At 45.7% G+C, this 242,107-nt stretch overlaps 6 protein-coding genes and 1 long non-coding RNA gene across 30 annotated transcripts; 3 read left to right on the top strand and 4 right to left on the bottom strand.

Moving 5' to 3' along the window:
• The first annotated feature begins 14,265 nt into the window (after positions 1 to 14,265).
• DAZAP2 (DAZ associated protein 2) lies at positions 14,266 to 18,408 on the top strand. Of its 2 annotated transcripts, none has more exons than XM_004774731.3 (4): positions 14,266 to 14,419; positions 15,448 to 15,566; positions 15,970 to 16,138; positions 16,969 to 18,408. In XM_004774731.3, exons 1-4 carry the CDS (start codon positions 14,407 to 14,409, stop codon positions 17,289 to 17,291), a joined length of 624 nt encoding a protein of 207 aa, XP_004774788.1. In that variant the 5' UTR covers positions 14,266 to 14,406; the 3' UTR covers positions 17,292 to 18,408. The 2 variants fall into 2 exon arrangements, with proteins under 2 accessions (XP_004774788.1, XP_004774789.1); XM_004774732.3 differs by having other exon boundaries at positions 15,970 to 16,215.
• Positions 18,409 to 19,709: 1,301 nt separating this feature from the next.
• On the bottom strand, positions 19,710 to 34,735 carry LOC101684229 (small cell adhesion glycoprotein). The gene is made up of 4 exons (XM_045073332.1): positions 34,616 to 34,735; positions 33,923 to 33,991; positions 21,170 to 21,250; positions 19,710 to 20,463 (listed from the first exon to the last, which is right to left on the bottom strand). The coding sequence occupies exons 2-4, from the start codon at positions 33,954 to 33,956 to the stop codon at positions 20,285 to 20,287; spliced, it is 294 nt and encodes a 97-aa protein (XP_044929267.1). The 5' UTR covers positions 33,957 to 33,991; positions 34,616 to 34,735; the 3' UTR covers positions 19,710 to 20,284.
• A 5,787-nt stretch (positions 34,736 to 40,522) lies between these two features.
• On the bottom strand, positions 40,523 to 73,011 carry BIN2 (bridging integrator 2). Of its 7 annotated transcripts, none has more exons than XM_045073328.1 (15): positions 72,859 to 73,010; positions 72,600 to 72,695; positions 66,328 to 66,408; positions 56,849 to 56,903; positions 56,465 to 56,559; positions 55,794 to 55,889; positions 53,795 to 53,902; positions 53,553 to 53,624; positions 53,360 to 53,445; positions 51,890 to 51,965; positions 50,983 to 51,065; positions 47,025 to 47,763; positions 44,284 to 44,355; positions 42,451 to 42,516; positions 40,523 to 41,013 (listed from the first exon to the last, which is right to left on the bottom strand). In XM_045073328.1, exons 1-15 carry the CDS (start codon positions 72,937 to 72,939, stop codon positions 40,984 to 40,986), a joined length of 1,836 nt encoding a protein of 611 aa, XP_044929263.1. In that variant the 5' UTR covers positions 72,940 to 73,010; the 3' UTR covers positions 40,523 to 40,983. The 7 variants fall into 7 exon arrangements, with proteins under 7 accessions (XP_044929263.1, XP_044929264.1, XP_012902377.2 ...); XM_045073329.1 differs by having other exon boundaries at positions 47,025 to 47,760; XM_013046923.2 differs by lacking the exon at positions 72,600 to 72,695 and having other exon boundaries at positions 72,859 to 73,011.
• On the top strand, positions 69,284 to 71,886 carry LOC123390037. The gene is made up of 4 exons (XR_006604690.1): positions 69,284 to 69,569; positions 70,387 to 70,478; positions 71,278 to 71,373; positions 71,667 to 71,886. It is a non-coding gene; the product is annotated as an uncharacterized LOC123390037 (long non-coding RNA).
• Positions 73,012 to 75,517: 2,506 nt separating the features above from the next.
• Positions 75,518 to 94,496, bottom strand: CELA1 (chymotrypsin like elastase 1). The gene is made up of 8 exons (XM_004774725.3): positions 94,361 to 94,496; positions 93,604 to 93,686; positions 91,966 to 92,066; positions 90,710 to 90,835; positions 89,503 to 89,639; positions 87,537 to 87,682; positions 76,429 to 76,578; positions 75,518 to 75,670 (listed from the first exon to the last, which is right to left on the bottom strand). Exons 1-8 carry the CDS (start codon positions 94,398 to 94,400, stop codon positions 75,653 to 75,655), a joined length of 801 nt encoding a protein of 266 aa, XP_004774782.2. The 5' UTR covers positions 94,401 to 94,496; the 3' UTR covers positions 75,518 to 75,652.
• A 4,027-nt stretch (positions 94,497 to 98,523) lies between these two features.
• On the bottom strand, positions 98,524 to 134,031 carry GALNT6 (polypeptide N-acetylgalactosaminyltransferase 6). 12 transcript variants are annotated; one of them, XM_004774720.2, is made up of 15 exons: positions 133,933 to 134,010; positions 132,870 to 132,957; positions 128,294 to 128,368; positions 126,755 to 126,877; positions 124,954 to 125,038; positions 121,462 to 122,054; positions 119,537 to 119,709; positions 109,630 to 109,779; positions 108,433 to 108,667; positions 104,883 to 105,000; positions 103,314 to 103,514; positions 102,642 to 102,773; positions 101,930 to 102,031; positions 101,239 to 101,391; positions 98,524 to 100,263 (listed from the first exon to the last, which is right to left on the bottom strand). In XM_004774720.2, the coding sequence occupies exons 6-15, from the start codon at positions 121,950 to 121,952 to the stop codon at positions 100,150 to 100,152; spliced, it is 1,869 nt and encodes a 622-aa protein (XP_004774777.1). In that variant the 5' UTR covers positions 121,953 to 122,054; positions 124,954 to 125,038; positions 126,755 to 126,877; positions 128,294 to 128,368; positions 132,870 to 132,957; positions 133,933 to 134,010; the 3' UTR covers positions 98,524 to 100,149. The 12 variants fall into 12 exon arrangements, 11 of the variants coding, with proteins under 11 accessions (XP_004774777.1, XP_004774779.1, XP_012902369.1 ...); XM_004774722.3 differs by lacking the exon at positions 132,870 to 132,957 and having other exon boundaries at positions 133,933 to 134,013; XM_013046915.2 differs by lacking the exon at positions 126,755 to 126,877.
• A 30,073-nt stretch (positions 134,032 to 164,104) lies between these two features.
• SLC4A8 (solute carrier family 4 member 8) lies at positions 164,105 to 241,796 on the top strand. 6 transcript variants are annotated; one of them, XR_006604703.1, is made up of 26 exons: positions 164,556 to 164,814; positions 176,788 to 176,869; positions 186,853 to 186,999; positions 187,385 to 187,520; positions 189,239 to 189,399; positions 192,490 to 192,678; positions 193,536 to 193,627; positions 194,960 to 195,117; positions 196,017 to 196,104; positions 197,220 to 197,366; positions 197,977 to 198,077; positions 204,593 to 204,767; positions 205,369 to 205,502; positions 206,282 to 206,527; positions 211,379 to 211,484; positions 212,053 to 212,214; positions 215,136 to 215,249; positions 218,398 to 218,559; positions 219,463 to 219,714; positions 223,135 to 223,203; positions 224,900 to 225,073; positions 228,043 to 228,180; positions 232,863 to 232,954; positions 234,997 to 235,092; positions 235,800 to 235,866; positions 236,446 to 241,796. XR_006604703.1 is itself a non-coding variant. In XM_013046911.2 (26 exons), the coding sequence occupies exons 2-26, from the start codon at positions 171,823 to 171,825 to the stop codon at positions 236,456 to 236,458; spliced, it is 3,249 nt and encodes a 1,082-aa protein (XP_012902365.1). In that variant the 5' UTR covers positions 164,742 to 164,814; positions 171,606 to 171,822; the 3' UTR covers positions 236,459 to 241,796. The 6 variants fall into 6 exon arrangements, 5 of the variants coding, with proteins under 5 accessions (XP_012902367.1, XP_012902364.1, XP_004774774.2 ...); XM_013046911.2 differs by lacking the exon at positions 235,800 to 235,866 and adding an exon at positions 171,606 to 171,837 and having other exon boundaries at positions 164,742 to 164,814; XM_013046913.2 differs by lacking the exons at positions 164,556 to 164,814; positions 235,800 to 235,866 and adding an exon at positions 164,105 to 164,217.
• The last annotated feature ends 311 nt before the right edge of the window (positions 241,797 to 242,107 follow it).

The following is a 242,107-nucleotide window of genomic DNA, read 5'->3' as shown; positions in this document are numbered from 1 at the left end:
GGGAGAGAGTTGTTTAGTGTAGTTTAGTATAGTTTGAGGGGAATGGAAGTGGAGCCCCAGCCCTCCCAGGACTGTACTGTAAGCCCCCTGGTGGAATACATTGCTGGGGAGAAGGGGGGAAGTGGGTGCCAAGTGGCCTCACACCATCACTCCTACACACTCTCCAGAATGTTGCCAGGAGCATGCTCACACCCAGAGGTCCTGGTCACAGAAGCTTCCCCCTGGAGGCCCAACATTATCATTTGCCTGGCCAGAAGGGCTCTGGTTCTGTCCCTCTGCTGTTTGTACCTGAGGGTGAGGAGATACGGCTGGTAACAGATTTATAAGAAACCAATGGATTAGGAGTCAGAATATTCAGGTTTGAGTCCCAACTCTTCCACTCACAGTCCAGGCCAGTAATTTAACTTCTTCATTACTTTATAAAATGAGGGTTCTATCTATAATCACTACTTCATAGGATTAAGAAGTTTAATAGGCTGTATGTAAAAGCACTTTGAAAACTATAAGCTCTATACTGTTGTAAGATATCTGTATGATAGTTACATCCACTTTTTAAAAAGATTTTATTTATGTATTTATTTGTCAGAAAGAGAGAGAGCAGGGGAGCAGCAGACAGAAGTAGAAGCAGGCTCCCTGCTACGGGTGACCCCCACCTTTGAGACTCTATCCCAGGACCCTGGGATCATGATCTGAGCCAAAGGCAGACACTTAGCCAACTGAGCCACCCAAGTGTCCCATAGTTGCATGCGTATTAATGGCTTTGTGAAACTCTGACACGTCATAGTATTATTTCTCTTGGGAGTTTTGTTTGGTCTGTCTATAGGCTCTTCCCCTCAGACTGTAAATTCCTCAGGAGTACAGGCTGTGTTGTATTTCCCACTACGCTGTGTGAAGGAGGAACACAGTCTTGCTATGGATCATTCTCATACAAAAGTGGAAACTCTTAGTCTGTGGGACTTGGTTTGGTGCTACACACACATCAAATGCTTTGAATGACTTGAATGTCATTAAAAAAAAATTGAATGTTTTTAAAAAATAGTATTTTATTTATTTATTTGACTGAGAGAGAGTGTGAGCAGTGGGGAGAAGCAAGGCGAGAGGGAGCAGCAGACTCCCTGATGAGCAGGGATCCCAGGATGCTGGGGTCATGACCTGAGCCTAAGGCAGCTGCTTAACCAACTGAGCCACCCAGGTGTCCTGTCAAGGATAGTTTGAAGAGGGGCACCTGGGAGGCTTAGTGGGTTAAAGCCTCTGCCTCCTGCTGAGGTCTTGATCCCAGGGTCCTGGGATCAAGCCCCGAATCAGGCTCTCTGCTCAGCAGGGAGCCTGCCTCTCTGCCTACTTGTGATCTTTGTCTGTCAAATAAATAAATAAAATATTAAAAAAAAAAAAAAAGATAGTGTGAAGAAAGAAAAAGATGTGATGGAAAGGGTTGAGGGAGCCATACACCAAAATGTCAATTGTGGTTTTCTCTGGAAAAAGGAAACCTTTAATTTATCCTATGTATACTTCTGTATTGCTTCAATTTTTTAAAAAAGATGTTATTTATTTGAGAGAGAAAGAGCATGAGATGGGGGTGCGGGTGGGAGAGAGAAGCAGACTCCCTGCTGAGCAGGGAGCCAGACAAAGGACTCCATCCTGGGACTCCCAGTCCCAGTCATCCAACCAACTGCGCCACCCAGGAGCCCTGCATTGCTTGAATTTTTGATGATAAGCATACATTAACTTTTTTGTATGTTTAATTTTTTTTTTGATGATTTTATTTATTTATTTGACAGACAGAGATCACAAGTAGGCAGAGAGGCAGGCAGAGAGAGAGGAAGGGAACCAGGGTCCCTGTTGAGCAGAGAGCCAGATGCAGGCTCCATCCTAGGACCCTGGGATCATGACCTGAGCTGAAGGCAGAGGCTTTAACCCACTGAGCTACCTAGGCACCCCTATGTTTAATTTTTTAAAAATTTTATTTATTTATTTGACAGAGAGAGAGAGAGATCACAAGTAGGCAGAGAGGCAGGCAGAGAGAGAGGAGGAAGCAGGCTCCCCGCAGAGCAGAGAGCCTGATGTGGGGCTCAATTCCAGGACCCTGAGATCATGACCTGAGCCAAAGGCAGAGGCTTTAACCCACTGAGCCACACAGGCGCCCCATATTTTTAATTTTTTAATTCAGGTCTAACATGGGCACACAGTAAAGCACCTAAGTCTTAAATGTACAACTTAAATTTTTACATAATTATAAATCACCGAGATATAGAACATTTCTGGACACCTGGCTCAGTCAGTGAGGATGCGATTCTTGACCTCAGGGTTGCAAGTTCAAATTGGATGTGGAGCTTACTTACAAAAAAAGAAAAGAGCATTTTCAAAACCCAAGAAGACTCTCCTGTGCTCCTTGATAGTCAATAAACTCCCAGTTACCAATCTTCTGAATTCTATCCCCACAGATGAGTTTTGCTGGTTCTTGAACTTCATATAAATGGAATCAGACAGTATGGGCTCTTGTGTCTGCCTTCTGTCACTCAACATATGTTCCTGAGATTCACCCATGTTGTTGTGTCTAGCAGGACTATTTGTTCTTTTCTTATTGCTGTATATATTCCATTGCATAATTATGCCACAGTCTACTATTGATGGGCATTTGGGCTATTCCTGTTTTTGTTCCTTCTATGGATAAAGCTGTTAGGAACATTCTTGTGCAAGTCTTCTGGTGAATATATGCACTCATTTCTCCTGGGTAAATACTGAGGAGTGGAATTGCTAGGTTTGGAGTATATATTTAACTTTCATCGAGTCTGCATTTTCAATAATGTTTGAATGAATTTATGTCCTTAGTAGTAACATATGAGAATTCTAGTTGTTTCACATCCCCTCTAATACTTGTAATACAGTTGTTGTTGTTGTTTAATATTGCAATGCAGTCTTTTTTGGAATAAGTATATATTTGATAATTTTAAAAAAGCTCCAACAATATAAATATTTTCATGGATGGGTGGAGAGAGTTGTTGCCAGTGGCTTCCTTCTGCTTCCCATGCCAAAGAAAGCTCTTCAGCAGTATCCTCAGCCCAGCACATTTTTTTCTCCTGCACTCCCACTTCCCATGCCTTCCAAGCCTGCATTTCTTTAGCAAATAGTTATTATCTACTGTATGCCAGACACTGGGCTGTGTGCTAAGTGTCCAGTGGAAAACAAAACAGACTGCTCTCTTGGAATTTATAGTCTACTAGGGAAACAGACATGAAACAAAAAATAAACACTCTATCATTACACATTACATATGTTTAAGAAAACAAGGTGGTACAAAAGAGTCATGCTGTGAGGGGGAGGGGCAGGGCAGACCTCTGAAGCAGTCAAATATAAAGCAAAGTGTAAAAGACAGTATAAACAGGAGGCAGAAGGAACAGCAAAGGCAGAAAAAGAGGCAGGGCAGAGGCCATGAGGCAGGGAAGAACTTGGCGTTCAAGAACCTGAAAGAGGACCAATATGGCTGGAACACGGCAAGTGAGAGTGCGCAGAATGGGGCTGGGAAGATAGGGCCTGCATTAGGAAGGCCTGGCCTGGTTTATCTCCTCCCAAAAACCTTCTTGAATGATACCACATTGTTCTAATTAGTATTATTTTAATTACATCATTGTTCCAGTGACTTCATTATATAATTTGTAGTTTATAGGCCATCATTCTTTTTCTGGAGAATATATTGGTTTCCCCAACAGATGTGGGGCAGGGCCTTATGTTTCCTCTATTGTCTGATCCCCTCCAAGCACTTAGCATATCAGGGGGACAGCAAGAGACTGTTGACAGGAAGAGTCCCCCGTGACACTGCACTCCATTCCTAGAAAGCTCTGGGAATCTGAGCAAATAATCCCTGGTGTCCCATCTTCCCCGCCTTGAGAACTAACCCAGTTCCAGGTCTTCAGAAATGGTCAGGGAACAATCAAATTTCCCCAGGATCCACGAGTACTCTCCTCAATACCTTCCTGGCGTCCATAGCTAATCTTGCCCCTCCCCCTCTCTAATCACCAGATTAAAGGCATCACTGCTGTTGCTAAGGGAATGAGGCGTGGGCAGGTAAGAGTGAGTTGGAGGACGATACAGCGGGGAGTCAGGTTGGTCAGCAGGAAAAGAGAAGAGAAAGACAGTGATGCATTTCCAAGTGCTTCTCTGCCAGTGTCTTCCCCTCTGTGCTACCTGCTCATTCTCTCCAAAAGCTATGAGGCTTTTTTTTTTTTTTTTTTTTTTTTACCTCTGGAGTGTTCAATTTTACCATGTTATAGCTTGTAGTGGTTGGCCGGTTTTCACAAAACAAGGAAGCTGTTGTCCATCTTGACCTGGGTCATACTGCAGCCCTTGTGAGAATGGGTGATGAAGGAGAAGGTCCCTGAGTATTGTTAACAATGCGGGATATTTTAAGGTGAGAAGCCAGAAGGGTTTTTTAATATTCTTCTTCTTAAAAAAAAAAAAAAATTTTTTTTTGAGAAGCCAGAGTTTTTGAAAACTTGTATGTGACAGAGTATGGCTATGCATACTCCATTTTTTTTAAAGACCTCCCACCCTGAAATGCGTGTATTTTATTCTATTTACTTTAATTTTAGCAATGATGTAGTAGAACTGTATTACTAGGCTGCTGTCACTCTGACAGATCACCCTACCCGCTCAAAGGGTAAATATGTGGGTTTTTTTCCCCATAATTTTTGTACAGTAACAAGGTGAGGAACATTTTAGCTCATAAATTATTTACCAAACCTCACAGGCATAATAGGCTGTGTGCATATTCATCAGGCCATCATCCATTATTCATAAGAAGTTCACTTCAACTGTTAGAAGAAAATGAGGTTGTTGATTGAAATGCTGAAGAAACGTGGTCTTTTGTTCTCCCCCCCCCCTTTCTCCCATCTGAGTAAGTCTGGAAGTTTCCATCAAAAAATGATATTGTAGGAAAAAGAAATTTATTCCTGACATGCAGATGTGTAGGTAAGTGGGAAAGCAAGCCTGGAGTAGGAAATAAATTGGCAGAATCACCCACCATTCATTTAACTTGGCTAAAGGCCCCTGATTCCTGCTTGCATAGAGATTGTGCCCAGGAAGTGGCTGGAGGGGCTACCCTTCCTTGCAATAAAAGAGCAGCTTCAGATAGTTAGTTAGTTGCATTCTACAGCTCAAGACCTATTTTTCATTAATCTTCTTATTTGACCTTCACACCGAATCTGTGCGGTAGGAATAATATTCAAGATGAGAAAACTGAGGCTCAGAGAGGTTAAGTGACTTATCTAAGGCCAAACAGCTGGTGAGGAACAGACCAGGAGTAGAGCCTACATTTTTTTCACACACTATGTTCTTCATAGTCTGTCTTCCTAATGCCTCTGGATGAGCTGCTAGGACTGCCAACCGCTATCGCCACAGGAGTAAGTAGAAGACATAATCCAATCAGATCCAGGATCTGTGTTCAGACATGACCATGATCTCTTACTAGTTGTGTAACCTTGGGCAAATTAGCTTTCTTAAGCCATACTCTCCCATTTGTAAAATGAAAATAACACTCCTAAGGTTTTATAAGTGTTGATGGATATAATGTATCTAAAACCCAAGTGTCAGCATTTACGTCCCTTTTTAAAATTTTTTCTTTCTTTTTTTTTTAATTTCCCTCCATTTTAAGGGTCACCTCTCTCTAGTGTATTTGAGGAAGTGGAACGCAAGGCAAGGTTTGTCTCATGCCTGTCTCCCAAATCTTCTGCTTCACCTTCTGTTCCGTCTGGTCCTGGGCCACTAACTTGGCTGCTGATCACAATCTAGCACACCTGGTGTGGTTCCTTTGATGAAATGCAACTATATTCACAGTGAGGCAGAGCTGTGACTTCTCCCCAACATGACTACACAAGGTGTTCTTTACTGGAGGGTTGGGGGAAGACTAAAGAGAATTTCAGGGAATAAGGGAAAGCTTAAAAATTTGCTTTTAGCTTTCCCCATAATCCAGATGAAAAACAGCTGATAAGTTCACTCTTGATATTAAAGGGTCTGTTCCTTTCATGGATGTAGCCCAGACCCTAACCTGACTCCCTGTCCTCAGGTCTGTTTCCCTCCCTACAAACTCCTTCAAACCTCCACTTCTTTCTGGAAAGCCCCAGGCCCTTCCTCCCTCTTGTTCCTCAGCTGCCCTGAGTTCATTTCCCTAAATCTGACAATTTGATCCGGAAGAGTTGAATGGGGGTGGGGTGTGTGTGTGTGTGTGTGTGTGTGTGTGTTGGAACCAGTGAAAAGCGCCACAGAGCGTGTGTCCCAGTGAGCTTTGGCACACAATCCACCCAGCAGAACGATCTAGGGAAGGCCGGGATCCAAGTCCAGAACCCTTCCAGTCTCTTGGCCAGATTGAGATGCAGATGAGGCTCTATTCTTGTCTTTTGGAAAGTGAGTAACCTCTGGAACACAAACACACACCTTTAAGAAGAAAATGAAATCTTCACCCCCAAACCGGCGAATGTCGATGTGTGTTAGTATGATTCCCATTACTTTGCACTTTTAATGAGCACAAGATGATTCTGATGCAGGTGGCTTGCGATTTCACATTGAAAAAAACGGATGGAAACCCCAGAGGAAGAGACACTGCCCTGGGGTTTACTAGGCTGCCCCTGCCACGGTGGAGTTAGCCCATTGCATTACCATGCAGAGCAGTGTTAGTGCCTCTCCTACAAATGCTGGCCTGAAGAAGAAAGGAGGGTCCATTTCTGAGTCATATATCTTGTAATCCTTGTTCCCTTAGTTACAAAAAAAAAAAAAAAAAAAAAAAAAAAAAACAGCCAAAGCTTTGAAAAGGCTGCTTCAAAGAGCCTGATTGGATTCTTCTACAAACCTCTGCCCTCCCTCTTTGGGCTGGAAAATGGGAGGTGGTTTTGTTCTTCCAGGTACATGAATCAAGAGCAGAAAACATAGGTGTTCAAGAAAGGTACGTAAAAAAGCTCTGCCCAGCCTGATTAACTGGGAGTAGGGACCCTGCAGGAGGAGGCAAAATGATTCTCAGACCACAGCTTACCCATCTCTACTGCAGCACTTACTGAGCTCTGCCCTAACTTTGCTCCCATAGCTGTCTGACCAGGCACATCAACAGTTCATTAACCATCATCCTGGGCTTTCCCTTTTCCTCATCCTAACATTGTTGTTATTATTATTTTTAAAGATTTTATGTATTTATTTGTCAGAGTGAGAGAGCACAAGCAGGAGGAGCAGCAGGCAGAAGGAGAAGCAGGCTTCCCACTGAGCAAGGAGCCCTATGCGGGGCTGGATCCCAGGATCCTGGGATCATGACCTGAGCCGAAGGCGGACACTTACCTGACTAAGCCACCCAGGTGTCCCCAAAATTATTTTTAAAAAATACCTTTATTGAGGTATAACGGACACATAATAAGCTACATTTAAATTGGACAATTTGATAAATGTTGACATATGTACTTACCCATGAAACCATTTCCACAATCAAGATAATGACCCCCTAAGTTTCTCAGAGTCCATCTCTCCCTCCTTTTCCCTCCCTCTCCCCCAGGCTTTTTGTCACCACATATTAATTTGTATTTTCCAAAATTTTATATAAATGGCATCCTACAGTATACATCCTTTATTTTGGGTCAGGTTTCTTTGACTCGGCATAACTGACTGACATTATCCGTGTTGTGTGGATCCATAGTTCATTTATTTTCATTGTATGGCAATACCACGATTTGTTTATCCATTCACCTACTGAGAGTCATCTGTGTCATTTCCAGTTTGGAGCTGTTACAAATAAAGCTGTGGTAAATATCCTGGTAAGTCTTTGTTTGCTCATAGGCTGTCATTTCTCTTGGGTTAATGGGAATGGAATGGCTGGATCATAGGGTATGTGGATTAAAAAAAAAAAAAGTTATTTTATTTCTTTAACTTCAAATTTTTATTTAAATTCCAGTTAGTGGAGCACCTGGGTGGCACCCAGCTCTTGCTTTCGGCTCAAGTCTGTTCTCAGGGCCCTTGTGGCCTCCAACCTCAGCAGGGAGTCTGCCTGAGAGTCTCTCTCCCTCTGCCTCTGCCCCACCCCAACTTCCGCCCTGCACACATGCATGCTCTCTCTCTTTAAATAAGTCAATCTTAAAAAAAAAAAATAAATAAATTCCAGTTGGTCAACAAATTGCGCAATATTAGTTCCAGGAGTAGAATCCAGTGCTTCATCACCTACACACAACACACACTGCTTATTTTAAGTATACCCCTGGGGTGCCTGGGTGGCTCAGTGGGTTAAGCCTCTGCCTTTGGCTCAGGTCATGATCTCAGGGTCCTGGGATCAAGCCCTGCATCAGGCTCTCTACTCAGCAGGGTGCCTCTCTCTCTCCCTGCCTACATGGATCTCTCTCTTTCAAATAAATAAATAAAATTTTTATTTTATTTATACCCCTTAATACCTATCGCCCATCTAAAACATCCCCCTGCCCACCTCCCCTCCAGCAACCCTCAGTTTGTTCTCTATAGTTAAGAATCTGTTTTACAGTTTGCCTCTCTCTTCCTCCCCACCCCTGCCTATGTTCATCTATTTTGTTTCTTAAATTCCACATGAGTGAAATCATAATGCATTTGTCTTTCTCTGACTTATTTCGCTTAGCATAATACCCTCTAGTTCCATCCACGTCATTGCAAATGGCAAGATTGCATTCTTTCTTACGGCTGAGTAATATTCCATTGTGTGTACATACCACCTCTTCTTTATCCATTCGTCAGTTGATGGACATCTGGGCTCTCTCCATACTTGGGCTGTTGTCAATAATGCTGTGGTAAACATCAGGGTGTATGTGCCCCTTCGAATCAGTAGTTTTGTATGCTCTGAGTAAATACATGGTGGTGCAATTACTGGGTCGTAGGGTGGTTCTGGGTGTATTTAACTTTTGAAGATCCTGCCATCCTGTTTTCAAAGTGGTTGTACCATTTGACGCTCTTATCAGCAGTGTGAGTTCTAATAGCTCGACATTCTAATACTTGAAATATTCAGGCTTGTTATATTAGCCATTTAAATATGTGTGCAAATACTGTTTTAATTTTTTGACTTGGTAAGCACTTACATAGTTCAAAAATTAAAAAAAAAAAGAAAAACAAAGGCATAGAGTGAAAAGTCTCACTTTTCACCATGGACATATGGGTTATTTCTAATTATTTGCTATTACAATACTGCAGTGAACACCTTATACAGTGTTTCTCAGGAATGCAAATATATCTGTAGGGATCATATCTGGAAGTGGGGAGGGAGTGGGGGGATGGTTACCAGAGGAAGGGGGAATGGGGGGATAGGTGAAAAAGGTGATGGGGATTAAGGAGCACACTTGTGCTGAGTACCACCTAGTGTTGTATAAAGTGTTGAATCACTATATGTACACCGGAAACTAGTATTACATTGTGGGGTGCCTGGGTAGCTCAGTGGGTTAGAGCCTCTGCCCTCAGCTCAGGTCATGATCTCAGGGTCCTGGGACTGAGCTCCGCTTTGGGCTCTCTGCTCAGTGGGGAGCCTGCTTCCCCCTCTCTCTCCCTGCCTCTACTTGTGATCTGCCTCTACTTGTGATCTCTGTCAAATAAATAAATAAATAAATAAAAATCTTTAAAAAATAATATTACATTGAGTGTTAACTGGAATTAAAATAAAAACGTAAACAAAAATAAATAAATTAGAGTGTTCATTCACAGCACTGCAAATAAAGTTAGCAAATGTTTGGATTTTACGAAACTGATAATAGTGTTTGTGTGTTTTTTTTTTTTTTTTTTAAAGATTTTATTTACTTATTTGACAGACAGAGATCACAAGTAGGCAGAGAGGCAGGCAGAGAGAGAGAGAGGGAAGCAGGCTTCCTGCGGAGCAGGGAGCCCGATGCAGGGCTCGATCCCAGGACCCTGAGATCATGACCCAAGCCAAAGGCAGCAGCCCAAACCACTGAGCCACCCAGGCGCCCCGTGTTTGTGTGGTTTTAATTTGCCTTTTTCTTATTAAGAGTGAAGCCAAACATCCTTTAATATGTTTAAAAGCCATTTGTATTTTCTCTTCTCCACACTGTCTATAAATGTCATTTGCTACTTTTTCTAATGGCTACTCATGGACTTACAGATGTCTATAAGTTCTGGGACAGGAGATTAGCTCTTTGCAATATCTTTTTGCAAATATATTGCAAATATCTTTTCTCCAATTTGTCATTTGTCTTTTCACTTTATGCACTTTTCATCCTGGCGTTAATTCTCTTAATTAATTCTGGACACATTAATCCTGAGTGTTAGTCCAGTTGTTTCTGCCTCCTAAATAGTTCTGGAATGCTGCCCTCCTTCTTTCTACCCCCTGCCACTTCCCTGGGTCAGTCTGCCATCATCATTCACTAAAATTACTACTTGGTATTCTAACTGCTCTCCCAGACATATTTCCATTCTTGCCCCCTTCTAATCTCTCCTATGTTTTGTAGCCAGAAAGCTATTTCTAAACTAAAAACAGGGTCATGTTACTTTTCTGCTTAAAACTCTTCAGTGGCTAACCAGTCCCCTTACTTAGAATCCAATGTCTTAAGATCAGATCCTCTATGAGCTCCAAGGTCCCCTGTGTGGTCTGGCTCCTGTTTCCCTCTTTAGAGTCATGTCTTACTAGAATTCACCTCCTGTTCCATGCTCCTGCCATACTGAACTGTTTTTTTGTTTTTTGTTTTTAAGATTTTTTACGTATTTATTTGACAGACAGAGATCGCAAGTAGGCCGAGAGGCAGGCAGAGAGAGAGGAGGAAGCAGGCTCCCTGCTGAGCAGAGAGCCCGATGCGGGACTCAATCCCAGGACCCCCGGAACATGACCCGAGCCAAAGGCAAAGGCTTTAACCCACTGAGACACCCAGGCGCCCCATACTGAACTATTTTATCATCCTCCCTTTCCACAAGCTCTCTCACTTTCAGGCCTTTACATAAGATGTTCCTTCTTTGAGGAATTCCCTTCACTTGCTAAACTGCCACTTAGCTTTCAGATTTCCTATCCAACATCACTGCCAGCAGGAAGCCCTCCCTGAGCCCAGTGTAAGAGATTAGGCACCTCATCTATGTGTTCTAATGCCCCATACTGTCCTTATGTCGACACTAGTCACATTACATTATGATTATCTGTTTACTTCTCTGTCTCTCCCATTAGGCAGACTAAGTTCTGGGAGGATAGGGACTAAGCCTGTTTCTTCACTACTGTTTCCCTAGTGCCTATCACAGGGCCTGGCATGTAATAGGTGCTCAATAAATACTTGCTAAATTAATTCAAGTAAGGATGTCTGATAAATGATTAAATGAAGATCTCATCTTGCTGGGGGCCCCAGGAAATGAAGAAAACAGAAAGGTTCTCGACTCCTGTCCAAGAAAGTAGCCTGTTGCTCCTTAATCCCACTTGCCAGAGAAAACAATGGTTTGTGACCTTTCCATTTCTCTTGGTAACCTCATTTGCCTCTGTCTTAGCTTGCTCTACGCCCAGGTCCCAGAGTGGGAAGCAAAATAACCAATATCCTGCAGAGGAGGCACTGACCAAACTGAGGGCAACTTGCCTTAGCTAGAGCTAGGTCCTGGGCCAGGGGTGGGTTCCAGTGGAGGGAGAGCCAGAGCAGAGTGGTGTACTTGGGGACACAGTTTGGCGTAATGGCTATTTACCATCCAGTAGAAGTATCTAAATTTTTATTTTTATTTTATTTATCTGACAGAGAGAGACACAGCAAGAGAGGGAACACAAGTAGGGGGGATGCGGGAGGGAGAAGAAGGCATCCTGCCTAGAAGGGAGCCTGATGTAGGGCTGGATCCTAGGATCCTGGGATCATGACTTGATCCAAAGGCAGAAACTTAACGACTGAGCCACCCAAGTGCCCCAGAAGTATCTAAATTTTTAATACCTGGTAGGGCCTGACCAAAATTTACAACCTGATTATCAGCTCTGCCCACTTCCCCTCTGCCTTCTCAGGCTTCCCTTTGCTGCTTTCCTTCTGGAAACAGAGTCTACAGTTGGAGGTGACACAAGGATTGTGTGACCTCTTTGGCAGATGAAGAAACTGAGACCCTTGGGAGACAACAGATTTAAAAACAATGTAAACAGAATAAGCAATGTAAACAAATTAAAAACAATGCTTACAAAGTCACAAACCTGAGTTTGAATACTGGCTTTGCAGCTGCAAAACTGAGTTCAAACTACTTCTCTGAAATCGTTTCCTGATCTGTACCTTTCCTCAATCTGCAATGGACAGTGGATTACATCTGCAAGGTTACCCGTGCAGTATCTGATTAATAAAGAGTATGGGGTAAGTGGGAGCCGAATAGATGAGGACCAAAGTCAGTTGGTGACAGAATGAGAACAAGAACTAGTACCTTGGGGTGTCTGGGTGGCTCAGTGGGTTAAGCCTCTGCCTTTGGCTCAATTCATGATCTCCGGGTGCTGGGATCAAACCCTGCATCAGGCTCTCTGCTCAGTGGGGAGCCTGCTTCCCCCTTTCCCTCTCTGCCTGCCTCTTTGCCTATTTGTGATTTCTCTGTGAAATAAATAAATAAAATCTTTAAAAAAAACCCCAAAACTAGTACCTTGATTCAGTGGCCCCCTCAACACTCTCATTGACACAGACTGCTTTAGTCAACACAATTTTGAGTCCCCAAGGGCCACAGAGAGAAATAAGGAACTAAAACCTTTCCTAGGTTTAGTCATTTTTTTTCCTGAAGCCTTGAGCATAGGATGCAGGTTAGGACAGATTAGTGACTTCTCCAGTTTCAGGTTTTGGGTGGAATGAATTTATGACCTAATTTGGAAAAAAGTTAGGATACAGGGAAGACTTGTCTGATCTGACCTTCAAGGATTTATTTGCTCCTTTACTGACCAATTACCGATTGCAAACTTCATGCTAAGAAAAGTACAGGGCTCTGGAGATACAAGTCTACTAAAAAACAGTGTTTTTCGGGACGCCTGGGTGGCTCAGTTGGTTTTTCAAGATCTGGGATCGAGTGGGTGTTGACTTGCCTAGCCTGGGCTCATGACAGATAAATAAATAAAATCTTTAAAAAAAAAAAAAAATAAAAAAAAAATAAAAAACCAGATTTGAAAACAGAAACCAAACCAGAAAAACAAACAAAAAAAAAACAAACAAAAAACCACCAAACATGAGAATTGGAAATACTACAGTGCACTGTACACAGAAGGATAAGGTAAAAAATTTTTGTTACAAATGTGTGTGTGTGTGATGGGTAATGATTTAAAGCGCAGCGTTGTGGACTGTGGTAAAAAAAGTTTGCAAGCCCCTGCACTAGAAGGTGAACTTCAAGAGAGCAAGGGCTTTGTTTTGTTTTAGAACAGTGCTTGGCATCTGTATTTCACAAATAAGATGAATGAGTGAATGTCTAACACTATACTGCCTTCGAGAAGATTAGAGTCAGACACTCAGGAAAAGGCAAACGTTATAGGATTTTCGATACTAGTATTAGTCTGAACCATATTAAAAATGTCTTGTTCAGTTCCATCTCTGTACTTGTACACAGGAGGCATATATTAAAATGAAGGATGTAAGGAAAACCTTAATTGCTGCCCTCAAGGATGGCATCTCTGCCCTTAAGGACAATTAGGGGATTAGGGGCGAAGCGAAAACAGAGAAAATATACACAAGGCACCACACAGGTCACCTGCAACAAGGGCCAAAGGAAAGGCAGGGCCACAAGCACTCCCTGGGTACCGCGAGTGTGCCGGTTTTAGCGCTAGCCGCTTGGAGGACACAGCACGGCAGGTCCTGCCTTTTGCGAAGAAAGACAGCGACACAAGTAGTCAGGACAGCCTGTCGGTGCAACGGACAAGGCAGCGAAGACTCCACTGATGGTCGACCTCAGGAAAGGACACTGGATAGCCGGACTGGCAAAATAAATCTGGACGGACCTGAGGCTTAAGTCGGACCTCGCAGGAGGGAAACTGCGCGAAAGGTCAAGGTTTGGGGCGCGTATTTCAGGCAGTTAGAGAAGTAATCAGAAATCTCCGCTCCTTGGGGAAAGGCTGTCAAGGTGAGGTGACCTTGAGTTGCGGCGCGTAGGTGGAAAAAGGTTCCGGGGAATAGTTGAATGGTTCTGCCTCCAAGCGCCCAAGAGAGAAAAAAATTACTGTTTTGAGACAATACCTGTATTTGGTTTTCTTCGCGTCGTGGGACGCGGGTGGGGGTTGGTAGACGAGGCCCAAGGGGCGGGGCCAACGCGCGCGAGTAGGCGGGACCACGCGAGCCCTCCCTCTAGCTACTGGAGGCCGGGCAAGGGGGTGGGGTTTCCGGCGGTAGCGGCTCTCGGGCGTCGGGTGACGCTAGGAGGACGAATCGTCACGTGACACGGAAGTGACTACGAACAGGAAGAGGACGAAAAAAATAACCGTCCGCGACGCCGAGCTGAACCGGACCAGCAGCCACCATGAACAGCAAAGGCAAGGACGCGGTGCGGCTGGGGCCGTCGGGGGGAATAGTGCTAGCCTGGAGCGAGTGGACGGGAGCCCAGGGTCGCCAAGAGCCAGGCTCGGGGCGAGCTGCGCCTCGCTCCTGGGCCAGCTGCAGTCTCGGGGACTGCGCCAGGCGCCTTCGTCATCCCCGAACTACGGCTACTCGCTTCTTCCTGGCCCTTTTCTCCTTAAACTCTGTGGCGCAGTTTGGAGCTGCGGGCTCGGGTGGAGGGTGGGGGGGGGTGGGTGGAAAAGGCTTGTCATGATGGGCATCTGCAGAAGCAAATGGGGAGCTAGAGCAGGGATTCGGGTAGGCCAATGGAGAGCCGGCAGAGGCGGGGCGCCGCGCTCCGGAACCTGAGGCTGGCGCTCGGGCTTAACTAGTGAAGTGCCGGCGCTGGTGGGCGGGCCGGGGGCCAGAAGGGTCTCTCTCCCGTTTCCTCCGATGGCGGCGCCAAGTTCTCCTGGTTCTTGTGATTGTACTAGTGTTTGGCAGAGCACGAGTCTCAGCTGGTTCTCAGGACATTTCCCTTTATCTCCTCTCGAGTCTGCAGGTTCACTTCCACCACTCATTTTATTTGGAAGTCGACCTTGAGCAGGAATCTGTGGGGCAAATAATCGTAACTACTGTGACCCAGCGAAGTCTTGGGCAGTTACATCCAGGCTTGTGAAAACCACCCAGAGCAGAGGCAGGATGTACCTACCGTTGGTACATTGTCAGGAACGGGTGCCCAGACCTACCATGCATGGATGGAGAAACTTGGGTCCAGGCTATTACTTTACACCAGTATGCTAATGGAAAGAGCTCCCTTTCTGTCCAGTTAGAATCTAACATCTTCGGGCATAAGTGGGGATAAAGGAGCAAAGAGAATGCTTATTTTCTTGGCCCTAGAAATCGGGCCCTCCAGAGCAGTCAGTTTCCAAATGGGCTTGCTGTCATTAGGTTAGCTACCCAGTACGTTCCATTCTGGTGGCTCTGTATGGTAGGCGATGTGCATTTTTGTCTTGTCTTCCAGGTCAATATCCAACGCAGCCAACCTACCCTGTGCAGCCTCCTGGGAATCCTGTGTACCCTCAGACCTTGCATCTTCCTCAGGCTCCACCCTATACTGATGCTCCACCTGCCTACTCCGAGGTGCTTCCAGTTTACTAGACTTGAACTTGGATCATATTTTCAGCCCTTAGTTGAACCCGTCCCCACATTTTTATTTACTCTCCACAAAGAGGAGAGCATGCTCATATGACTAATCTGAAACACTGTGTACTTCAGCAATTTCTGTCGGGGTTGATAATGCATTCTCTGATCATTTTAGGTTTTCTGGCATAGGCTGAGGTGAAGAAGATGAGTTTGCGTTCCTTGAGCCTAACATTAGCTATAGCAGGAAGTGACCCAGGAGAACATCGAGTGGTAGTGGAAAGGCAGTTTGTGGAACTCACGGTGTAATCTGCACAAGGAGAGTTAAGAATGGACTCAGGAAAGGGATCTAAAATTGGAATGTCTTAAAGTAACCTGTTCCCTTCTCTTCTACCTCTTCTAGCTCTATCGTCCAAGCTTCGTGCACCCCGGGGCCGCCACAGTCCCCACCATGTCTGCTGCATTTCCTGGCGCCTCACTGTATCTTCCCATGGCCCAGTCTGTGGCTGTTGGACCTTTAGGTTCCACAATCCCTATGGCTTATTATCCAGTTGGTCCAATCTATCCGCCTGGTTCAGCCGTGCTGGTGGAAGGAGGGTATGATGCAGGTGCCAGATTTGGAGCTGGGGCTACTGCTGGTAACATTCCTGTGAGTATGACCTTACCGGAAACACTCAGCTCTTATGTATTTTCACTTCCCGGAAGAGATTATGTAGTCATCCTTTCACCGTCCCTGGGTAACAGTTGCTGTGATATTGGTGTAACCACTGATGCCAGTAGTCAGGCAGAAAGCAAGTTGGGGGGGGGCAGGAGATCTGTGGCAGGTCAGCAGCATCTGGCACATTCCCTGGGGTCTGAGTTAACCAGATTTCTTTGTTTTCCTATCTTAGGAGTCCTGCCTGCTGCCTTTTCATTGCCAGTTTGGTGCTGGTCTAGGAATACTCCTTATTCATTCCACGAGCATTTAAAGCATTGATTTCACATGTGCCATCAGCATGGCATTCCGTCAGGAAACATGATCATTAAATGGAGAAAGGCACAATACTTATTAAGTAGCGTTTGGAGAGATATTAGAGATTTTAGTTCTGTTTTCCTACGTAGTTCCCCCACGTATAAGATTTGGAGCCCAAAGGGTCCTTGGTAGGGCCATCCGCTCAAAACCGTATACCCGAAATGAGATGAGAATGCCTTTGAATGAGTGGTAGGCCCTCTCCTTCCTGTTTGTATCTTTGGGTTCAAAGAGAATACAGACCTGCTTTACAACCCAAATTGGTGGCAGAACTAGCTTAACAATGCGATTGGTGAGCACACTGCCATCTTCCTGATGGATCGTGTTGTCCCTGTGTCCACTTCCCTTGTCTCAGCTGCACTGTGCCCAGTCAACCTTGTCTTTTCCTTTCAGCCTCCACCCCCTGGATGCCCTCCCAACGCCGCTCAGCTTGCAGTCATGCAGGGAGCCAATGTCCTCGTAACTCAGCGGAAGGGAAACTTCTTCATGGGTGGCTCAGATGGTGGCTACACCATCTGGTGAAGAACCAAGGCCATCTCCGTGCCGGGAAAGACATCACATACCTTCAGCACTTCTCACAATGTAACTGCTTTAGTCATATTAACCTGAAGTTGCAGTTTAGACACATGTTGTTGGGGTGTCTTTCTGGTGCCCAAACTTTCAGGCACTTTTCAAACTTAATAAGGAACCATGTTATGGTAGCAGTACCTCCTTAAAGCATTTTGAGGTAGGGGAGGCATCCATTCATAAAATGAATGTGGGTAAAGCAGCCCTGAGGATCTTCCTTTAATTCCTCCGGAGTACTACTGTACCATACTGGTCTTCGCTCTTAGTAATAAAACATCAAATTAGGTTTGGAGGGAACTTTGATCTTCCTAAGAATTAAAGTTGCCAAATTATTCTGATTGGTCTTTAATCTCCTTTAAGTCTTTGATTTCTATTACTTGTTATAAATGAAATGCATTAGTTGTCTGCCTTTCCCTCCTTTGCCCCATGGCCCACCCTCACCCCTAGTCTTCCAGTTCCTTCCCGCCAATCTCCATTGAATCAATGGTGCAGGACAGAAAGCCAGTCAGACTAACTTCCTTCTCTCCTTGCACTTGTCCCCACTTGCCATCTTTTAACTAGTCTTTCACAAGGATCCTCTGAAACTCTCTCTGTGCCCCAGGCACAGGCCCCATTACTTCTGCTTTTGCATCTCCTCAGGCAAAAGTGGAGGGTGCCCCTCGGACCCTCCTTACAGGTTGTTTTTTCATCTGTGAACCAAACTCCAATTTGCTTCGGTGCCAGAAAAACAGAGCTCTATTTGAACCAAGGGTATCAATGCAAACTATAAACAGGTTTGTTTAAAAATGTGGGGGCAAGGAGGAGGAGGATGCATTTCAAAAGCCTGATGACATTAGAGCCAAATTAGGGGAAGTTTTCGCACCCAAAAACTGGTTATCGTTCATCGTCAGAGTATCTCATGTAGGCCTTCATGGCTCCCGAGAATTCCTCAGCCAGTTTAATGGGGTCATATTATGAGTCCCTCACTATAAAATGACTTGAGTCCAGTAAAATCTCATTAGGGTTAAGAATATTTCAGGGATCCTTAATATTTTGATTTTTGTTTTCTGAATTGGATTTTATTTTATCTTATAATTTCAGTTCATCTAAATTTTGTGTTCTGTCCATGTGATGTTTGACTGTACCATTGACTGTTATGGAAGTTCAGCGTTGTATGTCTCTCTCTACACTGTGGTGCACTTAACTTGTGGATTTTTTATACTAAAAATGTAGAATAAAGACTATTTTGAAGATTTGAATAAAGTGATGAAGTTGCATTACACCTCACTTTAAGGATTCTTTACTCAACTCGTTCTTAGATTTTTTTCTCCACATATATCTTATGTCCCACCCAGAATTCAGATGAGTCCTGCTGTCATTCTGGGGTTTTGTTTTGTTTTTTTAAATGAAGCCTTTGGAATAAATTGAGGAGTACAAGGCCAAGACTTGACTATTTTCATGAGTCCCATTTTAGAGGTTTTACTTTTCTTCATTTTATTTCCTAAGCCCTTTTAGATCCTTAAAGCCTATTATGCCAGAGGTAGTCAGAACATAAACTTAGAAATAAGGGGATTGATTCTCCTACTTGCTCTAGAATTTGACTTGAGAAAAATGTTTTAGTATGACAGTCTGTAAGTTCAAGGCGACCTTCAGTTTCTCCAAAGTTCCGTGTGGGGAAATCATGAAAACTAGAATTGCCAAAATTGATTCTTCAACTCTTGAGTCTTGGGAGGAATTGAGGTTGGACAATGGAGCAATGCAGTTAAGACCTCAAAGGAGATTTAGCTTAATTTCCAAGTAAAACAGTATTTGGGGAGCTATGATTTCTATCAAAACATTGTGTCTTTTGAACACATATCATTTGGGGACTAAGTTAGATCCAAGAAGCTTCTCTGGGCTTGATTCAAAGGACACTGGTGGGAAGAATGGTAGGGAGATTGTTCCTGGTTCCCTCTATATACAAAAGGGGTCTGGGAAGGGGCATCTGGGTGACTCAGGTCGGTTGAGCATCTGCCTTCAGCTCAGGTCATGATCCCAGAGTCTTGGGATGGAGTCTCGAGTTGGGATTCCTGCTCAGTGGGGAGCTTGCTGCTCTCTTCCTCCACCCTTCCCTACCTCACTCATGCTTTCTCTTGAGCAGAGTCTCCCAGGGTATGTTTCTTTTCTTTCTTTCTTTTTTTTTTTTTTTTTTTTAAGATTCTATTTATTTATTTGACAGACAGAGATCACAAGCAGGCAGAGATGAGGAAGCAGGCTCCCTGCTGAGCAGAGAGTCTGATGTGGGGCTGGATCCCAGGACCCTGAGACCAAGACCCGAGCCAAAGGCAGAGGCTTTAACCCACTGAGCCATCCAGGCGCCCCTCAGGGTATGTTTCTAATGACACTCCCCCGGAACAAGCTTCCCACCACCATCTTTGTTTCAAACTACTGAGATTGTTGTGGGAACTTGTGAAACTCCCCTAGGGTTCTTTCTGTTGGGGAAAGAACATATCCAAATGAGTTAAATAAGCAGAAGAAACTGTCGAAAAAGTTTGAGAATGGGTAATTCAAAATATAAAGGTAGTTATTTCTTGCACATGGGAATCAGATTTCTGTATCAATGAACATTTTTAATTGTGATAAAAATAGCATCAGTACAAGGTTATTCGGGAAGACAGAAAGGCCAGGCTCAGATTAGGAGATGGAGCACGTTCATCATGGGGTGAGGTCTCCCCAGTCTCCTGTCCCTTCCTGCTCAGCCTGTTACCATGGTATCTAGCACCTGGGAAGAACTTCTACCGACACTATCTTTGTTCAAGCTGTCACTAGTAGACCAGGTAGGGGACAGAGGAGCAGCCAGAGACCCTAATGCTCCTGCCCTTTGACCTTGAAAAAAGTGAAGATGACCAGGCACATACTCATGTGGCCTGGCGTCGCTCGACCTTGCTGGGCAGCCACTGATACTAGCTATAATACAAAGGCCTGGCTAAAGACATCAACAACGGCTTTCTCTGTGTCCCTGGCATCAGTGATGTTGGCATTTGGGCTTGTGTCCTAGAAGGAGCTCAGGTTTGCCCATAACAATCAATGCTTCTCACTGGTTTCAGATAAAACTTTCACCTAATAAATTAAAGAGTGTGTTAGCTCTGGAGCCTAGATAAGCTCCTTGGGGGCCCGGGAATCATTAGATGAAATATTCCTCCTTGTCCCTGCCCTTGGCTGAATCACTCTCCATTTGGAGGATGGTGCTGGGCTCGCCTTCTGCAGGTTCGTAGGTGACGTAGCTGCCTTTGTTCTTGTACAGGTAAAAGAAGATCAAGACCACGACCGAGAGCAGGGTGAGGAAGACCACGGTGATGACAACTTGGAAAGGAGAGGGAAAATGCAGAGATGTTTCAGGATTGAGGATGTCTCAGTCATTCATGGGGTCCCCTGAATTCAATGATTCCCTCACTTTTTGTATAAGGATCCTTTTGTTCGAGTTAACCACTGTCCACGTCCACATCCATATTCCCCCAGAAGCCCAACTTCCATGGTGCAGGATATCTGATGCCTCCTGGGGCTTAAGCTAAGCACACATGACTTTGGATTTCTAACAAAACAACCCCCTCTCAACCAGTTCCTGATGATTCTGAAGAAACAGGAAGGAGGGAAAGAGGAAATAGCTTATCCCAACAGGAAGACATTTTGAAACCCACGGCCTTCTGCAGGGATTTCTCTGATCCCTCCCATCCCTGTCCTCACCCACTTGATGAGCCACACATATTCCCACTGTTACCCGCACACTGGAGCGTAGGGCCCGTACACACTTATATCTATTTGTGGCCACTTCCCACATTTACTGGCAGTGTCTCAGGCGTGAAGCCTCTAAGTCTTTTGTAGCTTTGTGTGTGTGTGTAGAAGAAAACCTACATGCCAAAATAAGCCCATTAACGGATCTGGTCTCCAATTTGTGGTGCTTTCCTGCATAGGGAAAGTCCTCGATCACCATACTGGGTTCCTAGTCTATGGAGAGAGATAGCCCTTGAGTTCAAGAAGTCTTCTGGATTTGGCTCAGGGCCTTTGTTACCTGCAATGAGGGCTGTGCTTGCCTCGGCTTCTGGGGACAGGGCTTCAGTGGCCTGTAGAAACGGGGTGGTCATCAGCTCTTCTAGAAAATTTAGAAAAGTGGAAGAGGAAATGGGGTGAATTCTTTTGTTCTAAGATGTACATTTGTCCTTCAAATTTCACCACTCCACCTCTTCTCTAATAAAGAATTTGTCCTTCAACTCCTATAGTAAATCCATACAAAAAAACCTGCAGGACAAAACAGAAAATAAACTACCATCCAAAGACAATGAACACTTTGATAGATTTTTCTCTGCTTCACAGAGTGGTTAAAAGTATGGGCTTTGGAGCCTAACTGTAAGATTTGAATCTGAGCTCTGTCCTTTACTGGCTGTGTTACCTTCAAAAAATTACCTAACCCCTCTGTGCATTAGCAACCCCTCTGCAAAATGGAGATAACAGTACCTACTTTACAGGGTTGTTGTGACAGGTAATAAGTAATTCAGTAAGGGTAAGCTATTATTAGGAATGCATACTTTCACACAGATGAGATCAAATGAGTGTGTACGTGTATATATATTTACATTATATTGGCACAGGCATTTCTTTAATGCTCTTACAAACTCTTTGTAAACATTATTATTTTTTTTTTTTCAAAGATTTTATTTATTTATTTTACAGAGAGAGATCACAAGTAGGCAGAGAGGCAGGCAGAGAGAGAGAGAGGAGGAAGCAGGCTCCTGCTGAGCAGAGAGCCCGATGCGGGACTCGATCCCAGGACCCCGAGATCATGACCTGAGCCGAAGGCAGCGGCTTAACCCACTGAGCCACCCAGGCGCCCTGTAAACATTATTTTTATTCGGTTTTTTAAACTGTATTTTTTAGAAGTAGGCTCCATGCCCAACATGGGGTTTGAACTCACAACCTTGAGATCAAGATTCACGCATTCTGCTGACTGCACCAGCCAGATACCCCAACATTATTTTCAAATAATAAAATAATACCCCTCCCTTATTAAGACCTATGCCACCAGAGTAGGCCCTGCAGTTGAAAGATTCTAAAACAAGACCTCTCCTACCCTAAAATATTATCTCATACCTCCTCCTGCTAGTGGTCTATCCATCCTTTATAGCCTGAAAGCCACCCTAAAGTCACTACCCAGGTTCACAACACTCAAAATTGTGGTCTCCAGAAGTCCCTTTTAAAAGTAAACACACAGGGGTACTGGGTGGCTCAGTTGGTTCAGCGTCTGCCTTCGGCTCAGGTCATGATCCTGGGGTCCTGGGATTGAGCCCTGCATCTGGCTCCCTGCTCGGCGGGAATCTACTTCTTCCTCTGCCCTTCACCCTGCTTGTGTTCTCTCTCTCTGTCGCTCTCAAATAAATAAATAAATAAATAAAATCTTAAAAAAGAAATAAAAGTATTTATATGGGCAGTCAGGGAGTCCTTAGTTCTGTCCCTAGTTACCCTTTTAGAGTAGGAATTTGAAAGGCACCGAGTTAAGGTTACTGTAGGACAGAGGTATCCTGGGGAAAACAGGCCAGCTGACCCTGACATTGCCCACAGGAGGCCTTACTCAATATTCATTCAGTAAATAGCGGCAGCACTCATTAACTGTCTCCCCTTCGCCAGGTACTGGGCCTATCACAGAAAGCACATGGCCCGCCTTCACAGAGCTGGTCCCCCACCATGCCAAGGCTCGCAGTTCATGACTGCAATACACGAGACAAGGAAACCTGGGCATGCAGGAGAGCACGGGACAGAGGGTTTGATCTAGTCTTCCAGCAGGCACAGCCTCCACAGGAAGTGAGATTTGAGCTGGCAGCTGAAGCAGGGGTAGGAGTTTACAGGGTAAAAGGGATAAGAGCCAGCACAGCTGGAGCATAGGGCATGAGCGTGACTCCTGTCTAATGCCAACTGACTTCAGGTTTCCATCTAGGGCAAGTGAGATAAGTCACCAGCCGTGGTCCTGGAAGCAGTGCTGAAGGGGGCAATGGTGTTGAGGAGTCTTTTCACACAGGCCAATAAGAGGGCTGATGAAGCTGGTCCCACAACATAGAAAGCAGAGGTGGGCTGCCTAGAGCCCCTTCCCGCCCTTCCCCAGGTCAGCCCAAATGTGCTCTCCTGGGACCGCTGGGGTGACTTTAGGCAACTCTGCAGGGCACTGGTGAGGCCTGAAGGAGAGCAGGAAGCAATCACATAGTGACACTGTTTACCTGCTTAGTGATTAAAAAAGAAAGCTACTCTGGGTTTGAACCTTGCCCCCACATTACCAGGTGACCTTAAGGAAGTTACTAAACCTCTCTGAGTTTTCGTTTCTTGAACTGAAAAATGGGAGCGTGGTGGGCAGCTGATGGGGGGCTCGGGATGGCCCCCACTGCCTGGTGTTTATTTACACCCTATGTGAGACCCTCTCCCTGTGTGTGGGCTGGACCCAGAGACTTGCTTCTCTCAAAGAGAGTACAGCAAAAGTGATGGGCTGTCACTTCTGAGATTATGCAGTGACTTCCATCAAAGGAAGCCTGATCTAGTCTTCCAGCAGGCAGAGCTCCCCATCATGCACACTTTCCTCCCCCAAATCTCCCGGACTGCACTCCATGTTCCCACCACTGACCTAGAATTCTGTACAGATGCTCTTAGTTTTGCCTTTCTTAAACATTAGAAAACGTAAGACATACAAAGCACTGAGAAGACTAGTTCATGTATGAAGTTTAAGTATAAAGGATAAGAAGATTCAAGTCAATCAACAGCAGTTTACTTTGCCCCTACCATGTTGAGAAAGGGGTAGTGCTGAGGTCAACCAGGGGCAGGACCACGGAGTTCCATCAGAATGAGGGTTCAGAGGACAGATACGTATGACTCCCCGAGGACAGATGATGATTGCTAGTTGGGAAATTCTGCAAGTGATCCTGATTATAACAGCTGCCATTTACTAAGCCCCTGCTCCATGCTGGGGGCTTTATAACATACTCATTAACCTTACATCAATCACTTCAAAGTAGGTATTTTTATTTGCTAATGTGGACCCGGAGGCCCTGGGAGAGAGTTAAGTGAAACGGCTCACGTGGCACATGAAGGAACAGTGCATGGAGCTGAGATCTGAATCCAGGACTTCCCGCTCCAAATCCCAAGCTAGGTATTTATACTAATCCTTTCTACTGTGTCCTTTTCTTTTTTTCCAATAGGGAACAAGAGGAAGAGATTACCACGGGGCAGCACAACAAGCCTTCCGGAAAGCTCGAGGGTTTAAAAAATTGGGGTAAAGGGAAGAGAAACACCTACCAACCACAATCACTGCTGTGCCACAAAGAGTTGTCCTTATGGTGCCTTGGTGGCTCAGTTGTTGAGCATCTGCCTTTGGCTCAGGTCATGGTCCCGGTGTCCTGGGATCAAGCCCAGCATAGGGCTTCCTGCTCAGTAGGGAGCCTGCTTCTCCCTCTCCAGTTCCCCTTGCTTGTGCTCCCTCTCCCTCACTCTCTCTCTGTCATAAATAAATAAAATCTTAAAAAAAAAAAAAAAAAGAGTGTGTCCTTAATGCAGACTGGCTCAGGGGAGCTACATCAGTGTGACAGGAAAGCCATGTTGCTTCACAGGCAACCTCCCTAACTTTATAACCTTTGATGCACTCAGAGGCAAGCTCACTACAACCAAACAGTGCACGTCGGCAACGTGGAAAGACCTTCAGGGACATACAATTCGGGGCGCCTGGGTGGCTCAGTCGGTTAGGTGTCTGCCTTCCACTCAGGTCATGATCCCAGGGTCCTGTCCTGAGTTGGGCTCCCTGCTCACCAGGGAGTCTGCTTCTCCCCCTCCACTCCCCATCCTCGTTCCCACTCGTGCTCTATCTCTTTCTCTTCAAATAAATAAAATCTTTTTTAAAAAAGATTAAGAAAAGAAACATACACTTCAATAGGAGTGCCTTCCTATTATTTACATGAAGCCATCTGGCGAAGCAGTTAAGCACAAATGAAGGAGGTACAAAGAAATTTACATCTACATTAAGGCAATGAATTAATGATGAAGGCAGACCCCACATCAGATTTTTACTTATGATGAAAATGGTCTCTGCTGGAAGCAAAGGCTCTCTGGACTCTGCTTCTAAAAGGAGGAAACACACACCTCAGGAACAAAGGCTCATCCATTTTGTAGCAGTGTCCGAATTTCCTTTGTTTTTAAGGCTGAATAATATAACAAAGGAAGTTCTGACATATGCTACAAGATGGATGCCACTTATTTATTTTTTTAAGATTTTATTTATTTGACAAAGACACAGGAAGAGATGGAACACAAGCAGGGGGAGTGGGAGAGGAGAAGCAGGCTTCCTGTTGAGCAGGGAGCCCGATGTGGGGCTCGATCCCAGGACCCTGGGATCATGACCTGAGCCCAAGGCACACGCTTAATGACTCAGTCACCCAGGCTTCTCAATGGATACCACTTATATGAGGTACCTAGAATAGTCAGATTCATAGGGACAGGACATAGAATGGCAGGTGCTAGGAAATGGGGAGAGGGGATGAGCAGTTGTTACCATTTTTTTTTTAAAGATTTTATTTATTTTTTAAAAGATTTTATTTATTTATTGACAGACATATCACAAGTAGGCAGAGAGGTAGGCAGAGAGAGAGGATGAAGCAGGCTCCCCTGCTGAGCAGAGAGCCCGATGAAGGGCTCGATCCCAGGACCCCGAGATCATGACCTGAGCCGAAGGCAGAGACTTAAGCCTCTGAGCCACCCAGGCACCCCTAAAGATTTTATTTTTAAGTAATCTCTCTACCCAATGTGGGGCTTGAACTTACAACCCTGAGATCAAGAGATGCATGCTCTACTAACTGAGCCAGCCAGAGGCCCTGGGATGGCAGTTGTTGTTTAATGGGTACAGAGTTCAGTTTGGAAAGATGAGAAAGTGCTGGAGATGGATGGTGCTGATGGTTGCACAACAGTGTGAATGTGCTTATTAATGGCACAGAACTGTATACTTAAATACTGTAAATTTTATGTTATGTATAATTTTACCATAATTAAAAAACCCCTTCTCTTCACACAGTTTACATTCTGAGAAGAGGGACAATAAATAAATAAGTAGAATTATTGTTGCATTAGTATTATTGTATTGTAACTGTTATTAGTTGTTGATTAGTGCTATGTAGAAAAAAAGGAGCAGGAAGTGGGGTAGGGGGTTGGCATGTGGATGGGGTGCTCAGGGAGTCTCCCTGATGAGGTGACTTAAGTACAGGCCTCTAGAAGGTGAGAAAGGCAGCCTGGCAGAGATCCAGGCAGAGGGAACAGCAACTGAGAGACAGGGGTAGGCACAATATTGAAAAGCACTGATGCATGCTTGGCACGCTTAAGGCACAGCAGAGAGGTCACTGAACAGAGCAAGGGAGAAGCAAGAGGAGAAGAAATCGAGGGGGCTGTGTACTATAGGAGTCGTAGGCCACAGAAGGGCTTTGGTTCTTTCAGTGACTGAAATGAGAACCTCTTAGAGGTTCTGGGGCAGAGACTGGATTTATATTCCAAAGAAGTGCTTCTCGACCTCTGTTGTGTATAAGAACCTCCTAGGGATCTTGTTAAAAAGATTCAGGGGGCCGGGGGTAGGGCCTGAAATTCCAAAGACCATGCTTTTGAAACACTGAGACCACCATATTGGGAGGAAGCCCAACGGAGCCCAGTGAAAAAGCGGTAGGATTCTGAGACATTTTGACACTAAGACTGACAGGGTATGTATGGGGCGCAATCAAGGATGACATCAAGGTTTTGGGCTTGAGTAACTGGAAGGAAGGAAGGCATGGTGTTACCCAAGCTGGGAAGCCTGCAGGAGGAACAGATTTGGAAGGGAAGATCAGAGTTCAGTTTTGGACATGACTGCTTATTAGATACCCAAGTGCAGCTGTGAAGACTGGAATTTTGGGGTGGGGGGCGCCTGGGTGGCTCAGTGTAAGGTTAAGTCTCTGCCTCCGGCTCAGGTCATGGTCTCAGGGTCCTGGGATCAAGCCCCGAGTTGGGCTCTCTGCTCAGCAGGGAGCCTGCTTCCGCCTCTCTCTCTGCCTGACTCTCTGCCTCCTTGTGATCTGTCAAATAAATAAATAAATAAATAAAATCTTTAAAAAAAAAAAAAAGACTGGAATTTTGGTAAGAGGTCTGGAATGGAGATTTTTAAAAAATCTGCATATTTAAGCTCCTGAGAATGGGTGAAATCACCAAGGGAAATAAGTATTGATAAAGAAGCCCAGGGCTGAGCCCAGAAAAGAAAGAGCAAAAGAGACTGAAGAGTAGTAGCAAGCAGCCAAACAGACCAAGTACGAGGATACTGGGTTTCCCCATGCAGGGCTCATAAAGGTCCCAGAAAACAGCAGCTCTGGTGAACTGCTGTATGTAAGGCCCTAGCTGACACTGAATTAAAAAAAAAAAAAAAAAAAAAAAAGGAAGAGGAGGAACTGGAGGCAGAATATAGATAAAACTCTTTTTTTCTGTAAACATGAGCAGAGCAATGGGGCTGCAGCTGGAGGGGGAAGGGAGTTCAAGTTTTTTTGTTTGTTTTTTCAAGAATGGGAGAAATGACAACATGTTTATGTCGGATAGGAAGGACAGAAGAACTTGGATGAGAGGGAACAGCTGGGGATGCCTGAGGGAGGAGAGTGGCTGCAACTGAGTCCTTGCAGGGAGGGGATCCAGCACCCCAGAGAGGGAGGGGCCGGCTGCAGACAGAGTAGAGAGCTAGGGACACGCATGTGGGCGCACAGGCAGGTGGCAGAAAGATGGGGACAGTGGGAGCCTTCGGCAGTTCTTTCTGAGAACTTTAATTTGCTCAAGAAAACAGAGTGCAAGGTCATCAATGGAGAGTGAGGTGGGGAGCCGGAGTTTAAGAAGAGCTGAAGATGTTGCAGGAGTAGATCTTGTCTTATCACAGAACACGGATAAGGCTGTTTATACTAGGGGCGCCTGGGTGACTCAGTCAGTAAACCGTCTGACTCTTGGTTTTGGCTCAGATCGTGATCTCAGGGTCCTAGGATCCAGCCCCTGTCTGGCTCCGAGCAGGGAGTCTGTGTCTCTCCCTCTCCCTTGCCCCTCCCCCAGCTCGGGCTCACTCTCCAGAATAAATAAATAAAATCTTTTTAAAATCTTTAAAAAAGATTTTATTTATTTATTTGACAGAGATCACAAGTAGGCAGAGAGGCAGGAGGAAGCAGACTCCATGCTGAGCAGAGAGCCCAATGCCAGGCTTGATCCCAGAGTCCTGCAGAGGCTTAAACCTACTGAGCCACCTAGGTACCCCATAAATAAATATTATTAAAAAGACTCTATAATATCCTGCGGAGTAACAGAGCCTAGCTATCAGGACTAAGCGGAGCAGGAAATGACCACCACGGGAAGAAGGGGGCAAGTCCAACCACAGGTTCCTCCTCTGGGATTTAACTTTAGTTCTTTTCGATTGATACTACTACATCAAGCCATGCCAGGACCAAATTTAAGACCTTTCTTAGGTCTTAATAAAAGACTACAAATAAATAAATAAAAGTATTACATCACCAGACGGGCCTAAGAAAGTTCAGTATCAATTTCCCGATGGTAATAACTCTGGCTTTTTCGCTTGACTTTCCTAATCCACTGCCTATTAAATTCTTTGCAAGATCTTTGTTTTGGTGGTCCACTTCGGTGGCACCTTCCACATAAGCTGAGTGTGCAAGCGCTTCGTGCCTTTTGGGTAAATGCAGACTCCAAGAGGCCCAGGGAAGGTGTGGCAAATTTGTGCAAGTCTCCAAACAAGAGGGGGCAGCTAATAAGCTGATGAACGGAGAGATTTCAAAATGACTAGAGAAATGGGCCAACCTGAGCAGGGCAAGAATTTGACAGATTCTTTGGTCTTGTTCAACTACCACCAAAGAAAGAATGGGGAAGCCATGGCATGGCAGCAGCATATATAAAAGATTTACAGTGAGATCCCCAGAAAGCAATGGGTACTGGAATGGCAAAGGGCAACAAGAGGGACAGCTGGGCTGTGGGCTTTTGGATAGCTTTTATTTTCTTCTATATGCTTTCCTTTATCTTCCAAATCTCTTATGATGGTATGTTGATCCTTGAACAACATGGGTTTGAAGTGCATGGGTCCACTTATAACGTGCATTTCCCCCCATAAACACAGTGCAGTACTGTAAATGCGTTTTCTTTTCTCTAGCTTCCTTTATTGCAACAAGGCAGTATATAGTATGCAAACCATGTAAAATACGTGTTGATTGACTGTTACTGGTAAGGCTTTTGGTCAACAGTAGGCTATTAGTCGTTAAGTTTTGGGGGAATCAAAAATTATACGTGGATTCTGACTGTGTGGGTGCTCAGCACCCCTAGTTTTCAAGGGTTGACTCGTCTTTTATAATCTTAAAGAATTTAAAACTTGCTGTTATTCTAGGCCCCATTAATATAAATATGGTCTCTAATAAAGAAGACAACAGCGTGGCCCTACTTTGTGCCACTGCCACTCTTAGACTGCTGAGCTACGTCTGGGTATGACAATTTTGTGGTGAGCTGCCAACATAGTGAATGGCTTGGAAATTGTTCAGATAAGGAAAGCTGGCAAGAGAAAGCCCAGAGAAGAAACTCACAGAGAGCCTAGAGCTTGAATGCTATCTTCAAATATGCTGATGGATGACCTGTGCATCAGGACCACTGGTGGTGGTGGTGATGGGGTGCCTGGGTGTCTCAGTTGTTCAGTGTCTGCCCTGGGCTCAGGTCAAGATCCCAGAGTCCTGGGATTGAGCCCATGTCAGGCTCCCTGGTCAGTGGGAAGCCTGCTTCTCCCTCTCCCTCTGTTTCTGTTCCCTCTCTCGCTGTGTCTCTGTCAAATAAATTAATCTTAAAAAAAAAAAAGAGGGCCACTGGCCGAAACTAATGGGAGAGAAGGAAAAGCAAAGCTGATAAAATCCTTCACGGGATACTGGAAGGAGAATTCTAGCACGGAATGGGTGGTTCAGTTAGCTGACCCTCAGAAACTTTCTCAGCCTTAGTTTTGGAATTTTTATAAATTGTCCACTAGCTGACCCTCAACCTTAATATTAGAATTTTTATAAGTTGAAAATGTTCCATCAGAATTCTCCTCAACATAAATATATTTTTTTAATTTTCTCACTTTTTTTTTTTTTTTTAAGATTATTTTATCTCTCCTCCATCCTGGTGATGTAAGCAGGGTTGGTATTATCATTATGTACAAGCTCAGAAAACTGCCATCAGCCAGCCCAGGATCACTAAGCTGCTGGCTGAGCTGGGCTTCGAATCTGTCTCCTCATTCCAAGGTGTTTTCCACCACACAGCGTCAACTCTCTATGTTCTGGAAATATCTCTCCTCTGCCTCAGCTAACCATTTTAGTTTATGTGTCCACTGGGTTTGGTTCCCTGAGTTTTACTGTAGAGTGGAAAGTACTATAGCACTGTTTGCAAGAGTCACCCATATCTGAATGTCCATCAGCAGAGGAATGATTACATAAATTACAGGCCATTCATTCTGGAAACACCATACAGTTGTCAAAAGGAATGTTGCATATCTGTAATTACTGGCACAGGATATATGGTGAGATGAAAAAAGCAAATTACTAGGGCAGCAATGTGTAGTAAGATTACATATTTGGGAAAAAAAAGTAAATTAAGATGAAACTATAAACACATGCATACACGCATTTATTATGTCTGCATATACATATAAAAGGTCTAGAAGTCTATTCCTTAAGGGGGCATATAATAGCCTTTTTTTTTTTTTTTAAGATTTTATTTATTTGACAGACAGACATCACAAGTAGGCAGAGAGAGGGAGGCGGAGAGAGAAGAGGAAGCAGGCTCCAGCCTGAGCAGAGAGCCCGATGCGAGGCTCGATCCCAGGACCCTGGGATCATGACCTGAGCTGAAGACAGAGGCTTTAACCCACTGAGCCACCCAGGCGCCCCCATGTAATAGCTTTTCAATGAAAAAATAAACAACAAAACAGGAACACCATAAACATGGTGTTCCTACACCATTTCTCTCCTGTCTCCCTGCCCAAACAAAGGAATACTAATATTACTCTCTTTCTTCCCTCTCTTCAGGCTTGGAAGGACTGTAACACCATTTTTCTCTCAGGTGGGGGGCTTGGGGTAGAGGACCACAACAAGATCTGAGGCTCCACCCAAATCCTAACCAACAACAAATGAAGTTCAAGATCTATTTTGCTTACGTACCTTTTTGGTCATTGTTAAGCCAGATACCTATTGGTTTCTTTGAGGCCCTTGTTTTCAGGCTAAATCTCTTATCATTGAGGCATCAGATCCTTTGCCACCTGAGTCTGCCAACCTACTTATTTGCTTTAGACCTGCCCATCAATGGGTGGCTCCCTCAATTCTCCTTTCCATGGGAACCCGCCCTGGAATTCTACTTCCTTTCTCTTTCCTTCTCTTTCATGTGCTGAGCCCACTGAGAGCGGTGTGCCATGACAGAAAGAACACAGGCTGTGCAGTAGATTGAGACTGGGCACAAAATCCTGCCTCGGTCTTTATTAGCCACATGATCTTGGGAGAATTTAACCTCTGATAATTTCTTAATTGCCCCAAAACTCAGTTTTTGCTTCTGTAAAATGAGGATTAAAATCTGTTCGTGAGGTTGGGATAAGGAATAAGCAGAATGAGAAACAATTAACAACAAAACTGGCCAGCTAAAAAGTGGGTAAGGACTTGAATAGAGAGTTCTCTAAAGGAGATACACAAAAAGGAGGAGGAAGAGGAGGGGGAGGAGGGGGAGCGGGAAGGGAAGGAAGAAGAAATAATGCAGATGGCATATGAAAAGATGCTCAATATCACTAATCATTAGGGAAATGTAAATTAAAATCACAAAGAGCACTTCACACCCATGAGGATGACTACTATCAAAGAAAGGAAAAAAAAGAACAGAACAAGTGTTGGTGAGAATGAGGAGAAATCAGAACCTTTGTACACTGCTGGTGGGCCTGGAACATGGTGTAGCTGCCGTGGAAAACAGTGTGGCAGGTCCTCAAAAAATTAAACAGAATGACCATGTGATCCAGCAATTCCTCTTCTGGGTACATACCCGAAAAAACTGAAAGCAGGTACTCGAGAAGAAATTTATATACCCATATTCCCAGCAGCCTTGTTCACAATACCCAAAGGGTGGAAGCAGTCTCTTGGTGGATGAATGGATAAACAAAATGATGTAGTACATGTGTATATAATGATGTGTGTATGATATTATCCAGTCTTAAAGAGGACATTCTGACACACGCTACAACACTGATGAACTTGAGATGCTAAGTGAAAAAGCGAGACACAAATTGACAAATACTGTATGATTCCACTTATATTAGGTACCCAGGCAAATTCATATAGACAGAAAGTGAAATGCTGGTCATTAGGAGCTGGAGGGAGGGGGAATGGGGAGTTATTGTTTAATCCATACAGAGTTTCAGTCTGGGAAGATGATGAAGTTCTGGAAATGGATGGTAATGGTGGTTGGTTACATGTGGTGGTAACGGTGTGAATGTTAATAATTCATGCCACCGAACTACCAAAACATGGTTAAAATGGTAACATTTATATTATGTATATTTCACCACAAATTTAAAAAAAGAAAGAAAAGAAACCGTCCAAGTCCTAGAAAGAAAAGAAACTGCCCAAGTGCTAACTCCTCAGTTAGCTGCTGAAGCCACCCCTCTTTTTCCTGTGGGTAGGTCTATTCTAGAGTTCCTTTGCCTTCTCCAGAACACCTTCCATGGAAGACAGTGTGTGTGATCTCACACATGGCACTAACTTGACCCAGAACAGCCACTGCACCCTTCTTGGTCTGTACAAACCTCATCTATTCTTCAAGGGTTAAGTGCTCCAGTCCATTCCATTCCCCACTCATGAAGCCTTTGCCGACCAATCTAGATTTCTATCCACTTCTCCGTCTTCTCGTTTCTCACTGGACCATGGGCATTCTGAATGATGTGCATCACGGTCATAGAGGACAGTGTCTTCAACTTCCCTGGGTTTGTTACTCACCTGTTTCCACATCAATATAGTAGATAACGTGTGTCCTAATGAATGACGAATGAGGCTGTACATGAAAACACAGGTGCATAGACCAACCAAGGTTTTTTCTTCCCTTACCCTACAGTACACAACGAAAACCATCAGTGACTGATGGTCTGTCTGGCTCAGCTTGGTTACTAAACAAAAGGTGGCAACTCTTTCTCAGTGTGGTGAGAGGTGGATCCCTGCCTGACCATAGCCCCAGATAACAACGGGTTTTGATGCTGCAGTGTATCATCAGAGGAGTGGAATTAAAAAGCAGGTAGAAATCCTTTCCAGGAAAAGGAGGATCTCTAACAAGCACCAGTTAATAGTAACAACCAATGTTATTGAGTGCTTCCTAGGTATGAGACACTGGGGCTGGGTGTTTTATATGGGTTATCTCATTTAGTCTTCACATATAACCTCATAAATAGGTACCATTTTCCCCATTTTACCAATAACAAAACTGTAGCTTAGAGAGTGGATCACTGGCTCAAGGTCACAAAGCTTTTTAAGTGGAAGTATTGGGAACTAGCCCAGGTCCATGTGATTTCAGATTCAAACTGAACCAAAGTAAGCATTTTGGTAGCCCTCTGCAGCTTCCCAGGACCTTTTCCGGTGTGAGGCGGGCACAGGGAAATGGGAGGGTCACCCCATCTGGGCTGAGGCCTCAGGGAATTCCAGGCCCTGGCTGGAGGTGGGGGAATGTTAACAAGTCTCTACCGTTCCTATTGGGAAAGGCTTTCACCTACCTCTTGGAGAAGGCGTGCTTAGCAGACTAGTCATTGCAGCAAATGGATGGGCACCAGGGAGAGGCAGATCTGTAGGAAGAGGGACAAAAACAGGCATGAGATGGGTGGGCCCCTATCCGGGGTTGGAGACACTGAAGTCCCAGGAAGGCCTTTGGGGCCAGGTTTGCTCGGATTCCTTCCCTCATGGGGCTAGTCCTAAACCCTTCTCTTCTGGTTTCCCTCAGAATCTCCTCCGGCTGCAGGTGCCAAGAGCCGAGCCGAGACCTCTGGTTCTTGGTAGGGCGTTGCCTCTGAACGTCCTACCCCAAGGTCCTTTCACCTGGCCCCCACATTTACCTAAGAGATTGCTCCCGACCTGAGAAAGTAGGCGAAGGTATGCAAACGAGCGGCGGACCCAGTTTCACCCCGCCGCAGGCACAGGTACCCCGCTCTTCCCGAGCCGGGCGTCTGCGCGCAGCCGTCCACTAGGGGTCAGGAGAGGCCCGGGAGGGCAGGACCCGCCGGCTCCGGTGCCTGCGCGGGGGCAGGGCCGGGGCCTGGGGGCGGGGAGCCAGACACGGGAAAGGGAGGCGAGGGGCCTCCGTCCTCTTCAAGCTCGTCCCTGAGCAGTCGCTGTCCGGCCCCGGCCCGTTCCCCCCACCCACCCCCCCGGTTCTCCCTTCCCTGCCCGCCGCGCCGCCCGCCGAACCCCACCGGCCGGCCAGCAGCGCCGACCCCACTGGGCCCGGCCGGAGACTCGGCGGCCCGCGCGGACGTCGGGGCTGGCGCGGCGAGGACGGGGAGACCCGGTCTCGGCCCCGCCCCCGCCCCGGCCCTCCGGCGTTTACCGGCACCCGGCTCCCGGGGCAGCCCGCGGCACGCGCGCGGCCGTCCGTCCGTCCGTCCGGGCAGCCGGCTCCGAGCGGCCGCGACGGGAGGCTGTGGGCTCGCGTGGCTCCCGTGGCCGAGGGGACTGCGGTGTGCGTGCGGGCCTCGCCCTCCCCAGGTGCCCTCCTCCGCGTGCTCACCTTACCAGTCGGACGGGCGGCCGGGGGAGGGCCCGGCGCCACTCCGCTCGGCCTTTTGAACCGGCCGGGGGCGGGAACGGCGGAGAGCCGCGGAGAGCCGCCGGGGGACGCGGAGCGGGAGGAAGCGGCGGGCGGGCGCGCGGAGCGAGCTGCGGAGGCCGGCCGAGAGTGGGGGTGGAGGGACCGGCCGACTGGGTGGGACAGGAAAAGAGGAGAGAAACCGCCCTCTGCAGGTTCCCTCTGCCCGGCCGGCCGCCTCTGCTCCCCCGGGAGGAAAGGCTGCTTTTCCTTGTCCGATTGTCACTTCACTCTCCATCCGGAGCCGCTTCCTCCCTCGCGCCGAGGCGGCGGACGGCGTGGCATCGGAACTGGGATAACTGGGATCTGTCCGCTGCCTCCCCATAGACGTAATCTGAATTTCCAGCAAAGGTGGAAAGTACATTTACGTGCGTTTGCATGTCATTTAGGTAGATGGGTCGGTGTCCAGAAGCTTGGCGCCTAAGTTAACTCAATAGGCGCGCCGCAGCGGGGAAGCCGGGCGGGTTGGCCGGGAGGGGACCGCGGCCCCATCCGGATCTTCCTCGTCTGAAGTTCTTCTCAGGCGGAGTATAGAGGTCACTGAGCGGCTTGGCCTTTTGATTCAAACAGTCCCAGCCCCGCCGCTCGTTAGCGCGGTGCTTTGGGCTAATAATGACTAAACATCTCTAAAATCTGTTCCCTCATCCCTGGAATGAAGCCATGTCACAGCCACACGTTTAGCACGTGGTGAGCACCTCAGTTTTAACTGCTAAACGTGCCGTACTTGAGCCATCTCGACTCACTTCTCCGTGGCAGGAAATGTTTCCAAATTAATGAACTCAGTGACTAAGGATGTAATACTATAAACACAGGCTCTGGAATCCGCTCGGCTGTGTGATCTCAGACAAGTCACTTGGGTTTCATTTCTTTATCTAGGGCAGTAGCTGTCTCATGAAGTTAGTGGGGGGAGAGAATGAGTTAATACATCCAAAGCGTTAGAACCTTACCTGGCACATAGTAAGTGCTCAGTAAAGGCTAGCTGTTTTGGGGCGCCTGGGTGGCGCCCAGGCCACCAGGCAGTGGGTTGACCTTTGCCTTCAGCTCAGGTCATGGTACTCAACAGAGGGGACTTGGTTCCCCCTCTCTGTCTACTTGTCATCTTTCTATCAAATGAATTAAAAAAAAAAGCCTAGCTGTTTTTTTTTTTTTTTTTTTTTTTTTAAAAAGATTTTATTTGTTTATTTGACAGAGATTACAAGTAGGCAGAGAGGCAGGCAGAGAAGGGGGGGGAGCAGGCTCCCCATTGAGCAGAGAGCCCAATGTGGGGCTCCATCTCAGGACCCTGGGTTCATGACCTGAGCCAAAGACAGAGACTTTAAGCCACTGAGCCACCCAGGTGCCCAAGGCTAGCTGTTTTTATCTTGGCTTCCTATTTAGGGTTAGGACTCAAGTGGTTATTCTGCCAGTGATAGAGATTTCCTTGCTTACGTATTCCTGTGAGGAGCTCTCTAGTTTTGGAAATCAATGTTTATATAGATTGACAGACAGACAGGTCTGGTGCACGCTTGTTTGGGGAACAAAGACTGACAGAAAATCTCAGAGAATAGAGGCATAGTGTCGTGAAGAAAAAGAAAACATAAAGTAAGCAAACGTGGGGTTGCCTGGGTTGCTCAGTAATTAAGCATGATCCGGGATCTCGAGCCCAGCATCGGGCTCCCTGTTTGGTGGGAAGCCTGCTTCTCCCTTTCCCACTACCCCTGATTGTGTTCCCTCTCTCCTTCTGTCTCTGTCAAATAAATAAAATCTTGAAATAAACAAATAAATAAAAATAAATAAAAGCATGGTTGTTTTCATTCTTAAAGATATTTGGTTGGTAAAAACCAGAGGGAAAAAAAGAGTAAGTTCATGAAATTCATCATTTTAAAATGTATTTTTTTAAAGGCATAGTAGTTATCAATGAGGAGGAAGGAAGCCCATATGTGGGAAAACTACCAATCCAACCAAGAAAAGGTAAAGAAAGTAACGTGTAGGCAAGATGTATGCAAGTTAAGAAAAGAGGTTAGGCTGGCCAGTTCTCAGATAAAAGAATATCCAAGATAAAAGGAAATTCAAATCCTAAGGGTTAAATTCCAAAGGTGGACAAATGCTTGCATTTACTGACAAGCTGATCCTGAATTCCAGGAAAGGTTGAGATTTTTTTGTTATCTGGTTATTGTCCCCAAAAGGATATTCTATTATGTACTAAAGATTGTCATGACCCCTTGCATACTCTTCAAGGCCATCCAGATATTTGGTTGGTAAAAACCAAGGCCATCCAGCTCCACTGGCTACTGTCCTGTTACTTTCACAATTTGATGGTTAATCACTCACAAGTAACGTTTTTCTCTTTAAAATATAACCTTTAAGGGTGCCTGGGTGGCTCAGTGGGTTAAAGCCTCTGCCTTTGGCTCAGGTCGTGATCCCAGGGTCCTGGGATGGAGCCCTACATCAGGCTCTCTGCTCAGGGGGAGCCTGCTTTCCCCCTCTCTCTGCCTGCCTCTCTGCCTACTTGTGATCTCTGTCTGTCAAATAAATAAATAAATAAATCTTTAAAATATGACCTTTAAAGGTATGCTGGTACAATGATTTTATCCCTGTTGGCACATACCATACCATTCATTTAAAAATGTAAATTTAAAAATGTAAATATGCAGACAAGTAAGATCCAGTATGCATACGCTCAGGACCTAATTTAGCATAGAATAGCAATACTGTTGGCAGTGTGTGTATGCTGTTCTTTGGTGTATCCTATATATCCTGGCTGTGTCATGTTTCCAGTTTTCTCTAGCTATCAATATTGTCCTTCAGACTGCCAGAAGGCAGGGACTGGGGGATGTTCTTCAATTAATTTTATAAGGAGGTGCATACAGACAGATGATGAATGGAGGCTCCATGGTGGTGGACTAGCAGTGTTCTCCAAGGTTTCAATGCTGAACTTCAGAAACTGGAGCAGCCATCCTTCTGTCAACAGACCTCAGGGGCCTCAGGGCAGGAAATAAGAGATACTCATCTCTGTCCAATTTATTGGCTTCTAGTTCTTTCTTGTGCTAGCCACAGGATGGCAGCCTTCTAAATCGTCGCTTTTCCCCTGAATAACTTTACCATTTAAAAAAATAATATTTATTTATTTATTTATTTATTTAAGAGAGAAAGAGAGAACAGGAGAAGGAGCAGAGGGAGAGCAGGCTCCCTAATGAACAGAGCATCTGATTTATTTAGAAGAGAGAGAGAACAAGCAGAGGGGGGGGCAGAGGGAGAGGGAGGGGCAGAGAAAGACAGAGAGAAAGAATCCAACCAGATTCCCTGCTGAGCAGGGAGCCCCATGTGGGCTCCATCCCAGGACCCCAGGATCGTGACCTGAGCATGAAGGCATGATGCTTAACTGACTGAGCCACCGAGGAGCCGCAACTTCACCACCTTGTAAATCAGGGTAAACAACTTGGTTCCTAGCCAAAACTATCTACACTAAATACGCTCTACACTAAATATGCAAAATTACTAGTTATGCCCAGCATACAGGCCCCTTCCCCTGCCTTCCCAGAATCTTCCGCGGGGCCATATGCACATGAAGCATCAGTCTCACAGTTTAGTAAATGTTTCCACTTTTGTTGTGCCTCTGTCCTAGCAGTTACCTTGGGTGCTTATCTCCCCCAACCCCCATCAGACTGTAAGTCCCTAGAAGTCCTCCCTGGCATACTCCTTTCCTAGGAGGGAAAGTCCTGAGGAGAAAAGGCTTGAATTGGATTTTGCTGGATGAATGTGGAAGGGTGATTCCAAGCAGGTCCTGGAAGGTCTTAGACAGCTGGGGGCCTGATTGCCAGCATTTTGCCCACCCTGCCAATGCCCCTGGAGTAGCACTCCCAGCCACGGTTCTGAGCACCAAGGGAATGGGTGGGAGAGAACGGTATTAAAATGTATTAAATGTATTAAAATGTAGGCAGTAGGGCTTTCACAGGGAAGCATGCAACCTCTTCTCCATTTCAGCAGTAGAAATCTTTTGAAGGCTTTTAAGGAAGACTGGTAAAATTAGATCTTGGAAGAATGGGGCACCTGGGTGGCTCAGTTGGTTAAGCAACTGCTTTTGTCTTAGGTCATGATCCTGGAGTCCCGGGATCCAGTCCCACATCAGGCTCCCTGCTCACAGGGAGTCTGCTTCTCCCTCTGACCTCTCCCTTCTCATGCTCTCTCTCTCTCTCAAATAAATAAATAAAATCTTAAAAAAAAAAAAAAAAAATCTCTTGGAAGAATGATTCCAAAATACGGTCATTTATTTCTAGCTCCCTGACGGACGCATCTACTGGAAAATCCTGCAAGTTCTTAAGCTCCTTGTATCCAGTGTTTATACAGGACATGCAGTCAACTACACAGTAAGTGTGTAATGTGATCGGTTTGACACATAGGTATGTGTCGTTCAACAGTGTACTCATTAAACAATCACTAGAGCTTTATGAATAGTCCCATCTCTCTGAAAGCTTCCTTGTGCACACCCTCCCACCACCACCACTGGTCGGTCACTGTAGACACTACCATGCATCTCTATAAACGGGGCCAGTCTCATTCTTTCTCCAGGGCATCTGGATCTGGAGGGGACACAGAGGAAGGTGGTGGAAGTCTCTTGCTTGGAGGGCAGCCCAACACATTCCTGCAACAGATATCCCGGTTCTTTCAGCTCTAAGAGCTGCACAGTGTCCTTCCAACGTATTCTTTGTTGCTTGAGCAGGGAAGTTTGTTGTTTGCAAGCAGAGAACCCTCACGCAGTGACACCCATCAGCCTGTCGTCACCATTTCAGAGAATGGCACCCCCAAACCCTAGTCTCTCAAGCCTAACCTAGAGTAATTCCTTACAACTTTGGTCATGTGTCCTCTTCTAACACATTCCTAAATCCTGTCCATTTTGCTCCCTGCTCAATAGTCTGTCTCCATAAAGTTGTCACTTTTTTTCCTTGTCATTGTTTCTCTGGTACCTCATATGGTGCTTGGTACAGAGCAGGGGCTGGCAAATGCTTGCATGAGTTGGGACATTGCCCATAACCCCACAAATAGAAGCAAAGAGGGAGAAGCACCGGCATGTGTGTGTTTATTAGGGTGGCAGGACGTCAAAGTACATTTTTAACTTTTTCCCAGAAGTAAATGAGAGGACTTGAATCCAGGATTTTGGATTCTAAATTCCGTGCCGTTTCCACCCTATCATTCCGGTTGTATTCTTTCTCTTCATTTGGGAGCTCCTTTTCTCCCTCCAGCCTGCTCATACACTCATGTACACCAAGTAGCAGGCTGTAAACATGGGCTATGGCTCTAAAATGTAACCCCTTTCCCCGGGTACTTGCTTGTTGGCTGAAAAGTGGGGGCAGGGGCCTACCTTAGGGCATCTGGATTGAGCAAAGGAAACTTATGGCCCCTGGCATCATTCCAACTGGGGGTCAAGGATGACTAAAACTTTCTGAACATGGGGTAGAATCGATGCCCTTACCTAAGTGGAGAACAGTGTGCGGGGCAGGGACAACTCCTTGTGTCAAAAAAAGAAAAGCAATCCATACACAGTCAGAGTAATCCTTTATTTAACAATCTGAAAATCTGTTCTTTTGGCTCTAAGTCTTGCAAAATGAGTGGTAAGTCAAAGATTTGTTCACTATTCTCTGAGTATTTGTGGTAATGTGTCTCTATGCAGACGTGTCTCCATCTACAGATGCTTAGGCTTTTTATAGTCACTTTAGGCCCACTTTACTTAATATATGAAGTCTTCTTATTCTAACAGTACTAAAAGCCTGAATTAAATATTCCCCGGAACTAAGAGTTTCTTCTCCCTAGCCTGCCGCCCTCCCTCCCCCAAGTCTGCTCCTCAGCCTCCATTAATGCTAGATCTTTCGAGACCACCAGCATTCAAACGGTTCGAGAACCTACAAAGGAATGCTAGATCTTAAGTCCCTCTGACCTATATACCCTCTAGCTGAGAAGCTTCTCTGGAGAGGTGTGTGTGGAGGTCTCGATAGTCCCTCTTCAGAGGTAGTCAGTTTGAACTGTAGATACCTAGAAAGGAAACAGGTTTGGGTTAGATGCTGACCTGCACTCCCACCAACCACATGGTAGGGCATGGGGAAAGGGCTCATTTCGCTTCTGTCGAATTATATTTCTTTTTTTTTTTTTTTTAAAGATTTTATTTATTTATTTGACTTGTAAGAGCACTGGCCTCTGTGACCTGAGGAAGGCAGCGCTTAGTGTGAAATATTTCTTGTAAGGCTGGCCTCTGTGTGGAATTACTGTAAAGATTTGTTCACTGTCATCTCTTTAGGAGGGTTCACAGGAGAAAGTTCTTTTTCATCTTAGTATCTGGAATTGTTACTCTTAAGGACTGGGCATCGTGAACTGGGTGAACTGACCAGGTCTGCACCTTCCTCTTGGATGTTAGGGAGTGTGGAACCAACTTTGTGGTCCATCCTCCGTAATTTTATTTTAAGAATGTGTTTCTGTACTTGCCTAACTCATAGCTCTATTTTATATCATTAATTCACTTCTTCTTTTTTATTTTAAGATTTTATTTATTTGAGAGAGAGAGAGAGAGAAAGCATGAGAGAAGAGAGGTCAGAGGGAGAAGGTGACTCCCCGTGGAGCTGGGAGCCCAATGTGGGGTTGGATCTCCGGACTCTGGGATGATGACCCGAGCAGAAGGCAGTCGCTAAACCAACTGAGCCACCCAGGCACCTGCTAATTTACTTCTGAGTATATTTTGTGTGTCTGTGTACTTACCTTTTTGTGTGCCTTTTATATATCTTTTTTTTTTTTAAAGATTGTGTGTGTGTGCCCACGCATGCACGTGCGTCTAAGTGGGGAAGGGGAGGGGCAGAGGGAGAGAGAATCTTACGCAGGTTCCATGCCCAGCAAGAGGCCCATATTGGGGTTGATCTCACAAACCTGAGATCATGACCTGAACCAAAATCAAGCGTCAGACACTTAACTGACTGAGCCACCTCGGCACCCCACTTAACTCCTTTTTGAAATAAGTTCAGATTAAAATATTTAGGGGGTACCTGGGTAGCTCAGTCAGTTAAGCGTCTGCCATTGGCACAGGTCATGATCCCAGACTCTTGGGATTGAGCCCCATGTCAGGCTCTCTGCTTGGGGTGGGAGTAGGGGAAGCCTGCTACTCCCTCTCCCTCTGCCTGCCCCTCCCCTGCTTGTTCTCCCCCTCTCTGTGTCAAAAATTAGGAGATAAGGCTATGGTGAGAGGTTAAGAGGTTCAAGGACAAGCACTGGGAAATGAGCACAGGAGCCACAAAGTCCCAGGTTACTCTTGGGTCCTCTGGCTCCCAGGCGGACTTCGCTTGACTTCACCTTGAGGATATTGTTCACTGCCAGGTTCCCCTTGTAGCCCACAGTGAGGTTTCCAGACTCTAGCCAAACCTCTGTGCACCCCCAATGCCCAGTCTTACCACTCACCCCATTCTCCATGTTATCTGGCATCCTTACCTCTTCTTGAGGCATGACATTGCTCTCTTCTGGAACGGCAGAGACATGAAGCTGAAGATCTTGGCTCTACAAAAAGAAGAGTTCTGCCCGTGAGAGGCGGCTCAACCTCTAGTCTCTCAGCTCACAAGGGTCTTCTGTGCCTTATACTTCACAAAGGTCACAGACATTATGAACAACATACAGTGTTGTTTTACTATGACCTGAGAGCATCATGGGAGGCTTTAATGTCATTTTCTATCACAGATCAAGAGACTGAGATTCCGGGGCGCCTGGGTGGCTCAGTGGGTTAAGCCGCTGCCTTTGGCTCAGGTCATGATCTCAGGATCCTGGGATCGAGTCCCGCATGGGGTTCTCTGCTTGGCAGGGAGCCTGCTTCCCTCTCTCTCTCTCTCTCTCTCTGCCAGTCTCTCTGCCTACCTGTGATCTCTCTCTGTCAAATAAATAAATAAAATCTTTAAAAAAAAAAAAAAAAGAGAGAGAGACTGAGATTCCAAGGGTCAAATGACCTGCTGGGACAGGAAACCAGGTCTTTGGACTCCCATTGTTTCCATGATCAGACACTGTGTGATCTGTGTGACACACATCTGTATATAAATCTATGTGGGAGGCAGTGAGGGTATAAATATAGGTTTTAAAACCACTACCTACCACTTCTAGACCAGCCCTCCTCGGGAATGCATAGCAGCTCTCACACTGAGATGTCCCTCCACTGGGGTGGTTAGGAAAGGCAAGTGGTGTGATGGTTTCTTTGGGAAAAGTTCTGGGTTCTGAGATGGGAACCCGAGGTGTGGAAGCCAGGGGAAGAAGACCTTGGCACTCTAAGGGGCCTTCTCCTTGAAGGAATTTTCCTTCTTCTTATTCCTTCCTTCAATTCCAGGCTATGAACTGCCCCAAAGGTAATACCATCTTCCAGAAAGTTACCATTCTTTAAGAGGACCTTCATTCTCTCTCAGGTGATTCAAATGCTGAGCAAGAACAGATCTGCTCACAGTTTTCTTTTTATGTACCCATTTTTATATGTGATACGTTCATAATTCTGCTTGAGTGAAAATGTGCCTTACGGTGCATCTGTAAGGGAAGGGAACTGATCTTGCAGGACACAGGCCTCTGGAGACTGATGACTCTCATAGGCTACGATCTGAGACGCTCTAGCTGCTTAATTCAAAAGGAAAAACATATCTCCTTAGCTGATGACCAAGTAATCCTAGAGCAGAGACTGGGAGTAAGGAAACACTATAAATCTCCAATACAGGGAGGTAGCTTCAGGGGGAAGGAGGCTGCACCCTGTATCTCTTTCCCAAAGAGGACAGTGTTACTGGCCTTTTCCTCAAGAATTGTATGTAGGCCCCTATCATCTCCCCTTTAATAAGATGATGCCCAAGACGCAAACCTGTTTTATGCACTCTTTTGCTGACCCCATACTAAAATCATATACTATGTTACAAAGTCACATTTAAATGAATTTTAAATTTTCCAAGCTGTTGAATTGCTCTTTTTAGTGCAGGGCAGTGAAAAGTGGCTACACTGTACCTACACAAAATCCCACATTTCTGTGTGCTTATTCACTGTCTACTCGCCCTGCACATCTCTCCCCATCGTAGAGCTTCCTCAGCCTAGAAGCTGGCGAGGGTAGAAAGTTTCACATCTTGCTCCATGAGGAGCTTCTCTTGCTCACGTGAATCAAGACTGAGAGCATAATAATGCCGCCAACTCGGGTGTCAGTACCTCAGTACCTCAGTAGAAAGTTTCACATCTTGCTCCGTGAGGAGCTTCTGTGCCTCACGTGAATCAAGACTGAGAGCATAATAAAGCCGCCAACTCGGGTGTCAGTACCTCAGCGGAGGTGAGCTGACTGTTCTCTTCCTTGCCCTCCATCTTCTTGGCCACGTCAGACTCTGAAAAGACCTGTGGATCAAAGTGGACAATGTAGAATTCCACACCTTCCCGCCCTGGCTGCCAGCCCTGGACCCCCCCGTGCACACTAGATGGTGCCTATGGGAGCAGCAGGGGACCCATGTCCAGAGAACAGGAGGATCTCAACAGAGCCAGGTCAGCCTTCAGTGGTGTGAACTGGGTGGTGTGAACTGAGGGGTCCCAGAAGTCTTAGACTCCCGCTATCTGTACAGCATAGGCCCCGATCTCCTTCAGTGGCTAAACATTTCCTCTGACCACTCTGTTTAAAACTGCAATTTAGGGCACCTGGGAGGCTCAGTGGGTTAAGCCTCAGGTCGTGATCTCAGGGTCCTGGGATCAAGTCCCACATATGGCTCTCTGCTCAGCAGGGAGCCTGCTTCTTCCTCTCTCTGCCTGCCTCTTTGCCTACTTGTGATCTCTCTCTGTCAAATAAATAAATAAAATCTTTAGGAAAAAAACCCCCAAAAAACCTGCAATTTAGCCTTTACTCCCTGTACTTAAATGTACGCTGTACTTAATTTTTCTATCTCCTATCATGACTAAATTGTCATTTTACTTATTGTTTTTTGCTTATTGTCCTTATTCCTCCCATTCCCCATCCACTAGAATGTAAGATGCAGGAAGGCAGAGAATTTTACATTTTGTTCAATGTAATAGCCTACCTCCTAGAAAAGTGCCCAGCACATAGCAGGGGGTCAGTAAATAATTAGGGAATGAATGAATGAATAAATGAATGAATGAATGAATCTTGGTGCCATCTAGTTAAATGTCTTACTATAATCTTCTCTACAGGGCACCTGACAGATGCCCATCCTGTTTTTGTTTTCAGAAATCCCTGTGTCCCCTTTCCCCTATATTTCAAATTGGTTTTCCATATCATTTTTTTAAAAACAGAACTAATTGCTGAAAGTTCCTCTTATACTGATCCAAAATGTACTTGAAAAAAAAAATCTTTACATATAGTTCTGCCTTCAGGGATTTCCAAAGATTTTATTTATTTACTTGAAGAGAACAGTGAGAGAGAGCATCTTTCAGAGAGCGAAGCAGACTATGAGTTGGGAGCCCGATGTGGGACTCGATCCCGGGACAGAGCCGAAGATCGTTCAACCAACTGAGCCACCCAGGCGTCCCTGCCTTCAGGGATTTCATAGAGCAAGTGATACCTCTCTCCTATACAATAACCCTTTCCATGTAATTTGAATAGAATACGACTTGATTTCCCGATCCTTCACAGAACTGGTTGCTCTTCACGTGATCTCTGTCTCTATTTTATTTTATTTTTTAAAGATTTTATTTATTTATTTGACAGAGAGAAATTAGAAGTACACTGAGAGGCAGGCAGAGAGAGAGAGAAGAAGGAAGCAGGCTCCCTGCTGAGCAGAGAGCCTGATGCGGGACTTGATCCCAGGACCCTGAGATCATGACCTAAGCCGAAGGCAGCGGCTCAACCCACTGAGCCACTCAGGCGCCCCTCTGTCTTTATTTTAACACAATCCTTTTCTCATCCATATCCTCACCTTTCAAAAGGCCGTCCCTTTTGCTTTACCTTCCCCTGTGAGTTCCTTCTTCTAGAATGCCTCTCTCATCAAAGAAGATAGACCTCAGAAATTTCCAGATGCCATTTTGCTTACTGTAGTCATAAATATGACAAACCAAAATGAGACCCTCCTCTCCCCCCCCCCCCCCAACTAAAGAAGATAAAGCTCTAGATGCCAGCTGTGGATTCTTTACATTGGAACTCCCAGAATTTGGAGCAAAAGAAAGAAATTAGCAAGATTCTGCTCATAATAATAATATTAGAGATAATCATTTGCAGAAGTCAACTACCCTAAGAGTACATGGCACTGAATTAGTTGCTATGAATATATGAAACAATCCCCAGAACCAAAAGAGGTCCAGGAATGTCCTTAAAACTGGAATCTAGGGATACCTGGGTGGCTCAGTTGGTAAGCAACTGCCTTCAGTTCAGGTCACGCTCCTGGAGTCCCAGGATTGAGTCCCACATCGGGCTCCCTGCTCAACGGGGAGTCTTCTTCTCCTTCCGACCCTCTCTCCTCTCATACTCTCTCTCTCTCTCTCTCTCTCATATTCTCTCAAATAAATAGATAAATAAAATCTTAAAAAAAAAACAAAACCTGGAATCTAATGATGTAAGATCTTATCACCTGGGACAAGCTGACTATAGTAAGGATGATATATATGGTGGTTTTAAAAGGGAATAAAGGGGCGCCTGGGTGGCTCAGTGGGTTAAGCCGCTGCCTTCGGCTCAGGTCATGATCTCGGGGTCCTGGGATCAAGTCCCGCATCGGGCTCTCTGCTCGGCAGGAGCCTGCTTCCTCCTCTCTCTCTCTCTGCCTGCCTCTCTGCCTACTCGTGATCTCTCTGTCAAATAAATAAATAAAATCTTTAAAAAAATAAATAAATAAAAGGGAATAAAGGCTTAACCTGGGGAAGCCTGGGTGGCTCAGTTGGTTAAGTGTCTGCCTTGGGCCCAGGTTATGATCCCAGAGTCCCAAGACTGAGCCCCACATTGAGCTCCCCGCTCAGTGGGGAGTCTGCTTCTCCCTCTGACCATCCCCCGTCTTGTGCTTTTTCTCTCAAATAAATAACTAAATATCTTCAAGAAAGAAAAAAAAGGACTCAACGAGATCCAATCTCACCTCAGACATCAAGGTAGGGGAAATACAAAGTTCTTCTGGATTCAGATTGTTGATGCTTTCCTTTTCTCTGGCCTCAGAAGTTCTTACTGGCTTTTCTGGTGGCTGTGGGTCAGGAGAAACCTCTAAAGAGGTCCTAGGACTTGGAGTCCCAGCCCCCAAGAAGGCCCTGGGACTGGCAGGTGAGCCCTGCTCAGAGGCTAGAGGGCTGGAGGGTATGTTTCCTGAGGAGTGCCGGGGGCTGGGAGTGGCTCTGGGTGGAGGAGGCCTATTTGGAGGTGCTGAGGTCCTCTGGATAGAGGCTCTCTTCTTTGGTTGTTCAGCTCCTTCACTTGAGGTGCGGGTTCGGAGGACTACTTCTGGGAGAGATGAGGGCTGCTCTGAGGGGGTAAGGGCACTGCCTGGTGACGGAGAGGGCGAGCAAGGGAGAACTTCCTCCTGGGACCTGCCGCCCTCAGTGGGGGGAGAGGGCTGGGCCTGGGCGGGACCGTTGCAAGCAGGCAGGGACTCTTCCTCCTCAGAGGAGCTGGTTTCCGACTCTTCCTCCTCCGTCTCCTTGTCTTTAATCTCAGAATCCTTTTCTCCTGGGGCCAAATCAGATGCCAGCTCTTCTTCACTTGCAGAGACAGAATCCCTCTCATTCTTCAAAGGAAGTGCAGTGGGACTGGTAGGTGAGGTCAGGGGGCTGGAGACTGCAGACGTAGGAACTGGGGAAGAAATGACTAGAGAGCGTCTGCTGCTGCTGAGAAAACACAAGCATTCGGATTCAGGAGAGCTCAAAACTGGAAGCAACCCAACACTCCTAATAAATAACGAGGCACGCATGTAATAATAAGACACAACAGAGCAACGTATGAGAAAGTCTGTGTACCTCGCAATCATCCTTCATAAGGTGAGAAAGAGGCTATAAAATTTTATCCATATCACAATCTCAATTATATAAAAATATATAAAGAAAACAAGACTAGAAAAAAAAAACACAGCAAAACACCGACAAAATATTTTCTCTGTGGGAAGGATTCCCTGGGTGATAGGTATACAGGTGGTGCTTGCGGATTCTGTACTTGCAAGTTCACCTCCTCCCTAAAACCTATTTGCCACTCCAAAATTAATTCTCATGACGCCTTTGCAGCGAGCTGCGGACATACATGAGCTTTGAAAGATGAGTGCCTAGACGAGCACTTTCCCAGCTGAGGTCTAAGAAGGCAATCCTCTGCTGTGTTTTGGCTCTTACACTGCAAATGTGTCCATCTGGCCATGTTTTTCACATTGTTGTGCTTTTTGTTGGTGATTCTCTTGTTTAAAATGGTCTCCAAGTATAGCACTAAAGTGCTCAGGGCCAGAAAACTGTGACATGCCTTACAGAGAAATAATACGTTAGAGAAGCTTCCCTCCAGCATGAATTATGGTGCTGTTGGCTAGAAGTTCAATATGAAGGAATCAATGATATATATTATTTGCTTATTTAGAGAGTGAGCACAAGATGGGGGAGAAGCAGAGGCAGAGGAGAATCTCAAGCAGACTCAACGCTGGGCACAGAGCCTGACCTGGGGCTCAATTCCACAACCCTGAGATCATGACCTGAGTGGAAATCCAGAGTCAGATGCATAACCAACTGAACCAGGCAGGCACCCTAGCAATATGTAGCAAATAAGGTGTCTTTAAATAGAAACACACAGCAGATGAGGTTATGTATTGATTGGCTGATGAAGACGCTGGGAGCAGAAACTCACAGGAACCTAATGCTGTGTTTACCTTAGCAGCAATGGTTCAGTATTCACGAATCTGGTGCTCGCTGTTACTTTATAGAACACGAGCACCACGGATAATGAAATTGACTGTAACGTTTATCAAGTATGCTGGATACTGGGCTGAGTGCTTCTACAGTCAACATCAGTTTGACTCCTTCTCGCCTGCTCAGGTGCCTCCTACGTACTGTCCACAAGCAGATTAAGCAATCCACAAATATTTACTTGACAGGTACCAATTATGTAGGCACAAGGATGGGAGACAGGCATAGGAAGAGAGAGAGAGAAACTTCGTTTCTGCCTTGTGGGAGTTTCTGACGTGAGATAATCTGAGTGACAGAGGTTCCTTCTAGCACTAGCATTCTTGGAGTCAGCAGGTTTAGAAGGCCCAGGACATAGCAAGATAAAAACCAGATTTCCCTACAAGGTTCTGGGACATCTTGGTTTAAATGATAGTAGGTTTCAGATGAAGAGACAGAAAGAACTCTGGCTTTTAATGCTGGGAAAAGGAGAAACAGAATTTTTTAGAGCAAAAGGGAGTTCATCTGGAAAATCTACACTGACCCTTTAGTGATGATTTTTAACAGTCTATAACAAATTGCTAAATGAATAGTACTAATAACAAATATGAGCCTGATTCTTCCTTCAAGTCCCAAGGTCAGTTTCACCATCTCCTTTTAAAGTCCTCCCTGACCATCCATATGATGGCAAGTACCTTCTTCTCTGGAATTCCTGCTGGTCTCATCAGGTACTTAGTATGGGCAAACTTATTTTGTTCCTCGTCTCCTTAGGTACACTTCCTGCCCTTCCAACTTTTGGTAAATCACCCAAAGGACACGTCTCCTGTCTTTGGATCCCTAACTCTCAGCATAAAACCCTGTACGTAGTGGGAACTTAAATCTTCCTGAGCAAAGGCCTCAGAATGAGAAAGTGATCACATTCTAAAGGACAGCTGAATTGTTCTACAAGTCAAATTTTTAAAAAAACGTAAATAATCTAGAGATGACCAGATGGCTCAGTTGGTTAAGCTTCTGCCTTCAGCTCAGGTCATGATCCCAGAGTCCTTGGATCAAGCCCTGCATTGGGCTCCTTGCTCAGCAGGGAGCCTGTTGCTCCCTCTGCCTGTGCTTGCTCTCTCTGACAAATAAATAAATAAAATCTTTAAAAAAATTTAAAAAGATAAACAATCTAAATGAAAAATGTGAAAATAAGGATAAACAGGAAGGCCCCAGGAAGGAACCTTAAATGGCCAATAACATGGAAAGAAGTTCAAGCTAGCTAGCAATTGTGGAGATATGAATTAAAGTTGCAAAAAAAAAAATCCATTTCATGTCTGTTAGTTTGGAAAAATTAGTAAGTCTGACAAGGTCACGTGTAGCGAGAATATGGAGCAACAGGGGCTTTTATCTGCTGCTAGTGGGTTATAAACTGGGCACTTTAGAAAGCGGCAGGACAATGCCAATGTCTGGTAAGGCTGAAGAGGCCCAGATGCATGGCCTGTGACTCGGCAACTCCACTCCCAGTACCCTAAAGACACTCTTGGTAACAGTCATAGGAGCCATGTAAAATGTGTCCATTGCAACATTATTTGTAAGAGCAGGAAACTGGAAATATGAGCAGGAGGACGGATACATAAATTGTAGACTAGCTCCACAACAGCATCCGTAACCAGGAAAGGAAAGACCAGAGCTGGCAACGTGCAGCAGCAGGGCCCATGACCCTCACAAAGAGTACAGAGAGAGCAAAAGGAGTTGCAGAGGTACATATGTAGTATAATTCCATTTTATAAATTTTAAAAACATGCAAAATGGTAGTTTCTGTGGGTATATATGTGTGCCAAAAAGTAAAAAGAAAAGCATGGGAAAAGCAGATACTGAATTTAAGACAGTGGTTACCTTAGATGAGGGGGCAGGATGGGTGGGGAGGCGGATACTGGGGACCTGAATAGTACATAGGATAGTTGATTTCATAGATTGGGTGATAGCTGTATGGCTACTTATTGTATTCTTTTTTAGTGCATCGTTCTTTATACCTTTAGTGATCGCTGAAATAGTTCACACAAAGAAAAAGGATTTATATAGAGCCATAATACAAATAACTAACAATATGATGGGCGTGAACACGAAGGGAAGGCCAGGATCAGGTACAACGAGAGTGCTGCGTATGTTGACAGGAGACACGAAGGAGCAAAAAGTCTCAGAGGAGTTGCTCACCTGGATACTCCCTTCACCACAAAGACTTTGTTGGAATGCTGCTTCTCCAGTTTGCTCATCACCTCGTAGAGACTGTGGTTCAGCTACAGCCAGCAAGAGAGATGGGTGGCTAGCTGGTAGGGACCTGAGACAGACATATCCCTTCTCCTCTCCCTTTCACACAGTTCCCAAAACAATACCCTCCCCACCCTTAACTATAAAATTCCCCCTCATCTCTTTGGCACTAGCGTCCAGGACCCTGCCTGATGCCCCTTCTTCCTGGACTGTGTCTAAGTTCTGCCTCTTCTGTCAGAAGGGCGGCTCTCTCAAGGCTGGGTCCTTGATGTTTGATGTTTAAGTTGAGGTTCTAGATTCTCTCAGGTAATCCAGGGAAGAAATACTAACGAGGCACACCATCATTTAGCTAAAGCAAGTGTGGAGAGGAATATGTGAATGTGTACATGGATTTAGTTAACATTGTGGCAGAACCAAGTCTCAGAAACCTGGGACTAGAAAAGGTCCCATGAGGTGGTGTTCTGGGGCTGCCTCTCACTGAACAGGACTGGCCTTCTCCATTCATACCCAGCTACCTGAGAGACTGACCTGTATTTAAACACTGCCCCCTTTGCTCCCTAGCAACACAAGATAAAGGTTTCACAGCTTGGTTCCGCATTTCAGCTCTTCCTTCCACAGGCTAACCTCCTTTATTTATCTGAAGGTCAAATCTGGTTGCCATTATTCAGTTGTTCATGGAGACAAGGAGGGCCCTCTGATGTGTACACCTGTGCTTTAACACAGTTCAACACAGTCAGTTGAGGGCTCAAACCTGCTACGATCAATATTTAATGTGATTATGTACATTTAGGGCTACTTTCCTATTTCCTAGAAAAACCCACCTAGGTGTCTACCTTGGGTGGAGGTTTCTCACCTTGCTCATCTCCCTGTAGAAGACGTCCCTCAGGTTGGAAATGTTTTGGAAGATGGTCACATAACATCCAATACGACTGTCAGGAGGCAAAAAAAAAAAAAAAAACAACATCAAAAAATAAAACAATAACAAAAAACCCCACAACAACACATCTGGGTAAGGTTAGTAAAGGAAACCTTTTGAAATACAAGGTGGAAGCTTAAGTCAACACCTGCCAACACCAAGATCCTCAGAGAAAAGCACCCCATACCCTAGACTGTGGATGTTCTGGAATCTGGACTTGTCAAGTCAGGCCAGGAGTACACTTGACTCTTGGAAGAGGGTGGGAAGGTCAGAGGAGACACTTATCAGTCCAGTCTGACATCAAAGTAGGAGAGACCTCTAGTTGCATGAAGCTCTCTTGATTCAGGCTCTTTAGGTATTAAAGTAGATATGAATGAAAGTACTGTGAGGCCTTTTTAAAGTGTGCTCTAAATATAAGGTCATGTGATAATAATTATTATAATAAATAATTACTCTTTTTTTTTTTTTTTTTTTTTTTTTTTTTTTTTAAAGATTTTATTTATTTATTTGACAGAGAGAAATCACAAGTAGGCAGAGAGAGAGAGAGGAGGAAGCAGGCTCCCTGCTGAGCAGAGAGCCCGATGCGGGCCTCGATCCCAGGACCCTGAGATCATGACCTGAGCCGAAGGCAGCGGCTTAACCCACTGAGCCACCCAGGCGCCCAATAATTACTCTTTCTTGTTATACACTACTTGGACTGCTATGGAGTGGTGTGCACATTAGTGGAATTCTACTATAAATGAATTGGGGCAGTTTACATTTAAAGAAACTGTATTAAATTCCAGTGCTATTTAAATCATGAGTCACATAAACAGTGTTTGAATATACATGTAGTTATTTAAAAGGCTCCATCATACACAGAATAATATTAAGTGGCAACAGAAAATACTGACTATAGCTACATTGCAGCATATCTTGTACAACGAAAATAGGATACAACGAGAATTTCTACCCAGATACATCTAAAACACTTTCACCTTCTGTGCAGCAAAGACATCATTAATAGAAATAATCATCCCGTGGTTTATCTTCTAGATCAATCTGGATGTTCAAGAACCAAGCTCATTTAAAACAATAGACACTGAAGCATGAAACCAGATATTCCTAGCTCCTATGATGACAGTAATTGACTTGCCAAGATCACTCCTAGCCGATAAGCATCTTGCCTTGAAACCAGAAAAGCTGGCAGGCCAAGCAGGGTTATCTCTGTATTGCAGATGAAGAAACCAGCATCTGGGGTGATAAGGCCATTTGCCTAATATCATCCAGCCAGCCAGTAGCAGGGCTGAGGCAACATCCTGCTCTGGGAACAGAGCTCTTTTCTTGAGGCGACATGCTTGGGTTGCCAGGTAACCTGGGCCTCCTTAGGCCCAGAAATCTAGGCCTTTCCTGATTGTCAACCATTACCTGTGATAAAGAACAGGCAGCTCCTCCAGCAGTTCCTGGTTCAAGTCTTCAAACACACTCTGGGCTTTGTTGAACTCTTCTTCTGCCTGGGGGGGGGGGGGTAAAAGAGACAGGACAGATTCCCTCAATCTGGAATCTGAGGCTTGAGGCGGCCGCATATCTTCCCTGCATTCTTTTTAGGGACTTGGCTTACCTGGAGCCACACCTCTCCTTCCCCAGACCCGTGTCCTCCCCAGCCTTGGCATCTCTGACTACCCTTTGAGCACTGGTGTCAGGGAAAATGGGATTTCCTTTGGGACGCTGGATGCTGAATTTATCATTTCCTAAACCCGGCTTGGCCCAGTGACTTGCCACTGTTACGGAGGGGAGAGAGGGCAGGAAGGTTTCACCGTTTTGTTTTGTTTTGTGTGTTTTTTTTTTTTTTTTTTTTTTTACCTTGGCAGTCTTGGCCTCATCTTTCTTCTTGGCATTCTGAACCGCCTCCAGGTGGTGTCGGGCACTGTCATAGTCCACAAGTTTCCGACCCCGCTTGGCAATTCTTTCCTAAACCAGAGTCAGAAGAGAGGGCCTTGATACTCACTTTTCAGCGGATGGGATGCAGGTTAACAGAGTAGCAAACAAACTGGGTCCTATTACCAAATTTCACTTTCTAACAGCTTGGAGCCCATGGACTTTCTGTTGCTATTTGGAAAGAATGGGGATTCTCATTGCGGATGGCAGCGGGGATGGGAAGAGAGAGGAAAATCCTACAGAGTTCGTGGAAGCCTGCACTAAAAGTTAATATTTCCTATGAACCCACTAAAAAACTGGGTTCAGGCTCCAGGAGCAATGGCCTTGAGGATCCAGCTGAATTCAAAGTCAGGAAATGGGGGTCTTACTCCCAGTGCTGCCACCTATTAGCCTTGTGCCGGAGGGCAAGTCACATCTCTTCTAGAACTTCAGCAGCCTCATCTGCTCTACAGTGTTATTTTAAAGATCAAACGCTGACTACAAAGTGCTTTGAAAACCCTAAAGCGTAATAAAAGTAGTAAATTACGGTGTACACCGAGAGAGCATCTTCGCAGTCTCATCCGAACTACAAATCCAATCCTAGATTTTGCTAGGATCTTAGTGATTGTCTGGTCCAACTTCCTATTTCATACATGGAGCTTCTCTGTAATACTCAAAATCAGTAGTTCAACTTTTGCTTGAAGTTGAACTTCAACTCCCAACTTCACAGTATATTTCAGTGTTTGAAAGCTCTCTGAGAAACTTAAATCAGGATCCCTCTAATTTCTCCGTATGAATCTATAAGCAGCGCAGTGCCTGACAAGGTAGAAGCTTCATAAATCTGAGTTGAATGAATCAATGAATTCTAACTATGCTCTCTGAAACTATTTAGAACAGGCTGCATCCCTCTTTCACCTAACAGACCTCCCAGTACTGGAAGATAATTGTTATGACTCATGATTCCTCCAAGTTTCCTCTTCTCTACAATAAACATATCAGTTTTTTTTTTTTTAAGATTTTATTTTATTTATTTGACAGACAGAGATCACAAGTAGGCAGAGAGGCAGGCAGAGAGAGAGGAGGAAGCAGTCTCCCTGCTGAGCAAAGAGCCCCATGCAGGGCTTGATCCCAGGACCCTGAGATCATGCCCTGAGCCGAAGGCAGAGGCTTTAACCCACTGAGCCATGTAGGTGCCCCATATATCAGCTAGTTTTTTAAAAAAATTTTTACTTACTAATTTGTCAGAGAGAGAGAGAGAGAGCACAAGCAGGGGGAATGGCAGAGGGAGAGGGAGAAGCAGGTGTCTGCTGAGCAAGGAGCCCCATGTGGGAATCGATTCCAGGACCTAAGCTGAAGGCAGCCGCTTAACCAGCTGAGCCACCCAGGCATCCCTATTAGCTATTTTTTCTTTTCATCACTTAAATGGATGCCTTGACCTGGATCTAATTCAAAACCCACTCAGATCTAGTTCACTGAAACTTAATTCTAAACATGCCCTTGGGGCGCCTGGGTGGCTCAGTCATTAAGTGTCTTTCTTGGGCTCAGGTTATGATCCCTGGCTCCTGGAATCGAGCCCCCCATCAGGCTCCCTGCCCAGCAAGAAGCCTGCTTCTCCCTCTCCCACTTCCCCTGCTTGTGTTTCCTCCCTTGCTATTTCTGTCAAATAATAATAAATAAAATCTTAAAAATAAATAAATAAAATAAACTTGTTGAACATCACTAAAAATATATATGTATATATACAAATATTTAAAATAAGTAAATAAATAAACATACATGCCCTTCACACCTTTAACCCTCTACCCTAACCCTCCTATCCAGCCCCTGATTTTTACATCTTTTTCCTAAGCTTCATTCCTAACCGTGGGCTTGAACTCTACTTAGGATGTTAACCCCGTATGTCCTTTTACCTCTGGGGGCCCCCCTCGACTCTGAAACTGATTACCTTAATCTCGCTGAACTGGGCTACGTAGTTTTCCATGGTCCTCAAAGCCTGGTCAGCTAGTTTCTCTTCATAGTCTTCCCAAAGAAGATCATTATTCTGTGGGGCAGAGGGCAGAGGACAGAGGTGAGGGCCCCGCTTCTCGGCAACAACTGTATACCAGGGAAAACCCAAATCCTTTCTGTAGCAAACTGCCTTTTTGGAGTGCTGTGTTTAGAATGTCACGTTGGGTTCCGGCAAAGGGTCAGATGAAGAAACAGCCCTACCCCTAGGAACTGCCCTGTAACAGCCTGGCCATACATTCAGGGACAAGAACAGGAGAAGGCAGTCAGAGTCCTGGACTCTAGAGCTTGAAGGACAGGGAAATTTGGAAAGAAAAAACTGCATGAAGTTAGTTTTCCAAGACAACCAGTTGGGTTTTATGTAGGTACGGCTTCTGTAAGGTTTTAAGGAGGGGAAGATGGCTGACCGCAGAGGCATCCACAGACCAGGGAACACTTGTCTTTACCTTCACGGTTGTTGCTTTGTGCTACCACCCATGACTGAGGCTATACACATGAGGGGTTCAGACTGGCTCCTTTGCTTTCCTGTTTGCTCAGATGGAGAAGATAAGAGAAGGCTGAAATGAGGGCAGGGGTGAGTGCAGAAGACCTCTAAAGCCAGGACGCTCTTACCCCTGCAATGGCCTTCAGCTCCTCGTGACCGTCCCACTCGCTGCTGTAGATCTCCTGCAGGGTTTCTGACACTCTCTTCGAGCTTTCATGCATCACTGAAAGGACAGAAGTTGGTCCTACCATACCTTCCCCCCAGGGAGGCTGCTGTAACCATCCGGTGAACGGGCAGACCAGCTGGTCCACCCCAAAGGATGCATACCCAGAAGGTTTGGGTGATCCGTGAGGAAAACTGGGGGGGCTGGGACAGGAAAGGCCGCTCTTCCTATGCCCACAAGTTGTGGGCATCAGGGGCAGGCAAGTGATAAAATGCCTGAGAATGGTTGGTTTTCTTTCCATCCCCAGAGCCCTCAGAGGCTCGCTTCTCCTGTGTGACACACTACCCACCTTTGACTGCATTAAGGAAGTTCTTCAGGTCTTTGTAGAGCTTCTGGCCTTCTGCCTGGAAGGGAGAAGTGTTTTTGGTGACTAAAGAGATACATTTGGAGAGATGCTTTAGAGGTCAAGGTAGAGAAGTTAGGTTAGAAGCAGAAATCAGCCCTGGAATTTGCAAATGGTATAAATCAGCCTCTGTTCTCTATTCCCAGAAGTTGTAGGTTGTCTTTTTGGGGGCAGTTTCTGTTCGGAGATTGTTCCTATGGCATTGGCAGGCCTTCTTGCCTCTGTTCTCTCTTCTAGTGAACAGAAGCCTATACCCCAGGTCCTCTGCTGAAATTTAAGTGTCCTACATGACTGTGTCTATGCGATCCTCTGGCTTACACCTTCCTCTCTGGGTAAGTAATCTGCCACTATCTTCTGCAGACACTCAGCCTTCTCCTCCCCTGAACCCCCATACGGGCCGTCCTTCTCCTCCCCTGACATCCTTCTCTGCCTTGCCTCCCTTTACCTTCCCCTTCCATCAGTCACGTGCTTTACACTTCTCTTCCAACTGGCTCATCACTGATTCTCCTCCTGTTTCAACTCCGATGGCCTCATCTATAGCTCTGTCTACCCAACCTTATCTTCGCTCCTGTGTTCCAATTCTCAATTTTTTTTAGGCTGGGCCTCACAAGCACAGCCTAGCTCTCCTCCCTGGAAAATGAAGAAGAAGGGAGAAAAGAAGAGGAAGGTATCACTCAAGTTTGGACATTCAAATCTCCAACCCAACAGATGAACCACTTTTGTTTTAACTCTAACAAATAAATGTCAATTTAGCTTCTGTTTCTTGAATACTGCCAGCGACCAGAAACTCATGACCTCTTGTGAAGGTTGTGCTTCGATTTTATTTATTCGTAAATATTTTATTTATTTATTTATTTATTTTATTCATGTGTGAGAGAGAGAGAGAGAGGGAGAGCACACAAGCAGGGGGAGCAGTAGGTAGAGGTTTGAGAAGCAGGTTCCCCCCTGAGCAAGGAGCCCGATGAGGGACTTGATCCTAGGACCCTGGGATCATGACCTGAGCTGAAGGCAGACAGTTAACCGACTGAGACACCCAGGCAGCATCCCTGTGCTTTAATTTTAAATAGCTATTCTAGGGCGCCTGGGTGGCTCAGTGGATTAAGCCGCTGCCTTCGGCTCGGGTCATGATCTCAGGGTCCTGGGATCGGGTCCCACATCGGGCTCTCTGCTCAGCAGGGAGCCTGCTTCCCTCTCTCTCTCTCTGCCTGCCTCTCCATCTACTTGTGATTTCTGTCAAATAAATAAATAAAATCCTTAAAAAAAAAAAATAGCTCTTCTACAACTCTGGCCCACTGCTCTCAGGCTGGCCTTCTGTACTCAGAGCAGATCTGGTATCTCTCGCACATGTTGGAAGACATCCTTCCCAGACCCTGCACCGAGTCCTGTCTTTCATAGGCTCCCTCTGTTGTTGCTCCTAGCATTATTTAAAGCCTTTTCTGATTCTCTTTCCTCTGCGAGGACTCCAGTTTCTAGAAGTTGTATGAGAAGGGAGTTTGAGGCCAGACCACTGACATTTGGAGCGTGACTTCTGGAGTGTGGGCCTGGACTGAAAGAGGCAGCCCACTGAAAGGTAAACCACAGGGCAGGGCCAATAGGGGCCGAACAGTGATCCTCACACCAGTTCTGGGGAAGGAGTATTTAAGTTAAGATGTATTATGCATATACCATAAAGCACTTAAGAACTTGTTCATTTGTTTTATTTGCTTGTGTTCAGCACTAGATAGGTTCAGTAAGCAAACAAACAGTATAAAAAAATTTATGGGTGAAAAACTGAAAATCAGAAAATTCTACCTAACAACGTAAGATTTTTTTTTTAATCTGTGGGATGGCACCTGGGGGGCTCAGTTGGTTAAGTTGGTTAAGTGTCTGACTCTTGATTTTGGTTCAGGTCAGGTCGTAGGCCGTGGGATTGGCCCCACATTGGGCTCCGTACTCAGTGGGGAGTCTGCTTGGGGTTCTCTCTCTCCCTCTGCCCCTCCCCCGCAGCTCTCTCATATAAATATATCTTTTTTTTAAAGGATTTTATTTATTTATTTGACAGAGAGAGCAGAGAGCACAAGCAGGGGTAACAGCAGAGAGAGGGAGAAGCAGGCTCTCCACCAAAGCAGGGAGCCGACGCAGAGCTTGATTCCAGGACCCGATCAGATCATGACCTGAGCTGAAGGCAGACGCTTAACCATCTGAGCCACCCAGGTGCCCCTCAAATAAATAAATCTTAAAAATATGTATTTTTTTCCCCTGTGGAAATCTTGGCAGGAAAGATCATTATTATGTAAATCCAGCGGCAGAAAATCTAGGTCAACTAGGTCACAGAAAATTGGAACAATTATTTTGTCCATCTTTTGCCTCACTTCTAAGCCAGTCCAAACATTTGACCATACCTCAGGTTAAAAGTCCTTGGGGCTGAATGCAAGGGCTCAAGAAACACAACCCTTTGGTGGACTCAAGGGAGTTGAAGACACTGTCAGAGATGTGGGAGAAGAACCGATGTTGTGTAGGGTGTCACAGCAAGTGGGGACCCGGAGAGCGTCAGAGAATGACCAAGGAGGGACCAGATGCTACAGAGAGGTTAGAGTCCAGGAAGAACCAGTCACAGTCACTGGACTTGGTAACTGGAGGTTTCCGGTGACCTTAAGGAAGTGCTTTCCGAGAGAAATCACAAGTAGGCAGGCAGAGGCAGGCAAGAGAAGTGCTCCCTGCTGAGCAGAGAGCCCGATGCGGGACTCGATCCCAGGACCCTGAGATCATGACCTGAGCCGAAGGCAGCGGCCCAACCACTGAGCCACCCAGGCGCCCAGGAAGTGCTTTCAATAGCACAACAGAGATAGTCACCAAAATTCAGAAACACTCAGCATTCACCAGGAAGGATGTTTAATTTCCTCTTTGCTTGTTCATTCATGGGAAAAAAGTTTAAACAGTCTAAGATGTTCAATGTACACAAAATCTTTTAAACCTGGATCTGGTAGGTGGGTATAAGTTTAAGATTTTTAAAAATCTGATAGCCAAAGATTGAGAGAGTTCTGAGGATTATAAAAATTAACAAGGATTTGAAGTTCTTTCTTTCTTTCTTTAAAAGATTTTATTTATTTATTTGACAGACAGAGATCACAAGTAGGCAGAGAGGCAGGCAGGCAGAGAGAGAGGAGGAAGCAGGCTCCCCGCTGAGCAGAGAGCCGGACAATGCAGGGCTCGATCCCAGGACCCTAGGACCCTGGGACCCTGGGACCACGACCCCAGCCAAAGGCAGAGGTTTTAAGCACTGAGCCACTCAGGCGCCCCTTGAAGTGCTTTTTTGAAAGAAAAGAATGTAGGCGCCATTTTTACTTCACCATGAAGATTTGGTCTCCAAAATACACATATAACTAATAAAAGCTGTTAAACCATTTCGCGTGATTTCTACAAATGAAATCAAAATTGCTTTTCTCCCATTAGATATTATGTGGCCTGAAAAACTGGATCGGTAATCAAGGCTATTGTGCATGACTATGGAGGTTGTGTGTCCGCTGTGCAAAACCAGGGGGTTCTATCAATACCAGATTCCATAAAACGTGAATGCCTTCTGCCTTCCCCCGCACTCACAGAAGCCCAACTGTATTTCTGTTTTTGGATCAAACCTGTAGGTCCAAGTTCTTTATGTTCTTGCTCTTTCCTTTGAAGAGATGAAGTGTGAGTGTGTGTGTAGTGGTAGCAGGAAGTGGGGCACCACTGGGTTTCTTCTTATTTTGCTGGCCTCTCTGTCCCTGTCTCTCAGCCCCAAAATGGCTCCAGGTTGCCCAGCATCTCTCTTCTTTCTTGACAGATACAACTTTCCCAGTCTTTTTTTTTTTTTTTTTTTTTAAAGATTTTATTTATCAGAGAGAGAGAGCAAGCACAGGCAGACAGAATGGCAGGCAGAGGCAGAGGGAGAGGCAGGCTCCCCGCGGAGCAAGGAGCCCGATCAAAACCTGGGATCATGACAGCCGAAGGCAGCTTATTGAGCCACTTTTCCCAGTCTTATGTTCCCACTTGTCTGGGAGTCAAAACCCTGCAAGTTATTCCACTTTTCTGGCTTTATTTTCCTATAAATGTTGGGTAAGACCATTTCTATGCCTGTAGCTTATGATTTTATCACTTTGGCTCTCTGAATCCTTGCCAAATTCTTGGCAGCCCCATGAAGAGTCTGAGTTGGACCTTCCTCCCCCTTACGCAGACAGCCTCAGCCCTCAGTTAATGGACGGCTCCCTCTGGAAGCTTGTCCTAAGCACTTAGGCAGACAAAGCTACATGCTAAGAGAGTCCTTGGCCTGGGGTTCCCCCACTTGCTGGAGAGAAACAGACTCAGAAAAATCCAAACACTCAGCAAAACAGCAAGTGGTATGACCAATCCTGAGTGAGAGCTGAAAGTGCTTGATTTGATGGAGGTCCAAAAGGGAGGCAAGAAGCTGGTATGATTTTATTTCTTATTTATCTGAGAGAGAAAGAGAGAGAGAGCATGTACAAGCTGGGGGAGGGGCAGAATGAGAGAGAGAATCTCCAACAGACTCCCCACTGAGCATGAAGCCCAATGTGGGGCTTGATCTCAAGACCCTGAGATCATGACCTGGGCCAAAACTGAGTCAGAGGTTTAACCGACTGAGCCACCCAGGTGCCCCATTAGGTTTTATTTTATTTTGTTATTTTTAAAAAGATTTTATTTATTTATTTGACAGACAGAGATCACAAGCAGGCAGAGAGGCAGGCGGAGAGAGAGAGGAGGAAGCAGGCTCCCTGCCGAGCAGAGAGCCCGATGCGGGACTCGATCCCAGGACCCTGAGATCATGACCTGAGCCGAAGGCAGTGGCTTAACCCACTGAGCCACCCAGGCGCCCCTATTTTGTTATTTTTAAAAAGATTTTATTTATTTATTTGACAAAGAGAAAGAGCGTACAAGCAGGGGGAGGCAAAGGGAGAGGGAGAAACAGGTTCCCATTGAGCAAGGGGCCCGATGTGGGACTCAATCCCAGAATACTGGGATCATGACCAGAGCCAAAGGCAGACGCTTAACGGTCTGAGCCACCCAGGCACCCTAGGTTTGATTTTGAATGCAATGACTTGGAAGCAGCTGTCACTACCAAAAATAAGAGAGTAAAATGCTGCTTGTGGAAAACTATTCTTCCTATTTAATATGGTTTGAAGAAGCAGCCAAGCAGAGCCCACAAGGAAAACTTACCTATAGAAATTTGGTTAGAAACCCAGGCAAATGGCAAGGTCTTGAAATCAGGCTGGGAAGTTTGGGAGTGATATTTACTTATTAACGAAAAGTTTACCTACAAGCTGATTGCAGTAAGGCCCTGGGCACATGACCAACTAACTGGTCCACCTTCTGGAATACTTCATTTTCAATTTCCTTGATCTTGTCTTTTCCCCTTCTGTTTGTCTTAGCCACCCCAGGTCCAGTCTCAGACTGGGTCGTATTGTTGTTGTCTTTGTTCCTAAACTGTGAGAGCCTGAGGGCAGGTGTGTTATCTTATTCACAGTGGAGTCCCAGAATCTAGCCCAGTCCCTGGCGTGTAGCAGGCCCCCGTGACACGCCTGTGAAGTGACCGTTCCACGCAAGCTCAAACACCAGTTACTTGAGGAAAATCCTTCACTCAGAAGAAAATCTTTCCCTTATTCCTATTCGACCTCTATTTCATTTCTCAAATCCATCTCCGCCCCCTTCCAGTGTTTTCAGGTGGTGGGCTCGCCCAGGAAATTCTGAGGGGACTGTCAACATCCTATCCTCCTCTTTTTTTTTTTTTTTTTAAGATTTTATTTATTTATTTGACAGACAGAGACCACAAGTAGGCAGAGAGGCAGGCAGAGAGAGAGGAGGAAGCAGGCTCCCCGCTGAGAGAAAGCCTGATGCGGGGCTCGATCCCAAGACCCTGAGATCATGACCTGAGCTGAAGGCAGAGGCTTAGCCCTCTGAGCCACCCAGGCGCCCCATCCTATCCTCTTGATGGGCTTTCCTTCATTTCCTATCCCTTCTGCCCACACACCTGCCATTGGCAGATCCATCCTTTAAGGCAGAGAGGAAGACGAAAGACAGGTGCAGAACGAGTCAAGAGTCAGAAAGCTCTCGATGTGGGTGTTGACTTACTAATTCCTGTTCTTTTCACGCAGCAGTTAGAAGCAGAACAGAGCAGTCACTGAGCGGAGGCCCACGGAGGCCTCCTAGTGAGGTGCAGGGGGAAAAGCAAAGGGTTTAAGTTGGAATCCCAGCTTGGCAGCTCTTCGGCTTTTACCTTGATTAAACCTCCTCCTTCTCAGAACCTATTTCCCCCCTAGTTTGACTCAACCGCAGGTTGCCAATGCTGTTCTCAGACTCGCTACTACATCGTCACTACCTGGAAAGTTAATATAAAACACAGCCTCCCTAGTTAATAATCACCCAAGGCTGTTCCTGTCCCACAAAACAAGGAGACACGCAGCCATGGTGTGTTCCAGATGGTAAACTCTCAGGCCTATAAAAATACCAAGTATTCTTACCACCCAAACAAACACAAACAAAAATCTGAATCTCATCAAGCCTCTAAACACAACTATGAATTTATAGAAAATACCAGAACCAAGCGAGCAGGCTAAACCATACTCTGAGGACCTAATCGATCAAGTTGAGGCTACAGGAAACTGCGGGAGGACAATCTAGTGTCAGCGACAAACAAACTGCAAAGAGGGAGGAATCAGAAAGTAGCAGGTGAAGAAGAGATTTAACTTTCTTCCTAAGAGACTTAAACACGCCAACAAGTTGCCGATTTAAACAAACTAAAAAAAAAAAAAAAAGACATCATTAGGAGAATGTGAACATTAACTGGATATTTTATATCAAGAAATTAGAGCTACTGGGGCAGCTGGGTGGCTCAGTGGTTTAAGCCTCTGCCTTCGGCTCAGGTCATGATCTCAGGGTCCTAGGATGGAGCCCCGCATAGGGCTCTCTGCTCAGCGGGGAGCCTGCTTCCCCCCCCCCGCCCCCCCCCCCCGCCTCTCTGCCTACTTGTGATCCCTCTGTCTCTGTCAAATAAATAAATAAAATTTTTAAAAAATTAGTGCTACTTTTTGAAAATATCACTTAGTCTTACATTTTAGTGGAGTATCAGAAAGGATATATTACATTGCTAACTGAAAACGGCAAGTTATAAAACCAGTATCAACGGAATAGTCTCACTTTGGTAAACTATCTATTTATTGTAGATTTACTTAAGAGATCATACACATTCATAGCCGGGTGATTCTAAGAATATAAAACAACGGCATGGGAGGGTGTGAAATAATTTTTTTTTTTAAGATTTTATTCATTTATTTGACAGAGAGAACACATGGCGGGGTGGGGGTGGCGGGCAGACAGAGAGGGAGAAGCAGGCTCCTGGCGGGTAAGGGGTCTGCTTTGGCTCCATCCCAGGATCATGACTGAGCCATGCAGGTGCCCCGAAAACAGGATTTTTTTAATTCATGTTTTTCTTCTCCTTTCCGGTTTGTTGGAAAGGAGTAAATATCTCAGAGAAAATATTTTTAGGTGTGATAATGGCTTTGTGGTTATATTTTAAAAGTCCTTATCTTTAGAGATCGATAATGAAATTTTTCTGGATAAAACGATAGGATATATAGAATTTGCTTCACAGTAATCAAGGATGAGGGAAAGTAGGTGGAGACAGAAATGAGTTGACTAATTATTAAAGCTAAGAGATGGGTATGTACATATGGACTAATAATACAAATTGATGATCCCAGGTTCCAAGGATCGAGCCCTGCCCTACATCCAAATGGGGCTCCCTGCTCAGCAGGGAGTCTGCCTCTCCCTGTCTACCTCTCCCCCAGCTCATGCTCTCTCTCAAATAAATAAATAAAATCTCTAAATTATACATATATGTTTCCCAAGTGATTCTAATATATAATCGACTGCTGAATTATAGTGAATGTCCTTTTAATATAATTTGAGAGAATTATTTTCCATATAATTCAATTTACTGATACCGTCCAATAAAGAATTTAGCTGGCCTTTGTCCCCAGTTCCTGGGAAGTAACTTCTAACTCCTTGGAATTTCCTGAGCGATAGGAATGTGTTTGTTATTCATGGTGGGCCTCTCGGATCAGACTCAGTTTATGCTAAACAAATGACTCAGCTGGTGGCTGGTCAGGCTGGAAAGATGAACCATGTGATTAGAGGGCTGGGTCTTTGAGACAGGTGATATCAGCCTGATCTCCAGCAGAGGGGAAAGAATGGGAACTAGAGATTATATTCAATCATGTGGCCAGGGATTCACTAGGTAAGGAAATCACAATAAAAAAAGCTCTAGACTACTGACGTTTTGGTGAGCTTCCCCCGTTCCTCTAGCAGCATGCTGGGAAGGTGACATGTCTTGAAGACACAGAAACTTCTTGTTCAGAGCTCTCCCGGGCCTCACCTTATGTGTCTCTTCACTTGTCTGGTCCTGATGTGTATCGTTTGTAATAACGCAGTGATTGTAACTAGAGCGTTTTCCTGAGTTCTGTCAGTTGTCCTCATGGATTGTGGAAGCTGAGTGGCCAGTGGGAACCCCCAAATTTGTAGCGCTGGTCAGGAGTGCAGGGGGGCATGGGAGCTCAGGCACATGTGACTGGTGTCTGAGGAGAAGCAGTCTAGCGGGCAGCTCTGTCCTAACCTGTGAGCTGGGACCTAAACCGGAGTGACGCGGCTGAACGGCATGACAACTGCATAGTAATGTAAGTGAATGACCCCCTTCTATGATAAAGAGGGGACGGCAACCTCTGGGACTGAGGTGATGGTTAAATGAGATCACGTACATAAAGCACCAAGCACAATGCCTGGCAGGTGGAGACCGGAAGTGAAATATCCCCTGGGAGGCCAAACCTGTCATCCACTTCTGAATGGAAATTTCTACATAAAATGACCCACGAAGACAGAAGGCCCAGGGAGAATAGGAGGTGTGCTGGGGAGAATGACAGGTGAAAGACAGAGGGATTCTTTAGAAATGAGGGCTCAGGTGAGGCAGAGGGAGTAGACAAAGAGGCAACAAGGAAAAGAGGGTGCTACCCTGATGAGAAGAGCCGGAGGGCGGGAAACAGGCACCCTGGGGAGTGGTAAGCCAAAAACAGAGGGGGCAGGGGTTCACTGCAACTTTGTCTTAAGGACCTGGGGATCCCACTGTAGCCAGGGGGACCATTAAGAGAAAATAAGAACACTTGTCTCTCTCCCAAAACCCAGGTCAGCAGGAAAGGGAAAGGGACGTTTCTCTGGTTGCCAGGGAAAGTGGTAAGCAGCAGGTCACCCTGTAGCCCTTAGCCCTGGGCAGGGGATGAGGTGGGAGGATGGCTTAGTAGGGGCACCTGCTGATTTGCAGAACCTGCTGTTTCTTCTGCCATTCAGCCCTCCTGTCTCCTTGCCTCCTCCAAGCCGCCCTTCCCCACCCCCCACCTGCCCCAGATTACCTGCTGATGGTAGAAGTTGTTGGCACTTTGTTCAAACCGTTCATCTTTGGTTTCCACAGTTTTCCCCAACTTCTGCAGTACCTGGGAATGTGAGTTGGAAAGGTCCATCAGGTTAGAGTCAAGTCTTTGTCATCTGTTGGCCTCATGGGACTCTGGCTTCTCAGAGTCTCAGATGCAGTTAAAGGGCTGTATTCCTATCAGTCCAATGGAATAAAAAATATAGCACATCACAAAAAAAAATAACATTTTGTGGTTCTTCTCAAATTGGGGATCACCTGGGGATACATAGTAGTGTGCTGGGGGTATATATAAAGCCTGGAATAAATAGGGCATATATATATGCCAGGAATGACTTGTTATTTAGAGTGGGGTATTTTTGGGGGGGGGTGGTATTACATTAAAATAAGGATTAATAAGAAGAATGTAAAATGTGCATTGATTAATTTTTTTAAAAAGCATTTTATTTATTTATTTGACAGAAAGATCACAAGTAGGCAGAGAGAGAGAGAGAGAGAGAGAGAGAAGCAGGCTCCCCAGTGAACAGAGAGAGCCCAATGCAGGGCTCGATCCCAAAACCCTGAGATCATGACCTGAGCCGAAGGCAGAGGCTTAACCCACTGAGCCACCCAGGCACCCAAGCATTGCTTAATTTTAAAAGTAAAACAGGAGCCTTGAAGACTTTTCGCTTGCAAGACCCTCTTCCAGCCACAGCCACAGATTCCTCTAGATAGATGAGGTGAGAGAAGGAGGTAGGACGGTGACTCTTTTCTTGGGAGGACCCTTGTGGAAAACTGTGAGGAACACTGATAAAACGCACTTGAAACTCAGCTCGAAATGAAGGCTCTCCGTCTATCTACTCTCCCCTGTGAACCTGAGAGCTAACTACCACTCTGGTCTCAGTGGTAAAGCAAAGGACAGTGAAATGAAAAAGATACAGCGCCTGTTCTCCCAGGAGACACTCACCTATAAACAAGAAAGTAAGCCCAGGCTCTACTACCTGGAGCCCCCAGTTTGGAAGGAGGCACCACTAACACCCCCCCACCCAGGTCCAAGGAAGAATCTCGGGGGTTGCCCTCAACTACCTCTCTCTCACTTCCTTCATCGAATCCGCACTGTGTCCATTTCTGAAAACCATCCCATGCCTTCAAGTCTGTCATCGCTTTGTTCTCCGGGCTCGCTGTTTCTTGTCTGCCGACAGGCCTCTCATGCAGCTGCCTAACGCCTTCTCACGATTCTCCACTCGTCTGCTCCACGGATTTGTATGAAATGCCCATGCGTATCTATCAGTTGTAGTTCAAAGTCCAGCATGCAGACAGGTCTCAATGACCTGACTCCTCAGGAAGCCTCACCTCACACTAGTCCTCCTTCCTGTAGGTCCCCTCCCTAACACTTTTTTAGTTTCCCGAATAAGCCATACTATTGCTTGTTGTAGATGATGTGCCCTCTTTCTGGAATGTTCGTCCCCTCCTTGTCTCTCAGGCAACTATTAAAAAAACAAAAACAAAAAAACAGGGGCACCCGGCTGGCTCAGTCAGAAGAGCAGGCGACTCTTGATCTCAGGGTTGGCTCAGAGCCCCAGGCTGGCAGAGCCCCAGGCTGGCTGTATAGAGGACTCAAACAAACGAAACAAAAAAAGATGTAAAAACCCTAACTCATATTCCACATCCTTTTACGACGCTTAACCACATCTACTTCACCCTGTTGAGTTAATCACTCCCTCCTAAGTACTTACAACCTCTCCACCTTGCATACACTTCTATTACTGTTTTATTATTTGTATTTATCTAGCTGTGTGTCCTTCTAAACTGTGGGCTCCTTGAGAATTGGGTACTTGCCTTATTCACCTAGATTTCTCAGTATCCAATAAAGAGATACTTAACACTTCTACCAGGAAGGAGAGTGGGACTGATACAGGAGTATCAACAGGCTGGGCCTTGAATTAAGATTTTGCTAAACTACAGGGCGCCTGGGTACCTTAGCTGGTTAAGCGTCTGCCTTTGGCCCCCCTCATGATCCCAGGGTCCTGAAATTAAGCCCCGCCTTGGGTTCCCTGCTCAGCAGGGAGTCTCTTCCTCCCTCTCCCTCTGCCCCTCTTCTCGCTCATGCTCTCCTCTCTCAAATAAATAAATGAGGCCTTAAAAAAAACACAAAGATTTTGCTAGACTGGAATAAAGTATAAAGCGGGAGAATGGAAAGAGACAAAGTCAGAGAAGTACCCATTTTCACACGGCTTTTTGAGATGGCTCCATGTGGCTGGTTTAGAGTGTGTTATGGGGAGTGGTGGGTAAAGGAGCTAGAAAGGGAGACTTCTCACTGCGAAGGGCTCTGAATCACAGGCAAAAGTGCCCAGGTCCTGGGGGAGGCCCTATGTAGAGCCTCGGACCCATGTGTCTCTGTTCTTAATCCCGGGGTTGGCATCTCTCACTTCCGGAGCTCTCTCTGGGGTGGTTACGATCAAGGGCTCAAACAGAATATGCCTTGCCTTGGCCTTTCCACTTACTGCTGTAAGCCTTTGGGCAAATAAAGCTATGTGTTTCTTGAGCCTCTGGTTAGAGAACTCCCCTTCTCCCACTAAGATGACAGCATCTCCTGAAGTTGGGAGGATTAAGTGACATGCTTTCCCAGTGCTACCCTGCAGGGAGCACTCAATACAAACCCATTGTTGTTCGTCTGGTTGTACTCCCTTCCCGAGGAGCACCTGTCTATTTCCTTCTCAGTTCAGCCATGGGTCTGTCTGTGTGTCTAACTTCACCGCACCGAACACCTGGCCCTGGGTATGCGGAGTCCACCGGCTTCCCCAACCCAACCCTCCCTCCCCCACCAACAAAACACCATCCTCTACCAGAAAGTTGCAAAACCACCTTATTTTAGTGGTAAGTGCCTCTCTCACTTCCTTCCTGCTACTCCTCCCTTCCTTTGCCCCGGGGGGCATGGTTCATTTTTTAGGTGGAAGGGGCAGAAAGCACGGTCAGCTCAGTCTTGAGTTAATGGGACACACCCGATTCCTCCAGCCCCCACAGGGTTCAAGGCAAAAGGCTTCGAAGGGCTGTGAGTATGTGTGCTGAACACTCCTGTCTTTAATTCCGAAACTGAAAAAAGGAGTGTGATATCACCCTGAAAGCATCACCCAGTGCCCTGGGCCCTAAGTCACTTGTTGCCCTTGGCAACAGGCTGTGTATCAGGACACAAGACCTATGCTGCAGACATTCTTCCTTATCCAGAGTTCCCTGACAGAACAGAAGGTACGTGCTCAGCAAACATCTGAAAGAATGAGTAGATTTTACCTTTGGGTCACTTGCCGATGAAAGCCCACCCAATGCTGGTCCCTAAAGTTCTACATTAAGAATTTGCCCCCTGGCAGAACAGGAGACATTTGGAGAGAAAGAATAGGAACAGGAGACAAAGTGGATGTGGCAAAATGTGAAAGCTTGGTGAAAAAGGTCGAGAATGTTCCAGGGTTCACTGACCTATTTTAACGTTTATGTACATTGGGGTATGAGGACAAAGCTTAAAAAAAGAAATCATTGCAGATATGTTTGGTGGCTACGGTTCTTTACCAGGACCCTCCCCCCATAATCATTTATTATATTTTAGTTTACTCTCTCCACTGGGGAAATTTGAACAGGACCTGGGTAAGATATTATGGAATTTTGTTAAAATTTTTTCCTTAGGCGGGACAACCATACTGTAGTTTATGTGAGAAATCCTCACTTTCAGAATATATGCTAAAGTAAGCTCTTCCTGAAGATGGTCTTAATATACTTAACAGCGTTTTCTGCCACCACTCCCTCCGTTCCAGCTGAGCTGCATTTCTCACTATCCGGCCTCAAAGGATTTCCACACTCCAGGCCTTGCTCATGCTGGCATTCCTCAGCTCGAATGCTCCCCCGACCAGTTGCCTGAGGAACTACTAATCAGCCATAATTCCCATCTCAAATTCCACCTCTACTATAAAACCTCCCTGGATTCTCCTCAGTCTTTCTCTCTCCTCTGAATTCCCACAGAGTGCAGACCTCTCCGATGACTCATTTCACTTTTTTTTTTTTTTTTTTTAATTAGACTGGAAGCCTCTGGCAGGTGAGAGTACCTCTTACTCATCTCTAAATTCCTTCCTGGGTCCAGCCCAGGATCCTGGACAAAGGAATTTTTCTGTAAGTACTGTTGACAGAATCCTCTAGAAGACAAGTTGAATAAAAGTCAGTAGAGGAAAAGACCGACAAAGAGGTGGTAAACAATGCCGCTTCTCAGGGGAGAACTGAGAGATTTGCCACAGAGAAATCACAAACAGATGGTGAAAGCATTCATTTGAAATGTGAAGAAGGATCTTGCTGTAAAAACACAATTCAGTCTCATGTTGAGTCTGGGTGGAAACTGGAAAATAAAACAAAAAGAATGCTTCATCTCCACTGTGTGTGACACTCACTGGACCTTCAACCCCTGGCTCTCCAGAGGAGGCCTGAGAAAAAGGGGTTTCTCCTCCTTTGGCTCCTGAGAGAGCAGCAGAAGGGGGCAGGCACAGATGTCAGCATGGTTTATCTGGAGCCTTGTAAGGACAGCAGTCTGGGGTTGGGATCCAAAGGCGAAACACCTGGCCTTCAGTGATAGTTCTGCCATTTGCCAATCGCTTTGAAGTCTCATTTCTTCATTTCTAAAATTGGGCTGTTAATAACATGCTCAAAGTGTTGCAAAGACAAAGTGAGAGCATATCATGAGAGTGCTGGCCTCATAGAGAGAGAGATGGTGTCTTTCTTAATTTCCTGTGCCTCGTCAATCATAGGCGCTTAATATTTGACCCATTTGACTAGGTGACACCTGAGTTACTATATTTACTTAGAATATTACAGCCAACTGCTTATAAAGAAAAATACAACAACTGTAAAGTGTACCAGGGAGTCCTTTCTTTTGATGGTAACTTTCTCTCTCTCTGTCTTGCCTTCAAAAACCTCTCAGGACTCAAGGACTCTGGCAGGCTGAGTTGAGCTCCTTCCCACATTCCAGGCCATTCCCACCCTATCCAAGTGCATCAAGACCTCCAGGGGGCCAGAGGTACTGCTCCAAGTTCAGGGTCTGCCTGCCTTTTTGTTTATGTCTGGGTTCAGGGCATCTTCCTGTTTTCTGCCTTAACCTGCAAGTTCCCTAAGGCAGACAAATGTGAGGGGGCTCTCTGTTTTCTCGGGGTTCAGACCAGGAAGAACAGGTTGTAGCTGGGTGGCTGGTTCTCCCTTTGGGAAGTATTTGCCTCTGAGGTTCGAGGCACCCTCGCCCCTTCTCTCGTTTTGGTATGTCCTTACCACGTCTTATTTCCAAATCACTTAACATCGACTTTCTCATTTTTACAGATGCAGAACCTGAAGCCCAGAGCCGGGACATTATTTATCTAAGGCTTTCGAGTCTAATCTTTGAAAAGGAGAGAATCCCAAGCCAGGGGCACAGTGTTGATGACTGGCTGGATGAGGACAGGAGGTGAAAGAGGGAGGTAAAACCAATTGCTGTGTATTTTTAAAATAACTACTGTCCAAGAGTTTTTGGTCTTCTGGATTTTTTTTGTTTTTCCAAATGATAGCGAAGCTGGTCCCTCCTGTTCCTCCACACGGTTTCTAACTAGATCTGCCCACAGGCTCTGATCGCAATCAGATTTTAACTAGACAGCCTTTCAAGACCTGAAACCACGATCAAGGTGAAGTTAGAGTAAGTCTAGCCACACAAAATCTTTCCTTTTCCTCCACTCTTTCACATGACCCTGGCTTCCTCAAAGACAAAAGGACGTTCATGGACCAGGAGCTGATAGGTTGAGAGCTGAGAGCTTCAGGTTACAAGGGAAGGGCAAACTCTGGACAGGCAGAAATAAGAATGTCATTAAAATGTGTAGAGAGGTGTTACAGGGGGACAGCTTACCTACATGCTAGTGCTGGAGTAGGACCACCCAGAGCTAAATGGAGAACACAATCTAGAAAGAGATGCTCCTTCATCACCCCGGGCTGGGTACTTTCCAACACCAAAGAGATCGCACAGAAGGCAGATACGGGCTACCGCTTACATCAGCTTCAACAACGGGCAGAGGTCAGGCAGGGGTGGGTACAGAGAGAGAACCCTGCAGAACTACTCTAGTCCTTGTGGACTAGGTGGTCCTCGCTGGTAGCACAGCCGGTCATGGCTGCCTTATGAGTTTGCGGAGATTCTCCCTTTCGAACCTTCAATTTCATCATCTGTAAAATACCATCGTCGCTGGATGGCTATGACAAAAACTGCCAACGTTGGTTCCTTTCTCCCACCTGTCCTGGGTCGGCCCGAGCCTTGTTTAGGGTTCCTGAGTTGTCTCCCCGGCGTCCTCCGAGATCGGGTGATTTCCTCCGTTCTCTCAAATCGTTCTATTTTAAGGGAAACCCGGACCCGGTCCCACTCCTGTTTGCAGGAGAAGCCGGGGACCCATCGGTTCGGCCCAGGCCCCCCGGGGACCCTGTACGCCCCTCTCACGGCATCCGGCTGGCGGGACCGGGGGGTGGGGGGTGGGGTGGGGGGGCGGCCACCTACCTTCTCCTGGGCCCTGCTGAACTTCTTCTGCACCTGCTTGGCGAACAAGCCGGCGGCGCCTCCCGCCTTGCCCTCCGCCATCCTGCCTGCTCCGGGAGGCCTGGCCCGGCGGCCTGTGGTTTTCTGGAGGCCCCCGAGGAGGAAGTGCGGTTCCCGGCATGCCTAGCATCCGGCTGTGGCCGTGGCGGCCCCGCCCCACGTCGCTCGAGACCCCCCGCGGCCGCCCAGGCTCCTCCCCAGGTGGGCTCCCCGCGCAGCTGCGGTGGTCCCGAGGCCCCAGGCCCAGCACGGCTCAGCCCCGGGCTCCAAGGGGGACGTCTGGAGCGGGGGCCCTACCTGTTCCGAGGAGGAGGCTGGAGATTTGGGACTGCCCTCAGGTGGTGCTCGCTCAAAACCAGCCTTGAAGCTGTGCCGCCCTGAGGGATGGGAGCACCAGCCCCAAAGAACAGATTTCTAATGTGGGTCAAGACTCATTCATGCCCGCAGCCAATTCGCCATAAACATCAGCATAAACTGGAACGATGGGGTAGAAAGATTGCGATTTCCGCTTAGCAAGAGTATTGGGAAACGTTTCACTGCATGGCCATGTCTTCGGGGTTGCCGGGTGGAATGCTCGTCTTATTCCAGGTTACTGTTTTTAAGGATGGAAAGCCTCTGCTGTAAGCCTGAACTGGTAGGGACCAAGTGTGGGAAGGCGCAGGACTCCACATCGGGATTTGAAAGGGAGGAACAACTGAGCCAGCACTCAAAATGGGGGTCCTTAGGAAAACGGGGGATCTTACTGGAAAACGACAGAGGAGGAGAGAATGGAAACCCGCGCTGGGGAGGAGGGCACACGTCTATAGCGGGATGGACTGGTGCGTGTACTCCATGGAGGCAGAGTGTGAAGACAGGCACAGGCTGGGAAAGTGGGGATGAGGCTGCCCAGATCACACCCGTTGCTCCCATCGAGGTTTTCTACTGGAAGCTGATGGCTTTGAGGGGATAGCTGGAGATTAGGACACTGGGTTGGGAGGTGTCATTTACTTACAGATTTTTACCGTGCTGTAACCTTCCTCCAAGAGGGGAAGAGGGTCAAGATGACTTCCTAAGGAGTGGAGAGGGAAGCTGGAGGCCCTTGTATGCTGTTTCCCAGGCCATTCCCTGAAACAGGCGTACTGCACTCAGGGTCAGCTGTGTGACAGACATGGCTCCATGTTGAGAAACGAAGGATAAATTAAAAAGAGAGAGAGAGACAGATCTCTGACCTCAAGGTACTTTAAGTCTGGAGGTGGAGAGAGGTTGGTAATCAAATGGTTATAATATTACGTGCTTAAGGCATTTATAGAGATGGATACAAAATTGTCAGGTCCTAGGTCGTTGGGATTTATGCTGGATATGAGCTGTGGGGATAGTCTAGAAGGGGCAGAGTGCAGAAAATGGAAAGACTTGATGTTGGATGGGAAGAAGAGAGAAGCCCAGGGGATGATGGTACTGTGGGAAACTGAGAGATGGTCATGATAGTAAGTCTGTAACTAGCAGAAGGGGGCCAACACTTGTGTCACTCTCGGCCGTCCACAGCGTCCTTAGCAATGCAGGCCAGCCACTGCCTCCTAAGAAACCCTCTTCTGTGCCAATCTCTTAGGAACTGAAATCAGTGATCACCAAATCCTGTAGTTTTAAAGTAGGGACAATATTTAGAAGTTAACTAGGTGAGGAAATTAAACCCCAGGAAAAAGCTGGTGACTTCCCAGGATTACCCAGTTGCTCAGCGTTGGAACCGGGATGGGAATACAGACATCCTGACCCAGCTTTTTACAGTGCAGACGCTGTTCCAGAGGCTTCTGCTGACGTTGCAGCCTACAAAGCCAGGACCGGTCTTAGCCAGTTTCTCCAGTTATGACTTTAACTACCTATTCTCTCTTGTCTGGTCCTCAGGGATCACTATGAACAGCTGCTTCTCATCTACTTTGCCTTCTTTCAGTTCCCTCCTCAGTCTCTTGTAGGCCACTCCAAAAGACTGAGTCCAGGCCAGAATCGGGCAGAATTATCAGCTTCCCAGTTCTCTGTGGTTTATAGAACCCCAGATCCGGTTGTCTATTTTAGTCCCAGCCTTGAAATGCTGACTCACACATAGTTGGAGGCCCTATATTGTTGTCTCTTCTTCCTTTTTGTTCTGCTCAACCTTTCCCTCTCTTTGTCCAGTATCTTCTTTTCTCCTTGTTTCTAATCTTGCCTCCCTCGTCTCCTTTGTAATTTGTCACTTTCTTTGTCAGCTGGTATCTGACCTACCACAGAGTCCTGTATTCCTATCTCTAGTGTATCCTGGAGCACCTGTTCTAGGCACTGAAGGGGGGAACAAAAGAAGGATGAGCCCACAGTCTGCCTGGGAGAATCCAGGTGCATTTAGTGACTCACAAACATTTGAAAGCACTCTGTGCCTTTGAATATAGCAAATACACATGGAAGGGAGAGCAGAGGGGCAGATGGATAGATGTGTAGATCTGAAAATAATGCAAAAAGGATAATGTAAAACCACTTCCACTTGGCTTCGTTTGGGACCTGGGAGAGGTGGTGGTAAATGAAAGAACCAGCACAGAAATGTGGTGGCATCAACTGTGGATCCTAGAACTACATTTCCTTTAGAGGGTTCTCTCACAGATAAAAAGACTCAGGATGATCGTGTATATTCAGTTTTATTTGCTTTTCTGTATCAGGCTTGCTGGTCTCTCGTGTTCTTTCCTTGGTGGCCTCAAGTGTTACTATGGATCTAAGCGTCCTCCTGGGCAGGATGCCATTGGATTCAGGAAGATGTTCAGTTGGAGGCAATGACCTGAAGGAAAAGTCGATATGCCCACAGTAAGCAACTTCTGCCCACCTCCCTTCTGTTTTCTTCCAGGACTCCTGGTTGAGTGTGGCCCTGTACTGGGTTTCTGGGGGAATTGGGAGATGGGTGGGGAGGAAGGAGATTTCAGTCGTGTCGGGACAATTCACTGTTACAGGCACATACCCAGCACTTAATGGCAAGGGCAGGCCTGGAAACGGTTGTTAATGAAAGTTCATGCCACAAGACTCCAGAGTGTGTTTGAAAGTTGGAGGGCATAGGTGGGATGGTGGTGAAGCTCTACCATTAGGTCGCTGTGTAGGTAAAGTCTCACCTAACCATCAGGCATTGTCTAGAGTGGTAAAACGTCTTGCTGAAGGGTAGAGCAACTTCTCATATTGTGCTCAGAAAGAATGCCTGGGAGTCAGTGACCCTTCCATTGCCCAGTGGCCTGGGGGCCCTAGCTGCAGCCATTTTTCTCTTGGCTTTGACGTAGGTCAGCACTGATACGTGCCTGGTTAAGGTCTGCTGTTGTCACCATCTCGACTTAAGTGATAAACACTTTGGTGAAGCCTGGTGGTTGTGTGGAGGGGAACCCAGGACGGCAGCATTATCGAGGGAAAGTGCACCACGGAGGCAAGGGAGAGGAGTAAATGAATGTGGTGAGGAAAATGATGGGCTCCCCTGGCCAGCTTCTGCTGCCCGACCCAGCCAGGACAGGGATCTTCAGGTGACCCTGTTTCAACCCATCATGTGCAAAGACTCACTTTGTTCATCCAGGAGATGTAAGCAGAGACCCGTGTGAAGACTGTGGGCTTCCTGGAGACATTACAGCCCAGGCTGGACACAAAGCTGGTCACTCCATGGACAGTGTACTTGCCATTCACCGAGCAATGGAGGGGGCCCCCAGAATCACCCTGCAGGGAGGAGAAGGAAGGGCCTAAAATTCCATTAAAAAAAAAATATTTATTTATTTATTTATTTGACACAGAGAGAGAGAGAGAGATCACAAGTAGGCAGAGAGGCAGGCAGAGTGAGAGGAGGAAGCAGGCTCCCTGCTGAGCAGAGAGCCCAATGTGGGACTTGATCCCGGGACCCTGAGATCATGACCTGAGCTGAAGGCAGTGGCTTAACCCACTGAGCCACCCAGGCGCCCCTAAAACTCCATTTTTAAATCTCTGAACCTTTGCTCCGATTCAAATCCCTCCTTCCTTCACATCTCCACAATGCAGATGTAATCTCTTCTTCCTTGCAGAACAACCGTAGTACCTCTTCCTTTCTTTTGCTGCCCTCATGTCATGTTCTGCCTTGTAGTTTGGTTTCATAATTTGTTTCTACCTGCCACGTCTATCTATGAACTTCTTGAGACAGGAATTGTGTCTTACTGACACATTTCCTCTCCACAAGTCTAGCATAGAACTTTGAACATCGAAAGCTCAATAGCTTTTATTGACTTACATTGAACCTGGGGGGGTGTAGAGTGTTGTAATGATTTTTCATCCCCAGCATTTAGACCAATGGTTCTCATTAGACTTAGTGATTAGATGCAGGGTGGGTAGTCAACACATTAAACTAAACTGGGGTAGGGGAAAAAAACACTGGGGTAATGAGGAATGAAAGTGACGTATTGGGTAGTGGTTACATGCTCAGGCTTAGAATCAGAGAAAATTGGGTTGATAGAGTATGACCTTGACACTCTCCTCCTTATTCAGCTCCCAGGCTGCCGGTTCTATAATTCCAGACAGAGTGCTCGCTTCGGCAGCACATATGTAATTCCAGACAGAGAATGGAAAGATATTTCTCTGGAAAATCTGACCAGCATACAAAGGAATACCAGACGATACTGCCATTGGAGGTCCCCTGCCGCAGTGGCCTCACTAGATCACTCAACAGACCAGTTTACCATGGATGAATCCCACCGAAGTCTCAGAGCTACTGATCAGCTTTTTAGTACTCTCACTCTGAAATTAAGAGCAGATGGTGAAGAAGTACCAAGCATCTGAAGAAAGCCTCTAATGTACCAATGAAGTTCAAAATAAAGAGTTAAAGAAATAAAAAAATGAAGGCAACCAAGATTTGCAGGTAAAAGGAAACAAGCAGTAAAAAACCATGATTAATATTGCATCCATGATACAAGAACAGCTTGCTAGTAAATTGAACATTCAGAAAACACAGTGCGTTGGGAATTATTACTGTGATCATAGAAATGAAAGATCAGAAGGCTTGGAAGAAGGTGCCTGGGTGGCTCAGTGGGGTAAGCCACTGCCTTCAGCTTGGGTCATGGTCTCAGGGTCCTGGAATCAAGTCCCGCATGGGCCTCTCTGCTCAGCAGGGAGCCTGCTTCCCCTGCCCCCTCTCTCTGCCTGCCTCTCTGCCTACTTGTGATCTCTGTCAAATAAAATCTTTAAAAAAAGAAGAAGAAGAAGAAGAAGAAGAAGGCTTGGAAGATAAAGTAGAGCAAACAAAATATAGAGAGACCAGGAAAATAAGAGGACTATCTTAGGAGGTAAGTAGGTGAATAACAGAAATTCTAGAGAGACTACAACAATGGAGGGGAGGAAATCATCATCCAATTAATATTTTCAGGACCAAAGTTCTGGAGCTTCTAAAATGAGAAAACCCACCAAGTCTCTTTCACAATGAATGCAAATAAACCCACACCAAGACACAAAACACTGAGGTCAAGAGGATAATATAGGTCACTTACAAACTAGTGGACAGTGTAGGGCTGAGTTAGCGGTAAGTGGAGTATATGTTATGCAAATTAAAAAGACAGATATTAACTCCAGGGAAAACCAAGTTCTGCAGGAAATGAAAAGTAATTTTAGAACATAATATGGATGAGAGGTCAGGCATGAAAAAAGAGGTAATTTTGCCATTTGCAAGGACATGGATGGACCTAGAGGGACCTATGCTCAGTGAAACAAGTCAGAGAAAGATACATTGTGATCTCTCTTCTATGTGAAATCTAAACATAAAACAAAACCAGCTCATAGGTACAGAGGACAGACTGGTGGTAGCCAGAGGTGGAGCGGTGGGGGTGGGGGAAGAAATGCAAAAAAAAAACCCCAAACTGCTTCCATTTTTCATGAACTCACTGAAGGATTTGCAACATCAAATAGTGTTTAAGACAAGAAAGAGAAATAGAGGAAAACATGCCTACGGACCCATAATAAAACATATACTTGGGTGTGCCAAGCATGTTTCTGGAAGAACAGAGACCGCTAAGAGCTTCTATTGACTCCATGAAGATATATATAATTCACTTATAAGGTGCTTTTGATCATAAAGCACTCTTCCAGAATGTTCCAACTATTAAAAAATGACAGCAGGCCCAAAATAAAGTCACTTATGCCAAGCTCTACCGAGACTTAATACCTAACCCAACTGTAGCTTCAGCTTCTCCCAGAAATGTGACCTTTAACCAGCCAACCTGGAATTTCTCAGTCAGCACTGGGAGGTAATCTGATAGACCTCTTAGGAGGGCAACCTTGCCTAAAACAAGGCGTTCTTTGCTAATAATTTCCTTTTTCCATTCTCTCTTTGCCTTTAACACCCTTTTCTTTCCTATAGCTTAATTAACTTCCTTTCTATTTTCTAGATGAGATGCTATCTGACTCATGAATCATTGAAGCCACTTTGATCTCTAAATTTATTCAGCTGAATTTTTGTTACGTAACAGATTTGCTGGCAGAGACCAGACCAAAGGATACTTCTGACAGCACCGGGGATACCAAGAAACAGGTGTGGGTGGCATTTTGCGAACACTGAATTTACAGTCTTTCTTGCCATTTCCAAGGGCCATGGGTAAGTCCCCTTATTAGTTCCATTATAATAAACTCCCATCAGATCTTTTTTAAAAATGGGAATTTTAAAGTCTTTTATCATTTATGGAGTTACTGTTTTACTCAGATGATTTTACAAAAGCCTCTTGCATGTGTGTGTGGTTTTTTTTTTTTTTTTAAGATTTTATTTATTTGACAGGCAAAGATCACAAGTAGGCAGAGATGCAGGCAGAGTGAGAGGGGGGGAAGCAGGCTCCCTGCTGAGCAGAGAGCCCAATTCGGGGCTTGATCCCAGGACCCTGAGATCATGACCTGAGATGAAGACAGAGGCTTTAACTCACTGAGCCACCCAGGTGCCCTGCAGATGTGTTTTATCTTCAGAGAAATTCATGGAAAAGAATCTGGCAAGTACTCTATAGAGTTCAGATTTCTGATACTTTCAGATCAAGCAACTGAAATGGCTGAAAATTTCCAGGACTGATGGAAGAAATGGATTCAAGTAGGACGAATATTAATTTCATGGGCCTGTGTGAATTGAGGTGGATAATTATAATTTGTCTGATTTCTTGTTTAAAACATGGCTGGTTCTCCAATGTTTTGTTTTTTCCAGATTTTAGGAAACTTTTTCTTCTTCTCTCTTCAGCTATTAACAATTTGTGAGCTATATCTTTGGAACCAAGATAAAACATTTGCTTTTTCTCCCTACCTGATCTCTCCAGAGTTCAAAAACTCTCGAGTATTCTTTTTGTGACAATATATAGTTGACCCCTGAACAACATGGGGGTTAGGGACACTGACCGCCTCTCCCTGCATAATTAAAAATGCCCTTGTAACTTTTTACTCCTCGAAAATGTAACTCCTCGAAAATGTAACTAGGGTGGCTCAGTGGGTTAAACAGCTGCCTTCAGCTCAGGCCATGATCCTAGGCTCTGGGTTTGAGTCCTGCATGGGGCTCCCTGCTCAGGGGGAGCTTGCTTCTCCTTCTCCCTCTGCTGCTTCCCCTGTTTGTGCCCTCTTTCTCTCTCTCTCCTTGACAAATAAATAAATAAAACTTAAAAAAAAAAAAACAAGAGAGAGAAAATGTAACTATTAGTTGCCTACCACTGACCAAAAGCCTTACTGATAATATAAATAGTCAATTAACACATATCTTATTTTATATGTGTTCTATACTGTATTCTTATAGTAAAGTAACCTAGATAAAAGAAAATGTTATTTAAAATTCATAAGGAAGAGAACACACTCTTATTGTTCTCTATTTTTACAGAAAAAGATCCCCATATAAGTGGACTCACACAGTTCAAACCCATGTTGTTCCGGGGGAACTGCAGTTAGTTATTTACAGCCATTCAGTGAGAATCTGATCTCCTTGTATAACAAGACGCATTGGAAACACTGGTTATGTTACGAAAGCTCTGATTAGAATATTGTATTTGAGAAAGTTGTACATAGACTCGGATATGACCAGACAGTTTCAAGGAACTAAGGTTGACTTTACAGACCCAATAAAGCCTCGTGGAAAGACTGACCTGGTACTTTGCTTACAAGGTTCCAGCAAAGCAGTCTTAAAAAGACCTTACAACGAAACTAATAGTATACTGTCTGTTAATTAACTAGATCCAAATAAAGTTAAAATAAAGATTTTTAAAAAGACCTTATGTGGTCAATCACTATTCTTGCTGCACATGTATAAAGAATCAGGCAAAGTTTAAGGCAAATAAATTAGTTTTACTATAAAAAATGAAGGTAATTGTAGAGAGAAGAAATTATGTTTACACTTTCATGTGTATTAGATTCTAATCCCGATCGTTGTCTTTGAGGTTCTATTATATGCCCGTAAATTGGACTGGATCCCGAATTCTTCTAGTTTCCTAAAAAATCTGGCTATGACTCTTCAAACTAACACTTCGAATTTTCTCTCACTCTTCTAATTTAGAATCAATAAGAACAAAGACTGCCCTTGAATCTCCTTGGAAGGGAGGACACCAGGTCCTCCTCACCACCCAGAGGGCAGCCAGACTCCAGGGACTTAAATTTGGAGAGAAGGCCCCACCTGGTAGCTGGACCCACATAAATGTTAGAGACCTCCCAGTCAAAGTGACCAGGGACAGAGTAGCTGACATCGCAGTAGACTGCTTCCTCCCAAGCTGCCAGATGAAGTCTTCATACTTTAACAAAATAGGAAGCCTTTTCTTCTTCCTTTTCTTTCCTTTTCTCTGGTGCTGGCCTGGAAAGCTAACACCATCATCCACATTTCCTGGGTCATGGACAAGGTGTGGAGGCGGGTAATGCCTGGAACTTAGAATAACCTTTTACTAAGAGGCTAAGAAAGGACCTAACTGTACCCTGGCTTGAATGGGCAAATGCAACAATCCCTGGGAATGCCTCTACCTAACAGGGGCACCTGCTCAAGGAGTGGTTTGTGCCCTGAGAGAATTTGTCTTTATCCATGGTTGCTATCACCCTCTCTGGGTCTACAAAGGACTAGATAGCTGGTACACAGCCAGGAAGTGCCTTTTAGGCTATCCAAGTGTGCCAGCCACTCTCCACAGATGAGCAGTGAATCCCCTCAGGATGGATTTACATCATTGAGTTGGAGGAAGAACTGAGTTAGAAAGGAGTCATTGATATTCATGATGTGGATTCACTTCCTTCGATAGGGCCCACCCCTCCCTGGGTAGGAGCAGAGGTACATCAGAATCTGATCAGAAACCTTTCCTTAACTCTGGAAGATATGGTAGAATCCAGTGCCAAGACAAGAGCTCTGCCACCAAGATCCTTAGACAGACTCCGGCCAATGCTGTTCTCAATGGTAGGGTAGTCCTTAATTATACTTAACTGAGCAAGGTGATGTCCATGCTATGGTCAACACCAGTGCTGGACCTGCATTAACACTTCTGGAGGAGTTGAGACTCACTCACATAAGATCACCGAGCAAGCCACTTGGCTTGAAAAGGTGTCTCCTACGGTGGGGTCTCTCTTAGACTTCTTTGATTTTGATTGGTTTGGGTGTTGCAGACCAGGGCTCCAAAGTGCATTCCAAACATCAGGAATTAATCCTGCTTAGAGTAATCATCATCGTCTCCCTGGTCCATTGTTACCCTCTCAACAGCTCCAAATGCACGTTCACAGCCACTGACCACCTAGCAAAGGATTGCCCCAAACCAGAAACACCAAAAAAGGAATGAAGAGAATGAGCAATGTAAAGACCGTGAATCTGATGTCACGTGGCCTGTGATTATCATGGAGGTTAAGCCAAAAAACCCTCCTGACCTGTGAATAGCACAAAAAGGATCAACAAAATTTCACAAAAGAAGCTGTGAGAACGTTAGAGCAGGAGCTGAGAGAGGCGCTAATGCCTTATGTTTCCATTGGACCTCAAAGTTAAGCTGAGAATCTGATCAAAAGTGAGGGATGTTTTTTTTAAAGGAGAAGCAAGCTTTTTTGTTTGTTTGTTTTTGTTTTTGTTTTTGTAAGATTTACTTATTTCAGAGAGAGAGAGAAAATCTCAAGTGGACACAGGTGGGGCTTGATCCCCTGACTTTAAGATCACAACCATGATATCATGATCTGAGTCTAAACCAAGTCACTCAACTGACTGTCCCACACAGGAGCCCCTCTTCCACCCAAATTCTAGGAGGGGTTTGAGAATATCTCCGGACTAGAGGAATGGAAGGTAATTAAATTGTCTCTAATACTATTGTCTTAGGCTAATTGAACTAAAAAGAAACACTGGCCCTCGAGAGCTGGAAGGAGTGGCTGAGGATTTGAGGGTAGAAGGAAGAGCTGGGAAAGAGCTCAGTGGGAATGAATGGATTGACTTGAGGTGAGAAGGGCTCGGTGAACCCCGCCTGAGATGAAGGGCTGGGACCCAGCAGTCTGAAAACCCAGAAGACACGGTCTTGGAAAAACTGCAGTGGGAAAGGCCTTGGATACCCAACTGCTTCAGAGAATTGTCAAATTGGAACCACTGTCAGAAGAAAAGTATTCTGCTTTGTTGGAGTTCCAGACGCTGAGGGAGCAGAGGGAAAGTGAATTAATCCAGAAACGTTAAACCTTAGGGTAAAGGGGGAAGCTAGCCAGTAGGGGCCTAGCAGAGACTGCCTTGTGTATCAGGCTCTGTGTGTAGGGCTCCCACCATGCAGGAGACTGGGCAAACTGGGAGGAGCTGGTCGCCTTGCTTCCATGGTTCTAAGTGCTCACCAGAAATCTTTGCTCATTTGATTCTACCATTTCAGTCAGCCTGCCAGCCTCCTGCTGGCTTCTCTTCTTCCACCCAGCACAGACCTTGCCTTTGGTCTGCATTCTTGTCCTTTGGCTCCGGTTAAGGCAGGAAAGCCCAGCTCTGGGACTAACCCACTCCCTGCAACTGAGTCTCGAGTCAAAGGGAGTGAATCCTATACTCAGTCATTGCATGGTCTCCAACCTCACCCTATCAGGAACATCTCGGAGGATCATTGTCCCACTTGTTTTAATTAATCCAGACCATACAACACTTGTTCTTTCATTCTCAGCGTTCAAACTGACTCCTAGTTTATAAGTAAATGGAAAAAGCAATGCAGAACACCCGCCGTCCTCCAGCCACCCAGCTTACACGCTCTTTCGGATCGTGCACATTTTGGTACTTTGCTGACTCCCTTCCTGCTCCGGCTGCACCTGACCCTTGGTTCCATCTCTCCTCCTCTAGGGATCTTGTGCCATCCACTCCTTCCTCTCTCTGACCCTACAAGATCCTTTCCTCTCTCCCTATTAACCCACTCAGTGGTACTACAGTCACCCGCTTTGTGACCGGGCATCCTCCTGAAAGCTACCAGATATTTTTTGGTCCCTTTGTTTCATCCAAGATTCTTGAAAGGGATTCTCCATTCCTTAGTTTCTCATTGCCTCTTCCATTTCTTACCTTTAATAAAGCTTCTCCCCCTCGTCTCTCTTGACACTGTTCTTGCCACAGTTACTGGTGACCCACCAACTGCCCAAGTGGGCCCTTCCAGTTATCTCCTGTGACTCCTGGATGCACTGTATACTGTGTAGGACACATCAGTATTTCCCGAGATTCTGGAAAACCCTTATGATCTCTAATCCCTTTCTAGTTTTATGGGTTCTCTGTCCTCCACCTACCCCTGAAACGCTCAAGTATTCATGTTATCACAGTTCTTTCCTCAACTCACTGTTCTTTTCTCATTCTACAAATTCTTGGGGTGCTTGGGTGGCTCAGTCATTAGGCATCTGTCTTTGGCTTGGGTCATGATCCTGGGGTCCTGGGATTGAGTCCTCCATGGGACTCCCTGCTCGGCAGGAAGCCTGCTTCTCCCTCTCCCACTCCCCTTGCTGTGTCTCTGTCAAATTAATAAATAAAACCTTAAAAAAAAAAAATTCTCCCCTGCGGGATGGGGGTGGGTTGGGATCCAGGGGTGGATCTTGCCTGCTGTATCTCTAGTCTGGCTCTCCCCGAAAGTTCTACTTCCTTATATCTAATTACTCACTGGGTAATTATACCTGAATGTCCCACTGGGATTTTAGAATAAACTTGTTAGAACCAAATTCATCACCTTCTACGTTCTATAAACCTTCTCTCAATGGAGGTAGCAAAACACTTCCCAGGTCACTTAAACCAGATGCGTAAAAGTCATTCCAGATCCTACTTCTTTCTGCTTTCTCTCTGCTGCCCTAGTTCAAGCCCTCAAATCTATTGCCTAGATAATTACAACAGTCTCCTAACCTGTCTCTTGGTCAACCTCACCTTCTTTCAAGCAAGCTTACTTTGTCATCAGATGATGCCTCTAAAAGGCAAATCTGATCACTCTATTCTCCTGTTCATAACTCTTGTGTGGTTTCTCAGGCTAAGAGATAAAGTTCATGAGCCTAAGCATATGATGGAGGTTCAGGGCAGGCTGCCCCCAAATATACCACTTTGGGATATTGGTTATTTTGAATTATTTAAGAACAGACAGCATAAGAAGGATATTCTAACCCCACTTTGTTCCTCTGAAAGCAGAAAATAAACATGCCATGTGAAAGGTATCCCTTGTAAGGAGACATCTTTACCACCGGAGAAGGGTATTTAGGGCTGTATAACAAACGCTATTGCCTCACTCTGTTGCTCCTTCACTCATTTACCCCAAGCCCGAACTTCTTTGTCATGTCAATTCTTCACAAATTTATTTCTTTGTCTAAAAGGTCTTTGCCTTTGAGTGTCATATTTTTATGAGCTTCTGCATGTATGAAATTAAATCTGTTTTTCTCATGTTAATCTGTCTTACACCAATTTAATTATTAGATGAGCCAAAGAACCTAGAAGGGAAGAAGGGAAAAATTTTCTTCCCCTGCACATGGCCCTTGCAGCCCTAAGTCAAGAGGCTCCTACTGGCCTCTAGCATCATCTCCTGACATTCTCTGATAGGTTAATAGTTTATGTTCTAGCCCAGACATCAGCAAACTTTTTCTATAAAGGGCCAAATAATAAGTATTTTAGATTTTGCAGACTATAGAGTCTCTGTTGCAACTATCCAACTCTATGAAAGGAGCCATGGACAATATACAAGTAAGCAAGTATGGCTGTATTCTTTCCAACTTAATGCTTTTTCATGAACATTGGAATTTTATATTTTTCATATGTCATGACATTTTTTTTAAAAGATTTTATTTACTTATTTGACAGAGATATAAACAGAGCACAAACAGGCAGAGCAGCAGGCAGAGGGAAAGGGAGACGCTGGCTCTCTGCTGAGCAGGGAGCCCGATGTGGGGCTCAATCCCAGGACTCTGGGATTGTGACCAGAGCCGAAGGCAGAGGCTTAATGGACTGAGCCACCCATTTTGATTTAAGTTTTAAATCTTTTTAAAATTTATTTCCAACCATTTAAAAATGTAAAAATCAGGGTGCCTGGGTGGCTCAGTCTGTCAAGCAGCCACTCTTGGTTTGGGCTCAGGTCGTGATCTCAGGGTGGTAAGATCAAGCACCACTTCTTGCTCCTCACTGAGCTTAGAATCAGCTTGAGATTCTCTTTCCTTCTGCTGCTCCTCCCATTTGAGCTCTCTATTTTTCTCTCTCAAAATAAATAAACAAATCTTAAAAAACAACTTAAGAAATGTAAAAATCATTCTTAGCTCATAGACTGTAGAGAAACAGGGCAGCAGGATTTGGAAGTTTGTGGGCTCTGACCTCTGCTCTAGCTGTAGGGAACGCCCTGTAATTCTGTAAGAGTTCTAGGTGGTTTCTTGGCCCAGGCCCTCATTCCTGTTGGTCTTTCTGAATAGCTTTTCCCCTATTGCCTGGCTTTCTCCCACATAAGCATCAGAACTCCCTTACAGATTCCAAGTCTTTTTTTACCCCAAAAGGTACAAGTAAGTCCCTATCTTTGAGTCTCTTATATTGCCCTCTGCATTTTTTTTTTTAAATCACACTTACCCACATTGTTTGACAATGTCCTATCACATGCCTGCTACTGCCCTTCCTCCACTAAACCCTCAGTTTGAGTCATCTTTGTATCCCTCACACTTAGCACTGTGGCTGGCACTTAATAGGAAATCAAGAACATTTGTTGAACCGCATTAAGAAATCTGTAAGATGGTATATTGCTGACTGACCCTGTCTAAATAGAAGAGTCTAAGTATTATATATATAAATGATTATGACACTATTTTCTGCACTTTCTCCTGCCATAGTAACCTGTCTGTCCTCCTCGAAATACTACTGAGGTAAAGGCGTGGTGATGGAGATCTGGGGTTGACGGTAAGAGAGCTTCCTCACACACAGTTGCAATGACCACTCTGGGGCTGTGAAAAGTCTAGGCGGTTGACAGCTTCTGAGGACCACACACATACACCAACACACAGATGCTGGGCCACCCACCAGGAAGGTCAGGGCATCAGGCATGATGACTTCTAGGGTTCCTTTCAACTCTGAGATTCTGTGAGACTAGAGTTCCTAGCACAGACTCATTCTCCCTCAGGCGCCAGAGTGGCAAGTCTGGTCCACATGTGGCGGTGGGAGTAGGTGTGGAAAAGGGCATGAGGAAATGGTGGGGGATGGGAGGCGGAGTGGGGAGGGACCTCGTGTGGTTTTTCTGACATTTCCAGCATGTATTCACCTGGCATCCAGAGCGAACTCCGTCTCCTCCCGCGCACACCATGGTTTTCTTCACCGGTGGAGCCCAGTAGGAGGAGCTGGAGCAGGTGGCATAGTCCACAGTGGGCAGGTAAGCCTGCTGCAGGCTCTGGGCCAGCTGCCCATTGGCTGAACAGGACACACAGAGTTGGAGGTCAGCCCCACACGCTCTCCAGGGGGAGAACCCTTCCGTACCCTGCCCAACCATCCCAAGCTCTGATGGAAGCTGAACTCAGGGCAAGCTCCTTCTCTCTGTGCCTCCCATGCCATGGTTCCTCCCCCATCCCTTCTTTCTGTGGAAGCTACAGGCCCCTCCCTGCAGGGGTCATCCTCGTCATTGTTCCCCAGCTCCAGACCACTAACCTCCAATCTCCTACTCCTGCTTTAAAAAAGGGAAAAAAAAGGGGTGCCTGAGTGGCTCAGTTGTTAAGCGTCTGCCTTCTGCTCAGTTTCTGATTCCCAGGGTCCTGGATTCAAACTCCACATGAGGCTCCCTTCTCCCTCTCCCACTCCCCCTGCTTGTGTTCCCTCTCTTGTTGTGTCTCTCTCTCTGTCAAATAAAATCTTTAAAAAAAAAAAATTAAAGCGACCAAAATGGTCTTATTTGTGGATGACTCTCCTGCTTTCACCTTGCATAGCCAACCGTACTAAGCAGAACTGGGACTGTACACCCTTATTTTCATTTCACAAGAACTTGGTGCAGTTTTCCTTTATCTGGCTCTTTTGACTTTCCAAAGCCTTGGCACCTACATTATTTCTTTGTATCCTTATAGCAACCCCTTCCTTTTACAGATCAGGAGGCTGAACCACAACAACATTAAGTCAAGTAAGAGCAGCTGCATTAGAAGCCTCTCTCTCTCTCTCTTAGCTCCAGGTTCTCCCAGTAGACTAGTCACCTCTATTCCAGAGCTCAAATGCTGCGCATGGCTGACAGACTTCAGTCAGGCCTAATGGCTCTGCCCTTCTTGACCATCTCTGCTCATAGCCCTCCTGCCTTTCCATGTTGTCTGGGTGGCATTCCCTACCAGAAATCTTCCCATGGTGATCAGAAGAGAGCTGAGGCCTCTTCTGCCTTCACTTCTCTGGACCTCCAGCTACCTCTGGTTTACTGACTCCAACCCACAGCCCAGTGACTATCTATGGTGGTAGCAGATGGTGTAATGACCACCAAAATGGGAGCCAGGATACCTGGCCCCAGCTAACTAGTTACTAACTAGTCATGTGATCTTACACAAGGTTTTTACTTTTGTTGGGCCTTAGTTTCCTCATGTATAAAATGAGAGGCGGGGTGGTTCAGTTGGTTAAGCATCGACTCTTGATTTCCATTCAGGTTGTAATCTCAGGAGCCTGAGATTGAGCCCCATGATGGGGCTCCGTGCTCAGTGGGGAGTCTGCTTGAGACTTTTTAGCTCTCCCTCTGCCCCCCACAACATGCTCCCTTGTGTGCGCTCTCTCAAATAAATAAAATCTTTTAAAATAAAATAAAATTGGGGCGCCTGGGTGGCTCAGTGGGTTAGGCCTCTGCCTTCAGCTCAGGTCATGATCTCAGGGTTCTGGGATCGAGTCCCACGTCGGGCTCTCTGCTCGGCGGGGAGCCTGCTTCCTCCTCTCTCTCTGCCTCCCTCTCTGCCTACTTGTGATCTCTGTCAAATAAATAAATAAAATCTTTAAAAAAAAAAATAAAATAAAATTAAATTAAATTAAATGAGAGGCAGATACAAAATATTCTCTGAGGCAAGGTTTTTTTGTTGTTGCTATTTTTTAGTTATCAGTCTATGTGACTTGACCATTCTGTGGTCTGTTCTTAGCTTGATTTCATGGACCAGTTATTTTATCTCTGGTTTCTTGATTCTGGCTATAAACACCTAGGACCACTGAAAAATGTGCCCAGAAGCTCTGCTACCTACTCAAGACCCATGAGGTAGATGGTGCCCGTGCAGGTGACTTACTCTTGGTCCTGCCCCAGCCTGTGATGTAGCAGGGGCTGTTGTTGGCCAGGACGGTTCCCTCCGGTGGCAGAACACCCAGCTGGACGTAGCTGTTGAGGGTAACTTTCTGGGCCAGGCGCAGCAGGGCAATGTCATAACTGTGGGAACAAAGGAGCCAGCTCAGCCTTTCTTCAGGTCAGAATAGGGGCTGGCCCTCACTAAGCTTTTGTGTCCCCACAGAGTCAGAAACAGCTATAGAGGCACCTGGGTGGCTCAGTTGCTTAAGCATCTATCTTCAGCTCAGTCATGATCCTGGGGTCCTGGCATCAAGTCCTGCATCAGGCTCCCTGCTCAGCGAGGAATCTGCTTCTCCCTCTGCCCCTCCCCCACATTTGTGCTTGCTTTCTCAAATAAATAAATAAATAAGATCTTAAAAAAAAAAAAAAAGAACAATTTTGGGCCACCTGGGTGGCTCAGTTCTTTAAATGTCCAACTCTTGATTTTGGATTAGGTCATGATCTCACAGTTGTGAGATCGAGCCCCACATGGGGCTCTGTGCTCAGTGGGGAGTCTGCTTGAGATTTTCTCTTCCTCTCTTTCCCCTACTCGTGATCTCAATCTCTCTAAATAAATAAATCAAATGAATAACTTTTTAAAGGAAAAAAAGGAAAAGAAGAACGATTTTGAAGGAGGAAGGGACTGACTTGCTGGGGCTCAAACCCCCACAGGAGGATATTCCTTGTTTAACAGCAGCACCTGCTGGTGAGGTCTTGGTGTTGTAGTCTAGCTGGGACCTCTGCAACCCAGGGGAGTGGAGCTTACATCTTTCAGTTATGAAGGGGGGATCAGAAAGGAGCAGAGTGGTATGATCTTGGTAGCAGAGAAGAATTCTCAAAGAAGAAAGATGAGGAGCGTCTGGGTGGCTCAGTCGTTAAGTGGATGCCTTCAGCTCAGGTCTTGATCCCAGGATCCTGGGATCAAGTCCCACATCGGGCTCCCTGCTCAGTGGGGAGCCTGCTTCTCCCTCTTTCTCCACTGATCCTTCTGCTTCTGCTCTCTCACTAGAGCGCGCTCTCTCTCTCTCTTAACTAAATAAATAAAATCTTAAAATAAAAGTTCCCAAGCCTTCTAAAATCCAAATTCTCAGAATCCTTCTGAATGAACCTGAGGGACGCCCAGACCCTGTTGCTGGCCAATTAGCCCGAGGCCAGCCCAACCTTGGCCCTACCCGGCAGCCACATTATTGCTGTTCCAGGATGGATGTACCAAGATCTTCTGCACACTCACAGGCTGCTCCGTGCCGTCGTTCTGGTTCAGGTTGTGTTCTCCAGCCACCACGCGGAAGGTCATTGCTCTGGAGTGACAGAAGAGAAGGAAACCCTGAGGGATCCAGGGGGCTCTTTCCCCTCAGAGAGAAGCTGGGAAACCATCTCTCATCCTATCTTTAGTACAGGAAGCCATCTTAACTGGCCCAGGCAGAGGACAGACAAAGACCCTAGAAGATGAGGAAGTAATAAGCTCTCTCCTTTTCTAATTTACTAACTTGGGGGGCAGTGACAAAAACTACCATCAACTTCATTGCCCAGTTTAATGAAGCTAAAATTCACAGACTGAAAATCTCATAACCTGGGAGAGGGGTGATGGGCACAGATGATCTAATGGCTCTCAGCCCACAGAGGGATTTGAGGGAGGTTACAAACCAATAGTTCTTAAAGCATGGCCCCTGGACCAGCAGCATCAGTATAACTTGGAAACTTGTTAGAAATGCCAATTATCAGGTTCAGTTTGAACCCACTAAGGCAGAAGCTCTGCCGGGCAGGACCCAGCAATCTGTGCCTTCTGGGTGATTCTGATTCATGCTCAGATTTGAAAACAATGGCTCAAGACAAATATGGGTGGGGGGAGAGATTACCAGCCAGATGTTGACCAGGCATTGAGATATTCACCTACTTAATCCTCCCAATAACTCTTAAGAAGTAGGTATTTTTACCCCGTGTTAGAAGTAAGAAAATGAGGGGCGCCTGGGTGGCTCAGTGGGTTGGGCCGCTGCCTTCGGCTCGGGTCATGATCTCAGGGTCCTGGGATCAAGTCCCGCATCGGGCTCTCTGCTCAGCAGGGAGCCTGCTTCCCTCTCTCTCTCTCTCTCTCTCTCTCTACCTGCCTCTCCATCTGCTAGTGATTTCTCTCTGTCAAATAAATAAATAAAACCTTTAAAAAAAAAAAAAGAAGTAAGAAAATGAAAGCTTAGAAAAGCTAAGCAAGCCATCCAAGGTCACAAAGGTGGAAGAAGGTGGACTGGGATTTGAACTTAGGCTTGCCTGATGCCAAAAATCTTTCCTTTTCATGATATCCTACAGCCTCCCTGCAGGCCCCCAACGCTCCATTAGAGTACTGCCCCGAGTGCTAAAAGACACATATTCCTCCAGAAAGGCCAGACTTCTCCCCTTCCAAGGGCTCAGCAGAGCTGGGTTTTGTTTTTCTCACCTGTCCACGCAGTGAGCAGCCGTCATCACCCAGTTCTGTTTGATGAGGGTCCCTCCACAGGTGTGGTACCATCTGCCCCCAGACAGGTACTGGAGGGAAATCTAGAAGGGGAGGGGAGAAAAGAGGAAGAGGGTGGTGTTTCTTAAAAGGCTCTGCCCCAGGGGTGCCTGGGTGGTTCAGTGGTTTCAGCCTCTGCCTTCAGCTCAGGTCATGATCTCAGGGTCCTGGGATCAAGCCCCGAATCGGGCTCCCTGCTCAGTGGGGAGCCTGCTTCTCCCTCTTTCTCTGCCTGTCTCTGTGCCTACTTGTGATCTCTCTCTCTCTCTGTCAAATAAATAAAAAACAAACAAAAAAAAAGGCTCTGCCCCAAACAACCTGTTACACTTCCTTCAATTCCTGCCATCCTTCAAAATCTTCTCCAACTTTGTGGGCTAGAGCTGGCCAGTGGGTTTCATTGGTCCTGTCCATTGCTACTGATCTGTTGCTGGAGGCTCCCTGGGGTGATGGTGAGAAGGAGTGTGCAGATGGCCTTGGGATCAGCAGCAAAGAGTGCTCCATTGTTGGGTGATGCTTGCTTTGTCCGTGGGCAGGGGGAGGAAAGACACACAAATCGTGTATTTGACATCCCTAACCTGGGTTGTTGCAAAGGGCCATGAACTCGGTTGTTACCTTCATTTCCTCTTGGTAGGAAATGTGGCCATGGGATTGCTCCATCATCTAACCCTCTGGCTCAGGTCTCCAGAGCCCCCTCCAAGGTCTCCCCATCACCTGTCCCCATCTCTCAGGGAATACTCAGAAGGACCGTTGGAAAACTCACATTGTCTTCAGCAGCTCCCATATTCCAAAACAACCCTACTTCTGAAAATTGGGCTCCAAACTGTCGTGAACTGAATTTCATTCTTTCTTTCTTTCTTTCTTTTTTTTTTTTAAGATTCTATTCATTTATTTGACAGGCAGAGGTCACAAGTAGGCAGAGAGGCATGCAGATAGAAAGGGGGAAGCAGGCTTCCCGCTGAGCAGAGAGCTGAGTTATGGGAGCTCCTTTTGAAGCAGAGGCAGAGGCTTAAACCACTGAGCCACCCAGGCACCCCCTGAATTTCATTCTAAGTGTTGTGATTCCTCTGAAAGTGTGGCCCTTTCCCAGTTAATGTGCTAGGTTTACACATTTAGAATTGCTTAAATCAAAGCCCTGTTACAAAACCAGAAACTCTAAATAGTCAAATAAGCAGCATGCTCCCCTCGGAGGTTGGGGCATGCATGAAGGCAGAGGTGCACGGTGTGGCATGGTGTGCGTGTGCATGTGTGCGTGTGCGCATGTGTGAAGAGTCCGGGGTTTGCGTTTCACGCCAAGTCTTACGAGTGTGTGTGGTGTCTCCAGGAACGTAAACGTGGTTTGTGTTCGGGTGTGTGCCTGGGGAAGGGAGTGGGGCTGGAGTTCACATCCCCTCCTCCAAGCCCTTCGCCTGCCTTCCCCACCTGTGCCTGGTCCCCTTCACCTAAATCTGCAAGCCAGAGGGTTGGCAAGCTTGTTGATACTGACGAGCTTCTTGTGGATAAGGACGTTCACAAACACACATGTACCTGCCCACAGGCAACTCATGTTTTGTTAGAAGCCGGGGGCTGTGAAGGAACACCTACCTGGGAGGGCCAGGAATTCCTCCGGGCCTCAGTCCCTCCAACTACCCGGGCATTGGTTTCTGGAAAGTCCTGGGTGCTGTGTCCTTTGTGGGGCAGAAGAAAAGTGAGTGATGACTAAGCATGGGGTCAGCTCAGGGTGGGGGGCAGGGAGGCAGTGTGCTTTGTCTGTGAATTCACAGTTCCTCCCTAGCAAATGAGGGCCCCCACTGAGAGTTATGGGAGCTCCTTTTGAAACCAGGGGAATCTGAACGACTTCTGCTTCCCCAGGTGTCCCCAGAGCTCTGGTAGCCGGTGAAGGACGAATCTCACATCCCTAGGCTAGGGCCCAGAGGCTCCCTGTGGTCTCAGCCTTGCTTGGGGTCATCCTATGGCCTGAGGTCACCTCCCACCTCTACCCACACACACAGTGCTTTGGCAGCATTCTCCAAGGGGCAAGGGCAGCAGTGAACATCCCAGCCAGGCATCTGCTCAGGGTGTCTTCCTGTCAGTGGGGGTGGTGAGAAAGCCCAGGCCCCGGAAAGGGACTTATCTGCTTCATGGTTCAAGATCCGGGCAACCAGAGGGTTCTGCATGGCGAGTGACCCTGACTGTCCCTCTCACATGGGCTCCAGGAGGGGGGAGGGGAAAGTTTCTGCTAGACTCATGGAGTGTTCCATCCCGCTCAGGGATGGAGAACGAGACTGGACTTAAGGATAGCTTTTGACCCTCCTGCTCAAATCCTCCTCCTTCTAGAACTCAGGCCAGATGACCCACTTACCATAAAGGACCAGGGTGGTGAAGACCAGGAAGCGGAGCATGTCGCCGGCTGAGTGGACCACTGACCCCTTGCCAGGAGCCAAGCCCTCTTTAATATTCCTCTTATCAGCAGCTTTGCAGACCTTGCTGCCAGCCTGCTGGGCTGCCGCTGGAAGGCGGGAAAAATCACAGGTGACATGGAAATACAAACGAAAAGATCGATTTGCAAGTGAACTAATTTATCTGTTGTTCAAAGACAGAACAAGGTCGGCTGAGAGCTAAGTTAATCATCTGCCTTCAGTTGAAAGGCATCCAATAAACTGTTTTTCAGAAATCGGAGGGGGAGCCAGGACCGGCCTTGCCCGCAGGGTCTGTCTCCCCTTTGGGTCTGTCCCTGCCTTCTGCCTTCCTTGTCCTCAGTGGCACTGTAAGTGCAGACATCCGTTTTGTGTAGGAGGAGTTGGAGGCAAGGGTCTGTCGGTGTGGACTGTGGAGGAGGGAAGCGTGTTTAGCAAGCTCCCCCTGCCCAAGCAGGGAGGTGGGACACGCCCCCACGACACCTATGGGCATAAAGGCAGGGAGCCAAAGCAGGGTAGACGCCCCTGGAGAGCATTCTGGTGGAGGAAGGTGTTAAGAAACAGGTTTGGGGAGACTCCGTGGAAAGCCACAAAGAGAGCTCCCAGAGAAGGAGAGCGTGAGACAGGTTAGAAGGGGGGCTTGCAGCATAGGGAGATATTTGAGGGATGTGAGCACAGAGGGCAGAGGGAACAGGTGAGAGCCAGGCGTGTGATGCAGAAGAGGAAGGGCTCTGTCCATCAAAGTCAGGAGGGGAGGAAGGAAGGAGGCGCAGGGTGCTCTGCCAGGGGGCAGGGGCAGAGGACTTTGGGTTGGGAGGCCCCAGAGGGAAGGCTATGAGTGGGGTTACTGATTTAGGCAGAGAGAAGCCAGGAAGCCTGCAAAGAGGCAGGAAAGTCACCTGGTTCACCTGAAGGTCTTTGTGGCCTAGATGCTTTCCAGAATTCAAACTTCTTTCTTTCGTTCCCTTCCTCTCTCCCTCCTTCCTTTCTTCCTTTCTCTCTCTTTCTTCTTCCTTTTTCTTCCCTTCCTCTTTCTATGATTTTATTTATTTATGAGAGAGAGAGAGAGAGAGAGATGAGCAGGGGGAGGGGAAGAGGAAGAGAGAGAGAATCCCAAGCAGACTCTCGATGAGCTTGGAGCCAGACATGGGGCTCAATCTTACCATCCTAAGATCAGGACCTGAGCCAAAATCAGGAGTCAGATGCTGAACCATCTGAGCCACCCAGATGCCCCTGGAATTCAAGTTTTGTGCCTGCAGGTGCAGAAGAGGCCTGAATTGTTGGAAGGAGTTCTGTTCTCTATGTCACTGAGGTGTTCAGGGCAATCACATTATGGCGCTTGGGTCACATGAAGGGCCCCCCTTTCCAGTCCCACCCCCAGCATTCTAACAGAAGTAGGTGGGGAAGAAGACTGAGCTTGGGTAGGGGACCAGGGCCTCTTTGTCCATCCTCCCCCCACCTCCCTGCCTGCTCTGGACTTAAGGAGACAGCTCTCGCCCCAGGAGTAGGAGCCCCCCTAAAGCATACTCCATATTCACTCCAAAGTGAGCTCTAGGGGCAGGGCCCATGTCCCACCCACTGCACACCCTTGGCCTAGCTCAGAGGAGCACAATTTGTATTTGCATAAAAACCAAACTCTTTAGGAGGGCACTTAAGGCCCTCACAGCCTTGCCTGAACTTCGTGCCCAGCCTCATCTCCCCTGCTGGTCTTTTATTATTACTTTTTTTTTTTTTTTAAATATTTATTTATTTATTTATTTATTTGACAGAGAGAAATCACAAGTAGACGGAGAGAGCAGGCAGAGAGAGAGAGAGAGGGAAGCAGGCTCCCTGCTGAGCAGAGAGCCCGACGCGGGACTCGATCCCAGGACCCTGAGATCATGACCCGAGCCGAAGGCAGCGGCCTAACCACTGAGCCACCCAGGCGCCCTTATTATTACTTTTTAAATTTATTTATTTAACAGACAGAGGTCACAAATAGGCAGGCAGAGAGAGAGGAGGCAGAGAGAGAGGAGGAAGCAGGCTCCTCGCTGAGCAGAGAGCCAGATTCCGGGCTCAATCCCAGGACCCCGAGATCATGACCTGAGCATAAGGCAGAGGCTTTAACCCACTGAGCCACCCAGGAGCCCCTGGTCTGACTCTTCTGTTCTCACTCTCAGGGTTAGATGTAGACAGTGGTTTGGATCTGCATTTCAAGGCACTGCGTTTCTTCTAACTCTGCAATTCTAATTATAGAAATGCATCCTTTTGAAATAAACACTAGCACAAAAATAAATGTACGAGGATGTGGATTATGCCTTTTTGTCACCAAGTTTTTGCAAAATTGGGGAAAAACCCAAGTATTCATCAGCAGGGAAAGGTTAAAGAACTTGGGATTAACCATATTATGGACTACTCTCTAGTTTTTAAAGAACAAGTTAGACTTAAAGGAACTGACATGAAAATATGTCCTTGAGATAGTAAATGAAGACATCAAATTGCAGATGATATGGTCCTGGGTATGTGTCTATTTGTACATTCATAGAAGAAGGGGATGGCAGGGTTTCTACACAGAAGTTATTACTTCTGGAGAATGAATCAATAGGTATGGAGGCATTGTGAGGACCGATTTCACTTTTAAATACATATTGTTAGGTATTATTTGGCTTCTCTACGGTGTTACTTTTGTAATTAAAAATAAGAATATCTTCTAGGATATTGGCTATTTTTGGCAATGGTGCCAATACTCTGCAGGTGGGAAACAGATCCCTAGGCGGGAGCAGCCATTCAATGCCAAGGTAAGGCTTCTAGAGATAGTGGCACAGGGGCAGCACCAAGGTTTTAAGCAAGATGTAAGGTTTTAGGTTAACACTGAGAATGGTTAGAGGGGTGAATTTTAAGCAATAGTATAAATACTGGGTTGGGGTGAGCCCAACCTTAGCTAAGGGGAGGCCATGAACCTTTCTACCACCCCATCAGTGCCTTCTCCCTCTTCTTGATCACCTACCTTCCTTAGGCTTCCCTTCACCCCTAAATCTGGGCCTACTCTCTAGGTGTGGTGTGAGGTTTTTTCCTCTCTTCTGCTGCCCCCTCACTCCCTGTGAGTCACTCTTAGCTGACCACCCCCAGGAGATGTTATGCTGTTTTTGTGTAGGGGTGAGGAATCTTGGCACCGCAATAGTGCCCCTTCTTTGGGCGTATAAGCTAAGATTGGGTTGAAGAGCTGTTGAGTGATGCCATGGGGAGGAGGAGGGATATTGGGATAAATGGCAAACGATCAACACCTGATAAACGTTTGGATACTTAGTGCAACCAAGAGTAGGGCTAGGACCAGAGGTAGGAACTATGGCTCCCTGTGGTGTACGCACATTGGGATGGCCTTCAAAGCCTTCTCAATTAGGCTCCGACCCACTGTTCTACAGGGTCGACTTACACAGCTGGTACAGAGCCAAGGGCCCACAGTTTTTGTTTCTTTAAAAACCGGAAGAAATCAAATGAATACCATCAGCCTGGATTATTTTCATCTTTATACCAATGCAGTTGTAAAATGTAATTTAAGAAATTTTTCATGAAGACAGAAAGAACTAGGTCCCATATAAGTCATGGTGTGGCCCCAACCCTCCAGCTTCTGTATCCACTGCTCCTTCACCCCCATGTCCCCTTGGTTTTTCAGAGCCACTTGTAGCGTTGTCTCCCTATGACTTTTCTCACTCTAGATGGGTGCTTGTGTGAGATGCCCCCTCAGGACTCATCCCTGAGGCTGAAGGTCAAATGTCACCATCTTTGTGAGGCCTTCCCCCAGTCCCCTAGACGGAAGGATTGTTCTTTCCATGTCACCTAGCATGGCTCTGAACATCTCCAGGCTTGTCCTGACTTACTTCCACCTGCTTCTCCAGCAAGAGTGAGTTCCACGGGGCAAGAGTCTCATCTTACATCTCCTTATGTCTATGTGGGCTTGACACACAGTATGGTGGTTAGATCGGGGGCCAGAGGATGTCAGGGGACAAGAGATAGTGATGTGACAGAACTTTCTAGACATGTTTGGCTCTCCACAGCCTGAATCAACAGATTTGCCAATGGGTTGGCTAAGGGACAATGTGGGGGGAGAAGGAACCAAAGGCAAGTCTCCTTTATCAATGCCGTAAGACCTTTATTTTCACTGGGATCTCAGGTCCAATTCTCTTTCCAGGAAAGAATTTCTCCTTTCCTTTCCCCACCCCTAGCCATATCCTGGCCACTCTCTCCTCTCCCTGTCTGGGCTACCCCAGAATGTTTCCCCTACAGGGTCCTGACGGCTCTGAAGGAATTTACGCACTTGTGCGGGGAGAGGAGGCTGTGGTCCCACGGCGCCATCATGTGGTGATGTTCGAGATGACAGCCTGCTGCCAAAAGTCTGAAGCCCTTCTGGAAGGAATGGGACACCTCCTTTGGGCAGCTGGGCTCTCTAGTTCAGGCAAAGCGGCCAGGCGTGGTGGGGTCCATCTAGCTTGGAGAAGAGCTGATATGCATGTCAGGTCTGCGCCATGTGGGGACTCCACGTAGGCACAGCAGATGAGGCCATTTCCACGATCATGCTCGATTCTCTACATAGTCTCTGCCGCCTCAGACTGCCCAGGGCTCTTGCTAGTTTCATCCGGGTTCTGGTCTCATGCTGCCAATACCTTGCTGTGTGGTGTTGGACAAATTAGTCATCTGGCTTTGGGTTTACGATACAAAAAAGAGAGGGTTGGACTACAGCAACAGTTTTAAATGGTGCTCACAGACCTTTAGGGGTTCAGGGGCTGTTGGGCTCTGTCTTCACTTGACCTCAACTTTGCCCACTGCCAGTTGGCTTTTCACCTACGTTATATACGGGCCATTGGAAAAAGGCTTCTGGGACTGAGGCCTGAGACTCACTGTCTGCATGAGCTTGCTTTCAGACTAACATCCCAGGGTCCCCAACTGTGGTCTCCCTCATGGCTACCTGATGCCGCTGTTCTAGGCTCTGCAGAGGTCGGCCAGCCAGTAGTGATCAGCACGGAGGGAGGAGAGAATGGGAAGGCTGATGGCTAGGTGTTTAGTGTTCTTATGGTGTGGTGGCAGGAGCGCTGGTTCAGCATTCGAAATCAAGTCTCAGTCTTGGCTCCCGCCATCCACTAGCTGTGGGACTACAGACAAGCACCTTATTCTTTCTCTGCCTCTGCTTTCTTATCTGTAAAATGGGCCTGGTTGTTCCCGGCCTGTCTTTTTCACAGGGTTACTGTGCAAACGAAAGAAGATAAAGGATTTCCGTCAGGGTGCTTTCTATAAACTAATTGGCTCTAGAAATTTCAGGCAATATCAGCAGGGAGACTCCTGTAGACCTGTAGTCTCTCTGTTTGAAGGTACTGCCTCACTAGTTCTGTGAGTGCCCAAATGACCAGGAACTCAGGACGTGACTGTAGAGGTATTTTTCTGGAATTCAGAATTGCTGCCTTGGGCCCTACCCAAGTTGCCTTGTGCTTGGAACTCTGTTTCAAGAACAGGAGGTAAGCTCTAGAGCTAGTATCATATGTTCCAGTGGTTTCTTTCATCAACGTGGAGGACGGAAAACGGGCCCTACGTTGTTGCAAGGAGTAGAAAGATCCTGCCTTGATATCCATTGGGTTTAGAAATCCATCTTTAAGGCCTACAGAGAAGCTGATCAACAGGTTCTCAAATATCAGGTTCCCCAAAATCCTATTTCCTGAGAGGCTTGGATCCCCATGGGGGAACCCCCATGGGGGTGATTGAGGACTTAATTGAAGAGCCACTGCTGGTGGGGGTCACTGGGGTTGCAAGGGGCCATGGCTGGCTTTTTGTCCTCAGATGTCAGGCAGGTACCAGATCCCAAGTTCCTGATTAGCCGGTCCTAAAAGAGGATACAGTAAAAGATCAACCTGGGCTTCAGATCTCTAACAGTGCTACTAGGGGACAGTGAGACGGGGAACAATAAGGAAAAAGCAAAGGAAATGCAACAAGACACAAGGGGACATTTCTAAATTTCTTTCTTTGCATGCCAGCTCCCCTGAGAGGATACATTCCTGAGTTTCCATCTGGGTCCAGAGTCAATCTCCCACTTCCGGCTTTAGCCCGAGCAGCTGGAATAGAGGAAGGCGGGACCATGGGGCTAATGCTCTTAGGGACCCCTCTTCTAAATGGCCAGGCTCAAAGGTCTGAGCCCCTGCCGCCTACTCCCACCTCCTGCCTTTGATCATATTTACAGCCTTTCTTATGGCCCGTATCTGCCTTGGAGACTGGGGTATGGTGGGGTGTGGAGGCCCATGGGTACTGCTAGTCTGGGTCCAGTATTCTAGAAGTTACATTCTGTATCCTGAGGCAGTATGGTATACTAGAAAGACCCTAGGCTTTTAAGTCAGAATGATTTAGGTCTGAATCCCAGGCCTGCCATTTACTAGCGACCAGCCTTGCCAGCTTCAGCGGGATCATCTCCACCGGGGGCGGCACTCCCTCCACGGGAAAAGCCTCTGGAAGAGTAACCCGTTGTAGGTGAGTGTGAGATTTGTGCCCGGCGCACACATGCCAGCAGGAACCGTGCATGAATCTTCACCTGCATCTCCTTGGCTTCAGCCTAAAAATCCGTAAGCCACGACAGCGATGGCCGGGGACCCTAACTCCCAACCTCAGCTTCCTATCAGCAGAGCCGGACCTCACTAGACGTTCCTTATGCCCCAAGAGCCCTGCCCGGGACCAAGCCCACTGTCTCTATCCTCTCCACAGTGTCTTGATCTTCTCGATTGGCTAAAGATGCAGAAAAGAAGGAAGGGGTGGGGGGCAGCTGTGGTCGCAGGCTCTTGATTCTGAGCTTTCTGGGCAGCTGACTCACCTGGGTCAGTTCCCATTCCTCATCCTTGGGGACTTGGCTGTTTTTGCCAGTGAAGTGACAGCTCCTCAGGCCCAGGGTGCTGGCACCGGCGTGTAGACACAGCTGCTTCGCAATGTTGTGGCGAAGGTCCCTCTGGGTTGTGTACTCAAAGTACTAGAAGTCAAGACAAGAGGAGGTGGAGAGTTTGCCTGCTGCCTGCCAGAGCCAAGCGCCCTGAGATTCCAACCAGGAATCTTGCTTCTGGGGGAAGCATGTGAGGGGGTGCCACACCTCAGTAATTCATGCGCCGCCTTCAGAATTTTTACCAGATCTAGGTTTTTCTGGAATAATGTTACTATATATATATATATATATATATATTATATCTTTATATATATATATATATATATATATAAAGATTTTACTTATTTGACAGAGAGAGAGAGAAAGCACAAGCAGAGGGAGCAGCAGAAGCAGACTCCCCATTGAACCAGGACCCCCGCCCCCCTGCCACCATACGGGGCTCAATCCCAGGACCCCGGGATCATGACCTGAGCCGAAGGTAGACGCTTAACCGATAGAGCCACCCAGGCGCCCCAGGAAAGGACTATCTTGAGTGGATAAAAGAGGCCTGTGGAGAGAGGAGTTGTTCCAGAAGCAGGCTTCAGTGGGGCCTGCCCGGTACGGTGGGGGTCTGGGGGGGGGCGCATACCTGGTTGCCACCCAGGCCATGGCAGGTGTACATGATGAGGGGCTTCCCCCCGTGGTTGTTCTCACCCACATCCAGACACTGGTTGGTGCCGAGGTTCCGGATCTGCAGAGCGGCGAGCAGAGAGGGGAACCAGAATGGCACCGTTAGGAGTAGTGTGGTTTGTCGTGTGGGGCTCAACTAGAATAAATCTGTGTGGCTCGAATTCTCCTCTGCTCCTTAACCCACACCCCTAGAGACAATAGCAAAGTGAGGTGCTGAGCCCAGAGGCTGGGCATGGGCAGGCTGGGGAACCTCCCAGGCTGCCAGGTCTCTGGGAGAAGTCCTCGACACACGGGAATTTCCTTCCGAGCAATGATTCTCCAAGTGTGATCCCCAGACTGTCAGTCTCCCCTGAGGACTTGTTAGAAACGCAAATTCTCCAGCCCCATTCCAGTCCTACTGAATCAGAAGCCCGGGTTTCAACATGCCTTCCAGGTGATTCTGATGCAGGTGAATGAGAACCACTGCCTAGGGGTTGTTTCCCCCTTATCAGGTTTTAGTTATCTCTAGAAGCCCCAAAGGAGCCTGCCAGTCTTCCTTCGAGTAAAGGAGTGTAAGGAGTAGAAACTGATTCCTGTTTGCCATCCCTGGGTGGGGTAAATGGTCCTGAACCGTTCTTGGGGGTGGGGGTTTCTTACGATGATGGGTGGGCAAGTTGGCTTGGGAGACTTACAGCTCCGTAGAAGGTGGGCTTCAGGTCGGGAACAAACATCTCTGGATAGATGTTGTTCAGGAACCAGGAAAAGTTGTGACAATGTAGTTGTTCCCTCAGCTTCAGTCGTTCCGAAATGTCCCCAAAGGATTTCTGTCAACCAAGCCAGCCCCCAAAGAGTCAGTCCCAGCCGGCCTTGACCTGCTCGTACAGAAGAAGTAGCCCAGTTTCTGGGGTCCCCTTCTTCCAGAATGGGTCTCCTGCTCGGGACCTGTTGGGGCTACTGGCTTAGCCCCACATCTAAGCGCCCCTGCCACCCCCGCTTTGGCTTTAGGACCCCAGCCCATAGCCTCCTCCCTCCCGCATCTCCTGTGACTCCCCTGTCAGTTTTCACCCAGACATCAATTCTGAGCCTCTCAGGGCAGACCCCTTCCTCCTGTGAGACGTTCTTCAAATCAGTTCTCCCTCCCCTCCTAAAAGATGCCAGGACTCTCCAGGCGGGGACGACAAATCTCTCCCGTCTTCAAACTCAGGCCTCCCTGGGCTCTAGCTCACAGGGTCTGAGGGGTAAAGGGAGGCACTGGTGTTGCGGGCGTAGAGATGGGCGGGCCTCTACCGTTAACCCCTTGACTAGGGTCTGGGTTGCTGCACTTTTCTTCACCCAAACCCCTCCCGAGTACCATTTCCTCTCACCTCTTGGGCCATCTTCGCTGCCTGCATATTTCTCCGATAGAAAATCTCCTTGTAGCTATCCATCCAGACCTCAGCCAGGCGCACCTGGTTGCGAGCAATGACGCTGATGCCCTTGGGGAAGGTGTGAGGGCTCTTGGTACGGAACACGTGGCCTACCACAGAGCAAGGGATGATCTCCAGCTGGCCCCCGCACTGCCACACCTGCCACAAGAGGACACAAGATAGGGCTTTCAGGGGGGTCGTGGGTCACTGGTCACTGCCCACCCCTCCCAAGCAGCTGTTCTAATCCCAGGTGCTAGGGTCAGGGAAATGCTGCTCTCTCTCCTAGAAAAAAGGACATGGACCAGGAGTCTTCCTAGGCCATGACTATGCTCTATGATGTTAGTTCAACTCTGATTTACACAAATGGAGGTTTGCAGGATCCTAAGGGTTGTCAGGGCCCATTTTAGAGAAAAGACGGTTCGCTAACTTTGTGTCTGTATACCTACTCAGAGCTTTGGTCCCTTGGTTTGTTGACCTGTAATTGGGATTTTTGTCAGCTTACCCAGGTGTTATGGGAAACTCCAGCTCCCTCGAATCAAGATACACTTGTGATCCAATTAGAACATTACTGCATCACTTGTAGTAAGGCTAGTCCATTTCCAGGTGGGCTGGCCCGGTCACCTGAACCTTCAGCACTCCACCTTCCCAGGACACTGAATGGAGGGCGGAGGCCCATGAACGAGCCTAGAATCAGAACCCTGAGAGCTACAAGAACTGACCTGGGGACGCTTCTCTAGGCTAGTGGAATGATTTAAGACATCCCTCCCACCTGGGTTCTCTCTTTCTTAGGTTTTATGTTAGTAGGCATGTTGTTATTCATTTTAGTAGGGCAGCAACAGAAATACACGGTCGTAGTCATAGTAACACAGGCATTGGTGTTACTATGGCACTGTGAGAAGTGACTTCACACACGAACTCATCTACTTGCTAATTACCTCTCCCCTTAGCGTGGGGGATGTGTGCGGACTTCGTGAAGAGGAAATTCTTTCTTCCTAACCTAATCCTGATTTGCCTTATTCCCGGAATCCCTCAGAGTTTGGGTTGCCATCTTCAGTGATGCTGAATTTGGTGAGCAGAGAGTAGGAAAACTTCAAAGGCCACCAGGGCCTGTGTCCTCTAACCTGGAAGGGGGAAATCCGACTTTTCCTGAGGAAGGACAGCGACTGCTGACTGACCTGTTCCACCTTCACCCTAACACTTTTCCCACAGACCTCATGAAAGACATCACCAGGCCCCACATGTCCAGTTGCTTTACCACTATCATCCCTTCCCTCTGAGGAGCTCAGTAATTTGTTCTGAGTTGTCCAATCTGATTCCCAAAACCCTCCCTGCACAGACGGGGGGTGGGGGGGGGAGCAGAGGAAAGGTGCCACCAGGACGGGAAACAAACAACCTTTTAAGTCCATTTCCAGCTGTGATAACCCCCCCCCCCCCCCCCCCCGAGAGGCTGCCACGGCCTTAGAGACAGGGGCTTAGGCTGTCCCCTGGGCCACGGTGGCTCCCCCATGAAGCCCTCTTCACTCTCACCCGGAAGGACATTTCCACGTTCTCCCCTCCCCAGATCTCCATCTGATTATCATAGGTACCGATGTGCTCAAAGTAGGACTTGGAGATGGAGAAGAGGCCGCCGGCAAACGTCGGGGATCTGTGGAGACAGAGGGAGAAGCACGTGCATCTTTGTGGGGGAGAACAAGCAGAAGCCTGGTGTGGAAAGCTGTGGCCTTGGTGCTAGCCTACCACCCACCACCTCGATTACCTCCTCCTCCCTGTCCATCCCCCCTCCCCCCGCCTCCTTTCTTCTTTCCTGGGAGGTGCAGCCCCACTTCTGTTAACTTATTCATTCAGCAAACGTGCACGGGGCCTTATTGTGTTCTTCCCACCTTCTGGGATCAGGCCAAGAAAAGAGGTATTATCATCCCTCTTGAAAAGCCACTCATTCATTTGTTCCTGGCATGTTACGTCAAACACGGCCCGCCGGGACCCATGCTGCACGTGAGGCAGGCAGCCAAGAAAATTCTCGTTGGCTGAGAGCTCAGTCTAGCAGCCGATGGGAGAGGCACACCATCCTCTTCTTTTTGGCAGCAAAGTTCCTAGAGCACTGGCGATACTCAGTTATTAGAAGCTGTGTGAAGCGGTCTTCAAAAGAGGGTGCAAACCATGAATGAATGAGTGGTATGACCCAGATGGACCCCATTCTGTTTTGAAACCCCTGGTCCTTTTCTAGGGACTAGAAAGCCATGGTGTTAGAAGGGCAAAGTCTTGCTGCACCAGAAATTTTAGCTTTGGGGGAAAGCTGCCAGCTGCTCTGAGCCAAGAAAACTGAAAAGAGATGCTCCTGGAAACAGAGGAGGAAGTGAGGGGAAATTTAGCTCTATTTGGACTAATGGGTAAATCTGGAGGTTCCAAGGAGCTTCTGGCTTTCTGACGAAGGCAGGGAGGTACAGATACACTGTAAGCAAAATGGGCAAAAAAAAAAAAGTCTCATTCCTAGACCTCACATACCATGTTGCTCATAATAGAGGCCGGGCTAAGAGTTGAGTGCAGGGTCAGAAACTGAGGAAGGCTGGGGCAAGGAGTCTCTATAGAACCATTAGCTGTTGGCAGCTGCGCCCTGGCCAGCCTGGCTTGGATGGGGTTTTGCCGCCCTCAGTGGGTGGCTCCAGGTGCTACACTCAAGCAGCAAGAGACTGAAACCTTCTGGGTAATTCTAGAACCTAACAAAGTGCTTTACACACAGCAGGCGCTCCATCAGTGCTCACCAGACTGGACTGATGGGTCCAGGAGCCTGACCTTGGCGTCCCCCTGTGGTTCCCGAAGTAGGAGCTAGCTCCCAGAGCCACTTTCTGGAAGGAATTTCACTCAGGAGACTCTCATGCTCAGTCAGGCAGGCTTTCCGTCCCTGGTTCTGGCCTCTCCCAGGCATTCTAAGCCCTCCCCCACCATAAGTCCTGGCAAGGCTCAGAGAGCCCTGGGACTCCAGATGATTACTTTGGAGCTAATCTGCTTCTTCTAGAGGGTCTCCCTGACCTGGGCCGTCTCTTGGCCTTGAGAGGTGTCTCTGAGCTATAAGGCGCTGACAAATTACCTCTGAGGATAGACCTTACCTGTGGACTTCAATGTAGACCCACACCCAATACCCTCTGACAACTCCCTGTACTTCCTGGGCCCTTTACCTCTCCTCTTAGGCACCTGCCAGCTTTGAGAGTGGAGGATGGGAGGCTACTGCCCACAGGCCTCCTGGTGGGCTACCATGCAAAACGCCCGGGGTAAGCCATGCACACGGCCAGGGCGCCTACACCAGGAAACAAATCCATTCCTCAAACACTGGAGCTTTGTCTTCTAGTGGCATGGTCCTCAGACACTGGAGCAGGGGACAGCAGTGATGGGCGAGGGCCAGGTGCCCTGTCCCTGACTGCCACTGTGTGCCTGGCCCCCATTTTGGGGAGGGGGGCTTTGTTGCCGTGCACACCAAACAAAAGACATCCATGAAAGAAGTGCTGGGTCGGTAGGGACTTCCAATTCCTTTTCTCTCTCCTGCCCTCTCTTTTCTTCTTTCCCTCTTCGGTTGCTTCTTTTCCTCCTTCTAATGGAGACAGAGCAAGTTGGCTGGTTGGGACCATGGGATGCCTCCCTGTGCACCCACGGGGTCTACTGAAGCTCTGGGTGGCATTTCTTAGGATTTGGGCCTGCGGAGGGGAAGGAACTGCAACCCTCTCCTCCTTTCAATCCTTCCCTCTTAACCTCTCTGCTTACCGATCCCAAACCTTTGCTCCCTCCATCCCTGATGTATATTCAGTTAGGTTTCCTGATCAGTATGGGAAAAAAATGGCACAGACAATCCCAAACCAGAGCACTCTCTACAAGTCACTCCCCAGCTCCATTTGGCTGAGGCATCTGGTAAAATAAACTTGTGGGGGCGCCTGGCTGGCTCAGTCAACAGAGCACACGACTCTCGGTCTCAGGGTCATGAATTCAAGCCCCGTGTTGGGTGCGGAGCCTACTTAATAAATACATAAAATAAAATAAACTTGTGGTCCCTAACAATGCCAGAGGGCAATCTGGAGAGGGAAGGACAAGGTGGGTGAATGCGGGGCAGACCCAGCTGGGCATGAAACAGTGGGTCAACTGGGGCACTAGGGTGGCTCAGTCATTAAACCTCTGACTTCAGCTCAGGTCATGATCCCAGAGTCCTGGGATCGAGCCCTGAATCAGGCCCCCTGCACAACGGAAAGCCTGCTTCTCCCTCTCCCACTCCCCCTTCTTGTGTTCCTTCTCTCACTGTGTCTCTGTCAAATAAATAAATAAAATATTTAAAAACAAAAAACAGTGGGTAAACTTTCAAGTATCCACACCATAGCTCAGGGGCGGGCACACTAGTATAGCCTACAGGCCAGAGTGGGCCTGACCTCATAAGGCGCTGGGCAAAGAATGAGTTTTACACTTTTCAATGGTGGTTAAATGAAAACAAGCCAACAAGGAAGAATGTGCAACAGACTGTACGTGGCTGGAGGACCCCAATGACTTGCTGTCTGCCCCTCTACAGGAAAAGTTCACGGCTTTGGTTCACTGCAAACAACTAAACACAGATCTAGTTTCCTTCAATGTTTCCAGGCCTTTCAAAGACAGTGACCTGGGAGTATAAGGCCCGCTATTACAAGGGCAATTTGACAGTGGCCTCTACCCCCCATCTCTCTGCACCTCTGTATGTACCTGTCATGAACTTCTACATGTGGGTAGCAATAAGGAGACAAGCTATGTAAAGCCCTCAGTTATTGCCTGGCACAAAGTAAGTGGTGAAGAAGAGCGGTGGGTCATAGTGGGAGGCAGCGCAGGGCCCCAGTTAGGGGCTTGGGCTTTGGATCCTCATTCCACCAGGTGCATTGTCTGAGGCTGACTGCTTTTCCCTAGGAGGCTGGGTTCTCCCCTGTAAAGCAGGCTAATCCTAGTACCCTCCTCAGAGGAGATGAGGAGTAAGGAAGCTCTACCACATATTTCGTGGCGTGCCTAATACACGTGCACCTAAGACGGCCCGGGTCCCTGGAAGCCAGCTGGGGGCTCAGCAGGCTACGGTCCTTACTTGATGGGGTAGGTCTCATCTTTGCGCCTCTGCTTCTCATGGGCAGGGAGAGCCTCCCAGCCAAAGGTCAGACTCCAGTCAAAGTTGCCACGGCTGTGGACTCTGCCCCTCGGGACGGGCTTGGAGAACTCGAAAGTGTTCAAGTCTATGGTGACGATGTCTGGGCTCACCACCGCTGTCTCCTCCTCAGCAATGCGAGCCAGGAGGGGCTCCAGCCAGCCGTGGAAGCACTCACCTGCAGGTCGGGACCAGAAGACAGCAGTCAGGGTTGTGCCCCAGCTGAGCCTAGGCCCCACACCCATAGGGAGACTCAGGAGGGCAAGAGAACCTTCCCGATACTCCCTAGTGTTAGAGAAATGGAGGCAAGTGCCACAATTGTAGAAAGCATAGAAACATCTCCCGAAGCCCTCCTACCTAACCCCCTCACCCAACCAAAAGGTGGAGGTAACTTTGAAGGGAAGGACCCAGATGGGTGACCTTTAGGGTTTCCAGCCTCTCGGCTGAATCAGCCCTCCAAGTGTGGATTCAGAAGGGGGTGTTCCCTCTTCCAGAGGGACCGCACCTCAAGCTTCAGCTCTGGTTCTGGAATAATAATCCACTTCACTCATCTAGCCCTTTGAGATTTTCAGTGAACGGTAGAGATTACTTTATCTGGCTGTTGGTCAGTAAGGTTGGTATCTTTATTCCCACTTTACAAATGGGAACTGAGGTTCAGTTACTGGCAGAGCCAGAAGGCCAAACCAGGTCTCCTGACTCTGAGTCTAGAGTTTCCCCTAATACGTATCACCGCTTTCAGGGAACAATTTCTTTCCGGACAACGGCGGGGAGGTGTCTGGGTTTGGGGCAAAGAGAAGGCCTTTTGCACTCTGTGTGGCCCTATGCGAGAGCTCCATACAAACTAGTTCCCATGGGTGACAGGAGGCCTCTCTGCGGGCTGTGCTCAGAATGAGGTACCCAGCAAGCAAGGAAGAGAGAGGAGAGTCTGGGGGCTCCAGAGCACATCCTTGGGCTGGGATGAGCAGAGGGCATGTAAAGCTAGCTAAAGTGAGTCCCAGGCCACCTTTACTCCAGGAAATAGCAGGGACCTTGGTGATGCCCTGGCCCCTCCTGCTCTTCGCTCCCCCTGGGTGCGGGAGGGGGGCGGGACGGGAGCACCCTCAGGCCTCCCGGGTTCGAGGCTAGTCCCCTTGTACTCACAGTGGGCGTCCAGGAAGGTGAGCACCTCCGCCTGGGCCACGCTGGCCCCCAGCAACCGGGCAGTGATCAAACCCTTCCGCTCCTCCTGCCGCACGACCCTCACGACCTGCATCTTCTTGACGTACTGCTCCAGTTGCTCCTTTAAGTAGTCTGGAAGGGACAGCCTCCTTGGTGCTGGCTCACCGCTGGGTGGTGAACCCCGCGCCCCCCTCCCCCACGGTGAGCAACCAAGCTGGGTGCGCTGGGGCTCCCACCGGCCCGGACACCTACTGAAGGAGGCAATTCCCTGGGTGTGGCCAGCGCCTGTGTCCACCAAGCCCACTGGGCCGATCCTGTGCTGGTTTACCTAGGAACTGCCCCCCCAACCCCCCTCCCCCCCATGTCTCCAAGTCAGGACCTCGGAGTTGTGGTTCTTTGGTCTCTAGTCAAGGATAAACTTCTGCCAAAGGCACTCAGCTGCCCCTGGGTCTCTGCATCTTCTCAGCCACCATCTTTCCTAATTGGGATTCCAGTCTCCTCTCTTCCCCACACCTGGGGGGCTGCGGCAGTCCTTTCTCAGGACCCCGACTCCCTGTCTCCGGGGCCCTCCCAAGTGAATGCACAGGTAGAGCACACAAAGACTGATTTCTGGCTTGCTGGGTCAGCCATAAGCAGTCGTGCTCTAATCCTCTTTATTAACCCCTCTGCATGGAGAAATCTTTAAGAAGATGAAAAGATACTGAGCAGCTTTTTAATTAAATTTTAAAAACCCAGGTACCAAGTGTCGGCCCTGTGGCGGTCACAGGGTGAGTCTGCCGCTCAGAGAAGTGGCGACTGCAGGGAGATCAGTGACCCCCCCCCCCCAACCGCCGGGGTTGTGCAGGGCTGGGGAGCCTGTAATGGGTGCAACCATCCTGAATTTGGGGGTGGGGGGGAGGATAGCTCTGATGAGATCTCCAGCTCCTTCTGTGACAAGGGTTTACTTCATAACACTGCTATTCATTCTGAAATCCTCAAGGCTTTCAAAATAGCTCTCTTCTGAAACAATCCATGTTGAAACCCACTCTGAATCTTATTTATGGTTTATTTACCGCTCTACGGTTCATCTGTGCCACGGTTCTGCTCCCGACTGTGCAGAATGGAGTGGCCTAGTGTTTCAGAAGAGGCAGAGGGCAGGCATGACAGAAGTGTGACCTTTCTGGGGCACCTGGGTGGCTCAGTGGGTTAAAGCCTCTGCCTTTGGCTCAGGTCATGATCTCAGAGTCCTGGGATTGAGTCCCACATTGGGCTCTCTGCTCAGCAGGGAGCCTGCTTCCTCCTCTCTCTCTCTGCCTGCCTCTCTGCCTACTTGTAATCTCTGTCTGTCGGGTAAATAAATAAAATCTTAAAAAAAAAAAAAAAAAAAAAAAGTGTGTGACCTTTCTGTGTGGGGCTGTGGGATCAGCCGGTGCTTAGGTCTTGCTTCAAATGCAGTGTTATACAAATTGTGGGGCCTGAACTCAATTAATTTTGGGGGAGTATGATTGATTTCTCCTCCTGGCCACACATAATGCCCAAATACTTGAGCACCTACCATGTGTCCACCATTGAACTGGGTGCTTACATGTCGACTTTCTTACTTAATCTTTTCTATGAAGATTAAAATGCTCTGAAATCTGGGTATATTCCCTGATATTTAGGACTCATTTGGCTTCAGCAGTCCAGTGCTCTCCAAACATGTGCTCACACACCGCCCAGATGCCAGACGTTATCCAGGGCAGGGACGGGCCTGGTCTGGGTCTTGCCCTCAGGAAGCTCCTGGGCTCATAATCCAACTAGCGCCCCATGTGCTGGCTCTACAGGAAGGAGGAGGGGGGAACGTCAACCAGGAGCCTCACCTTCTCAGCATGGCTGATGTTTCCCCTGAGAACTTACCTAACTGTGTGCAGAGGAAGTTCATGGTGGTGGAGATAACCCAAGGACAAAGCATCATAGGAAGTGGGTTTTGTGGTGAGAGACTGAGAAGCACTGAGCTGTGAACCCCAGGGGGTGCTAGGCTCTACAAAGCCCTTCTCCCACGCCTTCCTTCCAGTTTCAGATGGTTAGGCTGGACCGGGGCTTCGAAGCATGAGCCCTCCGCCCTTCTAGGGGAGTGAGACAACTCCCCTAAGGAATGCCTCTCCTTCCTGTCACACCCTTGGACCCACCAGACATCTGTCCAAGATATGAGCGGAGCTGACTGTGGAGACACAGGTGAGCCCATCTAAACTCTCTTAGGTTCCCCAGACGCTTGCCTCCTAATTCAGGTTCAACAACCCCAGCCCAGTTCCATTCCTCATGACTGGTGTCTATGAGACTCCTGTGACCTTGAACACACACGCACTACTCAGTCCCACAGTCTGAACTAGCATCTATATGCAGGTGGCTCCTAGGTCTTTTCTCCTGGTCTTGCCATCTCCACTTGGGAGTCTAACAGCACCACAAACCTAACATGCTCAAAATGGATCCAGATTGCCTCCCAACCTGCCTGCTTCTAGTCTCCCAGAGTCAGGATGTGGTACCAGCATCCCTCCAGCGGCTTTAACCCAGAAGTCATGCTGGATTCTTCCCTTTTCTCACCTACCACAATCAGTCAATCAGCCAGTACTTATGTGCTCTCTAATAAATAAATAAATAATAAACAAAATCTCTCTCTCTTTTTTTTTAAAGAATAAAATACTTAGAAAAAAAAAAGAATAAAATACTTAGGAATAAATGTAACCAAAGAGGTGAAAGACCTGAAAACTATAAGACATTGTCGAAATAAATCACAGATAAATGGAAATCACAATAATGAATCACAAATAAATAAATAAGCAAATCACAAATAAATTGACAGATATACCATGCTTTGGAGGGGAAGAGCTAATATTGCTAAAATGTCCTACTACCCAAAGCAATCTACAGATTCAGTGCAAATATCAATAGCATTTGTCACAGAACTAGAACAAATAGTTCCAAAATTCACGTGGAACCACAAAAGATCCCAAATAGTCAAACCAATCTTGAGAAAGAAAAACAAAGAGAGAGGTATCAAAATTCCAGATTTCAAACTGCAAGTCATAGTGTTCAAAGCCCAAAAACAGACACATAGATCAACGGAACAGAATACAGAGCCCAGAAATAAACCCGTACCTATAGGGCTAATCTATGACAAAGGAGGCAAAAATATACAATACAGAAAAAAAAAAAAGGTCTCTTCAATAAATGGTGTAGGGAAAACTGGATAGCAACATGCAAAGGGGTAAAGCTGGACCACTTTATTACACTGTACACAAAAATAAACTCAAAATGGTTTGTTAAAGGCCCAAATATAAGACCTGAAACTATAAAATTCCTTAAAAGAAAAAAAGTAAGCAGTAATCTCTTGGACATCAACTTCAGCAATATTTTTTTTCTGGATATGTCTCCCCAAGCAAGGGAAACAAAAAGCAAAAATAAATAATTGGGACTACAATAAACCACAAGGCTTTTACACAGAGAAGAAACGGATCAACAAAATGAAAAGGCAATCCCACTGGAAGGGAGATGATATTTGCAAATCATATATCCAATAAAGGGCTAATATCCAAAATATGTAAAGAACTCATACAACTCAACACCAAAAACCAAATAATCTGATTAAAAAATGGGCCAATGACCTGAATAGACAATTTTCTAAAGAAGACATACAGATGGGGGTGCCTGGGTGGCTCAGTCGTTAAGTGTCTGTATTTGGCTCAGGTCATGATCCCAGGGTTCTGAGATCGAGCCCCATATCAGGCTCCCTGCTTGGCAGGAGGCCTGCTTTTCCCTCTCTCTCTACCACTCCCCCTGCTTGTGTTCCCTCTCTCACTGTCTTTGTCAAATAAATAAATAAAATCTTAAAAAAAAAAAAAAAAAGACATCCAGATGGCCAACAGACCCATGAATAAAAGATGCTCAACATCACTCATCATCAGGAAAATGCCAATCAAAACCACAATGAGATATTACCTCACACCTGTCATAATGGCTAGTATCAAAAAGACAAGAAATAAGTGCTGGTAGAGGATGTGGAGAAAAGGGAAACCTGTGCACTGTTGGTGGGAATGTACATTGAGGCTGCCACTGTGGAAAACAGTATGGAGGTTCCTCAAAAAACTAAAAATAGAAGTACCAAACAATCCATCAGTTCCATTTCTGAATACCTACCTGAAGAAAACAAAAAATCTTATTGTACATTGCAGCATTATTATTATTTTTTTAAAGATTTTATTTATTTATTTGACAGAGAGAGATCACAAGTAGGCAGAGAGGCAGGCAGAGAGAGAGAGAGAGATGAGGAAGCAGGCTCCCTGCTGAGCAGAGAGCCCGAAGCGGGACTCGATCCCAGGACCCTGAGATCATGACCTGAGCCCAAGGCAGCGGCTTAACCCACTGAGCCACCCAGGCGCCCCATTGCAGCATTATTTATAACATCCAACATATGAAAGCAACCTCAGTGTCCATCAATTGATGAATGCATAAAGAAGATGTGGTGTATATATACAATGGAATATTACTCAGCCACGAAAAATAATGAGATCTTGCCATTCACGACAACACAGCTGGAGTTAGAGGGAATAATGCCAAGTGAGGTAAGTCAGTCAGAGAAAGATAAATATGATTTCTCTCATATGTGGAATCCAAAGATTTTATTTATTCATTTTAAAGAGAGCAAGAGAGAGCAAGCATGAGTGGGGGGAGGAGCAGAGGAAGAGGGACAAGCAGACTCCCACCTGAGCGTAGAGCTTGATGTGGGGCTTGATCCTACAACCCTGAGATCATGACTTGAGCTGAAATCAAAGTTGGAGGACACTGAAGACATTATGTAAAGTAGAATAAACCAGAAACAAAAGGGCAAACACTGAATAATTCCACTTATATGAGATACTTAGTCAAATTCATAGAGACAGGAAAGTAGAATGGGGGTTGACAGGGGCTGGGGAAAGGAGGGAAGAGGGAGTCATTGTTTAAAAGGTACAGAGTTTCAGTTTGGGAAGATGAGGGAGTTCTGGTGATGATGGATGGTTTCACAACAATTTGAAGGTATTAAATGTCACCGAAGGGCACACTTAAAAATGGTTAAGATGGTAAATTTTATGTTATGCCTATTTTACCACACACAGATACACACACAGGGAAAATCCAAACACTGACCACTGCTTACAAAGGTCTTGGATTCAGTTTTGCTCACCTCTTCAACTCACTTTGTACCAGTGGTCTTTTTGTCTGTTTGCTCGCTACAGCCTCGCTGCCTTATTTCTGCCCCATTAACACACCTAACCTCAGGGGCTTTCCACTTAGCAGCGACCAGCTAGAGAAGCCTTTCCTGGTTACCATGACTACAGCAGCTCCCTGATTACTCACTAGCCCATCATCCTGCATCCTGCATTCTTTTTCTTTTTCCTCTAATTTCTTCAGAGCACTTATTATCTGAAATTATATATTTTCTGTCTTTTCCATTAAAAAAGTAAACTGTATGAAGACAGAGACCTTGCCCAGCAGGTTCACTGCTGTAGCCCCAGGGGCCGGCCCAGGGTGTGGTGCCCTTTAGGTAACTAAAAAAGAATACTTATTAAGCAAATCAGTGAACGCCTGCTTTTGTTTACTCTTCTCTTGCGGGCTCCCCCTTCTCTTCCTTGGCTTCCGAAAAAGCTAGAAAAGAACAACAGAAAAGCCTTTCTTGTAGGCAGGACTTCCTCACTCATTTTTCCTGTTTTGTTTGTGTTTATTCTGTTTTCATGCACATCTGTGTTCTTTTCAGCCTTGAATCTAAGGAAATTTTTTCTTGATTAATCCATTTGGAAGGATAAAAGGAGAAATAAACAAGTATGACACCCTTTGGGAATGTTCTACGATTCACTGGTCCAGATTCCTTGGCGGCCACTTTCCACTTCCAGGTGTAAGGAGGACAGGCAGATGCAATTAACATGTGGAAATGGAATTTCTCTATGGGCAGAAACAGAAGGAAACAGCAAAATGGAAGCTTTCCTGGAAAATCTGGGACCCAGAGTTACAATCGAGAGGCCTTCTTATATTATAAAACATGCACGCAGGTAGGAGAGAGAAGTGATAAAGCAACTTTACCTGTTGAAATCCACCCTGGAGGTTGTAATTCAGCTAAAATTAGAGGCTTTGAACAGTTCCTGACCTGTATTACTGATGAGGGAGCACGAGGCTGGCCGAGGACAAAGCAGGAGCTGGCGCCTTGCACCCCCTCTTCACCCTTTCCCCTCCATAAGTGTAGCATCCCTCAGGCAGCCCTGACTGCCATGAACAATAAGCAAATAGTTAACTTGCAGAGCTCACAATCCTGCTAGACAGGAGTCTCCCTTGGCTTACAAATGTCCTAAATCTCACTAACAAAGACGATTGATAGCAGGATTGTGACACCCCACCAAAAAGTCTCCCAACTATCTTAATGTTAATGGCTGGTCTAAAGACAACATTGATCCAGCAGCAAGGGCAAGGCCTTCGGCAGGCCTGGAACATCCTGGCACCTTGTAGGCCCTCTTTAGCATATGAAAACTCCACTGAAACCTTCCTTCCCCTCACCTTCCCCCAACAGCAGGGTACATAACCTGCCATCCCTCACAACCCGGGGCAGCAGCTCTTCCTGCCCACGGGTCCTGTCCCCGTGCTTTAATAAACCACCATTTTGCACCAAAGATGTCTCAAGAATTCTTTCTTGGTCATCGGCTCCGGACCTCAGCCCACCAAACCTCACCTGGGTTCTAGAACTTCATCATTACTAAGAGTTTAGGAGGCCATGAGAGGACCTGTCACTCCAATTCTGAGCAGCATGGGGAGATGGAAGGGGGGGCATGGAAATCTTGAGCTAATCCCAAGTGCTCCCCAAAAGGTCTCCTCCCTGGGTTTCACAGTGTGTGTCCTTAGGGCTGCCCTTCCCTCCTTCCCTTCCTACAGCACCGCCCCCCGCCCCCCCCCAGTGGCCACCACCTCCTCCTCACCCCTCTCTCCCTGAGGAACTTGCTCACTGAGGATCCTGTTTACTTCCTGACTCTCTGGGTCGCAGGTGTATCTGATTTCCTTCCATCCATCTAGCAAACTCCCACAGGAGGGAGGTCTAGCTTCCCTCCCCCTCAGACTCCCCAAGGGGCTGGGAAGGGCTTTCAACACAGGGACACCCTGTTGGGGGCATGGTGGACCCGTGGGCCTCAAGGGTCAGTTTCGAGAAGTTCGAAGAGTGTGCCAGACTAGAAGCGTACCAGGCTGCTGAATGGGCCATGCAGGAATGAAATCTGTGCCTGGGCTTCGGACTCCAAAGGGGGAAAGAGAAAGAGCCCCAGCCTGGCACCAGGCCTCTCAGGCCAGTAGCAAACGTCTGTGTCCTCATGGTCATACCTCTACTGCTGGGCACCAGGGGAGGAGGGCACAAGAGCGTGGACATTGTGTTTCCACAGAGACACAGCCCTTGTTTTATGCGTAATGGGAGCCGGTTAATCGGATCCAACGGTCAAACATGTGGGCAATTTTATCCCGCTGTGGACCACGGCAATTTCTGGCCACGGATCTGAGTTTTTCCCCTTTCCCCCGAGGAATTGACCACTACTGAAACACCTCTAGGGTCCGAAAGGTCTCGAGGTGGGGTTATCATAGGGTCAGCAAATCCCCTGGAATTACATGCAAAAAACGTAGGTGTGTGCACCTTGGTGTAACAAGTGTACACTCTTCTAGGGAGGGACCAGAGTTGTAACAGATTCTCAAAGAGGCCAGGCTGCAGAAGAATAGGAAGGAGAATTGGAAGGCCTGCTTTAGGTTTTTTAGGCAGGTGACTGAGGGTAATTAGAACTGGCTCTCAGAGAGCCAGAGAGAATGGAAGCACATGTCTGGGGGCTGGCTAGGGGCAGGCCCTTTGGAGGAGCCGTGGAGGCCACTGCCAAGTCCATCCCACTAGGCACAGGCTGCCGTGCCCTTGAGAGGCCACCCATGCCGACCTGGCTTATGTCACTTGTCTTGCCTGGTCAGAAGACCTCTCCCTTTTGGATGCTCAAAATTCTGACAGGTGGCAAGCCGAAACAGTTTAGAACTCCCATCGCCCAGTTGGGCAGCCAAGATCTGCGGGGAGAAGGGTCTCCAGAGAACCCAGTTTGAGAGGAAGGACAGCTGATACCCTTGCTCTCATTCCAACCATCCCATTGCTACCGAGATTCCCTGCAGGGCCCTCCCACGCCCCTCCCATGTCTGGCAAACTCTCTGTTCCTCCCTTCCAGAAGACCAATCTCTAGCTCCTTATCCACAGACCCTATGATTGCATCCCTGATGCTGATTTGCCCTTGCTCTGTAAGTGGTCCTGCTGGGTGTCTCTTCTCCCGGGGGAAATGTGACCACCCTGAAGACACGGTTCTCACACTCAGCTCCTCCTTCCACCCCTTGCCTCGCCCCATTCTATTGTTCTGGCATCAGCCTTACTCTAGGGCAGGAGGGAGACTGGGGAAGGTCAGAAGGTAGCAGGACACTCGGGGCATACACTGGGAAGTGTGGGGTCAGGTCCTGCCCTTGAGAAGGGAGCACAGGCCCCGGAGGATATGCCAGGGGAGACACATATGCCATGTGCTATAAGGAGAAGGCCGTGCCAAGCCTAAGGGGAACGTATTGGTCCCACGGCCCCTGCCCCCGTTCTGGCCCACTGTCCCACTCTCGGGTGACTCTAAGAACTTCCTCTCCAGAGTTGGGGTCCTCTGCCTCCCTTCCTGATATTCACCCTCTCCCAGAGCTGCCACCCTTCTGAGACAAGATCATTCTCCAGCTTAAACACTTTCAATGACTCACTTTTGTCCTCAATAAATACTCTGAGCACGGTGTGAATTTCAATTCAACATCTTTTTAGTGTCATTTCCTACAACAAACCTCAGCTTCAGCCGAATCCAACCTCTCAATAGTTCACAAACACACCTATGTCTCTAGAACTCTGCTTGTGCCATTCTCTCCTCTGGGAATGCCCTGGTGAGCCTCTTCTCTCCCCCAGACAAGCGTGCTTCCATCCGGCCGCCACCGTGGGCCACCCTGGGCACACCACACAGAAATAACACCTGGCTAGGGACCCTGCCGGTGCATGGCTCCCATACAAAGAATAAACTGGAACAAATGCTAATGGAGCGCTTACTCAATGCTAAGTACTCCGTGGCGTGTGAATTATTCCCTTTATTCCCATCTCTGAGCCCTCGCCCATCATGTGAGGGGGTCAGTTGTCTTCATTTTCAGAAGAGGAAGCTGAGGTTCAGAGAGGGTAAGGATCTTGCCCAAGGTCACAGAGCTCGGAAGAGTCAGGGCTAGGGTTTGAGTTCCTGGGTGTCGTAAGCGGCCCTCTGACCTATGCACGTTGTTGGCTTTTACAGGGCAGCTCTGTCCCATTTGTCATTTGTCATGGTATCCCCTCCACCTAGGTCGATGCCAGGTGGGGTATTCAGTAGAAATTTGTGGAATTTCTTTAAAGGGTGGAAGCTTGGGTAGCAACCTCATTTACCTCTCATCAACTACAGCAAAGAGATCTTCTGAGGCACTCTTCGGAGAGCAGAAGAGCGCTCTAGCAGGTAGGAAATGGAGAAGAAGGCGCATCGCCACCCACTGCCCTGCCTTCTCCCACTATTTCTGACGGGGGGTTGCGCTGGGCAGCTCTAAGAGTCTCAGAAACCAGAACTGCAAAGCTTTGGGAGCTCACCGGCTGACATGGGAATAAGATTCGGCTCTGGGAATGTGGTCTATGTGGCCCCTGCTCCTACCTTCCTCTCCCTCCCCTTCCTTCTCCCTGCTCCTGGCCTTTATGATGAGCAGTGGTACCAGGTCACAGGTAGTGGGGGTGCGTGCTCTCCCCAGAGGACCCGCCCTCCTTCCGGAGTACCAGGGGAGACAATGGCTCCCCCACCGGGGCCCCCTCCAGCCTCACCATCAGTGCTGGCGTCATCCACCAGTATGATCTCCTTCAGCAGGATGGCAGGGGCAGTGTGCAGCACACTGTACACAGTTCGCAGCAGTGTGGACCAGGCCTCGTTGTGAAACACGATGATGACGCTGGTGGTGGGCAGTGGAGGGCAGCGGCGGAACTTCTGGTCGACACATCTAGGAGGATGGAAGCATTGATACAGCTCTCCAGGTCCTCAGGAGCTCTGGGGGTAGGAGGTCCCTGTCCACAGGTTGCCATCACTGTCCTCTGCTCTCCCATGCGGCTGGGAGGAGCTGCTCCCTGTTCCTGGCTCACTCTGATCTTCCACCAACCCGAGCCTCTGCACAGGTCCTAGCGAACCCATTCCAAACCCCATCTGCCCCACTGCTGGCTCGGTGCCCCAGCTTGAGGCAGAGCGCTCCCTTGCCCTCCCCTTGACTTCTCTTGTCTGCTCCAGGAGTTCCCAGGGCTGACTCTTTCTTCCTCAGTAATGTGTGCGCTGCAGAAAGTGTAATCCAATCTGGAGGTCCCCAAGGGGATGTAATAAAGGGCAAATTTGACATCTGAGAAAAGTGACTACAATTTCCATACTCCAGGAGAGAAAAAGGCTCTTTTCTTTACAATTTACAGTGCTTCTCTAACCCATTTCCTCGTTAATTCCCTGTAATCTGATACTATCATCACACGTGATTTCCTGTGACCTTTTCTGTGTCTTCATCGGCTCCAGCTACCCTGAGTAGGTGGCCACACGGCCACACTCTTGACACTCCGCCTTGGCTGGGGGTAGGATGCTGAGAATCCTAGACCTCAGGGAATCATTTGGGCTGACAGTCTATTTTTTTCCCTCTCTCTTCTTTTTAAGATTTTATTTTACTTGTTAGAGAGAGAGAGAGAAGAAGAAGCAGGGGGAGCGGCAGAGGGAGAGGGAGAAGCAGGCTTCCCGCTGAGCAGGGAGTCGAATGTGGATGCGGGTCTCCATCCCAGGACCTGGAACCCTGACCTGAGCTGAAGGCAGGTGTTTAACTGACTGAGCCACCCACGCGCCCCCTGATGGCCTTTCTTATCCCCCCTCTGCTGTCAGATTTCTTACGAATCCTCCAGAAATGATTCCCCAACTTCCTCCCCTGGCTGCCCTCCTGCCTGACACCCCTTCCCTGCTGAGGAGCTCTTGAGAACTCCGAGTGGCCCCTCCATCTAGGACTTTGATACTTGGTCCAAGTCTGAGGACCCCTAGGTTCCAGCACTAAGTACTCAATGAACTCAAGAAGGGGGTTGCCATGTGAGAAAAGGCGAGAAAGGATCTAACTCTTGAGCTGGGACAGACAAAATCTATGACTTGAGGACAACATGAGCAGGCCATGGCAGCCTCAGAGTGAGGCTTGGAGCTCAGAGATCTCTGTGTTGGTTCATTGCCCGGGGCGGTAAGTAAAAATGGCTCCACATGGAGGCTGGAGTGAATTCCTGGTTCTGTGGCCCTTCACAGAGGGAAGCCAGGAGGTGGAGGGATGGTCCTGACTATCCAGGCTCCTGTCCGGAAACAGCCCTTTCTCAACAGCTCAATGGCAGAGTCCCACAGGCTCTTCTTGGGCAGGCCTCCGCAGAGGGCGGGCCATCGAGTCTGCAATCTGGAATCATCCCTCCCATTTACCCTGGTGCCAGGTCCTGGGACCTGAACTCCTCCTTCTGTATCCCATCACCTTGGTCATTTTACTGTCACGGTCTCCCTGGGCCTCTGGCCTGACCACAATACCAAGGCCGAGGATAAGGGCACTGGTCAGGAAAAGAAGGGAGGGCTTAGAGGAAATCCTTGCCCATATCATACAATCACCAGCAGCTCTCTACCTGGCATTTGGCCCATGGCCATGACCACACCAGCCACACCTAGGGCAGAACCCTGGCCTCCCCCCAGGACTCTGGGGGCTACTTACTCAGGGGGTCGGGTGTCTGGCCCCAGGGCCCTCTGCAGGGAAATCCGGTCACTGGCAAAGGCATTGAAACAGTGCTTCTTATAGCCTTCTTCCTTTTCCTGGGTCTCCAGGCGTGTCCACTTGTCCTTCTGAAATGCCTTCCCATCTGCCCCGGGGCTATTGGGATCCTGGGGTGGCCGTTCCCAGAAGGGCTTCAGCTCAGCTGGAGTGTAGAACCCAGGCAGGCAGGACTGGTTTGTGGAGATGGGCGTCTCCTGGGGCTCGGGAGCCCTGATCTGGAGCTTGGGCATCGAATCTCGAAGGTTGTTCACGGCCCCCAGCATGAGGTCCAGCACGTGATCCTTCTGGCTCACCAAGGACTTCAGCCATGGTTTCTCAGTGGCCTGCTCCGTGCTACTCACATCCCTGTGCAGGATGAAGAGGAAGAGCACGAAGGCACTGCCCACCATGGCCAGGCGCAGGGGCATGTGGCGTCTGCGGAAAAGCCGCATCCTCAGGGCCCAAAGGGGACCCTGGCCGGGTCAGCCCGAGTGCTGTGCCCAACCCTGGAAATAGCTCGATAGGTTGTAGCAGCCACTCCTTGGGGCCTCAGCCTGAGAAGGGAAGAGGAGAGAGAGAAATGAGCCAAGGCAGCAGTGTGGAGGGACTCTGGGGGCTTGGGGTTTGAGTCCCGGCTCTGTCCCTGAATGGTGACCACACCTCGGCCCCATCACATCACTCTTCTGTACCTCAGTTCCCTCTAGCCACAAGATGAGGAACCAGACTCAGCATTGCTCTCCTACTCTGAGACTGACACCCACGGATCTGGGATTACCAAATGCCGAAACTCTGCGTGAAGAGGTTTAATCGACATAACGGCTTTGGGAAATAATGTGACATTATCAAGCAAAATTTTAAAATGTGCCCACCCAGGGGTGCCTGGGTGGTGCAGTCGGTTAAGCCTCTGCCTCTTGGTTTCGGCTCAGATCATGATCTCAGGGTCCCCGGATGGAGTCCCGGGTTGGGCTCCATGCTCAGTGGGGAGCCTGCTTGGAATTCTCTCTCCCTCTGCCCCTTTCCCTGCTCTCTCTCTCTCAAATAACAAATAAACAAATCTTAAAAAAAAAAGATTTTATTTATTTATTTGACAGACAGAGATCACAAGTAGGCAGAGACACAGGCAGAGAGAGAGAGAGAAGAGGAAGCAGGCTCCCTGCGGAGCAGAGAGCCAGATGTGGGGCTCGATCCCAGGACCCTGGGATCACGACCTGAGCCGAAGGCAGAGGCTTTAACGCACTGAGCCTCCCAAATAGACAAATCTTTTAGAAAAATTATGAAGAAGAAAAAAAAATACACACCCAATGACCCTGCAATTTTACGCCCAGTTTTATATCCCAGAGAAACTCCTGGATCTATGAGCCAGGAGGCGCGTACAGGAAAGCTCTGAGCAGCGCCAACTGCAACAGTCCAAGTCACTCCATGTCCACCGACAGAATGAACAAGTGAGAAATACCCACAGCACGGAGAACTCTACAGCAGTGACAAAGCATGAGCTACCTTGACAAGCAGCTGCATGGGACAGTCGCCAGGACCAGACAGGAGGCCACAGCAGGATACAAACAGGATGGGGCGCCTGGGTGGCTCAGTGGGTTAAAGCCTCTGCCTTCAGCTCAGGTCATGATCTCGGGGTCCTGGGATCGAGCCCCACAATAAAGCTTATTGGTTAAACACTAGATGTTGGTGGCAAGACACCTGGGTACAAATCCCTGCTGAGCAGAGAGCCCGCTTCCCTTCCTCTCTCTCTGCCTGTCTCTCTGCCTACTTGTGATCTCTGTCAAATAAATAAATAAAAATTAAAAAAAAAGATACAAACAGGATGCACCCACTTGCAGAAAATTCAGAAAACTGGGAAACTAATGATACTGTTTATGAACACAAAAATAAATGGGTGGTCAAGCTATAAAGAAAAATGAAGGCGGTGGGGAAACCCTGAAGGAATAATAAAACCAAAATTTCTGGGGAGGGAAGAAAATGTGTGGGAATGGCGGCTGCTGGTGGAAATGGTATTCTCTACACCCTTACATGTATTTTGCAAATATTTTTCTCTATCTACTCATATTTAATTAAAGAAAAAAAAATACCTGAGGTTCTATGACAACATCTTTCAGGCAGAAATGGGATTACGTGTTCACCAGCTTCTACCCTTAGGCCCATAGTCGCATAGCTCAAAGGACGAATGCAAAACTTTCTGTGGAGAACTCTGGGAGCATAAGGTGCTTTTTTTTTTTTTTTTTTTTTTTTTTTAAGCTTTTATTTATTTATGTGAGAGAGAGTGTGTGTGCACGTGGGGGTCAAGGGGGAGAGGCAACGGCAGAGGGAGAAGCAGGCTCCCCACTGAGCAGGGAGCCCATTTCGGGACTTGATCCCAGGACCCTGGGATTACAACCTGAGCTGAAGGCAGACACTAAACCAACTGAGCCACCCAGGCGCCCCTGGAAGAATAAAGCTTATTGGTTAAACACTAGATGTTGGTGGCAAGACACCTGGGTACAAATCCCAGTTTTGCCCGTTCTAGTAACAATAGCATCTACTCTGAGTGTAGTAAGGATTAAAGCTCAACGAAATAATTCATGGAAAAACTTTAGCAGTCTGTGTACATAGTAAGTTCTCAAAAAGTGTTAGTTTCCATTGTTAGCATCTGTGTGTCCCTGGGACAGAGCTGGTCATCTTTCTAAGGCTCCATTTCCTCCTCGAGAAAGTGGGGGTAACAAATACTTAATGCACAGGGTTACAGTGAGGTAAAATCAGAGATGATGTCTGCAAAATACTCAGCAGCATGCTGGGCACATAATAAGCCCTTGATAAATGCTATCAATTATTCCTATTATTATAATTAATAAATCCCTGCTCAGCTTCCCAGCAATTATCCTCGAGTACCTGGTCCTTGGCCAAAGCCACATTCATTACTGGTGGCATGTCTTGTTTAAAAGTAATGCCGGTTGAGCTACTTAACGCTGTCATTTAAACACACAAGTTCCTTCCTGCCTGTGGAGAGAAGCCTGGTGTCTGGAGTCACTTGGATCTGGGGGAGATGGGCCCACTGTGATCTCAAGAGGGAATAGGGCTAGACATAGAGTTTTCTTTTATAACAGTGGATTCAGTAGCATCATCAAAAGTCAAAACAAAATCTCTCTGAGCCACTATTTTGTATCAGGAGTCGGGAGAGGAAATGTGTTCGTTCTGCCAGCACTGGGAACACCTGCTACGTGCCAGGTACTCTGCCAGACAGGTGTGTTAAGTGGGAGCTTATATACAGAATTAAGAATATTCAGGTTACGACCTGCTGAGCAAGGAGGCACAAGCCACCCCCACGGGATTGGCAGGTCGCTCCCCCAGCATCTGAGGTCCCACTTAGGGGAAGTGAAACCCATGGGGCCATTCTGACTTGAAGGCCCAGTTTCAACACACCCACACAAAGGAAGAAGCAGAGGTACAAGACTGATTTGTACTTACCAGTCCCAGAAGGGAGGGGGCGCAATGAGCCGGGGGAAAGGCTGTCCTCAGTTTGGGGCCAACGGCAAGGGGAGACAGAGAGCACCTATACTCAAAGGTGATTGGGACAGAGGTCAGTAACTTTGCTTGGGCTTAACTCCTAAATGATTATTTTAAAAAGGTGCCCCGCTAAAAGCGAAGTGGGAACTTTTGGCAGGTGTTCTAAACTCAAGTCCTTATTGAAACGTCCAGACTCTAGATGTGAGTAGGATGATCATACTTGATAAAATGCCAAGGCAGCAACTCCGAAGAACAAAGTTGTCTTTCTCAAAACTTGTTTTCCTTATCACAGGGGGGTAGACAGAGATGAGCAAGTACAGCCCTCAAGGACCATAGACTCAATTGGAAAAGTCAGATTTTTTTTCAATTGGAGTATAATTGACCTGAGAAGTCAAATTTTATTTATTTATTTATTTGTTTATTTAAGATTTTCTTTATCCATTTGACAGAGAGAGAGACAGTGAGAGAGGGAACACAAGTGGGGGAGTGGGAGAGGGAGAAGCAGGCTTCCTGTGGAGCAGGGATCCCCATGTGGGGCTGAATCCCAGGACCCTGGGATCATGACCTGAGCCAAAGGCAGATGCCTGATGTCTGAGCCACCCAGGTGCCCCGGGGAAGTCAGATTTTTAAATGGAAATCGCCTAGGGAGACAGGCATCCTTGATGCCCAGGAAGAGAGGACACAGAAAACTCAACAAGTGCAGAAGAGTGTTGGCAGTGAAGAAGTCCCTCGGTGGGAGGTGCCTGACCTGAGCACTCACCCACAGGAAGGAGCTGGCCAGGCAAGGTGAGTGCATTTCAGGCAGAGGGAATGGCACAGACTAAGGTCTAGAGGCAGGAGATAGCACGGCCAAGCAGAGAACTGCCCGTGGTTTGGTATGGTGGGAGCATGAAGACAGGAATTGCTGAGGACGGGCCTGGAGAGGTGGCTGCAACTGGGTCATCATGCCAAGGAGTTTGCCTTGACCTGAGGTATGGGAGCAACAAAAGCTTAGCCAGAGCCCAGCATTACAGGAAGACAGTAGGCCAGCTGGTGGAGGGTGTCTAGGAGATGGATCGGACTGGCAACTGGATGGCTAATGGAGAGGGGTTGGGTGGGGGGTGTGCCTGACCCAAGATAGTAGTGGTGTGGATCAGGAGGGAGGATATGGTGCTAGGAAAAGTCCCATGGGTGATGGGGTGGGACACAGAGGGACAGAGAGCAATAGGAGAGAATTCCTTTTCCTAAGAGAGTTTAAAATCTAGTTGGAGAATAAGAACTGCTAGCGCTGGCTCCAGGTAGCACCTGTCCAAGGAGAAGATGGGAGCAGGAAAAAGAGCTCTCACCGAACACCCTTTTGCACTTTGAGCCCTGATGACATTACTTCTTCAAGAATTAATAAAATTAAAACTTAATAACAGCACAGATGGGAAGTGCTAAGTTGAAAAAGGTAGATCTCTTTGGGTTGGAAGAAGCCTTCAAGGAGGGAATGAGGATACAGTGGAGAGGCAGACTTTTGCCCTAGAGGTTGAGCTATGCTGGGCCAGCACAAGGCGTTGAGCTAGACACCTCCTCAATTCTGGAACTGCGTCAGCTAAGCACAAATAACAGAGTCTGAAAAGTGGGGGGTGTTTGCCATGACAGTGTTGAACCATCCTGCAGGCTGCACCTTCCCTGATACTTTCTGTCTACCTTCCCACTCCAGCAAGAAAGGGAGCACAGTCAGAAACAAAGACCTGGTAAGAGTTTAGTTACCAGCTGCTGCCAAGTGTTCGTGACTCACCTCCTCTAAGAAGTCCTCCCTGATTGATTCACTTAGAATCACCCAGATCACTCCAATTCCCTAGTCCGGGCATTGCCTCGTGGTCCTTTGCAGTGGGGTTCACCTCTGCTCCTTTTATTTCCCCTGGACAAAGAGACCTAGGGTTAAATTGAATCCTTCCAAGCTTCTGCTCTCTCAATCCAGCCTGCCTGTCTAAGCCTTGCTCTCTGGAGACTGCAGTTCCTCAAGGTACTAACCACATCCTGAAATGAAATGAGACACCTGTGATTAGCTGTGGCGGTAAGGAACGAGGTCTCTGTTTGCTCAACATGTGAGCAATAAGAAAGAGCCCAGCAGGGCGCCTGGGTGGCTCAGTGGGTTAAGCCTATGCCTTCAGCTCAGGTCATGATCTCAGGGTCCTGGGATCGAGCCCCGCATAGGGCTCTCTGCTCAGCAGGGAGTCTGCTTCCTCCTCTCTCTGCCTGCTTCTCTGCCTACTTGTGATCTCTGTCTGCCCAATGAATAAATAAAATATTAAAAAAAAAAAAAAAAAGAGCCCAGCAGAAGGGACACATAATCGGATGGAAGCCAGAAGACTTTGGGATTCAGGATTTCTGGCCTCTGCATGGGAGAGTCCCAGAAGTGTGGTTAGCAAGAGTGGGGAATCAGCCCTCCACCAGCCTGGTCAAGGAGTAGTCCCTGTTGTATGTATTACTTGGTCAAGTTCACAGGATTCTCCCCCGCAGTGTCTTGTACAGCTCCCCCACATTTGAGCTCCCACACCTGGTCTCCAGGACCACTGGCAAATGTGTCCATAGCCCTCACCCACTCATTCCCCTCCTGCTACTGGTGAGGGGAATTCCCAATGCTTTTTCCTCCAGCCATGCTTGGCATTGCCACACATGAACCATCTTGTTTCAGTACCGAGATGATGCCAGAAATCCTCTTCCTCCAGGAAGCTTTCTTAGATTGAACAAATGGGACCTGCCCCTCTGGCCTCACTAGCCAGAACACAAGTTTACTTTCTGTCACTGAGGTTTCACCCAGCCCCAGGGTCAATCAAACCACTGATTACAACTCACTGTAGGATTGTGTACTAAATTTAAAGTGCTACAAATCAGCATGAAAATATTCTTTAAAAGATGAGAATAGAGGGGTACGTGGGTGTCTCAGTTGGTTAAGTGTCTGCCTACAGCTTAGGTCCTGGGGTCCTGGGATTGAGCCCAGCATCGGGGATCCCCACTCAGCAGGGAGCCTGCTTCTCTCTCTCCCTCTGCCCCTCCCCTGGCTCTTGCCCATGCCGACACTCTCCCTCTCTCAAATAAATAAATAAAATCTTAAAAAGAAAAAAAGATCAGAATAGAATAGAACAAAAAAGAAAATGCCAAAGTGGATCGCATGCAATATGGGTGTTTTTTTTTTAATTTCATATCAGTTATTAGATATACATATGTAGAGTGTACCAAAAGTCTTAGCAGTTTTAAGCATTAATAACGTCAGAAGTGTAAACACTATAGACTCAAGAACATCACTTGAAAATTTTATTAAAATTTCTTTTACCTGATTTTTATGAATTCTGATGAACAAATTTTTATTTTATGCTTGTCTCTGCCCATTAGAGATGATAAACATGTCCTGATACAAAATGAAAAGGAAAATTTTGTTGTTTAAAATTTGTAAAACTGGGGCACCTGGGTGGCTCAGTCATTATGCATCTGCCTTCAGGTCAGGTCATGATCACAGGGTCCTGGGATTGAGCTCCCTCTATGGCTCCCTGCTTGATGGGAAGCCTGCATCTCCCTCTCCCACTCCCCCTGCTTATGTTCCCTCTCTCGCTGTGTCTCTGTCAAATAAATGAATAAAAATCTTTAAAAATAAAGTAAAATAAAATTCATAAAACTCAATAAAAGTGAAAGAAATGTAAATTCCTACATTTTCAAATGATGCTTTTCTGTCTGATTGTAGAATTCATACCTCTGATGTGAGTCAAGTGTAAAAGCGCCCTAAGATTTTTCGGATACCCTTGTAGGTGAGTTGTCACCACGTCTTGCTGTAAAAGGTCTTTCTTATTTTGGCCCAGTCACAGAAGTTGAAAGCCAGTGACCCAGTGCCGTCCCTCCTTTTTACATTATAGCCTCCTCCAAGAAGCCCCTTCAGATCTCCCAGAATTCCTCTCTCCACCCTCCTGTCCCTCCTGTGCCAGTGCTTCCACACTGGGCTCCTCACTGCCCGCCTCGGGTTCAAAGGAGTCTGTTCTCTCTCACCCCTTTGTGAGCGCCTGGCCAGAGAGGCAGGGTGTTTTACCCGTTTTGTCTCTTGCAAAGTCTAGCCCAGGTTTTTCAGGGAGTAGATATTCCATAAATGCTTGTTCAAGGAGATGAAGCCCAAGCGGTTCAAGTGAGCTGTTCCAAGCTACAGGGGTAAACGCTGGCTTCACTAGACGATATTTTGAATGCTCTTAGAGCAGCAAGCATTTGAGTTCCGTGACACTCTGTTGTCACACCCTCGGCAGGCCCCTTTGACTGGGTCTGTCCATGAGTCCAGCGCCCTCCTCTTACAGGACAGGCCAGAGGGGTTAGGTGACTTCCCTAGTATCACACAGCTTGTGGCTCCCAGAAGCAGATGCCAGTCTCCCAATTCCCAGGACACTGCTCTGTTCTCATATTCTTACCTCCCTCTTGGAGGTCACCTGGGTGGGTGGGGACTGGTTTAGGCTCCTGTGAGCCTGGGGCCAGGCTCTTTTCCCCAGTCTCCCCACCACCCACCATGCCACTCTTACACGGCCCCGCCCCTCCCTGGCGCCTGCCCTTCCCCAGAGCCTACATAGGACGACAAATGCTTTAACAATGACAAAATTGTAAGTCCCAGGCAAAGTTTCAGCTTCCGTGACAACCCGAGTCACCCACCCCAGAACACGCCCTTGCCAGCCAGGTGGCCTTTTTGTAACAAAGTTTCTGTTTATCTGCTAAGCCGCTCACCTCCGGGAGACGTGGCAGCCAGGAAGTAAGCAGCCGACACCACCACGGGGATGTCTGCTCAAGTTACTCAGACTACAGCTCAATTACAGGTTCTTCGAAAAAGTGATGACTGTCAGACCGATCTCACTGAGGGCGCAGGTGTGTGGAGCGAGACATCATGCTGGGGAGGGGCAGGTCAATTTCAAGCCACTGGTCTGGGGAAGGAGGGGAGGCACCGAGAGGCCCTTTGGGGCCAGAGGATTCTTTCTGTGACCAGCACTTCTCCATCAAACACAACACTCATTTCACTTCCTCTGTTCTCAAGCTTAGTGAGTTCTCTCCTGCAAACCCCTCCTCCCACCCTCTCACCCTTTTGATTACAGAATGCTGGGAGGTTTTCACTTTCCTTTTAATTACACCTTCAAGACACTTCAACTTTTCCTCAAGATTCAGGCAGCAGGACTGTGGCCTATTTTCCCAGAAAGATGTACTGAAACTTATTTCTGTAGCTAGTCTCTCCAGTTCTCCTCCCCCCTCCCCCCCTCCCGACCTTGGTATCTAGGTTCATTTTATGTTTGCGTAACATTTTAAGCCAAAGTTACCCACGGGTATTCCATTGAAAAACGCAGCCCAAATTTGCTCACAAGGTACGCCTAGAACAGTGCTTGGCATGTAGTCAGTGCTCGATAAAGGTTTGCTCATTTATTCCAAGTCCGCAAAGACCACTGAAAATCAAAATAATACGGGACCAAACAAAGTTCAGCAGCTCACAGGTTTTTCACTGGAGGACCCCAGACCCGTTGGGTCGGGTGCGGCAGGGATGGGTAACTGTTCTCCAAAGGAAGACTCAGAGACTGCTGGCTCCTCCGTGCCCAAGTGGGGGAGGGGGAGAACGGAAGCGGGGAGGAGGGGCCCCAACCGTATTCCTGAAGGCAGGGCCCCAGATTTGAGGAGGGGGTGGTGAGGGGGTAGGGCAGAACAGTGGTTTTCCTTCTCTCCTTATCCCATAGTTTGCTCCCCGCGGTAGGACAGCTACCCAGGACCACCCACACTCAACTTGCCAAGCCCTGGAGCTTAGGGTCTCCACTCCGCCCCCTAAGTTGGTGGGTCTTCCCAATCCTCCCCCCTTCCCGCGCCCCCGTCCCCAGCCCGGAAATCCTTGAAAAAGCTCCTGCCCCTGCCCCACTCCCAGGCACCTCGGGTAGTTTTCAGTGCCTTCTCAAGGTCAGGTTCACTCCACGCCCACTCCCAGGTCCTGCTGATTCATTCCCTGCCTCCTGGATCCTCCTCTTCCTCTCTCTCTCTCAAAACCGTCATCCCAGACCGCATCCTTATCTCCCCACATCTGGAGGCTCAGCAGAAGCTGCCTGCCAGCCTCCTCTGCCTCCTGCCCCTCTCCCTTCCACAATCTGAGCGGGTCTGTATTTGATCCTTAGCAAAACCCTGGCCTAAGCAACGGACTTCCCGTTGTCACTCACCCTCCCTGCCTTACCTTTTCCTCCTTACCACCTTTCCCTTATATTCTTGCTAAACAAGCAGTGTTCTTTTCTCTTTCAAATTCTTCCTCAGACTCCTCCCCTCCTCCAAGAAGCCTTCTTAGACTAAGGCGCATGGGTCTGGTCCTCAGGATCCCCCCGTGTATTTGTTACTAAGTTTCACCGCCCACACTTCCCCCCCTGTGTGGGACTTCCCCACTAGATTTTGTCAGACAGGGAGAACCAACAGGTCTAGACTCAGATTACCTAGATCCCGTTCGCCTTCTCCTTCCCTGTCTTTAAATTTCCTCATCCTCCATCTTTGGCCTCCAGAACGCTTTTTCCGACCAACCCACCTAGCCTTCTCAGCCCCACAGCATCCTACAGCCCTGAGGAATTTGGGCCTGCTATTCCACTGCCTTGGTCCGTCTGTCCTTTGTTCTCTGTTAGAGGTAGAGCTGAGGATGAGGATTGGGTTTCTTCCTTCAAACCTACCTAGGGCTCAAGACCAGATTGCACGGAATACAGGAGAATAACCTGGCCCCATGGGGCTCTCAGGTGCCACAAAAGAGTCTTCTAACCGTCCTCTTTCTCCCCAGACTGAACCCAACCTTGTTCACTGTGTGAGCCTTTTTACACAGCACAATTACAGCATTGAGCTCAACACAGAGACAGGCACTGCCCTGCACTTGACCTCTCATTTATTCAAACCCTCACTCTCATTCTCATTGAATGAGAGCGGACATTTTGGGCTTTCCCAGAGTGGGACAGAATGCCGTGTGAAGGACCAAGTTCACCCGCATGTCTTTGGCACGGCCCCTTGCTGGCTCCCTCCGGTACACAGACACGGTCTCTGACCCTCAGCTTCACTTCCAGAGCTGAGGAGTTCTGTGTGAGCTGAAGGGGGCTTGGGGCAATACCACCACAACGTTTGATATCACTACTCACCCTGGCAAATCAAGTGACCATTATCTTTTCCATTCTACAGGTAAGGTAACCGAAGCACAGGGAGGTTAAGCAACTTAATCAAGGTCACATAGCAAGGAAGTAGCAAAGGTCGGATTTGCACTCAGTCCCAGGTCTGTCCAAAGCCCCCTCTCTTAACCATGACACCAAGCTGCCTCTTACTTGGCTGTTGCTTGGAGCTTTACCAAAGCATTTTCATGGATACCTTCTCATCTGCTCCCCACCCAGGGAATGTTTATGTGATTTGGCCAAGGTTAGACAGCTAAATGAGAGACAGAGCTAAGTCAGCTGCCTTGATTTACGATACCCAACTGCCTCCCAAGTTCCTAGGGTTAGCTACCCCTCCTATTCCTGACTTCCGTTCTAGGCAATGGCTACCAGGACTAAGCCTATGGTCCTATGTCCTGAACCGGACACCTGAACTTGGGCTAAGATGTTTCTGATCTCAGAAGGAATCCAACATGCATCAGCACCTCCCCTTTCCAGGCGTGAGTTATTCCATGCTGCTCTGGATGGGTATGAGCTGTCCTGTCAACTGCGGGCAGTGATTACCAAGAACGAGGCCATTTCGGGCAGCCGGGGGTTCCTTCATGGTTCTACTGGCTCCAGACTCCCTCTTTTCTTTGACAGTCCCACCCTTTCCGTCCCGATGCCCCTGGAAGTAGTTTTCTGCGTGCCGTGATACTGGCTTCTGCAGGATAATAGGAACCAAAGTATATTTCAAACCCCTCACCTTACCTTGTCCGTGAATTTGTCTGTCTCATCCTTTTCACCCTTCCTCTGATGGGTAGGGATGGGGCTCATGTGTTGGAGAGGTGAAAAGCGCCTGTGCAGTGCATACACATCTTTGGTAAAATGAGCAGAAGCCTACACATCTCTTTAGTGGTCTAGAGTTGCTAACCTCATCCAGTGCCTGTAAACTGCATTTGTGGGGTCCGGAGGGACAGTGTTAAAACCCTGGGGCTATTGCAATGGGCGTCAGCCAATAGAGGGGTCCGTTTTAAGCTCTGCTGACAAACTGAGCCCCCCTTTCAGCCAGACACACAGAAGAGCCCTGTCCTACCCTCTGCAGAAGTCAGAGTCTGGGATGACTTGCTCTGGGGGCAAGTAACGAACGAACGGTTTTTCCTTTCAGTTAGCCTGGGGCTTGTCGGAAGAAGTGACGGGGAAATCGGGAAGTTGGTGACAGTCACAGTCATGAACACCCATGAGACTCCCTTCCCACAATGCCACACAGCTCCCACTCCCAAAAGGCCCACGACACCAGAGAGAGGTCATCTGAGACCCTATCTCTACTCAGGAGCAACGTGGCACTGGCAGGAGCATATCTCTATGAAAGATTTCCTGTACGGAGCACATGGAGTGGCCCAATCTGGGAAGACGGGGAACAGAAGGGATGCGGGAGCACGGATGGGTAAAGGGAAAAGGCTGTAGAACCTTGGAGGGATGGCTACGGCTTGTCCCTCTCCTACCTACTCCTCCAAGTCCCAGAGGTCTGAGTCCTTCATTCATCTTCAAATTGGAGGGGGCGGGGGTCCTACCGAGGGAGGAGCTAGAGGCCACCACGACGGATTAGGAGCAGTCTGGCCCAACCCCTTCATTTCACTACGGGGGGTGGTGAGGAGGAAGTGGAAGCGGAGAAGGTCGGCGGAGGAGTGAGGTGGGGAGCAAGGACCTGGCAGACGCGAGCTCGAGTAGGGGGAAGTCCCGAGAAGCGAGAGAGCTCTGCGTTCCAGGCCCGGGGCGGGGGGAGGTCGGTCGAGGGGGCCTGCGAGGGTCGCCGGCTGCTTCGGTCACTTACCTGTCGCGCCAAGACAGAGCCGCAGCCGCTCGGCCGCGCGGCTCGCGGGTTTCCCGACGGGACGTCCTGGAGGGCGAGGGCGGGGCCGGGGCGGGCCCTGCACAGCCACTGGGGCGCGCCCTTCGCGCCCCTCCCCGGCGAGGTGCGGGCGGCCACCCGGCGCGCCCCAGAGCGCTGCTGCGGGCGGCGGAACTCCGGACTACGCCTAGGGCCGCCGGGAGGCTGGCGGCCGGGCGGCGGGGGCCCCCGGCCCCAGGCATCCTCCACCCCACCGCGGCTAGGAGCCAGTCCTCTCCAGCTTCTCCAGATCTCAGCCCACCCGGGGTGCAGTCCGGGCGGCCAGGCTTTCCGCGCCGAAGGAGATTGGAGCGACGTCGTCACCCCAAAGACGAGAGCTTTTAAGCCCAGCCGCGGGCGGCGCGGAGCAGCGTGTGCAGGGAACCGCGGCGGGCGGCGCGTGGGCTCAGAGCGCTGGGAGCCGCAGGGCAGCGGCGCTGGAGGGGAGGAAGGCGGCCGGCGGGTGAGAAGCCCCGGGGCTCCGTCCCAAGTTTGCTTCTCACTGGCGGGGTGGTCTTGGGCAAATGACTCCTCCCCACCCATCCGACGACGAGAGCAGGTGGCACCTGCGTGCCGCGGACCCAAAGAAGGGCTTCGTCCGCCAGGTCTCGAGTATACCCCCGGGCCCAGCAAACACTACGGTTGTTAGCCAGAATATGCTTGGGGGACGGCTGAGCGCACAGCTAGAGTATGGCTTTAGGTGTGGTTCCCGGGCCAGCAGCGGCATCATTACCAACTGATACTTTGCTAGAACCGTAAATGGTTGGGCCTCAACCCAGATCTGAATAACACGAAACTCTGGGGATGGGGTCCAGCAATGTGCATTGTTAAAAGAGCTCCGAGTGATCCTGGTACCTACTCAACTTTGAGAACCACTGAACGGGTAGTGGCAGGGCTAGAATTAGAATCAGTAAATCCAGTGCAGAAGCCCGGGCTCTGAAGTCTCCCGCCATAGCCCCGGGCTGCCCACCGCTTCTCTCCGACTCTACAGTTCTGGGATGTCATCTTTTAGGTCCTTATCTCAGCCCTCGAAGAGTAATGGGGGTGACTACAAGTAGATGGCAATTTGGAAATTTTCTATGGTAGAAGCTTAGACCACTGATTCGGTTTTCCTTTTTGCGTTATTAAATGCGCGCGTATTTCTAAGTCTCTAAGACGAGGGAGCACGTGTGTGGGTGGGTAAATCTGAGCCAGGAGACTGCCCTCACACGAACTGGGAAGGGCAGAGAAACCAACTGGGGGCTCCACAGTTGGCCTCAGGGAAGTAATCTTATTTTCTAATCTGGGACCCCGAGGTTGGATTGAGCTGTTTATTCAGAAAGCCAGAGGTTTTCCGGTGACGGAGTCTGGAGAGAGGAGGCAGGCCAGCGGAGCCTAGAGAAGACCTTGCCTGGCTACCTTAGATCAAGGGGCCTAGAAGGACGGACTCTCCTCAAAGGAGGAGAAAAGACAGGTGTCCATAACACCAATCCCTCCATGCCACACCCAGCTCCCTTGCATTCACACTAGACTCTCTCTGGGGTGTAAACTCCTGAAGAGAGAGACCTTCTCCAGAATTTACCCGGATCATCCCTTTTAGCCCCGTTACAGACCCTCACAGCTCCAGCTGCTTCCATTCTTGTCGCTGGCCTTTTCAACAGCTGTCTAACTCAGACGGAGGGCATTTCCTATGGAAGATTGTGGGCTGCTGCACCTGTTTTCGCTTCCTGGGGGCTAGACACTCCTGTATGGTCTGAGCCTTACAGTCTTTGCTCAGCCCTTTCTCCAGCTCCCCTCTAGGACCCTTGGGGTTGTGTGATCCCCACCGGGCCCTTGAGCTTTAGTCAGGACCCATCTTGACCTGAGGGTGACAGGGGAGGCTGGACTCAGCCTCCGATCTTCCCCAGGTCATGGCAGAGTCATGACCACCAACCCTAGCCTGGGGTTCCTGAGAGGGTGGTATCCGGCTTCTCAAGGAAGCTGCATCTGTCTGGGTTGTGTGCTCAAGTTCCGGAAGCAAATTACTCATCTCATTTCACTTCAGCTGACTCAAATTTTAAACATGACGTTGAGTCCTTAGAATAATTAGCTTCCTAATTTGGAGGGGTTATATGGAGTGTAGGATATGTGACCTGCCCCTGATGTGTCATATACTGGGCTGTCTGCTAGCTGGAAGGACAGTTTGGGCTCCCTGCCCTCCACTCCACTCCAGGAAGGTCTGGAGGTGAACCACAGCACAATGGTGACCTCAGCCTGTCACTGACGGCAAGCCACTTAAAAATAATAGTTTTCTTGAATTGAAGAAGTTATATCGGCATGTGGTCAAAATTTTTTTCAAGCACTGTAAAAAGGAAGAAACATTTTCTCCCTCCCTAGACGTTTAGTGCTCTCCAGAAATCATCTGTGCATATGCATGACCAAAACCTCTCCCATCATTAAGTTCTTCTGCAGAACATGCCTGAATTCCCTTCTCCTCGAGAAGTCCTGTACATTTCAGTGTTTTCTCAAAGTCTTATTTTTATTTCTTGGTTGTTTTAGATTTTGTGTCTCGGTGTTCTAGGGGGTTTCCCCATAAGGCAGGAAACGTGGTGGGGAACAGATCGGTTGAAGCACGTGAGACAAGGGCCGCTCTGTAAGGCTATTGACATCAGCTTTGGTCCTTATCAAGTCTCTTCCTGCCACATGTAGTCCCAGAGGAGGGGACGCCCAACTCTAGATGGGGCAGAAGGAGGGAGACTTGCCCATTAGGCTGAGATGCTGCCTCCGCTGAGTAGACAAAGTTTACAGAGGAAGCTGCTGTGAGTTTTCCAGGCAGGTGGTTGTGGGGATACAGCTGGCCTGCCCGATAGCCCGCCCACCCTAGCTATCATGCCGCCCCGCCTCCACCACCCGCAGGTGGCTGGCCAGCAGAAGGAACTGAATGCTTTCCTTGAGCTTCTCTCTGTCCCCTTTCTTATCTGGAAAGTGAGGTTAATGATGCCTAGTGTTGTTGTAAAGCACAAGCAGATAACTGATGTGAAAGTGCGATAATTTGGTTCTCCTATGACATCTGTTTCTTTTCTTTACCCACATTTCCCCTTCCTCCTTCTCATCGAATTTCTCTCAGGCCCCAAAGAGAAACCCTCAAGGCAAAAAATGTTTTAGGAACCCAAGCGGAGCTGACCCAAGCTCTGCCATAATCTACCTCATGCATTACAATTCACTCACCTCGGTATGCCTCAATTTCCTTACCTGTAAAATGGGTATAAATATTATTTTTATTATTGAGCTGTTAGATTAAATAAGTAAAATGTTTAACCCAATGCCTGGCACACAATAAGTGCTCAGTCAATATTAGAATGTTAGCCATTATCATTAGCTGTTTTCCTTCTTGTTCTACCATTAGCGAAACGACGGGGAAGCTTACCCACATGCCAGCATCCATATGGGGTAGGACACAGAGATACAATGGTAAATAAACCCATCTCTCTGTTCAGGACACCCACAGTATGGGAAGGGAGGCCGATAAATGTACACATGTACACAAACCATTTTACAAAACGGTTTTATAAAAAATGATCTTTGTTAGTGAGACAGGAAAAAAATGTAAAAAGATCCAGGACTAGGGTAAAGTGAGTGAGGTATTAGCCTTAAGTGCAGAATTGAAGGGGACACTGAAAATCTCAGTAATCAAGTAATATTTAGTGTAATATTTTAATATACCCAAAGTAATGCAAAAGCTGTGTCTTGGACAAAATATCAACAATTGTTTTTTTTGAAACATTAGAAATGTTTAAATAATTATTTATTCTTATTAAACACCAGATTTTTAAAAAAATATTTTATTTATTTATTTGACAGAGAGAGACACAGCAAGAGAGGGAACACATGTAGGGGGAGTGGGAGAGAGAGAAGCAGGGTTCCTGCCCAGCAGGGAGCCCAGTGTGGGGCTCGATTCCAGGACCCTGGGATCATGACCTGAGCCGAAGGCAGACGCCCAGGGACTGAGCCACCCAGGAGCCCCAAAGCACCAGCTTAATATTGCAGAAAATTTCAGTTTATCCTTTAACAACCCCTTCTTCCCACTCCCAACCAAATTCTTGATAAAAAAAGCTCTTAAAAGATACCCTATCTTCTCTCTTCTGTATAAAATTTTATCAAATAAAGCCAAAGACCTGTGTATATCTTGCTATAAGATGCTGCCCATGGCTGTGGAGATGGTGTCTGCCCAGGCTTCTTTTCACTATCCAGATCCTAAGAGACTCTTTGCTCATGAGGAAGAAGGAAAAAGCGCATGTACCCCATACACATTTTTTTTATTTTATTTTTTAATGTTTTACTTTTATTTTCTTTTTTTTTTTATAGATTTTATTTATTTATTTGACAGACAGAGATCACAAGTAGGCAGAGAGGCAGGCAGAGAGAGAGAGAGGGAAGCAGGCTCCCTGCTGAGCAGAGAGCCCGATGTGGGCCTCGATCCCAGGACCCTGGGGTCATGACCTGAGCGGAAGGCAGGTGCTTAACCAACTGAGCCACCCAGGCGTCCCAGAATACTTAATTCTTTTTTTTTTTTTTAAGATTTTATTTATTTATTTGACAGACAGAGATCACAAGTAGGCAGAGAGGCAGGCAGAGAGAGAGAGAGAGAGAGGGAAGCAGGCTTCCTGCGGAGCAGGGAGCCCGATGCGGGGCTCGATTCCAGGACCCTGAGATCATGACCCGAGCCGAAGGCAGCAGCCCAAACCACTGAGCCACCCAGGCGCTCCCCCCATACACATTTTAAAATATATTTTTCAGTGTTATTTTTCTAGAACATTAAAATCATTGAAAAATTGAGAAGTAGTGTATTAGAACTCACATAATTTTCAGTTTAAATATTTAATTTATACCAAGAGAATTTACTATGATCTCACTTCAGTGCAAGTTAATTAAAATTTATTTGAGATGATTCCCTGGTCAAAAGAAATTGTCATACATGACATACTCTCGGGGTTCCTGGGTGGCTCAGTGAGTTAAAGCCTCTGCCTTGTTGGCTAATGGGTTAAAGCCTCTGCCTTCAGGTAGGTCATGATCTCGAGGTCCTGGGATCAAGCCGGGCTCAGAGCCCCGTATCAGGCTCTCTGCTCGGCAGGAAGCCTACTTCCTCCCTCTCTCTCTGCCCTTCTCTCTGCCTACTTGTGATCTATCTCTGTCAAATAAATAAATAAAATCTTAAAAAAAAAAAAAAAAGACATTCTCTGAGGAGGAAGCGGAATAGGCAAAACATTAGATTTTGAAAACATCACTGATAAGTTTGCTTGCACCAAAGCCAGTTTCCTTTTCCCTCAGGCTCCCATTCGCTCAGCATGGCCTGAGACTGGGGACTGGGCAAAGAACCCGATGACAATGGAGCAGGGCATATGAGAGAGAAGGATTAGAAGAGCTGTAGGGGTGGGTAATATAGTATGTATTGTTTTCTCTAATTATTCAAATGTCGTATGTCCAACATATAAAATTTAGAAAACGCAGAGAAATTACAAAGGCAAAAAATAAGCTATTCATAATTAGGATACCTAAATGTAAAATGTTCTGTTTTTTTCTATGTGTATATAATTCACATGCACATATGTATTTTTTATCAATTCTGAGATGCACTTTTTTTCACTTTTTAATATTTATGAGATCAGGATGTACTTTTTTTTAAGATAGAGAGAGAGAGAGAGCTGGGTGGTGAGGGGCAGAGGGAGAGGAAGATAATCTCAAGCAGACTCCCAGCCAACCACAAGCCCGATGTAGGGCTTGATCTCCCGATGCTGAGATTATGACCTGAGCCGAAATCAAGAATCAGATGCTTAACTAACTGAGCCACCCAGATGCCCGTAAACCAGGATGTATCTTAAATTGATGATGTCATAATTTGAATGAGGTGATGGCTGAGTGGTGGGTCCAGGAGACCCACTTGTATTGGGAAGAGGCTGTGATGATTACTTTCTGTGTCAACCTGACTGGGCTGTGGTGCCCAATTGTTCAGTCAAACACTAGTCTAGATGTTGCTGTGAAAGTATTTGTGGATGTCATTAACATCTATTAAGTAAAGCAGATTCTCCTCTCTGATAGGAGTCGGTTTCATCCAATCAGTTGAAGGCTATGAATCCAAAGCCTAGGTTTTCCTGGGAAGAATCAGCTCTCCCTCCAGAAACCTTGCCTGAGTTGCCAGTCTGCTGGTCTGCCCTGTGGGTTTCTGACTTGCCTGCCCCCACAGTTACATGAGCCAGTTCCTTAAAATAAATCTCTCTCTCTTTTTGTATATCTCGTTCTGCTTCTCTAGAGAAGCTGACTAATATGTCAGCCATGCATGAGGTGAGACTGTGGACATTGGGCAAGTATGAAGAATCTGCTAGAAAATACAGCTTAGGGTGCCTGGGTGGCTCAGTGGATTAAGCCTCTGCCTTCGGCTCAGGTCATGATCTCGGGGTCCTGGGATCGAGCCCCACATTGGGCTCTCTGCTCAGCGGGGAGCCTGCTTCCTCCTCTCTCTCTCTCTGCCTGCCTCTCTGCCTACTTGTAATCTCTGTCTGTCAAATAAATAAATAAAATCTTTAAAAAAAAAAAAAAAGGAAGAAAATACAGCTTGTTCCAGGTTTAGGCCCAACTTGTCCAGGCTTCTGCTCCATTTATTGCAGAAAATGCTGGCATCTTTAGCCTCTGTGAAGCCTAGCACACCACAGACTATATCACAGGTAACAGTGTCCCCTCTCTGTCCCTTGCTGTAGAGGGTACTAGGAACCCCCTCATTTTTACAAGTGAGCAGTTCATAAGCTCAACAGGTGCCTGTGATGCCGGGGTCTGAGGTCTTTGACATTATCTTTATTTATTTATTTATTTATTTGACAGATAGAGATCACAAGTAGGCAGAGAGGCAGGCAGAGAGAGGAGGAAGCAGGCTCCCCGCTGAGCAGAGAGGCCGATGTGGGGGCTTGATCCCAGGTCCCTGGGATCATGACCTGAGTGAAGGCAGAGGCTTTAACCCACTGAGCCACCCAGGTGCCCCTTTGCCATTACTTTCTGCAAGTCCCTCCATTTATTCAAGGCCCTATTTTATGACACTCAGATTTTTTTTTCTGGTGTTTTCCCACCCCAGTCTGCACAGTTCTTAAAATGATTTCTTGGTCTTTTATATTTTAGTTGCTGATGTACATATTATCTATTCCAGGGGACGCTTGGTCAGTTTCCTTTTGTATAACAGAAGCCACCTTCTATGTTACAATGAATAGTTTTTCCTTCCTTGGAAAATCACGTAGGATTGGCAAACTGTGACTATGGACTCTTCTCTTTAAAAGCACTCGGGATGTCCAGGATCTATGTGTACCTTTTGCAAGAGAGAACTTTAATAATTGGAAAGAATAAAGCACCTAAATGCTCATGAGGTGTTTTTTTTTTTTTTTTTAAGATTTTATTTATTTATTTGACAGAGAGAGATCACAAGTAGGCAGAGGCAGGCAGAGAGAGAGAGGAGGAAGCAGGCTCCCTACTGAGCAGAGAGCCCGATGCGCTCGATCCCAGAACCCTGGGATCATGACCTGAGCCGAAGGCAGAGGCTTTAACCCACTGAGCCACCCAGGCGCCCCTGCTCATAAGGTTTTACTGCAATAACTCTTTCTGCCCCAAATTAATATTATCTTATTCTTTAACAGCTTTTCTTAAAAAAAAAAAAAGAGAGAGAGATATGCACCTTGAACCTTATGATACAGAGGTATTGGTGTAAGACAGAGGTAATTGTAATCTGACAGTCATTTTACCCAGAGTAAAGGAGTAACAGGAGTAATAAACTATCCCCCAGCACAAACTATCCTCTAGGTAACAGTAAAACCTTTGTTAATCTATCTCTAAAAAAATAGGAGAAGAGGTTTCTATCTTCATAGATATTTGAAAAAACAGTGAATTTCATTAAGGGGGTTGAAATGCTACCCGATAGCATTTGAGAGTTGTTTAATATTATTTTAGGTTGAAAATGATTGAGACTTGTTCTAATGTCTTGATGTTTCATGTCCTATTAATATCCTGAACTTTCTAAAAATTTTTAAAAATATTTATTTTATTTTTTTTAGTAATCTCTACACCTAAGGTGGAGCTTGAACCTAGGACCCTGAGATCCAGAGTTGCATACTCCTTGGACTAAGCCAACCAGGTGCCCCGATATCCTGAAATTTTTGCCTCACTGCTTATTAATCCCACAGAATTTTGATTTTCAATAGATAGCACATACATATGGCAAAACAATCAAATGTTGACTAGTGAGGTATAAGTCTTCCTCCTACTCCCATTTCCGGTCGCTTAGTTTTTTACCTCCCCAGGGCCAGCCACTGTTACTGGTTTCTTTTCTTCTCTCTCTCTTTTTAAAAAGATTTTATTTATTTATTTATTTATTTATCAGAGAGTGAGAGAGCACAAGCAGGGGCAGAGGCAGGCAGAGGGAGAAGCAGGCTTCCCGCTGAGCAAGGAGCTGGATGCTGGGCTCAATACCAGGACGCTGGGATCATAACCTGAGCTGAGTGAGCCACCCAGGCATCCCTGTTGCTGGTTTATTTTGATTCTTTCTAGAAACATAGCCCAGAGAAGGAGTCACCCTGATTTTAGTGGGTACCATAAGTAGCAAATTATTTCATTATATTATCTGAAATGGTTAAAGTTATTTTAAAAGCAGTCAACAACAGTCAACTGCCTTTGTGGCTCTGATAGATTTTTTTTATTTTAAAGATTTTATTTACTTACTTGACAGAGATCGCAAGAAGGCAGAGAGACAGGCAGAGAAGGAGAGGGAAGCAGGTTCCCTACTGAGTAGAAAGCCTGATGTGGGGCTGATCCCAGGACCCTGAGATCATGACCTGAGCTCAAGGCAGAGGCTTAACCCACTGAGCCACCTAGGTGTCCCTCTGATAGGTTTTTAATTGCTTCTCTTGGGTTTTCTAAGTGGACAAACATATCAGAAACATATAATTGTGGCAAAGTGAAAACGGTTTTGGAGCGAGACCTAGGCTGAATCCTGGCTCTTCCAGCTACCAGGTGTCTGATTTTTAAATCCAGCCTTTACAAAATGTAGCACCCTCCAAAGGCAGTGTGTAGGTATGAAGTGGTCCTTCCTTCCCAGATGTGGTGGGTAGAGGGGACAGAGGCCACACGGAGCCAAGCACCACCTTTCTGCTGTCACCTGGGTTTGCTCTACCTGGACCAGCAGATGAATCCAGAGGGCTTTGGTTCCGGTGATTTCTAACCACCCAGAGATCAGAAGGAGAGACTGAAAAGAAAGCCTTAAACCAGAGTAACGTTTTCTCTCTCTATGAAAGGACTGTGGCTCATATTTGCTGATAGCAGGTTAAAATAGCTTTTATTGTTAAAAATTAGAGATTTACAGAAGCTCTTTGAAGAACTACTGATGAGCAATATGGGCTCTAGAAACTCCCCAGAAGTAGTGGGTGTAACAGTTGGACACAGTCGGGAGGTGCATAGGTTTTCTCAGAGGTGGGACCTACTTCCAGCAGGGAATTGGTATTTGATGAGGCATGGTACCAAAAAAATCTATGCTTAGTGAGGGAAAGAAAAAACATATTCTTACTTGTCCATGGTGTCTTAACAACTTGAAGCAGCACTCCAGAACATCTCGGGGACCCCTGATCCCTTTAACTAATCCATGGTAAAGGCAGTGTGGGATGTGGATTATCTAGTTCATTTCCATGACCTAATGATGTTACCAGAACCTTAGAGGAACAGGAATGAACTCCTTCATATCTTAGCTATCAGGAGAAGGCACACCCAAAGTGGTGACTTGAGGTCTCCCCATTCTGCCATATTACAGTAAGAAGTGACAGGTATTTTTGTCACAACAAAGGGTGAAATTGAACTTCGAAAAGATACTGGCTCCACTCATGAATTATCGAGACTTAAAATGTCCTGGGGTTCAGCTCTTCTCAGAGGTGTATGAAAACTACTCCAGGCTTACCAGGTACAAAACAAGGACATCTCGAGAATAGAAGCATCACCTCTGTAGGGAACTGGGGATGGAGTTTTAGGACCCTGACAGGCTCTATCATGTGCTGTCCTGTCCTGGCATTCAGTACTTTGAGGAACACTCATGTTCTAAAGTTGAAGGTAAATTAAGTTCTGGACCCACTTCTGACATGCTTGCATATATGTGTGCATGTGTGAAGGCCCCACCTCCAATTCAAATACCAGTTGCAAGCCCATATGGTTACTCTGCTTCTGATAGACTGGTTATAATTCAGAGGTTCCCAAGACCTCCTTTTTGGATTCGATTAATTTGCTAGAACAACTCACAGGAAATCATTTCGCTTACTAGATTACTGGTTTATGATAAAAGGATCTAATTTAGGAATAGCCAGAAGGAAGAGATGCATAGGGAAAGGTATGTGGGAAGAGATGTGGAGCTTCCAAGTCCTTTCCAGGCATGTCCCTCTCCCCAAATCATGTGCTTGGCAATGTGGAAGCTCTCTGAACCTTGTCCTTTTGAGTTCCTATGTAGGCTTCATTACACAGGCATGATTCATTGAAAATCACCAACCCTTGACGAAATGATTTAATCTCTGGTTCATCCCCTGCTCCCTGGAGGTCATAAGGTAGGACTGATGGTTCTAACCCTCCTGATCACATGGTTGGCTCCCCTGGCAACCAGCCCCCATTTTTAGGTGCAGTCCAAAAGTCATCTTATTAACATAACACAAGAGACACCTTTAAGCTCTCCACACTTCCAGAAATGGCAAGGGTTTGGGGAGCTGTGAGCCAAGGAACCATGGGTGAAAACCAAATATATATTTTTTTAATAAATCATAACTTCTCATAAGGCTGGAGTGGTCAGGGGTGCATACCCCTTGGCATTTATTGGTCCCTGGGTGATTAGTCGAAGTTCAACATGGTGATCCCATTCGCCTTGCCAGACATGGGCAAAGAAGAGTGTCTGCTGGGGACCTCTGAGAAAGCTCTCACTCCTTTAAAACAAAACAAAAACCAGATTCAAGAATAAGCCCCTCAGAAGCCTCCCTGAGAATATAAAGCCCACACAGGGACAGGATGGAGCAGAAGGACAACAAAACCTGGGCACAGTGCTGAGTTAAAGCTTCTACTTCTCACGAGGTCCACCCCACGCTGGTGTCTCTTAATGGGACAGAGCTCAGTGGGCTGACTGGATCAGGGGAAAACAGGGGGCACCAGCGTACAGGGGCTCGGAATTTCTCTAAGGGCTTTAAGATTTTGCTTTGAGTCTACCAGAACTAGAATTTTCTACAGAACTCAGAATGCAACAGGGGAAACAATCCTACCTGGGGAGTCAAAGAACCTTAGAAGTGACCCAGAAAGCCGTGTCTGAATGGGAACTGTGGCCTGCTGCCCACATGAGCAGCTTCTCTGAGACCTTGCAGAGGGATAGGTCCCGCAGCTGGAGCTCATGCACTTCTTGCCCTTGGAAGCAGGGAGTTCGAGTCCAGGGAATGGTCTAGAGGAGCCAAGTCACTTTGCCTGGGTTACCCCACAACTCTGTTGTGAAGAGGGACATCTCAGTATATGGGGCGCAGAGGCCTCATAGAACTCCCTCCAGTCAAAAGACAGATTCCGAGAGTGATTGCACGAGGTCCCTCAGTAGCCGGCAATTCTATAAAGCAGGCACCCTGCTTCACCTCAGAGATGATGAAGGGTCAGCTGGGAAATCGAGATGAGATTACATATACAGATCACTAACTTGCTCAGAGAGGAAGATACTCCAGGTTCAATAGCAACAACAGAGGCCCCTAAGGCCACACCTGTCTGCCACCAAGGAAAGCCACCGAACTCTACTAAAGCATTCTACAAGCTTGAGTAGAAAGGTGAGTGGAGCCCACGTGTAGCTTTCTTGGTGTGAGCCTGTAACTCCACCTGAAAGTTTTATTTACTCACTTTCAGAGCTTGGGCAGGAGCCTTGCAGCTCCGTGAACTTGACTGAAACACAAAGTCTGGTCTGGGCTTGAGGAGGGGCAAGAATGATCACTTGGATCCAGTTCAAAGTTCTTTCATTTTGGTTTACTCCTAAAGCTGCTGAATCCTAAACCTGCCGAAGGCTGGGCCCAGGATGGAAATGAGACAAAGGCACAAGCCGGGTGTCGGGGTGTGGGGAGGCCGGTGACTGCCACTCCCTGCAGCCTTGGGCGTCAGTTCACAGAGAAACACCCCACTCCAGAGTCTGAAGGCATTGGCAGTCGACCGGGAGCAAGGTGTCCAGACCAGAGCAGCACGGGACTGTGGGTTCATTACCTTGCTACCCCAGCCACATCACACCCAGGAACAGCAAAGATCTCATAAAGCAATCATGCTGATACCCAGTCCATTCCACTTGGGTCTAAGTCCAAGCTTTGAAATTCTTCCTGTGTCAGCCTTGCGGCAAGCACCCCTTATGTATCCCTGTGCCGCATGTGAAGGGCTGTTAGCCTGTCAGAAGCCTGAGGAATTCTTGAAAGCTGTCAAAATCGTCCAAAGGGCCCCCTTCCTCTGGGCAGATGCAGACCCAGGTCAGGACACAGGCTACATGATGACGCATGCCAGCCACAGCTGCAGGGCCTGGGAGTCCCCCTTTCTGCCCAGGGCCTGCCATAGGCCTTCCGGTAGATAAGGGAGAAGGACTTGACTCAGGGTGTAGCCTGACTTATGGACGAAAGTCAGGACTCTTGCTGCTTAGCCACTGTTGCTGTGTCTCTAAGAACAGACCCAAAGCTGGTGTCAGGAGCTGCCTGGAACTTGAGGACAGCTTTGGAACCTCGGGCTGTCTGCTGAGTTTAACATTGTCAGTCTCTGGAAGTTGACTCCAGACCAGATGTTGGGGTGACTGGGGAGATTAACTAGGCACGAGGACACACAGGGATGGGGACGGTCAAGTGTAAAGAACCACCTTCCTTATCTAGCAGAGCATCAGGGGACTACCTCCCTTTGGTTCTTCATCCATGAAGTTCAGATGAGGCCCAATGCACTCCCCAGCACCAAGAGTGCACCTGTGATCCTTCAGCCACAAGCAGTTCAGGGTTAGGCACCATCCCCAAGCCAGACTCCTCAGAGCCTTCTCTGAGATATTTCTTAGAACTAGAATGGGGGAAAAAAAGGACCCCTCCCCCTGCCCACACTTCCTATCTTCCACCCCCAGGACTAGTATGGAATCGTTAGCTGGGAAAGGGATGTCGGTTGCGAGCTGCGAATGGCTAGCTTGGCCATAGCACGAGGAATGAGAGTCAGCCTGAGTGTAAGCCAACACTGAGAAAGCAGAGAATAAAGGTAAAGAGCAAGAGGACTCCAGTGATGTATCTTGGACTCCTGGATCCTGCTGTGCCTGAAGTCATTAATTCCTGGATATCTCGCTTTTGTAACTTTCTTTTCTTTCCTCTCTCTTCCTTCCTGCCTTCCTTCTTCCTTTTCTCCTTCTTATTTTGGTTGAATTTTTTTTAAAAGATTTTATTTACTATTTGACAGAGATCATAAGTAGGTAGAGAGGCAGGCGGGGTTGGGCGGGGTGGGGGGGCAGGGAGCAGGTTCTCTGCTGAGCAGAGAGCCTGACGCGGGGCTCGATCCCTGGACCTGAGATCGTGACCTGAGCTGAAGGCAGAGGCTTGACCCACTGAGCCACCCAGGTGCCCCTTTTGTTGAAATTTTTTGAGTGTGTTTTTGTTACTTGCAACCCAAAGAATCTGACCAACAGATAGTATGTGCAGTGAATTAACTTATTGTGAGTGGGAGCAAGTAAAAGGGCTGTCTGCGGTCACTGAAAACCGGGACTGTCAGGGAGAAGGCAGAGAGAAACCTCCAAGAAAAACTTAGAAGATGGTGCCTTTGGATCTCTAGGGAGTACAGAAGGGGAGCCGAGTGGTGACTCATACTGGGGGAGGTGAGGACATATTGGATTGGGAGGAATGGATCACCTGTTCTTCTAGACTATCTCATCTATGAGATGCCCTTGAACCAGGCCATCTCCCTGGTAAGGCTTAGAGATACATGGGAAACCAGGGGAACTGTTGGACTTGCCCTTGGGAGGCGAGGTGACCCCAAGCCTAGAGAGGCAAGAGCCTGGCCAACTATCTGGTCTATCTCCAAGCCTTTCAGGGCATGCTGCACCCCAGTCCCTGTTAGCGCCGGTTCAGCTGGGGACATCACCCTTTCTTCACTTCGTGACAACCTTCGGCCCAGGCCCATTGTGGCTGAACATGTCCCTCATGTTTGCTTTGGAAAGGTTACACCCGAATTCCCCTGTAGGGCCTCCACTGTCACATGTCAGTAGTGCTGCTGGAAACCCCCTTCGTGCACAGCTCTGGCCATTTTCCTAGGGTAACCTTCTAGAAGTGGAACTTGCTGGGTCAAAAGCTATGAACATTATTAAGGTTTTTGATTCTTATTCCAAGAGGAAATATTATCAATTACCAGAAAAGAGACATAAAACGGTTCCACCCTTGTCCACGAGGAGAGGGCCGATGGCTAAATAAGTAACGTTAAGAGGTGACCTGTTTTTCTGAAAAACAGACTCATGTCACAATGTCTATAATAAATTAAGTTAAGACCATAAAATGTGCTGTGGGTGCAGCCAATCATGTGGCATTCAACAAATTGGGTGGCCTGGTTCCCGGGAGACATGGGCCAGAAAGCACCAGGGAGAAGTAATGGGGTTATCGGCATGCTTCCTTGAAAGTAGGAACTGTGGCGGGGGCAGCTGCTAAGGTTGCATTTATGGAGGGCAAGTTCAGTGTTAAAGGGGGTTAGGGCCAGAGGAAGGCAAAGAGCAAGCGTTTCTCCCAGGGAACTCTTCATTTAATGAGATCACCAGCTACAAATAAAATGACCTCAGGAGGGTGCCTGGGTGGCTCAGTGGGTTAAGCCGCTGCCTTCGGCTCAGGTCATGATCTCAGGGTCCTGGGATCGAGTCCCGCAGGAGGAACTCAGCAGGGAGCCTGCTTCCCTTCCTCTCTCTCTACCTGCCTCTCCATCTACTTGTGATTTCACTCTGTCAAATAAATAAATAGAATCTTTAAAAAAAAAAAAAACTGAAAAAAAAAAAAAATGACCTCAGGAGAGAGATTTCTTCCTGGAACCAGCAAGAACATTCTCAACTTCTACCTGTGGTTGGAGAGCTTAGTGCATTTGAAAACATGGTGGAAGGCAGAGAGTGTTGTCAGTGCGGAGCACAGTGCCACGTGCTAGGGAGGCCGAGATGGAAGACCTGGTCCCCCTCCGTGGAAGGGTTGGAAGACAGAAGTCCTATCTACTGAACCATTTCTTTGTGTTCTGTTATGATTTCTTTACAGTGTCCAAGAAAGAGAATGAGGCAAGCCACAGAGACCACAGGGCTGTTCTGTGGCCTCGGCAGCATCTGCTGCAGTGATCCCACTGGACTCTTTCTCCTTAAAAACCGTTTCTTCCTTGTCCTTAGTATCTTGGTCCTGGAGCTTTTCTCCCCTATTTGTTCAAGTGGTCCTTCCCCACCAGGTTCGTTAGCCGGCCCCTTTCTTTGTGTAAGCCTTTCTGCAGGACAGAACCTCGTCGGACTTGATTCTTGGTTTTATTCCTCTTGCCTTTTACCCTGGAGTATATACAACATTACAGAATTACAACAGTCACAGAGGAACATATGCCGGAGTGCCGGGGCTCGGGGGGTGCGTACAAAGGAGGGAGGCCTTAACTTCTCCTGCTGGTGGAGAGGGCGACATGACCTGGTTGGTGAGGAATGAGAAGTTTGCCAGGTGGATGAGTGGGAGAGACGCAGGGAGAGTAGGGGGCATAAGTGTGACCCAGGTGGCCCTCACAATTTGGAGTACAAATAATGTGTCCAGCTGGCCCTCAGGATTTTGTGCTTGGGGCCCTGTGTGCAGCGAAATCCAATCCAGAAGTCTGGTCTGTGGTCCCCTGAGGCTCCACCCCCTCGCCAGGACCCCTATCTTCAGGAGTGTTGAGGAAGCACAGAGCCCTTGCGGGGCTGGCTCCACAGGCTTGTGGCCCCCACAGGACTGGGAGCCCAGACCAGTCAGCCCTTAGGCAGAGGCTGGGAGAATTGGAGGCATTTGAAAGGACAAAGATGCTGGGGCGGTGCCGGGCTCTGAGGGTATGTCTCTCCAGGCTGGGCTCCTTGCTTGGGAAAGCCTACTCCTAGCTGAACTGGTGAGAATCCTCTGAGGAAGCCCCCTTGTTTTTCTCCCCAGGCGCTCGGTTTCCTGTCCCATTGATGTGCAGGGCACAGATTCTGATCATAGATGTCTGTGTTAGTTTCCAAGGGCTGTGATGACAAAACACCATGAACGAGGTGCCTTCAAACAGAAATGCATTGTCACATAGCCCTGGAGAGATCTTCAGGGCCACGCTCCCTTGAAAACCTGTGTAGGGGAACACTTCCTTGGCTCTTCCTGGCTTCTGGTGGCTTGCCAGCAATCTTGGTGGCTCCTAGGACAGTAGACAGGACAGTCCAATTGTCTGTGTTCACATGGCCGCCTCCTTGTTTCTGTCTGTGTCTTCAATATGGCTGTCTTCTCAGGACAACAGTCATATTGGCTCAGGGACCCACTCTACTATAATATGATGTCATCTTAAGTAATTATACCTGCAACGACTCTGTTCAAATAAAGTCCCTTTCTGAGCTACTGGGGGTTAGGACTTCCACATATCTGGGGGAGGGCTTGGAGGGCACAATGAAATCCCTTACAGCATCTCTCAAACATGTCGCAGAGCTCTCAGACGGTGTAAGGACCAGAGCCCCCAGGGCTCTGAAGTGCCCCTTGGGGAGTGGCTGCTCAGGAACTTGGAGTTTCCATCTCTGTTTAGAGACCCAAGGCTGCCCAGGATTGTGTCCATGGGAAGGTGTGGGCTGCACAGGGAGCTGGGGCTGCCAGAGCCAGAAAAGTGTTGTGGGTTTGGAGGGAGGGCGTAGACTTGAGTTCCTGTCAAGGGAGCCATTGCAAGGCCCTTTCTCAGCTGTTCTTCAGTGAAAGAGGCTCCCAGCGTAAAGCTCATTCTAGAGCATATTCCTTCCCGGAACAGGTAAGGAGTGAGAAAGGGATCTAATCAGCCACCAGGGTTTTTTTTTTTTTTTTCTGAGTTTCCCTGAATATTTTTGCTTACCCTTCAAATAAATGAACGCAAAGGGTTATTTTATTGTCCTCAGATTTAATGATGAGTAAACGGAGAATTAACATCTTTAATAAAATAGAGTTTGTCCCACCAAACACGGGGTGTGTCTTTCGATATACTCTAGGCTTTTGTGCCACTGAGCCTTAGTTGTTTTTTTTTTTTATATAGTTTTTGCATATTACTTGTTTGCCAAAACCTTTTATCTCTTTGCTTATTACTGTAACAGAAATCTTCTCTTGTTCTATGACCCAATCAATTAAGCTTTGTGTTATAGGAAAGCTATTGATTTTTGTATAATAATCTTGTGCCCTGCCACTTTTCTGAATTGTCTTATTCTTTGTAATAGTTTTTAGTTGATTCTTATAGCTTTTCCAGGTTTACATTTATAAATCTCTTCTGATTTTTGTATATTTTATTTTTTTCTATTATCAACATCCATTAGCTAATTCTTTCTTACCCATTAAGTAGTAGAGGTGGTTGTGATCATTGGAATACTTGTAGTGTTATCCTGATAGGAATAAAGGGGCTTTAATTGTTCCGGTTAGAGTCACCTATGATTGGATCTGGGCTTGAATTCATTTATCTTTTTAGTTAAATTGTTTTAGTTAGTTAGTTAAATCTTGTTGTCCCTCCTCTCCCCACTGTCCTCCTTGGTTTGGTTTTTCTGTTTCTTCTAATAATCTTTCATTTTTTAAAAAAATGTTTTTTATTAACATATAATGTATTATTAGCCCCAGAGGTACAGGTCTGTGAATCACCAGGTTTACACACTTCACAGCACTCATCATAGCACATAACCTCCCCAATGTCCATAACCCGACCACTCTCCCCCTACCTAATCTCTTTTTGTAGAGCATTTGCCATTTAATCGAACATTTCAGTTACTTACATAGAGTTGAGCAAATTTCCTTTGCATCAAAGAGATATTGTTATTTACATGTCCTCATTTACTATTTCTTGCATTTATGCTTTTTCTCTTTACCTGCCCTTCCCCCTTGCTATGATTTGGTTAGCTGATGATTTATCTTTTTTTTTCCCCTAAAGAATTAGTTTTTTTTTTTAATATTTTATTTATTTACTTGAGAGAGAGACAGTGAGAGAGAGCATGAATGAGGAGAAGGTCAGAGAGAGAAGCAGACTCCCCATGGAGCTGGGAGTCCGATACGGGATTTGATCCCGGGACTCGATGCCGGGACTCCAGGATCATGACCTGAGCTGAAGGCAGTCGTCCAACCAACTGAGCCACCCAGGCGTCCCAAGAATTAGTTTTGACTCTATTTTTCCCAGCTTTTTTGAGATATAATTGACATACACCTTTTTGCAAGTTTAAGGTATAGGATGTGATGGTTTGATACATGTGTATTTCAAAATGCTTACCATGATAAGGTTAGTTAACAAGTGTATCTGTCACTTCACATAACTTTTTTTCTTTTTTAAAATTTAAATTCAATTAATTAACATATAATGTATTACTGGTTTCAGAGGTAGAGTAATTTTCAAGTATATAATATGTAATACAGTATTGTTAACTATAGTCACCAGGCTGTACATTAGATCCCCAGAACTTACTTACTTTATACTGGAAGTTTGTACACTTTGACTAACTTATCCCCATTTTCCTCACCCCCAGCCCTTGGCAACCACCATTCTATTCTGTTTCTATGAGTTTGGCTTTTTTAGATTCCACATATAAGTGATACTATACAGTATTTTTCTTTTTCTGTCTGATTTATTTCACTCAGTATAATACCTTCATGGTCCATCCATGTTGTCACAAATGGCAGGATTTCTTTCTTTTTTATATAATAAATATTATTTGTTATAAACAATAATATTCTAATATTCCTAAATAATGTTTATTATATAATAAAATAAAATATAATAATATGATATATAATATAAAAGTATAGTATATAATATACAATATAATATAATAAATATTTATATAATATATAATATATACATATATGTTATATATTATTTAATAAATATATAACTATTTAATAATATTGTAAATAATATGCTTCTCTGTGTGTGTGTGTGCCCATTACATATATATTTTTTAAGATTTTATTTATTTGACAGACAGAGATCACAAGTAGGCAGAGAGGCAGGCAGAGAGAGAGAGGAGGAAGCAGGCTCCCTGCTGAGCAGAGAGCCCGATGAGGGGCTTGATCCCAAGACCCTGGGATCATGACCTGAGCTGAAAGCAGAGGCTCTAACCCATTGAGCCACCCAGGCGCTCCCACATTACATATTCTTTATCCATTCATCTGTCTATAGATACTCAGGTTGTTTCTATGTTTTGGCTATTGTGAATAATTCTACAATAAACACGGGGATTCAGATATTTCTTGGAGATAGTGATTTCATTTCCATTGGGTGTATATCCAGAAATGGGATTGCAGGCACTTATATTTTTAATATTTTGAGGAACTGCCATACTTTTTCCATAGTGGCCATACCAATTTATATTCCCAGGGATGGTACACAGGGTCCCCTTTTCTTCACATCCTCACCAGCACTTACTGTCTTTTTGATAATAGCCATTCTAACATGTGTGAAGTAATATCTTACTGTGGTTTTGCTTTGCATTTCCCTGATGATTAGTATTGTTGAGCATCTTTTCATACACCCGTTGACCATATGTATGTCTTCTTTGGAAAAAAATCTGTTCATGTCTTTTTCCCATTTTTAAATTGGATTATTATTATTATTTTTGTTATCAAATTGTATAAGTTCCTTATAATACATTTTGGATATTAACCCTTTACCAGATACGTGGTTTGCAAATATTTCCTCCCATTCCCATAAGCTCTATTTTTAGTTTTTTGGGGAAATTTTTCTCCCATTGGTTGTCTTTTCATTTTGATAATTTATTTTGCTGTACAGAGAGGCTTTTTTTGTTTGACATAGTCCCATCTGTTTATTCTTGCTTTTGTTGCTTGTGCTTTTGGTGTCATATTGAAAATATTCATTGCTAAAGACCAATGTCAGGGAACTTTTCCCTATGTTTTCTTCTAGGAGTTTTACAGTTTTAGGTCTTACATTTAAATCTTTAACTCATTCAGAGTTAATTTTTGTCAGTGGTGTAGACGGTTCACTTTCATTCTTTTGCATGTGAATATCCAGTTTTCCCAATTGCATTTATTGAAGGGACTGTTTTCCCCATTGAGTATTCTATGCTTTTTTTTGTTGTTTGGTAAGATTGATTTGTTTATTAGGGAAAGAGCACATGTGCATGAGCAGGGGGAGGGGTAGAAGGAGAGGGAGAGAGAGAAGTAGATTCCGTGCTGAGGGTGGAACCCAAAGTGGGGCTTGATCCCATGACCCCAAGATTATGCCCTGAGCTGAATTTAGAAGTTGGTTGCTCAACCAACTGAACCACTGACATGCCCCTATTCTAGGCTTTCTTTCTTTAAAAAAAAAAAAAATTATTTATTTGACAGAGATCACAAGTAGGCAGAGAGGCAAGCAGAGAGAAGCAGGCTCCCTGCTGATCAGAGAGCCCGATGTGGGGCTCGATCCCAGGACTCTGGGATCATGACCTGAGCTGAAGGCAGAGACTTTAACCCACTGAGCCACCCAGGCGTCCCTATTCTAGGTTTTCTTATCAAACATTAGTTGACTAAGTATTCATGAGTTTATTTCTGGGTTCTTCTTCTTCTTCTTTTTTTTTTTTAAGATTTTATTTATTTATTTGATAGACAGAGATCACAGAGAAGCAGGCAGAGAGAGAGGAGGAAGCAGGCTCCCTGCTGAGTAGAAAGCCTAATGCAGGGCTAGATCCCAGGACCCTGGGATCATGACCTGAGCCGAAGGCAGAGGCTTTAACCCACTGAGCCATCCAGGCACCCCTATTTCTGGGTTCCTGATTCTGTTGCATTGGTCTATGTATCTGTTTTTATGCCAGCACCACACTGTTTTGATTGCTATAGCTTTGTGATATAGTTTGAAAAGTTCTTGAATATATTTATAAGCTCTATTGTTTTTCTGTTTTCTCATCTAATAGCTTCTATTTTTTTTAATCTTTTAGGAAGTATTTAGTTTTTCTGTGGTTCTTTTTTTAAATAAAAAACGAAGACTTTTATTTATTAATTTGAGAGACAGAGAGAGAACACAAGTCTGGGGATGGGGAAGGAGCAGAGGGAGAAGCAGACTCCCTGCTGAGCAGGAAGCTGGACACTCAGTTTAATCCCCAGGACTCCAGGATCATGACCTGAGCTGAGGGCAGATGCTTAACTGACTCAGCCACCCAGGTGCCCCCATCTTTTTAAACTTTTTGAGTGGAATGTGTAATTTGTTTATTTTCATTTTCACATTTATATGTGTTATTGTTTAAATCAATAAAATATTTCTGATTCTAAGCTTTTGTGGCTTCATTTTTTTATATTATTACTATTTAGAGAGGGAAAGTGAGGGGCAGAGGCAGATGGAGAGAGGGACTTATTTATTTATTTATATTTATTTATTCATATTTATTTATTTATTTGACAGAGAGAGACACAGGGACAGAGGCAACACAAGCAGGGGAGTGGGAGAGGGAGAAGCAGGCTCCCCGTGACTCCATCCCACTCAGTTTAATCCCCAGGACTCCAGGATCATGACCAGAGCTGAAGACAGATGCCTAATGACTGAGCCACCCAGGCGCCCTTTATTTATTCATTTTGAGAGAGAGAGAAAGATGTACTTTACTCTGGGGATCTAACGAATACCTGTGCAACCAAATTACATAACAATGAAGTTCTCTGGAAATACAAGAATCAACACATTATTATAATAAGAGTTTCTTTTACTCCTCTCAGTTTGTGACAGAACAAGAGAAAACACAAGGATAAACACTTGAGTAATATAACTGATACGATTGATCTAATCAATATTTATTGAACTCTGTTGAAAACAAAAAATATATGTTTTCAAGGGCTTGAATCTTTACTGTTATGAAGTGCCTGTAATTTTTGCCTTGAAATCTGTATTACCAGAAGGTAAGATCATGCTTTCCTGCTTTCCTTCCTTCCTTTATTGTCTCCTTTCTTTATTCCTTCCTCTTCCCCTCACCCCTTTCTTTCTTTCACTTATGTGGCATGCTTTCGCCCTTCCTTTTTCTATAAAATGGAGTCATCTTCCTTTCGGCATGATTCTTATATTTTGGGGCCAATCTGTACTTTTGGCATTTGACCAGCTCAGGGCAGAAATGTCCTAAAGTAGTGTCTACTGGCCTGGGAGTTTGCCTGTTTGATAGTGGTCTTTTTTTTCTTTTCTGTTTAATATTTTATTTATTTATTTATTTGAGAGAGAGCGAGAGTGGCAGAGCACAAGCTGGGTGGGGTGGGGGAGCAGTAGAGGAAGAGGGAGAAGCAGACTCCCTGCTGGGGCTTGATCTTAGGACCCTGGGATCATAACCTGAGCAGAATGCAGATGTTTAACCGACTGAGCCACCCGGGCGCCCCGATGGAGGTCTCCCCCACCTTTTTTGTTTCTCTGTTTCTCTCTCTCTCTCTTTTTTTCTGGAAAAAGTTTTGTTTTGTTTTGTTGTAAGAGATAACAGTGTGTTGGGGGCACTTGGTTGTCTCAGTCAGGGGAGCGTGTGACTGTTCTCTTGATCTAAGGGTTGTGGGCTTGAGCCCCAGATTGGATGTAGAAATGACTTAAAAATAAAATCTTTAAAAAAAGAGAGAGAGAGAACAGTGTGATTTTAATATTTTTAAAAACTGAAGTATAGTTTAGTTTCAGGTGTACAAATAGTGATTCAACAATTATATAATTACTTCCCAACTTCTAATTATGAAAACTTTCAAATACAGAGAGAATATGAAAAACAAGGACAATGAACATCTGTAAAGCCTTTACTAGATTCTACAACTGTTAACGTCTTGCCATATTTACGCTATTCCTCTCTACCTAGACATATCTGTTTCTATGCCTATACTGATTTATTATTTAAAAGTAATCTGTAGACACCATGATATATTCTACCCCAAACACTGAACCATGCATCTTCTAAGACTAAGAATTATCTCTTACATAACCCACAAACCATTACCGCATACAAACATTAACCATGGTGGAAGTCTCTTTAAATTCTGTATTTCATTGCTGGAAGTTCTCCTAGTAGTCTAAAATTAGAGGGATGCAAATAGGTTGCTGGAGACGGTAATCCCATCCCGCTCGTGCCCTTTAAGGAAGACAAGAACAAGGGGAGATATCACAAACTGCAAGTATTTGAAGGGCTGTCGTGGGGGAAAGTAAGCAGATTTCCCTTTGGAAGTACAGAAGTGAACACCTGGAATAAAAAAATGGATGTTTCAAGGAGAAAAACTAAATCTGGAATGGGACAGGTGGCCTTGTTCAGTGGTGAATTCCCTGTCACTGGAAGTATCCAGGGAAATTAGATGGCCCTTTCTCTGAAATGTTGTGAAGAAGGATTGTACTGGCTAGAAAACTGGTCTATGGTCTTTTAAGTCACTTCTGACAATTCTTTTTTTAAAAATATTTTATTCATTTGAGAGAAAGAGAGAGAGAAAGCATGAAGGGGGCACGGGGGGGGGGAGGGATAAAGGGAGAGGGAGAAGCAGACTCCCCGCTGAGCAGGGAGCCTGCCATGGGGCTCAATCCCAGGACCCCAAGACCACAACCCGAGCGGAAAGCAGCTGCTCAACCAACTGAGCCACCCAGGGGTCCCAGCCTTAGCTCATTTTGCCTATCCCAAACAAAGCTGATTGTTTCTATATCTGTTTTAAGGTTGGACTCTTTTTTCTGCTATTCATTGGCTGCCCATCTCATAGCTCTGGTTGTTCTTGGTAAATCTAGCAAATATTCTCTTAGTTTTGTAAGTAAAGACCAGAGAGGAGGCTGGCCTTTTCAATTTGGCAAAAGATTAGAGGTAAAAAGATAAACCAGGGAAATATTCAAATTCTATGTCTGTTCCCTTTTGTGCCAGCCCAAATGTCTGAATGGGTTTCTTTTTTATTAACTGAAATGAAAGACCTCAAGGGATGTTTCCCAGGGAGTAAGAGTAGCTTGGACTGAATTTATATCTATGCCACATAACGTGCTTCTAGAGATAAGAAGCAGTAAGTTATTTTCACGGAAGTTTGTTAAGTAAACTAAAGACTGGTACCAGTGACATGCTTTTCAAAGTGGAAATTATATGAAACTGTCATCTGAGGGGAAAGGGTAACAGAGGAGGAACTCTGGGATTTTGCTACGGGGAGTTCATGTCAATTCTAAAGGAGAGGCACATTTTCAATTGAAATCAATTTTATGTAGGAAGTGGCTGAGTGGAATTATGTTTCTTGGAAGCCACACCATGAAGTGGAAAGTATTAGTAGTTCTTGACCTGGCTCTGCTATTAACTGGCCTGGGCAAGTCCCTGTTCCATCCACAGTTCAGCTTCCTAGTCTAACAAATGTTCTGTGTACATTTACAGATCCATTGAAGGGAAATGAGATAAAGTGATAAAAAAAAAGTTAAGGGGATATGGATTATATAAATGTGAGGTGTTGAATGTGCTGCCCCCTTAAGAATATCCTAGGCATAACAGCTAAAAGTGAAGGAAAGATTTCCATACATCACTTAACAAATTCAAGAGGTCTTTATGCCCAAGCAGGTAAGACATGGAATGAAACCACCTGATCTCGGGGCAGGACTAGGTTTGGTTAGAAATGGATAAGATAGGTGTATTTAATTAATACAAATGGTGTTTGGATCTGATACCAAGGGCTTGGCAAATGGTTCTTGGTTAACACCCACTTCTTCCAAATTCCTGAATGATTGCCTTCCTGGATTTAAAAAGTGTGAAGGCTTCTTTCCTCAAAGGGCTGCTTTTCTCTTGCATTCTGCTTCCTCTGTAGGTCCTTCCCCTTACCTCTGCCTCTGTCCAAATATCTTCCTTGTGATTCCAGAGAAGACAGAGTGTGGGTTTTTGCCATCGTATGTGGGTTCCATCTACTACAGCCTTCCTTAGTCCGGAACAAGGTGTGGATGAGTACAGTCTAGGGAATTTCTGTGGATGATGTTGATGAGGACAAATGGAGGGGGAGTGATTTTCCCAGCCAGGAGTCGGTTTTTGTGACGCATTGTTGTTCTTCCCTGTGATGTGTAGTGTTTCAGCCTGCTGTGCCCAAAGAAATTGCATGTGGTATTCTCTTTGGATATGCTGTCACTTGGCAAAGGGCTGAAGGCAAATCATGCACCTGCACAACCTTGTTAGCTTGACAAAGAATCTTGGCTCTCTCCCTCCCTTCACAGGAAATGCTCCCAGAAGGCAGCACCAACAAGCCCTAATTAAGTCTTCCCTTGGATTTTGAAGCCTTTTCCTCTAACCTTTCCTTGGGTTTAGATGTGTAATTAAGAGGAAGGGTGGGGGAGAACAAAGTCAGGTATACGACGCAGCTGGGAATTGGGAGCTACTTAATAGCAAGGAAAGACTAGAATCTCTGTTCTGGCGGCTCTTTTGACAGTCTAAATGGAGCAAAGGATACGGTAAAATGGAGAAATTAAGATGCTTTTGATGAAAAGATTGGTTGCAATTATATGAGAACATTTGCTCAGACATTTTGAGTTTCTTGTGTTTTCGCCTTCTTGTTGCTGAATAAAAGAATTTCAATGGTTTTTAGCCAATATTTAAGGATAATATATGTAAGGTGCCTGTGCTTCCCTGGGAAGGCTGTGAACACTCCCTTACAATTCAATGCAAAATTTGGGGCTTTGCGTACTTATCTGAAAAGAGAGTTGATTTTTATCGTGTCCCCAGTCGGTTCAAGACAGACACTCTTCCCCCAAAGTTTAAGAACCACTGGTATTAGAGAAAGATCTGGAGACAAAATCTGGAAGGATAGCCACATTTGGAAGCTATGAGGACAGGACGGAGCTTATAAAATTTAGGGAAGGATGGAAGCCCCAGACAGACCCCTGGGAGGCAGTGAGTGGTTAACCATGCGTCCCCTGGAATCAGAGTGGTCATTTATTAACTGTGCCGACTGTGTGACAAGGGCAAATTACATCTTTAATTTGGGATGCGATGATGAAACCTACCTCATAAAGTTGTTACAAGGATTGGGGTCACCCACGTAGCATGCCTCCCTGCCTCCCTGTTGACGTGTGCACGCGAGTACAGTCTCTGTTTCTACGGGTACTTTGCATTTTCCTGTGCATTTTATGCCTCCTTCTGGGCCAAGCATCCTGTACAGGCATCAAGGGGCTCTGCATTCTATTCCACTATCTGTTTTTTCTGCTTTCTTTAGAAGAATAATCATTGTGAGGCAATGTCCTCAGCTGGGTATCCTCCTTCCAGCTCTTCCAGGGCCTGCTTGCTGGCTAGATTGAGAGCTGCATATTTGCAAGTTTCCAAGCCATCTAGAGAGCATCAGAGGCTGGAGCATGGAGCCAAGTGAGCCAGCCTCCTTTGGGAAGGAGAGACCAAAACTGTGCTGTGAGGGGAGAGCCTGTCTTCTGCTGCACCTCCAATGGCTGCCTCAGGCAGCCTCAGAGGCCGGTTCTGCAGCCTAATTCCTTTTGTAATTTGCACAATAGACCAGAAGATGGGGCTCTCGACTTTGGAGTCAAGGGCCGGAAGTTCTGACTTTCTCTACATTTGAAGTGGTGGAAAATAGACCCACCCGAGCTCCCCGGAATTCTTTATCTCCTTAGCCCACTCCCTCCTCTGCCCACTCATGCCCACTCCCATGGCTAGGAGCTATCTTTCTGGGGACTGGGGAATTCGGGGCACACCTTCTCTTTGAACACCATCCTTGGCCTCTCCTGAATTACCATGTTGCCAGAGTCATTCTTTCTGCACCCCCTGCCCGGCTTTCCTCCCTGTATCCCACCTTGCCCCAGTGGCAGATTTTGGCAGGGTTGCAATAATGGCCAAGAACTCTAGAGTCAGACAGCCTCAGCCTCCACTCACCCCCTCAGAGGAGCTCTCCCAGATCACCCCATCTAAAGAAGCTCACCCCACCCCCCATGCCAATTAACCTCTATCACATGACCTTGCTACTGACTTCCTAGCAGCCATCATAATCTGTAATTATTTACTTGTTTACTATCTCCCCACTAGCCTGTGAGGCTCAAGAGGGCAAGACCCTGTTTTACTGTTCTTTCCCCAACATGCAACCTGAATACATAGGTGCTCAGTAAACGTATTTTGAATTAATAAATTGCCAAAGCCCAGCTGCATGACTGCCTGACATTAAGATGCTAAACTTTCCTAAGCCCCCTTTTTCTTACCAGTGAAATGGAGAAATAATGGAGGTATTATAACTATTACATAACACAATGCATTTATACAATAAGGCTCGGGTCCTGGTACAAGGAAGTGTTCTCCAAAACTTTCAGCAGTGTCTTTCTAGTATAGGACAAAAGTAAAATCTGAATTAATTAGCTGTTTTTCCAGGATGTGGCCATTGGTGTTTTTTGGTTTTTGTTTTTTAGAGAGAGAGAGAGAGTGACAGCGTGTACCTGAGTGGGCGGGAGGGAGAGGGGAAAAGAGAATCCTCAGCAGGCTCTAGGCACAGCTTGGAGCCAATAGTGGTGGGGCGAGGCTCTGTACCACAACCCTGAGATCATGACCTGAGCCAAAATCAAGAGTTGAACGCTTAACCTTAAGAAACTGAGTCACCCAGGTGCCCCTGTTTGTTTTTTTAAACCTTAATTTGTACTTCACTACTGGTCTTTTTGCCTTTGGCTCAAATCATGACTATTCTGAATGGGCCATATGTATTCCTATTATTATTATTTAAAGATTTTATTTATTTTTATTTTTATTTAAAAACTTTTTTTTAAAGATTTTATTTATTGACAGAGAGAGAGATCACAAGTAGGCAGAGAGGCAGGCAGAGAGAGAGAGAGAGGGAAGCAGGCTCCCTGCTGAGCAGAGAGCCCGATGTGGGCCTCGATCCCAGGACCCTGGGGTCATGACCTGAGCCGAAGGCAGCGGCTTAACCCACTGAGCCACCCAGGCACCCAAAAAGATTTTATTTATTTTTAAAAGATTTTATTTATTTGAAAGAGAGAGAGAGACAAAGATAATGACAGAGAGCATGAGCGAGCATGAGGTGGGAGGAGAGGGGGAAGAGGGAGAAGCAGGTGCTAAGCAGGGAGCCCAACACAGGCCTCAATTCCAGGACCCTGGGATCACAACCTGAGCTGAAGGCAGATGGTCACCCTGGTGCCCATTTTTTAAAAAGATTTGAGAGAGAGAGAGAGAGCGCTTGCACTTCCATGCACACACATGAGTTGGGGGAAGGGGGGAGGGAGAGAATCTTCAAGCAGACTCCCTGCTGAGCATGGAGCTGGACACCAGGCTTGATCCCAAGACCATGAGATCATGACCTGAGCTGAAACCAAGAGCTGGATGTTCAACCGACTGCATCAGCCAGGTGCCCCCATTCCTATTTTTAAGTTTTCCCCCAGTAGTTGAAATGCTTGTTCTCCTTAACTTGGCTCAATTATTTGCAGATTCAGGTTTAACCCATGTCCTCTGTGTCACGGTCCTGAAGTGTCCTAAGTCATAAAAATCATTTTCTCTTCTGAATTATAATCTTTGTTGACTATGTGACTCATATGGTTCTTATTCTATGTTTTATTATCTTGTCATCATATTCACATATCTTCTGTTTCTCTGATTAGACTATAAGCCCTTTGGAGATTTGTATTATATTTTAAATTTGCCTGCATCTTCAGTGACATTTGGGCCTGTATATAGTAGGTGTTGATTATGTTTTTGATGGAATTAAAAGCACATATAGGGGCGCCTGGGTGGCTCAGTTGTTAAGCGTCTACCTTCTGCCCAGGTCATGATTCCAGGGTCCTGGGCTCAAGCCCCACGTCAGGCTCCCTTCTTGGCAGGAAGCCTGCTTCTACCTTTCCCACTCCCCCTGCTTGTGTTCCCTCTCTCGCTGTGTCTCTGTCAAATAAGTAAATAAAATCTTAAAAAAATTTTTTTAAAATCAAAGCACATATATATGTTAACTACTTTCTTTTTTTTTTTTAAGATTTTATTTATTTATTTGACAGAGAGAGATCACAAGTAGGCAGAGAGGCAGGCAGAGAAAGAGAGGAGGAAGGAGGCTCCCTGCCGAGCAGAGAGCCCGATGCGGGACTCGATTCCAGGACCCTGAGATCATGACCTGAGCCGAAGGCAGTGGCTTAACCCACTGAGCCACCCAGGCACCCTGTTAACTACTTTCTATATGCCCAGAATTCTTTGAGGTTCTGTGGAGTACAGAAGGACATAAAAAAAATTGTCTTCTAAACACTTAACAACATTATAATAAGTTTAAGTCAACATACAATTAAAGTACTTGAATAACTACAGCATGGTAACTAATATAAGAAAGGTATGAAGCACCGTGAGGCTTGAGAGAAGGGAGAGATATCTCTAAGAGCTGTTGGAGAGAGTGGGATAAAGAAAGGTTTCTTGGAAGAGATAGCCTTTAGATTTGACTTTGAAGGATGGTTTTTGATGGGCGAAAATGGGTGGCAGTGAATTCCAAATTCAAGGATTCAAGGGTTAGCCAGGAGATAAACAGAGACGATGGCAAAGAATGCTAAGGCTCAGAAACAGGACCAGAGGCCTTAGATCAGAAATATGGTTCTGCCCCAGGGACACTAAAGCACAACCTTTTGTCAAATTTCAGGGCCAACGCAAGTTGTGGTATGTATGAACGTATGAATTTAACATAAATCCAACTATGTTCTCCAAATGTAGTTTTTTTTGAGGCAAAGAATCATTTGGACTGTTTTTTTTCCCCCTCTAATAATATGGACTCACCTATAGTCTGATGTGACGGTGCATGAAAGGCAAAAGGCCCCTTGCCTCCTCTTGGGGACAGAGGATTGGTTGGATTGTGGCCAACCTCTCTTTTGCTTTGAAGCCCAAATCAAATTGAATGCATTACTCATGATTATCTAACCTAGCCTCCGATCAGTACTGTTGTTAAATAATCATTTGCCTTCAGCCATTTCTCGGAAAAGTTGGAAGCGCTTTTGTGGAATTATTTCAACAATCAGCCTGGGCTCAACTCTGTGCTTTTTTCTGCCAACCTAAGACCCAGGGAGAAGAAGAAGTCTTAGTGAGTCTGTGGAGGGGGTCTGATCACTGCCTGCCCGCTTCTCTTCAACGCACGTTCATCTGGCCACTAGTTCAGAGATTACCAGGTAATTTTAGAAGGCCCTTCCCTCTCATCCTCTGGTACTTCCTTCTTCAATCCCAAGGGCCTTTTCCTCAGAATTTGAAAACCATTACCTAAGTAATAACAACAGAATTAGACAAAACCGACGCTTTCTCAGTTTTCCAGGGTCAGGTGCAGCCGCAAATAGAAGCATGAGATTTTCAATTTCTAGCAAGCAGTTGGAAGGACCTTTAAGCCCAGAGGCCCCTGAAGGGAGGGAGGCGGTTTCCAAGGCAACCAGGCCCGGAGCGGTAGCCTCCCCAGGCTCCCTCCTCCTCCTCCGCCTCTCGGTAGCCCGGGGTACCGCCGGACAGCGTCCTCCCGTGCTCCGCGCGCTGATTGGCCGCACAGGCCGCACGCTGATTGGCTGCGGCGAGGCCTCGCGGGCCGGTGGCAATGGAGGCGGCGGCGGTTGATGGTTGACCGTTGGCTCCGAGTAGGGGTCGCCGCTCGGGCCATCGGCTCAGAGCGGACCGGAGCGCGCAAGCTGCTGCCGCTCGGCCTCGAGCCCTCGCGCCAGAACTGGCTGGGTTCCGCCATGCCTGCCGGCAGTAACGAGCCGGACGGCGTCCTCAGCTATCAGGTAGGGCCCCGCCTCCCGCCCCTCCCCGGGGCTCAGCCTCCTCATCCTCTGCCCACCCTCTTGCCTCTGCCCCCGAGCCGGGCTCCGCAGGCCACTCCCTGAGGGCGAGGGGAGGCCCTCCCGGGACACCAGGGGGCGCTCCGGGCGGCTGGGGATCGGGCCGGGGCCGCGAGAGGGTGACCTTGGGCCGAACCCGGGATCCGGCGGATCACTGCCGCATCCCTCGCGCGGCCGGCCCGGGGAGCCCGGACGGCGGCGGGCGGTGACCTCTGTTCTCCTCGGGTACTCCCTCTTGGGAGGGAGGCTGGCTTCTGGCCTCGCGGCGTCTTGTTGGAATGGGGGGTGGGGGGAGTGTGGGAGGAAGGGTGGCCAAGGACCTTGCTCTGGTGGGGCAGGTTTCCTCTTTGTGTTTTTATTTCTGGAGACTTCTGCTTCCTCCGTGGCTCAGAGAAAGAGCTGGAAAGACTGGAGGCTGGGACCAGACCCCGTCAGTGTGGCCAGATTGATGACTTTGTCCATCCCATTAAGCAGACAGCTGGCAACTTCTGGGAAGGGAAGGGGAAATGGGCTGGGGAAGTGTTGAGAGGTCAGGAACAGGTGTTTAATTAAGGGAATGAGGAAACCAGATTTTAGTAAGTGATAACTCATCTGTTGGGGTGGCAAATGTCAGGGAAAACATTGGACTAGCTGTCAGAGACTATAGGCTCAAATTCTACAATTGCTTTGCACTGGCTTTGTGACCTTGAGTAAGTCACTTGCCTCCTTGAACCTCAGTTTCTCCGTCTAGTAAAATGGGAATGGGCAATACCTGCTTAGCTTACCTCACAGGATTGCTTTGAGGGCTAAAGGAGGTGTTATTTGTGAAAGGCTTTAGTGTGTGACAACCAGTAAGTGGGTAGTACCTCAATGAATTCTCACTCCCCCCTTTCCTGTGCAGTCAGGTGTTCTAGTTACTGCTCTGGAAAGAGATTGTAGGGAGGTGGCTCAAGTCTGAAGTGGAGGGGTGTGGAGAGGATGAGAAGGATGATGGGTCTTGGAAATAAATACCACGTTGATGTCAGTGATGGTTTCTGTAAGGAGGCAAAGGGAAACAGTCTGAGTTTGTAGCAAAATGGGCATCAGACACTGACTCTTCTTCTCCCTGGTAATAGTTTGCCACTAGACAATCCACGATTCCTTGTTTGCTTGCTCCATCAAAAAAGGAATGCTAGCTAAGCTTTTGGAAAATCTTTCCGTATCTGATCCTCCTAAGGTCTACTAAGTGTACTCAATGTATGTTGGGGATACACTGATGAGCAAAAATAGGCAATGTCCTGGCCCCCCTGGAGCTTCCTGTTTTGGGGCTGGTGTGGGGAGAAATAACCATTTGTAAGCAAATAATCCCATAAGTAAATGAATTATTATGAACTGTGATAAGTATTTCAAAAGAAAGAGAGGCAGTGCTCTGAGTGGTTCCAGCCTTGGTCTTAGATGAGAGAAGAGTTTGCTAAGGAAGAAAATAAAAGATCTAAAGAGAAAGTGTCAACTGAGAGAAGAGGGAGATCAAAGGACCTTGGAGACAAAGAGAATAGCAGAAATGAGACACATCTAGTTAGAGGGCCTGAAAGGAGGCCAGTGTGGCTGGAGACAGAGAGAGCAATGGGGGGAGTTATGGCCCATCCCAAGAAAGCTGGGATTTATTTGAGGAACAAGGGGAAGCTGCTGAAGGGGTTTAAGCAGGGAGGGGAAGGAGAGGGAGAGAGAGAGTTCGAGAGAGAGCACAAGTGCGTGAGAGAGAGGGAGGGGGGATGAGAGAGCAAGCACCAATGAGATCATGATCAGATTTTCCTATTGAAAGAATTCTCTGGCTGCAGTGGGGGAATAGAATAGGCTGGAACGAGTGTGAGGAGACAGGGTCCTTAACATGCAGAATGTGTACTGTTTATATTGTCAAGATCATAATAACCCATAAGCCTCTGTTAGTGCTCTGTGAAATTGATAATTCCTGAGTACTTCTTGGGTAGAATAGAAAATAATTATCTCCTTTATATCTATCTAGTTCATGTAACTTTCATGAGTGGTGGGGTGAGGAGAGGAAAAGGAATAGAGCAGAAACAGTAGGACCTCATGAAACCTGAGTCAGGTGATGGGTAAATGGGCACTTGAGATATAGGGAGGAAGAGAAATGAGGGTAGGGGGAGGAAAGGAAATAGAGATGATCTGGAGTCAACCGATTGAAAATTACCAATGAAGGCTCCTATGTCCTAGTTAGGCTGTGTGTGTGTGTGTGTGTGTGTGTGTGTGTGTGTGTGTTGGGCAAGGGGATGGACATTGCAGAACGAGGAGATTGTGTAACTTGGTGTAAACAGAGATTCTAGGCATCACATCTAAATGTCATAAGTCTAGGCTATTTCTTTGGTTTGGACTACTGCACTATCCTCCTACACTTCCCTCTGCTCTCTCTTTCTCGCCCTTCTACAGTCCACTTTCCACATGGCAGCCAGAGAGAGCTTTAAAAAATACAAATCATGCCTGATCCTATCTTGAGACCCTTCAGTGGCTTCCCGGTGCATTTTCGAATAAGATCCAAACTCATCATGGCTTACCAAGCTTCAATGTGCTCAGCACTGACTGCGTCTCCTCCATTCTCTCACCATGGACCCCTATACTGGCTTTCTTTCTGTTTCTTTGATATGGCAAGCTCCTTCATGCTTTAGGACCTTCGTTCCTGTCCTTTTCTCTGCGTAGGATATGATTCTACCCAGGTTTTTTTGTGACTCAACTCAAATGCTACCTCCTCAGAGTGCCTTTCCCTGACCTCCATCCACAGTCACTCTCTTTCATATGATCCTATTTTATGTTCTTTTTTTTTTTATTAAAGATTTTTATTTATTTATTTGATAGACAGAGAGAGATCACAAGTAGGCAGAGAGGCAGGGGGAAGCAGGCTCCCCGCTGAGCAGAGAGCCCGATGTGGGGCTCGATCCCAGGACCCTGAGATCCATCCCAGGACCCTGAGATCATGACCCGAGCCGAAGGCAGAGGCTTAAACCACTGAGCCACCCAGGCGCCCCCTATTTTAAGTTCTTAATAGCACTTACAACTCATCTGAAGTGTTCTTGTTTGACTTCTATATTATCTTTTTGAATGGAAGCTTCATGGGGACAAGGACCAGGCGGAAATCTTATTATACAGCACAGTTCCTGGTATAAAATAGGTGCTTAGTTGCATGAGTGAATGAATGATTTTCTTATATCCAAAGCTAATGTGCTTCTCCTCAAGGAGCTCCTGGTCTTGTCAGGATTAGCACAGAGCATCAGGTGTCCGTTGCTTGATTACACAAATCTCTCCCTTGTGTGCTGCTGTGCCTTTGCTTGGGTGTTCCTGCTGTGAAATCTTTCCCCTCCTCTTCACCTGGAATATTCCATTTAACTTTCAAGGTCTGGCTCTATATCACTATCAGAATTCATCATTCGGTCTTCTCTGCTCACAATGGCCACCAAGAGCTATTACTATCTCCAAAGTATGTGCTTTTAATCACTCTGTATTACGGTAGTTTGTGTCTTTGAAACCTACATCAGCGCCTGGCTTGGAGTGCACTTAAGTGTTTGAGAAGATACGTGGCAAGGTATACAAAGGATGTGTTGGATTGGGAAGAGACTGGACTGAGGGAGGCCAGCTAGGAGGCTATAGTTTAGGATGACATTATTTTTTTTGTAATGTACGATGACTTAACGAAGGTCTGCATTATGGAATTTTAATGAGATCTCTGGAGGTGGTTACTGATATTTTGAGTCAATGAGCTCTTAAAGGGTTTGGGTAGTAAGGGAGGAGGAAGAGCAGAAAGCTTTAGGGAGAGCCTCTAGTTTGGACTGGAACTGAGGACATCTTGTGTCTTCAAAATTTTCCTGATCACCTCTCAGAATAAGTGGCAGGTGAGCAAGTGAGTTTGGGTAATTACCAAGGCTTTTATGTGAGTCAGGACTGCTCAGAACGGAAAATTCTGCAGCAATCTTCAGAATACCAAGCCCTGGGAAATGGGTGATAATTGGAAAGGATGGCTGATGAGAAGGACTGATGAGAAAGCAATCACATTCCATATCTTCTCTGGACCTGGAAAAACTCGTCCAAACCAAGACTTCCTGAGGGAGACCTGAATGCTAGCACCTAATGACAGGCATGCGTTGGAGCCCAGATAACATTGGCTGGATGTTACCGAATTTCTCCTTTCGCCACACTGCAGCGTACAATCCATATCCCTTCACCCTCTCCCGATATCCACTAGGTGTTTTCCTATGTGGGAGTGGGGGAAAGTGTGAGCATCCTCTGTCCCGGTTTTCCCAGCTATACTGGGGAGCTTCAGTAGGAGCAGTGCAGGCTGTTCTGCCAAGCAGAGAAATTGAGGTAGTCTGCGGGATGATTCAGGTTGCAAATTAATTCCTTCAAAATCTGTAGATAATTGCCATGGCTCAGGTTTGCCTTGGCAGGGTAGACAGGGCTCTTAGTCAAGACTGCCATAGTGCTAATCAGGACACAGAAAGCAGCCATGTTTATTCTAGATTTGCTGCTAGGTAACAGCAACAAATCTTAGATAACGGAGAGGTTGGTTGTTTCCTATAAGTAGTAATAAGTTTACTCTGGTCTTGGTAGTTAGGGAACCATAATGTGTGTATTAGTTTCTGTTGCTGCCATAACAAATGACCATTCATTTGGTGGCTTAAAACAACACAAACTGATTATCTTTTTTTTTTTTTTTTTTTTTAAAGATTTTATTTATTTATTTGACAGAGAGAAATCACAAGTAGGCAGAGAGGCAGGCAGAGAGAGAGAGAGGGGGAAGCAGGCTCCCTGCCAAGCAGAGAGCCCGATGCGGGACTCGATCCCAGGACCCTGAGATCATGACCTGAGCCGAAGGCAGCGGCCCAACCCACTGAGCCACCCAGGCGCCCACAAACTGATTATCTTATAGCTCTGTACTTTGCAACACAGCTCTCACTGAGCTATATCGAAAATGCTGACAGGGCTGTGTTTCTTTCTGGAGGCTCTAAGGAAGAAACTGCTTCCTTGACTTCTGCAGCTTCCAAAGGCTACCTGCATTCATTCCTTGGTGCCTAGTTCCCTCCCTCCACTCAAAGCTAGCAGTACAGCATGTCTCCAACCCCACTTTTGGCATCACATCTCTTTCTCGGACTCTAGTCTTCCACCCCCCTCTTCTCCTTTTTAGGGATCCTTGTGATTATGTTGAGCCCACCAGATAATCCAGGATAATCTCATTTTAAATTCAGCTGATTAGGAACCTTACTTCTACCACACCTTACTTGGTGGGAGGGGGCATTATTCGGCCTACCACCATGTACTAACTAATTAGTAATCTGAATACTGAACAGGAGTGACTGTAGGTGAGGTTCAAGAAAAGAATCACTGAGAAAGAAGCCAGAGCTACTGGAGGTAGCTTCTGGAGGTCCCCTCAGGCTGCTGAAGAGTTGGAATAGGAAGCTCCCGGGTGTTCAGGAGTTCACGGCCACAGAGAGGAGGTCTGGAACAGCTGTACAAGTCCTTATGGAACCTTTTTTTTTCTCACTAAAGCAGTCTGAATTCAGTGAGGATATTAAATAGAGGGCATTAGACAAATGGCATCTGTGGGCCAGATTCACTGACAAGGGTGTACAAGGGGCCAGAATTGAGAGACTTCACTGGCTGAAGAGGAAGATGGAAGTGAATGAGATCGAGAACTATTGGAAGTCTGGTCACTAAAAGAGCGAAGTACAAGTGTCAAGTACCAGGGTCTGGCACACTAAGGATTTAAGGTGGTAATAATGCGGATCTTGAGCTGTGGATTAATGTCCTGATTAGGTGACCTGAGCTTTCTGAAATGACTGGGTTGTTTGCTTTTGGCAATATTAGCATACAAGGTTAATAAGAATAGAGAAAGGCTTGAATTTTAGTTTCTCCTGTCCCACTTAGGTCTTGTGAGACCTTACTTAGCCTTGTTTTAAGACTGCTGTAAGGATTAATTTGGGTAATATATGTAAGGCACAATACTAGGTATATAGGAAGTACTCAGTAAATATTTGTACCTGATACTCATTGTATCAACTCGGTTTGCTGATTAGAACCCTGGAAGTCACTTCTATATTTGTTGTTTTATTGACTCTTTTTTGTTGGGGGTGAGGATGGGAGAGAGGAGGGGTGGAAGGGTGTTATTCACAATCTCTAAAAACATTGGATCCTTAGGAAAAAAAGATAAAAGGGGTCTTTGGAGGTGAAAAGTCTGAGACTAACTGCAGGAAAGGAGAGGGAGTTGAGTTTGACTGGTCCACCACCAGGTCCAGAGTGGTGCTATATGAGTTAGGGAGAGTGCTCAAGGTGGGCTCCATTGTCTGCGGCCTTCCCCCACCCCTGCAGGGGGCTGTTTCCAGGAGCTGGAGCCATTATGTAAGGCTCAGCCCTGCCCCTGCCTTTTCATTTGTCCATTAACTGTAAGTCAGAATCTGACTTATACCTACTCAGGTATAATTCATTCATTTTTCAAGACTCATTACAAGATATGCCTTGCAATTTCAGTGTTTTAATGTGTATTTAACCTCCTTAGTTCTTTTTCTCTTCTCTAGTCCTTGAGGTAGGCACCCAGATCAATTCACATTTACATAGGGGGTCATTGTCAGTGAGCTGGGAGGAAGTATAGAAAAGAGGAGACTTAGAAACACCACCTTTTCTCTAGTTCACTCTTCTTTCCTTCCCTCCTTTCTTTCCCCTTTCTCCTAAAATTACATAATGTGGTTCTCATGATTCCAATCTTTTCTGAGTCACAGCTTCCCTGAGAATCTGATGAAAGTTATGGACCCTCTCAAGAAAAATGCGTATTCACACATAATCCTGAAGGCCCTTCATGGGAACCTTAGAAATCTATGGATAAGAAGTCCTCTCTGCCAGAAAAAATGATGGTATCAGAGGAAATAACAGCCAGCAAGTGAGGACTCGGCAGCAAGTACAGACCAAGAAGACTTGCTATTCTTTTCTTTTCTTTTTATGATTTTAAATAAGGTTTGTATATACTTAAAATTTATGGAACATTTCAAGCAGATAACAAAATAAAAAGACTTGTTAAATTGACTCGTCATGCACCCGTGACCTGGCTTCAACAGTGAACACATATCTATTTTGTTTCATTATGTCCTTGCCCATTCTCCAAATCCCAGACATCATATAATTTCATCAGTAAAAACTTCAGTATGTATCACTAAAGATTAAGGACTTTTTAAAATGACGTAACTACCAAATCATAATATTATTATTTTTAAAAAATTAACAATAACTCCTTAATATAATAAATATCCATTTAGTTGTTTAAGTTGATGTGGGTGCCTTGTAATTTTTTAAAAATATTTGGTTTCTTTGAACAGGGATCCAAACAAAGCTTGCACATTCACTTTCAAGCCTGACAATTCAAATGCTTTGGCTAATGGGGTTTGACTGTGGCTCTGTTTTCTTTGGCAAGACAAAGGAAGTGGATGAACGAGTATTCAATGAATTTAGCCTGTGGTTAACTAATCTAAATTAAGGAAACAAGTCGATTTTTCAACCTGAATATTTCAGATTTTTGACCTTGCTCTCCATATTTAGTTTTTATAGTTCTTAGAATCATAAAATCAACAATCCCACCCTCCTCCTGCCTGCTTCCTCCAGATTCCTGCTGTGTTCTATGCTGTGCCAGGTATCTGTGGACAGTGCTAAGCAATGTAACTAATTGATCCTATCCTTCGGATATTATAAACCTGTGGCGAAGCCAGCATGAACAAGTATTCATAAATATACGTATATATGAAGTTTTATTGGAAAATATGACCATATGATAAAAGAGTTCAGGACCCTAATAAATATTTATTCATCACAATTTTTGGATACTTACCACATAATGGACATTATACTAGCTGTTAGATGAACATAGTGGTGAACATAGGCACGGCACCTCTCCTTCTGGGACTTACAAGAGTGCAAAGTACTTATAGTGGTAAGCTACTGTATTGGGCTCTAAGAACATAAAGATGACAAATTGTGGGTGCTGCCATCAGGAAATCCATGGTTTAAAAGATGAGCTAGATAAATAACAAATCTGAAATAAAGACAAGTCTTTCTGTCTAAAAGCTATTCCTTTGCTTTATATGAGTCTTTTACATTGATGTTAAAGATGTATTTGAAGATTTTGAATACTTTTAAATAACTATAAAATGTGAAAAAGTAGTCTTTCTAAGTTAATATATTATTTTCCATGTCTGTAATCTTTCAGTTTTATCTGTAAATATTTCTGTGTGTAACACTAAGAGATAAGAATTATTTTTCTAATTTAAAATTTTATTTTAATTTCAGTATTGTTAACATACAGTGCTATATTAGTTTCAGGTATATAAGACAGCAATTCAATAATTTCATACAAAAAAGATAAGAATTCTTTAGAAAATGAGTATAGTATCTCCTAAAGAAAAAATAGCAATTTCTTTAATATGATAAAAGATCTATTCAATATTCAGATTTCCAATTATCTCAAAAATTATTTAAAAAACCCTGAAAATATTATTTCAGCTTGTTTGAATCAGGATTCAAGTAAAATCCACACATTGAGATTGGTTTGTTGTCTTTTTTAAACTACTCTTTTCAAGTTCTTCTTTCTCCGTCTCCATTTCTGTCTTTCTCTTGCAATTATTTATCTTAGAAAAGGGGTACAGGGAGGGAGAAGATTTGTTCTATAGTTTCCCACAGTCTGGATTTGTTGACTGTATTCTCATGCTGGTGTTTTTCCATGGAACTGTGTTTCACTGTATTTTCAGTGAATTGGTATTTGAATTTAGAGGCTTGATCAGATTCTGGGACAATTTACTTGTTAAGATTACCTAATGGGTGGTGATATGGCCTCCCATTAGGAGACATATAATGTCTGGTTGTCTCTCTTTGTGATGTTACTGGCTGTTGAAAATCAATGCAATCCATTAGGGATTGCAAAATGGTGATGTCCTAATTCTAACATAACTTTTTCATTTATTCTTTTCTATAATAAGAAACTTCTTTAATCTCTTCTATGATACACTCTATGGTACAATTTATATAGGAAAGCCAAGATAAATTTTTAATGGTTTTCAAAATAATGAGTTGGTTTGTTAGCATTATCCTCCAATGGTGACCAGTTAATTTTTATTTTTTACGGTTTGAGAACTTCTTAAACTCTTTTTGTCTTTAGGGTATATGCATACACTAAGGATGTTCAGTCAATTTATTATATCTTAAAGTTACATGAATAATTTCTCTTGGAATAGTTATGCCATCAATTCGACCTTTGCTTTCATTTTGTTTCTCATTTCTAGGAATTGCTTTAAAAATTTTTAGTTTTGGGGCGCCTGGGTGGCTCAGTGGTTTAAGCCTCTGCCTTCAGCTCGGGTCATGATCTCAGGGTCCTGGGATCGAGCCCCGCATCGGGCTCTCTGCTCGGCGGAAAGTCTGCTTCCCTTCTCTCTCTCTCTCTCTCTGCCTGCCACTCTGCTTACCTGTGATCTCTCTCTCTGGGTCAAATAAATAAAATTTAAAAAAAATTTCAGTTTTGTTTTTGAAATTATGTAAGGTATTTATAAAATCAGGTGTATTCCAAGAAGTCTAGTTTTCTGTCCTTGTATCCTCATCCAATTCCCTAACTTGTCTGTAGGTAACTATTAAAATAAATTGTTCATGGCTTATTTATTCTTCCTTTATATGCTTTTAAGGATAAGCAGATGCTTATATTCCAACTTTTTTTTTTACATATATATGCACATATATATGGGGTCCTGGGATCATGACCTGAGCTGAATGGAGCTGCTTAACTGATGGAGCCACCCAAGCATCCCCAAACCCTAGACTCTTAAATACAGAGAACAAATTGGTGCTTGCCAGGGGGATGGGTGAAAAAGATAAAGGGAATTAAGAATACACTTACCTTGATGAGCACTGAGTAATGTATGGAAGTGTTGAGTCATTATATTGTATACTTGAAACTAATTTAACATGTATGTTAATTATACTTGAGTAAAAAAAAGAAATAGCAGAAATACACTTGAGTAAAAAAATAGCATATATGTGTGTGTGTGTGTGTGTGTGTGTGTGTGTATACATTTGTGTGTGTATACATTTGACTTTCATCTACTTCCCTAAAAGTTGGTTTATTCAAGTTGTCCTCAAAAACTTTTTTGAGGATACGTGGGTGGCTCAGTCAGTTGAGCTTCTGCCTTCAGCTCAGGTCATGATCCCAGGGTCCTGGGATTGAGCCCCACCTGGTACTTGGCTCCCTGTTCTGTGGGGAGCCTGCTTCATCCTCTCCCTCTGCCTGCCACTCCCCTTGCTCGTGCTCAGTCTCTCTCTCTCTGTCTGTCTCTCAAATAAATAAAATATAATCTTTCCCCAAAAACCCCGTTTTTTGAGTCTTCTCATTAGGAAAATAAATTGCTTTATATTCAGGGTTGCCTTATTTAGGGACATTGATGATAACTGGAAAGGAAAAGAGTAAAATTAGGACAGTAAGCTGGAAATTTGAGGAGGATCTAGAAGATGCTTAGGATTTGGTTGAGAGTTGGGGATGGGGCACATTAGATGACAGGACATGTGAGAAAAGGCATGAAAGTGTGAATGTGCACAATGCCCATCGGATCAGTGAATTTGGCTGGAGCTGCAGATTTGATAAGAGAAATAGATTGGCAGGAAAATGAGTTCAGATTTTTTTTTTAAAACAATAATTCAGGGTCTTGGTAAGGTAGGTGCTGTTATATTATTTTACCAAAGAATTATTGAGTACCTGTTACGTGAAAATCTGTGTAGGATGCTGGGGAAACCGTGGTGAGGAAGACAAACAGGGTCCCTCCCTTGAGCAGAGACATTTCCTTACGAAAGAGAATTACAGTGTGCTGTGAGGGCATATAAATGGGGGGACCTAGCTTAGTTCAGATGAGAGGTAGTCAAGGATGCCTTTCAAGGAAGTGCATTGAGGCTGAGATCTGTGGAATGATGAATAAGTATTGGCTGCTGGTGGTGAGGATCGGGAGAGGCTGATAGTTCAGGGAGGGAGAAACACTCAAAAAAGAAAGTAAGTGTGGTTCCAGAACTGAAAACATGTCCAGTATGACCTTAAGGGCTGGAGAGTCTGGCCTAGAGTGGATGAGACATGAGAGTGGATTCAAGAAAAAGGACAAAGGAGGCCTTGATAAGAAAGGAGAGAAAACGATTTCCCTGAAGACATACAATAGACATACAAAATATACGTGGAATGGATAAGTCGATACATTTGAAATTTCAAATGGTGGTAACATGGGTGAGTGTAAGTAAACGAGCACAAGGTACTAGTTTTGGAAAGATTAGTTTGGTTTTAGACATGTGGATCTTGTGGTCAGCATCCCAATGGTTTGTCAAATACCGAGACAACAGTTTCAGGCTGCTGTTGACATTGTAAGACTCAAGCAAGGGAAACAAAAGGTAGAGTGCTCCTGCTTGGGAATTATGGTTAAAGGAAGAAGCTGAGCCTTAGGTTGAGAGGGAGGAGACCTCATCGGAGGAGCAGGATGGAGAATTTCAAGGACAAGAGGCTCAAACTCTGTTGAGAGGTCAAGGAGACCAATTTACCCTAAATGAAATGATGTGGTTGACACCACTTACAAAATGCAGACCTATTATCCACTTGTATGAGAACTGCAGCCATAGGACTACAGTCCCACCTCTGCCTTTTAGCACATTTGTGCCCTTGAGCAATAATTACTTCATTTTCTCTGACTCCCAGGCTGCTCTTTTATACAATGAGAAAGAGAATGGCAGTCATGTTTGTGTCTCAAAGTTACAATGAAGTCCCAATGAAAAACGTATGTAAACCATTGTGTTTTCTCCTCTAAGGGTTGCAAAAAAGGGTCGGACATACAGGTCGGACTTAAGTGAATGTTTGAATGAACATATGTATATTACTATTGCTGCCACTTTGTATTTCAACAGAGACCAGATGAAGAGGCTGTGGTGGACCAGGGTGGGACTAGTACAATTCTCAACATTCACTATGAGAAAGAGGAATTAGAAGGTAAGAACTGTGGTTTTGTGCGTGTGTGTGTGTGTGTGTGTGTGTGTGTGTTGTGTGTAGAATTAATGAGAGGCAGCCTGGTGTGGGAGGAGAGCTTTGCCATCAGGAGGCCTGGGTTTGAGTTCTCTAACTCTTTCTCTAACTCTAGCTGTAAGACCTTGGGGAAAAGTCACTTCATTTCTCTTAGGCTCTATGTCCTCATCTGTTAATCAAAAGTAGGGATATTAATACGGAGAACATACTAGTGGTTGCCAGAGTGGAGGGAGGTGGGGGGAATTGGGGAAATAGATAAAGGGGATTAAGAGGTACAGACTTCCAGTTATAAAATAAGTCACGGAGATGAAAAGTATGGCATAAGGAATAGAGTCAATAATATTGTCATAATGTTGTTTGGTGACAGATGGTGAGTACACTTACCATGATGAGCACTGAGTAACTCATAGAATTGTTAAATCATCATGTACACCTGAAATGAACACAGCACTGGATGTTAATTATAATTCAGTTTAAAAAGTAGAGGTATTAATACCTTATTATTAGGATCCAATAGCATGTGAGACAGTGCTTTGAGCACTGTGAAGCCCAATGATCTATTCCTTGAGAATGTAAAGTACTCTGATCAGTTTGTCATTTCTTGGCAACTGCCTTCAAATATAAATGTAAATATGTACACAATTTAGAAAAAAAAGAAATACAAATAGCTTTTTAAAATTCAGTGTGGTTATATTCATTTTGGTTATATTATTCAGTTGTTTGGTTGTATTATTCGGTTTGCCCCATCTCTAATATTTGATCTTCCCGTTCTAATTATACCCATTTCTGCCTGGTGTTCTCATCTACACAAGACAAGAGAAAACCTACACACCTGTAACATATTCTTTAAGATCTCATAGCACAGAGTTGTATTTAAAAAAACATGCAGCTAAAGTGGAAGGGAAAGAAGAGTCATTTTTATTGACCTTCTCTATCTAGGTTCCCTTAACCTTCTTTTTTCCCCGTCCCACCCCTAGGTCCCCACATGATCCTTGATGACGTCCTTCTGCTTTCCTTTTTTCCATAGGGCCTGGTTTCCTGATAAATGGTGATGTGAGAGAAAGGCTCATGTCCATCATAGCTTTAATAAGAACCCACACTTTGCTCAAAGCCTTTGTGAAATCTCTGTAGCCCCTGAAATGTTGAAGGCTATGATACAGCAACTTTGTAATGACTGAGACTGCATGTAAAATGTTCTGTCTGTACTGCTTGTTCCCGTGACTTTTTTTTTCATCAAAGTTGTATAATCCCCAGAGAAAACTTGTCCTTTGGTTGGGGAGAGTGAAATCTGTAGAGGCTGACTCAGCCTCTAGGTCTGTTACCATGAGAGTTTATGTGGGTGGCTTCTGGAGGTCAGAGGAGTTTGGATATCTCAAGGTCAAGTTATTCTGACCAGATGGAAGAGGAGCCAGTGTGGGTTTCGGCAACGGGGAGAAAGTGGAGAAGGAACGGGTGTGGAGGCGGGAGGCTAACATTTGTTGAATGCCCCCTGTGCCGTAAGCATTGGATTAGGCATTTCGCATTTTTCATCTTCCTAGCAGCCTGGGCGTGGGGGTTGGGTGGGGGAGGGTAGGTATCATCGCTATTTTACATGTGGAGAAGTTGTTTGGGGTCATTTAGCCTAATAGGTGAGACTGAGATGGAATTCCACTCTTTCTAGTCTACCACACTGCCTGCCGGGGAAGACAGTCCTGAGTATCAACCACCCAACCTCAACTTCTTGCTCCATCACATAAAGATTTTTATATGATATAAACATCATGTGATTATCTATCATGTTGCCCTGTCCCCCGTTCTGCCCTGGTAATCCTGGTGCCTCTTACCCTCTTACTGTTGCTCTCAGTTTAGGTGTCTGGCCCACTAGACCTTTGCTCTCAGCAGGGAGGTAACGACTTAGGAACACTTTTGTCTGCTGGAGAGTAGGACACGGGCAGACTCTTTTGGATCCTGTGGATTGGGTTCCATTCACAGAGGTCAGCTGAGTAATAGGCAGCCAGAGCATCTTTTCAAGATGACATATCTATTCTTTATGCTCTCACCTTTTTGCCATAAAGGAAAGCTATCTATAGTGTTGTTTAGAGGGGACAGTGCCTTGTCCTTCACACATAGAGCTTTTTGAAAACTGAATCTTACTTAGGTGAGCACTTTTTAAATAAAGCACAATTGGCAGCACACGGAGGGCCAATGGTGCCCACTTCTCAGGCCTGATGTGTTTCTAGAGCAGCTCCAGAAAGGAGAAGAGAGTGTTGGGATTCTCTGTAGGCCTGGCCATGCTGGGAGAGTGTACCCTGACTCACTGTGAGGCAGGCCCTAGGACTCAGGCTACCCCTAGGGTGATGTCATTTCTTTCTTTCTTTTTTTTTTTTTTTAAAGATTTTATTTATTAATTTGACAGAGAGAAATCACAAGTAGACGGAGAGGCAGCCAGAGAGAGAGAGAGAGAGAGAGGGAAGCAGGCTCCCCGCTGTGCAGAGAGCCCGATGCGGGACTCTATCCCAGGACCCTGAGATCATGACCTGAGCCGAAGGCAGCGGCTTAACCCACTGAGCCACCCAGGCGCCCCGGGTGATGTCATTTCTTGAAGGCGTGAAATAAAGTCAGTCCCACTTTGATAGAAGGTGGAAGTAAATTGTATTCTGATTCAAAGTGTATGCCATGACAGAGGGTTCTGTGGCTGTGGGCGAATCTCAGGGTCTTTTTTTTTCCTTTATTCTGTACCCTCTGCTCCACATAACACATTCCCTCCCCCTTTTCAGAACTGGACATTGTTACAGAGTTTTGCAAATGGCAGTCTTTTTGCATAAGTGAATTCCATCAGTAGAAGGTGCATAAAACCATGACGTGGCTTCTTTTTATGTATGAGAGGAGTCCAAAGCAAGTATTAGAGCAGATTTCCAAAGATAAACTCACAAAGAGCAACAGTCCATGATGTGCTTTGGTGGACTCTCCTGCTCCCAGAAGGATATGAAACAGTTGCTTTTGTTACAGAACTGCTGTTTTCTGTTTTTTTTTTTTTATTTTTGTTTTTTGTTTTTTGGCAGATCATTATTCCTGATTAACTATTAGCTTTAAAAATCCTACACTAGGTTTAATGCCTTCTAAAAAGTTTTTAACAGAGGTAAGAGCCTTTTGATCTTATTTTTAAGTTATTAAAAAAAGGCTTGCATCTGCTCTCCGTGTTTGACTCCCCCCTCTGGTTATTGACTTTGAGTTTAACCTTTTGCCCAGGGGGGTGGAATAATTTTCAGTGTGTGCTAATGAGTTCTGCATGTGTTCTGGGTAAACAGTGTTTATGACAGGCACTCTATGTTGGTAGGCCCAGTCTCCGTCTGCCAGGTAGGGTGCAGCTGTGATTTCTGTCTTAATCGAGAAGATTCAGCCCCAGTTCACTAACAGTCACTCTCTGTATGTGTATATATACTTATTTTTAAAAGAAACATTACATCTCTCCCATAAGTTTTACTGAATGAATACTTGTATTTGGACACAGATAGATCCCAAAGCGCAGGTTTGACAATGGCTGGAAAGAAAGAATAGGGAATTAGATGGGGAGAAGGAGGAATCTGGGTGAGCTGGTAGGTAGATGAGGGAGAAGAAGACTCCTGGTGGGAGAGCAGCAAAGTGACCACAGGAAGAGTTTAGTGAAGTCCCAGACTGCCAGAATCTAGTTCAACGGACTAGATTTTATTGATGCCATATTCATTTCCTGGTGTCCATTTGTTTGTCATTGTTTCTGCTGATTTCACTCAGAAAATCCAAGTCCCTGCTTTGGAGTCCTCAGCTTAGAAACTGAGGCCTAATTTTCTGCCAGCTACTTTGGTCCTTCTTAGCTCTGACCCCTGCTGGGGCTTGTTTTCATTTCTGCCTGTCTCCAGCATTTCAAAAGGCAGGCACTCTGGTTGGTTAGTGTTTGGGAGAACTGACTGGACCAAAAAATTCTTAGAGAAAAAGAGTCTTCTTTCCCTAGGATTTGAGCTTTACCTTACTTCCTACAAAGCCACCAAAGGCTTTGGTGAAGGATGTCTTCCCCATTGATAATGGCCTAGTGGAAATTTTAGTATGAGACAAAACCATACATCATTCACTAACATTTACCGAGCCCATGCTATAAGCCCTTTTTGCAGCAGTAAGAAAGAATAGTGGGAACAATCAAATCATCTTGTCTTCTCCAAATAATGATCTGGCCTGAGCCTTTCCTAAGTTTGTATATAGAATCTGGGCTAGACATGAGAAGTCATTTGGCCCAACCTCCTCGTTTTACTTTAATGGTGACAGCGAGCAAATTAACCAAGAAAATGAGATCTAATAGCACAGGTTCTAATATCTAATCACTATACCTCAATTTCTATTTAGAAAATACTTAAAATTACATAATATTAGCAATATACTAACAAAAGCCCTGTGGAAGTATTTGGAATGTGCTTAAGAAGAAGTAGAGGTCCTTAACCTGGCCAATAACTGCCTGAGGGATTTGTTGGGAAGAGGAAGCTCATGGTTGGGATGGCTCTGTTGAAGGACTAAAAAAGTTACTCCTCAGTGAGGTTATTCTTTATCTAAGTCTCAGCTCTACCTAGACATACCTAATTTTACAACACTTGTTTTAGGGCTGGCTGAAGTGGTTCTGTGGGAACAATTTATGCTTTTAACTGCCCATGCGTTTTTCATGATATGCCCCTGCCTGTCTTTTTGACCTTTCCTCCCTCCTCTTCTTTCCTCTTTTACCTTGCTTTGGCCCTACTGACCATCCTTTTGCTTTGGAACTCGCACATTCCCACTGTAAGGCCTGTGCATTGATCTTGCCTTGTCCTGGAATGCTCTTCTCATGGCCTCTCTTCATCACTTAGATGTTGCCCCTTGTCATCTTAGCTATAGTCTCCCTTCTCCACCCTACCTTCTACCCCAGACACTTTATCCTTTTTTAAAGATTTTATTTATTTGAGAGAAAGAGCAAGAGTGCATAAGCAGGGGGAGGGGCAGAGGCAGAGGGAGAAGCAGGCTCCCCGTAGAGAATAGAGCCCTAGGGGGGGCTTGATCCTAGGATCCTAGGATCATGACCTAAGCTGAAGGCAGATGCTTAACCGACTAAGCCACTCAGGTCCCCTACCATTTTTTTTTTTTTTTTTTTTTAAGAGAGAGAACCATGTGCACAAGAGTGGGGCATGGGGTTACAATGGGAGAGAGAGAGAGAGAGAGAATCTTAAGCAGATTCCATGCCCAGTGCTGAGCTCACGACCCTAAGATCATGACTTGAGATGAAATCAAGAGTTGGACACTTAACTGATGGAGCCACCCAGGTGCCTCTACCATGTTTTTATTCAGAATAATTATCATTACTTGAAATAATATGTTATTGTTTTCATAATGCCTGTCTCCCCTAATTAGAATATATGTCTGGAGGACAGGAAACTTGTGCTGTTCACTACTGTATCCTCAGCCCATGGGGCAGGACCTGGCACAGTTAGGTGACTCAAGCCTGGGTTGGTCTCAGTGGTGTACTACAGGGAACTAATTAACATACTATAGTGGAACATTATTAGTTAACAGATGGTATTTTATTAAGACAGTATTCAATTTAGTCATTTTCACACTTTATGATTTTCATTGATAATGTCAGAGGTTTGGAATCCTACCTCTTAGCAGATGAATTCTTCTGGCTCTATATTTCTGTTTCAATAAAGTTGTAACATGATTACATTATGTTTAGAGATCTGCCTGTCAGTAATGTCCTGAGATGTGCGTGAGTCAATATAGGATTGCCCTAAGACAGGGTGAGGAGGAGGTGTGATTTCTCCAGATACTAAATGTTTTATCCTTTGGCCTCTCAACATTCTAATAAATCTCTGATAAATCTCTAATAAATCTCTAATAAATTTCCCTCTAATCTTGTTCCTTTTTCTCCCTTGAGGCATAATTAACATATAGTGTTATATTATTTTCAGATATACAATATAATGATTCAACAATTCTGTATAGTACTCAGGGCTCATCATGATAAGTATACTCTTAAATCCCTTTATCTACTTCACCCCCACTACCTCCCTTTTGCGAACCACTAGTTTGTTCTATTTTAAGAGTGTGTGTGTGTGTGTGTGTGTGTGTGTTTGGTCTCTTCTTTGTTCGTTTGTTCTATTTCTTAAATTCCACGTAGGAATAAAACTATATGGTATTTAATCTTTCTCTACCTGATTTTTTTCACTTAGCATTATATACTCTAGGTCCACTTATGCTGTTGCAAATGGCAAGATTTCATTCTTTTTGATGGCTGAGGAATATTTCATTTTTTGTGTGCAAATTGATAAAGCTACCCTGGAAACCAGTATGGATGTTCTCCCCAGAATGGAAAATAGAATTACATATGAAATATGTATGATCCAGAAATATATATGATCGAGTAATTCCACTAGTGGTATTTACCTGAAGAAAATGAAAACTCTAATTCAAAAAGATGTATGCACCCCAAGTTTATTGCAGCATTATTTACAATAGCCAAGATATAGAAGCCACCCAAGTGTCCATCCATAGATGAATGGATAAAGAGGATGTGGTATATATAATCCTTTCTTTTCATTTTTCTTTATCATTTGGGACTTTGGAAGGTGGGAGAGGACAATGAAAAGGAGAGAGAAGTAGAGAAAGGAACGTAGAGCAGCACTCCAGTTTGTATTAATTAACTGACTCGTAAGTGGAGAGCACTTATTGAGGAAGCCTCAGAGAAGTTGAGCAGAGTCTTAGGAAAACCCATTGCAATGGAAACAGGAAGAGTTGGCAACTCTTTCCATAAATTCTCCTTATTCAGGAAGTCTTCCTGGATTAAGCTTTCCATTCTCAGGTTGGGTTGGATTGTCTGAGTCTTATGCTTTGATGAGTCAACTGCCCTAACCATGTTCACTTTGTTTATACATTCCTTTTGTGGCTCCTTTCAAATGAGATGCCCTCTCGGTCAGACTAAGGAACTCCTGAGGAGATTCAAAGGTGTTATGTTCCTGAGGGAGGCTCTTAGGAGATGTTCCATTTTCTGAACATTTGTGGAACAATGACCATAGGTAAAACACTGTGCTTTGTGTGAGGGATTCCAAGAGGGAGAAAGGCTGACCTGGTACCTTGAGAAACTTGCAGATGAATAGTGGAGGTATTAATTTTAGTGCAAAGCATAAAATAAGTGCGTAAGAGAATGCTAGCCAAGGGCTCTTGGGAGTTAGAGGTAGAAGGCGGCACTTCTGATCAGGGAGCTCAGACATAATACCAAGAAGGATGGTGCATTGCCGTGAATCTTGAGGGATCAAACCAAGTCCGTGTCTGGAAGGCACTGGCACATTTGTGGAATAGCGGGGTTGGTTTGGGTAGAGGAAAGAAGATGATGGTGGGTGCAGCACCTGAGGCTGTGGGGAAGAGACAGCATTGCTGGGATGGATGCAAAAGGCGTACATCTCTAGATTTCTCTCTGCCCCTGGAATGTTTAATTGGTGTGAGCACATGTGAAATTTCTACTTCAGTTTCGCTTGAGCTGATAGCTCCGTTCTTTTAGAGGCCCTTCCCTTTGTTTTCCTATTGGATGTACAATTTGTCCTAGTGAAGAAAAACTAGAAAGGAGGCTGGACCTGGGCATGCAGGAACATGAAGGGTCCTGACTGCACAAACGTGAGCTGTGATCAGAGCAGTGCTTCAGGAGGATTTGTCTGTAGGACTGACCTGGTGTGGGAGGCAGGAAAGAGGCTCCTGCTGCTGTCAAAGTGCAAGGAGAAAAATCCTTGACCTCCATAATTTGTAGGATGTAGCACTGGAGGGGTATGGGGAGAGCTGGAAATCTACAGTAGCTCTTGAGGTTTCAGGCCTGGAAAGTTGAGAGAATGGTGATGCCATGAATGAAAACATGGAAGAAATGGGCATGAGCTTGATCTGAGATGGAGGATAGGGTTTGCTTTGGGATATGTTGAATCACTATAGATAAAGGTTTGGGGTTCATTTGTAGAAGTAAACTTTCAAATCATGAGAGTAGATACTAGTAAAAAAAGGAGAAGGGGCCAGGACCAAAATCCTGGGAGCTTTCCTTTGGTGGACTGTGAAAGGGGTGGAGAAGACAAGTCAGAAGTGTGCAGATGAGCCAGGGAGGGCAAAGGTATAGGAGCTAAGGGACTCTGGACCACCAATGGGAGGAGGTTGTCAAGGGATTTGGATACTGTCTGGCACGTGGTGGGCTCTCAGGAAAGGCTTTGGAGTTGAACTGAGAGACATAAGATTATAGAGATTTGGTGACTATGTGGTCCCTAATGAGAACACTTTGAGTGGGAAGTAACCACATGCAGAGGCTCTGGAACAAGGAGATGGTGAGGAACAGAAGCTAGGTGGGTAGATTGTTCTTGAAAGTGTTTGATGGAGAAGGAGAATGGACAGGTAGAAGCTTAGAGATTAGCACTATATTGGAAAATTTCTTTTTAAGAGATAGACATGGGGCACCTGGCTGGGTCAGTTGGTAGAGCATGTGACCCTTTGGTCTCAGAGTTATGAGTCCCACATTGGGCCTAGAGCTTACTTAAAAAAAAAAAAAAAAGGTAAGAGAGATTTATAATCAGGAGAAAGCTGTGGAAGGGGTGGATGGAAAGGAGAGACTGAGGCTAGCTGATAAAAGAGGACTCCAGAGTCATGGGAAGCCATACTCACTAGCCTGGAAAAGAGGGGCAGCTGGGGGAGGAAAGCAAGCCAGGCTGAGATGGAAGTCACATGAGATTGCCCAAGTCTTCTTAGTAAAATATGAAGTGAGGTCACCTGCTCAGAGGGAGGAAGTGTGGCTCAGGGCTGTGGATTTGAAGACAGTGACTGAAGACTGGAGTGCATGTGTGGTGGAAGAAGTGGGGAGTCAGCCTGAGTTCTAGGACACTAGCAGCAGGAACTGGGCAGTAGTGGGGGCAGAGTATCTCTGCACCAGGGTTGTAGCAGCCCCTGATTCTAGGCTTCAGGCTGACAGCAAGACAAGGGAAGCCAGATGGAGGCAAGAGAGAAGCCTGGCAGTCTTGAGCAGCACAAAATAAGGCTTCTAGAAGGAACAAATGAGTAGAAAAGGAGGAATCGGGCAGGAACATGCTTGGATCACTTATCTTCCCACATTCTTCTCTTTTTGTACTTTTACTATCTCTCCCTGTAACCCCAGACTCATGCTTCTTAGGATTGATTTGTCACTAGTCTCTCACTACTATTCTAGATTGTGTATTCTACAGTGCAGAAGGAAAAGTAGTAGAAACTGGTCCTAGAATGCAGTGGCTGCTAAAAGTTATTCCAGGCATCATGTTAAGCATTTTACATACATTATCTTATGTACTACTCATGAAAACCCTCCAAGTTTAAATAATAAGCTTTTGATATTATTTTTTAAAGACACAGAGAGATTAGCTAACTTGTTAAAGGTCACATGTTAAGTGAATGGTGAGGCCAAGTTTTGGACCCAGGCAGGACCTGAGCATTTAGCTACTTCTCTAAACCCCCTCCCTGCCAGGACTTGGCACAGTGACCATATTGCTTTTTTTCAATTGCTCAAATTGTCGTAACAACAACTAGGATCCTTGTTGGCCTTTATGGTTTGCAAATCAAGTCCACGCACATTATTTCCTTTGATCTTAATGCTCCTGTGAGGTTTGCAGCCCCATGCAGGAGGAAGGAGTACGTCAACTCCACAATCTCTACGTCTTTAGTCCTGGAGTCTTTGAAGTTTTGCCATTACAGACTTGTGACCTGGCCAGAGAGCTATGATTTTTTCCTCTCTTAAATATGCTCGGTTCCTTTTACTGAAAGTGTTCTCTGGGGTGCCTGGCTGGCTCATTTGGAAGAGCATGAAATGAAACTCTTGACTTCGGGATCCTTAGTTTGAGCCCCGCATTCAGTGTAGAGATGACTAAAAAATAAGTAAATAAAAACATAAAAAACAAAAACAAAAACAAAGTCCATCTGCTTCATTCCAGGTCATAGAACTCTGTATGTGGGGGTTCGGATGCCGCTGGGCCGGCAGAGCCATCGCCATCACCGAGCACATGGCCAGAAGCACCGGAGACGAGGGCGGGGCAAAGGAGCCAGCCAAGGGGAAGAAGGCCCAGAGGCCCTGGCCCATGGTAACATTCTCAGGAGAGAGGGTGGGCAGGGGTCCATGGCTGGGTCCTTGGTGAGGCTGAGGGAATGTGTGATGTCCATTAAGCAGTTTTGATTCTCTAGCCCTTTAATAGAGTTTCCAGAGTTTGCTTCCATGAACAAGAAATGCCTCTAAGAATGGACAGTATCTTCCCGAAAAACTCTTAGTTCTGGCCCCCCAAATCAATTACCAGATAAGCTGAAATCATTTATTAGCAAATTAATTCTTTTTGATCAGATTAACCAGATTTCAAGTTCATTGTGGGTTTTCTTCAAGTTGTCTTAGTTTTTTCCTCCCACTTAACTGTTTCCACAGAATAGCATTTTAAAATCTTTTTGATCTACCTTTCTCTGTGGTCAATTTTCCAGATACACCATCTCAGCGTGTTCAGTTCATTCTTGGCACTGAGGAAGATGAAGAGCATGTTCCTCATGAGCTGTTCACAGAGCTGGATGAGATCTGCATGAAGGAGGGAGAAGATGCTGAGTGGAAGGAGACAGCTAGGTGGGCCCTAATCTATCCTGGGTCATGATTTGCTTGGGTAGGCAAACGTCTACCTTTCAGCAAGTGACAGGTCTGCTTGTCTTTTATTTCTTCATGGCAGAAGTAATGACTGACATGGGGATTGATGTTCCAGAGCCTTCTGTGGGAAGTCTTGATCTTGGCTTCTTTGTGTTGTCTCTGGTGACACTATACCATTGACCTTAGCCTGGGATAGGTGACAGAAACAGAAGCTTTACGGAGTCCTCTCATTTCTTTAGGACCAAGAGTTGCTCATGGATCATCTTGCTATTATAGGTCTGGCTTAGAAGATGCCTGATGGGGCCATCTTGGTTTGGAACCATGCAACCAAGCATAGGTGAATGTAGGATAGGTGAAGAATTTTCTGAAGGTGAACCATAGTGTTTTAATTCATTTGGATTTTGATTCATTGGATGTTTTCATAATTTTTGAGATGTCCTATGGGACAGCCCTACCTCATGGAGACCCATGGGTATAGGTAGCCTAATGGTGGATTTTCTGGGGTAGCTGTGGAGTGACCATGTTTGCCCGAGGCTCAAGCCCCAGAAGAGCCCTCAGATTGGCTAAGACCATGTTTGGGCTCCTCCAGTAATTGACTAGTGAGTCTTTTTTTTTTTTAAAGATTTTATTTATTTATTTGACAGAGATCACAAGTAGGCAGAGAGGCAGGCAGAGAGAGAGAGAGAGAGAGAGGGGGAAGCAGGATCCCTGCTGAGCAGAGAGCCCGATGCGGGACTTGATCCCAGGACCCTGAGATCATGACCCGAGACGAATGCAGCGGCTTAACCCACTGAGCCACCCAGGCGCCCCTGACTAGTGAATCTTATGGGTGATAGAAAGCTTGCATGCCTGAGCTTCTGGGAAGAAGGCAAGGTGGGTAACTAGCAAAGTGTGGCTCTAGCTCTCACTGGAACATCTCTTTCTGGATCCTTGCTATATCCTTGGATGTTTGCCATGGGTGGAGAGGATTAGGCAAGCCAATCACTCTGATGTCAAGTGAAAAGGCAGTTAGTCTTGTTATTCCGTCTTTGCCAACTTATAAATGCATAGAGGTTTTTTTTAAAAAGAAAAATGTTACCGTTTTATTAATCTATCCAAATGATATTGATTAGATCTATCTTTTTAATTGCATAAATAATATGTGCTCTTTATATGAATTAGAAAAGAAAGATAAGGGGTGCCTGGGTGGCTCAGTCATTGAGCATCTGCCTTTGACTCAGGTTATGATCCCAGGGTCCTGGGATCGAGCCGCGCATCGGGCTCCCTGCTCAGCGGAGAGCCTGCTTCTCCCTCTCCCACTCCCCCTGCTTGTGTTCCCTCTCTCGCTGTGTCTCTTTCTGTTAAATAAATAAATAAAATCTTTAATAAAAAAAAGAAAAGGAAGATAAGCAAAAAGAAGATGTAAATTATGTACAAATCTACTACCTCAAGGATAATGAGGAAGACACCATTTGGTGTCTTATACATGTGTTTGCATTTTTAAAATTTTCCTTAAATAGAAATGGGATCAAACTGTACTCAACTTTGTGCTGTTTTATAACCTGTTTTTTCGCTTATCAATGAACCCTGAGCATATGATGAAATGATAACGTTTAGTGTGATTATTAAGGTATCTCTCATTGTGGCTTATATTAAAAATTCTCTCGTGGAACTTCCTCATTTTCTCCCTTTGACATCTAGTTGTTTGTAAATGCTTTCAGGTGGCTGAAGTTTGAAGAGGATGTTGAGGATGGAGGTGAACGCTGGAGCAAGCCTTATGTGGCAACCCTTTCACTGCACAGTCTCTTTGAGCTAAGGAGCTGCCTTATTAATGGAACAGTCCTTCTGGATATGCGTGCAAATAGCATAGAAGAAATATCAGGTATGGTTAGGTACGGAAAAACAAAGGAATGTTTGTGTAAATTAAATGTGGTATGGAGGAAAGAATAAAGGAGCTGTGTTGACTCAGGTCTGTCACTGAAAGTTCCCGACCTCAGTGTCTTCAGTTAGGGGCATTGGGTTTTAAACTAAGAAACTACTCTACCTATTTCACAGCCTTCTTATTCAAACAACAAGATGTTCAGTCTTCCATCTGCCTGTTCATTTAGCACACGTTTATTTTGTACCTATTTATGCTTGATAGTGTGCTAAACACAGGGGAATAAAGATAAGATACAATTCCTACCTTCAAGAAACTCACCTTCTAGTGGGGAAATAGCCACGGGACAATTTAAATAAGTACAACCACAGAAATATGTCTCAGTAATAGCTAGAGAAAGGGGCAAGTGGGAATTGTGCAGAGAAAAAGGTGTTAAGGAAAGATTTTTAAACATGGTCACTAGGGAAGACACCATAAGAAATTGAGCCAAAGGCACCCCAGGCTTCAGCAGGGTGTGAAGGGCGATGTCTGATGGGATTTCCTGACATAGTTGAGTATTGCTACCATGTTTTGGAACGAAGTTTGAGAAACACCTGGGTGCACGTGAGGGTTCTTCCCTCAGCTAAGCTTTCACTGGTTGAATAGATTTCTTCAGACTTTTCTTCAAGTATCCAAGTTATTCTGCCTCTCTGGGATCATGTGGGGAAACAGGGGAGGGATCAGCTCTGATGAGATCCAGTGGCCCCTCTGAAGGCTCTAGGGGAAAGCTGTTTTCTGCTTCTTTCAGCTTCTAGCTGCTCTATGTGTTCCTTTCATGAATGCCTAATGCCAGTCTGTCTCTGTCTTCATGTGGACTTCTCATTTTTGTCTCCCTTTTAAGGGTATTTGTCAGTATCATCCAAGATGATCTTATCTTGAGATGCTTAGCTTACTGACGTATGCAAAGACCTTTTTACACATAAGAGCACAGTGACAGGTTCCAGGGGATTAGTACATAGATGTATCTTTGGGAGGGGGATACCATTCAAACCATTACAAAAGCCAAGAGTGTTGGATGCTGCAGAGAGGTCAGGTAAACATCGGATTTAGCAACAGGAAAGTTATTGATGATTTTTATCAAAAACAATTTCAGGGATGCCTGGGTGGCTCAGTCAGTTATGTGTCCCCCTTCGACTCAGGTCATGATTTCAGGGTCCTGGAATCAAGCCCTGCATCGGGCTCTCTGCTCAGCAGGGAGCCTGCTTTTCCCTCTGCCTGTTGCTCCTCCTGCTTGTGTTTTCTCTCTAGTGCTCTCTCTCTCAAATAAATAAATAAATAAATAAATAAATAAATAAAAAAAAACTTAAAAGAAAAAAAAGCAATTTCAATTAGATAGCCAAATTGTAGGGCACTGAGAAATTTTTCTTTTGAGAACTTTAAATGATAGGAGAGAGAGAGAGGGTTAAATAAGGGAGGACCTGGGGTGAACATTCTTTTTCTTTCTTTTTTTAAAAAATATTTTATTTATTTATTTGACAGACAGAGGTCATAAGTAGGCAGAGAGGCAGGCAGAGAGAGAGGGAGGAAGCAGGCTCCCTGCTGAGCAGAGAGCCCGATTCGGGACTGGATCCCAGGTTCCTGAGATCATGACCTGAGCCGAAGGCAGTGGCTTAACCCGCTGAGCCACCCAGGTGCCCCCCAACATTCTTTTTCTTATTAAATTCTTTTTTTTCAAGATACAGGATCTTTTTTTTTTTTTTTTTTTAAAGATTTTATTTATTTATTTGACAGAGAGAAATCACAAGTAGACGGAGAGGCAGGCAGAGAGAGAGACAGGGAAGCAGGCTCCCTGCTGAGCAGAGAGCCCGATGCGGGACTCGATCCCAGGACCCTGAGATCATGACCTGAGCCGAAGGCAGCGGCTTAACCCACTGAGCCACCCAGGCGCCCTCAAGATACAGGATCTTGAAGCATGTTTACAATGTGGGGGCAGTGAGCCAATCAATATAAAGGTTAAAGATAGAGAAACCATGGATCCTCAGCTTGAATATTCAAAATATATTTTCTTTATTTAGTGTTTCTAGTACTTGGATAGTTGTGGATGGAGTTGGGGTTGAGAATAGGTTGAAGTTTTGGGGAGGCTCAAGGATAGGTATGTAGGATTGCAGTATAACTGCTCTCATTCTTTCCATTAGGGACCTGATAAATTCTTGTCAGTGATAAAGTTAGGTAAATTGGCTCGTGTATCAGCTGAGAATCAGCATTTTGTGTTTATCATTTCATTAATTTTCCATAACAAGCTTTGAGGATGGTTCGTAATATTAGCTCTGTATTACAGATAATGAAACTGGGGTATGGAAAGTTTGGGGAACTCACCCAAGATCACACAGAAGGTGGTAGAAGTGGGGTAGAATGTGGGCCTTTAGCTCTAGAACACACAATTAATAGCAGGTATGGGGCTTGCCTCCCCCTCAGACTGCGCTGGACTTGACAGGTTATAGGTTGATGCTTGGCGGCAGTTGCCGGGGTGCTTAGTTAGCTTTACCATGTGCTTAGCTTCTACCTTCAAGTGGTCATTTGGAGTGTTCTACAGTTATAGCTCCTCTTGACAATCAGAGCAATGTTGAAATCTTGGAGGAAGGGACTGCAGAGGAACTTCGGCTAATGAAAGAATAAAGTAGCTATTAATGTGGGCTTTTGAGTCAGACAGCCTTGGTTTTGAACTGTCCTGCAACTTTACTAGATGAGACATTCTGGGGAATTCTGTAATGTTTGGGCCTCAGTTTCCTGATCTGTACAAATTGTTACAGTGTCACCTAAGTCTAGAGTATTTATTTGGATTAGATTGAATTATCAGTGGAAAGTTCATAGTACCATTCTGGCACTATTAAGTGCTCAATAGTTTCTAATAAAACCGATTTGTTGCATGAATCAAGTATAACTTGCCATGGTTGCTGTCCTCAGATAACTCTTTGGGACACTGAAGCATAAGTTGTACCCGATGGAACTGCTTTCCCCTACTCTGTGCCCTTCACCCCCCACCCCACCTGATGCTGGCCTCTTTGAGTTCACGGACTGTCAGTTGGAGTGTTCATGTTAGCGCCTGCTTTCCAGACCTGATCCTGGACCAGCAAGAACTGTTCAGTGACTTGAATGACAGCATGAGGGTTAAAGTGCGAGAAGCTCTGCTCAAAAAGCATCACCATCAGAACGAGAAAAAGAGAAATAACCTCATTCCCATTGTTCGCTCCTTTGCTGAGGTTGGCAAGAAGCAGTCTGATCCACATTCGATGGATAAGAACGGTAAGATTATCAGGAGTGACTGTTTTCTCATTAATTAGACATTTAAGAACTAGTTGGAGGTGCTAAGTGACTAGAGGGTACAGGCTGTAATTGCCTAACAAGCTTCCGTGCTGACAGGGAGGATGGCGGGCTGGGGCTGATGACATTGATCTCTTGTCGACCTAGGGATGCAAGCCTCAGAAAGACCGCAGATAGGTCTTAGATCAGGGAGGCAAGTACAGTAGCATAGGTTCTTGAGTCAGACTTCCAGGCTTGAGAATCAGACTTCATTACTTGCAAAGTGTATGATTTTGGGCACCCTCCTAAATCTCTTTATGTCTCCCTTTCTCCTCTGTGGAATAAGGATAATAATAGCATCGAACAGCAAATTTATTGTGAACCTTCAATGCGATAATCCATGTAAATCCCTTAACCAGGTGCATGGTAGATTATAAACACTCAATGAACTTCAGCTGCTGATTGGTTTCCTTTTCTCTGGCCAGGCAGGGCCTAACCTGTATGTCTCCCTGCCCCTGCATACACTGAATCCCAGCGTTCAGGGATGTGCCTGGGAATCCACACACTTGAAAAGTTCTGAGGTGTACTGCTGGTTAAGAATCACTACCTTACTAGAGGAAGGAAAGATGATCAGAAATATGTTCAGGAAGAAGGTGCAGAAGTAGTAAGACGTCTGTCCTCCCTTTACCGCTAACTAGTGGGTAAGGTGATATGTATGTGTGGGTCTTAGCTTCATAGTCATCTGGATGGACTTCTCTATATGGGCTTTGCTGGAGACATGGCCTTAGCCAACCCGTGATGGATGGGGTGTGTCAAAGAGGCAAAGGGCAGACACTCAGGGAATTGTTTCCTCTGAATAGGTCAAACTGTGTCTCCTCAGTCTGTTCCCACGACAAGTCTTGAAGTAAAAAATGGAGTGAATTGTGAACACAGTCCTGTGGATTTAAGCAAGGTGAGCACAGACATGGGAACTTGCCTTAGAGGCCTAAGTGCAGCCCTAGTGGAAATGAAAGTCCTCTTGCTGGAAGCTGGTAAGCTTTGGTATTTCCTCGGTCTTTGTCTAAGACCAGAACCCCCTCTGCAGGAGAGGAGGCCCCTCTGCTCAGGTCTTCTCCCTTTCTCTCCAGCCTGGGCGGGGCCCACTCTGTTCCACCAGGTTCAGCGTGCTGGAACTGAGAGGAGCAATTGCTAATCCTTACTGATGCAGACTTCCTGATTTTTCCACCATTTTTGGGGGGTACTTACTCTTCAGCAGCTCCTTCTTACCTCCAAGGGTTTTGTTAGGACGATAATTTTTGCTCTTGTCTCCTAAAACTACTTGGCAGTTGGGACTCTTTTTCGGGACTGTGACTTGGGTGCCTCCTTGGAGCTGCTGATGTAAGCATTGATCTCCCCGCCTCCAGCCTCTTGCTGGCTGGGTCTATTCTTGACACGAGCTAGAACACGCATGGTGTCATGGTGCTCCTCTGCCTGTAAGGCTCCCTGTTTTATTCAGAAAAGCTGAAATCTCTGACAAAGCATTCAAGTATTTTAAGATGGAAAAAAATGTGGCCTAGCGCTTCAACAACAGTCTTTGAGAAAGAGTGGGGTAATGGGATTCAAATCAGAACACCTGGATTTAAATTTCCTCTCTTCAAAGCTTCACTGGGCAAGTGAACTTATCTGGGTCTCAGCTGCTTCATTTTTAAAATAAAAAAATGGGGCTGACCATCAAAAGAAATGAAATCTTGCCATTTGCAACAACATGGATGGAACTAGAGCGTATCATGCTTAGCGAAATAAGTCAAGCAGAGAAAGACAACTATCATATGATCTCCCTGATATGAGGAAGTGGTGATGCAACATGGAGGCTTAAGTGGGTAGAAGAATAAATGAAACAAGATGGGATTGGGAGGGAGACAAACCATAAGTGACTCTTAATCTCACAAAACAAACTGAGGGTTGCCGGGGGGAGGGGGTTTGGGAGAAGGGGGTGGGATTATGGACATTGGGGAGGGTATGTGATTTGGTGAGTGCTGTGAAGTGTGTAAACCTGGTGATTCACAGACCTGTACCCCTGGGGATAAAAATATATGTTTATAAAAATAAAAAAATTAAAAAAAAAAAAATGGGGCTGACAAGGCCTGTTTTATCCACTTTACAGAGTTATTGTAAGGATTATGTGAACTAGTGTAAGAAAACACTTGTTAAATCATAAAATAGCAGATGAACGTCAGGTACGAGAGGGTGAATGATGTTTGAGGGGATGCTCCTAGGTTGTCAGAGAGTTCTTTTGGACTTGCAGGTGGATCTTCATTTCATGAAAAAAATTCCCACTGGGGCAGAGGCCTCAAATGTCCTTGTTGGAGAGGTGGATACTTTGGACCGCCCCATTGTTGCCTTTGTGAGGCTGTCTCCTGCTGTTCTTCTTTCAGGCCTGACAGAAGTGCCCATCCCTACCAGGTAAAGACAAGGACTGCAAAACTCCAGTACAAATTTGTGTGAGCGCTGGTGGATGAAAGTAGCTAATGCCAAAATCTAGGATTAACTGGGGAATGCTATTTAAAATTCAGCAGTGCTCTCACTGGGGGTATATTTGATTAATTCCATGCAGAAGGACTCTAAGAGTTTTAAGGCTGTGACTATACAGTATCTACAGGCTTGGGAATGGAGAACTGAAGAGCATCCAAAGGGCAGACCATGGGCTAATCACTTGTTAGGATGGGAAGCCTGAGTCTTAGTCTCCCAGTTCCACAGAGCCGTGTCTTGGGGAAAGGTCTCTGAGCAAAGGTATTGATGTCTTTTTCCACAGTTCTGGCAGGATTTGTAATGGTTTGCAAATATGTCCACATTTCTTCATAAGGCTATTCACGCACTCTGAAAGTGGTGACTCAGGTGATTCAGAGCCCCGTTAATTACAGAGTACCCAGATGTCCAGAACACAGTTTAGACCCCTCTATTGGTCTTCATCATTTCAACTTCCTTATCCCTCTCCTCTCCCCATGATTTTCTTATTAGAGCAATGAAAGAGATTCAGAAAACCTTGAATTTGCACTACAATGGTATGTTTTGAAAAAAGCATTTTTTTCTATTGTAAGGAATTGTGTCTATGGAAACCCTAAGAATGGTAACCATATTATTGAATGGAGTATTGAAATAGCTTTCAATGCTCATAGCGGAGCTTTTAGGTCAAGGCAACTTCTATTGCCCCATCATTAGCCTGTCATGTTTTATTGAAGTTATGACAGTGATTTCTGTTTGATAGGAAAGAGAAATGTTTTGTTGTTTAGAGAGGAATATGATGACACTTCTTTATGTTTACTGACATAATTTATAATTTCATCCTCTTTATGTCTTGCCAGATTTTTGTTTATCCTATTGGGTCCAGTAGGGAAAGGTCAGCAGTACCATGAGATTGGCAGATCCATGGCTACCATCATGACAGATGAGGTATGAGCCACCTCTTCCCATTCATGCTACAGACACTTACTGAGTATCTGTGCCAAGTCCTATGCTGTTTTTTGGAGATAAAATAATTACCATCCTGGGTAATTATCTTCAGGGAAGCAGTTCAGGTCACTTCTCTGAATGCCTTTTGTAGGAGGACCAAACCTTCTTGGAGGTATTTCTTCCTATGTTATCTCTCCCTTTTTGAGAAATCAAGGATTCAGAGAATTCCTTTTCTGGGAAAATTATTATTGCCAATTAGGATACCTAGAGAGAAAGACACAAAGGCTGACAACTTTCTAGAGAGGATGGTTAATTCCGTACATAAAGGCTATTTACATAAAGAAACCTCACTCTTATTCCATGTAAACGAGAATAGTTTGCATAAAGGTCAGGGGTATGAACTTGGGCACTGTAATGTGAATGTCCCAAGAAAACTGGATATTTTGGCTGCCATGGTGCTGGATCCCCACTATATACCTTAGTAAGGCCTGCACTGCTCATGTAAGCTTCAGTGTAATGTTTTTAAGGCATGTCTTAGCAGGTAGAGTGAGGGGGGGGTTGTGTTTTCTTATCTCTCTTTGACTGGGAAACTTATTTCTTGGAGAGAACTTCATTAGTAATTCCACCCAGTTTTTCCAACTATTATGATCAGGAAAATTTCCCATGCCTTTTGCCTTTTGTTCCATTCTTTGGAGGGATGACAACGATACAATGTTAGAGTCTTATCTCTTCTTGTACTAACAGACACATAGCTAGTCCTTCTTGACTAGCTCATCTTCGGGTTTATGTTTTTTATCAGTTTATCTCTACTTTTTTTTTTGGTAAAGATTTTTATTTATTTGACAGAGAGAGACCCAGCTAGAGAGGGAACACAAGCAGGGGGAGTGGGAGAATCCTGGGACCCGGGGATTATGACCTGAGCTGAAGCCAGATGTGTAACAATTGAGCCACCCAGAGGCCTCTTATTTTTGCATTTTTTTAAATGCTAAAGTTTTCCACATTTCAGATCCCTATGACAGATAAAAATCACGAGGGTGTATCTGTCCTTCACCATAGTCACTGGTGATTGTTTTAAGTTATTTTCAACTTTCCTGAGGATTTTTTCTTCCCTGTAGATATTTCATGACGTGGCATATAAGGCAAAAGAACGAGATGATCTCCTGGCGGGAATTGATGAGTTCCTGGATCAGGTCACTGTGCTGCCTCCAGGGGAGTGGGACCCCTCCATTAGAATCGAGCCACCCAAAAATGTCCCCTCCCAGGTAATGTATGCACATTAGCATCCCCAAGGCTTCCCAACGGTAGAGAGGGGAGGGAAGGACATTTCTTGGGAGTAGATTGTAGATGAGGCCATGCAATGAAAGGAGCAAGGTGCAGAGTCGCAGCCAGTCACCCAGGCTTGTGGCCTGACTAGAGTGGAAAGGGAGCACCTGCACATTAGCCACTGCACTTGGTGCTTTACAAATGCTAGCTCAGCCTTGCTGGCAGCATCCCCAATTCAGTATTTTTATCCTTAGTTTTACAAATAGATAAAACTATCTTCAAAGTTTTAAGGGAAAGTAAGATTACACAGAGAGAGATTTGAAAAGAGAACTTAGGACAGAGCTGACGCCAAAGCTTCCATTTTTCTGTTTCTGGACAAGGCAGAGTTAGGAGTTAGGTACTAGTAGAGAGGGGGAGAAATTCTGTGTACTTGTTTGTTTTTCAGCAAAATCAAATAAACTGCCCCAAATCAGTAAATGCATTTGAAAACGACAAACCCTTGGGTATTTGGGGGCTGCTTTTGGATTCTCTTCTTACCACTACCCCCTGTTAGCAGGAAGGACAGAACAGATGGCTGACTTTACTAATCTGGGGGTCCTTTGTTAAAAGGAGAAAAGGAAAATGCCTGGAGTTCCAAACGGAAATGTTTGCCACATAGAACCGGAACCACACGGGGGCCACAGCGGGCCGGAACTTCAGCGCACCGGGCGGTAAGTCCACGGACGTTTCACAGCTCGTACTGCTTACCGGGCTGAAGGTGTGCAAAGCAACGAGTCGGACTTTTTGCTTTCAGCTTTTGTCTCCCTAGTATACTGCCTGGGAATGACTTTCCAAATGGAACCACTGACTATAATAAGTATTGCAAATATATCAGATATGGTATTCATTCATTCAAGTTTCTCAAACTACCTACCAAAGTTTGTCTCCCCTCCCCTCCTTTCCACACATTATTCCCCGATTTGAACACTCATTCTCTTCCTCATCTCCTGGCTGCCATTTGTCCTTTGTTTCGGCTTAGGTGTCACTTCCTTTGGAAAGCCTTCTAAGACTCTACAGATGAGGTTCGGTATTCCCGCTATGTGGTGCCACAGCTTTGAGTTCTGTCTTCACTCGTCTGCCACCCGCCTCCCCTCCCCGGGACCCTACGCCCCGCACCCCGCCCCCGCCCAGCCCCACCCTGCCCCAGGTTCCAGCCCTTCTCATACTTTATTATCATTGCTTAATTTGTTGTCTTCCCGCTGGAACGTTTGCCGCTAGAGGGCGGGGTGCCCACTCTATTCCTAGCACCCAGCACCGTGCCCTGCACAGACTAGGCACTCAATATCTGAAGAACTTATGAATGAATACTTTTAGAATGATCCCTGTTCTGTAGCATGAGTGGACTAAGTATAGATAAATACCGAGTAATTATTTGAACTTAAGAAACTCCCTTAGAGTAGGAATATAGGTAGTACTTGAGAGGTGTGTGTGTTTCTCAATAGTCAACCTACTCTTCTAGGCCAGGATTCTATGGACAGATGCCCAAGGAGAAGGTTCTCTATGGAAGGTTAGGGAAGCAGGTCTCCAGACTTGGTTTTATTTGTCAGGTGGGAAGGTGGTAAAGAGGAATTTTTCTTTTTTTAAGATTTTATTTATTTATTTGACAGACAGAGATCACAAGTAGGCAGAGAGACAGGCAGAGAGAGAGAGAGAGAGAAGAGGAAGCAGGATCCCTGCTGAGCAGAGAGCCCGATGTGGGGCTTGATCCCAGGACTCTGGGATCATGATGTGAGCCGAAGGCAGAGGCTTTAACCCACTGAGCCACCCAGGTGCCCTAAGTGGGTGATATTTTGGGTTGGAGTGACATCTAGGGTTTCCCCAGATTGTGGGAGAGGGTTGAGACCATAGTTCTGTCTCTGTAAATTGTCTAAGCAGGACACGTTGGTGGAGATTCTCAGGACAGGACTCTGATCACAGAGAAAAGCTTTGTTACATCCTCTACTTCCTCACTTTCACCTTATTTTTTCCCTCTTTGCTTGAAGTTGTTTTCCTTAGTTTTCTCTCCTCAGTACTCTATGCAGTGGAAACTCAGGGTTTTTTTTTTTTTTTAGAATTATAGACAGTCATCTATTTTTCCATTCTTGGAAATTCAGGGAAGAGCTGGAAAAGGAGACTGAGAAGCAGCAGAAGAGACACCTAACTAGCAGTTTCCAGAGGGGAAGTGTGTTTCCTGGCTGGAGGAAGGTATTTGAGGTTGGGGAAAGATAATTGGGTTCTGGGGAGGGATCATGGAGGAAAGGAACAGTCCTTTGATGGAAGGGAGTCACTAAAATGAGGAAGCAACCTCCGAAAGTGAGTTAAACATTTTCTTTACAGTTGGGAGAAGCCTGAATTGGGTGGGAGACCTGGTTTTGAGAGGTAGTTCAAGGGAAACATCTGTCCTTAGAATAGGTTCCAGGATTGAGGCTGTTCTGGAAGAGGTGGTGGTTTTGGGGAGAACAGTCTTAGGAATGGCTTTGATAGTATTTCAGACTTGTGATTTATTTTTTGAATATAAATGGTGTCCATACCCTAGGATTTAAAGTTTGAAGGTAGTGGAAATGAGGGCAACAGGATTTCCTCCAAATGATATCCATGCAGGAGTGAGATTTCAGGGTTCTTTTGGTGTCAGATGAGAACAACCTAGAGTCTCAGGCTTTTTGAGGGGGTCATTTGTCATCAATTCCACGTGGGGGTTGAGGAGAGCATTAGATCGGATCTCAACAATTATAGATTCTCGACAATGGTGCCGGACATCCCAAAAGAGAATCTCATACAGCCAGAATCATCGCATGCTTTCTCATGGCATCAAAGTACTCTTACTCACAAATTCACATAGGGTTTGAGGAAGTTCTCCCTTTGTGTCTTGTCAGGAAGTTATGGAGTTGATGAGACTGAAAGGAAGAGTTATCTAGGCTCAGAGCCTAGTCTGCTTGGTGAGGGAGATATTTTCTCTTCCTGAACTCCTACTAAAGTTTTCCTTAGAACCCTTTGTAGAAGACCTCAAGACACATGGCCTTTCTCCCATTGTAGACTTGTAGTGGCTACTACAAGGGGACTTAATGCCTGCATCAGAAATTATGGTTCTGTGCCAACTCTTGCCCCTTTCCCAATCTCAGAGTAATGAGATCACTCTCAAAGAGTGAACATAAACCCACCCACACAGATGGACATCCTAGAACTTTCTGGACCTGCCTGGACTGCACAGACTAAAAATACATTAGCAGCCTCGGTTTTGGAGTTCTTCATACTGTTAGTTGTGTTTCTTTGAGGTGGAGAATCTGCTTTATGCCTATCATGTTGTATGGCCTCAGGCAAAACTTGGAGACTTCAGGGATGTTCTACTTGTTGGATGGTGAGGTATATGAATATGGGGGAGTGTAGACTCTAAGAAGGTGGGAAAGAGACAGGTGGAAAGGAGTAGTCTGAGTTCTTTATTACATGGCCTACTGTGCCAGGGCTAACGACAGTGTCTTTGGACCTCCCTGATGTTGATGCAGGCAATGATGCTGATGAATTCCCGTACATAGTAATGAGGAAAGTCTGACTAGGGGCACCTGGGTGGCTCAGTAGGTTAAAGCCTCTGCTTTCGGCTCAGGTCATGATCTCGGGGTCCTGGGATCAAGCCCCACATTGGGCTCTCTGCTCACAGGGAGCCTGCTTCCTCTCTCTCTGCCTGCCTCTGCCTACTTGTGATCTGTCTGTCAAATAAATAAATAAATCTTAAAAAAAAAAAAATGTCTGACTAGAGTGTTCCTAGGCCAGAAGCCTCACCACCAGGAGGATACTCTGAAAGGGCTTTTTCAAGGTGTTTTTATGTACTTTATTGGGTTATTGCCGCTTTGGGGAAGGGTTAATGAAGAAAAAGAATCAGGAGCTGCTATCTCGATGATCCCCACCCCCCACACTTCAAACAGGTTTCTTCCAAAGCATACCAGACAGAGGATGGCTGTCCTGTCCTTAAAGCCCTCCAGAGAAGGGCTCCTTAAGTCAGTGCTCCAGAGCCTAGTGACCCTCTACACGGGTAAGTCCTGTCTTGCATCAAGCTTAAATTCATAGCCCTGTGTACCTCCTATCCCAGCAAAACTTGAACATCAAGGGTAGTTTTGAAAGGGAAAGGAAGTCTCAGATGTGAAGAGAAGCATCCGTGCCTGATCTTGTGGTAGATGTGTGATTATGGTCTGATTTTTATGCATGAATGACATATAAGGCTGACTTTGTAAACAGTGTTCAGAAATTATTAATTTATAGTTATATTACCAATAAAAGCCTCAGATCTTTTCTGTCCTTAATTATTTATTTATTAAAGATTTTATTTATTTGACAGAGAAAGATACAGCGAGAGAGGGAACACAAGCAAGGGGAGTGGGAGAGGGAGAAGCAGGCTTCCTGCTGAGCAGGGAGTCCAATGCAGGGCTCAATCCCAGGACGCAGTGTTCATGATTGGAGCTGAAGGGAGACACCTAATGACTGAGCCACCCAGGCACCCCCCTCTTATTTATTTTTTAAAAAAGATTTTATTATATATTTGAGAGAGAGAGAGAGTGTATGAGCAGGGGTGAGGGGCAGAGGGAGAGGGAAAAGCTGAGCAAGGAGTGCCACACAGAGCCCAAGCCCAAGACCCCAAGACCATGACATGAGCCAAAGGCAGACACTTAACCAGCTGAGCCACCCAGGCACCCCTTCTTTCCCTTTTTAATCACCACTAGGCAAACAGATATCCTCCCTTTCCATTGGCTTCTTAGGAATCCAGTTCACATAAATCCTTTGCCTGTTACTCACAGACATTCCTCACTGAAGGTGCCTCCTGCATCCAAGGGGGTGCTGAGCAGTCATGGCAGCATCTCCCGTTGCCTAGTGGGGTGAGGCTCATTATTGCAGAAGGAGATTATTTTCCCAGAACAATACCCTTCCGAGGAAGGTCATCAATGATTAAGAGGTGATATTTATACGGAACCAAGATTCTGTGTTGGTAAAGACCCAGAAATGCTTATATCGTGCCCTACACTAGTCACAGTTGCCTATAAGGTCTTATTTACCTAGAGGACAAAGCAAAACAGAGTGACACTTTATTACAAATTGGAGCCTTGGTTCCAAACCCTGAGGTGGAATTCTCACACTCCGGGTTAGATCCTATAGATAGCTCCTTACCTAAGCTAGATAGATTGCCAGATAGACGAGAAACAAACTTATCTTTGCCTCTCTTCCCTAAGCCAAGACCTAGATTGTGATGTTACTGATATAAATTAAAAGAATGGTAAATCCCAACTATACCCAGCCAAATCAGAGGAAAAGAGCAAACGGGCAAGACAGAATAGCATCTGCCCTGTGTCTACCTGTGCCCTCAGTGCACCTGGCTAGGGGAGAGAAGGCATTCACATGGAGAGAGAGTGAGAGCTGGCTGGGCCTTCTCCCCTGGCGCCCACGTTCCAGGCCTCTTGGTTCTCCTCCAGGCTCTCAGGCAGAGAGAAAGAAAGAGCTGGCCAAGCCTCCTTTCATGAAAGAATAGCTCATTTTTTGTTTTTAGCTTTTTATTATGGAAAATTTCAACCACATAAGACAGAAGAGAGAATGGTACAATGAACCCCTGTGTGCCCATCAAGAGTGATGAACACTTTGCCAATTATGTTTCATCTATTTCTCCCCACTTAATTGTTTTATTTTTATGTTTTCTAGATTATTTAAAACCAAATCACCGGTATCATGTCATTTTACCTGTAACTACTTCAGTATGTATCTCTGTTTGATGAGGACATTTTAAAAAACAACTATCATGCCATTAAGATATCTAACGCAATTAACACTAATTCTTTAAATTGTCTAATGCTCAGTTCATATTCAACTTTTCGTGATTGTCTTAGCAACATCTTTTTAGAGTTATTTGCTTAACATAAGATCCAATCAGGAGTTGCATTTGGTTATTATGATCCTATTTTATAACAGCTTTCCTTCCTTTTTTTCTGTGCCACTGATTTGTAGAGGAGACCAGGCCATTTGTCCTGTAGAATGCCAAGTGACTCTTTTTGCGACTCTCCTACCAGCTTTCACTCTGATACAGGGACTCCACTCTCAGGAAAAGTGACCCCATTTGAGAACGCTACTCCTCCTTGGTGTGGGATATCTTGCTCTTGATCAGTCTCATCCTTGGGAAGTGGAGAAGGGTCCCCAAAGTCCTGGCACCGAGTCCTGTTGATTCTACTTCCCGTTTAAGCCCTTGAATCCGTCCACTTCTCCTCGTCCCAATCTACTGCCTCCAGTCTTGCTCCACATTCCATTCATTATATCTCTGCCAGACAGATCCTTCCAGAATGCATGTTTATGTTGTTCTCCTGTTTACAATCCTTCAGTGATGTGACATGCCATTAGCATAAGGTTTTAATTCTGTAAAACAATTTATAAGGCTCTTTGTGACTTGGCTTCTCCAGCTTCTCCAGCTTTTCCATCCTCGCCTGTTGGCATTGGCTCCTCAGTCTCCTCCCACCCCACTCTTCCCATAGTTCGGGCAGCCATGCGCTCTCACCTCTAGGTGGCGCCCGTGCTAGCCCCTCTCCCTCATCTGGCTGACCCCTGATCTGAGTCCCTGCTGAAATGTCCCTCCCTGTCCTATGCTGTCTGCGGGGGCACCCTCACTGCACTGCCTATCTCATGCACTAGATTGTGGGTCCTGGAGAGAAGGGCTGTGTTGTCTTGCTCACTGCTGCCTCTCTAGCCCCTGGCATAAGGCCTGGCATGAAGTTATCTGCTATTACTTGTCAACTGCCTGAATGAATTATTATGCTAATTTCTCAACAGGAAGGTGGGTAGCTGTTCAGAGCAGGAAAGTGCATGTGATGGGGCTTTTAATGTAGACTACATATACTAAAACTAACAACTTTAATACCTTGAGTTGGTTTTGTACATTTCTTCCTAACAGCTCAGGATTTGAAATTTGAAGCTATTACTTAATTTCACGTTAATTTTTTGGAATGGGTAACATGCACACCCAAATTCATCCTTTTTAGGCTTGGGATAATCAGTCAAACTCACACCCTTAGCTGCAAATAGAATCTGTGCTGACCCCCGAGAGATCTCTTGTACTTGGGGTCAAATTGAAGCCAAAGTATGTCTTAGTACAGAACACATTTGAAGGGCTTTTCAAATGGGTGCTGTTCAGATCCTTTCATGGAAGCGGGACCATGTCAGCCGTCTGTCTGCCATGTTTCCACAGGCTCTTTGGGGGCTTGGTGTTGGACATCAAGCGGAAGGCCCCCTGGTACTGGAGCGACTACCGGGATGCACTCAGCTTACAGTGTTTGGCCTCCTTTCTGTTCCTGTACTGTGCCTGCATGTCGCCTGTCATCACCTTTGGGGGATTGCTCGGAGAAGCCACTGAGGGACGCATAGTAAGGACTTTTAACCACTTCTATGGGTCCCTACACAAGACTTAAAGTACTGTGTTGCCAGTCAAGTCTGCTGAAGAGGAAAGCTCCCAGGCTAGAACCAAGGAGATTAAATCCTTTCCACTGAATTACTGTGGTCTTCTGACTTCATACGGTGAAGCAACACAGTTTCCCCTTTAGAATAGACTCTCTTCCACTTGAATATCAAATTCAGTGGTTGATGGCCCAGTTGAATTACCTGGTGCTCAAAGGATGGAAAATGATACATCAATGTCATTTGACATTTGAGGTGACTCAGTGATGGCTCGTTGTGTGAATGGTGTCATTGTGTTTTCTGTGTATATTTCCGTATACTGAATAGAGTCACCGAAGAACAGGACTTAGTTAAGGAATCATACATGGTTGGATTTGGGCACCTGAATCATCACAGTGGTACCTGTTTACAGGGGTATTAGACAGTGTGTACTCTTCACTCTTGCTAAGATGAAACACAAGCAAATGGCTTGTCAGGGCACACAAGAGATCTAAGTCAGGAATGTACAGAAGCCCACATTACTGGTTACAGACGGGTTATGGACTCTGATGATTTCTTTTCCCCCCTTAGAGTGCAATTGAATCCTTGTTTGGAGCCTCCATGACTGGGATTGCCTATTCCTTGTTTGCGGGACAGGCTCTCACCATCCTAGGAAGTACGGGGCCAGTGCTTGTGTTTGAAAAGATTTTGTTCAAATTCTGCAAGTAAGACATTTGGTTTTCTGAAAACTCTAACTCAATGTGCTAATTGTGCTCTTAGAATTGAATGCCAGGATCCTAGGTGAGGGCAAGCAGGCAAATATTACTGGATTTTACTGGATTGTAAAAACCAGAAGGACGAATATCATTTGGTTTGTTGTCCTGTCCCCCAGGTAGTACTGTACTTAAAATAGTGCATCTCTCAGTCTTAAAGAGCTTTATTAATGGCCCTCAGCCATTATTGAAGTCTTGGCTTTTTATCTTTAAAACAAACAAACAAACAAAAAAACTTTCCTAGCTAATTCAAATTCCTCTATTTTTATTTCAAGTTCACTTTTAATTTGGCCTAATACACCCTCTTCATATTCTGGTTGCTAGTGGTGTGTGGAGACTTGGCAGAACCCTTATCTCCCTACTTTTCCTATAAAATCTTTTCTCCATTTTGTATTAGGAGTGGGAATATGTGGAACAAGGGCCAGCTCCATTTTCCTAACTGCAAGAATAAGATCTGAATCACGTTGGCCAAAAATGACAGGAATGCATGAGGGCTCTTCCCTCCTTCTCCGCTTCCCATGTCCTTGCTGTGGCAAATACCAGCTTGCAGAGCAAATCTTTTGTCACAGCTGTCCCTGGGCAGCATTGAGGAGGGAAGTACAGTTAGAATTAGGGACAAATTGGGTTGCAATACCAGAATGGGTACTGTGAGAAAAACTAACTACATTTCTGACCCTTTGTCTTATAATTCATCCATCCATACTTTCTGATGAACCTTGGTCTTGTTTCAGAGACTACGCTCTTTCATACCTCTCCCTGAGAGCTTGTATTGGACTGTGGACCGCCTTCCTGTGTATCGTCCTTGTGGCAACTGATGCCAGTTCCCTTGTCTGTTACATTACCCGCTTCACAGAAGAAGCGTTTGCCTCCCTGATTTGCATTATTTTTATCTATGAAGCCATAGAAAAGCTGATTCACCTGGCAGAGACCTACCCCATCCACATGCACAGCCAGCTGGACCACCTTAGCCTGTATTAGTAAGTATGGTTTCTACTTGTCTTTTCTTTTTTTCTTCCTTTTTTTTTTTAATTGTACAGGGAACCTGACTTTATGGGCTGAATGCAGTGTACCAGAGAGTATTTGTAGCTTGTGTTAAGGAATAAGGAAGTGTCTTGGCCCTCTTGCTGGGAAATAGGGCTGGGGATGTGGAGACCTGGAAGATCTGCCAGAGAGGAGAACAGTCAGGAGTGATGATGGAGAGGATGGACTAAGAGTGAAACTCAGGGCACATGAGAAATGCTTTCCAGAGCATGGCTTTTGGTTCAGGCACGAGACAAAAATGGGCTGCAAAGGCGGGGGTGGGGGGAATTCAAGTTAGTTGTTGGGAAGAACTTTTTACAAGGATTTGAGAGTCCTTGGAGCATGTTTTCTGAAAATATATATAGACTATTCTTCGGAATCATTAAGTAGAGATATAATAATAATTCCTTAGAGATCCACAAGCCTCTTACTTTGTTTCCTAAAGATCTAATAATCTATTTACTTACCTAGATTTCAACCCAAGAGACTCTGTTCTTTGCATGTTTAAGACAGTTCAGATCAGCTGGAAAAGAAGCATAGTATTTGGCTGTGCTCTCAACCATCTAGGAGAGTCTAGTCCTATAAAACATTTCTTATCTGGAATAATATTCTCCAAATTATGACTAGAGACCCTCAACCTTTAGCTCTGTCCATCCAGTTCACTCCCTGCTGGCTGTACCTTTCTGATGTGGTGGGTCTGGTTGTGAAACAAACAATTTCAACCTGAAAGTATCTGAGCAGAGAGGGCACACTGCCAGGAGGTGTCTGCCACCTAGCTATGGATACACTTCTATAGATTTTGCTTATGGATTTATTAACCTTTTAAAGGTCTGAATTCATAAAAAATTTGTTAGAATTTTGAAATTACTCCTTTTTTTTTTGCTTTTTAAATTTTTTATGTTCAGTTAGCTACGGTATAGTAAATAATTGGCCTTTGATGCAGTGTTCAGTGATTCAGTAGTTAGGTATAACATGCTCCTCACAGCACATGCCCTCCTCAATACCTATCACTCTATTATCCCCTCCTCCCACCCCCCTCCCCTCCTCCCCCGATTGTTTCTCGGGGTCCACACTCTCTCATCGTTCATCTCCCTTTCTGATTTCTCCCCCTTTGCATTTCCCTCCCTTCCCCTATGGTTCTTTGTGCTATTGCTTGTTTGGGATCTCATCAGATAAAAAGCTTCTACACAGCAAAGGAATCAGTCAACAAAGCTAAGAGGCAACCCACAGAAAGGGAGAAGATACTTGTAAATGACATTGTAGATAAAGGGCTGATATCCAAGATCTATAAAGAACTTCTCAAACTCAACACTCAAAAAAAAACTAATAACCTAGTCAAAAAATGGGCACAGACACTTCTCCAAAAAAGACCTACAAATGGCTCAGAGATACATGAAAAAATACTCGACATCATTAGCCATCAGGGAAATTCAAATCAAAACCACAATGATATATCAACTTACACCAGTTAGAATGGCAAAAATTAACAAAACAGGAAACAACAAGTGTTGGTGAGGATGCAGAGCAAGGGGAACCCTCTCACACTGTTGGTAGAAATGTAAGCTGGTGCAGCCACTTTGGAAAACAGTATGGAGGTTCCTCAAGATGTTAAGAACAGAGCTATCCTACAACCCAGCAATTGCACTACCAGGTATTTACCCCAAAGATACAGATGTAGTGAAAAGAAAGGGCACATGCACCCCAATGTTCATAGCAGTGATGTCCACAATAGCCAAACTGTAGTAGGAGCTGAGATGTCCTTCAACAGATGAATGGATACAGAAGATGTGGTCCATATATACAATGGAATATTACTCAGCCATCAGAAATGGTGAACACCCACCATTTGCATTGGCATGGATGTACCTGGAGGGAGGGATTATGCTAAGTGAGATAAGTCAAACAGAGAAACAGTTATCATATGGTTTCACTCATATGTGGAACATAAGCAGTAACATGAAATTATTTTAATAATTACAAAATATAACAACCATTAGGAAGTATGGTCTTTAAAGCCTTGTGGATTGCTGATTGGCATTGGGGTAACATTCATTCTTTGACCTTTTTAAAAATCATATATTCATTTAACAACATTTGTTGAGCACCTACTATGTGCCAAGTACTTTTTTAGGCCCTGTCATAGGGCATGACAGATAAAGGATCTACCTTTATGAGGCTTATATCCTAATGAGAGAAGACAAACAAAAGTACCCAGCCTTGGATTGAGTAGGCTTTGGATCTGGATACTGTAATTCTGTGTTAATAAAGCTCAAGATGGTATTTTCCATATTTGTTTTCCATTGTTTGTAGCTAGAACTCTCCAATTCTTTAAATTATTTTATGTTGGTATTTGTGAAACTGATTTTTAAATTTTTAATTGATTATTTTATTTTATTTTTAAAAAGATTTTATTTATTTATTTCTTGGAGATGGAGAAAGAGCACAAGCTGGGGTAGGGGGCAGAAGGAGAGAGAGAGCAGACCCCTCGCTGAGCAGGGAGCCTGACCTGGGGCTTGACCCAAAGACCCTGGGATCATGACCTAAGCTGAAGGCAGATCCTTCACTGACTCAGTTCCCCAGGCATCCCTGGACTGATTTGTTAAGAGCAGTTTAGATTCATAGCAAAATTGAGCAGAAGGTACAGTGAGTTCCCATCTACCCTCTGCTCCCACATATGAGCAGTTTCCCTGCTATCACCATCCCATATACCAGTGTTAAGTTTGTTGAAGCAGTGAATTTACATTGATACATCATTATCACCCAAAAACCATAGTTTACATTCGGGTTCACTCTTGGTAATATACATTCTGTGAGTTTTGATGAATCTGTAATCTGTAATCTTTGATGATATACTCCCCATTATAGTATCATACAGAATAGTTTCACTGCTTTAAAAATCCTCTGTGCGGGCTCCTGGGTGGCTCAGAGGGTTAAAGCCTCTGCCTTTGGCTCAGGTCATGATCCCAGGTCCCTGGGATCGAGCCCCACGTCAGGCTCTCTGCTCGGTGGGAGCCTGCTTCCCTCTCTCTGCCTGCTTCTCTGACTACTTGTGCTCTCTGTCTGTCAAAAAAAAAAAAAAAATCCTCTGTGCTCTGCCTACTTATCCCTTGCTAATACTTCGAGCCCTGGTAATCACTGGTCTTTTTAGCATCTTCATAGTTTTGCCTTTTCCACAATGTCATATAGTTATAATCATGCAGTATATAGTCTTTTCAGACTGCCTTTGTTCACATACTATTATCTCCTTGAAGGTCTTTTATGTCTTTTAATGCCTCGATAGTTTATTTCTTTTTAGTGCTGGATAATAGTCCATTGTCTAGGTATAGTATAGCTCCTGCATTCATTTACTGAAGGACATCTTCGTTGCTTCCAAATTTAGAATTGATTTTTAATTTTTATTTATTTTTATTATTATTTTTTTTAAGATTTTATTTATTTATTTATTTATTTATTTATTTGACAGACAGAGATCACAAGTAGGCAGAGAGGCAGGCAGAGAGAGAGGAAGGGAAACAGGCTTTCTGCTGAATAGAGAGTCCTATGCAGGGCTTGATCCCAGGACCCTGAGATCATGACCTGAGCAGAAGGTAGAGGCTTTAAACCAGTGGGCCACCCAGGCGCCCCTGGAATTGATTTTTTAGAAGATTTATTTATTTACTTGAGAGAGAGAGAGAGAAGGAGTGTGAGGATTGGGGTTGGGGAGCAAAGGGAGAGGGAGAGAGAGAGTCCCAAGCAGATTCTGTGCCGAATTCAGATCCATGACCCCTAGATAACAACCTAAGCAGAAGCCAAGAGTCTGATGCTCAATCAACTGTGCCATCCAGGCACAGCTGGAATTGATTTTTCATATGTAAATATAGGACTTTATAGCTCTCCCTATTACTTTTCACTTTGTTGGTTTCCACGTCTTACAGTCTGTTGAGATCTTTTTGTATTTTGATTTTGTCACACTATATCCTTAGAAGGCATGCTCATTAAATTTACAGATAATACAAAGTTGGTGGGAATGGCTGTGTTCATTGTGTATCCTGGGAGCCAGTTCAAGCATGAAGCATGTTGGGACTGGGAGGCAACATGGTGACCAGTGGGTGGGCAGATCCGGTCTAGTTAGATGGAAGTGGAGGCTGCTGTGGTGGGATATTTCTGGGAATAAAGCAGTGTCAGGAATAGCTTGCATCACAATTTCAGGAGACTGATTTTTATTTATTTTTTTCCCCCAAAGATTCTATTTGTTTATTTGGCAGAGAAAGAGTATAAGCAGGGGGACAGGTAGGCTCCCCACTGAGTGAGAAGGACCCTGGGATCATGACCTGAGATGAAGGCAGATGCTCAACCGACTGCGCCACCCAGGCATCCTGAGACTCTGATTTTTAGGACAAGAATGTGATGTAATAGAAGGAGCAGGAGATATCCAGGCTTGGAGGAGACTGTTGAGAACTGACTGGGGTATCAGGTCCTCCCTGCTCTGTAGATTGAATTTCATGGGAAGGGCCTGAGAGGAAGAAACTAAGCAGGAAACCACCAGGGCTCATTCTGGGCATGTGAGGTGCCGAGCTTGGTTGTTGGCACAATTTAATTCAAAACCCACATGCTGATTTGTGTCTGTCTTTAGTAATGGCTGACTGGAAAATAAGGATGTGGTTGGGCTCACGAATGGGCCTCAAGCAACAGGACCAATCTCAGGGATCTGAAGGGGCAAAAGAGCAGCAAGGCAGGCTCTGACAAAACTGTTAGCCCATGCATGGCTAAAAGTATTTAATGGAATACTTGGCTACTTTCTTCAGGAATCTTTTTTCTTTCCCCCTTAGCTGCAGGTGTACTTTCCCAGAGAATCCCAACAACCATACCCTACAGTACTGGAAGGACCACAACATTGTGGCAACAGAAGTCCACTGGGCCAACCTGACTGTTAGTGTAAGTCTGGGAGCTGTGTTAAGGCACTGTGACTGCCAGGGGGTGGCAGAGGGGGGAAGCACGGCAGCCCTTCAGCAAGGTCTGGTGTTTTCAAAAAGAAAGTTCTTTTTTATTTAAACTATTCTTGCTGACCCTTTCCCCCTTCAGAAGTTCTGTTGTCTATAAAGGGAAAAGAAGATTGCCTTTCTCTTCTCTCCCACACACCCCATATCCGGTGCCCGCTCTAAGGAAATATGGGGCATGACACCAGGCAGGGCAGGGGGCACACCCAGTGTGGTGAGGCTTGAAGAACATTCAGTGCTCTGTAATAGAAACAAACTGCCAGGCCCTCCCAGAACTGCGTGCTTGCTTGGGATCATCCTGGTTTCATTTCCAAAAGTGCCTAAGGACAAGAGGTTGTTGGAAGGGGCCCCTAGAAGTGGGAGCACCACAGCCCCGCGGGGGTCAGGCAGATGTGGCTGGTGGCCTGCGCTCCCCCGCGCATCCCTGGCCACTGTGTGGTGCCAGCGAGTGGCAGGCTTTGTGCCTTGTGCCTGCCTCTCATCACCCAGAACGCTTGTCCCTCCAGGAATGCCAGGAGATGCATGGAGAGTTCATGGGATCTGCATGTGGCCATCACGGACCCTATACTCCCGATGTGCTCTTCTGGTCCTGCATTCTCTTCTTCACCACCTTCATCCTCTCAAGCACCTTAAAGACATTTAAGACAAGCCGCTACTTCCCAACCAGGGTAGGTAGCATGCTCGCGCATGTCTTTTGCGTTAGAATTATAATGTAACAGTTGATTCTCTGTGTGCTGAGTGGAGCGGCAGGTGGCCAGCCCCACATGTCCCCATAAGCCACACTATGACATTCTCCTCTCTTGGTGTCTGGCAACCTTTCCTCAACGTGTGGTGGGGGATGAGGGATTAATACTTAAAAATTTTGTTTAAAAGTGCCAGGTGACAGGTACCTTGCTGGCTCATTCAGTAGAACATGCGACCCTTTCTTTGTTTTATTAAGTAGGTTCTACGCTCAACGTGGAGCCCAACCCAGGGTTTGAACTCACAACCCTGAGATCAAGACTACAGGTGAGATCAAGAGTCAGACATCTAACAAACTAAGCCATTCTTGCCCCCCAGGCATGAGACTCTTGATCTCAGGGTCATGAGTTCAAGCCCCACATTGGGGTTAGAGATTACTTTAAAAAAAAAAAAAAAGTGTCGGTGGTAATTCTCATTTCCAGAATGCTGTTAAGTTTCATTTCCAGAATGTTGGGACATGTAGCTTAGAGATGGCACCTAAATATAATAAATTGGGATGATCACTTTGGATATATAAAGGACCCCAAAGTCTCTTCCCAAGGATGGCCCTTGTGGCAGCTTGTGAAATCAGCGGTGACATTGACTGCAGCAGGCAAAATGCTCCTGAGTTGTTTAGCGTGACTGTTTGAAGGCTCAACACTCTTTCCTGATGCAGATGGCATTGTTTGATCGTGACCAGCTTTAGTAGGACAGAATTAGAGGCTGGGTGTAGAGTGGCTGAAAGGGGCCACTTTTGCTTCGAAAGGGAGTTCAGATCAGGAGAAATGGTGGTTTTTCTGTTAAGGGAGGGTTCAATCAGGTATATTTGCAGAGCAGGAAGTCCACATGGGTGGGGAGCTCAGTTGATTAGATATTAACGGTACACACAAGCATGACTAAAACACATTCTTAGGTATCAGCGAGACCACATAGTTGTTAAGGGAAACACAGATCATATAAGCTCCAGGTCACTGTTTCTGGTCTGGACAATAGTAAGTGGTGGTTCTCTACTAGCTATTTGCCCAGGCCTGGGTTAAGTGCTAGCAGGGATAAAAAAGATTTTTTTTTTATTCATTTGAAAGAAAGATAGTGCAGGAGCAGGGGGAAGGACAGAGGGAGAAGCAGACTCCCTGCTGAGCAGGGAACCGGATGTGGGGCACAATCCCAGGACCTTGGGATCATGACCTGAGCCAAAAGCAGACAACCGACCGAGCCATCCAGGAGCCCCAAAAGAAGTTTAGAACATGGTTTCTGCCATCATCTAGGGAAGGGAAACATATGAAACATACAGCCCCTATGAGACAGTAATAGAGAGTTGGGTGTCAGGGCCATAGACATTCAGAGGGGAGAAGGGCCACTGGACACCAGGCTGGTGAGATGAACCCAAGATGGCTTGCTATGGGGATGGGCAGGTACAGGTACAGAGAATATGTGTAACATTCAGAAAAGAACTAATACAACCAGGGGCAGGGAGCTGGAAAGTTCAGGTTTCAAAGTCAGGTTAAGATATATTTTGGCCAAGATATATTTTGCTCAACTTCTGTTGGAAGTTCAGATTAAGGCAGGAACTGGGCACTTTAGAGATGTTTTATTTTATTTTATTTTGTTTATTTTTTAGAGATCAGATTTTTAAAAAATTTAATTTATTTATTTGACAGACAGAGATCACAAGTAGGCAGAGAGACAGGCAGAGAGAGAGGAAGGGAAGCAGGCTGCCGGCCAAGCAGAGAGCTCGACTAGGTTTCATCCCAGGACCCCGGGATCATGACCTGAGCCAAAGACAGAGGCTTTAACCCACTGAGCCACCCACGCGCCCCGAGACATTTTATTTTATTATAGCCACACTAAACTATAAAGCCCTCTGGGGCACAAAGCGGTGAGAAGTGTTATAGAGAAAATGAAGCGGGAGAGGAGTAGAGGAGGTGCTGGAGTAGAGGGTGGTGACTAGTGTCAAGTAGCATCGTCGGGGAAGACCCCCAGGGGCAGGGGATGCCTGCATGAACACAAAGTGGGTGAGGGAGCTGCCTGACAGGTTACCCACAGGAAAAGCATTCCAGGTGGAGGCATGAGCAAGCACAGAGCCCCTGAGCTGGGAGTGAGTCTGGCCCGAGTAAGAAATGACACAGTGGTCTGCGGGACTAGAGCAGAGCGAATGAGCAGGGAAGTCCTAGAAGCTGGGCTCAGGGATGTGATGACTGTGGGGGCCTCAGTGGCCAAGGCCTTTTGGGTATTTGCCTCAGTGAAATGAGGCACCATTTCAGGGTTTTCATGGAGGAGTGACCTGTTCCAACTTCTGTTTTCAACGATCAGCCTGGCCGCTTTCAAGAAGGGCAGAACAAGATTAAGGGTCTGCTGTACTTACTGGGACAAGAGCCAATGGTCATGTCGATCCGGGTAGGAACAGTGGAGGTGGAGACAGGTGCTCAGATCCGGGCTCTGTTCTAAAGGGGAGCCAATAGGACTTGTGTGCAGGTAGATGAGCTGTTAGACGTAAGGGAGAAGAGGAGTTGAAGCTGCTGCCTAGGTTCTTGGCCGGCACAAATGGACCTTGATTGGTCGTAGAAAATCTTATTCCAAGTTCTCAGAACTATTGTCTCCGCCTGGGCATAAATCCTCTGAATAAAATTCTTCCCAGTCAGGGCGGTGACGTGAGAGCTTGGTGAATAGTTTCTTCTCCCCCATCATATCCATGCTTTTAGGGTGTCAGCCTGGGCATAGTAACATATTCCTATTGTTGAAATATGCTTATATTAATTCAGTTATAAAATGAAAGCATGCTTCTGAGGACTTTTAAAATTTGTATAATACTAAATCCTTTGCTACTGCATTTAACCTAAAAAAATGCTTTTCCAATCCTTTCTCACTCCAGGTACGCTCCATGGTGAGTGACTTTGCTGTCTTCCTCACTATCTTCACGATGGTGATCATCGACTTTTTGATTGGAGTCCCATCCCCAAAACTTCAAGTTCCCAGTGTGTTCAAGGTAAACAGCTTTCAGGGCACTTGGTGCCCTCGCGTGGTTTCCCAGAAAATTACTCCCCAAGGCCGTACCATACCTGAATCCTGTGTTCCTCAGTGCCTTCCATCTAAACTTTGCTCCTCATGCCTTACCTTTTAGAAGAGCAAACTCTGCAGGGTTAGCTAAGTTCAAGCCCAAAAAGTCCGAGAACAGAACCCTAAAGTGGTTAAGAGAACGGAAGGTCTTAAGATTTAAAACAATGGAATTCACATGTTTGCTTAAATACATACCACATTCTGTGGAAATGTGGGGTCCCTGGAACAAGTCTTGTTAACAGCGCTTTCATGGAGCATCAACTCTCTAAGGGCCCTAGGAGGGATTAAGAAGCTGGATTAGGACTTGGCACCTGTCCTCAAGGATGGTGCTATGGGAAGAGGCGAGCGGGCCAGAGGGCCTTTCCCACAGGGTAGCGCTCCTACTGGCACAGCTCTTCAGCCCTGTTTCAGTGTTTCTTTGTATAACTCCCTATAATCTATAATATTTTGCCCAAAATGTATACAAAAAGGCAAACAAATGATCATATGTGGGGACTCTAGATCTATTTAGGGGCACTGAGTAACACAGAGGATGGGAAGTGGAGGGGAGGGAAAGCCCTGGTGTACTCAGTGACCTAGGAGGAATCATACAATGAGAAGACAGGAGAAGCTGGAAAGAAGGAAGACAGGAATAAAGGCAGCCCCTTGACTTACAAACATCTCTATACCACACGCTTTTGTCTTCCCTTTCTTTTTCTCTCCCTCCCTGAAATAGACCTAGGTAAAAATATCTTTTTCCATAGTGCCTGAAAATTTTTTATTTTATTAAATGCACTGTAATGCCATCAGTTAGAAATTTGTGGATTAAAAAAACAGCCTCTTTAAAAATATAATTCCTCTGAGAATATGTCATTCTCACCATTGTTTGAATGAGTGCAGTCAGCTTTCTCTATAATACCTAGCTAAGGTCAACCCTCCAGGAGGAATGGATTTGGTGTAAAAATAAGTAATTCGAGAACATTAAGCAGTCCTTGGAAAGGTTCCCTGATGGGTAGGCTTAAGATAATCAGAAGGTACTGAATTTCTGGGACATCTGGGAAGAAGGCCTCTGGGAGGTAGGAGAGAGATGAGAAGGGAAAATTGGAGAATGTCAAGGAAAATGTTGCTCATTGGCAGGCCTCCCTTTCAGGAAGCAAAGAAGAAATTTTCTTCCTTCTTTCCTTCTCTATTATGCCACATGGCCCCTAGTGATTAAGACCTGGTCTGAAGTCTAGTACTGTTACTAATGTGTTAATGTCAGTCAGAGGTTTGTTTTTGTTTATTTTTTTGAGATTAAAAAATTTTTATTTATTTGAGAGAGAGTGAGTGCAAGCGAGTGAGAGCATGATCAGGGATTGGAGGTCAGAGGGGATAGGGAGAAACAGACTCCTGGCAGAGCAGGGAGCCCAATGACATGGGGCTAGATCCCAGGACCCCAGGATCATGACCTGAGCTAAAGGCAGATGCTTAATCGACTAAGCCACCCAGGCGCCCCATGTCAGCCAGAGTTTAATGAATTTTTATGCTGACTTGAGAATTTAACTTAGAACATTGATACTAAGGAGACATGGATTCTATAAACTTTCAGAACTTAACCTATTCATAATTTGGGATTTGGTGGCATTATTGATTAACATTTGAATCCTATAGTCATGACCCATATGGACCCAACTACTTTGGATGTAGCAGTCTTTTCTTTGAAGATTTTTTTATTATTATTTATTTATTTGACAGAGACACAGCAAGAGAGAGAACACAAGCAGGGGGAGTGGGAGAGGGAGAAGCAGGCCTCCTGCTGAGCAGGGAGCCTGATGTGGGGCTGGATCCGAGGACTCTGAGATCATGACCTGAGCCAAAGGAAGATGCTTAATGACTGAGCCACCCAGGCACCCTGCAGTCTTTGCTTTGTTCATTGAGTTTGGGTCAATTCTGGGCCAGTTTGTATCTTTGGCCTTTTATCTTCCATTACTACTTGCTAGACAAGGGGAACTTTTCTTCCCCAGAATACCCTGGAGGGGGTTTGAGGATCTAGGAGAGTTTAATTTAAGTATGTCAAAAACACCTAAACAAGATTTATGAACAGTAGTGGTCTTAGAGGGATATTGGAGAGGGTCCTCGACCTAACAATAGTCTTGGGCTCTTCTCTCAAGTCTCTAGTACTTGGGCTCCAGTTTCACTGCTGATGGGAGAAGGCCTCTGAACCAACACAGTCTGAGCCCATGAGCTCTATTTTGCCTTTATTTGTGCCATGACATGTATTGTATGGCTTCTGGGGGGACGAGTCTGAAATCTGGAGGTAGATAGTAAAAATTATTTATATTTGCCTTAATTATAATTGTATTAAAATTCTTTTTTGACAGTGGATTTTGTTATTTTACTTGGGTTAATGTTCAGATAAAGCTGCTTTCTCTGTATGTGGGTTTGGAGAGTAAGAGAAGGAAGTGAAGGATTAATGAATATTTCACAGGAAGTTGATAATTGAGGATTGACTCAAAGGGAATTTGGAACAAGGTCATAGATTTCCTAAGGAGTTGCTGTATTTTATGACTTTTTTTTTTTTTAAAGATTCATTTACTTGAGAGAAAGAGAAAGCAAGTGAGATAAAGAACAAGAGCAGGGGAGAGGGGTAGAGGAAGAGGGAGAAGCAGACGGCCTGCTGAGCAGAGAGCCCAATGTGGGGCTCGATCCCAGGACCCTGGGACCATGACTTGAGCTGAAGGCAGATGCTTAACCAACTGAGCCATCCAGATGCCCCACATGACTTTTTTTTTTTTTCTTTTTTAAGGATTCTCATTTAAGAATAATGTGAATATTCTGATTTATTTTGATCTGCTTTGGCCTAAAGACTACAGTTAAAATACAAGAATAAAACTTTGGGGGCGCCTGGGTGGCTCAGTGGGTTAAGCCGCTGCCTTCGGCTCAGGTCATGATCTCAGGGTCCTGGGATCGAGTCCCGCATCGGGCTCTCTGCTCAGTAGAGAGCCTGCTTCCTCCTCTCTCTCTCTGCCTGCCTCTATGCCTACTTGTGATCTCTCTCTGTCAAATAAATAAATAAAATCTTTAAAAAAAGAATAAAACTTTGGTTTTTTCCCCTTCAGCCAACAAGGGATGATCGAGGGTGGATTATTAGTCCCATTGGCCCCAATCCCTGGTGGACTGTGATAGCTGCGATTATTCCGGCTCTTCTCTGCACTATCTTAATATTCATGGACCAACAGATCACAGCTGTCATCATTAACAGGAAGGAACACAAGCTCAAGGTAATAAAAGTTCTGACCTAGAAGAACAAATAGCAGGCTGTTACTTTTTTATTTTTTTTATTTTAGGATCAGCCCATTTAGACCACAAACTATAGAACCTGGACAAAAACAGTCATGGAAGGAGCTCATAAAGGGTTTTCAGGGGCTTCCAATCCCTCCACTAGTGACAAAGATTGGTTTGGAGATGAAACCAGAATAGAGCATGATGGGAAGATGCGAAGGGAGATTGGACTCCATCATTGTCCTTGCAAACCTTTGGGGAAGGGGGTGGGCACAGTTCCTTATAGTCCCTATACAGGCTTATCCTTCTGAGGTTCAGTTCAGGGCTTGAGGTGCTGTTTCCTAGAGTCAGATAGTCTCCCTCATGGTGTGCATTACTGGGGTTTTCAGACTGAACCTTGAGCCCAAAGGTTCTAAGGATATAGGGTTGATTTTAGCACATTTACTAGTGAAAGGCTCCATGCCTTCATCTCTGTTCTCTTGTTATGTGGAGTAGACAAATCCATATTTGTCAAGAATCTGGGGATTTTTGTAAGAAGCCATTAATTTCCAAATCCTCTATTGTTGATCATCTAGACACTAGGATGGTCAAGGTGTGTCTTGGTCTCTGGTTACTCTGCCAAGAAGAGGTGAATCTTTGAATGGATGAGACTCCAGGTGAGATCTGGGGTGTGCTTGAATAAAAAATGGATATAGCATATATAGGACAGGCTAAAGTTTCCTATTTTTCTTCTCTGTTCCCTCCAAACCAGGAGGGGCTGGAAGACTCGTCTGGGATCCCTGGACCCCTTCTTCCTTACCTATACAGTCCTTCATACTTTGGGCCTGGGACTCTTAGCTCACTGTTCTATGCCCCACTACCACAAGCCCATGGGTGGTGACAGAGACTCTGTTTCCCCACAGAAAGGCTGTGGCTACCACCTGGACCTGCTGATGGTGGCCATCATGCTGGGTGTCTGCTCCATCATGGGCCTGCCTTGGTTTGTGGCTGCAACCGTCCTCTCCATCACGCACGTGAACAGCCTCAAGCTAGAATCTGAGTGCTCTGCTCCTGGAGAACAACCCAAGTTCTTGGGCATCAGAGAACAGAGAGTGACGGGCCTTATGATCTTTGTGCTGATGGGCTGCTCAGTCTTCATGACGGCCATATTAAAGGTAACCATTCATTCCCACATTAGATAAATATTTAGTGCCTGATTTATGTCAGGAATTCTGTTAGGTCCTGGGAATACAGTGATATACCAAAGAGATACACATACAAATTCCTGTCCTGGGAGAGCTTACTCTAGCCAGGTAAGATGGATAAGATGTAGTTAAAGACGTTAGTCAAGAAAACAAACATGAGGGGCACCCAGCTGGCTCTGTCAGTGGAGCATGCAACTCTTGATCTTGGGGTTGTGATCAACCCCAAGTTGATGAGTATGGAGATCACTTAAAAATAAAATCTTAAAAAAAATAGAGGGGTTCCTGGGTGACTCAGTTGGTTAAGCTTCCAACTCCTGATCTCAGCTTGGGATCTTGGATTCAGGCCCCTCATTGGGCTCTACTCTGGACATGGAGCCTACTTAAAAAAAAAAAAGAAAGAGGAGAAGGGAGAGGAGTGTACAAAAAAAAGGAAGAAAGAAAGCAAACATGATAAATATAGAATATGAAAATGATAAAAGGAAATAGTGTTCTATGGTGCTACAGAGAATGAAGGGAGTGCTGTTTTCATTCATGTGATCAGAGAAGGCTTCTACAGAGATGGTGTTTAAGATGAAATGGAGTCAGGGGTGCCTTGGTGGCTCAGTGGCTTAAAGCCTCTGCCTTTAGCTCAGGTCATGATCTCAGGGTCCTGGGATCGAGCCCCGCATCGGGCTCTCTGCTCGGCGGGGAGCCTGCTTCCCCCCCTCTCTGCTTGCCTCTCTGCCTACTTGTGATCTCTGTCTGTCAAATAAATAAATAAAATCTTCTAAAAAAAAGAAAAGATGAGATGGAGCCAGCTGTACCATGGATGGAGGGAGATGGCATGGGAGAAGTGAGAACAGCAATCTAGTCAGGCCCGAGATGGGAAAGATGGTATGTGTTCTAAGAAATATGAGGGCCATGTGGCTCAAGAGCATTGAGTCAAGGCAACAGCATAGTGAAATGAGAGTGAAGAGCAGGTAGGCTCAGGCAGCTCATGCAGGGCCTCATGGACTCTGGTAAAGTTCACCTCTGAAGGGTTAGCTTTCAGGCAAGGGACATGATCCATTTAGTATTTTTATTTTTAAGATTTTTTTATTTATTAGAGAGAATGAACAGTGGGGAGGGGCAGAGGAAGAGAGAGAGAGAAAGAGAGAGAGAGAGAGAGAAGCAGACTCCTCGCTGAGCAGGAAGCAGATCCAAAGTCTTGTTGGTTGACTGGATGTGGGATGAAGTATGGAAAATGGAAAAATCAAAATGCCTGCTAGGTTTCTGATTTTACCATCTGGGTGGAGAGTAGAGACATTTAAAATGGAGAAGACTACGTGACAGAGGTAGTGATTTTGTGAGAGGTGGTGGGACTATGGTCAGATTTGGGTGAGACACTCAGCAGGCAACTGTGTGAAGAAGCTAGAGGAAGGTTCTGGATTAAAAATATAAATGTGGGAGTCAACAGCACTTAGTGGTATTGAAAGCCCTGGGAGTAGATAAGATCATTCAGGGAGAAGGGTAGATATAACAGAGAAATAGGCCGAGAGGCAGGAACAGAGTCCAAGGAGTTCTAATATTTAGAAGTCGGGTAGAGGAGGAGATAGCAACAGAGACTCAGAAGGAGCTGCCAGAGAGGTAGGATGGAAATCAAGAGGGCGTGGTATCAGGGAAGCCAAGCAAGGGGAATGTTTCCAGAAAGAGGGATTGGTTAGAATCTGTCTGTCTAGAATGATAAAGACTAAACCAAGCCATTAGATTTGGCAACATGGAGGCCTAACGTGCCTCAACAAGAACAGATTCAGTGGAATGATAAGGCTGAAGTTGAATTTCAGGGAAGTGAAGAGCAAATAGGAGGTGAGAAACAAAGAGAGCATGGGCACACAGCTCTTTCAAGAGATTTTTTATATTAAATGGGACGGAAGGGGCGCCTGGGTGGCTCAGTGGGTTAAGCCGCTGCCTTCGGCTCAGGTCATGATCTCAGGGTCTTGGGATTGAGTCCCGCATCGGGCTCTCTGCTCGGCCGGGAGCCTGCTTCTCTCTCTCTCTCTCTGCCTGCCTCTCCATCTACTTGTGATTTCTCTCTGTCAAATAAATAAATAAAATCTTTAAAAAAAAAAAAAATAAATAAATGGGACGGAAAATGGGCAGTGGCTGGTGTGGGATGTGGGGTTAAAGAGGATTTTTGGAAAGCCAGAAGATGCCTTGAATGTGAGAAAAAAATTTTTTTAGTTTTGTGGGTATAAGACTTGCTTTTGGAAAAATGGGGTGAAAAGGAAAGTTCTCTGGCTGTATTGCCAAGTCCCAAACACTCCAGAGCATTCTGGAAACGAGGCTCCCTTGCCTCCTTTTCCCCTCTTTTTGGTGACTCTTCAGCCACCCCAGCCTGCCCTGTGAGTGCTATTTAAGGGCGATAGTTGAGAGAAATGGGAGAGGACTTGGCATCATCTTCCTGGCCCCTTACTTTCCACCCAGTCCACCTCTCCTCACGCCTCCTGCCCACTTCTATTGTCTGTCCCCAGCCTTGCCCCCACTCCCTCCTCTGGTCTAGCCATCATCTGGAGGAGCCCACAGGTTGCTGCTCCTCCAGGAAACTAACCAAGAAGGCATGGCAGTGGGCATTGCCTGGTCTTCCTAGAACTGTCTCAGAAGGCTTCTTTCAGGACACCATTCAGTAGTTCTACAAGCAAGGTTGGCAACAAACTGAGATGTCTGCTCACTCTACAGTTGAAACAACATAAAATCTCATGGGGATTTTCTAGTTCTGAGAGGAATTATGTTTGGAAATTTTCTTTAGCTTCAGAATAAAAGCAAGCCAAGTTCAGTCTTCAGCTATAAGACTTCCCTTGCCTTAATTCTGCAGGCCTCATTTCCCTACCTCAGAGAGTTGCCCTGAAGATAGCTGAGATTGATAGATGTGATCTGATAGGTGTGTATGCATATTCAAGTGCAATAGAATGATATTGATTTTTCTCCCCAAATCATTCCCCGATACCTTCCCATTCCTGCCCTCAAGTCTCTGGTTAGCAGAAAGGAAACTTTTTAGTCCATGTTAAAACACACCAAATCCCTGAGATGATTGATTATGTAATTAGTGTCAAAAGATGTGTGTGTGTGTGTATGTGTGTGTGTGTGTGTCTGCCCATCTCTATGGAGGAGGAAGATCCAGACAAGGGTAAAATGTGAGGCCTGTGATTTAACTAGGACCAGATTACTCTTATGTGTAGTCATTTCATCTCAGAATGAAAGGGTATTTGATCATTGTCAGCTTCTGATTTTGCTTCTCCTTCTAAATCATGCCAGAGGCAGCAGGAGCTAATGAGGTGTTTATGCCGTGGTTGGGGGACTTGGTTTCCTTCTTGGAGATTTACAAGTTTATGATAGCTAATTTAATTTCTGGTCTTCCTGTCCTTTTGTCCTCAGTTTATCCCGATGCCAGTACTCTATGGAGTTTTCCTCTACATGGGAGTTTCCTCCCTACAAGGAATTCAGGTATTGCATGGTTTGGCCTGGGCAACGACTTTGCACCATGAGCTCATCCATCCTGACCAGAGATGGAGGGCTCCCCCAGGGGTGCATGAATCCGTTCTTGTGGGAGTCCCTTTCCTAGGCTTGCCGCTTAAAGCTATTTGAGGATTTAAATGTTGCCTCTGTCACATACCAACCTTAGGGAAATTACCTGTGTTTCTCTGAGACTCAGTTTCCATTTTTGTCCAGTAGAGACCGTAGGTCACCTACTGTCTGCTCATGTTTCTTTGGGCACTGGGCAAGTCATTTGGACAGTCAAGCTGGCATGAGAGGACAGAGACTTTTGGGGTGGCCTGGCTTGATGTCATGGTACCAGGCCTTCATTAGCTATGTAGCAGACAGATAGCAGGCTTCCATGCATGCATCACACTAGCTGATGCGCCAGGCTACGGTGTGAGCCGGGCAGACGACACTGGCTGCAGTGCGGGTTGCTCCGGGTCAGCGGGTACTACTTCCTGTCGTGCTCTGCCTTTGCCCATCTGTCAACTCATTCCTCTGAGTCCTTTGAACATAGAAAATCAGGAGCATGCCACAGATCATGTGGGCACCCCAGATGAATATCCAGGGGTCACTCTTACCCACTGAGTTTTAATGTGAACTTGGGCAGGTATTGAATCCCTCTGGGTCTCTGATTTCCCTTTTATTTATTTTTAATTAATTAGTTAATTAATATTTTATTTATTTCAGAGAGGGAATGAGAGAGAGAAAGCACAAGCAGGGGGGAGAGGCAGAGGGAGAGGGAGAAGCAGACTTCCTGCTAAGCAGGAATCCTGACTCGGGGGTTTGATCCCAGGACTCTGGGATTATGACCTGAGCCTAAAGCAGACACTTAACTGACTGAGCCACCCAGGTGCCCCTGTTTTCCTTTTTATAATATAAGGATGGTTATATGTTCTATATCCAGAATGTCATGAAGTTTTATCTTTTTACTATAAATAATCAATGAAAAGCTCCAAACTGTTCAAAGAATAAGTAAGAGATAAGGTTTTGATAATAAGCAGAAAGGTGGAACTGGCTTATTTTGTTCTCAACAATCCCCGAGAAAGATCTCTCAGGAGCCAGTGTGAAAGAGAAGAAAGAAATTTGAACGTAGAATTAGAAAAGATGGATTTAGGGGCACCTGGCTGGCTCAGTGGATAGAACATGTGACTCTTGATCTTGGGGTTATGAATTCAAGCGCCGTGTTGGATACAGAGATTACTTTTTTAAAAAATCTTTAAAAAAAGGAAAAGAAAAGAGGGGCACCTGGGTGGCTCAATCAGTTAAGTGGCTGTTTTCAGCTCAGGTCATGATCCTGGGGTCCTGGGATCCAGCCCCACAGCGGACTCTCTGCTCGGTGGGGAAACTGCTTCTCTTTCTCTCTCTGCCTGTTGCTCCCCCTGCTTGTGCTCACTCTCTCTGTCTCTCTCCCTCAAATAAAAAAACAAATCTTAAGAAAAGAAAAGAAAGATGGATTTAAATGTCGCCTCTGTAATTTAACAACCTTAGGGAAATTACCTTTGTTTCTCTGAAACTCAATTTCCATTTTTGTCCAGTGGAGACAGTAGGTAACTTACTGCCTGCTCATCAGAGCAGGTGATGTAAGAGACATGAATGGGCCTCACAAGGCTTCTGACCCAGAGAAGCCTCCTGGAAATAAATGCCAGTTCCCTCCTTCCAGTTCTTTGACCGTCTGAAGCTCTTCGGGATGCCTGCAAAGCACCAGCCAGACTTCATCTACCTTCGGCACGTGCCCCTGCGCAAGGTGCACCTCTTCACCCTCATCCAGCTCACCTGCCTCGTTCTGCTCTGGGTCATCAAGGCATCTCCAGCTGCCATTGTCTTTCCGATGATGGTGAGTTTCCAGCATTATGTTTTATTTTTTAAAAGCGCGATAAAATGTACATAACAGAAAGTTTATCATCTTAACCATTTTGTAAGGGTACACTTTGTGTTGTGGTACAACTCTTGCTACCATACATTTCCAGAACTATTTTACCTTGCAAAACTGAAACTCTGTACCCATTAAACAAGGACTTCCTACTGCCCCTCCCCTAGGCCCTGGCAACCACTATTCTATTTTGGTCTCCATGAATTTGACTACTCCAGGTGCCTCATGTGAGTGGAACCATGAAGTATTTGTGGGTTTTTTTTTTGTTTTTTTTTTTTAAAGATTTTATTTATTTATTTGACAGACGGAGATCACAGGCTGGCAGAGGCAGGCAGAGAGAGAGGAGGAAGCAGGCTCCCTGCTGAGCAGAGAGCCTGATGTGGGGCTTGATCCCAGGACTCTGAGATCATGACCTGAGCCGAAGGCAGCGGCTTAACCCACTGAGCCACCCAGGCGCCCCAGTATTTGTGTTTTTGTATCTGGTTTTATTTTACTTATTAGCATAATGTCTCCAAGAGGCTCATCTATGTTGTAACATGTGTCAGAATGTCCTTATGAAAGACTGAATAATATTCCTGTGTGTGTGTTTTTATATATATATATATACACACGTGCCACCTTTTGGTTATCTGTACATTTGCTCGTACACACTTGGATTGCTCCCACCTTTTGGCTATTGTGAATAATGCTGCCATAAACATGAATTGTACAAATAAATGTGTTCCACTTTCAGTTCTTTGCTGTGTATACCTAAAAGTGGATTGCTGGATCATATGGTGATTCCATTTTTAATTTTTTGAGGAATGGCTGCGCGATGTTATAAGTATATGGGGTTCCAATTGGTCCACATCTTTGGCAACACTTGTTTTCTGCTTTGGGCCTTTTAGTTTTGTTTGTTGTTTTCTGGCAATCAGCCACCCTAAAGCGTGTGAAGCTTGTGGTTTTGATTTGCATCTCCCTAATGACTAGTGAACTTGAGCCCGTTTTCATGTGCTTATTGACTGTATATCTTAAGACCTGTCTGTTCAAGCCCTTGCCCATTTTTAAATCAGATTGTTTGTTTTTGGTTGTTGGTGTTGAGTTTCAGGAGTTCTCTATCATTCTGGATATTAACCCCTTATCAGTGGCGAGTCTTCTGGTCGGCTTTTGCAGGAGCAGCGTTATTTGTGGACCTTGAGGTGTGGGTGCACGTGTGAGGCAGCTTAGCCTCTTTATACTTCCGAGTCTATTGGTCTGTCTCCCTCCTTCCCTCCCTCCCTCCCTTCCTAACTTCCTTTCTCTTCTCTGTGTCTCATGACTCTGACACGGAGAGCATTCTTCATGTTCGCAATAATTTGCATGTTACTTCAGAGCAACAGAGATCCGGTTTAGAATTCATTGAGATCAGTGGGGAAAATAGAAAGCATTATAAAAACATAAGGTGATGTTATTAGTGCTAACAGCAGTATATGTAATGTCTGTACTCCATTATATAATGCAAATAAACATCTGAGATTGCTGTTAAAAAAAAAAAAAGAATTCATTGAGATCAGAAGTGCTTGGAGTGGTGGAAATGCACTGTTTTCAGCCGCTGGGAGAGGGGACAAAGTTGGCCCAGCACTGAGAAGTGACTGGGACATCCTCACCTCCTCTTGAACGGAAGCAGAGACTTTGGAAAAGGGAGTAGGGAAGCTCAGCTGTGTGTGGTACCGCAGATGACAAGGGGCTTCCTGCCACTAGGGTGAGGGCGAAATTCTTGCCACCAGACATCCTCCCAATCTCATCATCTCCTCCTGTTACCTTCTCCTCTCTGGCTTACCCTGGGTCACGAGGCTGTGGAGCATACTGTGGGCTGTTTGAAAGTGACCAAAGAGTGGGCCTCTAGGGTGAAAAGGCAGTGAGGGTAATGTTTGGTGCACATTTCAGGACTGTTTGGGAGAATATTCAAGGGTGAGGAAAACGGGGGTCGGGGGTGGTGCTCTTCTCCCTTCCTCTCTTACACGTGTACCTCCTGATAGATCTCTCAGTTTTGTCAGAGTTCATGTAGATTTCTGCATTTGGGTGTTATATTCAGGGGTTGACTGTTTGGTTAAATTAACAGCGAATGCCTGACAACCCCTTGGAAGGGACACTATTATTTTGGATTTATTGAGAGAGTAGTTGTGGACATGAGGGAGAAATGTGGTTGAACATAAGCCTGATTTGCCTCATTGCTGTCCAGCCACCAGACATAGCCGCTGAATACCAGTCACTCCAAGCTGGTCATTCTGGGTTATTATTAATTCCCCTTTGGCAAAAATGGCCTTTTATGGGGAAAAAAAAGTGGAGCAGCAGCTGAGGCAGCCTATCCTATGTATAGATGAGGAAATTAGCTGTCAGGTTTTAGGCAAGTTACTTTCTCTCCCTGGGCCTCAGTTTCGTCAATTACAAAGAGTGTCAGGCCAGTCCAGGGGGCAGAACCACAAAACACTAGCGATTCATGATGCAGGCATATAGCAAGGATTTTGTGGGGAAATGTAAAGGTGAAGGATCGGGGGGAATTCTGATGGTCCTTCAAAGTCCTTCCTGCCATGGTGAGGTGTGCTTGGGCTGGGCGTGCCTGGTCTTGCCATAGCTGGGCTCTGGCAAAAGCTCTCTCCCCTAGGACTGCCCTGCAGCCCTTCCTGCTGGTCCCACCACAGGAAAAGGCAACGCTGGGCCCTCTGAGGATGAGCGGTATCTCTTTTCAATGAAGGAATTAAGTCGGTTGCTCTCCAAGTTGTAGGGCTGTTATGACGATAGTTACATAAAATCCTATACAGAAAGCCCTCTCCTTAGTATCTGATACAAAGAAGGCACTCCATAATAGGCGACTATTATGATTACTCTGCATTTGCTTTTCCTTGAAATGTCCTAGTGTTTAACTCCAGGAAGGAAATGAACTCCTTTAATTCCCTTTCTTTATTTTTCTTCAGGTATTGGCATTGGTCTTTGTCAGGAAAGTCATGGATCTCTGTTTCTCTAAACGAGAGCTGAGCTGGTTAGATGACCTCATGCCTGAAAGTAAAAAGAAGAAGTTGGATGATGCCAAAAAGAAGGCCAAGGAGGAAGAGGTCATGGTTCTTGCACCAACTGTACATTTCGGGCAGCCTCAAGTTACAGAACATAGGAAGGGCCACAGGAGAAGTCAGCATGTCAGGAATCCCAAGGGTTGTATTCAGGAGTTGGGAAGATTACTCCAAAGGTGTTCTTAGCTGAGAATGGATGAAGGATTCTTGTCCCTATCTGTCCTTTATTTTTGGTCCCAATAATCAGGTCTTTTTTCCCTTTGTTTGTCTACAGTCTACTTAGAATATGAACATAGAGTCTGCTCTTATTATCAGATCTCATGGTTCGTGTTCTTCCAAAACGCCTAATTTGACAACCATACAAAACCTATCATTTGTTATGTACCTAATTGCAGATGGTGTCGAGGTTGGCACCATGCAAAGATAACTTGCACAGGACTTTCTGTCCTTCCTCATTTCCCTCAGCACTTAGCATCTGCTGTCCGCACAATGGACGCTCAATCAATGGTCTATGCATGCCAAGAATGGATGTGTAACAAAATGAAAATACCAGACCAAGAAATGAATGAGCCGGAAAGTGTTTCCAAATACAGTTAGTGCCTGAAATAGTATCCTTTGAAATATATTTTAAATGACGTTTTTCCTTAATATCTTGAATTTTTAAAAATCTTGTATTATTTTGTCCCAGTTCTATTGAGATATAATTGACCTATATAACACTGACATAATGATTTGCTATATGTATATATTGTGAAATGATCACAATAAGGTTTGTTAACACATTCATCACCTCACATAGTCACATTTTTTTTGTGATGAGAATTTTAAAAATTACTCTCTCAGCAATTTTCAAATACACAGTACAGCATTGTTAACTATAGTCATCATGCTGAACATTACGTCCCCAGAATTTATTTATCTTATAACTGAAAGTTTGTATCCTTTGACTACCTTCACCCATTTCCCCCACCCCCAGCAACAACCAATCTGTTCTCTCGATTCTAGAACTTCAGATGTTTCTTAGGTTCCACAAATAAATGAGATCACATAGTGTTTATCTTTCTCTGTCAGACTTATTTCTCTTAGCTTAATGTCTTAAGTTTCATTCATGTTGTTGCAAATGGCAAGATTTCCTTCTTTTTTTATGGCCACATGATATTCAATTCAATTCAATTGTGTATATATAAACACACAATATATATTACCTTTTCTTTGTCCATTCATCACCTGATGGACTCTTAGGTTGTTTCCATGTCTTGGCTATGGTAACTAATGCTGCAGAGAGCATGGGGGTGTGGAGAGCTCTTTGAGATGGTAATTTCACTTTCCGTTGGATATATGCCCAGTATAGTGCAGTGGCTGGATCGTACGGTAGTTCTGTTTTTTAACTTTTGGAGACCTCCATGTTGTTTTCCAGAGTAGCTGTACCAATTTGCATTTCCACCAGGAGTACAACAGAGTTCCCCTTTTCTCTGCATTCTTGCCAGCACTTACCTCTTCTCTTTTTGGTAATAGCCACTCTGATTGTGTGGGATGTTATCTCATTGTGGTTTTGATTTAAATTTCACTAATTATTAGTGATGTTGAACACCTTTTCATGTATCTTCCAGCCATTTGTATATCTTCTTTGGAAAAATGGCTGTTTTAAAATTGGATGATGATGATGATTGCTGTTGAGTTATATGGATCGCTTATATATTTTGGTTATTAACTACTTACCAGAGATGTGGTTTACAGATATTTCCTCCTATTCCATAGTTTCCCTTTTCATTTTGTTGCTTATTTCTTTTGCTGTGCAGAAGCTTTTTAGTTTGATACCATCCCACTTGTTTATTTTTGCTTTTGTTGCTTGTGGTTTTGGTGTCATATCCACAAAATCACCGCCAAGAACAATGTCAAAGGACGTTTCCCCTATATTTTCTTCTAAGAGTTTTCGTGTTTCAGGTTTTATATTCACGTCTAATAACATTTCGAGGTGATTTTTGTGAATGGTGTCAGATGGAGTTCCGGTTTCATTCTTTTGCTTGCGAATATCCAGTTTTCCCAGCGACATTTTTTGAAGAGACTATCCTTTCTCCACTGAATATTCTTGGCTCCCTTGTCAAATATTAGTTAACCATATACGCTTGGGCATATTTCTGGGCTTCTAAGTCTGTCACATGTGTCTTTTTTCTATTATTAAATGAGTTTTAACAATTATAAGCACAAAAACATTGGAGGAAAACTTTAAATAGAAGATTGATAGAAATCACTACATAAAATGTAAAGTTTTCAAGTGTCCAAAGACTCTATAAACAAAATTTAAAAATCATATATACATATGTGCATGTGTGTGAACGCACACAGAAGCATACTTCATTTGATTGTGCTTCCCTTTATTGTACTTCATAAATATTATATCCTTTACAAAGTGAAGATTTGTGGCAACCCTGTGTCAAGTGAATCTGTCAGCACCATTTTCCCAGAAGCACTGGCTTTCTTTGTGTCTCTGTGTCATCCTTTGACAACTCTGGCAATATTTCAAGCTTTTTCATTATTACTTGTTATGGTGATTTGTGATTAGAGTTTATGATTCATTGAAAGCTCAAGTGATAGCATTTTCTAGCAATAGGGCATGTTTTAATTAAGGCATGTACATTGTTTTAAATCTAATGCTCTTTTAGACACTAAACAGACTAGAGTATAGCGTAAACAGAACTTTGATATGCACTGGGAAGCCAAAAAATTCATTTGACTTGCCTTATTGTGACAGTCTGGAACCAAACCCGTAATGTCTCCAAGGTATGCCTATACGTTCGTACACACATACATACATACATACATTTATTTACTGATTTATATAAAATTTTAGGTAGTGATATGTTTGAAGAATAACACAAGGAGTGAGGGAGTTACTTTATTTAGGGTGATCCAGGGATGACTGGAAGGAGACATCTTATCCGAAATCTGGATAAAGTGAGGGCAAGTCATGAGACTATCTGGGAGTCGGAACATTCCAGGCCTGGGGCACAGCAAGGGCCAAGGTTTTGAAGCAGAAATGAGCTTGGTGTTGTTAAAGAACATGAGAAAGCCAGAGAGCCTGGAAGGGAGAGAGGTGGTGAGAGACTAGTCAGCAGTCTGTGGCTGTGGTTTAGGCAAGAGGTGGAGGCGGTCGAGGCTAAGGGAGAGGATCGGAGACTTCCTCTGAAGAGCAAGTAGACAGGTTTTGCTAATGCAGAATGGGCATAGGTGAAAGAGAGGAATCAAGGGTGAGTCTTAGATTTTTGGAGTGAACAATTGGATGAGTAGTTGTGCTGTTTAGTAAGCAGTTTTGGGAAGGAGACTCAAAGCATCTCTTTTGGATGTTAATTTGGGGATGGGTGGTAAACATACTCCTTATTTTCCAGAATTTCTCAAGTAAACATGTATTTGTGAATACATGTTTTACTTTATAAAGTTATTTTGAAGACTAATTGAAAGAAAAATAATGAAGACTTCACCCCAAAATTTCATATCAGCATCCAATATTTATGTTCATTACTTTATGTTCTCTTTAAGTCCCTAACATAGTTTTCGTACAAGTGTAGTAATTGTTTATTTGAGGGGCAGGTATTTTTCTTCTGATTTTCCCCCTCAATTTGATTTCATAAGACACTTTCGTATTTCTATATGTCTATATAATAAAAAATCATATTTATTGTTTTAATGACTGCATAATATTCTATAGTGTTTTCTCATAATTAATTTAAACTTCCTTTTTAAAATTTATAGTTGTTTTAGGATTTATTACTAATATACTACTTTAAACATCTTTGTACATACTCTTTTTCTGTAATTGTTTTCTTTAACTTGAGAGAATTTTCTTTCTTTTTTTTTTTTTTTTTAAGATTTTATTTATTTATTTGACAGAGAGAGATCACAAGTAGGCAGAGAGGCAGGAAGAGAGAGAGAGGAGGAAACAGGCTCCCTGCTGAGCAGAGAGCCCGATGCAGGACTCGATCCCAGGCTCCTGGGATCATGACCTGAGCCGAAGGCAGCGGCTTAACCCACTGAACCACCCAGGCGCCCCTATTATCATTATTTTTAACAATCTGTTTGTTTGAATCAGGACCCAAGTAAGACCTATATATTACAATGGTTGATTTTTTTTTTTAGGAGTTTTTATTTGTTTATTTGATAGATCACAAGTAGGCAGAGAGGCAGGCAGAGAGAGAAAGGAGGAAGCAGGCTCTCTGCTCAGGAGACAGCCTGATGTGGGGCTTGATCCCAGGACCCTGGGATCATGACCTGATCCGAAGGCAGAGGCTTTAACCCACTGAGCCACCCAGGCACCCTGGTTGATACGTTTCTTAAATCTCTTCAGGGTTCCCTTTGTATCTTTTTTTTTTTTCTTTTTGTTGAAGAAACTAAGTCTGTGACCTGTAGGATTTTCCACCATTTAGATTTTACTGTGTCCCTTGGTGTCACTTAACACATGTTCTTCTGTCCTCTATATTTCTAGTAAATTGGTAGTTGGCTCTAGAGTTTTATTCAGATTCATTTTCTTTCTTTAAAAAAAAAATACTATTCCATAGATACAAAGATCTGGTTGTCTTTTTTGGCGATGAGCCAAACCTATGCAAGAACATAAGTGCACTCTTTCAAAATAAATGTGAGAGGAATTAGGTAGAAATTGTGGGGAGAGATGGGTGGTGTAGACTCACGGTTTTACATGGTCTAAGATAGAATAATGTGTTCTTCTCTTGCAGGAGGCTGAGAAAATGTTAGAAATCGGGGGAGACAAGTTCCCCTTGGAGAGCAGGAAGTTACTAAGTAGTCCTGGAAAGAACAGCAGCTTCAGGTAAAAAAAACTCCCTGCACACCAGGGAGATTACTGTTTCGGTTATTCTGTAAACATGTAGCGTTGTGGTGGGGGGTGGTCACAAACACAGCTGCTGGCATGAAGAGCTAACATTCAGCCTTCCGGCTCCAATCTGGGAAAATACCTTTACCTTCCATGGTTTCCTGAGCACCTGCTATGAGCCAGGCACCACACCAGGTGCCAGGAATCACAAGAACGGAGGTAAGGCAGCCTATGTACTGAGCGCCTTCTCTGTGCTAGGAAGGTGTTAGAAGCTTGATTTAGGTAGTCTTCTTTAATGTTTACAATAACTCTCTGATATAAGTCTCATTATCCGTGTTTGTACAATGAGAAAACTGAGGCTTGGAGGGTTTTAGGTAATTTGCCCAAGGTCACAATGCTTCTAAGTAGGAAGTTTAAGAGTTGGCCCTAGTCTTTGTATTCTTCAGGTCAGCGCTCCCTCTCCTTTCTCTGCCATTTTCCAGAGATGACTAGGATATGGCCTTTGTTTCCAGAGGGTCTCAGCTTGGGGGTGTAGAATTCGAATGCTTGGGCCAGACTTTGGGGAAGGGACGAGGCAGCCCCTCCAGTTTGATTTCATGGCATCTGGGGGCCTAGGAGCCAAGTGAGAACTGAACTTGGGTTCCCCAAATTCCTTACTTCTGCCACTGATCTTGGCCACCTCCGGCAAAGATACTGCTCACCACAGATCACAGGACGCTGAATTGGTCCATTTGTGGCTTCGGTGCCAGCATTTTGTTTCCACTGAGGAAGAAGTACACATAAGCTGGAAGAAGCCCAGAGGCTGAGACGGGGGAGAAAAGGAAGAGAGAGGGGGTCTGGATCATCTAGACCCTGGATAATTATTGCCGAATCATTGAATCGATAGTGGTTTATACTGAGGGGAAATGAAGGCCATCTTTGGTATTTTAAAAAATTAGATTGATTTATTTTGATAAATAAAAATACATACTTAAGGAGCACAATGTGATGTTTTGAATATAGGTACATATTGTGAGATGATGGTTACAGTCAAACTAATACCATATTTGTTACCTCCTATAGCTACTGTTCTTTTTTTGTGTGGTGAGAACACTTGAGATCTACTTTCTTAGCAGACTTAAAGTGTACAATATATTACTGTTAGCTGTGGTCATGCTGTTTATACATCTTGAGAACATATTCATCTTACAACAACAAGTTTGTAATCTTTGATCCACATCTCCCCTTTTCCCCCACCCCCCAGCCTCTGTTCCTATGAGTTTGACTTTTTGTGTGTGACTGACCCCAAAGAAATGGAATCTTTGGACCTTAATAAGCTGTCTACAAGTTGTCAAGGAAGTAGCCGCAGGCTTTGAATTCTCTGGCAGCAAAGTAGGAGCAATGTTCCCTTTCTACTAGGATGCTGCCTCCTTTTCCGGCCTTTTAAAATGAGACTTTCTGGCTGGTAGAAAATTTCCCAGTCCTCTGGGGTGCTAGGAGACCAACCAAGGACTGGATTCAAGGCCTTGACTCTCCACTTACTGATGTTTGACCTTGGTGATCACTTAGCTCTGGGAGCCTTGGGTTCTGCCCTTTCAAAATGAGGATGTGAATAACCCCTGATTTGGTAGTTAAGATCATAGATTGTACGCATTCTTTATAAACTACAAATGGAAACCATTGGCTATGTAAGTGAGAAAACACATGAAGAATGCTTCTGAGCACCATGCCTGGCACATGGTGAGCCTGGCACTGGGGAACACTCAGTAGGTGGTAGCTCCCTAAGCTGTCACCAGCACCCACAGAGGGGCCTTTGAAGGGGCACAATTGTGGGGGCAGAGCTGCCCACACTTGGCACCCCAGCCCCATCCTCAGCTGCCCCTCACGGGCCACCTCACCTCACTACACTCCAACCACCTGGCTCCTGGCACTGCCGAGAGCTGTCAGCTGAGGTCCCTCAGACTGACTCTCTCCCGTCCGGTGGCCTGGTGATCGTTACAGATGGAGATGTGTCTTATATTTGCATGTCCTCCATTTACTGTCCTGAGCATTGATTTCAGATGTGACCCCTCTGAGATTAACATATCTGATGAGATGCCGAAAACCACGGTCTGGAAAGCTCTCAGTATGAACTCTGGCAATACAAAGGAAAAGAGGTAAAGAAGAATATAATTGCTGATTTTTATTTATTTCTGGCTTTTAAAAATAGCAATCATGTTGACAGTGAAATATATCATAGTTGCAAAATTGAATTGTCTAAAAAATATCACTTCTGGGACTGCTGCTAACCCCATGAGACTTGCTAGAAGCCTAAGAAAAGGAAAACAGGTTTTCTAACTATTTGAACAGATGTGCAGTCTGGAGCTGCCCATTTACACAGCCCCAAAGTCAGGATGGGATTATCTGGGAATGTAAATTTGCTTTATCTATTTAGTCACCTTAATCCTCTTTCTAAAAGTTCCCATTTCAGGGGTACCTGGGTGGCTCAGTGTGTTAAAGCTAACCTTCCAACTCTATAGATTTCAGCTCAGGTCATGAGCTCAGAGTGGTGAGGTCAGCTCCACATAGCCCGGAGAACCTGTTTAGGACTGATTCTCTCCCTCTCCCTCTGCCTGTCCCCCAGCTCATGCATGTACTCTCTCTTTCAAAGAAAAGAACCATTAAAAGTACCCATTTCAAAATCTCCCTGGTTACTGGAACTGTGCAAACTGGAAAATGGCTAAAATGTACAGAGAGTGTCAATAGTATTGATACAGACGTTTAACTCATTCCATAATGAGAATTATTGTGAAGAAAAGGTTTTGAAATATTATCACAGTTTTCTTATTTGAGAAACGAAATTCTGTATATCATTTGCCAATAGATAGATCAATTTTCATCAGGTTACTGAAGAAAATGGAAGGACTTGAGGCATCTTTGCCTTCACGGAGGTAGGCTATGCTCCCAAATTACTTGAATAATTTAGTCCAAACACCACTTTAATTTAAGAAGTCAGAAAACTAAAAGCAAAATCTTAAGTCTATACTAAAGGCAACTTTTCTAGTTAAGGAAAAAAAGCAGTAGTCTAGGAATTAGGGTACTTGGTCTAGCCATTCATTCCTTGTATAGACTGGCAGGCCGTTGTTTCTGGGACTCAGTTTATTCAGCATTAAAATGGGGATAATAATGACTGACTGCCTCACTCAAACGAGTGTTCTGAGGAGGAGCTGAAGTACTTTGAAAAGTCACCAGTGGGTGGTAGTGGTAGGCTCTTTCTTCATCGAATGGGTTAAAATAAATCTGTGCTGAATGTGAGTGAAATATAGAATCTTGTTTCCTTCAGAGGAAAATCCAGGCAGCTGTCGAAATGTATAACGCACGTGGTTATTTTTAGTCGAGAACTAGTCTACTTGTAAATGAACTTAAAATATAGCCAGATCCAAATTGTGGTGACATCTTCAAAGTATTGTGTTAAAAGCAGGAATGAATCATGTGTTCCCTTTTTGTCTAATTGTAACACTTTTATTCAGTCTCTTCAACTAAAAGTCTTTGCTGGGAAGGAAGATTTGGGCTGTGAGGTGCCTCAGGGAAGTTATGGTTACAGAGAAGATGGTGAGTCTCTCAGAGAAGAAGCAAGACCAAGTCTGGCCTGTCCGCCATCACGTCAAAGCCATGCTGAAGCATCCAATTACCCGTGCTGTGCGCTGGAGGGCAGCCAGCCATCCCCATACCAGCAGCCCATCACCAGAGGTGAACGGGGAAGCAGAAGACCACCTCTTGCTGGTACTTCTCTTCTTCCTTTCTCTTTCTCTTCAGAACTGCCACCCATGAAGACCCAGCTTCCCATCTTCCAGACATTTTCTCTGAAACTCTCTGCTGGCCTGCAGAGCCATATGGATCCACCCTGCCCCTGAGGATTCCTTCGATGAGCTCCCTCTTCCTGAAGGATGGGGCCGGGGAGTCAGAGGAGAGCAGAGAGAAAAGGGAAGGCTCTCCAGTCCCGTAGAATCCGCAGGCTCTGAGGCAGCCCTGGGCCTTCGTTTGATGCCTCCTCTGGGGGAGGCTGGTCATCCCCAGAGGCTGTCAGGGATGTCCGCCACTAGGAGGATCAGTGACCTGGGCATTGGCAGGGCTCACCACCACAGCCAGAAGATGCCTCTGCCCCAGACACGTCTGTGTCACTTCCTAGCAGCAGCCTACATAACTCGGCAAGAACCGTGGGTGATGACAGGGCCACGAGGGACACTGGAGTTGTTCAGCTCAGACAGGAGAAAGCTTGGGGGGAAGATCAGCAATGATAAGTGAGGACAAGTAGCTTCTCTTGGTTTCATTGAGGATGGACTAAGAGAACGAGCTTCAGTTGTTCCAGAAGGAGTTGGTTTAGACACCAGGAAGGGCTTCCTAGCCTGAAGATTTGTCCTAGTGTCTGCTTTCTAGACATCTGAGAAAGGTTCGATAATAGTTGTTTGTGAGTAGAAAGGGAGATAGGGTGTTTTTATTGGACATGTGGAAACATCCATATTTTGCTGCTGTCTCTTAAGGATACATTCTGATTCTACTCCAGGAGAGATCCAAATGCTTACGTAATGTCTCCTTAGCTGCCTTAGTAGCAAACCATCCTCAACTCAATGGACCCAAACCACCTTCAACCGGGTGGTTTCTTCATCATTGTGAATTTCTTTTGATTGACAAGTGTTTTGGCTCTCAGATGTAAAAAGCCACACTGGGAAATGAACCATAAGTGGTGAAATTAATTTTGGTATTTAGTTGAAAACTATATTTATAGTTTTTTCTCTTCTCTAATGTGATGAATATCAAGTGCGTCTAGGTTTTCCTTTCTTTTGTGCGCAGAATGTGACAAGTCAGCGTGTTGGTACCCAGGGAATTCGATCACATCAGTTTTCCATCTTGGAAAATCTTCGTTCAGTGGTATGTTCCTACGGGTTGCTCTCCTTTTGTAGGTGAAGAGTTGGTGACAAAACTTTGTGGAATTTTGCATTCCTTCGACTCTTAAAATAAATCAGTGTAGTCTAGTCTTACTCTGAAGTCCTTTGAAATTGAAGGAATCCTGCATTTCTTTAACATTGCCCCATCCCCCAGAACCATGCCTATTTCAATACGCAGACGATTGTCAGACTACTGAACAGCTGGCACAGGATGGACGCCAACCACTCAGAACGGATGCCGGCTGTAAACAAGCAGGTATGCGTGGCGTAGCCGCTGCCTGTGGGCTGGGCGCCATGTTGCTTTCAAACGTTAAAACCACATTCCTTGAAATTGTGGTATTGTTCCTGGCTTGCCTGATTTCTGCTCACAAGGCTGTTTCAGGGATAGCCTTGGCTTCCCTTTATATGGTGCAGACAGGAACAGGCACGCATCTTTGAACTATATGGGCATTAAAATCTCTGTGAGCCAAAGCTTCACATTTTATCACTTTGGGCGAAATGTAATGATTGTACCCATTTACCTACTTAATGTAGAAAAATCAAAAGGCAACCTGTCAGCGGGAAAAGCTTTCCTGCTGACTTGCCCTGTCTCTCTTCAGCTGCTTCCTTGAGCTTGCCTCTTTCTTCGTCTTCCTTGTTCCCTGAGAGCACTCCTGCTTTCCTCTTCCAACCTGCCCCTCCTATCATTTCTGGCCATCACTGTAGAGACAGGTTGGTGACTGCTTCTCCTGTTCCCCGAGCCTCAGCACAGCTGTGAGGAATGTGGCGCAGAAAAGCCTATTGTACAACAAGTTAGGTGACAACATCACTCAGAAAAATCTCCTAATGATCGGTGTCTCCTGATGCCTTATATACACTAGGCCTCTCGCGAACAGAAAACCTGTCCTTGTTAACTGTGTGCAGTCAATCACTGGACCACGTGTATACATCTGGTCCTTCTAGAACCAGACCCTCCAGGTTCCTGCGCCATAGGAATGTTATTTACTTTGGAAGCCCGTGCCAATCCGTTAAGGCCATTACGTCTTTTCTCAAACAGTAGCGAGCCTCGTTTCTGCTGCATCACTGTGGTGGAAACCATTCCCTACTCTTCTTGTCTCTCTTTTCCCAACTCCCACCAAATGCTCAACCCCAGTCCTACCCGAATGCTTCCTTGCTCACGGCTGGTGGCCATGGTGGCAGAAGCAAGCTGGGCAGTGTTTGGGGTAGGGAACTGTGAGTGGAGGTGAATATGAGTGTGTGTGTGTGTGCATGTATGATCATCGACAAATGCAAGTGTGTCCATAGATGTCCTTGCTGCTATTAAGTAGCTTTGTGTACCTAAGCTGGGGGGACATTAAAAAATACCATCGTTCTCCTAACTAGGGTTTCTCAGAGTTCTCTGATAGAATAGCTTGACGACAAATATAGGCAGATTAGTCTATAGGAAAAGGTGTTTAAACTCGATGTTAAGAAGAAACTGACTTAGGGGTAGAGATTGTGGGAATGTTGGCAGGCCAGTGCCCTGACGGGCTGGTTGCGTCAAGGTAGGAAGGGAAGGAGGCCAGGAGGTTAAGAAAGTGATAGTAGGTGAAAAGCTGGTTCTAGTGGTAAGAGTGGGCGTTGTGGGGTGGTTGGGTTACTTCTAGCTCATGACCTTGAGGGGAAGGGTTGGTCCAGAGAGAAGGGGGAGACCAGCGGTATGCCATGAACTTGCCAGATCTGTTCAGTTGCGTAAAACCCAGACTAGCCCTTTGTGACGATATGATTTTCAACTTCTGATGATGGGATCATCAGGAGATCTGGTCTTTACGCGTACGGCTCCTGTCTGCACCTCCTTAGTTATAGAAATTTGCCTTTGGAATAGAGAAGTAAGGAACCATTTATTGCAAAAGATGACATGAATAGTTGCTCTTTCTCTTTGTTTGGGATGCAACTGGCTTTTAAACTAGTCATAAATGTTTGATAAAAATCTGGTAAATGCTCAAAAGTCTCAGGCGGGGCTGACATCTCAGGCTATGACAGCTGTGACTTTCAAGAGGTCTCTGATTTTAGGAATCTGTGCTTTCTGGTCATCCAAAGAAGATAATTCCCACTTTTACTTAATTTTCGACTTACTCATATCTCTAGACTTCCCTCTTAGTGGAGAAATCAGCAGTTCTTCCTGCATCTTCTCTATCGACTTCACTGTCCATGTCCTGAGCTCTACGTTTTCCTGAAACATAGGAGAAGGTGTGACTCCTGGGCACCCGGCTTTCCTTTTAATTGGCATCAGAAGTCCCATCCACTCTGTTCTCTCTGCTACTGTATCAGCTTCTCTAAATGTCTTCTTCTGCAACAGTATTTGCACCTCTTCCTAGGACTTTAAAGCAATCTTTCTATTTGTCACCGCATTTTTTCAGACTTCTCAGGTTTCCAAACCACATCCTGGCAGGACATTCAGGAACCCTGCATTGAATGTTCTCGGCCTTCCTGACTTTCTTTGGGTTGCAGCTGTCAGACCTGCATGACGTAAAAATCCTTCCTGCGGGCCCCGACCGGCCAAATGAGACCTCCTCCAAGTTCCGCCCCTTTAACTGACTCAGCTTCCTCCGGCAGTCTTTCTTCTCCTTTCTGCCTGGCCTTTCACGTTCTCCTCAGAGAGCTGACTGTTCTTGGTCAGGGGTCCTCAAAATTACCACCAGTCAGGGGTGGTGAGAGGGGTGAGGAGGATGGACCGTTCTGGGGCTCCTTGGGAAGGGGACTTTTTGGTGATTATTCCTGACTTGGTGTGAGGGACTAAGGATTCTTGAAATACTGAAATATTGAAATCTTGAAATAAGCTGGGACTTAGTCCCCAGCTCATCCATCTTTCAGGGTCATCAGGAAAAGAGACCCCAAAAGCAAATCAAAGTGCTTTTTCTATCAAACCCGTTCTTTTAGGTTCTTTTGATTTGGTGCCCTTGTTCTCGTACCTTAATCGTAGAGAATGGGCGGTTGACTCAGTTAACACTTCTTTACTGGAAAGGAGGCTAATTTTCATAACCGAAAGAGGTGTGAAGGGTCCATATCCCTGCGTGAAGCATGAGAAAGGGAAAGGAGCGTTATGTGGATCTCTTCAACAGGAAAAGTCAGAAAGCAGAATGATTCATCCACAGGCATAATTCCTTTAGGACATTCTGTGCTCAAAGGGAATGGAATGGTTTCTGATCTTCTGAAAAGAAAAGATAGCATTTTTCTTAAGCCTAACCCACTTTCAGCGTTGGAGAACACAGAACTTTTTCTTCTAGCTGATGGCATTGACATTTCCTGAGAGAGACAGACCCCCCCTCCTTCGGGGCACTCTTCCACGCCCCACAGACATCAGCAGATCTTGGGCTTCTCTTAGCAGGTTCGCGACTGATGCCAGCGGGCAGGTTCTCACACACGCAACAATGTAGGAGACAGAAGTACCAAACTGAATGTGCAATTACTCCGTTTGCAAAAGAGGCCAAAACCCTCCTCCCCACTCCTTCCTCCCATATTCACTCCTCCAAGATGATAAGCCTCCCTCACGTGGATCTGTGTCCATCTATGTGATTGGTGAGCTATGGCTGCCCGAAGCTAAAGGTGTCAGGTGGAGAGCAGAACACCTTCCCACAGAAGGGGGCAGCTTGAGGTGCTGGTACATTTCCCTGGTTTTCTATGTTCTTCTTTCTAGTAGGTCTCATGTAGAGATAGAGATATTTTTGTTTTAGAGATTCCAAAATATATATTTTTAGTGTAAGAAATGTACCCTCTCCACACTTCACGGTGTAAATAGAACCGAAAACAAACGTGTTGTGAGAATCCCATAGCTATCTGTGGTAGGAACAGGACCCTCTCCCTTGCCACCGAGTCTCACGGTCCGCATCTGCGAACCAGGGGAGGTGACTGAGGCGCCTCTGCCTGCCCAGACCTTCCTGTGCTCAAGGGGACAAATAAAGTCTGTGTAAACTGTTCACACCTGTGGTATTTTTTGAGCTTGAACCCAGGGGCCGAGCCAATGCGGATCAGCTTCAGAACATGGAAGAAGAGTGAAGAGGAGTCATGAAGACTGTTGGGAGGAGGAGTGGGCTGTCCGCTGGGCTTGCCCTGAGAGGGGCACGTGTGCTGCGCTGCACAGTCCTTGCCAAAGAGAGGGACTGCATAGATGTCTGTCTGGGTGGGGGTTCAGGACAGCAGGAAAAGAGCCCATTTTGGAGATACAACCAGACTATTGAGAGCCATTGCTAACACTGAAGGACTCTCTACTGCCTAGAAGCCCAAATTT

This window comes from Mustela putorius, unplaced genomic scaffold, assembly GCF_011764305.1.
Source record: "Mustela putorius furo isolate JIRA1106 unplaced genomic scaffold, ASM1176430v1.1 tig00537227_pilon_pilon_pilon, whole genome shotgun sequence".
NCBI classification, from domain to species: domain Eukaryota; kingdom Metazoa; phylum Chordata; class Mammalia; order Carnivora; family Mustelidae; genus Mustela; species Mustela putorius.
Note: the sequence above shows the minus strand (reverse complement) of the source record. Positions and strands in the feature narration are given on the sequence as shown.

Coding starts and splice junctions, on each gene's coding strand:
- GALNT6 (XM_004774719.2), bottom strand. CDS start 121,952: ATGCGGCTTTTCCGCAGACGCCACATGCCCCTGCGCCTGGCCATGGTG. Junction 119,710..121,461: donor CCAGACACCCGACCCCCTGA/GTAAGTAGCCCC, acceptor CCATCCTCCTAG/ATGTGTCGACCAGAAGTTCC. Junction 101,392..101,929: donor ATGGCCTGGGTGGCAACCAG/GTATGCGCCCCC, acceptor CTTGACTTCTAG/TACTTTGAGTACACAACCCA.
- LOC101684229 (XM_045073332.1), bottom strand. CDS start 33,956: ATGACTAGTCTGCTAAGCACGCCTTCTCCAAGAG. Junction 21,251..33,922: donor AAGCACGCCTTCTCCAAGAG/GTAGGTGAAAGC, acceptor TAAATTTTCTAG/AAGAGCTGATGACCACCCCG. Junction 20,464..21,169: donor AAGCACAGCCCTCATTGCAG/GTAACAAAGGCC, acceptor CTCCTTTCCAAG/TTGTCATCACCGTGGTCTTC.
- SLC4A8 (XM_004774717.3), top strand. CDS start 164,647: ATGGTTGACCGTTGGCTCCGAGTAGGGGTCGCCGCTCGGGCCATCGGC. Junction 189,400..192,489: donor TAGCATAGAAGAAATATCAG/GTATGGTTAGGT, acceptor CCTGCTTTCCAG/ACCTGATCCTGGACCAGCAA. Junction 232,955..234,996: donor GGAAAGAACAGCAGCTTCAG/GTAAAAAAAACT, acceptor CATTGATTTCAG/ATGTGACCCCTCTGAGATTA.
- CELA1 (XM_004774725.3), bottom strand. CDS start 94,400: ATGCTCCGCTTCCTGGTCTTCACCACCCTGGTCCTTTATG. Junction 93,687..94,360: donor CACCACCCTGGTCCTTTATG/GTAAGTGGGTCA, acceptor TGCCCCACAAAG/GACACAGCACCCAGGACTTT. Junction 89,640..90,709: donor AGCAATAATGTGGCTGCCGG/GTAGGGCCAAGG, acceptor TTGTTCCCACAG/TTATGACATTGCCCTGCTGC.
- DAZAP2 (XM_004774731.3), top strand. Junction 15,567..15,969: donor CTCCACCTGCCTACTCCGAG/GTGCTTCCAGTT, acceptor TACCTCTTCTAG/CTCTATCGTCCAAGCTTCGT. Junction 16,139..16,968: donor TGGTCCAATCTATCCGCCTG/GTTCAGCCGTGC, acceptor TTTTCCTTTCAG/CCTCCACCCCCTGGATGCCC.
- BIN2 (XM_045073328.1), bottom strand. CDS start 72,939: ATGGCGGAGGGCAAGGCGGGAGGCGCCGCCGGCTTGTTCGCCAAGCAG. Junction 72,696..72,858: donor TCAGCAGGGCCCAGGAGAAG/GTAGGTGGCCGC, acceptor CCCTTAAAATAG/AACGATTTGAGAGAACGGAG. Junction 53,903..55,793: donor CCCAGTTCAGCGAGATTAAG/GTAATCAGTTTC, acceptor ACTCTGGTTTAG/GAAAGAATTGCCAAGCGGGG.